The following is a 242094-nucleotide window of genomic DNA, read 5'->3' on the forward strand; positions in this document are numbered from 1 at the left end:
AGCTTCTTGGAGAACTAACCAAAGAAGGTTTGTTAGTTGGAGAGGTAAAATGTATCATAACCACTAAACTGATTATTGTAGACACCTTCTTTTTGAGGTATATGCAAAGGGTTTTTATGAAGTAGAATTTACGTCAAATGTGTCTTAGGTTTAAAAAAGGAGAAAGAAAATTTAAAAAATTAAAAAAAATTTTTAAAAAAGGAGAAAAAGAAAAATTTTAAGAATTAACACAAGGAACACATGATTGAACATCAAATTTTAATCTTGAACCTTTTCTCCAGTCTTCAAACTATTAACATGGAAAGGAATGATAAATTGCAATTTTATCATTGCCATATCACTGTGTAACAAGCCCTTGTTACAAAATCTCCATCTACTGTCTCCAAAAAACCAATAGAAAACCCATACATTATATTATCTAAGTGATCTATTAACAGATGAAATTTTAACCAACTTCATACCAGGAAACTATTAACAGAGGTACGTCAATCACATAGCTTAAAATATGGAGAAGACAGGTAAAAAATTATCTTAAGCTGTAGTAGTCTTTTTACTTTTTAAAATTTTTATAAAATACACTAATTTCCCAAAATAAAGAATATTATGACACATTGGTGTCAACTTACACAGATGAAAGCTGATGTCAGCTTTTTTCCTAACTAAAGTTCATTTCACCAAACCTTTATATATTACATGAATATCCAAGTAAAGTATTTTTTTAAAAAAATCAACACACAGGAACATAATGTACAGTGTTTTATATATATATATATATATAAAAAAAAAACTAAAAGGTTAATTTAGGAATGATTTCATTTCAACCATATAACATCTTTTTTAAGACCATGAAACCTCTTGCTATTGCAAGAAGACTTTTCAGTTCATGTTTCTATATCCCAGTTGTAATTCTTAAGAGTAAAAAATGAAAAAAAATTTTTTTCACAAGAAAACTGTAGCAACAATTTCATTCACTACCAGGCTGTCTTCCCTCCTTTTGTTTTTAGGACTACCCAGACCCACAACTGCAGTGGCCCTGGAATGTAATGGGGAGAAGAGGCCAATGACATCAAAGAATGGATATAAAAAGACAGGCTCAGCTGGATCCTGCTGCAATTGTAAGGTGTGGCCATTTTCCCTTGAGGAAGGCCTCCCAGAGCTGCAAGGGAGCATCAAGGGAACGGTAACAGCAACAGCCTCCTGGCTCATCCTTTACCTCAATTAGCTAGGAGGACAGAAAGGAACATTTTCATGAATGACTGTATAATGGCTGATGGATGCCTTAGCCAGGGAGGGAGGGCGTACACCCAGAGACCTTGGTCAGGAGCGAAAAGAATACTGTTTATTTTACACCTCCTGCATTGGTCACTTCTGAGCACAAACTAACCTCAACAGGACACTGCAGTGAAATATACACTCCATGCACAGTCGATATTACTGTGGGGATCCAGTAACACATGCAAGACGGTGGGAAAAGAACCACAATGGATGAATGTAAACTTTTCACAGTGTTTCTTATAGCCTTTAACTTCAGCACGAGGGCATCACCACCACGATCTCACAAACGTTTTATTGTGTCCTGGGCATGCAGATCACTTGGGGTAAAAATAGGAGATTATATCTCATAGCCACTCTCAGGAGCACAACTTCAATTTTCCCAATTTCCAACAATGAACTGAGCTTCTTCTGTTATAAAACTAAATATATTTCTGAATACATTTTTGTTCAAGGATTGTGCTTTATTTTTCCTTATCACTTCATTGACTTCATTCTAGGGAAATTTAAAACCCACTAAATTATACTGAGAACTAGGTCTTAAGGAGGATTCCTGACCAAACCAGAAAGACGGAACCACTAACTTCTTTCCTCTCAAGTTTCTGTCTCCCTACCCCAGGCCTTTACTGATACTTGATTCAGTTATATGTTTAGTTTCCAAAAAACGAAAACCAAATTAGAGAACTGGCATTTCTATCTTAAAGAAGCAAAGAGTAACACCGGTAGGGGGAGAGAAGGGGGGGTTCTTTCTAAGTCAAAAACAATCTCTTGCTCTCAACAGGAGATAATCCAGCTTCTCCTTAGCTATCATTTCATAAATTAATAATTCCTTAAAATCACAATCCAATGAATTTATCTATTACAAGAAAAATTCAAGTTTAAAAAAGCAAATAAATTAGTTAAGCCTTGTAAACAATTGTCCATTTTAGCTATATATCTTTTTAAAAAAGGTTTCTCTGTATAGTAAATCAGACAGTACAAGGCACACCTTATACATCCGAATCCAGAGTGACAAGACACACACACACACACACACACACACACACACACACACACACGCACGCACCCCTTCTTCATGCTCTTGGCTGGCCTAACCATGCTGGGTGCACTGGGGTCACGCACCAATCCTTTGCTCATCTCCTGACTATCTGGAAGTCCACAGATGTGCTCTTTCCATTAAAATGCTTTGTGCTACTTTGTTGTATGATGTGACTTTCACCCTTCTCAGTGTTAGTCTCCTTAGATGTTCTCCACAAAGCTTCCCGGGAAAAGGCCAGTTTTCCCATTACGCTGTAATGTGCCTTTGAACCAGCCGTCTTCTCGCTTTTTATGCACAAACACTATATCTCCTTCTTTAAGTTCAAGTTCTGCCTCACTCTGAGGAGGATAGGAAACTACCACCCTGTGCCTAGAAAAAAGAGATATATTTTAGTTAAAGCCACACAAAGTAGTGAAAAAAAAAAAAGGTGTACTACTAATACACATAGCTTTAACATGAACAGAATAGGAAATAACATAAGTTTGTTTATAACATTTGTAAAATAACTCAAAATACACTATTCTCTGTTTTGTAGAGATTGTTGGAATTTGGATGTGCTTCACAGTCCACTACTGATGACTCAGACTGGTTTATTTGAGTGACGTTTACAGGGAGAGCTATTCTTGTCCCCTCCCATATGGAAAATGTTATTCCATTTCCTAGGAGGAAATGCCCTGTCCTTCCCTCTCCTCCAAGAAGAAAGGAGTGAATTTATTGGATTAGTGAGACTAGGAGAAGCTGAGTAGGTGGTTTCAGTCCTTCCTGAGCTACCTTCCTCTGGGCTCTGCTCTGCCTCTGCTGCCACATTGGAAGCATGCAATGGTCAGGGGCCAGGGGGGCAGACCTGCCTTCTGGAAGTAGGTCTGAAGTCTGTCTCTCTGTGTCCTTTACATTGGGTCTTGACATGGATGAGACAGCGATTCTAAGGAAGTTCATTTCCCTTACATAACCAAATCCACCCCTGGGCAGGCTGTCCTAAGCTCTAGACAGGGAGGGGAGCACAATGGCTACAAATCCAATCCAGTACCACCAATAAGGAGGTTGACATTCTGCTCTACGTTAGTCTGATAACTGTGTCTCTTTCTCTATTGGTTCTCAACTCAGATATTAGTAGGGAAAGTATGATTATCACTTAAAAACCCCAGAAGCCTTATTGGTTTAATATTATGTCTCCCTTCTTCCTCTCTCTTGAGTCTCCTGGAAAATTATGATTAGCAGCCATGGAAGACAGATGTTCTGTGCCTCATATCCTTTTATCTTTCTCTATTTTTCCAGCATTATTGCCCTCCCTTATTCCTCTCTTGCTATTCCCAACAGGTGGTATATGCTAGCCAACCTCTAAGATGGCCCCAGTGACCCTCGTCTCCTGGTATTCATTCTCTTGTGTGATCTCTTCCCATAAATGCACAGGGATGACTAGTAAAATACTGTGGAAGTGTGTGATTTCTGAGGCTAGATCATAAAAGGTATTGTGGCTTCTATATCAGTATCTCTTAGATCACACAGTCTGCAGAAAATTAGCTGCCATGTTGTGAGAAAACTCTACATTCCTATGGAGAAGATCACATGGTAGGTACTGAGGTCTTCTTTTCTTTTTTTTTTTTTAAGATTTTATTTATTTATTCATGAAAGACAGAGAGTGAGAGAAGGCAGAGACACAGGCAGAGGGAGAAGGCTTCATGCAGGGAGCCTGATGTGGGACTTGATCCCAGGTCTCCAGGATCATGCCCTGGGCTGAGGCAGGTGCTAAACCGTTGAGCCACCCAGGCTGCCCTTTTCTTTTTTAAAAAGCATTTAATTAATTTATTTTGGAGAGAGAGCAAGCAGCAGTAGGAGGGGCAGAAGGAGAGGGAGAGAGAATCTGAAGCAGTCTCCCTGCTGAGCATGGAGCCTATGCAGGGCTCGATCCCATGACTGCGAGATTGTGACCTGAGCTGAGACCAAAATTGGATGCTCTGACAGACTGAGCCACCCAGCTGTCCCTAACTGAGGTGTCTTTCTAAAAGTCAACTAACTACCCAATAGTGATGTGAGAAAGCCATCTTGGAGGAGAATCCCCCAGCCCTGGTCAAGCCTTTAGATGACTACAGCTGAGGCCAATATCTGGACTGCAACCTCAGGAAATAATCCAGGTCAGAACCACGCTGATAAGGCACTTCCAAGTTCCCAACCCACAGAAACTGTGGGGTAACAAAATGTTTGTTATTTTACGCCACTCAATTTTGGGGGTAATTTGTCACATGGCAATAGATAACTAAAAAATGTGAACATACATCTTTCTCCACTGGCTTTATGCAATATTTGGTCATAAAGGTAATTCTGAGTTACTACTTTTGTTTGGTTCTTAAAGTCAGAAAAGAAGTCCAAAGCCTCATAGGGACTCACTCTTGACTGTAAGTAAAGACTGGTATGGCTTAAATATGGTAGTCATAACAAGTACTATAGAACTGCCTCTAAAGTATGAAACCGATTAGAGCCCAGTCCTTTAAGAAGTTTGCTAGCTTCACCAATCTCCATCTCATAAAAACTAGAATAGACTCTCATTAAGAAAGACCACAGCAAGAGCCCCAGACTATTACTCTATAAACAAAACAAAACAAAACAAAAAAAAGGGGCATCTCTGCAAAAGTTGCATGGCTTCCCAAACAATTCCTGAGCTACTTTGGGCACATGAACCAAATTATCCTCTAAGGGGATCCCTGGGTGGCGCAGCGGTTTGGCGCCTGCCTTTGGCCCAGGGCGCGATCCTGGAGACCTGGGATCAAATCCCACGTCGGGCTCCCGGTGCATGGAGCCTGCTTCTCCCTCTGCCTATGTCTCTGCCTCTCTCTCTGTGTGTGTGTGACTATCATAAATAAATAAAAATTAAAAAAAAATTATCCTCTAAGGTCTGAAGCAAAAGTACAGCACAGAGGCTGACTTATTATTTCTAAGAAAGATTCCGTTAATTCAAACACGAATTACAAGGCTCAGTGTTCAATCAAGCATGAACTGAGGGAGGAGGCCTGGCACTGTGTGCAAAAACACTGTATGTGAAGCTCTGGGCTGGGTTGATGTGGCCTTAAAAGTCATTTGGAGTAGTGTCACTTGGGCTAATTATCTCTGATCTCTTGGTCCCAGCTTCCTTATCTGTAGAAAAAGATTGCAGTAACTTAAACAGATATTGTCATGTAATGGAGTAATATTCTAAGTGTGATGCTCTTAGCATGGTGTCTCTTACAGAGTTTATATCCCAAAATACTAGCTCCTATTGGGATCACATGGCTTACACAAAAGCAGGAGGGGTCTGGTACTTCAAGGAGGTGAAGGATGGGCCAGGAAGTCACTGGCCACTTCTACTATAAAGAGACTCAGACCACAGCCTAAAGAACTGCCTTATAATGACACTTGACACTTTAGAATGATAAAGTTAGGTTTTGGAATTCCTTCTTTGATACCTTTAAAAGCAAGACAAATAATCTCATCAGACACTTATCTGAAGGAAGAAATCCAGGTGAAAAGATTTCTCAAGTCTGATGCCAACAAGCTAAAAACTCATGTAAAAAGCAATATAACAGGTTGCCATTTGGGGCAAGTTAAAATTTGAGCAAAGCGTTGTAAGTCTGGAAAGAAGCATACAAGTGATTCACATTATATTCAGAGTAGATCTCTCATGAAATGTATTCTCTGTCGGTTCTCTGTGAGCTGCCTTAAAGGTGAAATGGAACAAAAATAATTCTTGAAAAACTTGAAGTGAATTAGATTAATATTTGCATTTTATAAAATGCACTAAACCAATTTTGTCAAAAAATTTTTTGAACTAGAACTGCTGCTGGGCTAAGAACATAATCTTCCTGCCAAGTTCCCAGTGGGAGCAAATTTTCATTGCTCAGTTATAAACCTCAGCGGGGGGGGGGGGGGGGGGGGGGGGGGGGGGGGGTAGGGAGGGGAAGGTGGAATGAGAAACCATGTGCATAATGGAAACTGTGACACAGGCCTAATTGTATGAAGACTACCAGGTGCAGCGGTAACAGACTCTACTTAGAAATCTTCCAGCTCCGAAGCTGGCCTCGAGCCTTGTGAGGTAGTATGTACACAGATTTCTAACATAGACTCTTAAGGCCAAATTCTGGGCACAACTGGCCAACCATCTCAGGCATGGAAAGTAGAATGTTTACAGACCAACACACAGATGTAAGGCACAGCTGCAGAGGCCCCTCACATCTGTTCCTTCACCCTCTGCCTCACTTCGATTATGCTTGTCTTTGAGTAGGGCTTCTGGGAAACAGTGAACCTCAGAAGTCAAAGAGCCTTCTCCCATAACCTTCACGGACCTGCTAATCCCACTTTCAGAGCCGCGCCCTATCTATTCTTCATGGTCACTGCTACCATCCTGGTTGGCAAATTCATGACCTTCCACCTGGTCAAATAAACTACCTGTCCTCTCTGACCCCATTCCATTCTATACAGAACTGACAGACTCTTTCTTTCTTTAAAGATTTTATTTATTTATTCATAAGAGACAGAAAGAGAGAGAAACAGGCAGAGGGAGCAGCAGGCTCCATGTAGGGAGCCCCATGAAGACTTGATCCCAGGACCCGGGACTCACGCCCCGGGTCAAAGGCAGATGCTCAACCTCTGAGCTACCCAGGCGTCCTGACAAGCTCTTTCTTAACTGGCAACTCTACCTATAGTTGCCTATAGCTCAAAAATCATTACTGGCTTCCAACGCCTGTGAATAAGCCTAATCCTCAGCTGGTGAATAAGGCTAATCCTTAGCCTGGTATGTAAAGCTCTCAATGATCTGACCTTCCCCTCTATCTGTACCTATGATTATCTCCATAAATGAACGAAACAGGTCTCTAAACCTGAATGTGCCCACCATACATAGCTTTTATCTCTCCACTCCTTGGCTCATGCGGTTCCTTCTATTGGGAACTCCCTGTGAGGATCTCTGCTCATCCACACCTGATCAGCCCCCCACAGCCTGGCTCCAATTTGCCCTGCAAAATACACTTAGTGTTCACTGTATTGGTATCATCTCCATCCCTGTCTCATTTATTATCCCAGACCATAAGCTGCTTGAGGGCTGAGATGACGGTAAATTCACTTTATATGCCTCATACCACTTAGTATAGTTCATGATAATTCTTTTTTTTTTTAGGGAATCTTTTTTTTTTAAAAGATTTTATTTATTTATTCATGAGAGACACACACAGAGAGAGAGAGAGAGAGAGAGACAGAGACAGAGACAGAGACACAGGCAGAAGGAGAAGCAGGCTCCATGCAGGGAGCCTGATGTGGGACTATCCCAGGTCTCCAGGATCACGCCCCAGGCTGAAGGCGGCACTAAACTGCTGAGCCACCCGGGCTGCCCTTTTTTAGAGAATCTTAACCAGGCTCCACACACAGCATGGAGCCCACCAATGCAGGGCTCAATCTCACAACCCTGACTGAGATCATGACCTGAGCTGAAATCAAGAGTGAGATCTTAACTGACTGAGCCACTCAGGTGCCTCTTGTGATAATTCTTAATAAGCATGTTGAATGACAAAAGAAAAAGCACAATGTATAGTAAAACTATTTCCAAAAAGTGCAAAGCTCCCTAAAGAGGAATGTAATTTGACAAATGCTAAAACATAGAAGGACCTTGAGGACATTATGCTAAGTGAAATAAGCCATGAACAATAGGCCAAATATCATATAATTCCACCTATAAAGTTCCCACAACAGTCAAATTCATAGAAAAGTAGAATGGTGGTTGTCAAGAGGTGCCAGAAAAAGGAATGGGGACTTACTGTTTAGTGAGTGCAGAGTTTCAGTTTGGAATAACAAAGAAGTTTTACAAATGGATAGTGGTGATGGTTATTCAACAATAGGGACTTACTTAATGTCACTGACTTTTACCTTAAAAAAATGGTAAACTTTATGTATATTTTAACACAATTTAAAAATAAGATAAATGAATAAGTGAGTGAATAAAAAAACAATGGAAAGATTAGGGGGAAGAAAAGAAAGAAAAATGAAAAAAAAAAAAAAAAGGAAAGCTGAGTGGTAAGATGAATGCTTGTTAAGTATGCATTTGAACAGAGCACCTGAGAGGCAGTGTGAGGCATACAGCATGGCTCACAGACTTGGCCCTGAATGGGCCTCTGCATTTTGGTGGCTTTCTGACCTTCAGTTTTTGTGACAGTTACCAGGATGGAATTCAAGACACAGAGGCTTGCTACACAAAGAAGCTTCACTAATACAAGAAATAGTGAAAGGGATTATAAGGGAGAGGAGGGAAACTGAGTGGGGAAAAACAACCTGAGAGAGGAAGACAAACCATGAGAGACCTCTAACTCTAGGAAACAAAGGTTGCAGAAGGGGAGGTGGGTGGGGGCATGGGGTAACTGGGTGACAGGCTGAGGAAGGCACTTGATGGGATGAGCACTGGGTGTTATACAGGATATGTTCGCAAATTGAATTTAAATAAAAAAATTTGAAAAACAACAACAAAGAAGCTCCACTGACATCCCACTGCCAATCTTCCAGGCTTGGGCTATGGTGTTGAGGCTTCTACGTAATAAGCACTTGCAATCTTTTATTTGTATAAATTTTCTATTTCCTTTATTTTTCTGGTCTCTTGCATTCTCTGCAATTCAAACATTTTTGTTGTTGTTGTTTCTAATCTCTCCTGGTACAGTCCAAATTGGACCCCCTGGGGTTCTGGGAGGCACTCTGCCCATCACCCTGGGTAAGTAACCTGCACTGCTTTCTGCCAGTTGCTACAGCAATCTAATATCCAATTAAGTATTTCACTGGCAAAACCATACTAGCTTACTTTGTAGCTTTGCTTGAAGTCCAAGTAAATTATATCCATTGCTTCACTCAGTGGGTTCATTGTCACTAACTCAAATTAATCATGCTGGTTAAACCTGACTGACTCTCTGTAAATCTATCTCTATCCAATTTGTGTATTTCCAAGTGTTCTAGCTTAATCCCTGATCAAAGATCATAGGTTCTTTTCCAATTTAGGAGATGGGTTTATAGGTATGTGGTTATCAGTTTAATTCCTAAGCTTCAAAATACACAAAGAGATAGTGAGCTGTGTTTCCTTAAGCCCTTATCTATTCATTTTCAGTAGAGAGAGAGAAAAAAAAAAAAAAAAAGCCTGTCACATATACTTTCTTTTATTGTCATCCCTTCCGAAGTATTATTTTATTTCTATTTTCTCTTCACAATTTTCGAATTATTTTTTCCTCCATTACCTAAAATAGAACCTAAAATATTTGTTCTATTATTTCTGCTGTCATCAATTATACATCTCCTGCCTCCAGGATATAGCATCGCTTGCTTGTTTTCCTCAGCCTCTCTAACAAACACAAAAGGATTCTTTTGTTCCTCAGAGAATTGTCTCAGCTGACACCAAGACCTGTCAACACACCTCAAGGTTCATCCTTTCTTACTGTGAGATTGCTTAAGTCTTTATGTCACGAGAATGCTTCTTTCCTTTGAAGGCACCAGCTGCCCTACTTGCATTCTTTTACCTTAGATTTATGGGACAGAGCCATGGTTTGAGGAGAAATTTTATGCTCGTTCTCATTATAACCTGTAGGGGAATTCTATCTCACCCTGTACCAATACTACAGTGACAACCACTTCTACGAAATTCTATCAGTAAAAATTCTACCAGAAGAACCAGGCAGGCTTCTGCACTTTGCCAGAGCAGGAGCTGTTGATGTTTACATGGTGAATCAAGGAATCTAAGATCCTGAGATACTTTCAGAATCATACTGATGTGAAAGTTAATCTTCCCTTCTTTTTTAGCAATAAGCACTTTTTATTGTGTTAAAAAATTTGAAATGTCAAAACAGATAATCCCTAAATGATATACTTGGTAGCTAACTAACCAAAAAATTTAATTCCCAGTGGATAAGATGTTTTCCCATATTACTTGTTTCCGCACATTTTCCCTATTGTTTTTATAGTCAGGCAGACCTAAGAATACAAGTTAAATAAATACTATCATCATCATTGTATGAAGGCAAAGGGGCTGTGAAAAGTTGATCAGTCTGGCTATTATTTTTAATATGCTACTGAACATATGGATTATAAATATATAAAATCCAGCAGAAATCTTCTCCAAAGACCCCTTTTCCACTTGTAAAAATTGAAATGGTTATATAAAAAACCTGCCAGAGAATTCCAGAGTGCCTGTGCCCATCTGTTCCATCATTAAATTCTCCCTGTACCCTAGGTGATGTGAATCCCCTGCTCCCTGAACCACCATCACCTGTCTGCATTAGCGATTTCTCCTTTTCAGACACACTGAACAGCAGGGCCTGCTGTTAGAAATGAGGGCCGGAATGCAGAAGCCACAGAGATCCAGGACATCTGGCAACTGAAAAGGAATGCATAATGGGGGAGGCAGGCAGCAGTGCCAGAGCCAGTGCCCAGGGAGGGGCTGGGCAAAATGAACTAACACTCAGAACAGTCACACAAACACCACAAATGACAGGGAAAAGAGGAGACAGATACAGGGCACAAAGGAAAAACTGCAGATCAATGCCTGGGGATGGGAAGGAAAGAAGGAGCCTGTCTCGAGTGGTGTAATACTGCAGGAGCATAGTGGAAGAGGGGAAAGAGAATGATTTTATTTGTGGGAGAGGAACACTTTTTAGGGTAATTTCTCATTTCAAAACTGGTTCTATAAGGATGAGAACTAGGGAAAATTATCTCACTTAACCATGAAAATATATAATAAACCATGTACTTTGTACTTAATGTGCATAGGTTGTTCAAAGTTTATTCTTTTCTGGTTTATTTTTTGGTAAGTAGGTATGTCCCCCAGATTTTATGAATGAAGGCCTCAAGTTTTGGTGGGCACAAATGTTCATCTGAAATACAGACCTGAGGGAATTTAAGTCATTTTGAAGTGTAACATTTTATAGTCAGACTTCAAATCAGTAACCTAAAATGCTACCTAAGATGCAACACTGCCACAAATTAGACAATTGGTTCATTTATAAAGTGCAGGTACACAAGGAATAAAGCTTACAGACACAATAAAACAGATGGCACTTTTAAAAATAAATGTTTGTATTATTTATGCATGATGTGAAAATTGTCCACTATTTTTAGTGTACTTCATGATGCTTTCCTGGCCAACCAACAGTGTTTAAAAAAAAATTTTTTTTAAAGATTCTATTTATTTATTCATGAGACACAGAGAGAGAGAGAAAGAGGCAGAGACATAGGCAGAAGGAGAAGCAGCGTCCCTGCATGGAGCCTTATGTGGGACTTGATCCCAGAACCTCAGGCTCCTGCCCTGTGCCGAAGGCAGATGTTCAACCACTGAGTCACCCTGGTGCCCACAACAGTGCTTTTTATTTTTTATTTTTTTAAAAGATTTTATTTGTTTATTCATGAGAGAGAGAGGCAGAGACACAGGCAGAGGGAGAAGCAGGCTCCATGCAGGGAGCCCAATGTGGGACTCGATTCCGGGACTCCAGGGTCACGCCATGGGCTGAAGGCAGGTGCTAAACTGCTGAGCCACCCAGGGATCCCCCAACAATGCTTTTTAAATTCATGTAGTCCTAGCAGATATTAGTCTTACTCCCCATATAGTTTTTCCCAGCGTACTCCTGGAACCCCACTGGTTGTATAAAACAGATTTGTAATCATTATTCAAAGCCAGAATCACTACAACAGGACTCCTAGTTCCAGGTATAACCAAACCGAGTGCCTCTGTCAGCAGAGGAGTCAAGTCTCTGAGAACTGGGTCACACTGTCCTCGCTCAAGAAGAATACAAAGAGCCTTCTCAGTTGTCAGAATCTCCAGCTGCTGTGCAACTAGCAGGTACTGATGTAAACGTTTAATGAAAAAGGCAAAGGACAAAACAAGGGAGCAATTGCTGGCAGTGGAAGAGCAGCAAGAAGGAAAGAGATGTGAACCAAGTTCCAGGGATTCACAAATTTCATCTGGATGCAATTCTGGAGTGGTTGTCTGGAGAAAATACACAGAGAGAGCGCTGGCGGCCTAACCCATGGAAGAAACACAGCAAGTGGGAAAAGAAAGCCAGTGGTTGGTTGTTACTATAAACTCAGTTAAAAAAAAAACAGGAGGGTGTGGAAATGTATCCTAATGTCAGGATAAATAGTTCGGCATGAAGGTCACTAGGAACAACAGTGGACTCACCTCTCACAAACCACCGGCCTGGACTCATTCATGACAGGGCCCAGGGATGAGCATGGCTGGCGAGGTGGTGGGGCAATGGGAATAGCCGAATCCAGAGAGCTGGTCTTGCGATGCAGAGCAAGAGCATCCTGGACCACAGCAGCAGCTGGACCATCCCCATCCGTGGGGCAGGAGCCAACCCTGCCATGGGCACCCCCGAGCGGCAGCTCAGGACCCACTGCTCCCTGCAGAGGCAACTCGCTGCCCCCAAGCTCCACTTCCAGGGTAGGTGAGGCTGGAGGAGATGTTCGGGGCTTGCGTTTAGTGGAGGCGCCAGAAAGCAACTTCAATAAACCCTTTTTTTCTTTCTAGAAAAAAAAAAAAAGTACATTAATTGGAGACCAGAGGTATTGCTGTTATTGTAATCAGTAGGGTGTCACAGTTTCAATTTTGGGTTTAACCTTTTTTTTTTTAATTTTGAAGTATCTCTATAACCCAACATGGGGCTCTCACAACTCTGAGTCAACAATCGCATGTGCTACCCATTGAACCTGTCACGTGCCCCTGGTTTGGTATTTTAAAATTTATTTCTGTGGATATTTGGTTATTTGTGATCTAGCTCCCAATTCCTGTATGCTGTTAATCCAACGTTTTGTCTCTCCTTCTTTTCCCTTTCTGCCTGCATGTTGTTGCTTGTTTTGGACACTCCAATGTTCATCACTATCTTCTATTAAACTAGAATAAGCAGATAAAAAAGAAGTGAAACAAAAAAACTCACCAAGTCATATCTCAGGCTTGGTGAAGGCAAAAACAGACATTTTAGGACAAAATGGAAATTTCTGATTATGGACTTACTGATTTAAACATCACAGCATTTTACTCTCTATCCACAGACTTGATTCTTATCATATATAGGTAGTGATGTCTTGATCAGGGTTAAGGACTAAAACACTTCTCAGTAAGCCAATAATGACAGAAGTCAAACCATTTCTATTGTGCAAGAATATCTTGGATTAGACAGCCAAGACTCCACAAGATTTTAAATAAAGCTTCAGTATAATCGAAAACATTTTTATGTTTCTTTGCTAGCAAATGTAGAAAAACATTTTCTTTCCAGCAATCTTACTCCATAAAAAACCATCTCTTGAATCTTTGTCTCTTTTGACACTTTTGTTCTCTGCTCTGCTAGGAAAACCAGATTAGAGCTAACTTTTCTTCATTTCCAAAACCCATGTCAACGGTCTTTCTGATGACCAAGCATAGTCAACAATAATAATTTTACATCATTTTACTAAGATGTCAACATCATCATAAAGTCCTCTGAGTGGAAGCATTGCTTGAAAATAAAACATTTCATAGAGAAATAATTCTTTAGAAAACTCTATAGGCAAACTGGAATCATTATGGTCTACTAAAAAAGGGAATTAGATTATGAGGGGCCCATACAAAGACAGAACACTGAGGAATTTTTCTTAGAATATGAGTTAGTTTATGCTCAGTAAAAATCCCTTGGGGAAAGGGGTCTGAATCCATAATAACACAGTTCCATTAGAGACAGAATGGCAGAAAAAAGACAAGACAAAAGCAATGTTTAACTAGATGATGAAAAAGCATTCCGGGGAAAAAGCATCCTAGGAAACTGCAGGCTCCATTTACCAAATACTGTTCACAGTTCAAACTAAGCCACAGGTTAGAAACAGAAGACAGGGAAGGATGGTAGGGAGTGCTGAATTCATTTCTGGACCGGTCGACTCAGGCTGCAGATGAGCAGAATCAGTCAATTGATCCCCACCCCTTTTCTCCCCATCCCAGCCTGAGGAAGATTCTTTTGCATTTTTCATCAAGGCCTGGCCGTAACTCCCCTTTTTGGCTTTTGCTTCATTTTCCAAAGGGCTATTAATACATCCCACTGAATGACCCTATACACTTGGGCTACCTGCTTGAATGCTTGTACCTTATCCACCTGGTGCCTCGTGCAGAGTTGCACCTACTGAGCTAAGTGTGGCCAAGACAGAAAGAGGATGAGACAGGTGGGAGGAAGGGGAAAGATTTGGCTAGTCCCAGGGTAAGGGCCTAAGAGAAGGCATTTGCAGTTCCCAAATCCTGTGGAGATGAAGATTTCCCTTTATACAGTAGCCAATGAAGTAGGCTGACCAAACGTTTGCCAAAGCTACTACCATACTTCTTTAGGAGAGCTTGAGGTCTGGAGGGCCGACAAACAAGCTGAGAAAGAATAATGTCTACACTTCGAATGGCCTATCAGCCACAATTTCCAGCTATTCCTTCCATGATGTAAGAAAGCACACGCTAATCCCTGGATCCCGACAGATTCACTGAGATCAAGTGAATTACAATCTCAGCAAGCCACGGCTACAGATGTTTCTTAAAAGCTCAGTTCTGGGCACTCAGAAAAATTCAGTTAACTGAATGGTGCTCAGGAAAGAGCCTCTAAAGTGATTAGGAAGAAAGATGACTTGGTTCATCTAAAATGATTAAGCACATTAAATACAGCTTGCTTTAATGACTTCTAAGGGATTTGTTATCATCATTAGCTGATGCCGACTACCATGGAGCAGAAGGCAGAAGATGAGGTGGTGTGGCAGGGTGTGGGGGTACGAAGTGGGAGTGCTAACACGGAAAACATGCTGCCCTAGCTTCACCAAACTGTGCTTTTAATATCATATTCTGATGTTTTCTACATTAGCAGAACAGTTGCCACTGGAGAGAGATAATTTTGCAAACACAGACACTTAGCATCTAAGGGTACCTTTGTTTTTTTCAAAATCAAAACAGCAGAAATGAGAACTATAGATGAATAAAAACTACACTTCAGCAAAGCAATTTTTAAAATGTAGTGTTAGCATGCATGCAAAACGGACATATCTTTTAACATAAACCTTAACAATTCTCCTCCTATGGGTTTTCTAGGAAATTATTCCTAGATGGAATAATATTTTTATACTCATAATTTTTTCTTTAGAAGGCCTGATGATTTAAAATCACAACTCATATATAAAAAGAACTATTTGGGTCAGAAAATTACTAGATGATGAGAAAGAGTAACTTTTACATACAAAAATCATTTCTGAACATCACCTAAATAACTTTCTATTAGTCATATCATGGAGGATGAGTACAATATAGGAAATCTCAAGTTCTCCTGACCAAACAAAAATAAATTCATTTGAGCAACTTATATAGTGAACTACATTCTACCTCAAGTCTTCTTTATTCCTCTCTTTGTCTTCATATGTACAAAGAAAGTAGCAAGAGATAAACAGTCTTCTGGGCCATTGCCATCAAAAATCTACACATATTCCCAACAATCAGTCACTCTTCCTAGATAAGGGATCTCAAAAGCTTAACTGATGTCTAATAATAATCACTCCTTCAGCAAATATTTACTAAGTGTTGAATATGAACCAACAATGTGCTAGGCTCTGGGAATATAGTAGGTGAACAAGACAAGAAGGAGTTCATATTCTCTAGCAGAGACTAGAGACAGTAAATCAGGCACTCTCTAGAAAAATAAAGCAGGGGAAGGGGAAAATGAATGACCACGCCGTGCTGTCTGAGATGGGGGGGCTCAGGAAAGGCTTTTTTAAAGAAGTGCAGGGAGAGAGAAAGGCCATGTGAAACTCTAGAGATTATTATTCTCATTGCCTACACCTCTCTAAGCTTGCCTAAATCACACTGCTAGTAAGGGGTGGGAGTGGGACTTGAACCTAGCCTTTGCTCTTCTCTTCTGAGAGTTCAGCACAGGGAACATTTCTAGAAGCACATCTACTCGATGGAGTGAAAAGAGCAGGTATGTTTGCCTAAGGACTGTGCATCATAAGGGTCACTGTGTGCACATCCATACCATCCAGACCTGGATCCTAGTTATTGACAGGGGCAGGTATGTGACTCTGATCACTTAATATGGACAACAGTGGCTTCTCCTTGAGAAAATGAAATGGTGAAGCTCACAGATCAACTTATTTTTGACAGTGAACTAAGAACTGGGAGGAAGGAAAATCATGTGGGCAAAGAAAGTGATCAGTAGGGACTCTAGGACAAGTGTTCAAGAATAGAAGAAAATGGGTATTGGGGCACCTGAATGGCTCAGTGGTTGAGCATCTGCCTTTGGCTCATGGCATAATCCCGGGGTCCTGGGATCAAGTCCTACATGGGGCTCCCTGTGGGGTGTCTGCTTCTTCCTCTGCCTATGTCTCTGCCTCTCTCTGTGTCTCTCATGAATAAATAATACAATTTTAAAAAATGGGTATTTATTTTTTAAAGATTTTATTTTGAAGTAATCTCTACACCAACTTACAACCTTGAGATCAAGAGTTGTATGCTCTACTGACTGAACCAACCGGGGACCCCAAAAATGGATATTTAAAAACTAGATGGACCCTTGGCTTAAGAAAACCAAGAATAAGAGCATAGGTCCACAACAAAGGTTGGCTCCTTAAGGGTGAGGGTCACAAGGACTTTGGCGGTGGAACATCTGAGGCACTAAATGTTGACCTTTTGTGGCCTACTTGTAGAAATGTTATCGTTTAGGAACAAATCTAGGATGTGGTAGAGGGCATGAGAACCCACACCTACTTCTGCTGATTGGTATGGGAAATAAATGACAATGTCAGAGAAGACTAACACTGTGAAGGGAGGGGAAGGAAATGGAAGCATGTGAGGGAAAGTGGGGCCTCAGAGATGGTTTCTTCTCTTTTCCTATGTGAGGGTAAATTCTGTTAAATTGACTAAATCATTAGAGATTTGATTAGAGGCCATTAGGACTGAGGGGATTCTAATATCCTACCAGCCACCACTGGCAAATCCAAACCTAGGCCTAAACACCTCAAGGTTAAGAAATCAAACCTAAGGACAACCAATCATAAATAGCCAATGGGGCTTTCCCAAATAAGGCAACTGTGTGCAGACAGCCAATCAAATAACTTCCCTGTTCTGCTCTGAGGTGTCCTTTATGTAATCCTTGCCTCCAGCGCAACTGTTGGTAGAGTGCTCCTAAGCACTTCAGTTTGGTGCTGACTGATTTGTATACATTTTTTACTCAAATGAAGTCTTAGAATTTTTAATATATATCAGCTCACCTTCAAATAAAACTTAGGAAATATAAGAACAGCCAATTATGTAATTGGTGTTGGAAAAAAAGATTTTATTTTCTGGATAAAAGCTTAGCATACCAAAACAACATTTACTGTATTTTTGTATGTGAGGGGGGTAAAAAGTATATACACACCATAGTATTAATGGCTGTCTTTGAAATCTTGGATCATACTTCGGTTTTCTATCTGGATACTTAGATTTTCTTTCACATCTAAATAAATATGTAGATTTTAAATTTTTTATAATAAGAAAACAATAAAATATACACACATATGCACATGGGCCCAAGTATCTCATAAGGACTGGGAAACACATTTGCCTGGAGATTAGCTGGTCAAATAATGAAACCTTTATTATTTTTTTAATAACGAAGCCTTTAAACTGAACATGCAGTTAGAAAAATGTCCAGACAAAGCTGTTAAACTGATAACTGTAGAAGACATGAAGAATAACAATGGCAGAAAGGCTCAGGATTTCAAAGAAGAAATAACTGAGATAATGTTTGGAAACATATTACACAGTTTCAGATGCTTATTTATCAAATCACAGAAGCAGTTACCAGACAAAATTAGCTACAGGGACAAAAACACTTTTTCTTAAAGTCAAGGACAAACACATTTGAGATAAGACTTCCAAATAAAATATTGTTCAAAAGGAATAGCTTAGTTAGGCAAGGAGCTGCAACAGTCCTGTGTGCACATCAAAAAGTTATAGGTCTCTATGGAACACCAGTGGTAGCTCACTGCAGACGATTTATGTATAGAGAAAAGGACAGGGCACTCGACAAGCTATCATTTGGGGGAAACAGTACACACTATCTAAGGAGTTTCAGTAAATGGATGATGCTAATCACAAAATGATGAAAGCAGATAGAGATAACAAGGGGATTGTCAAATCCCTAGCTATCTGCTGGAAGTCTCAACTAAGACTAGGGTCTCTATACACTTAGAATCTCTGATATACTTTTCCCTTGAATTGTTGATAATTTAATCTCAATTTGGATCTAATTTTGATCAACTGGGGAATGGTAGAGACCAGTAGGAGTTGCAAAGTTCATTAGGTGAAGCAGAAATGTTGAAAACTTCGAAAGTAAGCACCCAAAGAGAAGTTGGCTATAGTGAGATTTAAACTCTGAAGTTTAAAAGAACTGATTTTAAAAGTTCAAAGAAAATATATGAATGACCTGGAACTCAAAAGGAAAGATACTTCAAGAAGAATGGGAGGGATCTCCAGAATGAAATTCCAACATTACTACTGCAAATTATCTGAATAGATAAAAATGTAGAGGCATCTAACGGCGCTAATGTGATCCCCCAGAGAGCGGCCTAATGGGCTCAAATTTTTAAAGGACTCAATACAAAAAGATCAAGAGAAGGGACCATAAGAAAGAATGTATTATGGCCCATAATAGCTTAAATTGGAAAAAAAAAGGGGGGGTAGCCTTAAAGTTATGTTTGAAATGAGAAGAACAGGAAAGATACAGACCTGCTGCTTGAGATGGATGGTGGTTCTCAGAAGATAAGAAGAAAGAGAAGGATAATCTTCAGACTAGAAAGACCAAACCCTGATAAGAGGGAAATGGGTGAAGAGATTGGGATTTAGAGATCCAATAATTACTTGCCAGGATGAATTCACCCCAGCATACAGAGAAAATTAACAGCTGAAATGCAACCAAATAATCTTTGATAGATGTGGGTGAACCTGAGATCAGGTCAACTCAACAGGGCAATAAGGGATGTATAATCCTAATTTTCAAAAAGAAGACAACAATGTACTTTGCAGACTGTCTGGAAAATTCTAGAACAATATATTAAATGAAAGGAAATGAGACTCTGAGGAGGAGACTTCTTCAGGAGACACTTGCTAACATGAGTAGCAGCTAAAATGATGGAGGACTGGGGAATAGTTTGGATGGGAGAATATAAAAGACATCTGGATTTTGACAGGCATCTGATAAGTTCTCCCATGATATCCTTATAGACCTGATGGAGGAATGTGAACTAAATGACACTCCAGTCATGTTAGTCATGGAATTATGGATTTTATATTAACCAAGAGAAGTCTCCCTGTGGATCTGGAACATTAAATGAGGTAGGAGATTTAGGAAGGAAAATTTATAATCTGTGACATAAGTACTAGTGACAAAAACTTCAAGAGTATAGCCTTAAAAAAGAAGATAACTTGCAAGTAAGTCAAGGCATCATATAGAAAGGAGAGCAACATTTTCTATGCAGCCCCTCAACATAAGGAAAATGGCATGGGACACTCCGGACCTAAGGCATTAATGGTTGGTTAGGGTGTCCAAACAGAGGCCATTTGTCAAGGACAGGGACTCAACAGGTAACTTGTTAGGCTCTATATTGTTGCTGTAACAAATTACCACAAACTTTGTGGTAAAAATCAGGCTTTAAAACTAAGGTCTCAGCAAGGGCTACATCCCTTACAGAAGCCCTAGGTAAGAATCTGTTTCCTTGCCTTTTCCAGATTCTAGAAGCTGCTTGCATTTCTTGGTTTGTGGCTCCCTCCTTGAATCACTCTGATCTCTGCTTCGGATGTCACATCTCCTCTGGACCCAATCCTCCTGCCTCCCTTTCAGGAAGATCCATGTGATTATATGGGCCCACTCAGATTTATCCCCTCATCTCAAGAGATTGATAAAATCCGTTTTGCCACATAAGGAAACATATTCTCAACTTTCAGGAATTAGGATGTGGACATCTTTGGGGAGCCATTATTCTCTCTGGCACAGCTCCCTTTCAAGTCTGTGATTCAATTAATTCTTTCCTGGGAGGACAGGAGTTTAAGAGCCCCCGTTCTCAATGATGAGGGTCCTGAAATCTTAAATTCTAAACTACAAAACAATTCTTTAAAGATATTGACAAAGTTGAACATGTCAGCTTGAGTACAAGTTTAATGTAGTTAATTATAAACATTGAACAGATACCAATCTTTTTCAAAAACACTAAGGTTAACTGAACAATTAAATATTAACTTTTTAGTAGGCTGTAAAGTTTATTTCCTTATAAACTCCTATTTACAGGCTTACCTAACCACTTAAAATAAGCGACGTACATTACCACCGAACCAAATGGTTAAGAGTTTATGATTACCCTAGAACTTCCCAGAATCGGGCTAGAGTTGTGGAGAAAATACACAAAATACTGAGGAAAACAGGATTTTCCTCAGGTTGCTACTTCCTTTGATTGTAATACAATTATCCAGACTTTGTTATCACTTCGATTTCTGTTCACGATTACTCACCATCAATTTCCCTTGTCTCAAACCACCTGTCTCCAAACCCAAAAACACGTTAGTCTTTCAAACCCACAGCTTTTTATTTATATTTTCTTTGAAATTCAGCCCCAAATGAGAGATTTTTTAAAGATCTATAGATTTAGGGCAGCCCAGGTGGCTCAGCGGTTTAGCGCCGCCTTTAGCCCAGGGTATGATCCTGGAGACCTGGGATCGAGTCCCACATCAGGCTTCCTGCATGGAGCCTGTTTCTCCCTCTACCTGTGTCTCTACCTCTCTCTCTCTCTCTCTCTCTCTGTCTCTCATGAATAAATTAAGAAAATCTTTTAAAAAAAAGATCTACAGATTTAGGAAATCATTTTTCACCCATACTTCAAATCAAGAGGAACACTATCCATGCTGATTATAATTAAATACACTGCAGAAAAAATAAATCCACAAATAACACTTCTGATCAACAATTCCAACCCTTTCATATATTACCTTTTTTTTTTTTTTTTCAGAACTGACTGAATAGGAAGAATTAAGGATGGCACAATGATGAAAAAATGAGTTAACTAAAGAAGTAAGGAAATTCCTTCATGAGACATAAGCTGCAGAAGAAATGGCTAAATCTTATTCACTGTGGTTTCCCTAAACACCCAGTACAAGGCCTGGCAACTAGTGGGTGTTTCAACGCACAAAAATCATGAATCTAGCACCTGGCATGGTGACTCACACATGGTAAGCACTTGAAGGATTGTTGGACAACGAGTCCTTTCATTAGTTAGAAAGGATGGAACACAACATAAGCAGAGGAGAGGGATGTTGGTCTTACTTTATTATCCTTGTCTGGCTTGGTTGCTGAACTGTTCCCACAAGCCAGTGAAGCACTGTCAGGAGAGGTGGGAAGTCCAGGAAGAATAGTCACTGCCCGGCCACTGGGCTCAGTCTCCAGACAGGCAGTGGTGATGCTCGGAGAGGTCAATAAGGCAGCTGAACCACAAGCTAGGGGAGCACTGACTCGACCCATATTGACGGCAGCCACATGGGTGGTAGGGCCTGCCACTGGAACTGGAAGTTGTGGGGAAGCCAAGGGATGATGAGGCAGGCTCACGGACGCAGGGCTCAGGCAGGCAGTGTTCTGTACCTGGATGGGTGTCACTGCTGCCGTAGGGCGTTCTTGGTTATGTGCCGCCACTAGTAGATGACAGGAGAGAAAACAGCAAAGTTCGACTTTCTAATAATAAATGCTACTCACCAAAACATGACTCATTTCACTATATCAGACCATAATGAAAGGTTGCTATTGCATTTTTACAATAAATAATGGATGTTTGGTGGCTTAAAAGCACTTAATCTTAGCTGGGTCCCTAGACATTATTTTCCTTGCAGATCAGCTCTTAGTCTGTTGAGAGCTTAGAAGCTTAGCTATAACTCCATGCTGTTCAGTTAGAGAGAAGGTCTTTCCACATATTTATAGACATAGCCTGTCTTTGATGGTACTCTACAGTGTCAGATTAGTTTGGCCTCCAGGCCTTTTCAAAATGATTCTCTCTTTTCTTAAAAATAAATAAATACATACATAATTTAATTAATTAAAATAAAATAAAATAATACATACATACATTCTTCTCCCTTTTCTTAGTAACCATTTTCCTTCTTTTGGTTTTTCTGATAGAATTTACAAGTTTACCCCACCATTGTTACCCAAGAATCTTGGGTAGGTTTTCAAAACCACTACGGAAAATAGAAAGTTATTTAAGATCCTATTGGGTCTAAAACAGATTTGGGATTAAGCTCATCAGAAATCAGCACCCCAGTTAGTAGAGTACAATGTCGTGGTCACACAGCTGACAGCGGTGAGGTTTGAGCTCCTCCGGTGTTAACTGCAGAAGTCATATTTTCAAGTCTATTGCTATTCTTAGGATTGGCTTAATTCTTTCAGACTTTCAATCTGGAGATCAGGCTTGAATTAATGTGTTGGGCAGGCTTAGCCAAAATAAGCAGATGTGGAGCGCTGCTAACTAGACTGTGCCTACTTCATTTCCTAATGTTCTTCATTACCGTAACATAACATCTGCTTTTCTCAACACCTGTTGGAGAAGAGCTGGTTTAGGCTAGCAGCAGCCCCTTTCCTGGTACTTTCCATTCCAGTCTCCCCCTTACCTGTCCTCACAGCATTGCGGGCCTGGTTGACTGTCATCTGCCCAGTCATGTGCAACAAGACCTTAGCCTGAGGACTTGTCTGGATGTGAGCTGCTGACACCACGGCTGTGGGGACAACACTGGGGCTCCCAGCCATACCATTTCCCTGGAGCTTCTGAGCAGGCCCCCCTGCAGTGGAAGGACTGACCACAGTCACTCCTTTACTTGTCTGACCAGCAGTAGACATAGGGACCTTAGCTTGGGAAGCATTTGTCACGGCCCTGCCAAGACAGAGACAGAGACAGAGAGCCCAATCAAACAGCAAAATGGGGCAGAAAACATTAAATGCAAGAAAAATGACTCGGGGTTTTAAAACAGAACATTTTAAAAGAATTAATGGATTTTTATATGTTGTAAAAAATGTAAAAATCACAAATTCAAAGTAAAGATGGCCCTGAGGGAGAGAAAGGTCTGGAAATATATTGTGAGTCACAGAACATTACACGTCATAATCTGCTCAAGAATAAGTGATTACTGGGTTCAGCTTTCCATATCAAGGCTCAGCACCCGCCACTGCCTTCCAGGTCCTGGATTCTTCTGCTTCAGCTATCAAAGAAGTTGATTTGTTTGCTATTGCTGCTAATAACATTAGCAGTTTTGCTACTTTTTCATAGCTTTGCTCATGTTTTTGGCCCTTTTCTCTGCCTGCTCCCAGCTCAGATCACATGAGTGCCTGTGAACATGTATGTGTGTGCATATACACATATGCACACACTCTTGGAATAGTCTCTTTAGCTTCTCTTTACCTGTCTTAATCTCATGTATGTTTCAAGGCCCAGCAGAAATCTCTTCTTTTAGAGAAGACATTCCTAAGGCTTAGGCTGAAGACCTTTTGTTTCTATTGTTTCACATGAATTTCTTCCTTCTATGGCCCTTGATCACCAAATGTGTTATTTTTAGCATGTAAATTCTTTATTAAATACTCCTGATTCAGTATAAGTTTCTTGAAACAGCTCTAAAGAAGCATTCATAGGTTAAATTAAATTAAAATAGGTTCAATGTAGTTTTGTGTCATGTATTTTTTTTATATCCTAAATTCATTTAAACAACTCTACATAGTAGAGTTGTATAGTATAGCTGTATAGTTACTATATTCTATATAGTATAGTACTGTAACTTTCTACAAAGTAGAATACTTCATTAACTCAAACATCCATATTATTTATTATGATAAATAACAGAAAATTTATTCTAAGTAAGCATATCCCCAGAGACTTTTAATAATTTGTTTTTGAAAGTTATGAAAATGCTTTCCTTCATTAACTTAGTCTTTTGTTGTGGTTTGGTTTGTTTTATTTCCCTCAGTTGTGATGGTGGTTTTTTGTTTGTTTTTTTTCTCACCAGGGAAGGTCTATCTGCCATCTTCTGGATCCTGAATGTAGATTTTAACATACACAGAAAAGAAGGTTTATATTGATTAAAAATCTGCAAGTCAAATTAAAGCTAACATTCTGTCACCATCTGCAACAATAGTGATCTTCATTTGATTAGGCAGCTGGCCAACCTATAAATCAAGGCCAACAGCTGACAAACATGTCAGTTCATTAAGCCATTTATTTAAAATCAGGGTGTTTGAGGAATGATTTAACACAGCTAAACCTGGACCATTTATTAAAAGCACAGTGGTTAAAATCTGAGGCTCCCTCAATGCCATTATAGGTCTTTTCATTCAGTTTCCAAGGCTACTTTCTTCAGTGACTAGAAGGTGAGCTATCTTTAAATAAATTTTGAGAAAAAAAAATTAAAAAAAGGAATGAAAATTTTGTATAATTAAAGCTCTTACTTCCTATTATCCTATAACGGAGTTTTTTTTTTTTTTTTTTTTTTAACCTCAGGGATGTTTTGGGTGAGACAATTCCTTTTGGTAGGAGGCTATTATGTGTACTATAGGACATTTAGCAGCATCCTTGGCTTCTATGCAACACATGCCAATAGCAACATCCTCCCACATCCTCCATAGTAACAATCAAAACTGTGTTCAGACACTGCCAAATTCCCTTGAGGAGCAAAATCACCCTTAACTGAGAAGGATAAAGGATCGATGTCATATTTAAGGAATTTTATTTCTGACTTTATTAGAGAAATTAATTGGGAGACAAATCATAAGAGACTCTTAATCATAGGAAACAAACTGAGGGTTGCTGGAGGGGAGGTGGAGGAGGAGATGGGGGTAACTGGGTGATGGGCATTAAGGAGGGCATGTGATATAATGAGCACTGAGTGTTATATAAGAAGACTTATAAATCACTGAACTGTACCTGGGACTCCAGGATCACATCCTGAGCCAAAGGCAGACACTCAACCGTGAAGCCACTCAGGCGTCCTGACTGAATTTAAATTTTAAACAATTAATTAAATTTTAAAAAAGAAACTCAGAATTTTGAGGTCATCAACAAGCTATTGTAATGAATATAGAACTAGACACCTAGGTTAATCACTTCTTCACTGTACCATCTCAGATGAGTTATTTAATATCTCTGTGCCTTAATTTTCTCATCTATTAAGTGGGAATAGTAACAGCAACTACATCAACAAGTTGCTTAAGGACTCCGAGTTAATATGTGTAACATGCATTTCAAAATCTGCCTGCCTGGCATATAGGAAGTGTTACACAAACATGTAATAATATAGCTTTTGTTGATGCTAAACATGTTATTTTTTATTTTTGAGCAGAAAAATATTGAAAGTGGTATAGTTGGATCTTCTCACATATAACTTGAAGCAAATAATTTAAAACCTAGTACATTTATTGGTTGAAACCTATAATTTCACATATACTCATGTGAAAAGTAAGCTAAGAATTTGAGAATTAGAAGGGATTTCAGCAAGTAGAGATATGAATTTTTTAAATGTTAGCTATGTAACAGACAATTATAGTGTGAGAAGGAATCTTGGATAGGCTGAAAACCATGGGAAAGAACAAAGCTTCTCTGTTTAGAACTTAGTAAACCATTTATTCAAGACCATACCTTGTGACTGGTGCCACATAATTGCCAGGGAAAACCCCTATCTTGCTGGTATGCATCGATGTCCCTTTGAACCAGCCGTCCTGGCAACGCTCAAACACTAAAAACATCTCCCCTTTCCTCAGCTCCAGCTCATCCTCTTTCCGGGGAGTGTATGGATATATAGCAACATACCTAAAATAAAAAAGAATATTTGATTTCAGGCTGAGTAGCAGACAAGCCCCTGAATGCTCAAAAACTCTTCCTTGGTACAAAGTCTTGAATATTCCATACAAGTGTAAAGAGAAAATGTAATGGTTTAACCCGTGAGTAGCATTGGTGATTTGCCATTGAGAGAGTTTTTGCAGCCTACAATTGACAGAGGCCTTCCTGATTAAGAAGTGCCAACCTGGTCCCCCTCAGTGTGAAGGTGACTATCCGACCAAATGGTATTCGTGGGGTGTGAAAGAATTACCCAGCTTCCCAAAGTGTCTAGCTTGCTGCTGGGGATTAGGGACCTACTGGGAAACCTGAGCTCTTCAAATGGCACTTGTTAGACGTGGGAAGTAGCCCCAAATGAGGACATATGGCATGAAATCCCACTGGGAGGCACAACATGCTGCCTTCCACACACAAGCTGAACCTAGAGGTCTGGGGTGCACCTGCTTTCATATGCTCAGCCAGGAAAATAGTGAATTTGAAAAAGTCAAAAGGAAAAAAAAGTCCAGATCATAGACAGTGCAAAACCACCCCATAGTGCAAGGTGACTGTGCCACCAACAATGGAAACTAAGTAGGCAACACCAACCAATGAATAGTTTTTTTCTTTCTTTCTTTTTTTTTTTTTTTTTTTAACCAGGGCTCTAAACTGTTCCGCGTATAAAATCACACATGATGGGGCCATAAAAATGTAGCTCTTTTCTGCCATCAGTAAACTTTGAACGAGACAATGAGGCTCTTCTGCATACTTATTGCTGGGGATTTCCAGCTTTCCACATGCACGCTCCCTCTAAGTCTGATTTGTGTGGGAATACCTTCCTGTTCCTTAGCATCCTCATGCAAGAAACGAAAATGAAGACAAAAGGCGGTATGAAGAAGCAAACACGATGTTTCCCTAAACTGTAAAAGGGATGGCTGCACGATGGCTGCCTAGCGAGCTCATGTGTTGGACCCATTTTGTTTCAGCAGTTTCCTCATTATATGCATGACTGGGTGTAAGTTTGCAGAACACAAACCACTTTGGTGAGCCATAAGCCTGTCACCAGCTCCTATCAGAAAGGTGTTTCTCTACCTCTGCTGTTTGGGCCTAGCTTGAAGTGGACTTTAAAGCAGTAATAAATGACATCTTCACTTACACACTGGGGCGAGCCTGAGGCCGTAAATGTGCAATCTGGTCAGCGGGTCCCGCTGTGGGCCTCGGTCCCACTCCAGCAGCAGCAACAGCAGCAACAGCAGCAGCAGCGCCTGGAGGTGTAGAGGCCAGTAAAGGGGGCGGCGGAAGAGGAGGATTCATCGTCTGGTATGAGAGTGGAGGGGGGAGAAAGGCAGAAAAGAAAGAAAATAATAATGAATAGTTTATTTACATCTTTCGTGGGAAGTGGGAGGGAAGAGGAATCAGGAATCCATTGGAAAAGACTTTAATGGAATCCACAGGGAGCAGAACCAGCAGGCTACCTTGTATGAAAGCCTCTTTAAAAAAAAAAAAAAAACAACAACAACAAAAAAACCTCGTCTCTTGTTCTCCTTTAAGATCTTAGAGCCACAGCAACTTTTTCAGCAACCAGGTAAGTAAGGACGCTCGGGAAGGGGGAAAGAAAAAAATGGAACAACAGCATGTAATTTTATGATTAATAGCATTTTTCAGTATTGACTTGGGTAAGAACTCCAACGCTTTTCAAGGGGGCAGCTATAACATCACACTGCTTGCTAGGAATTAATTTGTGATTGTTTCTGTAACTGGAAACTTAAAACACAACACAAAACAATTTAGCTGCACTATATCTCAAACGACTCTTTCAGAAGAAAATTTCCTTTGATGCCTGGTTTCCAAAAAAGCCCAAACAATAGCAAGCCACAATCAGTAGGCTATTGTTGCCACTTTTGCTTATTCTTTTCTTAACTTTGCCAGCTTTTGAAATTTAGTACTATCAAGGCTGGTAATCTTTAACAAGTACACCAATGAAAAGCTGCTGGTTCCTTTATGGGCACAGCCTAATGGGGTTCTGCCTACAGGATTCCATGCCTTTTGAAAATCAATGGAGCAATTGTTACTTTCTGATCTATAAACCCCAGATGATTCTTTAGGGTCTGTATACTGAAACTCCTGGGAAAACAGGCACACAAAGACTTGCCTGAACCCCCACCTCCCCAAATCTTTGAACCACTAAATGTAAAAACTGAATCAAAAGAGAAATAAGGAGACTAGAGAATGCACCTAAGAAAGCATAAATGGCTCTAAAATCGAATGGTCTCTAAAATAGTTCATAACAGTCACCTTGCTTCTATTTTTTGAAATAATAATTCACATCTAATCAACATTTGCTTCATCTGTTAATATACATAGTTCCAGAAACACAATACACTGAGTAGAAAAAAATTTCAGAATTCTAGACATATGTTACAACTGTTTCACACATTATATTTAATTTTTTGCTGAAATGACTTTCAAGAAGGATTTTTTCCCATACCGAAGCTGGAGGTGCTGTGGAATACTTAGTGCAGAAATAAATGAGGTGCAGAGCTGCTTACAGAGTACTAACTTGGACAAGGCAGAGGGCAGCTCAAAAAGTTAGAACCGCATGAACATCACTCACGCTCTCCATACAAAACATGGCAGCCATAAGATTTGCTACAATTCTGGAATTGCAGATACAGGGGCTTAGAGTCTTCAAAACCTTTAATCAGGAGAAGGTCAAGCATTCATTCCAATCGGGCTCCTCCCAGTGACAGAATAGAGAGAAACAAAGATAATCCTGGTAAAAACACTTAGGACATGTGACCTGGGCAGTTCACTGGTAATAACAACACATCGGTGACTTGTCAGGCAAGATAACAAGTCTAGACTCTACATGGGATAATATATGGAGATTGTAAAATTACCACTCAATTGATTTCCACTTAAATCTTCCAAAGCCCAATCTCCAAACAGTTGGCTGTGGGAAGGAGGAAGACAAGAAGACCAGTATATGAGCACACAAGGAGTCCAACAAGAACTGCTCCTAGAAATTACTTAAAATAGTACCCAAGGCAGAGAACTAAAAAGATCCACTTCACACTCTGAGTAGAATTCTATTCTCAAGAGGAAAGGAAATTAAAATAGTCTGTTATATCTTAACTTTATTAAAACAGAGGCTGCACTAAATTAGCCCTAAGTAGAAAACGGCAAAAACAAAAACAAAAACTACAGAGCTGATAAAAACATGTCATATTCTGTTACCAAAGTGTAAAAAAGAGAGACAGTTAAAAAATACAGTAAACAAATGCTTCATGTACATTCCTTTCACAAAGAGTACTTTTAGAAGTCATTTGAGATACAGCTTAGAAGAGGATATTCTGAAAGATCCCAAAGGTTGTGCTTGAGAGAAAATGCAGTTATCTCTTTTTTTGTGGTTGAAATAGTTTTAATAAAATTGGGCAGATTTTTTTTTCCCACTCTTGGGTTACATATCTTTGGGGAAATGTGCACATGTGTGTGCATGTGTACTTGGAACATAAGCACACAAAGACCTAGAGAGAAAGTCTGATTAAAATCAGATTCCTAGATGTTGTTCAGCCCTGTGGGGTTGGTAAAATGATAGGGCTCTGGTGAGTCCAGGGCTGGGACAGACTAGGAAATTCTGTGGGTTGCTTTATAAACAACTTAAACTGAAATAATCTGGTGATGTGGAAGTTCAAAAGGTAATTCACTATGTGTTGTGCTTCAGGCAGTTTGCTATCCTGCAAGACCTGAAATTTCTACAGAGCAAACCACAGCCTTTCATTCACCCGGAGATGACCTAGAGACCTGCTTATTATTTCATAGTCCAGCCCAGACCAGGCCTCAGAGGCCAAGATGCAATCTCCATCAGCAGCAAAAAACATCTATGGACCTGCAAGAAGTACAGATCATATTTTGCTAATAATATTTTGTTAATATCGTTGAGAACCAAATGTCGCACTTAAATGCCATTTTCACTAGACATTGCATACTAATACTAACTTAATAGGGGTTTAAAAAGCAGCTCACTTATAATTTTATTTTATGTAATGTAGCAGGTTTATATTATCAAAGCACAGGTGTCTACAAACTATGTGCCACATCACAGAAATACTAATGTAGAAAATTGGAAGTTATTCCAATATATATTAAAAATGAGCTTCCTGGGGATCCCTGGGTGGCTCAACGGTTTGGCGCCTGCCTTTGGCCCAGGGCGTGATCCTGGAGCCCCAGGATCGAGTCCCACGTCAGGCTCCTGGCATGGAGCCTGCTTCTCCCTCCCTCTGCCTCTCTCTCTCTATGTCTATCATAAATAAATAAATCTTTAAAAAAATATTTTAAAAAAAATGAGCTTCCTCCTTACATTTTTATAGATTCAGATCTTCTGTTTATAGTCTGTGCTAATGGTCTGAGGCAAGAATTACTATTTCTGAATAACATTTAGCTTAAAAACAGGACTGTAGTCTGCTAATGTGTAGTAATCATCCTTTGCCATTGCCAGGTTCTGTTGCCCTGACCTACTGATCTTGAGAGCAGCATCGGCTTTACACAGTAGGAGTATGGGCTTTGGGGCTCAAAAAACACAGATTCCAATCTTGGCTCAGCCTCTTAGGGCAGCCCTTGATAGAATGAACACCAGAAAAGAACTGTCCTCTCTGAAAGGGCTGGATTCTAAGCCAGACAAGCAACAACTGCTAGTGGACATTGTGAGTGAAAAGCTTAAGTACATGGAGATGATACCACTCCTTTCTGGTGCTTTCTCCTTTTTTTTGCTCTTTCATGTGACCAAAGAGTGGTTAGGTCTGAATGTGGCTAAAGAAAGGTGACAAGATCCAGCAGGTTTTAAGCCTGGGCCATGGGCTGTAGGCCACCTCACCAGAAAAGTAGTTTGGGGCACAAGTTCAACTGACAATAAAAGATTCATTTTCTTTCCAATTGCCCTTTAGGTGTGCATTTCCCTCACACCCATTTCATTTCCCAGGTAAGAGTGACTGGCAGGAGAGACTTTGGGCATTTCTGGGTTCCTGGGCAAATAGCATGTGATATCTCCCAATACCAGCATCCTTTTTTTCCTAAACATCTGATTTCCAATCAACCCACCTTCACCCTACACATCAACATCTCTGAACAGCTTCCCTGTGTACTGAACTCAGACGCATGTATATAGGCTGAGGGGAGAAACAGTTGAAGCTGCTGCATGGTCATGCTCCCTCAAGTCAGGAGTGTTGGCAATTTCGGCAGCATCGCTGTGTAAAGCAGTGTTTGTGCAATTATATAAATGGTCTGCTTTAGTTTATGACAATGAGTAGGAAGAAGAAAAGTGAGAATACTGACACTAGTGATTAAAAAAAAAAAAACTTAGGTGTCAGAATTCAATAAAATTAAGATAAAGATGGAAGGTCCTAAGTCTTAAGTTTCAACTGGATGCTCACCGAATTAAGCCCATCAGTTGTGGGTACAGCTATGAAGAAAAAGAAATAAAATTAAAGAATGTATAAAAAAATAGAAATAGGTGCTTAGATGATTATGTCTCAAAGGGAAGATGTAGTGAAGAATTTGGCAATTTTTAAAAATCTCTCAAGAATGGAATTTCTCTCACAAATGATGGATTTATTGTTCTAGATTTGATTTGTAAGAAGAGATACCTAATGCTAGTTAACTGACTTTGTATCTGTTACATAAGGTCTCTATGCCTTAATATACCAATCTGTGAGATGGAGTTATAACTATAATAGCTTAGGTAAAGTTGCCTTTCCCGGTGCCCTCAAGCACTGCACAAACCCAATCAATAGAAGCTGTTATTATGATTCATGAGACTCTGAAGTGAGAAAACTGTCTTACTCATCCTTATATTGCTGTCACCCAGCTCCCACAGACAGACGTTAACAGATCCTCAATGAGCTTTTTGCAAATGAGAAAACATTCTGTGCTTCTACCTCCCTTAGGACAATATGATACGGACTGAGAGGCCTCGGTTCCTGAGATGCCAGAGTCCTTTTCCGCTGCTGCTGTGAACATTCTGGCCACATCCTACCCCTAGTCCTGATTTTTAGAATTCCCATCAATTCCAAAGGCTCAACTTGTACCTCTCAAACTACAGAGGTTGGCAGTTCATTACCCTTCTTCCAGAGCCCTTCTCTGATGCTGACAATAGCAGTTAAGTCCTACTGAGCCTTCCACCATGGGCTCCAATGGGCTAAGTACATATTGGCTATTCTGAGAACCTGACCTCATTTAATTTACTTCTTTAAATACACACACTATGTGTGTACGTGTTAAATTCTTTTAGTTAGGGTTACGCATTTTTGGAATGCAATCTATCTATAAGTTGGCCATGGGCCGTATTTGGCCTTTAACTGACCTGCCTAACTTGTGACATCTTGCAGCTAAAACACCTCCCAGCTGGTACAGGGAATCAGGGATTATTAATCACTTATTTAAGAGCTCTTCTGCCCTTGTGCAGAAATACAAGACTAACATAGATCCTCACCCTCTTCCCTTCATAAAATTAATTGGAAAAAAATCCCTCGTTACTATTAATAGCCAGATGTCTACATTAGATAGAAATAATGCCAGTTTTGCTCTTAATATTAGATATCTAACATTTTAACTGTTATATGTGAAATGTATAGGACAATATGCTCCTAACTTCATTCTGCATAAAAGATTCCAAAGTCTCAATTCATGACAAAAATACTAGAAATAATTTTCATTTCCTATTCTAATAAATCCACACCACAAAAAACATGGTTTCCTTTCTACCAAGCTGCATACTATTGCTGTGACAGTGTTCAAATTCTTAGAAAATATTTCAGATTTTATTTTGAAGATTTTATTTATTTATTCATGAGAAACAGAGAGACAGAGAGAGAGGCAGAGACATAGGCAGAGGGAGAAGCAGGCTCCATGCAGGGAGCCTGATGTGGGACTCATGACCTGGGCCAAAAGCAGGTGCTAAACCGCTGAGCCACCCAGGTGTCCCAATATTTCAGATTTTAAATAGGATACTTGCCATGATTAATGTAAGATATAGAGGGTACATGCTACTGAGATTTTTTTTCCACTTAAACCTAACATATTAAATCCAAAACATTTCTGCCAACCTACCAGGGACTTTGAGATCTAGACATCTCCTGGGATGACAGACAGGTCTGTTTATAATTAGTTTTTCATTAAATGGAATTGGCACAGTAGACATACTGTTTAATAAACCTTCCTCTTGTTTAACATGCAGGCTTTCTTATATAATCCGAGGATGAAATGGTTGAATGTAAATTAATTTTTGTATATTCATACTCTCTTGTGACCTGTCCCATTGACTTGCCCTACAGTGTGCCTCTAGCGAAGAGCAACTGGCCTTTTACTACACTGTAAAATTTTCAGCCCACAAGGGCTGAAATTCAGCCAGCTCTGTCTTTTCCACTAATTAATTTTTCTAAGATCAGAAAAAGCAGCCTTTTTCACTCAAGAAATTATGCTAGAATTTTTCCATGTGAAGCAGTCATCTGGAAATGGAAATACCAACTGGTTGTGTATGTACTGGGGTAGAAGAGCAGGAAGGAAAGGAGAGTCTTTTCTGGAGAAAGGAGGGCAGGGTGATTATGGAACTTGGCTCTGGTCAAAACACCCGAGGCTAACAGAATCTCATGGAAACCACATTTTAATAAAAGTTAACTGAATTTTTTCTACCCAGAAGAATCAACACAACTTTTCTTACACCAAACAGTGGTACTATCAAGGCAGCTGTAATTGTTTTGGGAACATTAAAAAAAAAAAAAACAAAAAAAAAACAACTTTAACTCCTAACCAGAACATTATTAACTTCCATTTAAATACAAGAACATGCTTAACTCTATAAAAAGTTTTCTAAAGTCTAAGTCAGGCTCAGTAATAACTCCACATTTATTTATATCCCACCTTGTTTCAAAGTAAAGTGAGACAAAAGGAACATGAGGACAATAAAACTAGATGGAGCCAACATCTTGACTAATGTGCTAATATGTTGTGAGGTCTTAGTTGGAGGGGGGTACAGATTTGGCTCTAAGCATTCTAGCAGAAGGAAACATAATCTTTACAACATATATAAAATCTACAACCTAAAAACAAACCAGCTGCTTAGAAGCCTCCCTATTCCTGGTACAGAGAGCAGAGAAACCATAACACAATGGACCAGGCAGGCCCTCCAAGGCATTCGCACAATCACAGGCCCACCTCGCAACAGTCCTCAATAGAGAGATCAGTAATAGTCATCCCCTACTACATTCTAGGCATGGTACTAACTCTTCAAAGTAGATAGTATTGGTTTCATTTTATAGGTAGAGGAACTGAAGCTTAAAGAGGTTGAGTAACTTTTCATGGTCATGTAAACAAGTAAGCGGCTGAGCTGGGCTTCCAATCCAAGTCTGTGTCCACATCATTGGGCCATGCTGTTTCTCTGAGAGCATCATAGCCAGGTGAGACTCTATAAATCAACTTATAGGGGCAGGGCCCACTGGGGAGATCTGATTTGGTCATCTTTTCTATTCTCATTTGATTTAGCACTGAAAGAAACAGTCTGAGAACATAAGCCAAAGCAATGGCCTGGATGAGAGATGTCTCACAATTGCTGGTTCCTTGTAGTTCAACTGCCTGTAACTTCAGGAAACAGGGATTTATTTATTTTTATTTTTTAAAGATTTTTATTTATTTATTCATGAGAGACACAGAGAGAGGCAGAGACATAGGCAGAGGGAGAAGCAGGCTCCCTGTGGGGAGCCTGATGTGGGACTCCATCCCAGGACCCCAGGATCACGCCCTGAACCAAAGGCAGACAGATGCTCAACCACTGAGCCACCCAGGTGCCCCAGGAAACTGGGATGTAAACAATTGTGTTTCTGCTATGTAAGGTTGAGTTTAGAATCTGCTTGTTTCTTCTCTTTTAATTTTCTCTCCATAGTGTTCTTCTATGTATCTATCTCCCTTGGCTGCCCTCATTTCTCCTATTAATTCCTCCTATGAGGGTGTTGTAAAGCAATTAGTGTTTAGACTCTGTACGATGCTATGTCTTCACAAGGAAAATCAAGACAATCTGAGAGAGGCTTCCAAGGCAGCAAAGCTGCAGCTATCGTAGAGGAAGACAAGAAACCAAAAGCTGAATCATAAATGGAGAGATTTGGAATCGACTCATCATGTGACTGAAAGCAAACAGCTTAGCTTTTGGGATTCCTGTTTCCTCAGTATTTCTATAAATGTGTCTTTGAAAGAAATAATTAAAGTCTAGAAACTCAAAAGAAATGAAAAAGAAATTTTAGGTTAAGCCTTTGGGAAATCAGGCTGAACGTTAATGAAAATTAAAAGTATTCTATAGAACTCTTCTAATGGCTTCAGGCCACTGATCCTTACTGTTAAAAATTATGCAGGCTGTAGGCAAGAAACCTTCTCATTTTTCCTGTAAGATTAATAGAGATAACAGATGAAAGAGATCCACCCCCACCTAGCAAGTGTCAATATAAACTGCAGGTGTTAGGAGGTGGGTGTGCCAGATTAATGGGACTAAATACCTAAGAGAGAAACAGAGACCAGAGAGGCTGTACTCACTCCAAGGGCAGCTGGGTAGGGAACATCCGATGGGAAAGTGAATGAGGGGCCAGTTGTCACTGGGCTGCTGGGGGGTGGGGTCACAATTAACCCGGTGGTACTTATATGAACCTGTCAAAAAAAAAAAAAGTTAATTGAAAGACAACTACATTTAATACAATAGACTGTACAGACTAAACCTTGGGGAGATGAGTTATAATTTTAAAAAATAATACCTGTAAGTTTTTATGATTTGGGGAAGGCAGAAACTCTTTCAGTTTATTCAATCAACATTTACTGATGACCTAATTGGTACTCAACACTGGGTGGTCACATGATAAGTACTGGCCACTGTGATGTTTTACATACAGAATTCAACTGCTGTTGGCGTTTGCAATGACATGCTGCCTCACTTGGGATGCCACTGTGAACCAAACTGACCTTTCAGATGGTTAGTCTGATGCTTGACGAGCCCACTAGCAATTCTCCTGAAGATTCTGGGAAGGTACATCGTGGCTGAATACTCACCTGTCTATCAATATGCAAATCTTTGTGAAATGCTTAAGGTATTTTGTTATTCTCAGGATCATTTTTCATGACTTCTACTCTTCAGTGGGGATGCATAATTAAAATGCAGCTGCCTAGACATGCCTAGAGCAGGTAATTATTTATAAAACCTTTAAAGGAACAATGTCAAGCAAAATTAGCTGTTTTCAAAGGTGTCTTATCCCTGATACTATCCAAGATTAATTTACTAGAAAGAAATTGAGTTATTCAGGCCATTTCATTGCCTGTGTTCAGTTACTCAATCAATTTCACTCAGGTTGCAGATCAGGTCCAACTGCAGAATGCTGTCATCACTTGATGCTGCAGATGGAGGCACGTGGGTTCCTGTACAAATGGGACAATTTTCCTCCACTATTAAAGGAATGTGGTTGGCTGGTGCCTTGTTTCCCCAAGGAAACAATGATACTCCAACAATGCAGGGCCTTTTGTAATAAAACTTAATCCCAAACGTAGTTCCCTCAATTCCTATAAATTAAGAAAAAGATTATCAGGACAAAGAAAAGCTCAGAGATTAGTTCTCAGAGGCCCGAAGGAAACTTGAGTTTCCCCGCTGAGTTAGGCCTCACCAAGGCCAGGGAAAACCAGCATCACAGCATACAATTTATTTTCACAAATAAATCTGTGTTATACATGGAATCCACATCCTTTTAAAATCACATCTGCGCCTGTTTGCTCAGATACTAATTCAACCAAAGGCTTAAACTAAGCAGATCCAAGTGATGCCCTAACAAGAATTTCTCCCCAAACCCTCCTTTTTTGTCTCTCCTGTGAACCAAAGCCTATTTCCAATCAATTTTTAATGGGAAGTACAGTGAGTTTTCATTCTAGGATAAAATCCAATGGCCTTTAGCTGTTTTAACCAATAAATCTGTTTATATACATACACACCACAAGAACATTTGTAAGTTGGCACCACATAAAAGATGGATGGAGTCTTTCTCAGAAGATACAATGAAGCTCACTTCAAAGTGCATGTCATTGTTATGGAATCTTCGGGGTAGAAAAAAAAACCCCACCAAAATACAGCTTCCTGGGCCTGACCCTATAGATATCTAAGAATGATCTCCTGATTGATCGATGTTTCTCTAAAAGCCACAAACTGGGAGTCAAGATAGTTAATTGCTAACGAGCTCATGGTCTTGAACAAAACACCTCACAGCCTGTGAGAAGCTGGACCAGATGCCCTCTAAGGTGTCCGCTATCATGGACACGGGAGGGAAACCGTGAATACTGAGACTTCTGCAAACCCCAGCCAACACAGGGCCACTCCTAACACTGAGTAAAATAAGAGATAAAAGTCACCAGAGAATGACTAAAGCACAAGTAAACTGGCTGAGTGGTGAGTATGCCCAGAATAAATGCCGGAGTTGGGAACAACTTTCTCCTGTTTTCTCTCTTCCTCATGGAACTGCAAATTAGTTTTGGCTCCTCCACAAGGACTCTGTGGAGAGGGAAAGAGGTAAGGAAAGCAAATGGAAATGAGTGGGTGCACCTCTGGCTCCCTTGGAGCCATTGTTAATTCAAAAAAATGCCACAAAAACACTTAATATTATGAAGCATTCCTGCAGCTGGCAGAGACCAAAAAATATGCGTGGAGACAGAGAAGGAGACAAAAAGGCTTATTTATTTAGAGCATCATCTGCTTTCACAGATGTCACAGACATCTGTGCGTATTTGTTTTGGTGACCCACCTGGACAGCACAGTCTATAAATAATTTCCCAATTTAGGTATTTGAAAATTCTGCCTTCACTCAATAGTCACCAAATGTAATAGCAAGCAAGCCCTCTGCTCCTTTCTTCTGTCCATTTCCCCATCCTGCTGACTAGAATTTGGATGTCATTGAGAGATCTCTAAATTCCATATAGACACACGAGGATAAGGTTCTACCCCCATGCTGGAAAGGTGAGCTGAAAAGCACCATCACATCATCACTGACTACCTACATGTGGATTCCATTCAGGTGATAGAAAAATTAACACTCACTTCTTTGGGCTCCTTACTTCAGATTTTCTAAGTGCAACCAAACCTAATTAAGGAAAAGCAAGAGAGAAAATGGGGCAAGTCAGGATAATAAAACATCCTTCTTCTCAGCATTGTCAAAATAAAAAATAAAAAGAAAGAAAAGGAAAAAGGGTCAGAGCAGGAGAAGTCAAATCTCTTGACTGGTCCTTTGCAGGGCAGAGAAAAAGGACAGTCCTATTTTCAACAGTATTAACATGAGTCATCTTTCCATGTACACTGATCTCCACAGGTAGGAGAGTGTTTGCCCATCACCTATGCTACACACACGTATTGCTTGATCATGGACTGTGGTTCCCTCCAATGTACACAGTGAGCTAGACAGGGAATTGTTTTCTGTAAACCTGGGCTGGAGAAGCTAGGCAGCACTTGAAACATCTCCCATCGGAGATGTTCAAATAACTTATCCCTGAGGCAACACATTACCACCTAAAACAGAATGAATTAGAATACAAGAGGAGGGGTGGAACAGTTGAAGGGGAAGCTGTTTTAATGGAACACAGAGAGAGCCTTGTTTCCTAAGCTACTCCAACCAAAACAAAAATAGCTCTACTTTTATGGTCTTCATTCCCAGCTCTGGTGTGGCAGCGTCAGACATGCTCACACCTGACTGCTGAATTCTCTACAAAAGATATAAATGGTAGGTTTATCCTCCTTTCTCTTTTAATTTTCTCTAATGCCAAAAGATTACTGTCTATTTTTTAAAGCTACTCGTATTCTGAGTTGCCACTGTCTTACCAGAAATATACCTTTTATTTTAACAAAACATCATTGTGCAAACGTTGCTAGGTCACAAATAAAAAACACAAATGATTCAATTTTCTTATACTGAATGGCCATCTTTACTAGCCACCTCCATCAGAACCTTATTCAAAAATCTTTTGAACCTTTCCAGAGCGACCTCAATTGGTATTCCTTACTCCAATCTATAACCCATGCTTATTTTTCACATAGGTGCAATTAGTTACATATAAAGTTACATATAAAGTAACATAGCTCTCCTTTCTACCTATTTTTCAAGTATCTCATTTATTCAATACATATTTACTGAGTGTTTATTGTATGTCTGACACTTGGGATATATTGGTGAACAAAAAACAAAGACCTCTCCCTTCATCACACTTATGTTCTAGTGAGGTATGTCTGTATATCCTCGTTCCCTCATAAGATCAAAAGCTTCATTTCCCCACCACCTAAAAAACACCAATAAATCAGAATCTTATTCAGAAAATGAATGCATTTAACTCACAACATGCAGGATGAATCTAAAGGAGCAAGGTCAAAGAAATGAGGCTGAGAAAAAAAATTTTTTTTGAGAAAAAAATTTTTAATAAAATTGGCAAGGAATACCGAAAACTATGTTGTACATATTTATTCTGTGGCCCAAAACAGCCATTTTAATTAAACTGAAAACTTTCTGAGGACCAAGACTATGTATTTGTTTCTTTTTCTTTAAAGGAAATAATCCTTGTGTTTAAAAAAAAAAAAACTACAGCTATATTACAAAGTAGAATGTAAAATCTGCATGAATTTTAAAAATTAAATATGAGACTTGAAAGAAATTTCTTCCTTTATGACAGACTGCTTTGGATTGGGCTCTCTGACCTTTGGGTTGAGGAAAAATATAGCTGTCATCTAACTGGATAATTATAGTAGCCCTGTGACTTAGGTGGGCTCATTTTACAGTCCAGAATGAAGGCCTAATATAGGGAAGTCCTATAGCTCCTTATTGCAGTGTACATGGTGCCTAGGAGGGTCTAACCAATGAGGCACTCAATAAATGCCTGCTGACTGCATGCGTGTTTCCAATCACCTTGTGTATTCTTACTAACACAAGAATAATGTGCAGCTACTTCTGAAGATAGTCCAAAGCCTTGATGAACTTATGAGGTTTTTTAAAAAAATATGGTTAATTCCTAAATTAAATTAAATGTTTCTTCATGTCCTTTCTTTTTTTTTTTCTCTGTAACTCCTACTGGGAAGCCTAAGTATCAGGGTAAGGTACACAGATGAAAGCAACTGTCAACTATCAGTTTCAACCACAGCATCTTCAGTTTGGATGAAGATAAGATTTTAGTTGGCAAGATCTTCCAAAGTAGTCCCATGACAAACAAGGTTCTATAAAACTGAGCAGTTGCTTGAAACTTATTACTTAAATCATTTTGTAATTTCTGATCCTTCCTTTGAAAATGACTGAGTAGTTTCAGGTTAGTTTTCTCTTCTCCATTTTTCTATCTACAGAATGAAGAAAGAAAAAGGCTTCCCAGGAGAGCTATTATTTTCTCTCTCTCTCTCTTTTTTTTTTTTTTAAAGGAAAGTTACTATCTTTTGAAGGCAAAAATAAATAGCATTTTCCAGCTAGTGAACAAACATGTTTGTGGGTAGGTTATTTTGTTTCCAACCTCTTTTCATACCTTTATATGATTTACCTGAGAAGGGGCACTGCAGGAAAGCCCGGACAGCTCACTGATCCGCGCAGCCGCTGTGGGGTTACTGGAGCTGATGAGGACAGGAGGGCTGATCTCCATGGAGTGGCGGTTCTGGGATGCTTGGGAGGATTTGCTGGCCATGGTGAGGGAAGTAAAGGAGTGCCGCTTTTTGGTGTTCTTCTTGGTATCAGAGTGCTTTGGGGCATTGCTGCTCTGGGCTGCTGCTGAGGTACATTCTCCAGCATCAACTCCTGGCACAGGAGGCTTATCCCATTCTATCAGCTGCTTAGCAGCTGAGTTAAACTGCAAAGCAAGAAATCGACATAAGACCGTTACACAATTCTCAGGGACTCACTGAGATTTATTTTCAACCAGATTTTTTTTTTCATTTACATATTTGAGAGAGAGAGCAAGAGAGCAAGAGCACAAGCTGGGGAGAGGGGTATAGGGGAGGGAGAAGCAGACTCCCCACTGAGCAGAGAGCCCAATGCAGGATTGATACCACAACGCTAGAATCATGATCTGAGCTGAAGGCAGATGCTTAACCAAATGAGTCATCCAGGTGCCCTTTCAACCAGCTTTTATCTACAACTTAACATTATCACTTTAGAGTTTGCATTTGTGAGTATATCTTTTCTTTTTTTCCATGTGAGATGTCTTTTCTCTCAATACCAGGATTTCATTATATCTGTCAGCAATAGATTTTTTTTAAAGATTTTATTTATTTATTCATAGAGACACAGCTAGAGAGAGAGAGAAGCAGAGACACAGGCAGAGGGAGAAGCAGGCACCATGTAGGGAGCCTGACGTGGGACTCGATCCCAGGTCTCCAGGATCACGCCGTGGGCTGCAGGCGGCGCCAAACCACTGCACCACCGGGGCTGCCCAATAGATTTTTTTTTTTTTTAAGCAATAGATGTTAAATCAAGAACAAACCATTTTAATTTGAGACCAATAAGGTAAAAAAATTTTCCCCAAGAATTTTCAGAATATCTAAATTTAAAATTTACCAGTAACAAATGAAGATTCATTTCAGTTCAGTGATGAAATTTAAAGAACAATTGAAAATTTAGGGGCACTTGGGTGGCTCAGTGGTTGAGAATCTGCCTTTGGCTCAGGTCATGATGCCTGGGTCCTGGGATTGAGTCTTGCATTGGCCCACCTGCAGGTAGCCTGCTTCTCCCTCTGAGTCTCTCATGAAAAAATAAGAAGAAAGATAGGAAAGAAAGGAAGAAAGAAAGAGAAAGAATGAAAGAATGAGAAAGAAAGAAAAGGAAAAGGAAAAGGAAAAGGAAAAGGAAAAGGAAAGGAAAGGAAAGGAAAGGAAAGGAAAGGAAAGGAAAGAAAAGAAAAGAAAAGAAAAGAAAAGAAAAGAAAAGAAAAGAAAAGAAAAGAAAAGAAAAGAAAAGAAAAGAAAAGAAAGAGAAAGAAAGTCTGACCAAATCTTCTGTTGCCTGATAATGGCCGGGTATTTGCTCAGAGCACAAGTGAACACTAAGGGGCAACTCTTGGGTTTGGTAAAAATGGGCAAGACGACAAAGAATGAAAGCATTATATGTGAACTTACCCATTTCCACATGAATTAACCTCCTGCCTCTGTGAATTTTGGGAGAAGTTCACAAAAAGGTTGGTAGACATTCTTGATATCTGTTTGTAATGTCATTGAATCAATTCTTTTCATACATGCTTACATTTTAAAATCACAAGGGGGTAAAACATGAAATCTAAGTGCTACTGGCAAGCTAACTTGTCTATTCGAAAAGTTTTCTGATTACAAAGAGTCCAAGGGGTCCAAAGTTGTGCTCTGGGCAGGTAACACCAGCAAGAAAGGAAAGAACAAAAAATTTGTTTTCCCTGAGCTATAATACAATGTTTCCAGAAAGCTGCAATAATAACAAGCTGTACAGAACTTACCTAGATATTACAGTAATAGGAAATCATTGAGCACTTAATTTAACCTCTCATAAAAAAAAAAAAAAGTGTTAAAGTGAAAAAGAATAGACTTCTTAAAAAGGTAATGTAGGTAAAGATTAAGGACAATAGGATCTTCTCATCTCAGCTTTGCATGTTCAGCACTTCACAAATGCCCTTAGAAAAAAATATCACCATCAGATCTTATTTTCCACCCACCTAAATGGTTAGGATCATGTCTCTTTACCCGTTGATGAAAATTTCCTACTGGAAGAATGGAAATCCCATCAGTCAATATTTACAAAGTGAACTTGCTCTGGTACAACTAGCTGCTCACAACACTGCATTAATCGCAGCTCAGTAGCCACTGCTTCTATAGATGATTGCAAATTGATTATTTCTTCCTGTGGCTTCCCCAGGACTTGAATTCATCTGGCCTGTGTAATCTACAATTAGTAGGGTACATCTTTTTCAAACAGGAGCGTGCCTCTCCTTCAGACTTCAGGGTTTTTTCCACATAATAAACTTTCAAGAGTAAAAGGCTGTAATGCCACCATTAACACAATCAATGCCTCAGGTACAAATGGCAGGCAAAAGAGGATCATAAGGACTCTGTGTTATGTGTTTAGGAAAGAAGAAATGAAGTACTATTAAAGGCTGGCCTTATTATAACATTATAGTGGCATCTCCCAAGAGATCCATAATTCACACTTCCTTGACCTGCTATTCTACCCTGAAATTTTACCATTTGCATAAGATCACTGGACCCTCCAAAACCTGAATTTACCATTTGGAGGACACTAGGGATAACCAATACTACCAATCTGACTGACTGTTGTCATTACCTATAATACTGGGATTTTATATTTTGAAAAAAAAAATTAGGTAGTATTTATAAATCCTACTTTGGTCTATCCTCTTACCTCCTGGTGGTCCCCAAGAAAAACACATGCCCAAAGGAAGAAATGTAATGTTTTATTATTATGGTGAGAGTGGCCCAAACCTCAGCAATGCCAGAAGAAAAGGAGTCAGAAAATGCCTTCTAATAGAAGTTCATTTAGATCTCAAGGCACAAAGCCTCAAAAGCATGATGTATCCATATGCTGGAATCTGGCCAATTAACTTAGCATTCATGTTGCACTGAGTAAGAAATAAGAAAAGGAGCTGAGAAGACTTCCTCCCCATTAAGGCCAAAAATAGGAATTTTAAAAACTATGACATGTACTTGATATTACAGTTAAATGAATCCTGGGATCAAATCATAGGTTCCATTGGCACTGTCTGCTTTGAAACAGTTTGAAATATTACCATAGTCTAGTTCTGTTCACATCCAGCCAAGTGTCAGTTATAGTTAATATTGTATTAAAATTTCAGGTTTCTGTATGCTGTGTCCTGGAATAAACACAGGAAATAAAGAATTGTTCCCTATATTTCCTATTGTTTTTCTCATTATAAAAATACTAGGTGCTTCCCTGTATCTTCTTCTCTATCATATATTTGCCATCAAAATAAATACATATTGATCACACGTTCCATTGCTGGATAATACACTAGATGCTAGAGATCTACACATGCAGACTAACGGTCCCTGCCCTCAAGAAGCTTACAAACAGACTTATAAAGAAACACATGCACTCTATATTTTTCTGCGTCTTGCTTCCTTCATTCAACAATATACTTCTTGAGATTCATCCATATGGCCCTATGAATCAGTCTTTTAATTTAAAAGAGCTATGGAATATTCCATTGTACAAATACATTACAATTTATTTAGGAATTCTATTATTGATTTATATTTGGGTTCCTGTTCCCTCTTCTTTTTTCCCCTCTCCTTCCCTTTCTTCTTCTTTCCTTCCTATAGATTTTGGCTATCAAGAACAATGCTGCCATAAATAATCTCATGCATATTTTTTGGTGGACATAAGCACTCATCCAGATATTGGCTATATGTCTAGGAAATGGAACTGCTGGGCCATAGTAGGCATGTTTAGAAACATAAAGTGCACATGCAGAAGTATGTGCATATAGGTAGACACATCGTGGTACAGTGGGAACCAGTGAATTGCAGACTGAAGACCACAGTTCTGATCCTCATCCATAAAATGAGACAGTTGGAGCCAATGACCGTTTTTGTTTTTTTAGCTGTCCATATGTGTAATGCATTATCTCACTTTAAGCAAATATAATTCATTTTTCTATTTCACATCATTCATTTCTCTTCCTCTAAATCACCTATTATATTTTTCCCTCATTTCATTTTTACACATGGGCAGTTATATTTGTTAACAGAATGTTGCTATAATTTAAAATTAAACTTTTTCTGAAGCAGCAGAGGTTAGTACTAAAAAATGCTATCTGCTGCCTTTATAAGTCCCAGAGAATATCACAAAGTCAAGACTATTTGGGAAAGGCATTAAGTAAATCAGGCAGAAACTTAAAGACACTTTTATTCTCAGTGTAACTTAACCTTCAGCAACAACAGGAAAGCAAGGATCTGGCAGCTTATAATTGAATTTTGTTAACATTCATTTATGAATGTTTATTTGAGCTCACTCATGTAGGCTTTCTGTGACATTTATTTAACCATGACCTTTAGGTTTAGGAGTGTATTGTCACCTGCAAAATAAATTTGTGCCCTAATAATATACCTTCTCCAAACACTTGGTAAGGAATATCTGATGAGACCTAGGTTGCCCACAAGGTAAAATTCAGTACAGTGGAGCTAATGCAGGGACAAATGGGATTTGGTAATCTCTTTAAACTGTAATGTCTGTTTTTGGGAAACTTTAAAATTCAGATGGAGGATTATTATAAGTATAATTAAATATGAGAAAGGAAATACTGACAAAATATTATAATAAAAATAACAAAGCAGCTGAAGAAATGTCTAAATAATCTGTGTGTGCATGTAGCTATCTTCTTTGCTAAAGACAATATGACCTTTTTAAAAGATGAAACTTATATGTCTTAAAAAGAGAAAAAAAATGTTTAATAAAAACTATGTTGAATAGTCACTATTTGATATGAAGCTTTATAGATGAATCAGTCTAGTTTTTGAGCACCAGAGAATATAAACAGTAGGTCTGAGGAAGGAGCCTATTCTAATTCACAACCCATTAGAGTGTCCCTTAAACATAAAAGGTTTTTTTAAGAGAGGCAAATAGACTTTAAAAAACATATTATAAAAGAAATGTATGTCTGTTATTTTTATAAGAAAGAGTATAGAATAATATGAAGTAAAAATGAAAAGCCTCAGTTTCCCACGTCTCCCCTCAACTCATTTCCCAGATGTATCAAAGCTTAATAGTTTAGAACATATCCTTCCATATATTTTCTATGTAGACATTGTTAATTATGCATCTATTTTATTAATTTTTACTACAAGTGAAACCAAGGAGTATATACTACTCTCTTCTATTACAATATCACATGAACATCTTTCTGTATCAATAGAGAGAGGTTGATAGCATGGTATTTCATTATGTAGAGCTGTCTTCATTTAATATATCTTGGCATGTTTGTGCAGGTATATATGCAGGGTGAACTCCTAAAAGTGAACTTGTTAGATCAAAGAATAGGCTTAAAACCCTTTTGAAGGAAGGGTTAATGCCTTATTGTGCTCCAAAAGGTGTCAAATTTTGATCATCTCCAATGGTCTGGTTCTTTTTTTTTTTTTTTAAGATTTTATTTATTTATTCATGATAGACACACACACACAGAGAGGCAGAGAACAGGCAGAGGGAGAAGCAAGCTCCATGCAAGGAGTCTGATGTAGGACTTGATCCTGGGACTCTAGGATCATGCCTTAGGCCGAAGGCAGGCGCTAAACCGCTGAGCCACCCAGGGAACCGCAAAACAGCCAGGGTCTGTTTTTTATTGCAATATATTTGACATAAAACATTGTGTAAATTGAAGATATACCTCCAATAGTCAATTAAAAAGTCTCTTTCTCCACATTGTTAACAGTATTGGGTATTATCAATCATTTTCTTATAGATCTATAACTGGTCTTCACATATAAACCATTCTTTAATATAATACGTATGTGTATATATGTATATATATCCATCAAATTAAAAATATTGTTCCAATTTGTTACCTTGGTATGTTTGTTATACATACCTTTTTATTTTATGTGCCAAATTTATCAATCTTTTCCATTATGCCATCTCAATTTACCAGATTTTATTTATTTATTTAATTTAAAAAAGATTTTATTTTTTAAAATATTTTATCCTTTTTTTTTTTTTTTTTTTTTTTTTTTGAGAGAGAGAGAGAGCAGGTGCATGCGTGAGCGCAGGGTGGGAGGCAGAGGGAGAGGGAGGGAGAGAATCCAAGCAGGTTCCATGACTAGCATGAAGCCAACCATGGAGCCAGATCTCATGACCCTGAAATCATGACCTGAGCCAAAATCAAGAGTCACATATTTAACCAACTGAACCACCCAAGTGCCCCTAAAGATTTTTTAAAGTAATCTCTGCACCCAACTTGGTGCTCAAACTCACAACCCTGAGATCAAGAGTTGGATGTTCCATCAACTGAGCCAGCCAGGTACCCCTCAATTTACCATGCTTTAAAAATCTTATTCTATAATTATTTTTAAAAATAAAATTACTTTTTTCCTAATATTTTAATGGCTCCTTCTTACATCTCAATCTTCGAACCATGTGCCCATCTACGTAAAGAATCAGGTGAGGATAGCATGCTGTTTTTTTCACACAGCTCAGGAGATGGCCCATCACTGTTTATTTAAGTCTCCCTTTCCTCACTGGTTTGAATTGCACTTTCATAAAGCCATGTTTTAAAAAGATACTTTAGTGTTCTGCTGCACTGTTAGGTCCAACTGTTCTTTCTCCAGACAGTTAGACACTTTGAATAACAGCCGTCAACAAATGCTATAGGATATATATTCATGCTATTTACCTCCTATTAGCAAAAATATTTTGCCTCAGGTTACAGTCCTTTCCAAAATGTTTTTACATAATGGCAATGAAGAATTTCTATTTCCATTAGTCCTCCATTCTTCCCTGCAATTTAGGTAACAAGATTTTTGTTTTTGGATAATCCAAATATAAAAGCAAGCTCAGTCTTCATTTATAATACAAGACTCCCTCACAAAAAAGGAATAATTAGAAAGACTGAAGGGATTACTCAGGAGTCTTTTAAATTGATCTGAAAGCCTCCCTCAGCCAACAGCTCCATTTAGGGCTCTGTAAATATTTGTTGAAAGAATAAAAATGTCAGTCTCTTAGAACTATCAAGGGAAGAAGGGGCTCTCTCAGTTGGATAGCACTGTCCAACTGAAGTATAATATGAGCCACACGTGTAATAAAAAAATTTAATAGCCACATTTAAAAAGAAACAGCTAAAATTAATTTTAATAATGTATCTTATTTAATCCAAATTATCCAAGATAAATACATAATCAACATTAAAAAGTTATTGAAATAGGGGTGCCTGGGTAGCTCAGTTAAGCGTCTGACTCTTGATTTTGGCTCAGGTCATGATCCCAGGGTTGGGGGACTCAACCCCATGCCAGGCTCTGTGCTTAGCAGAGTCTGCTTGTCCTTTCCCTCTGCTTCTCCTTATTCTCCCTCTCGCTTGCGTGTGCTCTTTTTCGCTCTCAAATAAGTAAAATATTTAGAAAAGAAATAGAATATTAAAAACTAAAAATGTTATTAAAATAGTTACATTTTTTTCTTTTGAAATCCAGTGTATATTGTATACTTATAGGACATCCCAATCTGGATGGGGACATTTCAAGTGCTCAGTATCTACACGTACATAATAGCACAGCTCTAGACTCTCAGAGGTTTCTGAGGAGAGAGGAGCTGCACCCAAGGTAGCTGTGTCCTGAGGCTCACTAAGCACAACAAATTTGCTGAACAGAAAAAGGAAAACTGAAACTTCTCCCCTTGTCTCCCCTAGCCCACATTCCTGAAGCCTCTGGAGCCCTGAGGCAGTTCTCTGGTAATACGGGTTACTCCTTTATGCAGCAGGGTGGTGAGGAAAACAAACTCAATACAACCTTCATGATGTCCTAGCAAGGGAAAAGGATTTTCTACGTAACTGTCCCACTGCACTAGGTTAGGAGGTGAGACATCAGTTACTTAGTTCCTTTGCTTATTTTCATTATCTTCACCTCTGCTGGACCCAACCATTACAAAAAAAATAAACTAGAATTTTCTTTTTCAGGTTTCTAATTCTGAAATGTAAAGGACGAGGGGGTGTTTATTCATTGAAAGCCTAAAAAGAATTTTATCTTAGTGAGCTGAATAAAGGATTGTTGGAGAAAGAAAACCATAGGAAAAGCTGGGCTCGTAAAGTTGCAAGGTCTGGGTTGGAGTCAGGTCTCTTCTCACTGGCTAAGTGATCTTGGATAGACCATTTAAATTCCATGGCTTCAGTTTCCTTAGCTGTATAAAATGGGAAAGGTAACATCAGTTCTGTATACCCGAGGTAAAAATGAATACAGGTTAAAGTGCTCTGTAACCTATAAAGCTCTATATAAATGTGAGTTATTCTCACTATTCAGAGGGATCCCAACTGGTCCTTCACTTGCTCTGCTGCCCTGGGCAAGTCACTTTATCTTGGGTGTGTCTCCTATGTGCTGTGTGTAATATGAAGTGGGACTTAATATCTATAAAGTTTTATCCTATGTAAAGTACTGATACTTTTCCTCAACCCAAAACAAAAGCACCCCATTCAAAATACTCAGAGGCAAAGACCTCTTTGTCAAGTATAGAGCCCTCAGATCCACGGTGACCACAATCAAACCTAATGGAGTCGTTCACTCATTCAAATGTGTGGTTCTGTTTTGTTTTGTTTTGTTTCTGAGTGACTATTATAAGCCAGGCATAGTACTATGCACAGTACATAGGAGAAAAGGGATACACAGACACACGCCCTCTGACTTGTGAGAAAAAGAGACCTCAGAAATAGCACAATGGATTTCTAACATTAAAGGTAAAAGGTGCAAAAATGATGGGTCAGCAGAGCTAGGGCAGGTGAGGTCAACGAGTGAAGGCCAGACAGAAACCAACAGGGAACAGTGGCCTCTCTGGTGCACAGGGGAGTGCCGGTCCTCTCTCCAGAGGCAGCTCTTGCTGGTGTCAGCTGATTTTTCTTTTTTCTTTTTTTTTTATAAGGAAAGCTAGCAATTTAGGCCTATGTGAAATCTCCTGAGTTTTCCATCTTAACAATGAATTAAAACAAACCCACTCCGCAAGCTAAGCAGAAAGTCTTGTGGGGTCACATTAATTGGCATTCTCTGGTCTAGGGAAGAAAAAGTAGAGAAGATAACAAGTAGTAGGGAAAGCAAAAGGCACTCAGCATTTCAGGCTACAGAAGGGCCCTGCATAGTTTCCCAGACCAACCCACCAACCAATACCCCAGAAGTGAAAACAGCAAGTGGTTTCAGGAAGATTAAGAATGGTGGTTGGGATGATTAATCCCATGAGGGGAAAAAGAAAGGAAAAATAGTGGTAGATGTCACTGGGAGAATAGAACAACAAAATAAGTGCTAAGAAAAGGCAGTTCATGGAGGGTATTATACTGAGTGAAATGAGTCAATCGGAGAAGGACAAACATTATATGTTCTCATTCATTCGGGGAATATAAATAATAGTGAAAGGGAATAGAAGGGAAGGGAGAGGAAATGGGTGGGAAATGTCAGAAAGGGAGACAGAACATAAAGGCTCCTAACTCTGGGAAATGAACTAGGGGTGGTGGAAGGGGAGGAGGAAAGGGGCTGGGGGTGAGTGGGTGACGGGCACTGAGGGGGGCACTTGACGGGATGAGCACTGGGTGTTGTTCTGTATGTTGGCAAATTGAACACCAATAAAAAATAAATTTATTATTAAAAAAAAAAAAAAGAAAAGGCAGTTCACTGGCAGCCAGGAGGGCAGTTGCAGGGGCTGAAGTAGCCCAGGGCTAATTGCAGGTAATCACAAAGAGGCACCGAGCAAGTGTTGTGATTCTTCTGAGAATCGACAGAAATTCCAGTGATATATAATCAGTTAATAAGCCAGTAAACGAATATTTCTCCTGCCCTGGTACCTAAAGTGTGTGAGAGTGTGTGTGTGTGTGTGTGTGTGTGTGTGAGAGAGAGAGAGAGAGAGAGAGAGAGAGTGTGTGTGTGTGTGTGTGTGTGTGTGTGTGTGAATGCATGAAGCAGTGGGAAGTTATAAGGAGTAGGGAGAAAGGCTAATGTGAGAATAACTCACGTTCTTATAGAGCTTTATAGGTTACAGAGCTCTACCCTAAAGGTTAATTCTAAAGAGGCAGTCATACCTGTTAATTTCTGAAGCAACAGATCTACAATCTTATGATCATGCCAAGGAGAGAGACAGACCAATGAATAATTTAAAAGTTGAGCTCATTTCAGCTCTCCGTGTCTATAATTCTAACAATATATTAGATTTGTGTGTGTCTCATTCTGTTTGATATTTGTTCACCAAATGCACACCACAAATAAGAAATGTCTACAAACCAAAAGGATACATTCCAATGACACATTTTATTTTCAAGTACCTCATTACCAGAGGTAGTTAGTAATGCCACATCTGGAATATGTATCAGGAGGTTAAGAATATGTAGTTGTCACTAAATTCTAAGTAAAAATTTGTCAGTGTGAAATGACACACTGACAGAAATTCCAAAATGATACGTAATCAGTTAATAAACCAGTGAATCGGGATCCCTGGGTGGCGCAGCGGTTTGGCGCCTGCCTTTGGCCCAGGGCGCGATCCTGGGGACCTGGGATCGAATCCCACGTCGGGCTCCTGGTGCATGGGGCCTGCTTCTCCCTCTGCCTGTGTCTCTGCCTCTCTCTCTTTCTCTGTGACTATCATAAATAAATAAATAAATAGATAGATAGACAGATAGATAGAGAGAGAGAGAGAGAGAGAGAGAGAATCAAGATTTCTCCAGCCCTGGTACCTCAAGTGTAAGTGTGTGAAGCAGTGATAGGTTATAAGGAATAAGGTGGAAAGCTAATCAACAAGAAGTAATCTTATACATAAAAATACTGAGAATATTGATCACTATGACTTTGTACTTTTGTTTAAGATCTCCCTTCTTCTCAGCATAGAGAAATTTTTACTCTACACACATGTGAAGCCTAATAGGCACATTGCCACTAAACACTATTTTAAAAGGAATACTGTTTTACAACACTTAAGAAAAATTTTCCAGAAATACATTTGATTTCATTTTAGAGAAGCTTGTTCCCTAGTGGTTTAATAATCAAGATGCTTCTTTTCATGCTGCTTATATGCTACATACGCACACAAATGTGCAGAATAATACAGAATATTTATCCAATCTTCTTCAAGATACAAGAAAGGACTTAACCCTTGGCTAATTAAAATTAATCTATTTTGCTTCTTAAAGCCTTAGTTACTACCAAATTTAAGATGTATACAGTAATAGAATAAAACTTTAAAATAATAAATAATAAAATTTAAAAGGCCTTAAGATACTATGGTTTTAATTAACTTGTGGCTTTTCTCTTAAAAAAGAAAAAGGCAACCTCAGATATTTGAAATTGTTGAATAATGAGTCATTTCTGAAAATTAACCTTTTAGGTGTTAGAAATTTGAAAAGCTATCATGATTCTTGATGAAAAATGAAAATGTCCTAAATACTTTTTAAGCAAAGCATAACAGTGATTCTGTACCAGTATTAGGAACACTAGTATTACATATGCTATAAGGCTACTGTGGGGCAGAAGTATGGGGTAGCAATGGACAGCAGAATAGATACCACTATTCACTTCTCAGTTACTGGCTGGGTGTCTCTAAACAAGACACTTAACTTGTTTGAAAGAGGGGGAAAAATTAACTAAATTATGATTTTAGCTACCAAAATGTTTATTATGTAGTCTAAAAACCTGATGATTAGTAGTACTCTAATAATGTAGAGAATGGAAAAATCATGTATGTAGTATCATTAAAGCATAAGGGGAAAGAATGGGAAGATATTTACCAAAATTATATGTGATGATACTAAGGGCTGTTTCTTTTCCAACTTTTCCACAATGTGATTGTATTACTGAAATAAAATCATTAAAAATATTCTTTATGTAAGATGTGGCTCCCAAGGAACACAGGAAAACATTAAATCATCTACACACATAATTATACTCTTAGCATGTGCCAGATCTATAATGGTACAAACTGAGTATCACAGAACTCCAAAGCAAGGAGGAGGCTGGGTGTTTTTCTGTTTTATTTCTGTATAGGAGAATTAGAAAAGAAAGACTTTAGGAGAAATGGCAGTATTAATCTGGACCTTGAAGAAAGAGTGAGCTTCCCACAGATAGTTGGACAAAAAAATATACCAGATGAGCCATAAAGGCAGCACTTCTAAGGTATGTTTTTCAGGAACAATCAGTAGATTAACTTAGCTAGGGCTCTGGGTATGTCTAGGGGATATGGCCAGGCTTAGTAATTTGAGGGTTCCATGGGGAATCATTGTGTATGTTAGACTCTGGTTAGTCATTATCCTCATCCTCTGATGAAGGCACTACAGGAGACCTGTATTTTTACGTTCTTTAAAACTACTCAGAGTACTGGAAACTGTCCATCTATGCAGTGAGAATTCAATAAACATTAGCTGATCTTAAGAATCTCAGCTCCTTGAGATAGAAAACAAAAAGGAAACTTAAATTAGAAAGAGGCTACTGAATAATAGATTGTCAACTGCCTTAAATAAAGTTCATTACCTAATTTAAAGGCCTTCTTGTCAGATTGAGTCTAGTCAAGTTGCTTCTAGCTATATGCATTAAGCAGCTGTTCCTGGAGTCCAGAGGAGACCCTCCTTTGCCCTTAGAAATTCAGAAACCAGTGCTCATTTTTCTTTCTAATCATTATGGCAGAACAAAAGGCAACAATTACTTATATCAAGTAATCTCCTGAAAGAAGACAAAAAAACATGCACTAGTAGATAAAGCCCACAATGCTTAAAAAAGAAAAAAAAATCCACTCCTATGTGTTCAGTTATCAGAATTTAAAATTGGAAATGTGAAAGAAACATCAAAATGAAACAAGTATTGCTATTTAAAATGGAGCCGGGAGGCCATTAAGGGAACCAAGGCTTACTGCATGTCCCCACCTGAAAGAAAAGATCACTGCCAAACCATAAGCATCCTGGAGCACTAGCTGCAACTGTACTGCTTTAAGACAAATGAATTTTTTGCTTAGTGATAGCCTTTAGCAATTAATCACGTACAGATAGGAATAGCTTCAGCTTTCCAGTATCAATCATAATTCTTGACAATTTTTGTAGCTCTATTGGAAATCTCCTTTGCCTTTAAAAGTCCTCTTTTCTCCCCACTTCAAAATACATTTTCAATTCCTGCTCATATCTGTGTCTCTTAAATTGCAATTCTCAAACATCAAATAAAAGCCTTTGGTTTGCCCTTCAGTCTTGCTGCATTTCTCATTTGACATTCCATGCTATCAGAAGTGGGATTCAAAGTGACTGGCCTTCCTCTCCCCACCTCTGCTGCCATTGTGGATTCAAGTAAGGTGCCTACAAGAGTCCATTATGCTCGGTCATCTCCTCAAGGTTTTTGGGTTGCATTAGTAGTCTGCTTGGTCGGGGAACTCCCATCTCAATTAAGGTTCAGGCTCTATTTGGGTCTACTGTGTTGCCAGCCTTTGTAAGATTTCCTGTTTTGTCTCCGGAGAGTACACACTCTTTGTTAAAACGGGTAGTTCATTCTCTAAAAAGAAGGCTACTAATCAGTCTCCTTCTGGAACTCTTAAAAAACTATGGACCTTTGTCCTACAAATGTTTGTCATGCTGACCGATGATTACTCAGGATAACTTACAATTGAACTGGCCTAAAAAATTGGTTTATCTGTGCAGCCAATTGAAAGATGTTGTAAGACAAAACAGCCTGAGTGGGAAGCTTATTTTCATTGACATTTCAAGGCCTCTAAATGCATAAGTACTTGCAAAATTGCTTTCCTGCAGAATGCTAACTTGAAATTAACCAAGGCTAATTCTGAGCTGTCTCAGAGACTCACTAAACTTGAGGAGTCTTCTGAAGGCTCATCTGTGGTCTGTTTGTATTCCCTCTGCTCCTTCTGCTTGCCCACCAGATCTCTGTATTTCACTAGCTAAACTTTCTTTCCATAATGATTCAGATCCTGAGCTACTAGACTTTGCCACTGCCTTTAAGGTTAAACCTAATGAAGGTGGTTTACGACCCCCTCCACCCCACCGATGACCTCCACTCCTTGGACAAAAACAGAACTCTGAACTATTACTACAGAGTTCTCAGATCCTAAATATAATCCTGTAAGCTTTGCAAAGGAATTTAACCTAGTGATCCAAACTAATCAACTAGGTTACTCCAATCTTTACCAACTGATTTCGATGCTCAATGGTGAAGGTAGAGCTAAAGAATGGATATAGTAAATTAGAAAAGTCTTTTTGAGAATTTCAATAAGTGGAGAGCAACTGACTGATTAAATGTTCTCAAACTAGCAAAAGAAATTTAAAATGAGATTCCTAAACTTTTTCCTAAAATTACTGACTAGAAAAAGATCCAACAATGTACTCAAAGCCTGATAAAGATGTTTATGCTTAATCTCCCTGAAAGAATCTAAAGACAATATTCTTGTCTAGATTCAATTAATTATGAAATGTCCACCCTTTTTAACTCAACCTTCCCGAACTGGTTCAATGAAGAACTAAGCACACTTGTCTAACCTAAGTAGCTTAACTGAGGCACTGTGGATCCTCACAACCTAGTCAACCTGCCTGAACACTTAACCAAATAATCCAAAGAAAAAATAAGAAAAAAGCCACTCAAGTTTTAAGTACCCAGATTTAAGCCACTCAAATAATGAGCTTATAAATGTAACACTTAACGAAACTTGCCTTCAAAATCTACCAGGCAAGCCATCCCTTAAAGGGATTTTCCACTACTGTAAAAAATCCCAAACACTGGGAAAAGTTTTGTTTACAACATAAGAGGCTCCTATAAGACCAATAGACTCTGAAACCGTAATTCCTTCCAGGGATTCCAACCTAAACACTCTCAACAGTAGGGATGCTCCAAGGATCAAATGAGGATTTTCCTCATGCTTTTGACTAACTCCCTGGGGAAAATAGACTTACTCATTGGAAATGAGGTAACTAAGGCTCTAACAGACACTGGGGCTATACTCAGTCCTCAACCCCACCAGCTTCATCTTTCCTTTCTCAGAATACCAAAACTATACAAATGGTGGGTATTTCTAGTCAATCCAATTCAAACAATCCACTGTTTCTAAATTCCTTCCTATTCCTTTTCATCATGGACTCATTCAAGGAACTCATCAATTCCTTTTAGTTCCTTTTGCCCCTATTCACCTCCTACGACAAGACTTCTTTGAGGCATACAAAGCTCACATTTCTTTTTTTCAAAAGAGACAACTGACAATCCTCAAGAAGACTTGTCCATGGCTATCCCAGTCTTTTCAGGCACCGTAACTGAACCAAATCCCTTCTTAGATTCCATTCTACCTGAAGTATGGTCTACAATGCAATTGATATTGGCTATATTCATTGTATATTACCATTAAAAATATGAATTGATGAAAATAAGCCCTGCTTAATACTCATCAATAAAATGCAGAGGTTACTCAAGGAATTAAGCTCATTATTGAGGAATATATTAGGCAAGGTCTCACTGTTCTCATAAGTCCTTAAAACATTCCAATCCTGTTCAAAAACCTCATGGAAAGGGATGGAGTTTTTTGTCCAAGATCTGAGACCAGTAAGCAATACAGTTATACCTCAGAGTTCCATTGTGCCTAATCTTCACACCTTGCTCTAAGCCATATCACCAGAAAGCAAATTCTTTACAATTATATATTTCTGAAGTGCCTTTTTCAGCATTCCTATCAACTCTAGAAGTCAGTTTCTATTCATTTTCACTTGGGAGGACAACAGTACACATGGACAGTAATGTCTCAGGGTCACACTAAGAGTCCAACCTACTTTTCTCAAATCTTGAAGGCAGATATCGCCAATAAATGAGTTTCCACACCAGTTCTCCTTTCTATAATATGTACATAACTCCTCCCATGTTCAACTTCTGGAGAGGCATCTCTCAAAACCAGTCTCTACCTTCTTCAAGAACTAGCAAAAAAGGGAGCCTCCACAACCTTCTTGCCCCAGGGCACCCTAACTATTGATTAGGCGTCTTCTTAATGTTTCTATTGATTGCTACAATACACTAAACCCTGCTACTCTTCTCCCTTTGCCTCCAAATAAACTTCCTCATGATTAACATTGACAGCCCAACTGCTGACTCCTTGAATTGATTTACAGGAAATCCCTCTTAAAAACACTGAATTAATTTGGTTTGCTGATGGACCTTACCTAAAAGATGAAACAAGACAGTATCAGGCCAGTTACATAATTGTTTCCTTAAATGAACAAATGAGGCTGACACAATGTTCTAAGCAACTTTCACCCAACAAACAGAACCCCATGCATTAACTTGACCTTGTGTCTTAGCCAAAAATTGCCAATATTTATACTGACAGTCAATATGCTTTAGTGTTACCCATGACTTTGTAATGCTTTGGAAACAAAGAAGTTTTCTGATCTCCTCTGGACAAAAGATAAAAAAAAAAAAAAAAAAAAAAAATAGCACTTGTGTTTTAAGCCTTTTAGAATCCATTCAATTATCTAAAACTCTAGTCTATGAAAACTCCTATACACTCTATGGCAAATACAGAAGAAAGTAAGAGAAAGCATTTGGTTGATGGAGCTGTCAAGAGAGAAGCCCTCAATTTACCCCTTAAGACAATCAGGACATCCTTAACCTTGCCTGAGTCCTTTATCAATATCATGGGCCACATTTGGCTGCCCAACAAAATAAGAAAAAAATATGTTGAAGAAGGATGCAAATTTAAAATAAAAAGGAATTTATGGGTGGGACCAAATGGATGGCCAGTCCTCCCTGTATTAACAATTAATATACCCATGACTTAACTGATTGGAACACTGACAAAATGATCTTAAGGGGAAAACAGTACTATTGGAAGCTTTCCCAAGTGTACCAGAAATGTCAAATCTGTCCAAAACATAACCCTAGAAAATCCACTGATACCTTTATGGGACATTTTCCCTTAGCCTCAAGTCCCTTTGGTTTATGGCAAATAGACTTCATATCCAGTTGCTGTTTTCTTAGGGATACAAAATTATACTGGTAATGTTTACTGGTATACTGGTATACTGGTAATTATTGGTATGTTTTATCATTGGGTAGATGCATTTCCATGCCACAGAGCCATAGACTCATCAGTAAGCAAAATACTATTAGAAAAAAAGTATTTTTGCTTGGGATATTCCCTTAGAGCTCCATAGTGACAGAGGTTTCCATTTCATTGGTCAGGTTATTCAATTTGTAAAATCTGGCACGTCCAACATTTTCATGGTGCTTACCATCTCCAGTCCTCAGGACTGGTGGGATGTACTAGTAGGATTATAAAAAATCAATTGGCAAAAACCACAGAATACTTTAAAGTGCCTAGGCCCAGAGTTCCACCTTTAGTATCACTCAGCTTTAGGTCCACATCTACAGGAAAAAGCAAATTGTCACTCTTTGAAATGATCATTGGCAGACCTATGAGGCTACATGATGGAATGTACGAAGCACTTTTGTTAAAAGAATTTTTTAACCTACTGCAAAGAATTCATAAAAGCCCTCAAAATTGACCTACAGCTCACAGAGCAATCTTTTCACAGCATGCTGCAGGGAGACAAAGATATATGTTACCATGACCTCCAACTTGGTGACTCTGTTTATTGGAAACATCATCCTTATGGCATCTTATAGCTCCAATAGAAAAGACCATACCAAATTATTAACCAATCTTTGTGCTACTAAACTCAGGGGTATTGACTCATGGATTCATTTTTAAAGGGCATCAAGTCCTGAGTGGTCATCTTGAGCCTTGGGGGATCTCAAATTAAAAGTCTCCAGAGCCCAAGACTACCTTGAAGACTACCACCTAACCAGGCAAATGACACCTGATGTAGACTGTTTTCCAATAATCTAGACTAGGTCCATATATTAAACTCTTTAGCCAATGGACATTCATGAATTATTGGGTATCCTACTCCTTTTTAAAGCAGTAATTGCACTCTGCTTGATTTCTTCTTATTCCTCCTGGTTGCAATTGTTTCTCTGTTTAAAGAGTTCTGATTTTACTATACCCAAAGATGATTCCCATAATCCTACTTATTCTGTCCTTAGCCCATATGGAAACATAAAAGTACCCTTATTTGGTTATTCTAGACTATCGCCAAAGCAGGAAACTTATCTGATTGCTAGATACGTCGTCATCAGCCCCTTACCAACTATGGTAAAACAGCTGATCCCTTTTTATACCTGTTGATAATTTTTCATCCCTTCTGAATTGCACCAAAAAGCAAATAACCCTTTCAAGCTCCACTTATTGTGTCAAATAGTTTTGCTGCCAGGTAAAGCAAACCCCCAATGCTTTAGGGTTTAGACTAGGAGTCTAAACTGCAGGAGTACCTACAATATCCATTAGCTCTCCTTTATCAATGGTTTCACTCAAAAATAAATATTTTCCTACTATATCTTCCCCTGGCCTTCTATATAACACCTTCTCCCAACTAGAATGAGATCTATAGGCTGGGCAAACAAGCCAATCAATGCCTGAAAAAACAGTTACACCAACCTACATACAGATTCCTGGTTTGATCATATACCCTCTTCCATACTGGTAAATGAATCTCTAAGTAAGCAGACACTGGCAAGTGTAGTTTATGTACCCTCAGGACACATATCTGTGCATATAAAAATAAACCATAGACATTTGACTATTTACATAGCTGGAGACTCCCTGGACAATGTCTCCTGGGTTATTTAACAACTCCACTAACCATTCTTAAACTAGTAACTCAAGGTTCCCAGAAATCTGGAAGACAATAGAGAGTCCTTAATATAAATGAGGATTACTCTGATGAAGATCCCTCCATATATGATGACAACACCTTCTTGATACACCTATAAATTTGAAAAACTACTCAAGTGAGTATAAATTTGAAAAACTACTCAAGCCTTGTCTCCTAAAAACCTCCCTGTTGTGTGAATACGATCACAAGCTCTCCTCAAATATACCAGTAATCCTACCTCTACTTTCCCTCCTCTGTGGGATGTGACTTTATAAGAATGAGCCTTCCTAGAGCTGAGGATACCTATGCTAATGTTGGATGACCTACTAGTCGATCCTCAAATCTTTCCAAGGAAAGATCTCAATCAAAGGGAGAAATGTGAAAGAAGCATCAAAATGAAGTCAGTCTTGCTAGGAGAGGTATTTAAAATGGAGCCAGGAGGCCATTAAGAAAGTAAGGCTTGTTTCATATCCCCACCTGAAAGAAAAGGTAAACTTTACAGTATAGGTCACTGCCAAACCACAAGCATCCCAGAGCACCAGCTGCAACTCTGCCATTTCAAGAGAAATGAATTTTTTCTTTGACTTACAAATGGACTTTTTACTTAGTGATAGCCCTTAGCAACCAATCATGTACAGAATAGCTTCAGCCTGTCAGCACCAATCATAATTCTTGACAATTTATGTGGCTTTACTGGAAATCCCCTCTTATGTTTAAAAGCCCTCCTCTTTTCTCCACACTTTGGAACACATTTTCAATTCCTGCTCGAATCTGCGTCTCTTAAAAAAAAAAAAAAAAAAAAAAAAAAAAAGAATCTGCGTCTCTTGAATTGCAGTTCTCACACCTCAAATAAAAACCTTTGGTTTGCCCTTCAGTCTTGCTGACAAAAGTATGATGCTAAACAACAGAGTAATTCTCCCTTACTGATTTCTCAACAATATCTCTAAATTTCATTTGTAAAAATTAATTTACCTCAGAACTGAAGGAATAAGTGTGGTAAGCAACATAGTAATTATGCCTTTCTGAATTTCCAACAATTTCTCTAAGTTTCTTTTATAAAAATTAATTTACTTCAGAATAAAGGGGAAATTTGGATGCTAAGCAATATAATTATTCTCTCCAACTTCCTCCAAATTTTCCTACATTTCTTTTATTAAAAATGATTTCAATTAATTGAACATTTTACTTTGTAATTTTATTTTATTTTAAAGATTTTATTTATTTATTCAGGAGAGACACAGAGAGAGGCAGGGACACAGGCAGAGAAAGAAGCAAGCACCCTGCGGGAAGCCCAATGTGGGACTCAATCCTGGGATTCCAGGATCATGCCCTGGGCCGAAGGCAGACACTTAACTGCTAAGCCACCCAGGTGTCCCTACTTTGTAATTTTAAAAGAAAAGAATACACTGAAAAATACAGATAGAATACCTTTTTATAATGCTCAATCAACTCTGATTATTAAATCACGATTAATAAACAAGAACCATTATTTTGGGGGCACCTGGGTAACTTAGTTAAGCATCTGACTCTTGATTTTGGTTCAGGTCAAGATTTTAGGATTGTGAGACTGAGCCCAGATTGGGCTCATGCACTGGGCATGGAGACTACTTAAGATTCTCTTTCCTTCTTTCTCTGCTCCACCCCCTCTCCTTTCTCTCACTCTCCCTCTCTAAAAACAAAACAAAACAAAAAAACTCACACAAACTATTATTTTGGTCTTCTGCTCTCATTATTCTCTAGAGCAAAGGCTTTAGGTTAAGATAGAAAGTTACTGCTATTTTGAGCTTCTCCAAGGATCAGTCACCTTGGCAACTTCGACTATGTACCTCAACCTCTACTTCTTCTTTTCTGGAGCACAGATGATTATCTCCCGATTCCATGACCATAGAGGAGAAGGCTAGCACTCCTATCCTTAAGGCCACTTATGATCTCTGAGACCTGCACATATGACTTTTCCCTGTTAAGGCTGATAGTACTAATTCTCTTTCCTAGCCACAGAAATATCTCCCAAGATTTGCCTATGAGTTGCTTCTAAAAGTTGAAAACAACAAATAGCACCTGATCAAACTGTATACTTTAAATATGTATAGTTATTGTAATGACACTTATAACTCAAAAATGTTATTTTAAAAATTGAGGATCCTTGACAATAAGGCCACTGCAGCTCTGCTCAAAGTAGTCAAAGGAATAATCCTAAGCAGGTGAAAATTCATCTCAGAAAGTATTAGGGAGTCATCTGTGTATTCGAGATAAATAATCAGTAGAGGATTCAAGATCTAACCCACAAAATATGGTTATCATTATTTGGTCTGGAAAAATTCTAAAGTAGGCACAACCAAATACTCACCCAACCTCATTCAAAAAGAAAAGAAAGATCTTATTAAGGTCATAGAACAGATCTTCTAGGCTTTGAGAAACAGAGATTCCTGAAATAACACTAAGATAAATCAGTGAGGAACTAGATGCCTAGGTAGTGAATGATGGGAGTATTAGCTGAAAAATGTAAAAGCTGGCAACATCTGAAAATCAATATGGTTTTGGTTTAGAACCTTTCACTCTAAAGGTTGTTAGGTTGCTCATTCATTCATACAACCAATATTTATTGAGAGCCAATGGGCAGATGCTGTACAAGGACTTCAGGGGACCAAGGTAAACCAGAAATAAGACAAGGTGCTACCCTTAGGAGCTCACTTCCTAATGGGGCAGGGAAATAGTAACCATATCAAGTAGTTACAGAGAATATAAAATGCTATAAAGGAACAACAATGCAGCTATCACATAACAGCTCTAACTAGGTGCTACAGTACTGCTTTTAAGCATCATTAGAATTAACTCACCCTATCAAGTAGTTCTATTGTACAAAAGAAGAGACAAGGACCAAAGTCACTTAGACACTTAGTGGTAGAGCAAAGACTTGAATCCCAGCCATCTGGGATTAGAGTCCAAGTTTCTCCCTACAACCACCATGTCAAGCAAGTGGAAGAGGAGGAACTACTTTAGATAAAGTGGTGAGGAAAAGTCTGTCAGAAGAAGTGACATTTGATCAGAGATCTGAAAAATGAGAAATATAGCCCTTCTTATTGGCAGGAACTAAAGAGTAAACATAGTTGTCTGTCTACTGGGCCATATCGACTTCATGCCATTTGCACATAAAAAATGCTTATCTTTATATTATAGCTATAGCAGAGTAGCAGGTTGCCAAATAATTTTTTTGTAGCTGTTAAAAAAATGAGCGATATTTCAAATGAATGACTAAGAATCAAAATAAAATGATAAACTTAATAGGGATCCCTGGGTGGCGCAGCGGTTTAGCGCCTGTCTTTGGCCCAGGGTGCGATCCTGGAGACCCGGGATCGAATCCCACATCGGGCTCCCGGTGCATGGAGCCTGCTTCTCCCTCTGCCTGTGTCTCTGCCTCTCTCTCTCTCTGTGTGTGTGACTATCATAAATAAATTAATTAATTAAAAAAAAGAAAAAAATAAACTTAATAGAAATTTATAGTTCACCAGAACCTACAATGCACAATGGTTGAAAACATTCCAAGTCCCATATTTAGCATTTACTTCATTCAAACTTTTTTGCTTGCTAAGAATCATGTCATACTTGCTCAAATGAGTGCTAAACTTGAATGAGTCAGCTCTGAATTAATGACATTGTTAAAGTCTTCCATCCTATTTTGCAGAAGACTGGTATTTTTTTAACAAATAAAGAAGAAAGCTACTGATTTCTTTTTTAAGCTGCATTCAGTCCTTGACAAATATACCCTTTTATACATATCCTGGCATGGTGTCTTCAAGAATTCCTCAGATTTCCCTAAGAGACCCCTACCTCTTCCGACTTTCCAGCTTGCTCAAATCTAGGCAGATCTTGTCTAAGCAGAATAGAATCCACAACCTCTATGGCTCAACCCCAATCTTAGGAGCTTAAACAAAGGCTCCAAGAGAAGAATTCATGGCCATTTATATAGCCATTCTTTGTCCTACTCGCTTTCCTCAATCAGAAGCTCCCACTCTGCTCAAATCTTGAAGAATTTTGTACTTTCATAAGGGTAATTTGTGGCTATACCACACAACCATTTTATTACTTTATTCTAACACAGGTGCAGATTGTAGTACACAGATATGGGATGCTAAGGGAGAGAGAAAGAAGACAAGAAGGGAGGGCAAACTATTTCAGTAGCATTTCTAGTTCTTCAGTATCTCAATCCTCCCACTCAATTCTCTTTACCCACCTCTAATGTTCAGCTCCTTTCAATTTATCCCCACCCTCTAATTCCACAGCTGAACCTCTGACCCCATGATTCTACTCTAGGTCCATGATCCTATCCCTAGGCCCATTCTAGCATGTCTGCCATAACCAAGTCCCTTGAGCATTTCCATTAGCAAAGCCAACCAGCAGGAGTTGAGGGGGGAGTTCCAGTTTCTGCTGACAGGCCTGTGGAGATCAGAGATGTCACTGTGAGACGCAGAATTCAATTCTGAACTCATTTCTTTCATTATATGTAGTGGTGAGATTCTCTTATTTGATCATTACTATACTCTGCCATATTCTGGATTACAGTTTAATCTGAGCTCCAAACACTACGCATAAAACACAGCAGTGCCAGACCCCTCAAAATATCTTATACTTTTGATCCTCTCAGAGCATCTGGGAGGAAGGTAACAGTTTTTGAAGCACTGTGAAAAAAACAAAAGCACCTAACAATCATAGAGACCTAAAAGTATATTTATAAGAGTCAAGAAAATGTTTTGTAAATGGATTTTTATAACACAGACTGTTTTTATACTGGGGATAGTCTGGGTCCTGAAGAGGTTTACAGAGCAAGAGAAAGACCATTTCAGGAAAAAGGCTCAGTTTTTGACTCCTTATAGTTGGCTTTAACCCATCTAAGACTGCCTTGTGTAAGACAGTCTATACTTTAAACAGTTCAATTTTGGTAGGTTGCTATTGAAATCCACCTTCCCTCAATTCCCCTGCAGGCTAAACCAGGTGTTACTAATCCCCAGATGCTCTGCTCCTACCAGAAACTTCAATCTGATGGCCTGACATCAAAGAAATGTTCACAGTTTCTTAGAGATAGCCAATTTGTTTATCTCATCTCAACTAGCAAAATTCTGGTTCAAATGAGAAAAATATTCATTTGAAAGAAAGGAGGCAGGAGAATGAAAATACCTTCCACTTGGACAGACTTTTATCTTTCCAACTTAAGTTAGAATAAATAATCCTAAGTGACTCAAAATGACTCTGGATTTGCCAGGGGTGGATCTTTTACGCCTCTCTGCACAATTTTACACCTGCTCAATAACAAAAGTATAGCAATCCTTTTTCATGCATCACAAACCAAGTATTGGCATGTAATATTGATAATACCTAACAAGTAAAGACAGGTTTTCATTACTAATTTTGTGCTTACCCATGCTTTTCAGTGTAACTATTCAGATACTTGGAAATGCTTGTAATTTTCCATGACCCACAGCTAGAATATATAAATAATATATAGTAAGGATTGCCGGAGAGTTAAGAATTTTTTTTCTGTTGTTTACTTTCAAAGGAGAAAAAAATGTTTCAATAAATGAGAACATATGAAGGGTATGGATAAAATTCAAGACTCATACATGGTTTCAATTATTTTTCCATGGGTATACAGTAGTCAAACAGATTTTTAATGGAAATTTTGGCAATCTTACTGTCTATGGGAGAAGCTGAGTGCTAACTTCAATGACACAATTTGTCATTTTAGTTTTAAAAATCGTGCCAAAACAAATGCCTCAGACAAAAAGATGGAAAAATAAGTAATGGTGGATTTTCTTTTTTATGTGCTTAAAACACATGCTTTGATATCTTAAATGACAGAACTACTTTCAATTACCCTAAACAACCTGTGTTCTTACTTTTTGGCTCTTGCACATGCCAGTCTTCCTGCGTGGATGTTCTTTTTGCCATAAAAATGCATTTCTTCCATTTATTTTGGTTAACCTTTATTTATCCATCACACAGATATGTACTAAGAACTCACTTCTTGGGACACCAGGATCAGGCGCAGTGCGTGATCCTGGAAACCTGGGATTGAGTCCTACATCGGGCTCCCCGTATGGAGCCTGCTTCTCCCTCTGCCTGTCTCTCTCATGAATAAATAAATAAATTATTTAAAAAAAAAAAAAAAGAACTCACTTCTTCTATAATCCTTCTGTGATCCCAGCTAACTTTGTATGGTTGTTTGCACTGTTTCATTCTTTAAAAATGCCTTTAATTTGTCTTCAGCAAGAAACTCATGACTAGAGGACATGAATGTTTATGATGTATGATGTAATGCAGCCTATTATAAATTGTAACATCCTATTTCATTTTTAATTTGTGTTATTCTTTAAAATAATACAATCATGTTATACATACTCTCTATAAAGACTTCAGTGAGTCAGGTTGGCCATAACCTTTCCGAGTAAAGCTGATTAAAAGGGGGAAAGAGGTGTGAGGTGTTGCAGAGAATGACATGGGGGAATATTTATTCATTTACTTTATGTCTGTTAGAGGCCTACTCTGCAAATCAGTTATAGTTCTGATCACCTGGCAGATAATGAAAAAAAAAATAAGTAAACAAATACACACTCACCTCCCACCTTATTCAGAACTTCATCAACCTTCTGATGCCAAAGCTGGCAAAGGAAATAGAACACCTGGAAACAGTATAGGTACTGATAGGAAGCATTAAGTACCATTTAACAAGACACAGGAATGCTTTAGCAGAGGGACAAAGTGGAGCTTCAAACATCTCAGAGTCTTCAGTAATTGTAGGCACGATAGAAGAACTCTTCCTAATCCACCCAGTGATCTGGGACAAGGCATTCCTGGTTCTTTGTGTTATGTGTTCTTCTCTTGCTTCTCCTCCTTCTCCTCCTCCTGTCTTCTGCAGGCTAGAATTTTGTCTTTCTTCTTCTTTTTTTTAACCCCGGATTTATTGTGATATAATTGACATAAAACATTGTATTCATTTAAGGCGTACAACCTAATGATTTGCTGTGTGTATATACTGCAAAATGATCGTGAGGACTTCTTTTTTCTTAATTTTTTTTAATTAAAAAAATTTTTTTTAAGTAGGCTTATGCCCAACAACTCTGAGATTAAGAGTTGTGTGCTCTACTGACTGAGCCAGCCAGGCACTCCTGGGAGAACTTCTGTATGCCCAAAATGCATAAATAAGATTTGTCTACTAAGCTGAGTACTAACATGATTGGATTTTCTACAGATTAACTTACCTCAACATATGAAATCGGAAATATTCCTATTTTGTCTGCCAGCATTCCTTCAGCCCAGTTTTCATCCACTCTACGGATCACAGTCAGAACATCATCCTGAAGAAACAGCAAACATTAGTCTACTTAATCCCATTTAGCTCATCATTTAATTTTTCTTTTCAATGAAGGGGCTCAAGTTTTAAAAGTACGTGAATTAAAATGCTATGACATATCTTTAGTACGTGAATCCAATGTTATCACGAACTAAATGGCCACTATCACAATCAAACTGTTGGTCCTCTCAGACAGTTATAAAACTATGAACTCCTTCTATACAAGGGTTGGCTGCGTATTTGGTTTAGATCCACAAATTATAACTTCAAATACTACCCATCTTAGGCTCTTAAACTTCTGTTTTAGATTGATTCTCAGGCTCTTTTCACGTTCTCTCTCATAACATACCAAATTCCCATTTAAAAATGCATATCCTACTGCTTTTCTTTATTAAAAACACTATTGTGTTAATCTACTTAAAATTCTAAAGCATTTTATCAATTCAGTGGATATACTCCTGTGTGCTGTCAGCAAAGAAATTTATGTTTAAAATAAGAAAATAATGATGTTTCATTTTGTTATTCATAATTCAGTAAATTAAAACCCCTCAGTGGCACACACATCCTATAAAGTGGCTTAGAATTAAATTTAGGCTCTAAATATGAAAATGATACCACAAAGAATATCAACCAAAATTATCTTTCATTTAAGAACAGCCTATGCACAAAATATTTTTTTGTGACTTTAAGAAAACTGCTTCTGGGTATTTTTAAAAGCACAGTGAAATACTAAAACTATTTCTATCTTTTTACAAAAAGAAATACTGGCCATACTGCTGTGTATCCGGGTCCAGAGGAAGAGGCAGCAAACAGAAAATCTCATTCTAAATTTACCTTGGCAAATGGAAGGCAATCTTTGTCTGCTTCCTTGTCTTTCACTTCGAAGTCATAAAGTGCTTTGCACTGAGGTGGGGGCTGAGGTAATGGTTTGATAATCTGCACAAAATTGGTGGGGAAAAAGCCATGGATCCCGTTGACTTCCCCATGGTACCAATTTTCATCCACTTGTCGCCGCAAAATGATGATGTCACCTTTGCTGAATTTAAGGTCTCCGGGTTCTTTCCCTTCGTAGTTGTATAACGCTTTGGCACAAGGTAACTGAGGTATACCCTTAAGGAAAGAGATGAGTTTTAATTAAAGAATGATCCAAAAATGTCTGAAATTTTAACTGTGTTATCATCTTTAGTCAAGACTAACTCAACATAGAGCGCAGGTCTCTAGCGTTTAGTGGGTGGGAAAATGAAACATTTCCTGGAGAAAGTAACACATGAGCCAAGTCTTCAAGGACACATAGGAGTTAGCCACAAAGCTGGAGTGGAAGAATAAAAGAGAAAAGTGAGGCATTCAAAGCTGATAGGACAGCACCCATCAAGACAGGGAGCATGCTGTGCAGAGGGACTGGAGTTTTCTAAAGAATGCAGTGTTCCCAGACAGGAATTACAGAACATAAAGTGTAGGAGAAGTAGGCAGAAGCTAACTCATGGAGGGTCTTGAAAAACATGGTAAAGAGGTTCAAATGCTGTGTCCTTCAGGCAATGACAAGCCCTCACAGGTGTGAAATACAGATGGCCATGGCAAGAAGCATGTGTCAGGAGATGAATCTGGCATTAGAGTGGGAAACGGACAGAAGGGGACAGGCAGGCAGACAGCTTATGAGCAAAGCACAGGCCTAAATTACTTGAAAAAAAAATTTTTTTACAGCCTAATCTTTCTAATGAAGTAGAGGAATATGAAACATTACTCATAGTACTGCCCTCTCCCTGGGCTCCTCTATCTCCCCACTCCCCCAAAAAAGTGGATCTAAGTTTTATACCCTTGAGGCAACAGAACTTCATAATACAGTTTTTAAAATTTACTTTGGTTTCTAGTCAGAGATTTAGAGTCTGGCCTACTCCCTAAGCCAAACTTTTTTTTTTTTTTGGTTAAATATTTTTGTTTGGCCTAAGAGGAATAGCCAATTCTTGGCTCTCGAAATGCTATTGGCAGTCATCTTGTGTTGGCTTGATCCATGTGATGTTGCATTTGGTTAATGAGAGCTGCTCTCAAGGCCAATATCCCAAGGAGGTGGGAGCTGAGCCTTCCAGAAGTTCTGAGACCGTCACATGCCCTCTGACTTTTGGACCCTGCCTTAAGATCTTGCCTATGAAAGCATGACTCCTATTATCTGGCCATGAATCTTATAAACAATTCTGCTGTGCCCTTTGGTTTCTGCAGAAGGAAAATGCCCATCAGGAAATCTGGTGCCTCACAATCCTGTGAACTTTAGTTGTATCTCTTCAGTGTCCAACTTTGTGGGATGATTCTAATTTTCGTCTCTCACAGAGATGCCTCACTACATTCTCTATTTTATTACATATTTCTTGAAGTCAGGTTATCATAATAACTAATTTTCCCAAGATAGATTTGAGAAAGTAACAATAAATAAACAGAGAAATAAGTATCACTGTGAAAGAGGGCAAGAGTGATCAAACCAGAGACAGAGCACTGGCAAGTACTGTAATAAACCAACTTCTGGAACAAGTTGATAGCACCATGATCAGGCATTTTCAAGGAGGTTGGAAACACAGACGCTGGAAGCCAGAAAACCTGGGTTTGAATCCCAGCTCAGCCACTCACAAGCTATGTGATCTTGAGAAGGTTAACCTCTCCGTGCCTCAATTTCTTTATCTGGGTTGTTCTGGGGATTTAGTAAACCACTACAAAAGGCCCAGCAGTTAGTAAGTGCTACATGCATGAACTATCATCATCATTGTCCAGTATGAAATGCCTTGTTCACCAGTGAAACACAGCACCTGGAAATGTATTTGTGTCTATGCAGCTGGATGCTTCTCCTTTTGGATGAATTCACATAGCAATTATATTTTTAATACATATTCACTATATAGCAATGTAAAGAATGTTCCTCCTAGGAAGTGCTGGGATTTCGAACTGTGAATTTCTGAAGCACACATTTGTTTTCTAAGTGAAATCCATTCATCTTCTGGTTGAACAGAAGAAATTACAAATTCACTGACATGCACAGTTTAATAGGGGATGGCATTTTAGATGTGGCTGTAGTTCATCTTGACAGGGCTAATGTAAGGCATTGGAAGCCTGCATGAATTAATTGAAAATCCTATTACAAACTCGGTGACAAATAACTCTATTCACCATAATGGCCTATTCTCTTGATCTTTTCCCCACCTCAATTAGCTCTGTTTGGCCCACTCTGTCCAAATCCATGCCAGCCAAATCCATGCACCAAGACTTAGCACTCTTAGAAACTACTCTGAACTGCCCCTTGAAGAGATCTGTAAAATTCTCAAAAAACCACAGTATGGTTCTTTTGTGACATGCTCATGTGGGAACTAAAGGAATTTATTTCTTCACAGATCACTTCCACACACCAGTAGCCCAATGGGCTTATTAACTTTTCTACTAAAGCAAATCTATTAAGTATTCCTAAAATCACACATTCTTAATATAATGAATGGCAAGGATAAAATTTATGATAACAGTGATATACATTATGATTAGCCTAGTTACATCTTTGAGACTGCAACCTAAAATTCATTAATTCACACTGATTTGCCAAATCTGGACTGCTAAGGTTATTTCAATGATCAATAACCACAGAGAAAGAATCATAAAGCTTATGGCAATCTAATCCTTGAGCAGACATTTGTGCATCTGGCTGTGTTTTTCCATGGTGTTCTTTTTCAAATAATTCTAAGAGGCTAAAAAGCCAGTTTGTGTTAAGTTTCTCAAAAGAAGGTTTCCCACATTAAATAAAATGAATTCGACTCTGATTTCAAATCAAGCAAAGTTCAGTGATCTTTAAAAGACTTATTCCCACACAGACTACAGATGATTAAGGATAAATGGTCAAACGACTTGGAAAAGCAATAAAAGAACGCATTTTCCTTTTGCAACATCTGAAAGATAAAGCCAAAACAATTGGTTTGATAGCCTCGGACTACTCTTGTGGATAAAATACGTCCCAGGCCCAAGGAGGCAATGCCTTCTCATTCATCTCCTTGGAAAGGTCTGGGAGTCATGTCATCGCCCAGGCCCTTTGCCCTCTATGCCTTCAGCAGGCTTTCCAAACGGCTGCCTTTCTTCTGTATCCTCTCATCAGGCCAAGGCCCCCGAGGATCTGCAGAGCTTACATTTCACTTGGCTACACATGAAAGGGAGGCTTAAAAGGAGAGAAAGCCAGAGAGAAACTGACTCTGCAGTCTAACCTTGGGTTTGCAGCTGTCATTCATGCTGCCAGCTTTATCAAAAACCTTGGCAATTTAGATAGGTGAGCTATTATAATAATTCTTAATCAGAAATAATTTTCAATAAATAGTGACTATTTTACTTATTTAAAATAATAAATATGACAATGGGCCAGTTTTACTCTTCAACTAATTCTCCTTCTACATTATATATACAGATTTTTTTTTAATGTATACAGATATTTTATATAACATTAAAATCCTATGGTGGGGATCCCTGGATGGCTTAGTGGTTTAGCGTCTGCCTTTGGCCTGGGCGTGATCCTGGAGTCCAGGGATCAAGTCCCGCATCTGGCTCCCTGTATGGAGCCTGCTTCTCCCTCTGCCTGTGTCTCTGCCTCTCTCTCTCTCTCTTTCTCTCTCTCTGTGTCTCTCATGAATAAATAAATAAAATCTTTAAAAAATAAAATCCTTATGAGACCTGCACACAAATATTTTTGATTAAACACTCTACACTCCATTTTTGTACCATCAAGTGTATTCCAATATATCTGGCAAAGTGCTACTTGATGATGTGGCTGAGATTCTGATGGGTAAATAAAACATTCACTGCCAATTTATTTTATAGACTCTAAATGCCAATGCCCAGATATACATGCAAGACAGCGTCTTTAAATTCAAATCCCTTCATGCATTTCTTACTGCTCCATAAAGTAAAAGAGATTCAATGACCTACTAAAAAGAGTATCTGGAAGATACTCTTGCTGTAGGAGCAGTACCACAGGGTGTATAATTTAATAATTTAGTTATAACTAAATGGGCACAAACTATGGCTGATTTCTACTTGACTTTCAGAAATTTCCCAGAAAGAACTGAAGCACAAAAAAATTACAAGAATATAAAGTATTACACACAGAGTAACAGTTAGCAAAATGGGTTCAAAAAAGGATTTTTAAAATGTGGCTCAGTCAGTTAAGCATCTGCCTTTGGCTCAGGTCATGATCCCAGAGTCCTGGGATCAAGCCCTGTACCAAGCTTCCTGCTCAGCAGGGAGTCCACTTGTCCCTCTCCACCCCTGCTTGTGCACTCTCACTCTCTCTCTGTCTCAAATGAATAAATAAAATCTTTTATAAATATATAAATTAATTGTCCTTTGTACAACAAAATACATGTTGGCTTTTCCCCACAATGTGAAAATCTATCAGAATATACCAATAGTATATCACAAAAATACTGATTCTTTAATAGTTAATAAGTATTAAGTATTGATTGCAAGATGCCTACGTTGGATTATTACTCAACTATTACTCAACTATTATTCCATCACTTGGAATGTTTCAACTTCAATATAACCAACATCCAAGATGAATACTACAAGTTATTTTTCCAAAGCAGTATCAGAAGGGACTGAGAATCCCATAATCCCATGATAGCCCATCTTTTTATCTGTACTTTCCTTTAAACTTTATTTATGGAGAGTACTGTGCTAGGACATTTTATCTGATGATCACTTTCTTAAGCTACCATCTGCCATCCACCCCAAGACAGTCACATAAAATCTTCTCATCAGACTCACTTCAATCATTATCTGCCAGCACTTTGAGGATGGTAGTTGTGAATAAACAAAAATGAAGAAATACATGTTTTCTTCATTCACATTTATTCCCTGTCTGCTCCTTCTCCTCACCGTCAGCAACTGCAGCTCAACCCACAAGCCCTCATGGAGTTTCTGTCCCAACTCATGACTAAACAGCACTCAGCCAGTTACAGCTTTCAGCCTTGTTGTTTTAGTGATATCAATCAGTGTTTTAGGGAAAGGGTGGAGGGAGAAAAAAACAAACCCAAGGTTTAAAAGAGAGGAGACAAAGTAGCCTCTTTCTCACCCATTTCCCTGGGCAGTATTCTCACTGCTTCTTACTCAAATGATAATACATAATCATTTATTTAATCAATACTCAATCAAATGTAAATACAGAATGAAATACATTGAGGTCAAAAGATTATGTTCAAACATCCAGAGAGAGAATGAAGACAGTTTTCCAAACTTAAGAAAAAAATTATATGAGATTCTAAATTTTTTTCTAGGACTGCAGTATAGGGAATAGATAAATCCACCTATGTGGGGTAGATTCAGGCCTCAATGGGGCTCCCCTCTCCTACTTGTCCAGGAAGGCCTGAGGGGGCACTCAAGCACAGTATGAAAAGCTGTGTTATGGGGGGGGAGAAGTGATCTAAGTGGACTGAGTACACTGTTTAGGAAATACCTAGATTTAAGAGATTAAAAAAAAAACCTAAGGATTTGAGAGGTAGGAAGAGAACAAGCAGAATCTTTCTATCACGATAACCTATCTCAATGTCTGTGAATAAATTCTTGCTGAATAAATAAATTAATGAATTTATCTCTAGGTGGCTGGGGTCTATGACGTGAAAGGCGAAATGTAAAAATAGCATACCTAAAGGAAAAGCAACTTAAAAGACAATTCTGTGGATAGTCAGGCTCACCAGCTGAAATGTATTGTACAATATATGCACCTATGTATTTCTGTGCCTCTCGTACTCCTCATGAATAGCAGATCGTGAGCCCATCCTTTGGAAACTGTCTTCAGTGCCTCCTATGGAACACAGTATACGGTGGCTGCTTGACACTGAGACGTAGGAGGAGCAGAAACACTGTGGAAAGAATTTCATTCCTCATTCCCAAAGGCTGCTGGGAAGCATGAAGCACATGAAGGTGCCACAGAAAACCCTAAGGAAATGTGAGCAAGTCTGCTCACCTGGTGTCCACTTCAATGTGCTCTAGAAACATGACTAAAAACATGATCTGTTCTGGAAATGGCCAATTGAATTTGTACTAAACAAAATGCTGGCATTTAAAAAATGTGAAACAAATTATATAGCAAACCATAGCAAACAAATATTTTCCTTTCAAATTCATCTGGCGGTTATGAGGAAATAGTCACGTAGTTGATATATAGCTTTTTTTCTTAGCTGGCCTTAAGAAGGGGGTATCCAACTGACAGGCAAATCATTACAGAAAAAAACTTACTGTATTTCTCTAAGGGAAGACAGCTATTGAGAATGCAGTCACGGAAATAAAATACAGGAAATTTATGTCACTCATTGCCCTGAATATTAGTTTTCTGTTTCATCACATGTTTAATAATTACAATAGTGTTTTGCAAAGAGGAAGAAAAGTTATTGGGAAAATTCTCTGCAGTAACATGAGCTATCATCTTGGGGATTCATGGCAGGATGAGGGATGTTTCCTGGTAAAAGGTCAAGTTTCTGTCTATTTGAAAAAGTTTGATTCCTGGCAAGGAATCTGCCCCTGCCCTTTCCTAAACCTCCCACCTGCCCGTGGGGGCGTGGGACTAGATGAAGAAGAATGACTGTGTATCAGAATGCTATGTGGCCCTTGCCTAATCCTTACAGAAACCCAGAAATTTAGGGGAGTCAAAAATACAGAGGCAGAGGGGTCTGTGGGAGTAGGTTTTTAATTTAAATAGAAAGATCAGGTAAGGTCCCAATCTCATTCAATGGCCTGGTTTTAGACTTTTTTGGGGGGTGGGGGGAATCCAATGTTTCCATTAATATCCCAAAGAGAGACACTCATAATTTAGACATGATATTATTTATGAAAGACAGTTCATAGTTTCAGAGTAAAATAACATTGTAATAAACCCACATGTATATGGGCAATTAGACAAAAGTGCCAAAGCACTTCAATTTAAGATAAGAAAGTATTTTCAACAGATGGTTCTGGGATAATTGGAAGCCCATATGGGGAAAAAATGAGTCTTGACTCCTACCTCACATCATATACAAAAATAATTTGAGATGAACCCCAAAAACCAAACGTAGAAGTTAAAACTAAGTTTTCCAGAAGAAAGCACAAATTAGTGATTAGATAGATCAACAAATAAATCAATCATAAAAATTTATAAATTAGACTTCATAAAATTGGAAAATTCTGTCCATCAAAAGACAATTGAGAAAATAATTTTAATCTGGAAATACAAAGAACTTCTACAAATCAACAACAAACAATGAATTTAATAACAGACATGATATGAAGATAATAATTCAAGAAGGAAATGATTGATTATACAGCCATGTAAAGGTATTCAGCACCATTAGTGAAATGCAAAATAAAACCATAATGAGATATTCTTTCACAGTCATTAAAATGAAATTTAAAAGACTGACAACAGGGACTGACCAAGAGGTGACTCAGTTGGTTGAGCATCTATCTGACTCTTGGTTTTGGCTCAGGTCATCATCTCATGGGCTGTGGGTTTGAGCTCTGTGTCAGGCTCTGAGCTCAGCACAGAGTCTGGCTGAGATTCTCTTTCTTCTTCCTTTGCCCCTCTTCCTCCTACCTCCTTCCCTCCATCTCTCTCTCTCTCTCTCTAGTAAGTAAATCTTTAAAAAAAAATAAATAAATAAATAACAGAAAATGCTGTCGAAGATACAGACCAAACAGAACTCAGATACATTGCTAGTGGGAGTCTAAAATGGTACAACCACTTTGGAAAGCTGTTTGACAATTTCTTATCAAGCTATTCATATACCTGCTCTATGACCTAACAATTCTAATTCTAGGTAATAACCAGGAAATGAAGACATATGTCCACACAAAGACCAGTAACAGAAATGTCATTGCAGCACTATTTATAACACCAAAAACTGAAAAACAAATGTCCATCAACCAGAGAAAAGATAATGAAATCCTTAAGTTATAAAAAAAAAAAAAAAGTGATACACGAGTGAAAAAAATAAAATTAATACTACACATTTATATGACCTCAAGAATAGGTAAAATCATTCTATTGTAATATAAATCAGAACAGTAGTTGTCTATAGGGATTGGGGAATAGAAATGGAAGGGTGAATGATGGAAATTTCTGAGATTAGAGATAGATTCTACATTTTGAAGGGATGTTGATTACCCAGCTATACAAATGTGTGAAAACATATTAAATTGTACACTTAAGAACTACAATTCATATAGGCCAATTTTATCTCAATATTAAAATATATGGGGCACCTGGGTGGCTCAGTGGTTGAGCATCTGCCTTTGGGTCAGGTCATGATCCTGGAATCCTGGGATCAAGTCCTACATCAGGCTCCCTGTTAGGAGCCTGCTTCTCCCTCTGCCTGCGTCTCTGCTTCTCTCTGTATCGCTCATAAATAAATGAGTAAATAAATAAATAAATAAATAAATTCTTTTACGTGTGTGTGTGTGTATATATATAAACAGTAGCAGCACTTAGAAATAAAAATTGAAATAACCACATATACCGAATATGTGACCATGTATGCACATGGAGGAAAAGATACAAAAGTATCACAGTGAATAACTTATGGCAATCAGGAGAACAGCAAAACTGGCAATATAAGAAATCTGAAGCCCAGATGTATGGAGATTAGTGCCTAGAAAGATGGCTCCTTTTTGAAAAGGAAACCCATCACTGACATACAGAGTATGTGTACATAATATAGGGTCTCTGCTATAATCTGACCTGACACTTAGCACCAGTCAGGTGTTCAGTAGATGTCCATGCTACATTCTGAATCCCATAAACAGAATGAACAGAGAGCTGTAGCAGGTTCCATGGGGAGTGGTATAGATGATAGAAGTGTTGGAAAATACGATGGAAAAGCTGCAGAAGGTGAAATATATCAATGGGGCAGTATGAAAGTAAGTATTCAAATACAATGAAAAGGCGTTACACAAGGAAAGTAAATTGGCTTCATATTCACTGAAGAAAAAATAAAGGCTTAAACTGATGTATGTATTATTTAAGTTGGAGAAAAGAATTTTTTGCCAGTGAGGGTTGTTAAATACTGCAATGGATTATTCTATCTCTTTCACTGGAGACTTTTAAAAATAGGACAATCTCACAAGTTTGGTTCTGTCCAAAGGCAAAGGAACAAAGATTATGATGCGTGATCTCTGGTAAGACTATGATTTCTTTGGCAATAAGACCATTTGAAAGAGCAATTGTATTCTTGATGATTTTGTAATTTGTTTCTTTTTTTTAGGAGTGGAATCTCAAGAATAAAGAAAGTACTAAGGTATGGGAGAGTGAGCTAGGAGAGGGCATTTAGAAAGAAAACAAAAGGAGAATATGAATTAGTTTGCAGAAATCAAATCAAATCAAGTCAGCCTCAATACTCCAAAATCTATCACAACCTGTTGCAATGTTACTTGCAAAAGTAGAGGCAAGCTCAGCTATGGTCAGTTACACCAGGTCCTCTTTTATCTCATTATTTTTGTTTATGTCAAAAAGTAATACATAATATGTGTGTTATTGTTACTACTCTCCATAAGAGTGCTCTGCCAGTTAATTAATATGAAGTTTACACAGTGAAGACTAAGTAATTACTGCAGGATAATATCCTCTTACTTTGAAATAAATCTATTACAAGGACATAAAACCAATCCTGTGAAACCCATTGGGTAGAATCAGATCTTTAAAAGATAATTAAGTCTTCATTAAAAGAAAAAAACCCAATCTACATGCATATGCTTTGGAGTTTTGGCTTTCAAAAATTTTTTAAGTATTAACTGAATGTAGAGACAATCTTATAGTTATTTCAACAAATCTCTTTTACCTTTAAGTCTGTTGTAAAATGATACTTTAAAAATATCTGTAAATATTCTGCAATACTTAAATAAGTGTTACTAGAAAATGCAAATTGCTTTTAATCTAATTTTTCTATTACATGACTACACAAGAAATGCTATGAAGAAAAAAATATTTGCAATGGATAATTTTACCAATAGATAATTATTTTAAAATGAGTAGTTTATTGAAACTTTTCTCAAAAAAAAAAGTATTCCAATTTAAGTATATTGATCATTAAAAATATGAAATAAGAAGTGTAAGGGGGAGAAGATTTACTAACTAATCCAACACTGAGAAGCCCAAATCCAGCTCTTCTATTTTCCCCTATATTTATTATTTATATATTATATATATTGTTTATTAACAATAGGATATGAATTATAGGTATTTTCAACCAAAATGAACCATTATATGAAAATGATATATTGTTTTTTACATTTCTAGGTGATTAAATATAGAGCAAAGAATATAAAAATTATGCGGAGTCCATATGTGTGGATCCAAGACTTTCATTAAGCATTTAATACATACTGCACAAAGAAGATAAGACATCATTCTAGCTCTATTTGTAATAGAAAATTTGAGACAATGAGAAATTGATCATCTGAGATAGCCATTGACAACCAATTAAATTACGGTTTTAAAATACCTACTAATATAAAATACCACATCTGTATGTTTTTTAAAATGATTTAACTAAATGTTTCTTTGAATAAGGCAACTAGTTCTTCATGTGCACCAGGCTGTGAGCGACCTGAGGGCAGGGTCTGTATATCATTCATCTTTGTATCCAGACAGCCCAGAACATGGCACAGAACCAACTTGTTGGATGACTGATTTCTGCCTGCCTCTTACTTCATTCCATCCTACAGAAATTTGCCAGATTCATCTTCTTAAAATACAGCTTTTACAAAATCATCTGTCTCATCAACCTTTTTTAAATTCCATTCCTAACAAATTTAGTTCAAACCCTTCTCTCTGGCACTTAAGATGCCCATAGTCTGACTCCAAACTGTTTTCTCAAATACTTGTTGGAGTATCTCCCAACATTCTAACCAAACAGATTCCCTCTAGTTCCCCTAATATGATCCTTCTTCCCTAACCTCTGGGACTTTTCTCTGCTATTCCTTCCACCCAAAGAGCCCTTGTCAGAAGTCCATCCAGGCTTCAAGACACAATTCAAACATCATATTTCCCAAATCCTTTCTCTATCGTCCAATATAGATGTATATTCTCCTTATGAACCTCAGAAGGTTTTATTTACAGTTCTCTCTTGGCTTTATTATACCTTTTATTATATATATTTGAGTATTTTACTAATATGCTACCAGACTCAAAACACTTTGAGGGCAGGGATGGTCTCTCACACCTTCTTGAATCACCTGTAGAGCCTAATAATGTATCTTATATACAGAAAACATATTTACTGAAATAAATTAGGTCAGTCTCTCCCTCTAGGCAATTCTCATCAACTACATAATTCTAAAAAAGAGGAGGAAGCTTCTCCCCTCCTATCTTGCACTCTCCATTCAAGCTGGCAGTCTATGTCTGGTGTTCTACTCAAAGGAATTCCACTTAAAAAATTAGTAGAGTGGCCCACATGGTAACTGCCTGTATGTACTAATCAAGCAGAAGGTCAGGGCACTGACTGACATGGGTGTCTATTTGTATTTTTGTTATTTTACCTGACCTAAGCAAAGAAATCAAAGAAAGAGACTTATATCAAGGCAGTACTTTGCAATGATGAGCTAAACAAATGCATTTAATTGCTTGAGTGACCTTTTTTCCTAAGGTCATATTGAAATAACAAATAATATTTTTTAAAAAATAAAACCACAGGAGCTCTAGAGAACAGGGAAAACATACCAGAAAACTTTAGGAATTTCTACAAAAACGAAAACAAATGGAATCAGAAAAATTTTCAGTAGCTGGATTGAAAAATATATGGGGCAGGACTAAATACCAGGATGGTAACCATCGTCATGAAGTCAACTATGTATCACAAAACATACAGAAAAAAGACAGATGTGAAAAATAACCAAAAATTTAAGAGATATGAAAGATACCTCTAAAAAAGCCTAATACCAATCTAAAGTAAGAATCATAAAGAAAAAAAAATAAGGGGGAAGAGAATAATGAAAGAAATAAGAGGATTAGAAGAAAAGTTTCATAAGCTAAAGACACTCAAGATCTGAATTACAATAATGTCATTAAGTACTAAGGTTAATAAGGAAAGAAATATTCATATTTGGAGACATCACTTTATATTGCAGAATTCCAAAGATAAGGAAAAAATTCTCAAAAATTTAGGGCAAAGTTTACCATTATGGAACCAGAATCTGATTTTTTGGCAGCAATACTGGATAAAAGAAAACGACAGAGCAATGCCTTTGAATTTCTAAGGGAACGTGATTTAGAAAAACTCAGCCAGCTAAGTTGTTAAATATTTATGTGGAAAAAAGAAAGATATTCTTGAATAAACAAAATCTCAGGAAGTTCATCCCCTGTGCATTTCAAATTAAAAAAAAAAAAAAAGTTCAGGGATCCCTGGGTGGCGCAGGGGTTTGGCGCCTGCCTTTGTCCCAGGGCGTGATCCTGGAGACCCGGGATCGAATCCCTCGGGCTTCCGGTGCATGGAGCCTGCTTCTCCCTCTGCCTGTGTGTGTCTCTGCCTCTCTCTCTCTCTCTCTCTCTCTGTGTGTGTGACTATTGTAGATTAAAAAAAAAAAAAAAAAAAGTTCAGGGGCGCCTGGATGGCAGTAATTTAGGTATTTGACTCGGTTCAGCTCAGGTCATGATCTTAGGATCATGACATCTAGTCCCCCATCAGGCTCTGCGCTCAGTGTGGAGTCCTGCTTGGGACTCTCTTTCCCACTCCATCTGCCCCTCCACACCTATCCCTTGCTCTCTAAATAAATAAATAAATAAATAAATAAATAAATAAATAAATAAATAAATAAGTAAAGCTTAAAAAAAAAGTTCAAGGAGGTATCTCCCATCCTACCCCCAACAAAACGACAGAAGACTCCTAGAGAGAGGATATGTGATACAAAAAACATGGATGGCTAAAAAATGATCTAGAAGACATAAAGAAAATGGAAAAGAAATTTAAGGAGAATTCATAGAACTTCGAAGCTACATTCATCCTACTTATATTGAAGCAGGATCTGGTGACACAGGTTGTGTTTCCCTTTTTAATGGACCCAACCACACTGCAGTGAATAATGCTTATATAATCAGAATACCACAAAATGTTTTTATGGAGTTTCAACCTATAGAATCATTCTCCAAACATAGAAAAGAAGAATTAATTACAGCTACATAACAGAACTCTATAAACTCTGATAATATAACAAACAAAAATCAGGAGTTAGGGAAGGGGAGATGGGAAGTAGAAGGAATCTCAATTTTATCCCTTAGTATCCGAAATTGATATTGTCCAAGGCTAAGGAATCAAGAAAAAGAAACACATTTTTTGAGGTTGTGCATGAAACCAGTAGAAGAACCAAATATCAGAACACAGTATAAGCCCTTAGCTCTGGAAAGTAAGATTAGGGTATGAGAGAAGAGACACTTTAATTTTCTATTTTAGACTCTTCTGTGTGGTTACATATTTTATATCATGAACAGGTATAGCTTTAAAAATAAAGTGCATAAGAAAAAGGAATGCAGTGTGTAAAATTCTAATATAGTCAACTATAAATTTTAATTATCTTGTTTATTAAATAATTCAGATATGCAAAGAAGATGGATACTATAAAAGAGAGCTCTGTACCTACAACGTAATTTGAGAAACAGCATTTTAAATGCAGTCAAGGCCGCTTATATATTCTTAAGCAACCACATAATCACCTTTAAATGAAAATGAAAAGAAGAAAAGTTAGGTAGACCCTAAATACACACCCCCTGTTCACACTTCCAGTTAATACTATTACTGATTAGGATATTTGGTTGCACTAAATAATTGACTCTGGCACTTTAATGCAATATCAACAGAACATCAGTAAAACCCCTACTATCTCATTTATTATTTCAAAATCTCTTATAAAAATACAGACTTTTTAGCTTGCTATGCTAATTATCTTTATGACTATTAAAAATAGAACAATTGTATAAAATAAGACAAATTGTTTTTTTAAAAAAAGACATAAATTGGTTCCACAATCATACCTTCCACTTCTGTAAGACCTGGCCACACTAATCAATGTGATTTCATCTTAAGACTTTATGTCTGGGAGCTGGTGATCCTGACATGCTGTAGATCATGGGGCCTGGAGAGTGAAGCATGTTAGCTTTGGAGGAAATAAAACCATAATGCCTTTCCTCAGATCAAAAGAGGTTAGTTTACTAAACTTATGAAATACATGTCACTTTCAAAAATATCTATTTCTCATGCAAACTTAAGAAGTCAACATATGATCCTAACTATCAGTTACCTCATCATTTACTTTTAAGCAGGGAGTAGGGTGGGGGTAGGAGGTAAGTTGATAGTATATGAATTCTTAGAGCCACAGTCAAAAAAAACTTCATTAATCTGAGATAGCTTTTAAAATGTTGAAAATAAAGCCATTTCTCTCTTTCTCACAAAGTGTTTTAGAAATATAAGGGCAGCTCCCAATACTACCAATCTGATTTAAGGATATAGCATGATACTTCCATTTTAATTTTCCCTGAGTGTGAGAGAGAAATGGAGAACCAATGAATGAATTCATATTTGGTGGAAGCCCTAACATGATTACAAAATCAAAACAGGTGCTTTTCAAACTTTATTTTTCAGGCCTATGAGTCATTTGGTGTTCCTATTACATGCAACTCTGATTCAGTAGGTCTGGGTAGGGCTGGAGAGGCTGCATTTCTAACAGCTCCCAGGAGATAGCAGTGGTGATGCTGCTGGGTCCAGGAACCATACTTCGAGCAGCATGGGAATCAGGGAACAGTCACCTTCCTCATGTCCTTTCTGATTCTTCTTCCTCAGTTGCTCCAGGATTCAAGCTTTTAACAGTTTCTCTTTTCTAAGTTTACTCCCAAGCCAATCTCATCTATTCCCTTCTTTTAACACCATTTATGCCAGCTATTACCAACTCTGGCTGCATATTAGGATCAACTAGGGAGTTCTTTTAAAGTCATATAAAAACCCCACCCCAAACCAATGAAGCAAAAATTTCAGGGTTGGGTCAGAAATATAGGCTTTTTAAAAAGCTCCTTCATGGTTCCCATATAAAAGGCCAAGACCGGGCAGCCCTGGTAGCTCAGGGGTTTGGCGCCGCCTTCAGCCCGGGGCCTGATCCTGGAGACCTGGAATCGAGTCCTGCGTCAGGCTCCCTGCATGGAGCCTGCTTCTCTCTCTTGCCTGTGACTCTGCCTCTCTCTCTCTCTCTCATGAGTGAATAGATAAAATCTTTAAAAAATAAATAAATAAATAAAATAAAGGGCCAAGATCTGTTATCTACATGCTAATATCTCCCAAGCCTGAACTTCTCCCCTGAGCTGCAAGTGCTTCTATTTCTCCTATCGAACGTCTAATAGATGTCTCCAAGTTGACCTGTCTAAAATAGATCTCTTGATTTCCACCTGACTCCACCAAAACCTGATCCTCTACCACTTCTTCCCATCTTGGTAAATGGCCCCACCATTCCTGTAGCTGCCCTGGCCCAAAAACTGAGCCTCATCATGATGCCTCTTTCATATTCTATATCTGATTCACCACCAATCCTGCTGGCTCTACCTTCAAAATATATCCTAAACTGGTGCATTTCTTACAACTTCGATTGCTACTAACCTAAGCCAAAATAACACTACCTCCATATTGCCACTCTTGAACCCCTAGAGTCTGATATCTACACTCTCTTGCCTGTTAACTTCCTGATGGCTTTCTTATCCACTTATATTAAAATACAAACTCCTTCCCATGGCCTCCAAGGCTTTGCATTATCTTTAACCAACTTCCTTCACTCTAACCTCTAACTCCTAACCCTACTGCTGCTTAAAACCACTACAGGCTCTTTTCTGCCTCAGGATCTTTCTCTTGTTTTTCCTTATGCCTACAATATTCTTTATAGGTTTATTTCTGCACATTGCTCAAGTGTCTACTCCAACATCACTTCAGAAAAGCCTTCCCTAACTATCCCCAAATAGCCTCACACAACCAACATCTATCATAATGTCCTCACCTTACTCTTTCTACCATGCTCATTTTCTTCGGCATTTCTCACCACCTGAAGTTATACTAGTCATTCCTTTGTTGGCTTGTTTATTGTCTACCCTCACCCACTCCAAAATACTAGAACATAAGCTCTAAAACCCAGCTTACCTTATTCAAGTAAGGATCATAAGCCTATGTCCATCCCTAACAAGTTGTAGAGACTCTAATGCATGTTGGTTGTTATGGGCAGAAAGTTTATGGCCTCTCCAAAATTCATATATGGAAGCTATAAGCTCCAATGTGATGGCATTTGGAGGAGGAGCCCTTGGGAGGTAATTAGGTTTAGATGAGGTCATGAGGATAGAGCTCTCCTGGTAGGATTAGTGCTCTTAAGAGGAGACACCAGAGTTTCCTTTCTCTTTCTCCACAAAAGTACACCAAGGAAAAGCCATGTGAGCACACAGTAAGAAGGTGGCCATTTACAAGCCAGGAAGCAGGCCCTTAACAAGAAACAAATGTGTCAGTACCTTGACTTTGGACTTCCCAGCCTCCAAAATTATGAGAAATATATGTCTGTTGCTTAAGCCCCACAGTCTGTAGTGTTTTATTAAAGAAACCTGACACTGGTAAAATGGATAAATGAATCAATAGAAAGTAACCTGGGTAGAGAGCTCTGTGGTGTACCCCAAAGCTTTGTAACTGTCCATCCTTTGGGATGTCCAGCATTTTTAGTAATGATTTCAAAGAAAGTATTTAGAACACAATTAAATTGCCAGTGACACATAACTAGAAGGAAGTGCTAGCCAACTAAAATGATGGATGACAGAAATAGGATTTTGAAAGATTTTCATCAATGAGAAATACGGACCAAACAAAGCAAGTATTTCCTGGGATGAACATTTACTAGTGTATTTTATTGTTTAAAACCACTAGCACAGGGATGCCAGGGTGGCTCAGTGGTTGAGCGACCACCTTTAGCTCAGGATGTGATCGCAGGGTCCTGGGATCAAGTCCCACATCGGGCTCCCTGCAGGGAGCCTGCTTCTCTCTCTGCCTCTCTCTGTATGTCTCTCATGGATAAATTAAAAAAAAAAAAAAAAAACCTTTAAAAAAATAAAAATAAAACCACTAGCATAGGTATAGGAAACTACAAAAGACCTGCCCTAAAAGCAGATTAAATGAAAAAGACTCAAGGACTTTTGCTAGCCACAAGTTCAATATAAGCCACAAGAAACAAGGATGCTGTCAGATTCACTGGAACATTAGCCTGCATAAATGAGATGCTGGTGGCAATTAGAGAAAGGAACAGACCTTTCATGTTCCGACTGATCAGCCACATCTACAGAATCTTGTTCAGTTCTGCGTATCCCAACTTATAAGAGGAATATTAATAAACTGATCTTTAGAAAGGTGAATGGTCTAGAAATCATAGTAAAGAACATTTGCCTAAATGACTTAGAAGACTTGAGAAAAAACCTAGAAGGTGAAGACAGTAATAGTTGGTAGTTGCTGAGCATTCTCAATGTGCCATCATACATTCACACACACAATACACTGTGGGGTAGGCTATTATTATTATTCCCATTTAACAGATGCAGAAACTGAGGCTCAGGGAGGTTGTGTAACCTACTCAATGTTACACATTCAGTAAGTGGTGGGGTTTTATTCCAGAGTGTAATCTTTAAACACTCAAAGGGTTGACATATGGAGCAGTATTACAATTCTAGGGCCTAAAACTACAACAACAGAGGGAAGTTACAACGGGCCATGCTCATTTTCAATGCAAAGAAACATTTTTTCTAATAATGAGTTCCTTCTTAGTCAATAACAAGTATTCATATGAAGGCTGGCTAACCTGCTGTCCCTTTGCTGCCCAGAGAATAGTCAATTTGGGTGGGGGTTCAGAGACCCCTTTTTCCTCTCAGCACTAATTTTCAACGTGTTTCCTTTTTGAAGGAAAAGGAAACATTTAGATATTTTGTATCTAAATACAGCACAGAACACTGAATGGTAATGTCTACAACTCCTCAAAGCAGTGTTAGCTAGTTATATTTGAAAGAATGATAAGCCATCTCAAAGTCCAGCACTCAATTATTATAAAACAAGTAAGGGATGTTATGCCATCCTTTGTTAACTCCAAACACTAGGTAGATGCAAGTGTACTCACAAATAGGGTCTTGCTTATCTCTTTGTCTTCCAATTTTAAATACGTTCAGAAAAGATAGATCTTTTCCTAAAGACTTCCTCAGCTTGTACTCTAGAGATCTTTACTTTATAAATACCCACTTGTATCAAAGGAGGCATTCTTCATCCTTTAATTAATAAGACATCAACTAAATAAAGACAACACTTGCAAGAACAGAAACAGAGAAGTTACAAAATTAAGCATCAAAAGATCCCCACACTGATTCGAATGAACACACAATCTGTATAAGCAATGAAAGTTTATTAAATAAACAAGAAAGAATATATTTTTTAAAGATTTTATTTATTTATTCATGAGATACACACACAAAGAGAGGCAGAGACACAGGCAGAGGGAGAAGCAGGCTCCCTGTGGGGAGCCCGACGTGGGACTTGATCCTGGGTCTCCAGGATTACACCCTGGGCTGAAGGCGGCACTAAACTGCTGAGCCACTCAGGCTGCCCCATGAAAGAATATTCATAATCCATTGATAATCCATTGTATATGTCTATATCACTAAAAAGATTAGTCTAGTAAAAGCTATCTTTCATGTTAATATTTTTTTTAAAGATTTTATTTATTTATTCATGAGAGACATGGGGGGGGGGCGGCAGAGATACAGGCAGAGAGAGAGAAGCAGGCTCCATGCAGGGAGCCCGATGTGGGACTTGATCCGGGGATTCTGGGATCATGCCCTGGGCTGAAGGCAGACACTCAACCGCTGAGCCACCCAGGTGTCCCTCATGTTATTAATTTTACAATGAGATACATCTTAACCACGTGTAAATGGTATTATCTACCATTTAAAAAATACTCAAATGTTTTAAAATCAATCTCTCTCTCTTTTTTAAAGTAGGCTCCATGTCTAACATGGAACCCAAAGCGGGACTTGAACAATTCTGAGATCAAGAGTCGGATGCTTAACCAACTGAGCCACACAGGTGCCCCTAAAATAAATCTATACCTTAAAGTTGCTTACATATATGTAAACAAGTTTAATGGAGTTAAGAGGTTAAAAGAGAAAAGATCCTATATATAGTTCATATATACAGTTCCCTGTATATATGGAATGGAAAACATCACATATATGCATGTATAATGTGAACACACATACAAATATTCACTTACAAGGCTGATAAAGAGGTGCTAAGGCCTTGATTCCCACAGATGACATCTTTGAGAGTTTAAAAGAAAAATCGCAATTAGAAATTATGAACCTAACCTTATTCTGAGGCATCAACTCAAAGGATGTTGGGGCTAAAAGGGATCTTAAAAATTATTTAGCCCAACTCCCACACATCAGGACAGAAAGGTGAGCTGAATGCCCAAAGCCACACAGCTAGAAACTTTGCAAATGTGATGAAGTTAAGAACCTTGAGATGGGCAAGTTATCCCCGGTTATCTAGCTGGGCTAAACATAGTCATAAAGTATTCAAAATCAGAAAACATTTCCAGCTGAGTTCAGAGGCAGAGGCAGAGGCAGAGGCGGATGTGACTATGGAAGAACACTGCTGGCTATGAATATTGATGCAGAGATGAGTCACTGCTGGCTATGAAGATGGAGGAAGCCCACAAGCCAAGGAACGTTGTGTAGCCTCTAGACAGTGGAAAAGGCAAGGAAACAGATTCTCCCCCTAGAGCATCCAAAAAACAAAACAACCTTGCCTGTGCCCTGATTTCAGCCCAGTGAGACCTTTGTTAGACTTCTGACCTATAAAACTATAAGATAATAAGGTTGTGTTGCTTTAGGTCACTAAATTTATGTTAATTTGTTACAGCCAAGATAAACTAATTCACTATGTGACTCCATATTCAACATTCTCATCCCTTGGCCAGTCCAACATCTGAGGCCACCTGGGACAGACCTCACGTCTGCTTTGAGGAACTCCCCACACTCCGCAGGTTAGACAAGGATAAGTTGAGTAAAATGGTACACAGCTTGACAATGGAAAAGAAAGCTGCTGAAAGCCCTATACAAAGACAACACTGCTCGAACTTTGGATAAGTTAAATTTCACTGTTTACTTTAGCTCATTCTTTGAACTACATTTGCTTCCAAGTGAAATAAAATTGACTTTGAATAAATTTTACAGTGTTCTACTTGAAACAGCTGGTTGGGATTTTTCAAAAAGCATCTTGTCAGAATTATGTATTTTTTTCCTAAGACATATTCCACCCACTAAGTCATACCAGCAGCCTTGGTAATCATGGTAGATTATAGAGTGAATGCAAATCCCTTAGATTTCCATTCCTCAATAAGCTTCTTACAGGAAGGTGTGAATATATAAAATACCTTAAATTTAATGCAAAGGAAAGCTACAAAAATCTTTGCCACATCCAATACATGGAGGGGCAAGCAGAATTAAAAAGAAAACTTGTAGTTCTAGTGCTGAACAACCAACACCAGACCATCTGCATAACACCAAAGGCAAAAGAAGCAAATGCAGCAAAATGAGACCTAAGCCTTAACTGATTATTTCCTTTCCAATTTCCAACTTAATGTGTCTTGATTTGGGAAGGGATTATCCATGAAGAATAAAGTAGTGTGGGAAAGGAAAAAAAAAAAAAAGGAGTTAAACTGAAAACCTGTAGATGAGAAAAATGTGCCAAAACCAGAGAGGCTAAAGGCTCGTGTTCCAAGTCCTGCTTGTATAAATACTGATCCTCCACCTCATTGAATTGTTGACATTACATAATTAGCCAGTTACAATAATAACACTACAGCTTAACAAACTGCCACAACCAGAGGAATTTTAACTAGTCTGGTGAATTGCCCGTCACCAGCTACATTTGTGCTGAGCTTCAAAGCAAAAATGGAAAAAGAAGAGATGAACGTTTAGTATGCAGACTAACACAGAGTAAACAAGAGGAGTCTAGTCCATCCAGGATTTGGCTTCCTAGTCCCCCCACCCACCCCATTTGTTTTTGTGTTTATTTAATTGGTTCAGCCTTTAGCTATTGCCTACTTAAGTAAAATTCAGTAAAAGCACCACATACACACTGTGATATAGGAAATAAATACTAATTTACCTCATGTTAGTGTATACATGAAACAAATTCAAGACACTTTTACTCTTCAACTTTGTAAACTTTAACATAACTCCCCCAACAAAACCCACAATTTAAACCCAATACTTTCAGTTTTATTCTTCAACTTTTTAAACTCTAACCTAAACAAACAATACTTAAAAAAAAAATCTCAGATGTCTCAGGCACCTATTAGCATTCCCCTCACTAACCAGAGGAAGAGTTTCACCTGCCAGTGACCCTTTCTTTTCTCTTTAATCATGCGTTCACTCTAGGAAATGAAGGGCGCTGTATTCTTTCTTAGTAAAGTAAATTAAATTTGAAATGTAGCCTAACCCAGATACTTAGGAAAATCCTATACAGTATCCTGAGCGTTCTTACACATACTGTAGAGAAATGCTCAATCCTTCCATTGAAACGCAAAGTATTTTCTTACAATTATTTAAGATCACAGTCCTAGGAACTATTAAATCTGGAAGGAAGTTTAGAAATCATCTGTTCTACTCCTTTTGTTTTATAGAAAAACAGAATCACAGTATCTTTTCTCCGCTGTTGCAATGAAATCATAAAACCTTGCTGACTGAGCATTCCACAGTGGGTCAGTTCCTCCTGCCACTATTCCAGGGAAAGCGCAGAAAGAGGAACTGGGGCTCATATTTCATCCAGGGAACCATATTGAAAATAATGACCTTTCCATGTAATTTATCATGTTCTTTTTCCTCCCTTATTTGGTTGGTACCTAATCTTCATGTCATCCCTCCCTCCCTATGTCCCATATCCAAAATACTTTTTAGCAAACACTCACTTTGGAAAACCCCTTTAAGAAAGTCTCCTGAAGATTAATAAAATGATTTAAGTATCAAAGAAATGAAAATAATGGTGAAATCTGAGGCATTCTGATGATATTTGAGTGTGTAAAAGTCTTCCCAACACTCTTTTATCTATATCATGTTGGTAACTATCCACTACATTCGAATTTAAATCCTTATCTTGTCTAATTTTTATTTTACTTTATTTTGTATTTTATTGTGGTAAAAGAACTCTTAATATGCACTCTATCCTCCTAACAATTTTAAAGGGTATACTCCAGTATTGCTAACCTGTAAGCACAATCTTATGCAGATTTCTTATTCATCTTGCATAACTGAAACGTTCTACCCTCAAAATGTAGTATCTTGCCCACCCTGCCCTTTGAAGCTGCTACTCTTATCCTTTTATTCTCATTTTTCTAAGATTGTGGTACCAAAAAAGAACGGGATGGAAATCTGCACGAGGCCACACAACACTTGAGACTTCCAACTTCTTCAGCTCTTGGAACTAAAAATGAGGTTGTCACCCAAATGGCCATTCTTCCAAGTGGTCTCCAGAGCCTGAACTCCCCTCTCCCTTCGGGTTTCACCAGCCCTACTGCAAAAAGGCGCTGCTGACAAAATTTTCTAAAGTAAAAATTAAAGATGCATGGTCTGACAAAAAAATGATCTGACATTTCTGTTCCTAACACTTTAAATCCTCTTACTCTGCTACATTTTTCTTTATGGTGTTTACAGTTCAATTCATATCTATCCATGCATATATACATGATGTTCTATTAGGTACCTATTTTTGTGCTGTATAGAGACAGTTGCCTCTTCTATTAAAGTGAGGAATGGGATCATATTCATTTTACTCGCTGCTGTATCCTCAGTGCCTGAAAATGTACCTGGCATGAGGTAAGTACTTACCTAATTTTTGTTTAATGAATAAACGAAATTTTTGTTGCTTATGTGGAGAATGGAATGGACTATCTGAAATAGAGATTAATTCAGGAAAAGTCAAATACGTGATAACTTTCAAGTTAGTTATATCTTACTCTATAAATGAAAAAAAAATTACAACTGATTTGTTAGGAATAGCTCATTTTTATAACCAAATTACCAATGATTGTATAAAACACCACCATTTCCAAAAGAATATAACCAAAAAGATCATTTACTAAGCAATGGCTTGTACACAAAGACATAGCATAGAATGTATACATGTTTCAACACACATATAATTAAGAATGCCAAAATATTTTCTATCTTCAAAGTATTCTTAATATCCTAACATTACCTGGAAAATTCAAAACTCCTCAAAAATATTATTACGGGGACTTTTAGAGTATGGAAACTAACATAAAAACTAACCTGTACAGTTTAAAATAAAAGAGACCCGTTTATTAGTCTCTATCATAGAGTAATTTTAGGTTTTTTAAAACCAATTCTGCTCTAATGTGACTTACAAAGGGCTTATGGAAAATGTTTCTTCTGAACATGAACGATTAGCTCAGCACCCTGTTAATTACCATCATCCCCTTCTTGCCTCTCTTCATAGCTGGTTCTGTTGCAAAAAGGTCTATTAAAAAACCAAAATGGAGTCATTTGTGTTAAGCCTCATGTAAGCAAACCAAGACTTAATACCTAACCTAACTGAAACTTCAACTTCTTCCAGGAATGTAGGTTTTAACCAGACAATCTGGAATTAACCTGAATTGCACCATAAAATAATCTGTCCAATAGACCCCTCCTGTACCTCACATTAGGAGGGTGACCTTGCCTGAAACAATGCATATTCTTTGCTAATAATTTCCTTTTCTGTCCCTTTACACTCTTAAAATTCTTTCCTTTTCTGTAGCTCAGAAGAATTCTTTTCTATTTGCTGGTGGGATGCTGCTTAATTCATGAATCACTGATAAAGCCAATTTGATCTTTAAATTTACTCAGCGGAATTTTTGGTTTTTATCAGATTTGGTGGCAGTGGTGGGATCTGAAGTGAACTTCTGACAGCATTCAGGGACAAAGAGAAACAGGCATGATACCCCACAAACCCTTTTGAATTCACTGTTTTTTCTCAACTTCTTCTGAGGGCCATGGGTGAGTTCTCCTATGTTCAGAGTTCTGCTCTCTTTGCTTTGAGCTCCCAATCTAATTAGCTTTCCAATCCAGGGCTTATTAGGTCAGTCTGAGCTGGCAGACAGTTCCATCCAGAATCCAACTCCTTGCCCTTGATTCTGTTAGGCAGAAGCTAGACCTGAACAGTGGAAGGAATACCCTGAGGTATAGTTCCAAGTCCATAAAGGGAATGACAGAGACATGTGCTGGAGGCAAGAATGGTGATAAATAAGCTATATATTAAAAGCCTGGGAACACAACATCCTGACCTTGTGGCTTCTAAGGCCTTGGGGCTGACAGATCAAGAGCCACAGGTGCAAAGCATGCACTATTCTCTTCTACTTCTGCCCTAGAATAACCCGTAGGCTCATTGTAATGCATTTGCACTGTGGGTACAGCCCCTTCAATGGAGAGAGGCTGCCATACCTTGTACAGTCAAAAATTCCCCCTCCCAACCTGTGGGAGGGGTCCCTCAAATGACCAGAAACAACCTCCATCAGAGACCAGCAAGACTGAATGGCACAGCTCCTCCCAGCCCAGAGAGGCACAACAAATATCCAATCCTCAAATAACCTTAGGGCTGGTTCCACCTCAAGGCATCTGCCCACTCTCCCACCTAGAGAGTGTACTTTTGCTTTATAAACTGTTTTGTGCTTGCTACTTTCCTTCTGGCTGTCTTTATTAGAGTGGATCCCCCATGGAAATCTTCTCATGCAAAATCCAAGGACCAAGACCCCCATTCACACAATGCAGACTTTCCACCTCTAACAGTTCAGTTGGCAATTTACCAGTCATTTGTAATCACTTCCCCCAGTTCCAGTCCAGAGTCCCCACTTACTGGAGTTGCTGATTTAATCCATAGTGCGAACTGCTGGTGGTGTGCACTAAAATCCCTTGGTTACTGCTGGTGTGTTAAGATGCACATGTTAATGTTTGTCTTGTTTTGTGTAGACAAAGGCTAATTGCTAATAAGAATCTTGAAGTCAAAAAGCCACAAAATTGGTGAGCATAGGTCAAGCACTTAAAAGATGATAAAGCCCTCACCACCTAATTAAAAAATTCCCACGTTAGGATAAGTTGGTCATGGAACAAGTTAGATGGACACTACGTTACCCATTAGGTTCAAGAAAAGTTCCATGCAATAAGGTATACTGTAAAACAGCACACCATTCCAAACCCCATGACATACATCTTTTAGGTATTAATTTGGGTCAGACCCAAAGGCCCAGCTAAAATAATAATAGTAGTAATAGTAGTAGTAGTAATAATAAAAATGATATCTTCAAACACCAGTTAAGCGTGCCATCTTCTGGCACACTTCCTTATTTTATGTCTAAGAACTGCAGTCCTAAAGGCTGTAAATATCTACAAAAATAACAAAATCTTACAAAAGCCAACTTAGAATTACAATGGCCATTATGGGAAGCATTCCAATTAGACACAATTGATTTCAGAAGGGTATTTGAAATTAAGGGTTCCCATATCAAATAAACAGAACGGGATACCTATTTTCATTGGTGTGTAGACGGTTCCAAAAGTGTCTTTAAGATTCCATAACAGCAAAAAAAAAAAAAAAAAAAAAAGATTCCGTAACAGCTTCATTAAAAAAGTTCACTGCAAAAAGCTAATGAAAATCTAAAGACACAGGACCGTAAACAAAATCTTGCCAAACCATTAGCTTTATAGTTACAAAAGTTCCAAGGCCAGCCACATAAAATACCTGCAATGCATTCTCCTAGCAGTCCGTCATGAAAACAATGGTGAGGGATTGATGTTTCAGTTGTAATCAGCTAGGACACTGGGAAAGAGATTGTTCTCAAAGGGCCTGTGCAAATTTTTCAACATCAACTCAAATGAACTCATATCTGCCCTCAAAGGAGTCCATATGGGCCTCTCCCAGAGTTGATGAGACTCTGAGGAATTTTCTGGGAAACTATGTTATTCTCTTAAACAGCCAAGGGAAACTAAAAATTAATGAAAAACTTTGCCAAATTCTGGATACTGGAGCTATACCTCCTTTAAACATTGCTCAAGAGCCTGTAGATGGAATCCTGGGAAAACTGGCAGAAGCTGGTTAAAGGTGACAATTCTTACCAGCCTCAGCTTTCCTGGATCTCTGCTATAGTGCCCCATAAGAAAGAGGGAAGTAAAATCTCTCTTGTATCCTTCTTTGGGGGTGTGTCTTGAGTCCAAGGGGTTATCCAATACTGCCAAAAATATTTACTGTTTGTCTCAACTAAAAACTAAAGTAGTTCTGTTGTGAAAAACTAGCCAAGAACCTGATAGAAAAAAAAAAAAAACGTTTAAGCCTTCTCCTCTAAGTTTTATTTTTACAAAATAAAACTATGTATCCAGGATAGAAGAAAAACCTCCCAAAGCCCTTGTAAAATGATTTATGAGTGGATCAACCTATCAGGTCATTGAAGGTGCAACCCCATCCCTTGAGGAATTGAGAGCAACTATCTTTATCTTAAAAATCTCTGCAAAACTACAAATGCAACTCTAGGGGCAACTTAAATTCCACATATTCCTCTTTACCAATCCCCAAACTTTCCCCATTTATCTTAAAATTCTTATAACCTGCATTCTTTCCGGTGCTTTGGGATGTAAATGTTAAAGTACACACTTCAGAGAAGTAGTTCTTATCAAAAGAGAAACAAAAGGGGGAAGTCACTGGAGCTTGGGCTAATGGGAAATCTTGTGTTGTGAAACTATAAAGTCTCTGTTTGCATCTGTCTGTTTATGTGTGTTTATATATGTGTGTGTTATAGATGAGTGTGATATTTTCTACCTCTAGATGGCAATGCCAAAATTAATTTGTGAAAGACCTCTATTTAAGTGTCTTAAAGAAAATCAAGTGCTTATATAAATTAGTATTCATAAACATTCTCAAAAATACAACAGAAACAAACCCAACTACTTTCAGTTTCACTGATCCAGGTTAACCTTTGACAAATAAAAACTAGCTTGAGTTTGGTTTCATTAAAATAGGCATGTCTTCTGAGTTACCAGCATAAAACACAATACAGACACACAACTTATACTCTACCTGGGTTTACTAATCAAGTAAGTTCATTTTATCTCTTACGGAATTTGTCAGCAAGAACAATAGCTAGGCATGTGGCTGATTTTGTCTAACGTCTCATTAAGTTTTTGTGGGTAGTCTAAATATAATTGTTAAGAAAAAGATGTTAAGTGAAATAGAAGTCATTTTTAGCAAACTTTCAAATACTTTCCCCTAGTTTTTTTTGTAATCTAAAACCTTAAAGTTTTGCTAAATTAAGTTAAATGGTGAGTTAAGTTAAATTCATTATGTAGCCAGATCACTTCCAAATAAGATAAAATGCTGAAACATCAATTATTGAACACAGGCTTATCTACTTTTTGTTTCCTTTTACAGAGGAACTAAAGATATTTGGGTCTATAAGTAAACATGTTTTTTTTTTTGCTATGCTGAAAAATTATTATTGAAAAACATATATTTATAGAAATTATAAAAAGTAGTTTTAGATTTGCCAAGCCACAGAAAGCTATTATAAAAGACAGTTCATAATATTTCTTTATTTTCACTAACAATTAAGGTTCTTGAGGGTTAAAATTCTAATAGATTCAATTAAAGCCACTAGAAAGAAGGAAAATATCTCCAAATGAAACAGAAGTAGAATGTGTGTTTTCAGTAAAAGAAGGTATGAGGGGGCAGTCTGGGTGGCTCAGCGGTTTAGTGCCACCTTAGGCCCAGGGCATAATCCTGGAAACCCAGGATCAAGTCCCACATTGGGCTCCCCACAGGAGCCTGCTTCTCCCTCTGCCTGTGTCTCTGCCTCTCTCCCTCTCTCTCTCTCTCTCTCTCTTTCTCTCTCTCTCTCCCTCCCTCTCCCTCTCTCTCTGTTTCTCATGAATAAATAAATAAAATCTTAAAAGAAAAAAGAAGGTATGAGGAATGAAAATACATTTTTGTTAGAGGGAAATGAAAGTTTGTTCTAAAGAGAGGTTAATTATTTAAAAATGGTAAGGAGGAAAACATAGGACAAAATATAAATGTAAGAAAGTTGTAAGTCTATGGAAAAGAAAACAATTTAATGTGTGGTCAAGCTGGCTAAGATTAAAAAATAAAATTAATTAGGTTAAATGAATTTTAATAACAAAAGTAAGTCACTACAAAATAGAATTTGGTTTTTTTTACTCCTGATAAGACACTATAAAAGGTTTTCTTAACCTTTTAAATCATCTGCCTCGAAAACAAGGATTTTGTGTCTTGTCAAAAATTTGTCAAAATTCTGCGTCTTTATCAGGTTTCTGATTACTTAAGAAGACTGAGTCTTCTTTATTAAAAGAGCTAAGGTTTTTAAAAACTAACTTTCTATATTTGCCTTCAAAGTCTTTAACTGTACTATGGTTAAATAGATAACTAAGTATTGTTTCACAGTGACCTATAATCACTCGTCTATTTAATCAAGTTTTTAAAACCTTTTGATATTCTTGACAAACTTCCCAAAAATCACACTCATCTTCTTGATATGAAATTAACTTCAGGACTCTCTAGTGGGGTCCCTATAACATCTCAAAAGATTTTTTTCCCTCTTTTTATAAAAAGAGAGATGTTACACAAATTAGGTTTATTTGGTTTGTTAAATTACATGGGAAGTATTATCAAATACATGATACTAAACCTTCTTAGATTATATTTGTATAGATATGTTATTAATATGTGTTTCAGAAATCATATGAAACTGTGTCCTGGTATGTTATTACTTGTAATTCTAGTTCTTATCCTGAAATGTTATCATTCAGTGTTATCAATGAAATAACCAAATTGCTCTGACAGCTGCATTGTAATGAACTTTCCACCAGATCTTTAATCATACCGATTTTTAAGTCTTTTGTCATTTACTGACATCACTGTAATGCTTTTGCAAAAGTGTTTCATCTTCAAGGACACTCATGGAAAGCCTAGAACATGGTTTCTGATAACTTTAAGATCATAAAACTGAACTGGATAGCAATTTCCAGAACTAATGAAAAAACTGAACTCAAGTCAAACAAGTATTAATTCAATGGTACTAAATAAATTGAAGAGAAGGATAATCATTTTCCAGACTTACTGTTTGAAACATCTCTGATTCTTTAATACTTTGTTTTTCCAAAAATAGGAAGCCTTTTTCTCTTTTTCCTTACACTATCGACAATGTGGTAAAGATGCCTTTGTGAACAAAGATGAAACATTTACCTTTCTTCCTACCTGATCCCTCCAGAATTCAGAAACTCTTGAGTATTCTTTCTAGAACAATATAGTTATTTGCATAAGTCCAATAAAAATCTATTCTCCTTGTAACAAGACCCAATTGGGAACATTGCTCATATCATCAAGGCTTTGACTAGAATATTGTATTTGAGAGAGCTATGTGTAGACTCAGATTTGACCACACAGTTTTGAGGATCTAAGATTGACTTTATAGAACTAATAAAGCCCCTTGAAAAATTCAGCCTGCCATCTTGTTTACAAGGTTCTTGCTTACAAAGCAATCATAAAAGAAGCTTATATGGTCAATTACTACTCTTGTTGTACTTGTGTAAATAACCAGGCCAAGTCTAATGCAAACAAATTAGTTTTACTGTTATTATCCTTGGGAGAAAAAAATAGGAAATACTATAAAAAAAATTATGTTTGTATCCTTGTCTACAGTAGATTTTAATCCTGTTGTCTTTGAGGCTGAACTGATTCCTAAATTCTTCAAGTTTCCTCAAATATCTGGCTACAACTCACCAAACTAATATTTCCAATTCTCAGCCTTCTGATTTGGAATCACTAAGACTGCCCTTCAATCTCCTTGGAACTATACAGATGAAAAGGCTCCGTTTATCATCTGGTCGTGTCCAAGTCAAATTAATCAGGAAGAGAAGTAACTGATAGTGAGGTAGACTGCTTTCTCCCAAGACATCGAATCAAAATTTCATACTTTAAACATAAAACATCTTCTTCTGGGATCCCTGGGTGACGCAGCGGTTTGGCGTCTGCCTTTGGCCCAGGGCGCGATCCTGGAGACACGGGATCGAGTCCCACGTCGGGCTCCCGGTGCATGGAGCCTGCTTCTCCCTCTGCCTGTGTCTCTGCCTCTCTCTCTCTCTCTGTGACTATCATAAATAAATAAAAAATTAAAAAAAAAAAAACATCTTCTTCTTCTTTCTTTCCTTTACTCTGGCATTGGCCAGGAAAGATAAAACATCATACATATTTCTTAAGCCATTGCTAAGACAGGGAAACCTTGCCTTTCAGACTGCCGGATTTGTTATCAAAACTCCAATATGACCATTAAAAGTATCACCCCAATGGGAGTGGTTTGTGCCCTGACAGGATTTGTCTGTGGTGGTTGTCATTCTCCTTGGGCCTATGAATGCCTAGAGAGCTGGCATATAACTTGGAAGTGCCTCTTACGCTATCTAACTGCCCCTAATTATTAACAAATCATTTGGTCAACTCTGCTGAATTTACGCTATCAAGATAGAAAGAATCTACTATAAGTCTTTTATGATTCAGGATTCACATCCTTTGGTAAAGACCTATATCCCTAGTTAGGGATATAGGTCTTCATTCATGTAAATGAATCTATAATGAAAAACCTCCCCTTCACATTTAAAAATAATGCAAATCCACTGCTAAGACAATAGATGCCTGACCAAAAGCATTAGACTCTCTGGCCAGTTGTTCTTGATAATAGAATAGCTCTTAACTATCCTTTAACTGAGCAAAGAGGTGTCTGTGTTGCCAACACCACCCACTGCACCTGGCTTAACACTCTTGGAGAAACTGAAACTCACCCACATAAAATCACTGAGTAAGCCACTTGGCTTAAAAGGGGACTCCTTCAATACAGTCTTTCCATGACTTACTTGATTTTGATTGGTTTGGGTCTTGTGGACCATAGATCCAAAGTACATTCCAAACACTAGGAATTACCCTGCTTATAAAAATCATAGTAATCTCCCCAGTTTATTGTGTTCTTTCAAATCTTTTCAATGCACATTCACAGCTGCTAACCGTCAAGCAAATGATTTCCCCAAGACTGGAATGTCAGAAAACAAATGAAGACAATGACCAACCTAAAAACTGTGAACCTAAAATCATGGCCTATACAGAGATTAAGCAAAAAATGTCATGGCCTGTGAATACCACACAAAGGATCAACAAAAGTTACAAGAACTATACAGCAGTAGCTAAGAGTGGTGTTAATATCTTAAATTTTTATCACATCTCTCAATTAAGTGGAGTCTGAAAAAAAGGGGGCAATTTTTTTAAGAGACAACAGACCCAAAATGGAGTCATCTGTGCTAAGCCCCACATCAGCAAACCAAGATTTAATACTTAACCTAACTGCAGCTTCAACCTCTCCCAGGAATGTAACCTTTAACCACCCAAATTGGGATTACCTGGTCAAGCATCAGTGAGATCATCTGCCCAAAAGATCTTTTCAATTCCCCTTATGATGAGGGTGGGTGACTCTGCCTGAAGCAATCCATTTTTTGCTAATAATTTCTTTTTTCCACCCTCTTTCTGCCTTTACTAACTTTTCCTCTTCTGTGGCTCAATGGTGCTTCTATTTACTAGATAGGATGCTGCCTGATCTATGAATCATTAAATAAAGCCAATTTGATCTTGATATTTACTCAGCTGAATATTTGTTTTTTAATAGGACTTCAAGGAGGCAAAGTGGCCAAGTGTAAAGACTAACAGTACACTGTCCAGGTATTAGGATGCTTACTCTGTTTTCTTAAAGAGAATATATTATGAAATAGTATGTAAATAATTGCCTTTTTCTTTCTTTCTTTTTTTATTTATGATAGTCACAGAGAGAGAGAGAGGCAGAGACATAGGCAGAGGGAGAAGCAGGCTCCATGCACCGGGAGCCCGACGTGGGATTCGATCCTGGGTCTCCAGGATCGCGCCCTGGGCCAAAGGCAGGCGCCAAACCGCTGCACCACCCAGGGATCCCTAATTGCCTTTTTCTATCATCAAAGAAGAAAGGTGGCTGTTAGTGGTTTTTTCCAAGACTTTTTAATAACTGCTGACTTTTTTTTTTAATGTCACCAAAAAAATGAGTCAGGACATGAGTTAGGACTTGTTGGAAGCCTTTGCTGAGATAATAGGAATGTAGGAAAGAGATATGTTATTTCCATAAAATCATGAAGTTTATGAGACTACAAAGAAAAGGCTGACAAACTGTCTCCTTTAGCAAGGCCAACAGGAAGGCTTGTTTGTTTTTAAAAACAATAATAGGGTATGTCACTCTTTTTGCCTCAATCTGTTACCTGGGATGTAGTAGTAAGGAAGCTGGAAAGCATTAACAATCCTTGGTGACTAACAGAAATTCACTCACAGAAGGTACCAGACCTCAAGAGCACCCCATCAGTGGACTGTGAACCTACATCCCCTACCTCTGAAATCCATTCGCTATAGTACGAGGATCTCCCACAGATGTCTATTTTCTCAAGGCAAATTATCTACTGAATGCTTTACGGCAACACATTCTGTTCAACTCTAAATTTTAAGGTGTTTCTAACTCCATCAGCAATACCAGGGCACATCACACAGGCACGTATCAAAAAATAGATCTGACCTTCCATGCTGGAAGATTCTAGAAAACCAGATGGTGAGGCCACAAAGCAGTGTGTAACCAACATGGACTGTGAAGTCAGTTAGACCTGGGCTTGAATCCAAACTGCTTCACTTCATCACAACTTACTTCACTTTTCTGAGCCTCCCATGAGGAGAGCTAGCTATTCTTTCCCTTTTGAGCCATTCAAAACTAACCATGTAATAATACTCTGAAGACAGCTAAGGCTCATGACCTTTAAATGCAATCCACAGCAACCACTAATTAACTATGAGCCACCAAAAAGAAGATATCTATCTCTGTATGAAGAAGGCTGGTGAAGAAAAGATTCCTAACTTCCCAATCATCTGAGGTAAGACAGTTTGTTGTTTTTTGCACACTGGCAATGTGTGGAAATATTTCAGACAACGTCTGTGCCCTAGGGTGTACAACAAACTAAGTTATATTTGAATAGCATTACCTAAAACTAAAGTGGACTTAACAGTAGCAAATGGACAGCAGTGGACAAGATTATACATGTGAAAGATTAATTTGCATGATAGTTTACTTTCCTGACTCAAATTCTTTGTGTCTCACCTTAGGTTTCAAATAGTGATGCCACAAGACCACCAGGGAAAAAGTCTCCTTATTCCAAATGTCTTACAAGTATGTTATTTGCATCATCTGCTTCCTAGGATGAAGTTTTAATCAAAAGGGACAAGTCTTAATGGGAATTTCAAGATTTCCTTCTCTGTGTAGACAGAGGTTGTTCTTTCATCCCACAAATATTTACTAGGTACCTACCACATACCAAGCACTGGACTAGGCACTGAGAATAAAATGATGAAAGAGAAGGATAGTCTCTGCAGTTTGGGGGGCCCACACCTGAATTCAGGGACAACTGCCAGGAGAGAAACAGTGGCAGGATGAAATGGTAACTTTTAACTCCTTCTCAAACTGTTGAAATATTCTAAATATAGCAAAGAGAAAGAAAAGAATTCTCAAATTTTCAGGAGTGAATTGCAGTCTCAGCTGATCTCTTAAGCTGCACAGAAAAAAAGTACTATTAAGGAATATTGTTCTTTTATTTTAAGCAAATATGTTAGTTAGAAAGTGGTTACCGGGACACCTGGGTAGCTCAGCAGTTGAGCATCTGCCTTCAGCTCAGGGCATGATCCTAGAGTCCTCGTATCAAGGCCCACATCAGGCTCCCCGTGGGGAACCTGCTTCTCCCTTTGCCTATGTCTCTGCCCCTCTCTCTCTCATGAATAAATAAATAAAATCTTTAAAAAAAAAAAAAGTGATTATCAACTGCTAACAGCCTCAAAGCTGGTGTGGACAGGAAAGAAGAAAAGTAAAGAAGAGTTGACTTATTCTACATAATTAGGTAAGAAGAATTGGACAGCTGTCCAGGCTCTGCTCACCCAGGAGGAAACTGGGGCAGGACTGGGGGAAGAAGGACAGGATAAAGCCCCAGAGGAGGGGAAAATGGGTCTGGGGGTGAGAGGTAGGGTGGGAGGGTAGGGATGAGTCCAATGTCACAGCCACAGCCTCAAGCCAGAGGTTTTAGGAGTGATAGGAATTTGAAGGTGTTAAACTGTCCATTTTAAACTATGTCCTAATTCAGCCTCCTCTATCCATCCAAGCCTTCAGTAGAGGGAGGCTGCTATACACAACAGGTTTAGATAAACTGTGCTTTGAGGATGAAGGAGGGGGATTTTTCCCCCAGCTTAAGGCAACATCTGAAAGATGGCAGCAAATCACAGCTGAGAAGTATGTATACGGAGTAATCAGAGCCCAATGGGAACAGGATTTCAAAGCTACAGGGACCAGAATAATGCACATCATGAGCTTCCTGCACACATACTTCCACCAAAGTTACTCTTCACTGCCCACCTCCCCAAGATCCACAGAAACACTAGGACAGACACTGGACTTACCAAAATGTGTGAGATGGGGGCTCAGGTCATTTTTTTTTTTTTAACTATTAGGATAAGAGTAACGATATAGAACTAAAAGATTTAGAGAACTGCAGGTTATATAGAAAATTTTACTGCAAGTAAAGAAAGGATTTCCTCTTTCAACATGAGGAATGACTGTCCTATTTTCTGAGTATTTAACTTTCGAGTGACTGAAAGGTGCCCAAACTTACTGTTAGTAATTTGTTTAGGCAGCTTAGGTATCTCATTTTATAAAACTGAAGTTATTTCTTCTCAAAGATCGACTATAAAATGATTGTTTATATCAATCTTTTTTTCTGATTATATTATAAACTATTCTTTTCCTTTAGGTACACGAAATAATGAAAATTACACTTACTGTTTTAAAAGGATCTCTTTAACTTCACATATTCCAAAATATTCTCTAGAAAATGCCAATATTGTGCTCGCTTCAGCAGCACATATACTAGAAAATGCCAATGTTAATAATAAAAATATGTCCACAGATAAACATTTTCTTGACTATTAAAATATCCTATCAGTAAGAATCTATTCTTTGAAGAAAAACAGTCTCTTCAACAAATGGTGTTGAGATAACATGCAAAAGAATGAAACTGGGGGGCACCTGAGTGGCTTTGGCAGTTAAGCAACTGGCTCTTGATTTTAGCTCAGGTCATGGTCTCAGGATGTACGGAGTCTGCTTGAGGATTCTCTCTCTGCCGCACCCCTCCCCCCATGTGTGCATGTGCTCTCTCTCTCTCTCATATATATATATATATATATATATATATATATATGTTTAATATATATATATTAAACAAAGAAGAAGAATGAAACTGGACCACTTTCTTACACCATATACGAAAATAAACTCAAAATGGATTAAGGACCTAAATCTGAGGCTTCAAACCATAAAAATCCTAGAAGAGAGCACAGGCAGTAATTGCTTTGACGGCTGTAAAAATATTTTTCTAAAAAATATATATATATATATATTTTTCTAGGTATGTCTCCACAGGCAGCAGAAACAAAAGCAAAAACAAACTATTGAGACTACATCAAAATAAAAAACTTCTGTACAGGAAAGGAAACAACCGACAAAACTAAAGACAACCTACTGAATGGAAGAAGGTATTAGCAAATGACATAGCCAATAAAGAATTATTACCCAAAATATATAAAAAACTTATACAACTCAACACCCCAAAAAATAAAGGAAAAAATGAGCAGAAGACATGAAAAGACATTTCTCCAAAGGCAACCAGATGGCCAACAGATACATGAAAAAAACGTTACATATCACCCAATATCAAGGAAATACAAATCAAAAACCGCAATGAATTATCACCTCACACCTGTCACAATGACTAAAACACACACACACACACGCACACACACACACAAGAAAACAACAAATGTTATGAGGATGTGGAGAAAAGGAAACTCTCGTGCACTGTTGGTGTGGATGCAAACTGGTACAGCCATTGTTAAAGACAGTATGGAGGTTCCTTAAAATTTAAAAGTAGAACTACCTTATGACCCAGTAATTCCACTACTGGGTATTGCCCAAAGAATACAAAAACACTAATTCAAAAAAATATATGCATCTCTAAGTTTATTGCAGCATTATTTACAATAGCAAATTATAGAGACTGCCCAAATGTCCACTGATACATGAATGGATAAAGAAGATGTGGTAAACACACATATACAATATTACTCAGCCATAAAAAAGAACCCAGCTAGCCATTTGTAACAACATGAGTAGGTCTAGAGGGTATACTACTAATGAAATCAGTCAGAGAAAGACAAATACCACGTGATTTCACTCATATGTTAAGAAAAAGACAAAAAAAAAAAACACACAAAGCAAAAACCAGACTCTTATCTATAGAGATCAAACTGGTGGCTACTAGAGGGGAGATCAGTGGGGTGATGGGTGAAATAGGGAATTAAGAGCATATTTGTCCTGATGAGCATTGAGTAATGTACAGAATTGGTGAATCACTATATTGTACACCAGAAACTAATATATCACTGTATATTAACTATACCAGAATCTTTTTTAATTTTTTAAAGAAAAAAAAAAAAGAATCTGTTGTTTAAATTCAATTTCTAGTACAATCTCCACTCCAAGGTAAATTAAGATTTTCTATAAAATCTCAAGATCTCTGTTTTATATAAAAGGATTCTTTTTGATATTTCTTAAACTATTAGGGCTACTAGCAACTATCTCTCTAGTTTATGGTTAAAAGCTTTAAATGAGCTTGTTTCAGGGGCTCAGTTGGTTAAACGTCTGCCTTCATCTTACATCATAATCCTGGGGTTCTGGGATCAAATCTTGCATCAGACTCCCTATAGGGAGCCTGCTTTTCCCTCTGCCTATGTCTCTGCCTCTCTCTCTCTCATGAATGAATAAAAAAAAAAAAATCTTTAAAAAAAAAAAAAGAGGTACGCTTGTATTAGGTTAAACAGTCCAAGATTTTATGTCCACCTGGAGCCTCAGAAATGACCTTATTTGCAAACGTAATTTGCAGACGTAATTTGTTAAAATGAGGTCATCCTGGATTCTTCTGGGCTCTAAGTTCAAGGGCTGCTTCTTTGAAGGCTGTGTGAAGACAAAGTAAGACATACACAGAAGGAAGGAGGCTACGTGATATCAGAGGCCAACTTGGGAATGATGAAGGTGCAGACTAAAGAATACCAAAGATTGCCAGCAATCATCAGAAGCTAGGAAGACAGAAGAGAAGATTCTTCCCAAGAGCCTTCTGAGGGAATATGGCCCTTCTAACACCTTGATTTCAGACTCCTTACCTACAGAACCATGAGAAAATAAATTTCTATTGTTTTAAGCTACCCAGTTTGTGGTAACTTGTTGCAGTAGCCCTAGGAAACTAATATAATATCTTTGGCTGAAAGGCATGCTTAGATAGAGAAAAGCAGCTTTCCCACAACCATTCATTCTTCAAGTAAAATATTAATGCAGCAAAGATACATAACACTGGGGCAAATTCCTACTCAGTTTAACAACACAATCTTTATACTTTCTTCATCACTCTCATTGTAACCACCAGTGTTCATACCTTCAGGCAGCTCTTTGCTCTTAGACTATTGCAAGGTAAGAGCAAAATCTAACTACAAAAAAAAAGGCAGTGTACATGCTTATTATCCTAACAGTATGACCACTGAGGAATGATACACTGTTTTTCTCTAATCATTTCTGAAAACGCTTCCCTTCTTTACAGTACAAAAAAATAATGAAAATGTAGTTATAATCAAAATTCACTGAAAATCTGACAAAAAAAAGCCCACATCTCAAAATCGACATACTCAAAATCTTTACAGCTTTTCTGGCTTATTTAATAATTTCAACCTGCCTGCCACAGTTCAATAAATTTTAAGTGAAAAACTCTGTGCAGAAGTGGACAAAACTGGCAAAATAATTTCTTCCATACTCCCTATCTCAATTTTTTGTATGTGCTTCAAGCTTTCAGCAGGGAATGTTACACACATGCTCTTTTCTTCTCCAATATTTTGGTGGCTGCATTGCTAAGGAAATAGTTTATCAATGTACCAGTTGTAACTGACTTTTTCAATGAAATTATATAATCACCTTGACATTTTCAAGAAGTTAGCTACCTTGAAAAAAGAAAAAATACACACACACAGAGGCACAACGCATATATACACACTGAAAATGAAAATTTCTGGGGAAACAAATAACAGTATCATTCTAGTAAATATAGCTTTGGCTTACAATTACTGTAAAGACATTCTGACCACTTCAATAGAAGCTTTTCTAAATGTCTAAGATGAACACACTGTGGTTTTTACCATTCTGCTTTCATTGATGCTGCATTCAAGAGCCACCAGAACAAAGCAAACTGTATCGCAACAGTGAACGCAGTCCCCTTCCCAAGCCATTTCTATCAATTCAGAAAGGATTCTCTGAAATTAGTCAAATAAGTCATAAAGCAGGAAAGTCATCAGCTCCTAGTGCTGATATTTTGCTGCAATTTTAGTCCCATTAAAACACTCCCTTTTATGGGGTGCCTGGGTGGCTCAGTGGTTGAGCATCTGCCTTTGGCTCAGGTGGTGATCCCAGGGTCCTTGGGATCGAGTCCCACATCAGGTTCCCATGATGAGCCTGCTTCTTCCTCTACCTATGTATGTTTCTGCCTCTCTCTCTCTCTGTGTCTCTCAGGAATAAATACATAAAATATTAACTAACAAACAAACAAAAACCACTCTCTTTTAAAGATCTGGTCATGCATTTCGATGAGTTCCATGTGGGGCCACAGAGAGCTGAAGTCATGGTGAGTTAGTATGAATTTTTTCTTACTCCTCATCACAGCTCTGGACATGAAAATCTAAACGTTGGCATTAGGACAGGGAAAGAACTGGGTGGGAAGGCAAATACATTATTGCTGTCTTGTTCTGGAGATTCTTTTACAGATTTTCACAAATTTTCTGCTTCAGGGGCCATTAGTGCAATACCCTAGGTTAAAAATAAAATTCTTATTTCCCTACATTATTAAAGAAAGTAGAGTGCACAGGAAAAGAACAAGCTTTGGGACCTGCTCCACCATGCTTAGTAGCTGTTTGCTCTGAGGCAAGCTGCCTGACTTCCTTAACATTCGCTTTCTTCATCTGAGTGCTCCGTGGGGCTGAAAGGGGTGGTGAGAGCATGCAAAGCACCAAGGATACAGAAAGTAGGCTATGCTCGGTGCAGGTCAGCCTCTTTTCCCCTTCTCCCCTTCCCCCAGTTAAGTTTAGGTTTATGTTTTAAGTTTCGGCAGAATGCTGCAGATGTGTCAGCCTCCAACAGACAAAGCACAAGGACTCCACCCCCAGAGAGTTATTTGGGGCGTATTTTTTCTTTTAAACATAAATAAATGCCTGTAGCTATTCCAGGGCTGTTATGTTCTACTTCGATATATACAGATATTAAGTCTGCAAATTAGAACTGTCATTCCAAAATTGTTCCCTCTGGGACAAATAAGGAGACTTAGCCCTATTACCAAGACTGCTTAGCTCACTGCATGGCCGAGTAATTATTACAGTGTAAAACCTGTCAGGGAATGCATCACTCCATCGATACAATAAGGAAGGAGGGTCTCATCACACAGTCCTGCCAGTCACCTGAAGAATAGGTCCCTTGGCCTACAAACTGGAACGGAGTATGAGGTCTCTCCTAGCAGTTAATAGACACTCTCTCAGGGATGGAAAAGGACAGAGTCTATGAGCTTTGGGAATAAATTAGCTCTTGTTAGATTCAATATCTGAACAAAAGAGACTGTTTTTCAGGTTTATGATCCTTTGTTGTTGCTCATATTTTTTCTGCTTTTCTTCCATGGATATTTGATGAAAATCTTTTTTTTTTTCAGCTGGGCTAACACTGTGAGGGATTTTGTTCATATTTGGGCCAGAGTTGTAAAACGGGACTAGCATGCTCCTGATGGCTAGCATGAGAGCTGCTAAAAAAAAAAAAAAAAAAAACTAGACCAAAAGGACCTCCCAAACAGACACACATCTAGATCATAGGAAGTTAAAATAGTTCTCCATTTAAAATTTCTTCTGTATGGTTTGAAAATTGTATGAGTGTGCATTTTAACATTTTTTGTTGTGAAATACAGAAACATGCACAAAACAAAATAGGCAGTTCAAAGATTTATCACAGGAAAAACACTCATGTAACCATTACCAAGGTCAAGAAATAGAACTTGCCAGAACCTATAAGCCTCCCTCATGATCATAATAACTAGCTCTTCCCTTTCCCAAAAGGCAACCAACCAAACTTTTGCCTAAGTATGCATTGTTTGACACTATGGTTCCATTTTTGTCTTTAAAGATGATATTTAAGCAAATCGTGCAGTCTTATATTCTTTTATGCCCAGCTTCTTTTGCTCCATTTTGTGTCTGTGAAATCTATCCAGGTGGTTATATGTAGTTGTTAGTTCATTCCTTTTCACTGATGTATATATAATTCCACTGTATGAATATACAATTTGTCCATCTAATCTTGGTGAACACTGGAGATCTTTCCAAGTTTTAGTTATCATGAATGGCTCTGTTATGATTATTTAATGTGTCTTTTATATGCATTTATATTAAGCTGGATCATAGGGCATGTATATCATAATGTCTGCACATTATCCTACTTTCCGAAAGTGGATGAATAATTCACGTTCTCCACCAGTAGTTTCTGAAATCTCCAGGTAGCCCATATCCTTGCCATACTTGCCGAGTATAGTGGTATTTCAATGTAGTTGTATCTCTCATTTTCCTGTAACACATTTTGTTAGGTTAGTTTGTTTGTAGGTTTCAAAACCTACTTGTCGTATATATTTTAAATCCAAAAAGGCATTATTACTATTTTATACAAGATAAGGTATTAGATTTCTCTAATTATAATCTAATCATATTCATTTAAAGTTGCATTTCTGACCACCTGGGATAATTTTTCTCCTTCCAAATAAAACCCTTTATTATTCTCTTTGGTTAAAATCTGTTGGGATAAAGTCTTTCAAGTTTTGTTTGTCTGAAAATGTCTTTATTTCACCCTCATGCTTGAAGAATATTTTTGTTGTGCCGAAAACTCTAAGTTGACAGTTATTTCTTTCCACAGTTTAAAGGTATCATCTCAATGCAAACCAATGCAGCCACTCTGGAAAATCATATGGAGGTTCCTCAAAAACTTAAAAATAGAATTACCCTATGACCCAGCAATTGTACTACTAAGTATTTACTCAAAGGATACAAAAATACTGATTCAGAAGGACACACAGCAGCATTATCAACAATAGCCAAACTATCAAAAGAGCCCAAATGTCCATCGACTGATGAATGGATAAAGAAGATATGTAAATATATATACAATGGAAAAATACTCACCCATGAAAAAGAATGAAACCTTGCAATTTGCAAAAACATGGTTGGAGCAAGAATATACTGTGAGAGGTGAGATCAGTCAGAGGAAGACAAACCATATGATTTCACTCATATATAGAATTTAAGAAACAAAACAGATGAACATTAGGGAAGGGAAAGAAAAAGAGAGAAGGAAACAGACCATAAGAGACTCTTAATGATAGAGAATAATAAGCTGAGGGTTGATGGAAGGAGATAGGTGGAGAATGGGCTAGATGATGGGGTACTGAGGAAAGCACTTGTTATGATAAGCACTGGGCATTGTACGTAAGTGATGAGCCACTGAATTCTACTCCTGAAACCAATATTGCACTGATGCTAACTAAAATTTAAATAAAAATTTGAAAAAAAATACAAATACCATCCCATTGCCTTCTGACTCCCACTATCGCTGCTAAGAAATCAGCTGTTAGTATAAGTATAGCCCCTTGGAAAGTAATTTTTTTTTCTCTCATTGCTTTTAAAATCTTCTTTGTTTCTGTTCTCATCAGTTTTACAACCATATGTCTAGATATGAGTTTCTTTTCATTTATCCTTGGAGTTCATAGGACTTATTAAATTTGTAGATGGAGGCTATTTAACAGTTCTAAACCATTTTCTATTCAAATATTGCTATTTTAGCTCTCATCTACCCTCCAAGATTCCAATTACAAGAGTGGCAAAGCTTCTTACCACATCCTTTATGTCTCTTATCCTCTCTTCTCTTTTTCTTATTCTTTTGCTCCGTTTTATTTTGTATATTTTCTTTATTTTTTTTTTGTATATTTTCTTTAACCTAGAAAGTTCTCCTGAATTCTTATCTTTTCTTGAAAATAGTAAACATAATATTTTAAAGTCTGATTCTTGTTACACCAATATATAAAGCTTCTGTGCATTTTTCTCTTTTTTTAATTTTTATTTATTTATGATAGTCACACAGAGAGAGAGGGAGAGAGGCAGAGACATAGGCAGAGGGAGAAGCAGGCTCCATGCACCGGGAGCCCGACGTGGGATTCAATCCCGGGTCTCCAGGATCACGCCCTGGGCCAAAGGCAGGCGCCAAACCGCTGCACCACCCAGGGATCCCTCTATGCATTTTTCTATTGCTCTTGTTTTTCTAGGTTTTGCTAATATTTGTCTTTCTTCCACAAGCGTTTATTTTTGACTGTCCGACACTGTTTTCGCAAAATTGTTAGTAAAAATAATTTGAGGATTAGGATGTTATACTCTTACAGAAAAAATTTAGGCTTGTTTCTGCCAGATACTTGTGGGACTACTACTCTAGAATCACCTTAATCTAATTTCAGGAAATGATGATTTCTTAGAAGCTGGGCCTCCAATCTCCCTGATCTGGCCTCACAACTCTTCACTATCTTATAACCTCCCCAATGCCTCCAAGCAGATTTTTAAAAAATTTTATTTATTTATTCATGAAAGAGACGGGGGGGCGGGGGAATACAGGCAGAGGGAGAAGCAGGCTCCATGCAGGGAGCCCAACATGGGACTCAATACTGGGTCTCCAGGATCACACCCTGGGCCAGGGGCAGGCACTAAACCGCTGAGCCACCCAGGGATCCCCCATTTTTTTTTTAATTTAAAGACTTAATGTTTTAAAGCAGTTTTAAGTTCACAACATAACTGAGAGGAAAGTACAGGTTTCCCATAAATCCTTCTACCCCCACATATGCATAGCTTCCTCCATTACAAACATCCCCCATCAGGGTGATACATTCATTACAACTGAAAACCTGCATTTACTTATCATAATCACCCAGAGTCCATAGTTTACATTGACAGTTCACTCTTGGCATTGTACATTCCACACATTTGGACAAATATACAAGGACATGTATAATCAGAGTATTTTCATGACCTTAAATATCCTCAGTGCTCTGCCCATTCATCCTCCCCCACTCTTTACTCTCTGACAGTCAATCATCATTTTACTGTCTCTATAGTTTTGCCTTTTCTAGAATGTCAGAGTTGTAATCATGCAGGAAGTAGCCTTGTAGGACTGGAGTCTTTCACTTAGCAATAGACACGATTCTACCAAGTCTTTGCATGGTTTGAGAGCCTGTTTCTTTTTAGCCCTGAATAATATTCTAACACTTGGATGTACCAGAGTCTGTTTTTATCCATTTACCTACTGAAAGACATTTTGGTTGTTCCAAGAAGACGTTTTTAATATTTTAACTTGCTTTTCCAGTCTTCCTCAGCAAGAGGGTTAACCTAAATTACCTAGTCCACTACCCTGGCCCTGTGTTTTATTTTAACAAGCTGTTCCTTTACTGTATCTCCTCAAAGTCTAACCATATTAACCCATGAATTTGTCTATTATTGCTTTAGTTTTATCCAACAAAATAGTTGTTCTCTACTTTTGAAGTCCTTTAAATAGGTAATAGTCTTAAAACATTAAGTCTAAAAATACTGAGAAAGAAACACTCAAAGTAAAACAAAACAGTCAAGTAAAAGATGACACAGAGGGAAGACCAAGTGAAGATGCCATAGTCAAACAACTGTAAGCCAAAGAGAGAGGCCCTCAGAAGAAGCCAACCCTACTAACACCTTGGTCTTGCAAGTTCTAGCTGTTAGGACTGTGTAAACCAGATTTACATTGTTAAGGGGGAAAAAAGGTAAAAGAAAAAAGATCTATATTTCTATCACTTCTATTTTTAACTGTACTACTCTAGAATAACTATGTTTGTGGTATTATGTTTTATAAAGCAAACTGTATCTGGAATGATAAGAATGGGAATAAACTTTTCAATATAAAATTGACATTCTGTATTAAAATCAGAAGTTAAACAGACCTAGTACTTTCATAACTGATAAATGATAAAATTTCTCCTGCAAGTTTTGGTTAAAACAATATTACAGGGATCCCTGGGTGGCGCAGCGGTTTAGCGCCTGCCTTTGGCCCAGGGCGCGATCCTGGAGACCCGGGATCGAATCCCATGTCGGGCTCCTGGTGCATGGAGCCTGCTTCTCCCTCTGCCTGTGTCTCTGCCTCTCTCTCTCTCTCTCTCTCTCTCTCTGTGACTATCATAAATAAATTTTAAAAAATTAAAAAAAAACACAATATTACAGCCTTTTAAAATATGACTAAAAGTTGGCACTTAGCTACAGATCAAGTGGAAATATTAAAAGTTTCAACTGTTTGAACTGTTTTCTTTGCTGTATAAGAAAAAAACAATTGATACACATGAGCGGACTGCTAAATACAAAGTGACCCCCAAAATCCAAATGTTCTCCTTTGACGGGAGAAATGAAAAAGTTTCATAATAGTGCTTTAGAAAAATCAATTGGTCCAAAATTATTGCATCTAATAAGATTTTCCGCCCTTTCTAGCAATGTTTTTAGGCTGAAACAAAAGGTAAATTATATTATTAAAAGATCCACAACAAGGTTCTCTTGTCTCCACCTTTCTTTTGCTTTCTATAATCAGAAATTGTTAGGTTATTGTAGCTTTCAATACTTTAAAATGCAAATAAAGGCCTAATTCTTAAAATAGGGGCAAATGAATATTTTTAACATTCCTGGTTATATTCATAATAGCGTTCTCCTTCTGCATTGTATATATAGTCTACATAGAGAAGAATGTTGCCACCAGGTTCTTAACTTTTTATGTTCCATAACTTTCCATAGGACTGGTCAATATAAATGTGTATTTGATTTTTTTTAAAGATTTCATTTATTTATTCATGAGAGAGAGAGAGAAGCAGAGACACAGGCAGAGGGAGAAGCAGGTTCCATGCAGGGAGCCGACGTGGGACTCGATCCCAGGTCTCCAGGATCAGGCCCTGGGCCAAAGGCAGCACTAAACTGCTGAGCCACCCAGGCTGCCCTGTATTTGATATTAATACACCTTTGTAAATGTCCAAAAGTAAATAAATAAAATATATTTTTATACATTTTTATATCATGTTCAATATAATATACACATACCAACACATGTATTTAGATTTGTATATTTGCAAATCAATTTATTAAAAATAATGTACTTTCTATGGAAATAAATCAAATGATTGACTTTTTTAGATATTCAATTTGCCCAAATCTTTAAAATGTATAAATAAATATATTAAACAAAATGAATACTCAAGAGGATAAATTTAAAAACCACACCTAGATACATTATAATCAAATTACAGAACATCAAACACAAAGATTAAATTTTTAAAATTTTATTTAAATTCAATTAACATAGTTTATCATTAGTTTGCAAGGCAGAGTTCAATAATTAAGATAAAACTTTAAAAGAGAAAAAGGTAGACTAACAAAGGATGACAATTAGGCTGAAAACAGATTCAAAAGAAATAAAAGCCAAAGTTTGTGAAAGTATCTTTAAAGAACAAGAGAAAATTAAAGACATATTCATACAGGTGAAAACTAAGAGGATTTAATAACCAGTAGAGTTTTACCCACTGGAACTCCTAAAGAACATATACTTCAAGAAGGTAAATGACTAGAAAGCAAGTCTGAGTGACGAGAAAAGGTAGCAAGGAAATAAAATGGTAAAATGAAGGCAAAGCAAAACAATAACAATGTCTAGGATTTACAAAAAAAAAAAAAAAGCATGAAAGATAAGAGGGAAGCAACTGGAGTTGTGTTCTCAGATCCCTGCATTGTGGGGGAGGGTTTTAAAGTCAGGTTTAACTTCAGACTCAGCTAGCAATACGTGGGCAAGGGGGCCACTAAAAGAACAAAAAGAGTGTACAACTTCTACATTATTCAAGAACACACCAGCTACCATAACAAACCACGCAGATTTCACTGGCTTAATACAGTATTTCTCAAAACAGTCTAAGGTTCAGTTAGCAAGTGATCTTCCTCTACACACAAAGTCTCAGGTTCTTTCCATCTTGTGGCTCCATCAATCCTTAGAGTATCATCACCTTCTACATCCAGAAACCAGAGGTAGAAAAGCATATAGATGAGGTTCAGGCACTCCTAAAAGCCTCTGTCCCAAAATGGCACACATCACTTCTGTTCAGATTCTATTCTCTAGACCTCAACCACATGGTAATATTTAATAGCAAGTGAAGATGGGAAATGTAGTTGAGTTGTACACTCAAGAATAAGAAGAGGATATACATTCAAGAGTTCACCTGGGAGTCTCGTTATAGCTTCCAAACCAGAAGTATAGTGTAGTGTAATAAGAACACAAAATTCAACCAATTAAAAAAGGACAAAAAATGGAGAAGAGAAAGACTAAAAAGTGAGACACACAGAAAGTATAAGATAAGATAAGATGGTGGTAATACCAAATATATCAGCAATCATAATAAACATAAATTAATCTGCCAGTTAAGCATTAGATTGTTATAATGAATTTTTTTTTAAGATTTATTTATTTGAGCAGGGGCTGCAGGGCAGAGGGAGATAGAGAATCCCAAGCAGACTCCCTGTTAAGTGCAGACCACCACAGAGAGCTCAATCCCATGTCCCTGAGATCAGGACTGGAGAGGAAATCAAGAGTCAGACAACCAACTGACTGAGCCACCCAGGTGCCCCGATGTAATGCATTTTAAAAGGGTATTAAAATCCAGCAATACTAAAGAGATCCTAAAACATAAAGACATAAAAAGACTGAAAACATGGAAAAAAATACCAGGCAAATATTAACCTAAATAAATGATGTTAAAATATATTAATATTATATTTAAATGAGCTTCAAAACAATATAAAATAAAGAGAGCATCCACATAATGATAAAAATTTAACTTAACAGAAGGTATAACAATTCTATCCATATACCCTTAAAATAGCCTCAAATGTGAATAAAGGAAATTTAATAAACACAGGTGAAATTAGTAAACTTATCATGTAGTAGGAGATTCCAAAAGATGTTCAAGGTAGTGAACACATGCAGTGCACCAAATAATCAGAGTATGCACTATTTTCATACACCCATTGTCAAAGATTTTGTATTTGCTAAGCCACAATAGAAGTGTCAATGGATTTCCAATAGGTGTTATATAGACCATGTTCCCAAATCACAAAGCAATTAAGTTAGAAATCAATAATATAAAAATAAATTTAAAATCTTCATATGCTGAGAAAATTTTTAAACATTTCTAAATAAGTCATAAAGTCAAAGTAAAGACTGGAAAAGAAATGTGTCTGTGTAAGAATGAACCACAGCTCAAAACAACATGGATGAATAAGAAGCACAATATTGAATGAGAAAAACAAATTGCTACAGTTTGTATGTTACTACTACTTCAAAACTACTTGTACTTATGTGGTGAACTACACAACTCTTTTTACAAGTAAATGTTAAACACAAAAATTGGAAGACAAATGGGACAGTGAATGAACATACAAATAACCTCGCTAGTAATGGTAATGTTCTGACTCTTAACCTGGGTAACAGGTTCACCAATCTACATATAAGTCTTATAACACACATACCTTACATAGTCTTTCTTTTGTTTCAGGCTTGACTGTCAACTGACACACTGTCACATAACCTATGACCAATTCAACTCTCTCTCTGTTCCTTTTACCATTTTTAAATTCCCTCTAATTGAAAAGAAAGTTCCAGTTACTCACTACTCTCTTTCTAATCACAGATTAGTAAAATACTTCAGATCCCAGAAGAGACTGGAAAGAGATTTTGGATCCCAGAGTAATCTATGGTACTAAGTGAAATAAGTAAATTGGCAAGTTTCTAAAGTTTAAGTGCCAGACAATTATGAAGTTCCTGTATAAAATCGTTAGCCCTTTCAAAGCAAAATGACAGCCATAAGAGAACAGAAGTCTTCGGTGCACCCTGCAGCAAGTCAGAGTAAAGTCAGACAAAATGTTAGTTAAATAAATAAAAACACAAGAGGATTACAAACATAAAGAAATTAAGAGCAATACCACTTCCAGTTTTCTTTGACAAAGTTTAAAGTACATGACCAATGTTTTTTAAACAAGCATTTTTTTGGAAAGGACTGTTTTGTTTTTTTTTTTTTTTTTAAGGACTGCATTTCTTAAACAGATACAGAAATGATGAATTTGAAATTAAATTTGCTATTGGAAAAATAGCACTTTAAAAAAAAAGATTTTTATTTATTTATTCATGAGAGACACAGAGAGAGCGGCAGAGACACAGGCAGAGGGAGAAGCAGGCTCCATGCAGGGAGCCTGACATGGGACTCAATCCTGGGACTCCAGGATCACACCCTAGGCTGAAGGCAGACACTAAACCTCTGAGCCATTCAGGGATCCCCCAAAATAACACTTTTTTACTACACCCCCTCCACGCAACTGCCAGAGTTGGCTTTAACAATTAATAAATACCAGTGCTAACATACTCTACAGGGAATGTGTTGATGCAAAAACCAGGAAACAGTTTATCTCCACTGGGGATATTGTGAAGAAGGAATTAGAGGAAGCTAGGCAGGGAAGATTCAGGAAAAAAAAGCCCAACAATATTTGCTAAACTAAAAGCACATATGCACACATGGGAATTACTTAAATTTCAACAAGTTTCAAAAATAGTAACAAAACCAGGGAGAGTTAAAATAATTTAACACTGATGTTTCAGGCATGCTTAGAGAGACTGGGCATTTAGACCTCACGTTGCTAAATTTGTTCATCTAAAACCTGAAAGGCACTGTCATGACAACAACTTTGCTATTTCTCAGCCTTGTCTCCTTAGGCAGCTTATTTCCCACTCGAGGTTATAATTCTGTATTCATAATACCATAATCATTTCCATGGTAACTTCTGTGATGTCACAGAGAAAACATTACTGGCTTCCCCTGCAGCTCTTCTTTCCCAGTCAGAATCATACATTGATTTTCTTCTTTCTAATGTAAATAAAAGACTTAACTATTAAAAGTTCTAGGAATAAGAACCAATATCCCATCTATCATCATTACAAAGGCAAGTAGAGAAACCTAGTAGCACAGGATACTCATTAAAACTGCAAGTACCAGCAGCTGCCTACTTGGATTCATTCTAGGCTCCACTGGTTATGAAATAAGGCTCCTCAGGCACAGTATCTAATATTCTCAAACTTTAGTTTACACATCTGTCAAATGGAAAAGCACTTCATTCAGTTGTAAGAATTAAATGAGACAATGTACACAAAACACTTAAGCATAAAACCTAGCAAATGTCATCCTAAAAAAAGAAAAAAATCTTGAGTTCCCCAGAACTATAAACTCAGGATATAGAATTAAAGAGGAAGTTATGATTTTAGTCACTGGGCAAATATTTACTGAGTGCCTACTTTGTGCCACACAGTGCTTGAATGCTGGGACCATAAAGAACCATGTTTGGACTATAGCCCTAACAAAAACTGTTCCTTTACCCTGCTTCTTCAATTTAATGCTTACCTCCTTCTACAGGAGGCTGGTTCCTGATATGAGATCAACCTCGAGCTCAGCCCTCTATTTTCTCTCCTGCCCACACATCTAGGCAAAAAGAGTACACATTTAATAACTTCAAACAGTGAGTCTCTGTGTAGATGAAAAATGGAGTCCAAATACTATTTCAATTTACCAACTCATCTGAAGGAGGGATGTGGTTCTTTTTAAAGGGTAATTTAAAAATGAATAAAAGTCTTCATCTCGCAGCCAGCTTATAATTATTATTTGGGTTTAAAGTATACTGACAATTGTCTGAACCTCTGAAAACACAATGGTAGTAAATATCTACCTTCAAAAACCAAAGTATCAATTAATTTCAGGCCTGTGTAAGTGCCTATTTCTAAAGAAATAACATAATAATTTTACCTAGCAACTTCATGACAAGCAGAGAAGAGTTTATGACAAATGAGTTCCTTGGAGTTCCTTACACACGTTGTTGTCATCAGATATTTCATTTTTGCACCTAGAGATTAATATATTTACCATTAGAAATGCTGAGATGGTCTTCAATAAAAGGAACCCTAAAGGACACAATTATGTGCTTTCTGAGTAGGAAAGAAAAACAAGTAAAGAAGGAAGATACAGCATTCTATAGCTAGACAGTACTAGAAGCTCTCCTGCACACTAGTTGGGCTAGACATCTCTTAGAAAAACAAGGTTCATAAGTTTGGGAAATACTGCACAAGATTGACAACGCACATTAGCATATTAAGGGCTCTAAGATGTTCTGCAGTAACGAAATCTCTTTAACCAAACATTTTCCAAAATGATTCAACCAAATACTCCACAGAACACACCTAAAGAGGGGATCCCTGGGTGGCGCAGTGGTTTGGTGCCTGCCTTTGGCCCAGGGCACGGTCCTGGGGACCCGGGATCGAGTCCCATGTCAGGCTCCTGGTGCATGGAGTCTGCTTCTCCCTCTGCCTATGTCTCTGCTTCTCTCTCTCTGTGACTATCATAAATAAAATAAAATAAAATAAAATAAAATAAAATAAAATAAAATAAAATAAAATAAAATGAACACACCTAAAGAAATGTTATGTAGTACTTTCCAATTATGCCACATATTAACATAGCTGCTAGATATATTATTGCATCAAAGAGTATTAACTCATTACTCAAAATATTTTTTATAGTTCCTTCAAAATAAAGATACCCTGGAGTTGTTCTAAATGCTCAACAATTCCTACCATATGGTGGAAGGGGAGGGGGGGTGGGGGTGAATGGGTGATGGGCACTGAGGGGGGCACTTGATGGGATGAGCACTGGGTGTTATTCTGTATGTTGGCAAATTGAACATCAATAAAAAATAAATTTATCATTAAAAAAAAACAATTCCTACCATAAATAAGAGGTCTCTTCTATAAATGTATACTATAGGTAAATGATGAAGAAAAAAAAAGTAAGCTGTTTTTGCCTGTTTGGTTAAGGATACACATAGAGGGATCCCTGGGTGGCGCAGCGGTTTGGCGCCTACCTTTGGCCCAGGGCGCGATCCTGGAGACCCGGGGTCGAATCCCACATCGGGCTCCTGGTGCGTGGAGCCTGCTTCTCCCTCTGCCTGTGTCTCTGCCTCTCTCTCTTTCTCTCTGTGTGACTATCATAAATAAATAAAAATTAAAAAAAAAAAAAAGGATACACATAGAACAGTATCTGGCATATAAAAATATTTGTTGAATGAATGATTGAATAATTTGCATCCCCCACCCCCCCCACCCCCCCGAACTCTAGTCAAGAGATAACTCTTCTGTTCTTCAGACTCCCTGAGAGGTAGCAGCAATCTGTGATTCTATGAAATCATTGATTTTGAAGCACATTTACAGAAGAAAGAATACAGAGCTTGGTGCTAAACTTAACAAGGTTTAAAGTCTAGTTGCACTACTAACTAGCTGTGTGATCTTGAACAGTTACTTTTTGCAAAACAGGAATTAAAACTGTTTTTATCCCAAAAGACTACTGTGAAGAAAGTGCCTGGTATAATTTTGGCACTCAGAGGGATTCAAAAGTTACTAGTAATCTCTCTCTCTCTCTCTCTCTCCATCATTCTAACTTCTTTAACCCTGAGGAAAAAAGAAACTCAAAGGATAAGTAAACTTCATGGTAGGCTATTAAATAAGATGAAGTAAGGCAAAACAAATCCCACAATGAATATGATAAAATAGAGAATTAGTTTCTAACAACTGTAATACTATTTGGTCTATTTACCTAAAGGTCCTGAATACTGTAGTTCCTTTTAATTTTGAAGTGTACATCTTCTTTCAATTAAACTAATTCAACAAAACTTCCAGCACATAATTTCATTAAATTACCTTATTCGCTGTCAAAGGCTTTATCATCCTCAAAATCAGAACAGCATATTTTTATGTTAATATATTGTCTCTATCCTCCAAAAACCCTCAAACATAAAAATTTCCCAAAGCATACTTAAAACTCTACAATGCTAAAAACAACGAGAGTATGATGTTGGGTATTTAATATATAACTAAATGACACAGATAAGACTGAATCTTGCCTAGTTATCACAGATAGCAACTTCTCCCCTTTGAAGCATCCAGGCTCATATCTATCTTGTTTCTGGAATTTGAAGCAATTTATAATATTAAGAAGTTGATTTGCTAATTAAAAGATTTTATAAAAAGGTTAAATTTCCTTTCTCAGTCTCAATCAGTCATTAGTGAATGAAGGGAAGATAGGAATCATATATTAAAATGTAAATTTACTAGCTACATGACGTTGCCGTATGCTGACAGAGTAACAAGGGAGTCAAGAGAAATAGCTTCATTAAATACGCTATTTATGTTACAGTAAATCCAGTGTTTTAAAATTTTGACATTTGTTTTGAAACCAGATTCAAATTTAGTACATAGTATTTCTTTGTTGGCAAGAGCTGCAAGAAAGTTAATGCCAATAAGTCTAGCTATTTTACACACAACTCTTTGTATGTTAGGGTATCAGAGGACCTATGAATCAGGTCAAAATTAACACCACATGTAGAGCTTTGGAGAAACAGAAATGACTTCTCAGATTTCTTGATGAAAAGTATATTTTTGTAAATACCATTGATAAGGCAATAATAAGCATGGCAAAGTCTCTCATGCATTATCTTCTTTATATTAATAATTATGATTTTGTAAAAATAAGATCAAATCACCTAAAAATGCAGGCCAACTTCCAGGTGTGTCAAATATATGGCCCTACACTAAGGGGCATACTGCAGCACTGAGCATATCCTTCTTGGGTTATTTTTAAGCCATTTCATCTCATTAAAGTGTTAACAAATATTCACCTGTCAGAAAAATCTTCCAGCATATTTTTTCACTTATTAATATTAGACAGTAATTCTGAGAGGAGCCCTTAAACAGACATAATGATATCTTTAACTGGACTAATAAATTTCTATCTTCCCCTTTCTTGAAATTTGCCAACATACCATACTGATACTGAGTGGAATTCTTCTGACTCAAGGAAAGAGAGGATCAAGAATATTTAAAATATTTTTTAACGAGAGAGAGAGAGAGAGAGAGAGAGAGAGAGAGAATCCATATCCTGACTTAAGAAAACAAGCAAACCTTGTCCAAAGATATTCTCAGATCCCCTTTGGCAAAACCGCCTCATTCCAGCTCATTAGAGATATTTACATTTGAACTAAGCTTAAAATCTGGGGCCTTTTATAATTGGTTCTTCCTCTCTCCACCAAGTACAATAAATACATTTTTTAATTAATGTCTTTATTTTTTAAGGTTTATTTATTTAAGTAATCTCTCTCTCTACACCCAACGTAGGGCTGGAACTCATGACCCCAAGATCAAGAGTCTCATGCTTCTACAACTGAGCCAGCCAGGTGCATCTTAATTAATTTCTTTAAATGGAATAAACAGTAATGGAATTCTGGAATGCAGCAAACACAGAAACCTGAGAAGCATACACAGCACTTACAGTCAATCAGATGAGTAATTTCAAGGAACTTAACATTAGTTCTAAAGAGCACTCTTGAATATATCAGAACATTTCAAGAGAACATTAAGAAAATATGACAAAATGTATGAAATGTCATTTACTACTATAAATGACACAGTACTTCCAAATATTTGAAAATGATACACCTCTGTGTGCCATACATATGACTCTGGTTACAGGGAATGCTTGAGGTTCCACTGGATTCATGACCTCTTGCAAACAGGGGTGTGCCAATTCTGCCCTTAAGTCTAATGTACAACAAAGACTGCTCATAAGATTCAAATTAAATAAATGAAGTCTAGAAATATTTGGGTCAAGTGTTTGCCATAGGGATGCCTGGGTGGCTCAGTGGTTGGGTGTCTGCCGTTGGCTCAGAGCATGATCCTGGGGTCCTGGGATTGAGTCCCAACATCAGGCTCCCTGCATGAAGCCTGCTTCTCCCTCTGCCTGTGTCTCTGCCTCTCTCTCTCTCTCCCAACATCAGGCTCCCTGCATGAAGCCTGCTTCTCCCTCTGCCTGTGTCTCTGCCTCTCTCTCTCTCTCTCTCTGTCTCTCTCATGAATAAATAAAATCTTAAAAAAAAAAAAAGTGTTTGCCATATATAAAGCTCCACAAAGTTACTATAAATCTAAGTTATGCAGGTATCCCCTACATTCTGAAAGTTCACCTTACACCACTTCACTTATATAAAGGACCCTACATTACCACCTATTTTTGCTAACCAGAAGAAATCTGAGGATTCACTTTTACAAAATGGTAATTGCTTCCTCACTATAAGACATTTTGACTTATGAAAGGTTTCACAGGATATCAGGGGAAACCTGTACCTGTTCCAGGTAACCTAAAAGAAATCCCAAAAGGACTTCTGCATTTATCAAGAAAGGCAAAAGTGAAAACAGCATTCATCATTTGTTTTGCAGTAGTTATAAAGGCAGCTTCAGCCTGGTGCAGCCAGAAGGGCATCCTCAAGCTCCTTCTCCTCGAACTATACACTCAGCATCTCAACACCAAGCTCCATAGCTTTGAACGTGTCTGTGAGTATCTCTCCTTTATCTTGACTTATTCTGTGCATCCGTTAGCAAGATGTGTCTTAAGGTATCAAAAAAGCCTGAAAGAGGTTATTTCTGGGCCTGGGAACACTCAAGAACTTTCCCACATAAATTAATAGTATTTGCTTCTTCACTTTGCACCATTTTGGCCTACAAAAGGTTTCACAGGAACTCTCTACTTTCAGATAGTAAGGGAAAACTGTACTGAGAATCTCAGGCTCAAGCTCTTAGGATACCCTAGGAATATCAAAAGTCCAATCTGTAGGGCACACAGCAGAAGATACACCAAGCCACATGAGATATAAGAAAATTTATAGTTTAGTACTATTGTCATTTTACCAATAGAAATGAACAAACAAGTTAAGGACAAAGTAAATGGGGCAGTAATCTAAAAAGAAATGAGATATGCTAACTTCTGGATATTATTCCATCTACTAAACCAAAATTCTTACATTTTAAAATAACTCACCACAATATACTAAAATCATTTAGAATTAGATTCTGGCCTCTGAATCAACACTACACCAGAAAGAACTTTAAAAAAAAAAAACCCAGAGCTCTGTCCAGAACTGTGGTCAGCTCAAGTGGTCTTCTGCACTCTTGAAGTTCAGCCCTCCAGCTTCTGGCTGCTGTGAGCTCTGCTGAGAGATAAACCCAACAGCGGACTGTGATGCCTAGGCCAGTTCCAGCAGATCTACCTCTGTGGAGGACCCTTGTTTAGAAAGCTCCTTTATCCTTAACTGCTTATCCCGTGTCAAAAACCATCAAGATGCAACAGAGGACAACAGGAGATGGGGTTGTTTATACAGGTGCCACTGTCCAAAGGGCACTCACAGGAACAACCCTCTCTACAGGGCCGGACTCACATCACAGGCCTAATGACAACACCATGGTGGGGGGCGGTGGGCAGTGAGGGTGAACAGATTCTCCACAGAGAGAGGAGCAGGGTCTAGGCAAAAACCCAAACAAAACCCGGTAAGTACAGCTTCTAGTCTGCTTTACCAGGTTTTCCTGTCTGCGAGTATGGAACAGATACAATTAAACATACTAAAATAAAAGAACTTTATTTTAAAAATGTAAAGATTTAGTTCAGACTTTAAGGCTTCCAGTTTTGTTTTGTTTTTTTCCTAAAAGGAAACTACATTCCTTCACTAACTCTCCATCCACATCCCTGCCGTCTGACCCCAAGTATTAGTAGTTTCTGCCCAGAGTTTAAATGACCTTTGCCCTTCCACCCACTTTATCTTCTGGAGGAATTCCATTCATCCTTTTGTTACCCACTGAAACCCACTGTGCTCTCATTTTCCCTCTCACTTTTATTTACATTCCTACAGAAACTCTTTATAGAGAAAGGAAATAGTTATCACTGGGTAGGTTAGAGAAAAAGATGAAAAATAAATTTGAATACCATAAAGCTATACTTTTTAGCAAGACAGACACAAGAATTTCAAAAAAAATACATGTGTATACACACACATCTATTTTATGTTCATTTTTTTTTTAAACTTAACAATTGCTATGAAGTCAAATGTTTCTTTCCTAATAATTCAGTAAATAACTATTTTCATTCCTATTAAATCAAATACACATAACCTAGAAGACCAGTAAATGACTACTAGCCATCTTAGTTATACCAATTTCACCCTGTCCTAGCATCCCAAGGACAAAATAAGATCACAGAGTTTTGAATTAAGCATCATACATCTACCCTGAAGCTGTATCAGGCTTATCTACCTCCTTCATTCAGGTCCTGCTCCTAGAAAGTTACCAAACATTCATTCCAAGTCATTTGTAACTCAAGGGACAAAGCCAAGTAGGCTGGGAGCCTCAACCATGCATAAATCTCCAGGCATGAATACAGATATGAATATTTTTCTCAAAACTTGAGTTTCTATGGCTGAAAAATAAGGGATTAAAAGAACAGAAATGAGGAAAGAGATGAAAAACACCAAACAAAAGGGGAAAAGGCAGTTTGTTATAGGAGAGAAGAGTGGTCATTGTCAATTCATTTTTCAGTTCTCAGACAAGAATCCACCTCACCTCATCCAGGAAGCTTTCTCTGATGCCAAATCAGTGTCAGGTGTTTTCACCCTGAATTCTCCTACTGCATTCATTCTCCTATCTACAGCATTTATCACTTGCACCGAACCTGGATAGTTACTTGTCTTGCCTGTCCCACTGGAATTTAAGCTGTATGAGGACAAGAATCCTAACTACCTTGTAACTGTAGTATTTTTTATGTCAAGCTTGGTCTATAAAGAAGGTCAGTAAATATTACTAGAAAAATTAAATAAGGAGTTCAAATCCTGGTTCTACCATTAACTCACACTATAACATAAGATACTCAAGTTTTCTTATCTGCAAAATGGACATAATAGACAAATAATACTGTACTGTACCAGTAAATGCTAGCACAATTCAGGGACTCAACAGATGTTAAATGTTTACCTTTTTTTCATGCCTTTCATTAGTCCTCAGATCTCTGCATTCTGATGGGTCCCTTCCTACCTTCTTCCCTCACTAATACCTTTCCCTCATGTCATCTTGTAGGAGTCTTTCTGCCACTGTATCCTTCAGCTCCCTCTAACTTTCCCTCCCACTCTTCTTTCCATATTTGCCTCGCCATTTATTTCTATCTCCAAATCACAAAGGATCATTTGAATTTGAAAACTGTAAACTTTACCTTTTAATTTACACCAAGACAAAACATTTTATGTGACTACGTAACTTATACTCTAGATATGTTTTAACCAATGATTATTTATAGCATGATACAAAAATTGAACAAATGTTAATTTCACAAATTATAATGAAACAATATGCTTTAGTTTATTATTTTCAAAAGAGGTCTAAGCCTAATGAGGTGTTTAAAATAATAATTTAAAAACCCCCACTGAAATAAAATTGCATTTACCTAGTTTATAAAAACTATTTCTTTTCATAATAGCATGCACAACTTTGCATAATTATTTTTTTGGTGATGCTATTTCAATGTTATGTGCTCCAAAAACCCCACTTTCATCAAAAGAGAATTATTTATTTTCACAGGAATGTAAATAAGAACAAAAGACAAAACACTTATACCCTTAAATAGAAAGTTCCATTAAAAGTCTCTTAATCTACTGTCCATTAGTGAACAGGTTTTGTATTTTGACCCCTTCTCTGAAGAAGTACATCCAAGATTACCATGCTGCAACCATTCACTGGAGAGCTCAGAATAAGCAGGTTATCTCATCAGCACCATCTACCGTAAATGAGGAATGAGGTCAAACTGTTCTTAGTGAGTTCCTTCAATATGAATGAAGACCTTGTGCACTTGTACAATATTTTTCATCATTAAAGGGGAAAAGTTTCATAAACAAAGCCTAGATAACAAATGTATGTGTGTTGGTGGATTAAAGTATTCATAAGTTTTATGACCACATATATCAGGGAATCATTAGATGATAATGAAACTGGCACGAAATTGTGCTGCTGTCATCCCAAGTCTCCATCTAGATGGCCACCACTTCTAAGTCAACTCTCATATAGACAGGGCTTCTCAAAGTGATATCAATTTATCTGTTTTATACCCTAAAACCAAAAATATAAGAAAAATTGGGAGTGCTTGGCTGGCTCAGTTGGTAGAGCATGCAACTCCTGATCTTGGGGTTGTGAGTTTGAACCCTATGTTGGGTAGAGAGGTTAATTAAAAATAAAATTTTTTTGAAATTCAAAAATATAAGAAAAACTGCAGGACCCAGTTTTAGATACTTCTTTCCAAATGTAGCTAATTAATCTTCTACTTTTCATATCACTTAGACTTTCATGAATAGTGCTAAAGAGAAATAAATGTTTCTATGTAACATCTTAGTCGTTAGTTTCTAAAATATTCTCTGAAATACTTAATCAATAGCAAAGACAAAGTAAACATTTCTAGTTTGAAGCAATATATTGACACAATAACCTCAGGACTCTTTTTAAAATCTAAGCAAAATATGTATTTTTTCTTTTTCATCATTTCCTCCCATTTTTTCCTTTTAAATAGAATGTATAGCACTTTTAGATGTACCAAAAAAATTGAACAGGAAGTTTAAGGAAATTCCCATAAACCCACTGCAGCTCCACACATTCACAACTCCTTCCACTATCAGCATCCCCCACTAGAATGGTACATTTGGTACAATTGATAAACCTATCCTTAGGAAAGTCCAAAGTTTACAATAGGGTTCACTCTTGATGTTGTACATCCTACGGGTTCTGACAAATGTATAACATTCTACCATCATAGCATCATATAGAATATAGTTTCACTGCTCCAAAATTCCTCCATCCCGGCCCAAGACTCCTGACAACCACTGACCTTTTTACTGTCTCCAGTTTTGCCCTTCCACAATGTCATACAGTTGGAATCATACAATATGTAGCCTTTTTACACTGGGTTCTTTCACTTAGAAATATGCATTAAAGATTCCTCTGTGTCTTTTCACGGCTTGATAGTTCATTCATTTTTATTTTTATTATTTTTTTGAGAGAGAAAGAGCTAGCACACAAGAGCCAATGAGGGGTGGCAACAGAGCGAGAAGGGGAGAATCTTAAGCAGGCTGTGTGCCCAGCGCAAAGACTGACATGGGGCTTCATCTCACGACCCTGAGATCATGGTCTGAGCCAAAATCAAGACTCAGATGCTTAACCAACTGAGCTACTCAGGCACCCCAAAGTTCACTTATTTTTGGTACTGAAGAATATATATCATCAATGGGGCGCCTGGGTGACTCAGCAGTTAAGCATCTGCCTTTGGCTCAGAGCATGATCCTGGAGTCCTCGGATTGAGTCCCACATCCGGCTCCCTGCATGCAGCCTGTTCTCCCTCTGCCTGTGTCTCTGCCTCTCTGTGTGTGTGTGTCTCTCATGAATAACGAAATAAAATCTTCAGAAAAAAAAAAAGAATATATCATTGTCCCAATATACCAGTTTCTTTATCCATTCATCTACTGAAAGACATCTTGGTTGCTTCCAAGTTCTAGCAATTATGAATAAACATCTGTGTGAACATAAGTAAATACCAAGGAGCATAACTGCTGTATTATATGCTAAGAGTATGTTTTATTTTGTAAGCAACTGCCAAACTATCTTCCAAAGTAGCTATAACATTTTGCATTCCACCAGCAATGAATGAGAGTTTCTGTTGCTCCACATCCTCAACAGCATTTGGTGTTGTCAGTATTCCGTATTTTGGCCATTCCAATAGGTATGCAGTGTCTATTATCTTAATTTTCATTTCCCAGATAATATATGATGTGGAACATTTTTCCATATGTTTATTTGTCATCTGTGTATATTCTTGGGTGAGGTACCAGCCCAGGTCTTTTGCCCAGTTTTAATAGGGTTGTTTGCTTTCTTATTGTTGAATATGAAGAGTTCTTGTAGATATTAGGTTAACAGTCCCTTATCTTATGTGTCTTTGCAAATAGTTTCTCCCAGTCTGTGGCTTGCCATATTTTCTTGACTATCTTTTGTAGAGCAAATTTTTAATTTTAATGAAGTCTAGCTTATCAGTTTTTCCTTCATGGATCATGCCTTTGGTGTTGTACCTAAAAAGTTATTATCATAGCCAAAGTCACCTAGATTTTCTCCTACGTTATCTTCTAGGAATTTGATATTTTTGCATTTTTGTATTTAGGTCTATGATTCATTTTGAGTTAATTATTTTGGTAGGTATAAAGTCTCTGTCTTGGTTCATTTTACTGCATGTTGATGTCCAGAAGATAAAACTATCTCTTCTCCATTGTGTTGTCTTTGCTCCCGTGTCAAAGATCAGTTGATTATTTATGGGGATCTATTTCTTGGCCTTCTGTTCTGTTCATATATCTATATTTGTCTATTCTTTTGCCAGTACCACCCTGTCTTGACTACTCTAGCTTTACATCAAGACTTAAAATTAGGCAGCACCATTCCTCCAACTTTATTAGTCTCCTACTATATTGTGCTGATTATTCTGGGTCTTTTACCTCTTATATAAACTTTGGAATCAGTTTGTTGATATGCACAAAATAACTTGCTAGGATTTGCGTGGGTCTGCACTGAATTTAGAGATCAAGTTGGGAAGAACTGGTATTCTGACAGTACTGAAAGATCAACAGTACCCACTTACATGGAATATCTATTAAGTTCTTCCCTGATTTCTTTCATTTTTCATTTTCTTTCATTTTCTACCCACTTACATGGAATATCTATTAAGTTCTTCTCTGATTTCTTTCATCACAGTTTCGTAGTTTTCTTCATACAGATCTTATACAAATTTCGTTAGCTTTATATATAAGCATTTAATTTTGGAGGTCCTAATGTAAATAGTACTGTTTTTAATTTTGAATTCCACTTGTACATTGCTGGTATATATGAAAGCAATTGATTTTTGTATATTAAGCTCCCTGCAACCTTGCTATAATTACTTATTAGCACTAGGAGTTTTTGGTTAATTCTTTAGAATTTTCTAAATAGACAATCATGTCATGTGAGAACAAAGACACTTTCATTACTTCCTTCCCAATCTGGATACATTCTACTTCCTTTTCTTATCTTATTGCATTAGCCAGTATGATGTTGGAAAGGAGTGGGAAGAGGCAATATCCTTGTCTTGTACCTGATCTTACTGAGAAAGTTTCCAGTTTCTCACCATTAAGAATAATGGTAGCCATAGTGTTTTTGTAAATGTTATTTAACAAGTTGAGGAAGTCCCCTCTATTCCTAGTTTATTTATTTTTAAGATCTTATTTATTTATTCATGAGAGACACAGAGAGACAGAGGCAGAGACATAAGAAAGAAGCAGGCTCCATGGAGGGAGCCCAATGCAGGACTTGATCCCGGAATTCTAGGATAACGCCCTGCACCAAAGGCAGGCACTCAACCACTGAGCCACCCAGGCATCCCTCAATTCCTAGTTTAATAAGAGTTTTATAACTAATGGGCATTAGATTTTATCAAATGTTTTTCCTGAATATATTGATAATCATGTTCCTTTTTTTCTTAAGCTTGTTGATGTGATAGATTACATTAATTCATTTTTAAATGATGAACTTGACAGACTTACACGCCTAGGATAAATCCCACTTGATCATGGTGTATAATTCCTTTTACATTGTTGGATTCAATTTGCTAATATTTTCTTGAGGATTTTTGCATCTACATTCATGAGATATTAGTCCATGGTTTTCTTTTCTTATAATGTTTTTATCTAATTTTGGTATTAGAGTAATCTGGCCTCCTAGATGAGTTAGAAAGGAACTCCTCTATTTCTATCTTCTTAAAGAAAATGCAGAGAATTGATAGAATTTTTCCTAAACATTTGGTAGAATTTATCAGTGAATCTGGACCTGGTGTTTTCTGTTTTGGAAGATTATTAATTATTGATTCAATTTCTTTAATAGATTTAGCCTTATTTAGATTTCCTATTTAATTACATCATTTGTTTATTATGAAAGTTCCATTTTATTTCTCTCAGAAATATGAAATTCACAGATTTATTATCTGTGAATATGTGGCATACTCACTTGTATTCTAATAGTCAGGTAATGTAGTATATGTATATATTAGCTATATGTCTAACTCATTATTTCTAATGCAGACAAATAATAAAGAATCTTTTAAAGCCCATATTCTATAAGAATAAAGAGTTTAAAGTAATTTGAAATTATAATGCTTAAAAATAAGACATTTAACCATTAAAATATTAATTTAGCATTTATCTTTATGATTCCTGAATTTAAAATAGCCAGGCATTTTTCATTGTTTCCTCCTAGTATTTGAAATATCTTATTTTTTAGGCAAAATTTCCTGTAACTGCACTTACATAGTCTGCTATTAGCGTGAGTGTAAATAAGATTTATGCAACGACTACTATGAAGTATAAAAAATGTCCAGAAACAAGAAATGCTTTCTCCTCATGTTTTTACATCAAAAACTCATGTTAGGGGCACCTGGGTGGCTCAGCCAGTTAGGTATTCAACTCTTGGTTTAGGCTTGGGTCATGGTCTTGGGGTCGTGGGATCTAGCCCCAGATAGGGCTCTGTGCTCAGTGGGGAATCTGCTTTTCTCCTTCTCCCTCTGCTCCTTCCCCAGCTCACATATTCTCTCTCTCTCTACAATAAATGGACAAATCTTAAAAAAAAAATTAAGTTGCACTCTAATATTTAGGAATAGCTCGAGGGCAATTCATTTGAAAATTTTATCTACATATGCAAAACAGCGTAACTGCCTACTTACTCCAAGCAAAAATTCTACTCTAATTTTCTAGATATACACACACACATAAACTATATATAATAATTAAACAACTATTTTGGTGTATTTAACTATTTAAAGTAGTTAACAGTAAACAAACTAAATACATTAGGAATAAAGTTTAAAAAATATTAGAATAGGAGTGCCTGGGTGGCTCAGTTGGTTAAGTAAGCATTTGCCTTTGGCTCAAGTCATGGTCTCAGGGTCCTGGTCCCACATCGGGCTCCCTGCTCAGCAGGGAGTAACTTCTCCCTCTGCAACTCCTCCAACTCGTGTTCTTTTTCCTCTCTCTAATAAATTAAATCTTTAAAAATATAAAGAATTTTTTTTAATTAAAAAAATTTTAATTAAAATAAAAAATAAATTAAAAACCATCCTGGCATATTGGCAACATGTGAAGAAGCTAGACTAGACTGAGACTACATGGAGAGAGAAAGGCCAAAGCAGCATCTGCTGAGGGTGAAGTCATCCTGGACGTTCAAGCCCCAGTCAGATCACCCCAGCAGATAGCACAAGAACAGAACAACTGCACAGTTAAGCCTAGCCAATCTAAGAATTATAAGAAATAATAAATTGTTGTTTTAAGACATCAGATTCAATGATGGTCTGTTACACAACTAAAAAATAGCAACACAAAAACATAGGAAAATATCTTCATAACTTGATTTAATACAGCTTTCTTAAACATGCAGTCAAATTTATTAATGGGAATTGTCTCATCTCTTTTATATTATCTATTAATTGCTAACTCATGAATTATTTCTAGAAAGCTAGCTAACAGTCTTCAGTATTTTCCTATTTTTGGTAAATGAAATTCAGTTACAGTGCCATATTGCATTTATTGAAAAAAAAATTCGCATAAGTGGACCTGCACAGTTCAAACCCACATTTAAGGGTCAAGTGTAATTCAAATGTGAATGCATTCATATATAGGAAGAATAAGCAGTAGCCAGAGTTTGCATCAGAATCAAGGTTGACACAGCCATGTTTAACTATAAATCATAAACATACATATATACATACAACACACATTTAGATTGGCAAATATTTTATTACTTAAAATATTTAAGTAAAATATTTGACTCTCCTCCCATCAAAGCCTCTGGCCTGTACTAAAACTTCTTTTATCCATGTCCTTGGACTGGGACCAGGAGCCTGGGTATGGAGGATTAGCCACCCTCAATACAGGGAGGAAAGGCTGCAGAGCAGAGACCAAAAGAGAATACTACCATCCTGACACTAAATACAGAGAAATCAGTCATTTACTGTTAAGAACCAGAGCCCCATGGGGATCCCTGGGTGGCTCAGCAGTTTAGCGCCTGCCTTCGACCCAGGGCGTGATCCTGGAGTCCTGGGATCGAGTCCCACATTGGGCTTCCTGCGTGGAGCCTGCTTCTGTCTCTGCCTCTCTCTCCCTTTCTCTCTGTGTGTCTTTCATGAATAAATAAAGTTAAAAAAAAAAAATCAGAGCCACATTCACTGCCTAGTCATAGCTGCCTGAAGCTAATATTGAAATGCCTTTGTAAGTCTGCAAAGTAGGTAGTGGTGTGCCTAACAACTATATAAATTAATTAATTTATGGAAGGAAGCATCTAAGAATAAAAAATGCTAAGTAAAGGGCATCTAGAAGTAAAATTTTGCCTCAGGTATCTGGGAATTCTTTCAAGGTACTTTAAAAACATTGTAATTTATACTATTTGGAAGTCAGACTTTTGCAGATCTACCCTCTAAAATATAGCCACTGAACACAGAAGCATGATTACCCCACCAAAATACAGCTTATCACAAAACCTCCATACTCAAACTCCTTAATAACCCTTCCTTATATAACAGAGACTTCACAATAAACCTAGTTATCTGATTTCTTAACTCAGAAAAAATTAGAAGGAGTAGCTGACAGATGCAAGCATAACAACATGGAAGAGGTGATAACTGACACATTGACCTCTACAAAAGACAAAGAAACAGACTGCACTATGTTGAGACTGCTCAACAATAAGTGGAAGGGTAATCCTAAACCACCAGAAAAAAGTTAATCTATGCTGTGTAGTCTTTGTTCGGTGGACGTAGGGAGCCCTTCATGTGTGGAAGGAAAGATTTAATAAAAATTACAAGAAAAGAAAAAGGGTTCTGGACTCTCACAGAATAAACTCCAGTTAGATTAAATATTCATCCTTGAGAATACCTTATTTCCTAGCCAGTGCCAAATAAAGTAGCCACTGCTTTATTTTCAAGTTTTTCTTCCTAAAAGAAACTACTTCAACGCCACCAGAGATTGCCTGCTAAAAAACTAATGTACTTTCCTCTGAAATCCCTTACCAAATATTTGAAGGATAAGGGGCAGCTTGTGTTTGTTCTTTGTCTACTGTTTTCTGTTTCCTTTAGGCCTATTTGCAGGCAAAAGGCCAATAGTAGATAGCTGCTCTGATTACTCTAAAGAACCCAAACTCAAGAACACTGTTCATGCATTCCTGCTGGTGAAGCCAGGGGTCTACACACTTTAAAGGTGAAATTATTTCTTCCTTTGTGCCCCTCTACTATCAGTCCTTATCAAACAATCATCAGAATAATTTATTTACTTGTCATCTTGTGTAAAATCATTTTATTCACATATAGGTTATGCTGCTTATTCCCAGATTTGTATTTTGTTTCAGCTGACTGAAATGATATTTTTGTTTTTTTTTTAAAAAAAGATTTATTTATTTATTTATTTATTCATTCATTCATTCAGAGAGAGTGAGAGAGAGGCAGAGACACAGTCAGAGGGAGAAGCAGGCTCCATGCAGGAAGCCCGACGTGGGACTTGATCCCGGGTCTCCTGGATCACACCCCGGGCTGCAGGTGGTGCTAAACCACTGCGCCACTGGGGCTGTCCTGAAATGATATTTGAATAGACAGTTTGTTATTAACAATCAACATTAATGCAATCAATTCAAGTTAGCCTGTGTAATCTAAATTAAGAGAAAGACAGAAGGGAGGAAAGAAGAAAAGAGAAAGGAGAAACTTTTGGTTTATGCTTTAAAGAAATACTAAAATTACTTCAAATCAGCCAAAGTGAATCATCTGTCTACCAGCATGCCTCACATTACATGGCCTATTTATAACTAAGAGAAAAGCAACTAATGTAAGAAATAGTTTTGTGTTATAAACTGCATAATTTTACTGTTTTAATAATGAAATTAAAACTAACATAATTTTCTTTCTTTCCTTCCTATGAACTTCCTATAATTATAACTCAAAGTGGCAAGTGGTGTCTACAGCTAGCTGACTCTTCACATGAAGACTGATGAAAACTAGGTTTCATTTTAAATACATGTCATTTCACAAGTTCTATGATTAAATATTTACACTAGTTTTCCTCAGTCAAAAATGAATGAACCGAATGAACTTCTGTTGATCCTCTCTTCCACAGGATAAACTTCTCTTTTTCTGGTACTTTTAGAGTGCATATTCTCACAAGGGTGGGTTGAGGAGTGGGACAGGTGTTGGGGATGAGGAACACTTGCTTTGTTCCAAGAGCAGCCGTCTTCTGGTCTTTGGCAATTTTAGCAATGTGCAGTTCTGCCCACTTTCCAGAAGTCTGGGCACCTGAGTACCCAGCTCCAGAGGGATCACTCCTCAAACAACTGACCCACAAAGCCCTAGATCTAACCATCATGCAAGACAAAGCTTGAATATACTAACCTCCTATTATTTATTGGTAAGTAATGCACAGAGGAACTTGAAATTACCTGAAAATATAATCTACAGTAAGAATCTACAAATCTTATGAGGTTAGTATTTATAATTTTCAAGAACAAAGTCATTGCAGAGGTTCTGATTACTGTTAAAAGTAATGAGACTAAAGATCAGTCAACAGGTAAAATTTGCCTTAAAATTAGAAGTTTGGCAAATAATTCTGGTTCGGTCAAAAGTACTTTGAACATCATGTATCAAAATAGTTTGAACACAACTTAACTTTAATACCAAAAGGTCTCAAGTGGTTAATCAGAAATGAGAGGCACACACACTGCATTTTATACTGTTTTCAATTTGCTGACACAACATCATTCTGTGCTCTCTAGTGAGCAAGAGTAATCCTCAATGGCATTAAGATGAGAGGCTGAGCATGAAACCACAGGCAAGTCAAGTAATGACTTTATTCTTTTTGTCATTTTCCTTTCAAGTGGAAGATTCCTAACACTCTTTGCTTCTGACAATGTTTATAAACAGAACTCTCAGAAGCATCTGAATGCAAAAAAAAAAAAAAAAAACCAGATCTTTCCTACAAAGTGTGATAGACCGTCAACCAGCTGAGTCTTTATCCTGCAGACACAGATTTGGAAGCACTTTTAAGAACTAGTTTCCACAAAAATAAAACTCAAAAATTGTCCAAATTACTACTTTGATCTCCATCAAAGAAAAATAATGTATAACTTAAGATTTACCATAATCAGCTATACTAACAACAACTCTGTTCTGGGAAAATTTTAAAAACATTAACACTAGGAAAACAGGTTTCAACCAGATATATGGATTAGGCTAAAACTTTTGATATGTAGCATTTCATTCTAACATATAAACACTCTATTTGTAACATACCTATGTACAATTAAAGGCAGTATCTTTTATGCCTTATAATAAAAGAATGTAGCTGTTATGTTCAAGATGACACAACACTTCATCTGTTACTCCCTAAAATTTGCCTTAATCTTAAAATTCTTCTTTTACATAATATCTGCATTCTACAATTCTGATAGCCTTTTTGAGAGGGATCCTAAGTGAATTGCTAAGCTAAAGCATAACTCTAGTGCTTAGTGGGTGAATGGATTTCAGTAATAAGAGCTACATAAATTCATCCTTCTAAAACTAAGCCTTCTAGGGCATGTGGGTGCTTCCATGGGTTTAGCATCTGACTCTTTATTTTGGCTCAGGTCATGATCTCAGGGTGAGATCAAGCCTCTTGTGGGGCTCCAACCTCAGTGGAGAGTCTGCCTCTCCCCTTCTCCCAAGTTCTCTGCCCCCCTCTTCAAATAAATCTTTAAAAAAATAAATAAAGCCTTCCTCCCCTCATCCACTGAGAAAATACTAATTTTTCCTTGTAATATTATCAAGTGTAGATGTCTACTATCTGATAATAATGATATATATATTCAATCCATTTGCTTTTTCTTTTAAGGTCAACTTCTTTTCTTCCAAAGGCAAAACATACTACACTATAAAATCAGCAATGTTGTAATTAATAAATTATAAATCATTGGCTTTTCTGTACATTTTGAGACCTTACCAACAGGGATTTAAGATAACAGACTTTAACTCCATTTTAACCACATTGCTAGATAAATGCCATAACAAAATAATAACAAACTCTGCCTCAATAAAAATGGAATCGTAATCTGAGGACACATTTCAGTTTATTGCTTCCCTTGTTAATCTTTCACTTTCTTAAATGCATTTATAACTAAAAGTGAGAAAGAATGTACATTAACAACTCTCTATTTTGTGACATAACTTTTATAGAACATGTTTATTCCCCATTTCTGTCCTGCTCCCTGCCACATCTCTAATACAGAAGTTCAGCTGAGAAAATTTTGTCTCAAATGGAAAGATCTAAGCAGACTATGAAGCCTGTGTGGACAGCATCCCTGTACCGCTGTGAGTTTTGTTTTTTGTTTTTTTTTTAAGATTTTATTTATTTATTCATGAGAGACAGAGAGAGAGAGGAAGAGACACAGGCAGAGGGAGAAGCAGGCTCCATGCAGGGAACCTGACCTGGGACCCGATCCCCAGTCTCCAGGATCAGGCCCTGGGCTGAAGGCGGCACTAAACCGCTGAGCCACCTGGGCTGCCCTCCTGTGAGCTTTTAGGAGGTGTAGTATCATGCCTCATGTGGCTTGCTCAGCTGCAGCCCTTTACAAAGATGAAGCACACACAATATTGCTTCTACTTTTCTTCCCAAGTGGTATCAGTACTCCAACATGCTGACTCCCTGATGGCAGTGCTCCAGGGCTGTCCAGGCATAAAATGTCAAGAGGGGGGCCCTTTCTCCCAGGCAGACACAAAAGGATACCTATTCAACTGACATATAACAGACACCCACTGCAAAGTGCTGTGCTCAGCACACAGGGATAGTAGGTTGAAATGGACACAGAGCATGGACAAGCAAGGAACACTGAAACATAAATAACAGAAGTCAGCACACATAATAAGAGCTACAAAGTCCTCTGAGAGTTCTGAGGAGCTAGAAAGATCACAGAAGGGACTATGAAAGAGGGGACAGCTGAAAAAAACCCTCAAAGGATGGGTGGGAATTGGAGATACGAATAAAATACACTCTATAGGTAAACAAAGAGGAGACACCACAGCATGAGGCTCGCAAGTGTATAACATCTGCTCATTCTGTCAATATTTATCTCAAATTATTCTACTCCATATTCAAAAGTGATTCATATCTAAAAATCACTGTCAATAAATGTTTACTGAACACCACACAGTCACAGGCACTGTTCTGGGTGCTGAGGATGCACTGTAAAAGGCAAAATCACTGCTCTTATCAACCTTATTTTCAACTGGAGATGAACAAAGAGATCCACAAATAATATAAAAGTTCATGTCAGATAGTGATAAGTACAAAGAAGAAAAATAAAGCAGAGCAAGGGAACGGTGGCTTAGTTAGGGGGATTTCTATTAAGGGTGATCAGTGAGGTGGTATGTGAGCAGAGACCTGAATCAAGTGAGAAAATAAATGATTCCAACAGAGGAAAGATTGGGGGGGGGGGGGTATGTACAAAGGCCCTGCGGCAGAACAGTCTGGCATTATCTAAGACTAGCAGGAAAACCCATGTGTCAAGAGTAGAATAAGTGAAGGAGAAAAAAGGCAGGAAATGCTTCTGGAAAGGTAAGTGAAGTAAGAATGAGCATTTCTCAGTAAGAGCACTGTTGTCATTTGGGACAGGATAATGTTGGCTTCTTTCTGTTCAGTATCATGGTCCTTGAAGCACTGAATACCAATAGCACCATCCTTGTAATGACAGAAGAAACCATGACTTATTTCTAAACACTCCTATAGGTGACAAAAAGGGAGTAGTATCTCCCACTGAGAACCACTGAGGTAAATCCTGTTTGGCTTTATTGTCATAAATACTTGATATGATTTTGTTGAGCATAAATGAGAAGCCACTAGAGAGTTGGAACATAGGAAATAGTCTCTTTCATGGAACTATGATCTGAATTCGATCTTTAATAGACGTCTTTGTCTACTGTATAAAAAAGTGAGTCTAGATCAAAGTAGCCCCACAGTAACCAGGTACAAGGCTACCATAATCAGCTAATTGTGACAGCTTGAACTGGGGTCATTATAGTGGAGATGCTGAAAAGCAGCAAGACTAGGGGCATTTTGTTGACAGAGCCATCAGAATCTGCATGATGTAGCTTCATCCAGTTGAAGCAAAATACTTCAAAAGGGAAAGTCAAAGTTGAGGTTAGAGTGGGAAAATGAGAAGAGATCGCTGAGGACCTAGAGAGCCAGCTCAAAATCTGTAGTCTCATCCTGTAGGCAACAGGGTGCCAAAGCAGCACTCCATGCATTCAGCAGAGTATTCCAATAGCAGTGTACAGACTAAATGGGAAAAGGAGAAACTGAAAAGGAGGAGACCAGAGGAGTGAGGCCAATTACATAGGGGTAAAGGAAGCAGGCTCTGCATAGGTGAATCCAAAAGACATCACAGAGACAAAGGCAGTGCCAGTTAATGACTGGCTGACACTGAGATTCTACTCTGGCTGACAGAGGGATGACAGGACCATGAACAAAGCTGGGCATTATGGAGAGAGAGGAGAGGGTTTCAGAAGAAAAGGAGTATGTCCAGCATCAGCTTCAGATAATATCCTGGGTTTGAGTGCTGGCCAATCTCACAAGTAGGAAAGTCAACTGAATACGTGGGGCCAGAGCTCAAACATCAGGGCTGGAGATCACTTTTTGGGAGTCATTAGCAAGATGATGACCAATCAAGTCACAAGTTTGAAATAGCGCCACCACCAGACAGAAGGTCGGCAGAGAAAACCGTGGATACAGAATGTGGTGATGGGAGAAAAGGAAGAGGCAGTTTCAAGAACACAGCTGTGTGCAATGAGGTCAAATGCACAGATGTAAAGGGTGAGAAAGCCTGAAAAAGGCCAAAGGACATTGCGACTAAGAGTCAGGAACTGCCAACAGTGCAGTTTCATCAAGAGAGAGAAAGTGACTGCAAAGTGCTAACGGAAGTGAGTCAGTCTAGGAAACCAACACGAGAGTACACTATTTGTCAAGGTGTGGTGATAAAAGGAAGTACATAAGAGGGGGGTAGCTTGGGCAGAGCTGAGAGGAGATTGTGTGAGTGCATGTGCGCGTAAATGTCTTAACACTGGGAGTTAACTTAAGGGGCTTAAAGAGAAGAACTCCAGTGCAAACAGAGAGAATAAAACTGCAAGATGACACCTTCTGCTGAGGAAGAGGATAACAGAAGAGATGGGCAGAAAGACATCCTTGGAGAGGAGAAGGCATCCTTGTTTCTTTCTCGACAAAGAAGGGAACACCATCAGGCCTTGTGACCCATGGTGGCCGCCATGTTGCTGACAGCGTAACAGACTGGTGTCAACAGTATGTGAAACTCTGAAGTGAATGATGAGATAAGGAATAACGCTATAGATGGCAACACAACTAATAATCATTCTAGAAGAATCAATATTCTGACTAATGCCATTATTCTAGTTAATGTCATGACATCGGAACAACTGAATGTTATGATTCACAGTTTGTCTCTTTTGTTTAATGCACTTGATGTGAATGAAAGAGGTGGGTGGTTAAGTATCTTTGGTAAATGAATGAAGAACAATCTTCTAGACACCGTTTAGCATGCTATATATAAAACAGTATGTTTTGTTTCTGAAATTCATTTAGACTCCTACTTAGTTTGTCTTTCTCAATCACTTGACATTTACAATTCAGTTTCAAATTCATAAATCAAAAAAATTCTGCTTTTTACTGTAGTTGTGTATATCCGTCAAGTTTTTTCCTAGCCACCATGACACTACCATTCCATAGCATTGAAAAGCAAAATATACAGAGTGCTATAATGAGAAAAAATCTGATGGGGCTTGATTTTTTAAAAAGGAGCAGGAAAGAACAGAATACAAAGATAAGCTAAGTAATTAACAAGATAATCAATCATAGCTCATACTAACCACATTTAACTAGCCCTCCCCCAAAAAAGTAAACTACAGAAAAAGTACAAGGCATCAGCAATTGTCTTTAGATCAGGAGCTTTTAAAGTAATTGGTCATGATGTATCACCAGGAAACATTTAGAGATAATGAAAATGCATCTTTGCAAATATATTTTATATAGTTTGCCAAAATTATCAATGAAGCTAAAGTCTTATAAGAACTATAATTGGTGACATCCTAAATAAATTAAAACAGCATTACTCACCCCAATTCTAAACCTAAGTTGTACTATATCTCAATTACCAAACTAGTTTTAAAAATACACAAAAAAGAATCGAGAGTTCAGTTAATTCCAATTACAAAATAACAATAGGAAAAAAATTAAAAATTCACTAGACTATCAACAATCAATAACCTATTTTCAAAGAACTCTTAATTTATTAGACACTAAAAAGTTCTGAATGGCAGATGATAAAGAACTACTCCTTATTTCACATATTTTTAAAATATTCCTGTTGAAAAAGCTGTAATTATCACCAAATATTTCATCTTTCACTGATAGGTAAATGGCAAAATGATTAATGGAGACCATCTATGGCTACAAAAGTATGTGGTTTTCTTAACAGGTGTCAGGTGTCAAGTTGGAATTTAGGCTTTACAACTTGTGATGAGCCCACAGCAGCATAATGTTTCTTTCTAAATCTGAATTAGCATTTTATATTCTGAAACAACATTTGGCAGGGATAGTTGGGATCCCTGGGTGTTGTACAGCATCCATGCATTATTTATTTTTCTATACTACCATATTAATCTATAATTACTCTCTTTTTGTGCCTTTTTCCACCAGTAGACTGGAAACAACTTGAGAGTAGAGAGACAACATCCCCAGGAAGCAGAACAGTGCCATTGAGATAAACCCAGCCACTTTTAAGAGGTGTATCAAAGGGCAATAGGATAGCTACAATACAGTTTCCCAATGGAAACATACCATCTCTGGATACTTGAGCAGAATCTAATTGCATCCCCAAATACCTCACCTTAGAAAATTCTTAAGGAAAACCTTGAAAAAATAATGCCACAAGAGTGAATGAAGGGAACCCCATAAATTCTGGAGTCATAAAATGATTCTAAATCCCAAATGCCTGATGTGAACTTTATTAAGGATTTTATTTCCTATAAAAGTAACATAATGCATTTCAATTTTAATCTTCAAAGTTGTTTCACTATTCTACTTTTCAAGCTGTTTCCATGAATAGTAAGTACATCATCATTAAATACATAGATACTCTAAATGTGTATCTTCTAAAAATCTGCATTAGAAAATTACAGGCTATAAAATCAAGTAGTCTTCAAACACAGGGAGCCACCAAACATATTACAGTATACATGTGCATTAGTTTCCTATGGTTGCTGTAACAAATTACTGCAAACTTCACAGATTAAAGTAACACAAAGTTATTATAGTTCTGGATGTCTGAAGTCTAAAATGGGTCTCACTGAGCTAAAATCAAGGTGTCAGCAGGGGTGCATTCTTTTCTGGAGGCTCTAGGAAAGAATCCATTTTCTTGCCTTTCCCACCAGACGCATTCTTTGGTTCATAGGTCCTTCTTCCATCTTCAAAGCCAGTAGCAGAGCTTTAAGTCTTTCTCAACCTAGCATTAACTCTGCTTCCCTCTCCCGCTTCTAAAGGCCCTTGTGATAACATCAGACCCATCTGGATAATCTAGGATCTTCTCTTCATCACAAAGTCAGCTGATTAACAATCTTAATTCCCCTTTGTCAGGTAACAACATATTCACAGGTCCCAAGGATTAGGATGTGGACATCTTGTGGGGAGAGGGGCATTATCCCGCCTGGCACAATTTGTAATCATCCATTAGTACACATACCATTTTATCTTTTCACATAGATACAAAGACATATACCATATCCACACACACAAAATTCTTTAGATTTTTCTGTTCTACTTTATGAATTCTAGACTATGCTGAATAATTCCACAAATATCTCCTATAACTTTGTAGTGTTAAAATTTTATTTTAAAAATCTGTTCTTAAAAGAAATAACAGATGGTTCAAAGAGTGCAAACCAGAAAATAGCTTACTTTGATCAAAAAGTAGGATAACAAAAGCACAATAACCTCAATGAATAACTCTTTTAGGTTCACAAAGTTTAATATCTACTATGATCTCATTTTAGGCTTATTCTAGAAAAGGTCCTAAGGCTCCTGTCCATAGTCTTAATTCATACTGCTATAGGCAGGCTGACCTATGGCTACACTTTTGTTAAGTTAATTTTACTTTATCTCAAAAGAGTGAGTCTTTCCAGAAATTCTCAAGGTCTCCATTCAGTTAACCAAAGATATTTGAACTCCGTCTCAAGTGTCAGTGCTTTCCAATAAAAATAAATCATGACATTTTAATTTCAACTTTAGTTATGGGAAAATGGATTCATCTTTACAATTCTTTTTTTTATTAAGTGAAGAGACTTACATAAAATGATTAAAGTATTTGAATTTAATTAAGAATGATTCTTTTGTCAAATTCAAATAAATTACCTAATACTTCTGTTGGCCACTTTCTTTTCTTTTTTCTTTTCTTTTCTTTTCTTTTCTTTTTTTGAGCACCCAGAGCATTCACAAGACAACTGGGAACAAAAGCAACCCCAGTTTAGCTCATGAGAGCTTATGAAATATAGGTACAAATGTCAAATGTAGAATCAATGCCGAATTGCAACTATGATTAAGATTTACTTGAAACAACACAAATAAAAAAATGCATTGCAGCCTCTAATTGTATTTATATGGATGGGTCATTTAAAAGAAATACTGTTTAACTCAACATAACGTTAAATGATCCAAGTATAAACAGACCATGCCATGTTTATAAATAGTCAAAATGTCTCTCATTCAAAATGCTGGCCCTCAAATAGAGCCATGGATGTTCCATCCACTACATATACACAGCAGATTCATAAAAGGCATGTCAAAAGTTTTTTTCCTTCATTCACTGAGTTAATAAAAACTAACATTTAATTAAAATACATTGAGGTTAATTCTAAAATGATAGGAAATTTCTTTCAAATGGTTTTCACCTTGTTTTTCAATAAATTCTAGAATTATTTACATCTAAGATAAAATTTCAACTTTAATCCTACAATGTTAACTATTCAAATATTATTGACTCCCCTTTTTTAAAACTTCTATACAAATGGCATCTACAATACGTGAGGCTCAACAAGTTGAAAAACAACGTCTTGATCATTGTCCTGCTCCTGTGAGATGTTAAGTAACAACAGAAAGACCACACATTCTGGGGCCTGGAGTGGGATCCGGCTCTGCCTCCCAGCAGCTGTGTGTCGTAGGCATGCTCACTTTCTCAGAGCCCACCCTGCTTCATTTATATAAGGGAGAGGGTAATAACACCTACCTCGTGGGGCTGCTGTGAGAATTAACTGAGTTAAAATATGCCAAGCAGTTAGAATAGTACTGGCACACGGCACTCAACTAATGTGTCATTACTATATTACAGTTATTATATTAACGTTTTTACTACACTGTCTCTGACCATGTTTGTTGCCCTAAATTTGTCATTAATAAAAAGAAAAATACATTTCTGAAGAGTCTATCTAAATTGCCAACATTCATTTTGGCCCAAAGCTATGACAGGATACCTACACCTCTGCCAACTCTCTGTAACCATTAACCTACTACCCATTACTGTTTCCATCACAGTCCTGAACCAATGCCTTTTTCTTTTTTCTTTTTTTCCAATGCCTTTTCTACTTCTACCTGAACCATCTCTCTTCAATTATCAATTCATTCAAGCATATTCAAATATCTACTAATGTCAAGCACTGTCCAGACATTGGAAATAGAAAGATATAGTAGTATCAGATCCTGTCTTTCAAAATCTATTAGCCTAGAGGGATCCCTGGGTGGCGCAGCGGTTTGGCGCCTGCCTTTGGCCCAGGGCGTGATCCTGGAGACCCAGGATCGAATCCCACATCGGGCTCCCGGTGCATGGAGCCTGCTTCTCCCTCTGCCTGTGTCTCTGCCTCTCTCTCTCTCTCTCTGTAACTATCATAAAAAAAAAAAAAAAAAAAAAAAATCTATTAGCCTAGAAAAAGAACAAATGAAAAGATGTTAACAGTTTAAAAAATTCCAGAATGAAGGACGTCTGGGTGGCTCAGCCTTTGACCCAGAGCGTAATCCTGGGGTCTGGGTTAGAGTCCCACATGGGGCTCCTGCAGAGAACCTGCTTCTCCCTCTGCCTGTGTCTCTGCCTCTTTCTCTCTCTGTTTCTCATAAATAAATAAAATCTTTAAAAGAAAACTAAAATTAAATAAATAAATAATTCCAGAATGAAAATATATCTAAGACAGAATATTGGCAAAAAGAAAGGCCTGACATCCTTGCTGAGGAGCGAGTGCGCCAGGCCAGGGAGCTGGTCAGAGGAAGAAAGGGAGGAAAGGCATTGTAGGTAAAGGGGGTGGCTTGCACAAAGGCAGACATGCAGGAATTGCTGAGTGGTCTATATACTAGATAGCCAGTGAGGGCACTGGTATAGCCCTGTGCAGTGAGAGTCAGAGGAGGTGAAATCCTACAGGCTCTTTAGACTGTGCTACACTGTGCTAAGAGTTTTGGACTTCATTCTGTGTTCATAGAGGGCTCTGAAGAGATTTAAACAGGTAAACAGGGGAGTTGGTGGTTCAGATCCATACTTGGGAAAAATCACTAGAGCAATGTGGAGAATAAAAATAATAGAGAAGTAGAAATTAGAAAAAACAGGTATGCCAAGTCCACAGGCTTCATGATTTTTCCCAGTGTCTTCAAAATTAGAACACTCTTACAAAAACTTTGTGTGGAGTGGCCTCTGTTACTCCCATATTTAATGTTGGAAACTGAGCTTCACGAAGATCAAAAGCCTTGCCCAAGGTCACATAATGGTGACAAAATAATAGCTAAGAGGCCCCTTGAATCCAGGTCTTCTTCATCCCACTGAACTTCTCCCAACCCATGAAATTAAAATAAAAGGCAAACTTTGGTCATATCACAGAACTGTAGCCAACCTAGTTTAGCTGGGGCAATGAACTGGACTTGACTAATCAGATACTTTCTGATCGAAACGGCCTAGTACATACACCATAGCTGTACAAAATGAAGTTGATTCAGTACATTTTTATAAACCGCACTTCAGTCCTGAAAGTTGGCTACTATTAAATATTTTTTACCCTTCTCAGTGATGTGCACAAATACCCAAATAATGTTCACGTCCATAAAACAATAAGGCAGGATTTTAGTTTTAATCCATAAACTCTGAACATCATGTAATCTACAACTCTAATCAAAGGTGGAAACTGCCTGGTTGGAAATATTAAGTCTTTAAAGGTAGCAGATTATAATATCAAAACTCTGATTTCCTCAGAATAGTTGGTAAATGGGATGTTCTGGTTAATTTACTATTCTGATTATCTGGAAGGCAACATATAAGCTATATATCACAGAAGAATTACCAATTTTCAAAGCATTATTATAATAAAATAATTTAAAATTAAAACCATATTGAATATGATGATTCATGGTCTTCATTTGAACAGCTGATGGCATTATGGAAAGGTTACCATGGGACAGGTACTCTTCTAAGCTCTTTAAATCTATTAACTCATTGCATTATATTTTACCTCACCAACTCGTTGATAAACAAGAACTGCCACTGTTAAGTCATGAAAAACAAACCCAGTTACTTTAGGTTCTTTTGTGAGGATGAGTGGTTTGGCTTCTGGAAAAATAAAAGTTAGATTTCACCACCATAATTCACTGACTGATTTTCTTTACAGCCTCCAGATAATGAGCAACTTAATCAGCAAACCGCCTCTCTCTACACCATTATTTCACAGAACCATTACTCCTTCATACTTGTCAGCTCTGCCCTTACAAGCTGACATTTCATTATGGCACATAATTGAAAACCTCGCTTTCAGGTAAGTCTTAGGGTCTTTCTTCCCCTTCGATTTCTCTATTTTGACCCTTGCTCCAGAGCCACTATAAAACATCTTCTGTCCCTGCTAGTTACCATCTGCTTCCTCATCCTGTACTCTTAAATTTTCTCCAACTATCATTCTGATTTTCTATATATTCCTTTTTTTAAAAAAAATTTATTTATTTATGATAGTCACACAGAGAGAGAGAGAGAGAGGCAGAGACACAGGCAGAGGGAAAAGCAGGCTCCACGCACCTGGAGCCCAATGTGGGATTCAATCCTGGGTCTCCAGGATCGCGCCCTGGGCCAAAGGCAGGCGCTAAACCGCTGCGCCACCCAGGTATCTCTGATTTTCTATATATTCCTAAAGCTGAAAAGTACTCCTGGTTTGCTGAGGTTTTTTTCCCCATTCCTACCTCACTCTACTAAACCTATCCATTTAGTCAACCTGAACACCCCAGAGAAAGCAGTGTCCTCATCCCAATTACTCTAGAACAGAAGTTCTTCGTTAGGTGCATCCCACAAAGGAATGTTTGGCAATGCCAAATTTTTTTATTGTCCACAATGGTCAGATGGAGGGGATAGGGAGGATTTTGCTACTGGCATCTATTAATGGGTAGATTTCAGAAATGCTGCCAAACATCCTACAAACAAACCCTCACCAAAAAAAAAGGATTATCTAGCCCAAAAGGTCCATGGTTCAAAGCTAAGACACCCTCATCTAGAACATTATCTAAAATCAAGTACCACAATCTTCCACTTCACCCAGGAAGCAAATTAACACAAGACTCTTCAAATATACTGCCATGGTGGTTAAAGAATATCAGATTTGGTGAAGAACACTTTTTACATCTATATAGAGATATCCTAATAGCTCCTTTCATGAGGATTAATTAACACATTTCTAAGACCAGACTTATCATTTAATAGACATTGCTATACCTCACAGTACACCTATGCTAGAATGAGCTGCTTGGCAGTATTTAGAAATAGCCTCATACTATTTCCAATAAGTCATTATAATGGTATTTACAACAGGAATCTACCTGCACTCTAAGGATTCTTTCTACTTAAAGCAATCTATGGCAAATTGATTTCTGTTTCCAGGACAGGGTTTTTCAACCTTGCCACTATTGACATTTGGACTTAATAATTCTTGGTTGGAGAGGGTAGCTATCCTGTGTATTGGAAGATGTTTATCAGGATCTTTGGCCTTGAGACACTAGATGCCAGTAGTACCACTTCCCCCAGTCCAATATGACAAATGTCTCCAGATATTGCCAAATGTCACCTGGGCAGGGATAGAGAAAATCACTCCCTTACCCCCACTGACAACCACTATTCTAGAACTTTAAGAAACAAAAGCCAGCTTTCCAACCTGGGCCCGAAGGAATGGCTCTCACGTAGAAGGGTGGTGAAAAGATAGGCCATCCTGCCAACAAGGAGGTAGTGACCAGAAAATATACCATCAGCATTCATAAGCTCATCCAAGGAATAGGTTTCAAGAAGCATGCCACTTGGGCACTCGATTCTGAAATCTGCCTGAAGGAGATGGAAAGTCCAGATGTACATTTCAACACCAAGTTGAACAAAGGTGTCTGGGCCAAAGGAGTAAGTAATGTCTAATGCCATATCCATGTGCTGTTGTCCAGGAAATACAATGAAGAGGAAGAGTCACCAAAGAAACTCTAAGCTCTATACTCGGGATCCCTGGGTGGCGCAGTGGTTTGGCGCCTGCCTTTGGCCCAGGGCGCGATCCTGGAGACCCGGGATCGAATCCCACGTCAGGCTCCCGGTGCATGGAGCCTGCTTCTCCCTCTGCCTGTGTCTCTGCCTCATTCTCTCTCTCTCTCTGTGACTATCACAAATAAATAAAAATTAAAAAAAAAAAATAAGCCCTATACTCTGGTTATCTAGGTTCCTGTCATTACTGTCAAAAATCTACAGACCATTCATGTGGATGAGAACTAACCACGGATTGTCAAATAAACGTATAAAATTGCCACACACACACACACACACACACAAACACACAAAACAACCTTAATTTAAGCTTTCTACATCTACATTTTCATGTTTTAGGTTTGCTGGGCACAGATATCTTTAATAATTAAATTAACAAGTTCTTTTATGTTGATATTCTTAAAACAGAATTCTACCTATTATCCTACTGTGGAAATCAGACTCAGTATAACACTGCTCTAATTCTTAACGAATACAAATGAAAACATGTAAACGTTAAACAGTACCCAAGCACTACAATAATCTGGCTTATGTAACACAGTGATATCCTTACAGACAAACCTAGTCATTAAACTATTTTGTCTATAGTTAAGTTTTTAAAGATGCCATTTATTCTGTAGCAGGATAAAATTCATAGTAAAAAACTGTAGGTAGCATCTATTCAAAATTATTATGTATTTCATACTTCTTATTCTAATAGCACCAAACATACACAATTTTAAAAATCCCTTTCAATGATACAATAACTCTGTAGGATAGTTGCTACTACTTTTCCCATTTAAATATGAAGCAATTAAACAGAAACGTTAAGTAATGTGCCCAAAGTAACAGAGGTAATCTGTGACAGAGCTGGCACTGTAATCCAAGCAGCATAACTTAGAATCTATGTTCTCACTTAATATGCTATACTGTCTCTCATATACTAGCATGTCATATTAATAATTATAAATGATAATAATGAGCATATTACAGAGAACTGTTAATGTCTTTCAATGACAGTTCCTCTGCATCCTAAGTGACAAAACTGTTGTAGACAGTATATGCCTCAAGAAGCTGTTGTGTATTTTCTTACAGTTATAGTCACTGTGCTATAACAATGTCACAGCCTCTGTAACCTGACTGCCTGCTTTCCAGTCCAGGTCCACCACTGTAGTAATTGTTACAGCTTTTCACAAACACTCCAATTCTTTTCTCCCTCTGGGCATATGGCAGGACTGCACTTCCCTACCTCCTTTAAATGGAGTCATGGCTGAGTGACTTGGTTTGGACAATGAAATGTGAGCAGAAGTAAATGTGTCACTGCAGGTAACTTTAAGAGCCAGAGCTTGACTCCCCGTTCCTCCTAAAAGTATAAGTTTAGACAGAGCCTATGTCAGCTGGGGTCTCTTAGTAATTACGATGAGGAGAGCCCCCTGGGACCTCACATTGGCCATGCATCGTGAGAAATAAGTCTTTGCTGTGTTGAGCCTCTCATATTTAAGGTACTACACATATTGTCCATTACTGTACCAAAGCTTAACCTATTATTTCTTCTTTCTTTAAAGATTATTTTTTTGAGAGAGAGAGAGCGATCAAGTGTGGGGGTGAGGGGAGGAGGGGCAGAGAGAGACTCTCAAGCAGACTCCCCTGCTGAGTACAGAGCCCAGTGCGTGGGCTTGATCCCAGAACCATGAGATCATGACCTGAGCGAAACCAAGAGTCAGATACTTAACCAACTGAGCTACCTGGGTGTCCCAAAGCTTAACTTATTCTTTTTTTTTTTTTTTAACTTATTCTAAATAATACAATTACTTCCAGATGTGTAACCTTAAACAAGTTACTTAACCTCTCTGTGTCTATTACCTCATCTGTAAGATGGAGATAATAATAACAACTACCATAGGGGCACCTGGGTGGCTCAGCAGTTGAGTGTCTGCCTTTAGCTCAAGTCGTGATCCCGGGATCCTGGGATGAGTCCCCCATCAGGCTCCCCGCAGGAAGCCTGCTTCTCCCTGTGCCTGTGTCTCTGCCTCTCTGTGTCTCTCATGAATAAATGAAATCTTCAATAATCATAATAGCAACTACCTTATAGTGTTGTTCTAAGAATAAAAAAGGGACCCAGGGATCCCTGGGTGGCGCAGCGGTTTGGCGCCTGCCTTTGGCCCAGGGCGCGATCCTGGAGACCCGGGATCGAGTCCCACATCGGGCTCCCGGTGCATGGAGCCTGCTTCTCCCTCTGCCTGTGTCTCTGCCTCTCTCTCTCTCTCTCTGTGACTATCATAAATAAATAAAAATTAAAAAAAAAAAAAAAAAGGGACCCAGAACATTGTCTGGAAAACAGTTAAGTATCTACTATTTATCCTACATACTTTTTTTATTTTTTAAGATTTTATTTATTTATTCATGAGAGACACAGAGAGAGGCAGAGACACAGGCACAGGGAGAAGCAGGCTCCCTGCGGGAAGCTTGATGTGGGACTCAGTCCCGGGTCCTGGGATCACGCCCTGAGCCAAAAGCAGATGCTCAACCTCTGAACCACCCAGGGGCCCTGATCCTAGATACTTTCATGCAAGCTAACTTACATTGTCACTATGGTCACAGGTCTTTACAATATGAGGAACGGATATGTAAATATATACACTGTTTCTCATTATTCTAATAATAAAATGCTAAATACAGATCCAAAAGCTAACAAATAATTGACTGACAGGCATAAAAACTGAATAATAAAATGCATGATCCACTTGCTATAAAATGATGAAAAAGGAAAAATAAGGAAGATAGAGAAGAGACAACTATATTTAACCAAACCAACTTTTGCTTATGCCCCATCCTCTGCCAGTACTACACATATAAATATAAACACACACACACACACACACACACACACACACACCCATCTCAATGAACGGATTTAATTTGCCAGCCAACTAGAAAGAGATTCATCAGAAGGAGCCAAAAATGTGGTGCCAATTGGCTGTGTGACATGCACAGTAATGTCTACTAATGAACCAGCACCCAAATCAAGTAGCTAGGGATAGAATAAGCAGATAGAAAAGAAGTGATGTGATTCCAAAAACCAACTTGGAATGTTCTAGACACACAGTAAAGGTGATTTGATTAGGAATAGGGTCATGCTTAGAATCATAAAACATTTTAAAAAGCATAATCATTCAAAGACCATTTTCACCAGGTGCTTTATTTACTCAGGAGATCATTACAACTGATTTCAAGAGGAGAAATGGCTGTACCTGCCCATAAGATGGTTCCCCATATCAAAAACTAGCATGCTACAATGATAAAATTCTGAAGTCTTTATTAGACAGTTTTGGGGAAAGAAATAGAGGAAGGCTTTCTTAAAGGTAGAGAAGAACCACATTGACATACTGAAAAAATATCCTACTCTACTAAAAATTAACCTACTCAGGGGGCTGCTATAATAAAATGTATTTGTGGAGTTTTACATATTTTTTAATGCAAATATGAATTAGAAAGCCCTGAATGTGGCTAATGGAAGGGAATGATATATCCAGCTAAATCACAGGTAAAGTGATGAAATCTAGGAAGCTTGGCTGTGGCAAGTTACAGAGCTTTTAAAAAATTAAGAAGAGTAGGGCACCTGGGTGGCTCAGTGGGTTAAGTGTCTCGATTTTTTTTTTTAAAGGTTTTATTTATTTATTCATGAGAGACACACAGAGAGGCAGAGACATAGGCAGAGGGAGAAGCAGGTTCCCCATGGGGAGCCTGATGTAGCACTGGATCCCAGGACCCCAGGATCATGACCTGATCATGACCTCAACCGCTGAGCCACCCAAGCATCACCTGACTCTTGATTTTGACTCTGGTCATGATCTCAGGTGGTGAGATCGAGCCTCACATGGAGCCTGCTTAAGATTCTCTCTCCGTCTCCTTTTCCCTTTGTCCTACCCCTTTCGCTCCCTCTCTAAAAAATAATAACAGTAATAATTTTAAAAAATAATAATAATTAAGGAAGAGTGCCCTGAGACCAGAAAGGCCAGCAAAAGAATAAAAATAGTGAAAGTCAGATGGACATATATTACTAATAAGCAATTAATAATAAGACTGCAGAGAGAGAATACCCTACAGCACTAATTAGAATATAAGAAACAGGCTTATTTGAAATCTGTGGTTCTTAACAATTTGGGGTAATGGAACCCTAGGAAAGTCTGAGGAAAGTGTGTGGACCTTCTTTCCAAAAAAGAAAAAAAAATGCACGTACACACAATTCTCTCAAAAACTCAGAAGAGGGACGCCTGGGTGGCTCGGTGGTTGAGCATCTGCCTTTGGCTCAGAGAGTGATCCTGGCGTTCCAGGATCAAGTCCCACATTGGGCTCCCTGCGGGGAGCCTGCTTCCCCCTCTGCCTGTATCTCTGCCTTCTCTCTGTGTCTCTCATGAATAAATAAATAAAATCTTAAAAAAAAAAAAAGCTCCTAAGAAAGAAAAGAGAAAAATGCCAGAGGTTTCTGGATACTCTAGACTTATGTCAAAGGTCAAGGAGAAGAAATGAGAAAGTAGTAGAAACTTCCTTTTCTGGAACTGGAAGATGCTAAGTTAAACTGTCTGACAAGAGACTGAAAGACAAGAAGATAAGCCAACAGGTCGGCACAGCCTCTATAAGCACTTGGCCACCATTCCAGGGTGCCTCTAGAAAAATGCTCAAATGCTGCCATTTTTTTCTATAATGTTAATGGTGAGAAATGACAATACTAAGACTAGAAGTCCCCCTCCCTCCCCAAAAAAGTTGAGACTGGAATGTTATCTCCAAGATTGTCCAGGGTTGAGACAGCAGCCCAAATCCAGCCTATACAGGTAAAATTCATCACAGCAGGAAGAAGGGAGCCCAGCCAGCCATCCTAGTGTGAAAGGTTGTAGGGAACTCTGGCCCTAGCCATCTTCACCACTGAGAAAAAGACAGAATATTAAGCTGCCATAGATTCTCTGCTGCATTCCCATTTTACCAATACCATGAAACTATAGGACACTTCAGTTTCAAACACAGTACCTTCTTACAGCTCTGTCCTACTAGATGCCTATAAGGTAGACGAGGCTGAGAATTATGGGCCGTTGTCTACCAGGGTAAAATGACTTTCGCAAGATCAGATCTGACAGCACAGAGGTCAAGCATCAGCTCTGTGCTCTCTTCACAAGAAACGAGTCATTGCCTCCTTTATTCTGGCACAACTCAGCCAACTATGCTGCCAGGGTTTATTCTTCCCATCATCTGACTGCTGAATACAAATTCTTATAGGCTCATTAGTTTAGGGAATAGTCACTTCCATTCTGAAAACATGTTGGCTGTGGTAATAGATAGAATGCTGTAAAGAACTCTTTTATGATACCATCTTCCTCCTATTCCCTACTGCCTCACATTTAGTTCTGTCTCCCATTTGTCAGAAGCAGCATTTACAGCTGCCCATTCCTTTCTTCCTATTAGATTTTTAGGCTATTTAACTATTTCAGGAATAAAAACTGACAGGTAAATAATCTCCCAGCTTAGCCTTTCTTTCTTCTTCCTTCCTTGCCCAATTCCAGTCTCAAGATATCATACGGGTCCTGCAAGCATTTTCACAAAAGATAGCTTAACTGCTCGGCACTGGCCTTGGTTAATTCTTATACTAGACTATACTATACACAGACCATACTAGATACATTTGCTCACTTAAGTAATACTTCACTGATCTTTCTTCTTATTCCTCCTCCATGTGGGATTTTGACCTTTTCACAACCATCTGTGGGTCACTATTTCAGCCAAGACTGCACCAGTAAGAAAGCTTTTAAATCTACCCACTTTGTATAAAGGGAGTATTTTTGTTACCATCACTTATCTCTGTTAAACCATGAAGGATATAATGCAGGCCAAGCGCACAAGCAGCAAGCAGAAAAAAAGCTGAAGTTCAAGAAGTCAAGCATAGACAGATAGAACGAGAGGTTAATGAAGTGATTTCTGGGTTACAAGTGTTGTTCAGAAAACAAAACAGAGGACATCTGTAAGGATCAACCCTGAAACTAGTCACTGCTCCACAATCAGTGTGTAAATATGTGTTTTTACCAAATAACTGTTCAGAGACTTCCAAATAAATTAAAAGGCAGTCTAAGTTTTAAAACTTTAAAAAAAAAAAAAACTTTTAACCATTCAAGCTTTAGCAACGTACACCTCATGATCAAACATTCCTATATGAATGAAATGAGTACCTTATTTGAGAAGTACTCAGAATAACTGCCATTAATTAATTGCAAATTATAACATGAAACTACCAATGAAAAACTTTTCTTTAAAAATCATTAAGATCTACAGTAAGATTTACAAAGCATAAACCCAAAATAGACATTGGGATATCCAAAAGTGGAATCCTAAGACAAGCAACTTTTTCAAAGTCAATAAAAACTTCCCAAGGTGTTTTACAATAAACCACTTAAGAAAGCAATTTAAGAAACCATGTTCAACTTGGAATACTAACCTGCTTTATACACTACTCAACTCACTTGCACACCAGCCCCTCATTCAGTACAACGATCCATGTGCTTACAAGACCTAACTGAACTTCACCTAAGCATCATCCTCTCATCAGGAAGGCCCTCCTGAAGTGAAGCCTTCTGTTTAAAGGTTTACTAGGGTCTAAAAAATTCAAATCAGTGCCACTGCTCAAGTCTGTGAAATGGACCAAGTTTAAACATTCAAATTAACAGGAAATACATGCTAAATACTACTGAGAAGGCACTTGAATAGATTCAATAGATTCAAATTCATCCTTCAGCAAATAGGCAGTGAACTTCACCTCCAATTCCATATAGAATTGTTGACATGATTTTGGGGGGTTCTGTTTGTGTCTTAAATTATCCACTAAAGTAAAGGCCTTAGGGATAGAAAAGTGTTGGAATGTATCTGAGCAAATGAAATGTGCTTTGGCATAGGCTTACTGTCAACAGGGGCACACCTGAGCTCTACCTGGGCTGACTCTGAGAAAACCAGCACGTCCTGGAATAGGGCTCCAGAAATGTATCAGGAAAGGGAAGGAGGGAAGGAGGGAAGAAAGGAAGAAAGGAAGGAAGGAAGGAAGGCAGGAAGGCAGGAAGGCAGGCAGGCATCGGAACAACCAAAAGGAGAAGGTGGTTATCTTTCTAAAATGAAAAATTAAAGGCACAGGCTGAGATCCTGCTGAAATGTCATTCGTAGTGTAGTCACTGAATACATTCTGCACTTCCAGGGACACAGGAGCTAGTTCCTTCCTACAAGGCCCTCTGACCCTTGGCAAAGTCAGTGTGGGCTTCTCTGTCCTTATGGCTGAAGTCCCTAAGTCTGTTAAGCAGACAGTAAAACAGTAGAAAGCACAGCATCAAAAACTGTTTTCAAAAAATAGGAGATAAAGTTTCAGGTCATTTGAGTTTCTGGTCATTCATATTTTGAATAAAATCTGAAGATGATATATATACACAATAATCCTTAAATGCCAAAAAAGCTATAAAGAGGATCCTTTGGTAGGAAAGAAGGGATTTGATTCTTAATCAAATATTTTTCTATTTCAATTAGAATATTTTTTTTAACAGAGGAGTAAAAAAATATAGTGCTAAATGATTCTGTCACTCTCCCCAAAGGGAAAATATTCTGCCTAAAACCATTTCAATCATTAAGCTGATGTGTGATTTAATCACAAACATAAAACTGCTTCCCATGAAAACTCTTCTCCCCCCACAGGCACCTCACTTGTTCAGTGGCCCAAATTCTAGCATTTATGTAATCTTTTTCTATTAGGCAATATTTTTAGGATGAAATATCACTTCTAAAATCATACTCAGAGGAAAGAGAGATTTGAAACATTCAATCTGTGCAGCTTAATAGGTAAGATTTGCATTTACATTTTGGAATTGGTTTCCCTCAAACATTAAGTGTGCACCAGACCTTGTTCAAAATACAAATTCCTGTGTCCCAGTCCCCGGAAATCAAAATCTCTGGTTCTGGGCTGGGACTAGGAACCTGCACTTTAAATAAGCACCCTGGCGTTTTTCATGCAGGTGGTCTTGGAAAATACCACTGCAGGGAAAAGAATTCATTTCCATTACAGCTGTCCAGTCCTCAAGCCCCTTATCCCAACTCCATGATTTTTTTTTTCATTTGACACTTTTTAAACAATCCCTAGTTGGATTAGTGTTTCTCAAGGAAAATCTTTGAAATGTCATTTTCACTGCAACTACAGAATAATAATAATGCCAGAAGGCAAGACACAGCAGAGATGGTGTAAGAGAAAGCTGAAAAGCTCACTTGCTCTAAGGAATCATTTAAAATTAGGACTAGATGGGATCTTGACCATTCTAGACCAACTCATTTCAATCTTTAAACAATATTTTAAGCACTCCTCTGACTATTAATTTTGTTATCTATGTTCTCCACTTACCTCACTCATGCTATAAAGCGAGACGGTGCCTGAAATTTAAATCAGTCTCAACAGATCTTGCACTGGGTTTTCATTAAGTCTTGCTTTCATTTACTGTGTTTTCTTATTTGAACTTTTTAGAAACAGAATTGTTTATCCATTTATTTCATTATTTTCCATAAGATGACTTAAAATCTCCTGGAAATTCCCACCCACCCAAATGTAATTGACTGTATTGACTACATACAGTAAACTTATATTTTTAAGTCACAAATTCAGATTTTCACTTAAATAACTGCAGACATGGCAGGCTACCCTGGAGTTGCCAAAGTCAATATGTTAAGTCTGTCTCTAGGGCAACAGACTAAAGAGTAGTAAATGAGGTTTTGAACTGCATTCCTGTTCATTTCTGATTTAGCAACAGGCTTCTACATGCTCCTATTATGCTCTGGCCATCCCTTTGTCTGGTCTCAAAATTACACGGAGTAACTTTTTGGTGGTTCTACTTTTTTTTTTAAAGACGCTCTATTTCAATTTTTCTTGCTGTTTCCACATACATTATTTTTTTCTAATTTTCACTCTCAATCATTACAAGCAGCTGCCCTATACAAACACACATACGTACACGCGCCTCGCCACCATTTTAAAATTTTTCCATGTGAATTGAGGACTGTAAGTATTCAGTGGCTTAATTAGAAATCTGCAAACCCCTTCACACAATGGACGAGTGCTGATTCAGTAAGTACTTCCTGCTGCTTTTGTAAAAGCTCTTCCCAGTTTTTTTGAAGCCACTACACAGATGATCTCTTTCTACCCAATTCTAGAGTTTCACAATACATCTTTTTTGTGGACTCAAGAATACATTATACTGCTAATGCCAGACTGTCAATCAATCTAAACTTTGCTAGTCCATAAGTTAATAAATTTAAATTCATCGAACTATAACCAGCATTACTTGAAGGAGAAAGACATGTAAAATCCAGTGTCCTAACTACCCAAAATGCACATGGAAATACTTATGATAAACTGATATGTATGTGAAGGATATCTAATGAAATAATATATAGAAGAGAATAATGATTTTTTGAGTTGCACAAATTTAACCAAGACACAATGACAACCCTGCAGCACCAAGCTTTTCTAAACCTAGTCAATGGTTTTCAGTTCTGTTGTTCTAACCTAATTCCTTTAATATCCTTAAATTGTACTATCATTTAACATCCTATTAATAAGAAACAAAGAGGGTGGTACATAAGACTCATCATGAAAAGAAACACTGAAACTCATCCAGTTTTTAGTAAAGGTTATGCAAAAACACAGGTTACATACTTATATAAATCACTTAACACACAGAGGTTATACACTACAGTAAACATACCTCTATTCTATAAGCAGCTATTCCATCATAATGATAGCACAATTGGCACCAAAAACCTGCTAAAATAATACATTTATCTTTTGTATTACAAACCAAATTCCTAAATTGGTCTAAATTTGAAAACAACTTGTGTTTACCATAATAAGAGTAGTTTGTTTCAAAGATTAAAGGAAGAATAAACGTCTCAAACACAACCTTAACTACCAACTCTAACAAGGTAATCTCAAGGGAAGAAGTAAAATGGTACTGTCAACAAAAATCTAACAAATCTACTTGGGTTTAAGCCTATGTCCATGCATGAAATGTGAACAAAATGCCCTAATGATGGCGCATACTGGAGTCAGAGCACAAGCCATATTAACCAATCTTAATTGCATACTCAAACGTCCATGTTTCAAGTCTCTATCTATCATTCACCTAAATCCACTATATTTTGATAGCCACAGATGAAGTAAACCATGTTCTCATACCAAGATTAGCAAAAACAGTCCAGAAAGCAAAGCTCCAACTGTCCTAAAATCACTAGCTATCTATCCTCAAGATCCTGTTTTTGCCTACGTGGAGAAAAACACACAATCCAGTTATAAATAGAGCAATGATAATAAACCTCAGTTTCTGCTACAAATAATATGGTCAGAAATACAGCAAATGCAGCTGAAAGAAAAAGCAAAATCGCTGTGGTAGGTTGGTAATAAAGACTATAGTCTTGTAACTGTGGAATAGCCTATAAAATGAAAATGTAATTTATAAATCATTTTTAATGCTACCAGAAACCAAAGGAAGGGCAATAGGGGAATATTTACACAAGACCACCTTCAAAAGATTCCAATAAAGCTGAATCTACTGAAGAGAAAAATGGTCACATTAGTTTTTAATGAAAGACAGGTGAAACATCTCTGTTCATTCACCTGTCCAGATAGCAATTGCTGAAGCTGAAAAGAAAAACAGTTTTGTCAGGTGTGTCACATCCATTGTAAGCTGCAGCAACTGAAGACCTGAGAGGTAAAAAAGTACTTCAGAAGCCCAGATGGCACTTCTACCTGGCCCCTCTACCTCGCCTGTAACTGAGTCATGCAAATGGTATGCTGTTAGGCGAGGTGTTGCTTATTCAAGGTTTACTCTGAAACTCAAATTATTTCATAACACTCAGGATAGGACTCAGCCATAGTTTACTCCAAATTGGAGTACGAAAGAAAGAGTTCATAAAGAGAGCTCAGCTTTCCAAAAGTTAGATTTGGCAGTGGTGGAGGGGAGCGGTGAGCTAGAGAACATAAATTTTCTGTAGTATGTTTTAATCTTTGTATGTACGTGTGTTGTGCAGGTATTATCACTGAAGTATCGAACTCTGAGCTGGGAGATCGTGCAATCGTGCTCATCTGCATTCTGTCACTCTGTTCTGCTCCATAGACACTGATGAGGTCATGCTTAATGGCCAAAAAATTCACTACGTGCCTAAAGGATAAAGTATAAAAAGATAGGCAAGCCTGAGGGTGTGATTATCTATTTAAGCATGCAACTGTATTTTAAACATAATTAGACTAATTGCCTCCCAATCTTTGCTGATGCATCTGCACACGCGATTAATTAGAACTGATTTTAAAAGCCCTGTTTGGAATCCTTTGTTCCCCACTTCCTACAAATCAAATTACCAAGAAACAAATTTAATTCTTCAACTTTTATTTTAAGAGAGCCACAAACTTATATTAACTAAGTCTGATCGACTAACATTAGTCATTTAACTAGCAATTATTTTATTCTGAAACTAAAAGCCAATCCAAATTTTTTCATCTATAAAATAATCCCAGGTAATATGACAATCCTGTAAAACTGCTATAGAAAAACTTGAATAATTTCATAGCTCTTCATCTAAAAAGGGAAAGTAAAAGGAGATAAAGTTCCATTTTGCAGAAAAATTGCAAAGTATACTTATTAATGCCTCTTTTTACTATGTGCTTTATTCACCATTGGTTTTTCTACCATAATTCTTTAACCATGTGGTTAAAGAATTTTAAAAAGGACATTAAGACATGATGTGCTTACTGGGAAAAGAGGGATGACTATAAAACAAAGACTGAGATACTCAAATTGGAGATTTGGGAGTGGGTAATAAATAGGGATAAAAAAGAGGCAAACAAAAAAAATGAAAAAAGAAAAAACAAGCTTGATATAGTTTAGACAGAGACCATAGTGGGTGAAAAGAAGACATGGTCAAAGTAGCTCAAGGATCTTCTCCCATGTAAATATTTACTGAGCGAATGAATGGTGGATAACCCACAGCAACATCAGGGGTATGTACTTGATTCGGGGACACTGATTAACACAGGACACAGCCTGGTCATGTGAGGCAACACTAAAGGTGCAAGCTAGAGCCTGGCTTTAATAATGGGCCTATGTACAGTGACCTTATAGAACTGCCCCAGAATCATTAGTGGGTAGGGGGGACAACCTCTATTTTTTTAAAGATTTTATTTATTTAACACGGAGAGAGCACATAAGCAGGGGGAGCAGCAGGCTGAGGGAGAAGCAGACTCCCCACTAAGCAGGGAGCTGGACCTGAGACTCCATCCCAGGACCCTAGGATCGTGACCTGAGCCAAAGGCAGCCACTTAACTGAGTGAGCCACCTAGGTGCCAGACAACCTCTAATTCTAAGTGGAAAGCAGACCAGTACCAATATATGATAAAACACAGAATTATCTGTTAGTGAAAAAAAAATACAAAGATCCATCCCTCTCATAGAAGCACACAGGGCAACAATGGGAAAAATAAATTTTTAGCAAGCTCTGACTCCATGTCAATAAGCTAGAAAAAACACATACAGATTTAAGGATGGTAAATGATGGAACGTGATGGTGATCATGTTTATAAGTGTCTACACAGAGACACTTAAGTGAATTTTACATATAATGCACATAGATTAGATTAGAAAAAGAACTTCATTTCTAATATTAATCAACAGGCTCAGGACACTCAACAGTATCAACCCACAATTTAGTAGTATTATTTTGCAAAGGAAAAAAATGGATACTTGTAGGCTAATTTGAATCTACACAACATCCCATGAGCAAATATTCTCAAATCACGACACAGCCAAGATTAATAGGTGTTTCCACCCACTCCTTAAACAGTTTTAGGTACAGAAAACAATGTCACTTCTCTTCTAAAGAATATGTTAAGCATAGGAGTTTGCAGAAATATATGAAAAAGACAGTGCTCCTTTCCATGCTCTCATTATCTTGGGTGTTCTGGGTAGCTTTAAATGTATGAGTACTGAAGTATGCTGACAGTATCAGTTATAAAGGGTGTGTATTCATTTCCAAAAGCTAAAAACAGAGATAGTGCTATAGTTTGAAATCATGCTGTTCATCTCTTGTACTGGAAAAAAAGGCTCATGGCAAAATTATTTTTTAAATCATTCCATTTTTACATTCATAAGCCAAACAATACAAAATGAATTCCTAAGGAAGCAAATATGACACTTTAATTCACTTATCTATAAAACTTTTCAGTTCTAACTTAAACATCTGAATGATCAACAATCATATTCCTATTTGCATTATTTTTTCTTTTTTTTAAGATTTTATTTATTTATTCGTGAGAGACACAGAGAGAGGGAGGCAGACACATAGGCAGAGGGAGAAGCAGGCTTCATGGAAGAAGCCCAATGTAGGATTCGATCCCAGCACTCCAGGATCACACCCTGAGCCAAAGGCAAGTGCTCAACCGCTTAGCCACCCAGGCATCCCTGAATTATTTTTTCAACATGAGGTTTGCAGAGTTATTAGGGCCAACATACATCAAGTAAAACTCATTCACTGATTTGTTAATTAAACAAATTCTTACCGAGGGCGTACTGTGTACCAGGCAGTGTTCTAGCTGCTGGGTATACTGACAGCAATAAATTTAATCAGTCCTGACCCTCATAGAGCTACCGTCTATGGGGGTGGGGGTGGTGACAAAGTAAACAAGTAAATATATAATTTTAAGTGGACATAAGTGCTATAAAGAAAATATCAGGGCACCCCCGGTGGCACAGCGGTTTAGCGCCGCCTGCAGCCCGGGGACTGATCCTGAAGACCCAGGATCGAGTCCCGTGTCAGGCTCCCTGCATGGAGCCCACTTCTCCCGCTGCCTGTGTCTCTGCCTCTCAGTCTCTCTCTCTCTCTGAATAAATAAATTTAAAAAAAATACTTATAAAAAAAAAAAAAGAAAATATCAGACTAGAAGATTGAATATGGTGGCCAGAGAAGACCCTTCCAAGGAAGTGACATCTGAGAAGAAATCAAATTGAAGAAGCAAACCATCCTGGGGCACCTAGGTGTCTCACTCGGGTAAGTGGTTAAGTGTCTGCCTTCAGCTCAGGTCCTGGGATGGAGCCCCACCTCAGGCTCCCTGCTCCTTTGCCTGCCACGCTCCCTGCTCGTGCTCTCTCTGTATCAAATAAACAAATAAAATCTTAAAAAAAAAAAAAAAAAAAAAAAAAAAAAGCAGCCATCTTGAAATCTGGGTAAAAGCAGACCTTCCTTCCTGGTTCCATGGAGAGTGAGTACAAATGGCCCCAGGTGGTTTGATGAAGAGCAAGAAAATTTGTATGGCTGAAGCAAAATATATAAGCTTAAACGATAAGGTAGAGGAAAAGATATGGCTCAATCATACTGTTTCAGTCTAATGGGCCATTACATAGTTTTAAGCAATAGAGTGTCCCTTCACATTGAGATGTAAGGGAACGCCAGGAGATGCAAGTAGAAGAGGAAGATTAGTTAGGAGACTATTTCAATAGTTAAAGCTCAATCTGATACTCTATAAATACTTTAAGCCCTTTAGATTTTGTGGGGGTTGAGGAGCTAACTTCTTAAATTTAATTCTATTTAAAGAAACAGACATAAAGGTGTGTTTATAGACTTTATACCACACATCCCTCTCAGTGACTTTGTTAAATAACTCAAAACTATTGTTTCAAATAATCTGTCAAGCTGCCTTAAAATCATGCACAAAACAAGATGACCATCCTCCTAGCTTTTATTTTAACTACATGAAAGTCATGTAGGAGTGAATAGTTCTTTTGTCCTTAAACAGGCTATTTGAAAAACAGAAGCATACTGTCTTTTATTGTCAATTCATGGTTCACAAAGCCTCTGAGGTTGGCTTTCGTCCTTCAAAAGCTTTTAATGGACAGGTACATTTAAGCCTTATTTTATGGGCTGTGAGAAATGGAATGCACTGGGAGCGGTCCACATCTCCCTTTTATGAAAGGAAAAAGATATCAGCAATGCAGAGTGACCTCACCTATAAAGAATGCATCAGTGACATGGAACAAAGGTGGCTTCCTTCGTAAGGAAACACAATCTGTTTCAAAAAACTGCTTCATTTCTTTTGAATGATTTAGGGCTGCACAGTCTACCAGAAAGAGTTCTAATCTTTAACCTCTATTTATTTTATTAACAAAACCGATTGTGATACCATTCTTTGTTCAAACCTAAAGAAAGCCTAGTATATTCATTAATCAAACCGGTATACTGTTCAGATCACCTTTGATCATATGTGTTTGTGCCAAATAAGGGTATTTATCAGTTGTAGACTATAAACAATAGAATGCATATCTACAGAAATAAGAACTTTGGTATGCTGTCCAGAGACTCAAGAACTTTGTAAGATGTGGAAAATAAAGGCAATTAACCCGATGTTTCAGTATATAAAAGGAAGCCCAGCATTTTCACATTCTAAGGCATCCTGAGTTTTCCAGCTTATGAAATTTACTATAGCTTGCTCTTTTCAGTGGTATCAATGCAAAATAAGTTATTCAAGAAAAGAATGAATTCAATCATTGCTAACCTAGATGCAACAAACAGAGCAGAGTTACAAAATATCAGTTTACTCAAATTCATTAGCTCACTCAACTCATTAGCTCACTCAAGATCACAAAACATCATTACATATTTTCCCTTAAGGGCAAGTAATAAAGAACTTATTTTCTTGAATCAGATATACATTTTTCCATGTGATCAGCTCATAAATGATTTCATGATCATGTAAGTGTGATTTTGGAGTCAAACTAAAATTACTACTATTTTCATCCTAAAGCTACAGATATATCATTGTGATCTAATTACTCCCCACCTGTGCAGAGAATATTATCCAGTACATGGCTGCCGATAATTAGCAACTCTGCATGCTTCTCAGATGACACTTGACTAGGAAAATTGATATTAAGTATTAAACTATAAATCGGGGATCCCTGGGTGGCTCAGCGGTTTAGCGCCTGCCTTTGGCCCAGGGCGCGATCCTGGAGTCCCGGGATCGAGTCCCACGTCAGGCTCCTGGCATGGAGCCTGCTTCTCCCTCCTCCTGTGTTTCTTTCTCTCTCTTTCTCTCTCTCTCTATCATAAATAAATAAATAAATCTTAAAAAAAATAAAATAAAATAAACTATAAATCAACTTTAGTCTCAATCTATCTTTAACCCACCTATTCAATTCTTTGGCTTAATATCCCAGTCTGTCCGGTAAGAGTACCAAGAAATGGCGACCTTTCACTCCAGACACAAAGAAATGTGTACCAATGACTGATAACATGCCTGCACTAAACACAATCTCTGTTTTCATACATTCTCAATTTTAACATATATCACTAAACATAAACCACGTTAAATAAATCCCAAGCTGGTCAAAAGCCTCCATTTACAGAAGGGCTGGGTGGCTCATAGCATGGCTGCATTTACACAGACAAGACGCTAACTAATTGCTAATGATGGGTACCCTCTGCCCAGATACTAACCTGACACCACTAAATTGGAAGGAGAAAGCCACCAGCAAGGACTGACCAATTTACATATTGGGTTGATGTGAAAAATAAACTTGCTTCTCAGTCCAGGAAATAAAGAAAGCTGGGATCACAAAAGAAAAACGTACATAAACCTAGCAACATATGCAAATTTACATAATAAGTATTCATAGAGTATTCTTACCCCTTCCACACCAAGCTCTTCATTCACTGCATACCTAAAAACCACAGCATGACACATTTCTAAAGTTACCAAGCCTTCCTAACATGCTGCTCCTGGAGATATGCCATTCTCTTTCATCTATAATAAAATGTTCGGTGGATCTAGTGTTACTTATTTGTAGGTATCACATAGCTTAGTCTCCTGAGGGGTAATAATAACTCGAGGTATTTCCACACATTATAGTTAAATATTTGATATACTAACAATCACAGAATATCAGCCTTGCCGCTACCTGACCTAGAGAGCCTGGGGTCCTTGTCATGTTTCATATCATAGCTGACTGGCTTATAATTTGAGAATTGGAAAGAGTCACTTGGGGCTAATTTATTCTTCTAACTGCCTTTTTCCCCCCTTTCCACTTCATTCTCGAGAATTTTAATTTTATTTTGAATGAGCATGTTGCCTCTTATGGGAATTAGAATGTGGAGGTGCTATTACAAACCACATCATTACCTGTGCTTCCTACCATCCACAGGATTACCTACCATAGGAATTACTTAGTATATAGAAAATCTACATCAAAACAGAGGCCTTTATTACATGTAATGTTTGCATTCCAAAAGTAGATATGCAAGCAAAGAAATCACAAGGTGTTTGGTAAAGATCAGCTTGACTGTTGGATAGCTAATTCCTATTAGATCCATTTCATTTTCCTCTATGTCAGAGCGATGGGGTGCCTGGGGGATAGGAGATAACAGATCACATATTTTAACTTTTGTGAAGGCTTCCGATTCAATTCAGCAGAACATTCTTTCTAATAAACTAGGAAAACATGATTTCCAGACCACCATGGTGGGTGTAACACAAATGTTTTGAGGGCCACCCTCAAGTGAACTATTACTCAAGATCCAGTTACAGTCAAGTTTCATGAGGGTTTACCCAGCCTTTGGGTAATACTTTCATTGCTGACTTAAATAATGGAGAACTGAATATGATTAAATGCACCAAAAATATACATGTGGTTAGGCACTCTCTCCGATGAAGATGTAATTGTGTTCAAACGGACTTCGGGATTCTGGAATGCAAAGAATCTATCAATCCCATCAAGATGTACACTGAGTTTTCAACAGTGAAGAACAGAAAAGAGATATAAAACACAAGAGTTCCTGCTTTCAGGTTATTTACAACTTGGTTCAGAGACAAAACTAAAACATAATTAACTAAAGAACGACCAAAAACCTAATGGGGGCAGAGGATACTCAAAACATATATGATAAACAGGTTATATATGTGTTTAAGATCAAGCATCCATATAATTACAAATACCTATTAAAGAGATAGCATTTTGGATTGACATTTTTCTGTTCCCATCGATAGCTGCAAATTGCTGATGCTGCCATAAGGATTACAGAAACAACAGGAGGCAATTTAATTAGAAAGGTAGTAAAAACTAACCACTCAAGTAAGAGGTAGGGGGAAAACAAATTTTATATAAAAGAAACTCTGAGGGTCTAGGCAAAGTATGAATCAGCAACAGTGAGTTATTTTTAAAGATACATAAGCATCAGGAAGTACAAACAAACGAGCAGCCAGCTCAGGAGGATCATGTGCTAGCAGCCTTCCACAGCACGATGGTCTAGTTGGGACTTTAGTACCATGCTAAGAGCTATTCTGGACCTGAACCCAACCAAGATGAGGAGAAGTTGGCCAGCATCCAAAGGAAAACGACGAAAATGATTAAAATGTCAGGAAATGAGTCCTAAGAGGACCTGTAAAGGAAATGCAGTTATTTAGGCCAGATAAAAGATGGCTGAGTGAGGAGGTCAGCCGCACAACCGCCTGCAAGGTTACAAGGAGAACGTACAAGGGAGCACTTCTTTTCCATTAAGGATGAGACTAGAGGAATGTGATTAAATTGCAAGGACAGGGATTTGTATTTGATACAAAAGAAGGAACTTCCTGGCGATGAAGCTTGCAAGTCACAGGAATAAGTTACCAACCAGTTTTTGAAATGCCCCTTTCAAGAGGCTTTTTAAAATACAGTAGATGACCATATTCATAAAATATTCACTCAGTGTCCTTTTTTACCCTTCAAACTCAGGAAGTGAATATTTTAACTATAAATAGAAGCTCCATTTAACAAAAAAAAAAAAAAAAAAAACAACTTGCTTCAAGTTGAAGCACAGCAAGGCTCTTGACTATTGCAGCATTTTAAAAATTCACCAGAAAGTTATCAGTTATGTAAATGCATTTATTTAGCCAAAGATAGCTCTAATCACATAAAAATAGCAATCAGTTGCTCTAGACAGGAGATATAAAACTAATGAAAACATGGAACATAATCTTGATGCTCTATGGACGCGAGGGGTAGGAAAGGGTAGGAATGGTAAACAAAAATCAGCCACAAAGGAATAAAACACACATGCATTCTATATCCAACAGTAGTAGCATTTAAGAACCTGTGTGAAGGCATAAAAATCCTTCCTGACACTAACGTTTAAAACTTAGTGCACTGAACAAAAATTGCACTACAAAAGCATATCTACTTTCCTTTACAGAAGTTTTAGAGATCTAAGTCTTTTTAGTACTAAGTCTTTAAATACAAAGATCAGTATTTAAATTATTTGAACTATTATCTTCCCCACAGCAAGAATGAAGGCAGGAAGGAAAGCAGGCAGGCAATGAAAACAGTCACAGATGGTCTAATACAATGAATTCTGCTGGCTGAGTGTCTTATAGGATGAGAGAACAGGAAGAGGTATGAGAGATAATGTTGCTCACCATCTCCTTTCACAGATGAGGCCCGAAGAACCAGTGTCACACCAGAGTTAGTGGTAGAAGCAGGACTTAAACCAGATATTTAGCATCATGTGCAGGCACTAATTGATGGACAGCTTGTGCACCTAAAGTCTGTCTGTTGAAGAGAACAAAATCTCCTGTGGCATTAACATTGGAAATGTGGATTAATTAAATAACCAGACTACACACACCCACATGCACGTGCACACACATGCATACACACACAGATAATTTTACAATGTAACTGATATAAGGTGCTAAAAGTTCTAATTTCTGGAAAGAGAAAAGATAGAAGGTACTAACATTTACTGAACGTCTAACTAGGTCCTAGGCACTTAACATTCTTTATCTCATAAAATCCTCACAACCCTGGAAAGTAGATCTTCATCATTTTACAAATAAATAAATTAGGCTAATGAAGTAACATGCCCAAGAGCCACATGGATAACAAAGAATAGAGGAAGGTCTGCCTAAAGCTAAATCCCCTGCCTGTCCTACACTATGTAACATTTTTTCTCCAGCAAGAACCACAGAGCCCACAGAAAGAAGCATTCACAGGAAAAAATCAATTCTCTTGCATTTAGCCTGAAAATGTTTGAAAGAGCTTCTGTATTCTTTGGCATCTTCCCCATACTTGATGAAACTTTCTTCTATTTCCTGGGCTCACTCACACTGCTCTCAGCTAGGATGACCATATGGCCTTGTTTGTCCCAGACAGACCCAGCTTACCCCGTTGACTCTGCAAAATTATCAAAAGCATCCCTTTACACTCAAAAGTGCAGAGAATAAATTACATGGTCACTCCACTAACGACCCTCTGCACTCCCTTCATCCAGGCTTCTCTGACCCCAAAAGAAACTCAGTTACTTCCATCTCTCCCTTTCAGCATAAAGAATTCTGTCCATCGGAGCAAGTATTCTCAAGTCAGTAAGAATGGGAAAAGCAACATATTTCAATGATTTCATACCCCTTCTAAAGAGCAGAACATTTTAATATATGGACAATCTCTAATTGTCAGATTTTCCAGCAGTGTGACTACTACACGAAGGTAATATTCAGGCATGATCGAGGTAGACCATTCCACAGAAAAATGGCCCATCAAGCAAACCAGCCCTCCTTGGAGCCTGATCCCAAGTCAGGCTCCCTACACTGTCCTTGCTTCTCTATTCTACCTCACATAACCAAATTATCCAACAGTTCCTCTGAAGGTTCCTGTGGCAGACAGAAGTGTGGGCTTCTCGGGGGATATTAGAGTCTGGTGTCCATGGGTGACTCTGAGAGCCACCTTTCACCTCATCGCACCAAGATGATATGCAGACACCAAATCAGTTTGTTCATCATGTTCAATGTCAAAGCTTAATTATTTCAAAAAAATCAGGAAAGCAGAGGAACTTGGGATATCAAATAGGCCCTCATTTTACAAAAGGAAACCATGGCCTATAAAAGAGAAATCACCAGCATAGTCAGCCACACAGCCAGTAGTAAAAACCATCATTCTTATCACCATGTAGGTGATTGCCAACTTCTGCACAGCATACATTTTCATATTCCTATACTGACACTCAATACTTTTTTGATATAGGAGTGGAACTTTCTTGAAATATATAAACATTTTTAGCTGTCACATGATGGTGCCTTTCAATGAACACTCTAGACAGCTGCATCACTGTCTTTGTACAGCAAAAAGATCAGGTTTTTAATATCATCTAATGTTCTGGACTTGTTTTATAAAAATGAACAGAAGAGAGGAAAATGAAAGTGTTAATTCCAGCACATAGTATCATGTACTATGAAATAAATACTGAATGAAAATAATTAGGCCCACCAAAAATGCCAAAAATATTTAGCCTACAGACTTAAGCTCTTCAGCTGTGTTCAACTGTGGAGGAAAAAAGTAAAAACATGAAATACCAGAAATAATTCATCGAAAGTGTGCTTAAAACACAAGCTTAACAGGGGAAAAACTGAGATTTGCTAACTACATGTCACTTTGAACAGGCTGAACAAATAAAAATTTGTTTGAAATTTAATTTTTTATATATAATATTTAATCTGTGTTAAAGAACTTTTAAAATTATTTAAAAACTGAATAGTTATGTAATTAGGAGTATACACATGTTTTTAGCTCTATAGAAACTGTATCTCCTTAAAACAAATCAATGTTCAACTTTTAAACATTAGTGCTCAACCATACTTCCAAGGATATTATACAGATGCCAGAGCTGTCAGTATCCCACACTGATATTTTTACTCTACTGCTATTGTTTTACTGGGGGGAGGGGTGGCATCCCTTACACATAAATTAAAACTAGATATGGGGCACCTTGTAATAAACTTCAATTTTACTTCTGTATAATTCTTCATTGCTTAGGACTACTCACTATATCTTAAAATAATGAAAATCCACTCTTGTTTAGTCATTGCAATGTTAGAAACAATAAACATACACTGTTTCAAAAGGATTTTTTTCAAAAAAAAAACGGATTTTTTTCTTGCAAAAATAAGGAATTTTTTATTTTCTTGGGCTAACAGAAAAATGTTCAAACTTGCCAGTCCTTGCCTTTCTGTACTATAATTAATATAATTTAAAAATTCATTTGCACATCTTCCTACTGCTCCCTTTTATCCATGCTTCACAACTCAAATAGTCTACTTAACTGCTACTGTCAACCATTTGAAGTGGCACCTCCATTCCTTTCCCTGCTACCCCGGAAGAGCCCATTCACACATTTATCTTTAACATGGCTGTGTTTACAGTTACCCATATGTCACTATTCATGAAACAACTGCTACCACCATCCTCTTGACTAAGCACTGGCAGGCATATACACTGCAAAGGATTGCAGGAACAGAAGAAGGGGGATTGGGGCTCAGAATTTTTCTTTTTAAGGTTACTACTTTCAAGGTCTCGGAAATTTAAAAAAAATTTTTTTTAAATAAAGAGTTAGAGGGATAGACCCATTCTTTCTGATAAAAGCTTTGTGCGGGTGAGAGGTCTAAATTCCACAATGAGGGAGCCTTACTAGCAAAACTGTTTCCAAGTGTAGTATTTCTATCACAAGTTCACCTCACTATTCTATGTTACTATGTAAAAGAGGCTTGCCTGACTTGACATCTGATTTGATATCCAAGTTCCTCACTACACTATGTTGCTATACATAATATTTCTATCTCAAGTATTGTCACTATACTGTACTACGTATACTATGTTGCTCTACTATTGTGAATCCTCATAAAGAATCCTGCTAGAAAGCAAATTACAAAGTCATCTGTCTTGAGCTTAAAATAAAAAAGGCTTTTCAAGTACTGTCTCAGGTTTGCTTAAACCATATCAATGCAATGGACTGGAGAGGTATGGATTCATAAACAGAGTGAGCACCTGATGGTGGTGGGGAAAAGCAAGCATTCTTCCCAGTAGAGGAGGTGAGTTAAGGAATGGAGGTGTGCAAAGAAGAGCCAGGGACTCTTGGAATGGTGAAGTGGAGGTAGGACTACCCCTACCTTTTTGTATCTATTTTTAATCTTTTAAATCTTTTTAATCTTTCTTTTCCCAGCCCAGAGACTAATCATGACGGAAAAAGGAGCAATTTGTGAATGCAACCTGGAAAAACAATTCAAGGAAGGAAATGGAACGACACAGGAATCCTGCTCTCCTTTTTGTTCCACCATTTCTTTCATATCCCTCATCTCAGTTACTTGGAAAACACAGACCATGGTTGCATGACAGGACAATGCAAGGTGGCTAGAAGACAGAAAAGTGAACAAACTACAGAAGTTCCACACCAGCAGAGGCTGGAGCTAGGAGCCGGAGGCTGAAGCCAGAGAACTCACAGCAGAGATAGGACTTTTCAGAGAACAGGAAGAAGGGCAAGGGCTTGTGACTAAACCAAAACTAGACTATCTCATTATCCTCCTTTTCTCTGTCCAGCTAGCAACAATAGAATAATCTCCCCTTCCCTTCCTCTCTTTCAGTCATGTCCAGGAGAATTAAGGGTCGAGGGAATAGTAATCAAGTGGGGGAAATCGGGGGAGAACCTCCAGGGGTAGCCAAAGAGAATGAACATGCATCAGGTTGTTTCTCGCAGTAAGGGACCAAAATAACTGAGCTAATGTCCTCATTTTGTGTAGTTCTACATTCATTTTGTGAAATTTTATACTTCTTCTCAATTATTTGTTTCTTGTCACCCAAGTAGAAGTGATATTATATTCCCTATGAGGACTGATAATTTGTATAGTAATGATACTAACAATAATACATCCATTTATGTTGACTTTATAATTTTCTAAATGTTTGCACATCAATTCTTGCATTTATCCACTAGGCAACCTATTAAAAGGAAGAAAGGGGGTATGTACAAATAAATTGTTGAGGGAACGCACAGCTAAGGATCCTTACAAGGTGATTAGAATTCACATCACGGGGGATCCCTTGGTGGCTCAGGGGTTTAGCGCTGCCTTCGGCCCAGGGCATAATCCTGGAGGCCAGGGATGGAGTCCCACATCGGGCTCCCTGCATGGAGCCTGGTTCTCCCTCTGCCTGTGTCTCTGCCTCTCTCTCTCTCTCTGTCTCTCTCATGAATGAATAAATAATATCTTTAAAAAAAAAATAGAATTCACGTCACTCAATCATTCATCCCTGCATTCATTCAATCTGTTATGGGTTGAACTGTGTCCCCTAAAATAACATATTCAAATTCTAACCCCCAATACCTTACTTAGAAATAGTCTAGCTGATGTAATCAAGTTAAGATGAGGTTATATTAGTGTAGGGGAAGTCCTAATCCAACGACTGGTGTCCTCATAAGAAGGAAATTTCGACACAGACACACAGGAAAGGAATGTGAAGACAGAGGCAGAGGTTGGAGTGATGCATCTACAAGCCAAGGACTGCCAGAACCACCAGAAGCTACGATGAGGGGAGGAAGGATTCTCCCCTGAAAGTTTGAGAAAGAGCATGGCTCTACCAATACCTTGATTTCAGACTCTGGCCTCCAGAACTGTGAAAAAATAAACTTCTGTTGTTCTAAGTCACCCTGTTCACAGTTCTCTGCTATAGCCGCCCCAGAAAACTAACAAACATTCATTCAACAAACCTCTTTTTGAACGCATACTATGTGCCAGATACCACAAAGGGTTCTGAAAAGTGCAAGATGAACCAAACTCAGCAATTCTTGTCCTCCCATCCCCTGCATGGAGCTTAGGGACCTAAGGTTCTGCACTTCTGTGCTGAGGATACAAAACCCAGAAAAGCCAAACAGCTGGTTGATGGCAGCATTAGAAACTGAGGCCACAACCTCTTCTTCGAAACCACACTCCTCCCGTGTGCCAAGCTAAACAAGATCTGGTCTCTTGGTCTACTGTCACTGTAAAGGAGCTTCAATGTCCCTTTAAAACAACAATGCATACACCAACAGTAATGACACAAGTACCTCCACTTAAAAGCTGTCCCTGTTACAAGCAGCATGAGGACCCTGGAAGAATGTCTGTCACTTAAGTAGAGTGTGGGAAAGGAGGGAAAGAAGCTCTTGGGACCAGACGCGCTGGGGTGAAAGCCCATCTCCACCACGTTCTAGCTAGGAGACCCAGAACAAGTTATTCAGCCTCTTTCTGCCATCCTCTCCACATTCATAAAATGAGAATGATAGTACAGAACATCCTCTTAGACATCAGTGAGAGCAGATATGGAAAGCTAGGAAAGCCTTTTTTCTAAAAAGAAAAAAGAAAAAAACCTCAAATTGCAGAAGAACATATATAATGTGATCTTATTTCTATAAATGGGGGGGGGGACACCTCTTCACGTAGTCACTCCTAGAGGTTAAGAATGGAGAGATTAGAAGCCTTGATTTTTCTCCATTACATCTTTTTCTACCATTAAGTTTCTTACTATGAGTGTGTATTCCTTAATTTTTTAAATAGGGAGAAAATTCCAAGTCATTTAAAAAGAACGAAGCATGATAACTCAATGAGTTGTTCATTTAAAATAGGTGCACTTCTCTGTGTATGATACCTCAGTAAAGAGGTGTGTTTTTAATGAGACAGATATATGTGCTCAAACATGAAAAGGTTTCCCAGATATATTAAATGAACTATCAAATCATCAGATACAGAGTGTGAAATTCCATTTATGTAAATATATATATATATATATATATATACACATACAAACATATATGAAGATATGTGGAATGCTATGCACACTTCATAATATTATACATCTATATTGTTGAATTCTTTTACCACCAGAATATTTTTAGGAACTCATTTTGAAATTCACATTCTTTTTAACTTTTTAAATAATAATAGTACTTAACCCCAGAGGGTTGTTGCAAGATTTACATGATAATGGTCACATGATACTTTGTGTAATAAAGAAAAGAGTCCTTAGGCATTTCTTTTTTTAATTATTCATCAGTATGCAGCCAGACTCCTCTCCATCCCTGCCTTCTGTCCCATTCCCAAATCTGAGCCTTGAGCCCTAGCCATTGAGGATGACTCGGGAATAGAAGTCAAGTCAAGGACAAGATGAACATAAGGACTAAAGCAGGGGTCAGGAATGAAATGATCAATAAAAGAAGTCAATAATTTCTCCAACAAACATTGTTTGGCAAAAACAAACACAATTTTCTATTTTAACTCAGCCATTCAGAAATAGCCAAACGTCTCCATCATCCAAACCACCAAAGACATCTATTCCTGCATCAGTGTTGGACTGAGTCTTCCACTGAAGGGTAGCACACCCTGCCCTGTCCAGTCCACCCTAATCCACACTACTCCATTCTTGGACCACACACTTAATCCAGGGGCCACAATACACGAACCTCACCACAGAGACTTTTTCCATTTCTTATCCCATAGCTTGATGCTTCACTATACACTGCCTTATTTGTTGCTTCTTGTGTTTACTTCCCCATAATGTACACTCTCTTTCAACAAAAACCTGCATGAATGCCACCTCTGTTCTACAACATATCATAGCATAGAAGTGAGCCAGAAAAAAATTCTCCGCAGATACCTGTTCACTGAATGGAGGTTATAGATGGCCAATGGGGCAATTCATAGCACTAGTTTCCCACATCCTACCTGGAGCCACATTGTAGACTCAACTTTCCCCCTATCTTCCCTCTGCCCCTCTCACTTCTCTCTCTCACTAAAAAAAAAAAAAAAAAAATATATATATATATATATATACACACACACACACACACACACACACACACATATATATGTCATATTGTGGATTAGGGCCCACTCACATGACCTCATTTGACCTTAATCACCTCTTTAAAGTTGCTATTCCCCAAACACAGTCACATTCTGAGGTACTAGGGGATACAACTTCATCTTATGAATCTGGGGAATAAGGTAGAGGAGGACACAATTCAGCCTCTAATAGTCAGCAATAGGGAAAGGGAGAGAAAGCTGTGAGTGTAGCTATGGAGAAATGAATGCATACTCTACATTTGCAGAAGGAAATTTCACCCAAATCTAGAATTCCCTACCTTCCTTCTCTCTCAGTCCTCTGACACGAAATTGCCATTTCCATTCGGAGCCCTGATGATCTCAGTCCTAATGACTCATAACTGTAAGCCCAAATGCAGAGCACTTACTAGCTATATTGCTCATCTGGCCCTTAACCTCCTGTGGCCTGTGGTGGCTCTGGATGCCTTGTGCATTACTGCACTTGAGGCCTCATCTCAGGTCACTATCCCAGTCCCTTGCTTAGTCCACATTCCCCTTACATTGGTTCTTCCCAGAATCCATACCCTGTCCTACAACAGATCAAAGCCACTGGAATACTCTTCCCCCTGCTCCTTCGCCTGCCAAGTCTTCTCTCAACTAATAAAAATCATTTTATCCTTAAGATCTCAGCTCAAATGCCTCTTCATCAAGGAAGCTTCGGAAGCTTCCTCTGACCACCTCCCACACACACACTTACCTTCACACTAAACACAGGTCTTTCTCCTATCCTCTCCCCTAGCTTTCTGTCATAACACTTACCAAGTTTAATTATGTACTTGCATTGTTGTGTTATTAATGTGTGTCTCTCCCCCAAGGTTGATACATACTCCTAAGTTCATAAGTGGAATCTGTATCTCATTTATTCATCATTATCTACTGAGCAGCTACAGCAGTGCCTGGCACCCAGTACGTGCTCAATACATATTTGTTAGATAAATGAAAGAATAAACGAAGTGTGAATTAGCATAAATCAGTGGTTATGTGGATCTATTTTTGCTGAATAAACTCACTTTGAGATAGAGGCAGTGTGAAACCATTAATAATTCCTAGACAGACAGATAGGTGCAAAGGTATGAATAGATCTTGAACGAATGGAACCCCTCATAGAAAACAGAAATTTAACCATTCTACTATGTCATAATTCTGTAGAAATTACTTAAACATGTCTCCCATATGGAATTTTGCATATATTTTTTTTTAATTTTATTTATTCATGAGAGACACAGACAGAGAGAGGCAAAGACACAGGCAGAGGGAAAAGCGAGCTCCCCATGGGGAACCCGATGTGGGACTTGATCCCAGGACCCCGGGGATCACTCCCTGAGCCAAAGGCAGACTCTAAATCACTGAGCCACTCAGGTGCCCTTATATATATTTTTATATATTATCTATCTTCTGTGGGCATTTTTAATCCATTTAAGCAAATATCTGCAATCCCCCTCACCCTGTGGCTCATTCCACTGCTCAACTTTGGCCTAAAACCAACAGGAATTCTTTACATGAGGTAGAGACCTGACGGATTCCCACAGGGACTCCAATCCAACACTTTTTCATTTTCTCCTTCATATTAGGCAGGAAACACTAAAATTCTGGGAACAAGATCTGTGTCACACATTGGAAATGTTTGTGTCTGCTGATAACACTCAATCTACCTCGGCTAAATGCATGAGGAAGCCACATGGTCACAATCTAATAGAACATAGAACATAACTAATACACTGAAGCAACATTCCACATGTTATCACTTTCAGCTTTGCGCAACATGTGGAAACAGGCTCATGTACCACTTAGTTGTGTCAGAAAATCTAAGAGAGAAGAATGCATGTTTGGGATTTATTATGGTCACTCACCTCAGGAAAGTGTCCAAAGGAGTGCATTACAACCTCCACATGCCTGAATGTTACAGATTTCTTTTTTAAAAGGAGGATTGTCTGAGATGTATTTATCTTTCAGGTACTTGGACTATTTGTACAGCTCTGGTTGTTTTGTTTTTGTTTTTATTTGTTTGTTTTTTGTTTTTTTAAAGATTTATTTATTCATGAGAGACACACAAAGAGAGAGAGGCAGAGACATAGGCAGAGAGAGAAGCAGGTTCCATGTAGGGAGCACAATGTGGGACTCGATTCTGGGGCTCTAGGATCATGCCCTGAGCCAAAGGCAGATGCTCAACCACTGAGCCACCCAGGCATCCCACTCTGGTTGTTTTGAATACTTGAAAGCAAAAGGTACCAGTAACTATCAATGAGAAATTATTTTAGAATAGAAAAAATAAAACTGCTCTTTTTATAAGTATTGCAGCATTTGTATGAACTCAAATTACTGTGTAATTTTGTTTTGTCCTCTACCATCTGTGCCTCCCCATCCCCTAAAGTAACAGACATCATCTTCTGTTTTATTTACCTCAACTATTTTATCCAAGTTATAAGGCTCAAGTTCATCAGCCTCTTGGTCAATAATTTTTCTCTTGCTAAAGAAAAAACATGATGCAAATTAGGAATTCATATAAAACAGAAAAATAACAGTAACATCATCAAAATCCCAAAATAATTTACCCAAGATAAATGGAGCTCAACTTTGAGAGTTTAGCAGTTGAGATAAATGAACATTACAGCATTACATAGTCAATTTCTATGTAAGAAAGAAAACAAATTCAAAGGACATTAAGTTGAATGCTTAATTAAAAGCCATTTTCTTAAATTCCTTTTTATTTTACTTTTTTTTTTTTAAGATTTTATTTATTCATGAGAGACACAGAGAGAGAGGCAAGAGACATAGGCAGAGGGGAGAAGCAGACTCCCTGCAGGAAGCCTATGCAGAACTCAATCCCAGGACCCCGGGATCACGACCTGAGCCAAAGCAGACACTCAACCACTGAGCCACCCAGGCGCCCCCCTTTAAATTCCTTTTTATCAGTAATCAAACATTCAATGCATTCCTCACAACAAGGAAGGCAATGTGTCAACAACTAAGATACTTCATTCATAGCCAGAAGCTACACCATCTCTAATTAACAAGGAAACAAAATCTCTCCAGAGAAGCAAATCTACTGTCTCACTAAGCTAAGCAGACCTGGGTCAGGTGTCTCAGAAATGACCAACTTGATCACTGGTTGTGAGGTTAAAATAATAATGACCATATACACTAATCAATGCACCAGTAAACTCCATAAAATAAAGGAAATCCAGGAAAAGTGCTATAAGACCAACTTCACAACACATGGGCTTCAAATATGCAAAGAATATCTCCCTATCCCAAAGTTTTCATTGTCTTTAAAAAAAAAAAAATTAAATACAAATCACAAGAAGCCTGATAGCCTAATAAATTGTTCCCTATCAATTAAAATGCTTTCCTACTTTACATCTAGTGATATAAATATTTTGTATTATTTTAAAAGATGAGCTCGAGGGATCCCTGGGTGGCGCAGCGGTTTGGCGCCTGCCTTTGGCTCAGGGCGTGATCCTGGAGACCCGGGATCGAATCCCACATCGGGCTCCTGGTGCATGGAGCCTGCTTCTCCCTCTGCCTGTGTCTCTGCCTCTCTTTCTCTCTCTGTGACTATCATAAATAAATAAAAATTTAAAAAAAAAAAAAGGGTAAAAGATGAGCTCGAGAAGGAAGGGAATTGGTATACCCTTTAATAGTCACATCTGTAAATTTATACTATCTAATGCCATCCCAATGGCTGTTCTCACACTAAATGAAAGAAGTCAGCTTTAGATGTTAACCATGAATATTTGAAAAAAAAAATTCTTATCCAAATTAACTGTTCTTTTAAAACCTATTTTATCAGTCAGGCCAACTATCAAAATCATTTCTTCCAACAAAATGAAATTGTTTTAATTATCTGATGCCCATAACTACTTTTTATTTTTATAAAAATGAGAAAAAATGTGTCTTACTGGGATGCCATCACCCACAACATAATATAGACTTATTCAGAATACCTTACCTTCTAGGAAATTTAAAATGTGGTAACTATCCAAATAGCTTCATTTAAAATCATTTCAGCCCAAACCCCAAACCCAAGAAAAATCATTTTGATGCAAACATTTCATTTCACTCCCTGTAAAACCCAACATAAAGCTAGATTCTCCTCCGTTACACATAGTCCTAAATGACATTTCGTTGCTACAGCAACGAAACTCTGCTACCTGTGGCCATGATTTGTTAAGAATTCCTCCAACCAGTAAATTCTGTGCTGTGCATTCATAAAACCAAAAGAATGACTAGAATGGCTCAATGCAACATAAAAATTAAGGTCTAATTTCCTACTTGTGATTCACCCACACACATATTTATAACATATATTACGCATATACACATATATATGTAATTATGGTTCTCCCAACTCCATGAAAAAGGGGAAAAAAATCACACCAAATTTCCATTTTAAAATGAGCATCAAAAAACTGCTTTGTTTTAGATTTCAGTGAATAACGCCTACCTGTTTCTCAAAATTTATCTTAAAAGGTACTAGGAACTATCTGGAGAGAATTTTTATTTTTAATTTTTTTTCAAGATTATTTATCTATTCATGAAAGACACACAGAGGCAGAGACACAGGCAGAGGGAGAAGCAGACTCCCTGAGGGGAACCCTATGCAAAACTCAATCCCAGGACCCTGGGATCATGAACTGAGCCAAAGGCAGACACCCAACCATGAAGCCATGAAGGTGTCCTGGAAAGAATTTTTAAAAATGAAAATTTTGTTATTTATATCCATTCTCATTCCAAAAGGGGGAAAAAAATAAACGTGAGGTATAATTTCCTATCTGCTCCATTAAGTGTGGCTTCTTTGGCAATGAACTGATTTAGAAAATATAAAGCTGGAGCATAAAAAAAAAAAAAATGTAGTTGTCACCACCTTTATTCACCAAACTGCTTCTGCAGGCTACTCACCCTCACCGGGGGACTCCAGGCTTGCACCCGTGGCTGCTGTCCTCCCTGGGAGCTCTGCAAATCTTTTGAGCTACAATTAGCCACAGTGCTGCTCTGAGCCCTTAATGCATTTGTGCAGTTCATCCCACTGCCCCCACCAGGGCCAGGTTTCCAAGGCCTCTGCTTGATGCCATCCAGAAGTCTGACCAGCAGGATGTTACTTGGAAGCTCCTCAACACCCGAGCCAACAAGAGTCCTACACTCAGGACATCTGAGTTCATTTCGGGAACCTACAATCCCCAGCAAACATCGTTTGCAAAAGGTATGCTGGCATGGCAAGACCTTTGCAGAAGCATCAAGCCGCTCTAGACAAACAGGACACTCCAGAAGATCCAACAAGGCAGATTCATCCATCTTTATCTAGTTTACTGAGAAAAAAGCTTCAGAAATGTTCATAGTTCCGTGCATCCCTTAAAGTGACTCATGTAACATCCATTTCAGACTTTGCTCTGGAGTGATGGGGGAGGAGGGGAGAGAGAAGACAAAAAAAAAAAAAAAAAATTAGTACTGTTATTTGGGGAGAAGGTTCACAGAGGAGCCAAGAACCAAAGAGTACACAAAAGTGCTTCCTCTGAATAGTGCAGCTTTGCTTTGGAATGTGGTTCCTGAACTCCAAAGTCAACAATTAAAAACAAAATGTGCTTTTTAAACAATTCAAAATTAATCCCTAAAGGTATCTAGGAGTTCACTGTGCAGAAACAGCTAATAGGTACTATATAGAATTCCTGCAGTAAAATGGGATTTACGAAATGCAATAAAGAACATAATTTCTTCAGCTCTCAAAGCGATACTGGCTGCCTTAATAAAGTCTCCAATACGTATGAGAAGCTGAACAGAAGCAACGGAAAGTTTCCTCTACCTGAAATTACTTTTAAACCCAACAAACCTCCCAATCTTTAAGTCACTTTAGTGTTTAAGAAACCATGCCTCGCGTGATCACTTGTGGTAAATGATCCCAATATTAAATACATATGTTTCTTCGCTGGTCTTAAAAATAGAACTGTTTCATCTTGCCCCAGCAAAACGAGCCGAAGGTTGACAATTGGAGAGGACACCACTAAAGGTCTGTCTGAGAGCAGCTGAAATATAAAAGCACCCTTCAGAGCAGTGGTTGACAAACTCTGAAACATATTTCTGAACAGCTTGTCCTAATCCCATTCAGAAAATCTGGCAAAATCATCGCCCAAAGAATTCGACAATGGAATGCTGGGCTGAAAAATGGGAGCATCCTATGAAAATGGGGCCATTCAGGAAAAAGCTCTGAAGCCAGTGCCCGCGCCGCTCGCCCCTGCCGCCAAAGCAAGTGTCAGCGGGAACGGAGGGGAGGGGAGGGGAGGGGAGGGGAGGGGAGGGGAGGGGAGGGGGTTCTGGTGGAGGCATCCACAGCTGCCCGCCGCCGGGTCGGGGAGCCCCGGGCGCGCCGCCTGCGCGCCGCCCGCAGGTACAGGTGCCCCAGGCCCGCGGACACACCCCAGGGCCAGGTGCCGGCGACGAGCACGGGGCCCCAGGCCGAGCGGGAGCCGGGATCTCGCTCCGCCAACAGCCCGCTCCCACCGCGCTCCGGGCCAGGCCGGGCACGAAAAGGCCCCCGAACGCCTGCTGAAGTTTTCAAGGACTCCAGCACAAATCCGCAGCCTCGAGTGGCGGAGGACGGCCGCCCAAAGTGCCGCGGGGACCTCCGTGCCGCCGCGGAGAGGACGCGGGAGTCCCCGGAGAGTCCGGGCCGGCGGGCAGCGGGAGACCGCGGGCCCGGGGCGCTTCCTGCCGGGCTCAGAGGCGGCGAGGAGCGAGGCCGCGGCCACGGGGCCGGGCGGGGGGCGGGGGCGGGGGCGGGGGCCGGGGGGAGGGGGGAGGGGAGAGGGGCGCCCCCACCACCCCCCCGCGGCCGCCGGCGTCTGCCCGCCCCGCGCCCCGCGCCCCGCGCCCTACCTCGCGCCGCGGCTCCTCCTCTTTGTTCGCGGCCCCGCAGCGGCGGCGGAGACCGAGGCACCGGCGGCCCCGCCGCGCCCGCCGCTCGCAGGGTCTCTGACGCGGCGGCGGAGACGGAGACTCCTCTCCGCCGCCCCCCTCACGCGCGCACGCCGCCGCCACCTCCCACTTTCCCAGCCGGGAGGGCGGGGGGGCGGGGGAGGAGGAGGAGGAGGAAGAGGCCGAGCCGCGGCGGGCGCCCGGGGCGGGAGGGGGCGGCCCCGCACCACAGCGCCTCCCCTCGGGGCGGGCGGGGCACCTCCGGGAACTGCGGGGCGGGCGCGCCCTCCTCCCCGCCCCGGGCCCGAGGGGGCGACCCCGCACCACTGCGCCCGCCCCGGGCAGGAGGCGCGACCCCAAACCACCGCGCCTCCCCCCGCACCCCCCCGCCGCGGGCGCGCCCTCCTCCCCGCCCGACGTCCCTGCCCCGCCCGCCCCCCCCAGGCACGGGGGGGCGACCCCGCAGCACCGCGCCCCGCCCCCTCCCCCCCCCGGCACGACGGGGGCGACCCCGCACCACCGCGCCTCCCCCGCACGACGGGGCGACCCCGCAGCACCGCGCCTCCCCCGCACGACGGGGCGACCCCGCAGCACCGCGCCTCCCCACCCCGTACCCCCGCCGCAGGCGCGCCTTCCTCCCCGCCCAGGTCCCGGCCCCGCCCGCCCCGGGCACTAGGGGTGGCGGCCGGAGGGGGCGCCGCGGAAGCCGCGAGCCCGGGAAGCGGGGTCCCCGGGAGCGAGGGAGGTGGACGTTCCTGAGGGCAGCTGGCCTGGACAATGAAGCCGCGGGGAGGCGGGGCGGGGGTGGAGGGGGAGTGAAGAGGGAGACGCCACCGGGCGGGGCCCACGTCCTCCTCCTGCCCGGGGTGCCCGGGGGTGCCCGGGGGTGCTCGGGGCGGGAGGGGCGCGAGGGGAGAGGGCCGGGCCGGAAGGGACCTCACCTCCAGGCGGCTGCCCGCCCGGCCCTGTGGAGACGCTTGGTGGAGCGAGCGCGGAGCGCGGTGAGCCCGAGGCCCGAGGGAGGCTCCCCTGTGTGGGAGTCACAGGGGGACAGCCCCGGGGCAGCTGTCCGTCCCGGCATCCCGCGGCCTCCCGCGGCCTCCCCGGGGCACAGACCTCGGCGGACCCAGAGACAGACCCGGAGGGCAGAGGCGAGGACAGCAGGTGTGCGGGGCTGCTGATACACCTGCCCTCCTGGGCACGGCTCAGGGTGACCCCGGGGCGGCCGCCCGTCCGGCCGCTCACAGGCGCCTCTGGTCTCCGAGCCTGGGAGCAGCCCCAACCATCGCTGTGATCTTTGCTTCGGTTGCCCCAGGCGCACACCTGTAAACTCTGAAATGTAGTTTGGAAAAACACGTCCACAGGTTTTGAGATGTGTTTTTCAGACTCGATTCAGAGGGGAACACAAATTAAAATGTTGTCATTATCTCAACGTTGTCATAATGTGACTTGCACGTCACATTTCAACTTAGAAAAAGTTATCCCAAATATCCTTCCTCCAAGGGGGGCAGAAACTAGAAGAAAATAAGGGTTCTAGAGATATCTTGTGAGAAATCCCTGCTTGGCCAGCAAACAGGGTGACGTTCCGAAGGGGAGCCGGATTATTCTCGTCTCCACCCAGGCCACGGCTAAACTATTCAAGACCAATGAGATCACTTACCTAAGAAAAACATGATAGCAGTTCATGATTATGTAGCATTCGCTGTATGATCTAAACATTCATTAATTCGATCCTTACGCAGTCTCAGACCTCATCATGCCTTAGCTTTGTTTTAAATAGATTAATATGCTGAGAGTCCTATCGTGTGAATACCAGAAATAACAGCCCACTTCCCCTTCCATTAGAAGTGAGCAAATACACATGCATTTGAACTGAGAACGCAAGGAAAAGAATGAACATGGTGGAGAATTTTTAACAATAATCGACAAATTCTTCTGTATCTGGACTATACTGATGATAGTGGGGCTGGCTAGATACCATCACAGTCAACAAACAGGCAAATATGAGTACATGCAGTGTACAGTCTTTAAAACCGAAGTCCAGATAGGTTCATTTCACCCCCAGGTCACACAATCAGTAATGCTGAACCAAGATTCAACCTCGGGCCTATGGATTCCAAGTACCCTTTCTCACAGACCGCCTCAGGCAAAACCAAGTGTACTGTATCTGCTCCCAGGGGAAAGACGACACTGTTCATCATGTATTTACTCTGAAGAGCAAGGACAATTTTGTTTTATTTTGTTCTTATTTTGGGGTTTTTTTGTTTGTTTTTAGAGAGAACAGTATAGAAGGTCATGTGTGGAATGGTGCAGCTTGTGAAACTAGGCAAGAAAATCAATCATCACACCCATTATCAAAGAACTGAAGACAGCATACCCAAGACTACAGTGATCAACACAAGCACCCCCGCCCCAGTCCCACAAAGATTATCTGGCTCATGGCTGCAGTTGCATGTCCCTGGTGCTAGTTCGCTATATTTTATAGAACACAAATATTAGCCTTCATTACTCTAGCTAAAAAAACTCTTGAGCCATCTCTCTTCTGTTAAATGGTGAAAAAATAATACCTTTCTTAGTGTCCTTGGAAGAGTCAATGAAATAATGTGTTCATTCTTTGTAATCTGTACATCTCTATTAAAGAAAGATCTCATTATCATTACCTGCCAGAAATTACCCAGGCAGAGTTAGACTGGGCAAAATCCTTCCTTCCCATGGTCTTTGAAAAGTTTGAGAAACTCAGAATTGCAAAACCCTGTCAAGAGAATACTACAGGGGAAGGAACAGTTGGGGAAAGAGAAGCATGTTCATCTTATCATTTCTGGGAACTGAACATGAACATGTAAACATATTATACTTAGGGCCCCTGTGACTTTGAGGAGATACAAGAAAAATATAAACACACCCTGTACACAGTAATGATAGCTTCACTTAATATAGTTCTCATCCTCCCAAGACTTCAAAGTTACTTTCACTTACGTTATCTCATGTATCTTCTAAGCATCCCTCTGAAGTAGTAAAGATAGATATAATCATTCCCATTTTCAGATGGGAAAAAAATGAGGTGTAAGGCAGCTATTGCTTCTAGTGATAAATTTATGACACAAATCAGGCTTTTGAATTCCCGGACCAGAGCACTCTTTTGTAAGCTTTGGTATCATGCTTAGACATGCATGTTCATACGTGTGTCTGATCATCATTTTCCCTCAAAACTTTTTTTTAAGGGGATCCCTGGGTGGCGCAGCGGTTTGGCGCCTGCCTTTGGCCCAGGGCGCGATCCTGGAGACCCAGGATCGAATCCCACATCGGGCTCCCGGTGCATGGAGCCTGCTTCTCCCTCTGCCTGTGTCTCTGCGTCTCTCTCTCTCTCTGTGACTATCATAAATAAATAAAAATTAAAAAAAAAAAAACTTTTTTTTTAAGTATAGTGACATTTTAAAAAATATTTTATTTATTTATTCATGGGAGACAGAGAGAGAGAGGCAGAGAAATAGGCGGAGGGAGAAGCAGGCTCCACGCAGGGAGCCCAACATGGGACTTGATCCTGGAACTCCAGGATCACACCCTGAGCCGAAGGCAGACGTTTAACCGATGAGCCACCCAGGCATCCCATCCCTCAAAACTTATCTAGCCCCCAGCTGCAGTGACACTGGAAATGCAAGCATCGTTTACCCAGTTGTTTAAACTAGAAACCTAGGGGTTGTCTTCGATTTCTCTCCATCCCTCCATCAACAAGTCTGCCAGCTATCCCCAAAATATCTCCATTACACCTGTATTCAAGCCAGTGTGGCTCTTTGTTTCCGGCCCTCCTAACCAGCTTCTCTGCTCCTTTCCGTTCCTGTCCCCACAGTCTTGCCCTGAATGTAGGGACACCCAGAGCAAAATACAAAAAAATGCATGATAGATCATGTTACACCTCTTTTCAAAACATCAATTTCTTTCTATCATACTTGGAATAAAAATCATGTATCTTTCCCGTTTTATGAACCCGTGTCACTTGGACTTTACACCATCATGCTCTACCACAGCACGTTATTTATCACCTTCACAGTACTGTTCAGAATCTCATTCTTTGATTCCTTATTTATTGCCTATCTCCCTTACCTGAATATAAGCAACCTGAAGACATGGAATGGGTCTGTCTTCTTCACCTTGGTAGCCTAGACAGCCAACCATGGTGGGTACCAGTGAATGGTTCTCAAACAAAGAATTAATCAAGTATAGAATCATACATCTTCCCATCCTAAAGCTACAAATATATTAGTGCCTCACTGCCCCAAAGATAGGAAATTGGGCAATGTTCCAAATTCCATTGAGAGTCTTTCTTAAAATAAATAAATAAATAAATAAATAAATAAATAAATAAATAAATAAATAAATAAAGAGTCTTTCTTATAATCTATTGGTCAATAAGTTTTTATGTAGAAGATGAAAAGGACACATGATTCTCTTCTCAGTTAAGCTGCAGAAAAAGCTAAATGCCAGCTATGTAACACAGAACATAAATGCAATGCCAGTTTGTCTTCATTCTAAATCTTGGTCACCATCTACTTTGTTTTCCAACCAAGCAGGAAAATTCAGAGTTCTCTCCAGCCCCTCATTTTCCCTCTGCTCCCCCTCCCACCGATAAATGATCCAAAGATCATCGGAAGTGCTTTTTAAATCTGCCCCTTCTCCCAAACCTTATTTTCAGGACTGTTTATCTTCTACCTGAATAGTAAATCCCTCTCCTAGCTTTCAGTCTCTCAAGAGTACTGAATTCTGGAGAGAGCTCTGGAATCAAAAGCTTCTCCATCTATTAACCAGGTGACCTTCAGGCCAGTTTCTAGTCTTCTGTGCCTGACTTTCCTGGTAAAATGGACCTAAAATGACTACCCGCCTCAGGGATTTGTGGAGATTTTACATAAGTTAGAAAAATAGAATGCTTGGAACTATGCTCAACACATGGTAAGTGCTTAATAAATGATGGTTAATATTATTTTTATTAGAGGGGTGCCTGGGTAGCTCAATCAATTAAGTGTCCTTGATTTCAGCTCAGATCATGATCTCAGAGTCGTGAGATCGAGCCCCAAGTAGGGCTCTGCGCTGGGCATGGAGCCTGTGTAATATCTCCTCTCTTCTGCTCCTTCTCCCTTGCACCTTGCCCCCGTGCCCCCCCCATGCAGCGCGTGCCCGTGCTCTCTCTCTCTATATATATATATATATGTACATATTTTTAATCAGAATCTAGATTCAATTCAGAATCCACTACCTGTTAGCGAAATGACTGCAAATTTCCTTAATTTTCTGAGTTTCTAACTTCCTTATCTATACAAATGAATACACTGTTACCTACTTTGAAAGCTTACTGTAAAAAAATTAATGACAAAACTCATTGAAAAAATGTATGGCACATAGTGGGGACTCAATATAATATTTGTTTCCAGTCTCCGATTCTATGTACATCTGCACCTTTTCTCACATAATTGGATTGATTATCTCTAAGGTTCTTTCCAGCATAAAAAGTGTATCTCCATCCTAACTGCATAAAGGACATCTAAGGGCAATGGATTCCTCTTGTGAAGAGCCAAGTGGTCTTGAAGCACCCTCATTTATCAGTTAGAGTCAGGCAAAGCCCAAAGAAGTTATTTTGGTCTACGGTAGTGGGAAGGTGGTGCAAACGCCACTGTCTGGCAGAAAATCTGAGCAGATGGAGTATTTATAGGCACTCCCCGAAGATTTCAGTTCAATCAGGATGATGTTAGGGAGAAAGACTGATGAGTGGGAGGTAACTGAACTGAATCTTCCTCCAGCCTTTTTGAAACAGGTCTGAATATTTGAGGAGCTGTTTGACAGCAGAGTACCTGGAGAAGGCTGGAGTGCTCTAAGCTGACTCTAATTCTAACCTGGCCTTCAGGGAGTGGCTCTTGAGGTATAGCACAGTCAGAATCACTTACAAAGCTAGTCAGAAATGCAGACAACTTAGCCTCGTTCCTAAAGTTTCTCACTTAGTAGGTGTAGCAGGGGTTAAAGAATCAGGTGATCCTAATGCATGGGATGCTGGGACAACAATTTGAGAAACACTAGCCAACTGTCACCCAGAAGCACATGAAAAGGAGATACCCTGGGCATTGACCAAGGAAATTCATCTCCAAAAGGCCCTCTAGAGCTTTGGTGTTGTTGAGAAGGATATGGGAGACTGGAGCCATTGCTGGTTTTCTGAGGACAACAGAAGAGCCGTTGAGTATTTCCACCTCCATTCGTTCTAGTCTGTATGCCTCTTCACCTCCCACTTCACCATATAGTGCTGTCTCTCCTCTTAGTAAATACTAGACAGATTTTTATTTTTATTTTTTTATTTTTCAAAGATCTAATTTATTTATTAATTTGAGAGAGAGAAGGAGAGCATGAGTGTTGGGGGGGGGGGGCAGAGGTAGAGGGAGTTGAGCAGGGAGCCTGACTTGGAGCCTATCCCAGGACCCTGAGATCACCACCTGAGCCAACGGCAAGACGCTTAACTGACTGAGCTACCCAGGCACCCCATACTGGATAGATTTTTAAAGAACATAAGTTTGAAGGGAGCTAAAATATTAGTCTGCCCAGAGCAACACACGTGGCTGGCCCCAAGTTGCCCTAGGACCCTCAAATGTGATGAAGGTCACCCATATCAAGCCTCAGAAGGTCCTGTTGCTCAATACTGTTAAGCTTCAGTGAAAACATGACTGAAAACTAGATGCCTCTAATATTTTTTGACTCAAGTACAAAGAAAAATTTAACCTACATGAGGAAAATATAATAGGATTTCTTCCTATTAAAAAATACTTTCTCTTGTCAAATTTCATTATCATTCTAAAAGTTTAAGCTTTCAAGTGGTCTTTTTGCTTCTAAGCAAACTTTACCTGACCCAACTATTAAAGAGAGTAGATAAATATCCATCACTCTATCTAACCATCTTCAGGAAATGAAATTCCATCATCTTTCTTGGTAACCTGTCTTTATATATCAAAGATTATTTATCAATTTTGAGACTTTCTGATCAAATCTAAAGTCTGACTTTTCTAATGCATTTAAATAGATCAGCTTAGACACACACACACATGGACATGTGCTTGAATTCACTAGGGACTCATGACCCAGGTTCAATTTTTCATTATAATACTGAGCAGAAGTGGGTCCTTCTCAATTTATTCACCCTAATTCACATGTATACTCGAATAGAAGCCTATATTCTATGATTTCATAATGAGTAGAAATGATCCCATCATAACATTTTCTTTTTTCTATAGCTAGTACCTCACCTTCTCTCTTTCTTGCTCCCAAATAAAATGTGTTTATTTATGTTTTTAAAAGCATAATTATCATCACGTGTACTGATCATGCTATACTTCAACTCATTTTTCTGAAAATTGGCTTGAATTCAGGAAGTGGTTTACTTCCTTTTGTCAACAATTTCCTTACTATTTTCTGTCCCTCATTCCCCTAAACCTGTACCACAAAAATGTTCATGCCAATCTTCACATTGTTCCTTAGAATTTCTATTCTTATAGCTTCTTGTACATGTTTTCTTCCTTTAAAATTTTGTGAAGCAGGCAAACAAAGTTTAAAGGAGCAACTTGGAAAATTTGTTAAAGTGAGGTGTCCAGGGGGCACAGTCAGTTAGCATCTGACTCAGGTAGTGAGTTCCGGCTCAGGTGATGATCTCAGGATCTTGATCTCAGGGTAGTGAGATCCAGCCCAGCACTGAGCCCAGTGTCAGGCTCTGTGCTCAGTGCAGAGTTTGCTGGACCTCTCCCTCTGCCCGTCGCCCATTCTGTAAAATAAGTAAGTAAATCTTTAAAGAAAAGAATAAAAAAAAAATAAAAAATAAAAAAATATTAAAAAAAATAAAGAAAAGAATAACTCCTTCAAGTAATAAACATAATTTTTAAAAGTAAATTCCCATCATCAGTTTATGCCACTGAACTTCATGTGATGAAATACCTAATAAATTTATTATAAAGCATTCCCCATGTAAATTACACATGCTACAATACAAGTATTGAATAACTCATCAAAAAAATGTATTAGTGGTTGGTGTTAATGAATTAGACCTAAGCATAGCAATATAGAAGATAATGTCTTTAATCATCTCACTCAAAACAATCTCTTTTTTCTGTAATTCAAAATGAGCTGCTCTAGAGTTTTTTACAAATAGGAAACCAAGATAGTATCAATCCAGTTGACATTTTTCTCTTCTACAAGATTGTGGAAGACTAAAGATGAAGATAATTTCCTTGTTTTCCATGATGCTTTTATGCAAAAATGATAATTTGCATAATTTCTTCTCTGTCTCAATTGAATTCCTGAAGCTATTTTCAAGCAAACTTCCACATGTCTCCAGTGTACACCATCTGTCTCATCTCTCTCTCTCTCTCTCTCTCTATTTCTCTCTCTCTTTTTTAAGTATTACAATTATCTTGTAACAGGAGCTGTCAAATCCTTATTCCCCAAGGATTCTTTCTTTTGATAAATGGAAAGGAACTGTATATATTGTTATGTGTAGTTGTATGAATGGGATGGGGGTTAAGGAAAGGTTAGATGTTCAAAGCAGTTATGGCTAAGTTGACATATTGGAGGAAATGTGATCAGGTAAGTTAGCTAGAGTTTTTAAATCAGATTCTTTACCCCAGGAAAATAAAGGAATGTTTAGTCAAAAGATCAGGAGGCCTTGAAGCAAAGAAGAATTCATAAATAGCTTTACTAAGGATTCTGTGGCCCATACTACAAGCATTAGAGAAAATATGGAAAAAGAAGATGAACTTACTCACAAGCTGCAAATTGCTTATAAAGCCTATTGGCATTTGCAAATGGTTGATGCTTTTACTGGGGGAATCAAGTTTTATGTTTACGTAGTAAGTTTATACTCAGCAGGAACTTCAGGAAATCATATGGATTGCCAAGAAAAAGTCCATATTGAAGTATTTTTTAGAAAAAAAAAAATCCTGCCAAAAACATTTAGAAGGCTTTTTTTAAAAAAGGAAGTTTGCAAGGAAATGCAATAGATAAAATTTATGTACTACTCAAAATTTACAACCAATATATTTTATGGCATTTCATAAAAATTTTATTTGCAACTCAATTTTAATCAATTTGTAGAGCTATAATTACTGAAGTCTAGTAACAAGCTACAGAGTACAGTTAAAGCTTCAGCTACCCAGAATCCTTGAAGAATGGACCATTCTGAAAAAAAAAAAAAACAAAAAAGGAATGGGCCATTCTGGAAAACCCAGTTTTATTTGGCTGAAAATATTTGAAATATAGTTTAAGTTTCCCTGAGTTTTGAAATAAAGGGCACTGGAAATTAACATTTCAGGATGACTCCAGACCATCATTATAAATATCAGGGTTTGTACAAACAGAATAATTAACTGTGGAGTCAGATAGGCTTGGGTTTGAGTCCTGGCTCTGGGAATTTTTACTTATGTGACTTTAAGAAAGTTATTCAATTTCTGTCAGCCTTAGTTTCATCATCTCTAGAAGGGAGATAATGGTACCTCCCTCATTGGTTGTTGTGAAACTTAAAAGTGAGGATACATTTGAAAAACTAATTTACTGGCCCTTAGTGAGAGCCCTTAACTAGTCTTAGTATTAATATTAATGTTAGTATTGACAGGTTTATTTTCATTGAGGTATTTAGGAGCATTTTTCTAACAACAGAATTATATTCTTAAGTCTTGTGTTTATAATTTTTTTTTTGTTTTCATCCTTCTTCCCTTTCTATTGGAACCAGGAGCTGCCCAAATCTTTTATTTTTTTAAAAAAATTTATTTATTTATTTGAGAGAGAGAGCAGGGGGAGGGAGAGGGAGGGAGAGAAGGAAAGAGAGAGAGGTTGCGCCTGACCAGGAAGAGGGACAGAAGGACAAGTACCCACCTCTAAAACCCACCTCTAAAACCGCTCCCCCACCCCCACACAGAATGGGGAGCCCGGCAGTGGCTTGATCCCAGGACTGCGAGATTATGACCTGAGCCTAAATCAGACGCTTAACCCACTGAGCCACCCAGGTGCTGCAAGGAGCTGCCCAAATCTTTTAATGGTGAGGGTTTGGAAGTGCCAACAGGCAGACCCAACCACACCGCTCTGTCACCAAGTTCACTCCTCTGAGCTATCACTAAGCTCCATACCCATCTTCATCTTCCACTTGGATGATTCTAACCATTAGGAGTAGTCGGAGTTTTTACACATTCTTGGCCTGCAATATGCTCTGGTGCTTGACTGTCACATTGGGAATCTTCCTCTCCTCCTCCCGAACCTCCCCACGCTTTTGGTAAATGATCATCACCTGTGGATTTTAGTTTAACTTTCTCTTGGGCCTCCGTTCTCACAAATTTTCTTCTGAGTATGTTAGTCACTTGTCCTGCTTCCAACTGCTGATTTTTTTCAGATCCCAGCCTTCTCCGTTGGGGCCTAGCAATAGATCTACAGACTATTACTTCTTACTATTTTCAAAGTAACAGTCTTTCTCAATTAATTAACCAAACTGCTAGCATTTCAGTAATCAATTAACCCAAATGTTAAGACTTGATTGTAGAGCAATAGAAATTGCTCAAAACGGAGCAGTACTGCCAAAGTTCATCTTTTCCTTCTTATCTATATCCACCCCTTCTCCCAAACATATATATATATTTCCATGTATCTTTCTACAAGCTCAAGTAACCAAATATAAAATATATGTACATATATTGGGAAGTTAACTTTGCTGAAAGAATAGGATTGTATCTTATATATTTCTCTGCATCTTGCTTTTTGTCTCCAAAAACTGTAATGTAGGAACATTTTATGCCTCTTTAGTCAACAGGCATAGAGCTAACATTCTTTATATTGCATAGTTTTCTTTGGAATGGTTGTATCCCGATCATTTTTCTATTAATATTTCACTATTAATTCACTATTTTGTCTTTTGTAACTAGAAACAAAGCTGTAATAAACATTCTTGTTTCTGTGTCCTTATGTAGCAAATGAATTCCATAGAATGGGATTTCTGGGTCAAGGGGAAAGTACTTTTAAAAATGTTTTTATTGAGATATAATCACCATATGACATTGTGTAAGTTGTTGGTTTGACACATTTATCTATTGCAATATGATTACTACAATAGCATTACCTAACACCTTTATCATGTCACATAATTATTTCTTTTGTGTAAAGAACAGTTAAGATCTAGTCTCTTATAACTTTGAAGTTTATAATACAGTATTGTTGTCTATAATCACTATGTTGTGCGTTATATCTGCAGAACTTATTTATCTACTAGTTGTAATGGAATGCCTATTTTTAACAGGTATTGCCGGATTCATTCCACAAACAATTAACAATTTAGATGTCTACCATCAACGTATGAAAAAACTCATCCCACATCCTCAAATCAACTTTTCTGACCACCACTTTTTAATATTGTTATAATTTTGATATGTGCCTTATGATATTTGATTAATATTTTAAATTGCATGTCCCTGACACCTACTGAGGTAACCTTTTATTTATCATTCACATTTTGATTTTCTCCTGAGTTTGTTAGTCCTTATCAGTTTAACATGTTTAACTTTATATGTTAAATATATTAGCTACTTCTCTGACATTGGCATTGCTAATATTTTTCCCAATTGGTAGTCTTTTCACTTTCTCCATAACTTTAAATTAAAAAAAAATTTTTTTTGAAACCATTTTAGGGACCTAGATGACTTGGTTGAGCGTCAACTCTTGGTTTTGGCTCAGGTCATGATCTCATGGGTATTTTAGTTGGGCTCCATGCTCAGCAGGGAGTCTGCTTGAAAATTTTCTCTCCCTCTCTCTCTGCCTCTCCCCACCATTCCCTCTCTCCCTTTTTCTCCCTCACTCAAATAAGTAAATCTTTAAAAAAATTTTGAAACAATCTCAAATGTATAGAAAAGTTGCAAGTAAACATATCAAGAACTTTCATTTTCCTGAATCATCTGAGAGGAGTTGCCAGTGTGACGCCCATCACCTCACAGACATTTTCCTGCATAACCACAACACAACCATCAAAACTGGGACATTGACAATCATACAATATTACCAGTGAGTTTTGTCAAAAACAATAACAATAATAATAATCCCCAATAATTTCCTTTGTTTTTTTTTAAAGGTTGTATTTATTTATTCATGAGAGACACAGAGAGAGAGAGGCAGAGACATAGGTAGAGGGAGAAGCAGGCTCCCCATGGGGAGCCCAATGTGGTACTCAATCGCAGAACTCTGGGATCACTCCCTGAGATGAAGGCAGATGCTCAGCCACTGAGCCACCCAGGCGTCCCTATAGGCTAGATATTTCATATAACTTGAGTTTAAAACTATTCCCTATTATTAGATTCAGGTTATGCACCTCTGGAGAAAAATCCACAGAAGTGATGCTGTGTTCTCCTCACGACACCCTATCATGTGGCACATGATTTGTTTTTAGTGTTGTCCAGTTTGATAACTTATTTAACATTAATGTCTTCCAGTCTTCTGCACTGCAAAGTTACATTTTCTCTCTGTGGTATTTTCTTAGGGAGTGTTTTGAGATTAAGTAAATATTCTCTTATTAAACTTTCACTTTCAATATATGTGTGTGTGTGTGTGTGTGTGTGTGTGTGTGCGTGCGTATGTATTCTCATGGTTTGCAGTTTCATTCAAAGGATATTTGCATTTCCATCATTAGTTGTTTGGGTGCTTAATTTGCCCCAGATTTGTAGGCATCTCTTCAAACTGGCTTCTGTATGTTTTTGCTATATCCCAAATTCTTTGAGCAACTCCTTGCTTTTTGCCACTATAAGATGTTCCAGGTTCCTTTTGAACTTACTCTGCCCCAGTCCTAGAATCTCATTTCTCCAAGGGGCTCTGGCTCCTTTCAGTGGAGAATGGTTTTCAGAAATCAAGATCCTAGTACTACTGTGCTCATTGCTTTTGGAATATCTCTGCCCTTAGAACCTTCTCAGTGGACCGATAAGGAATGTACACACACCTTTGCACCCATATTTATTTCTATAGCTCTATATATTGAAATCTGTGATCTCAAGATACTTCCAATTTCAATCAGTACTGCAGGGCTGATTCCTTTTTCTCCCTTTCTTTATTCATAACTCCTTCCACCTGATTCCCATTTTCCTTAGTATAGTTACTTCTTTGATCAATCCTCCGGCCTATAACCAATCTCCCATAACCCTACGCTGGCACTTCAGCCATCCTGCTCCCCACACAGGATACCCTCCCTCCCTAGCCTAGTTCGGTAGGGCCAGGCCAATCCCCTGGGAGAGCCACTTCCTCACCCCAAATGTCCTGATCCCTGCAACATGATGTCCTTCTATGCAGAGGGCCTCCATGCCTTGCTTGCCCCCTGACATCTTACACTGGGATGTCTCCTCCGAGTCCTTCCATTCAGACACACTCCTTACCCTGGTTGGTCTCTGACAATCACACCTGGCCACGCCTCCTACAGCAGCCCTCCTTAAGCCATTAGATCTTTTCTGGTATGGCATGAGATACGCCATTTTATTCCATTCGGCCAGGTGTGCAACATCACTTCAACATACTCCTCCAGCTAATAAGAAAGAAAACTAGAAGAAATTCAAAAGTGGGATTGCAGGGAATCCACTGGGCAGAAGCTGCTAGTCTAGATGGGAGTGCTGAGGAAGGCTCTTGTTTCCTTCACTTCCTGTCACAAACCAACTGCAGCAAGCTTTAAGAAATATATTTGTAGGAATGCATATTTGATAGAAAGGAGGCTGGCTGGGGCCAGGGCTGAGCACAGGAGGAGTGCCAAGACAGCTTGACTTGTGTCTCCTGAAGCGTGAGGCACATTTGTGAATAGAATGCTATGGCTTTTTCCTTGAAGAGTCTCAAGGGGGCAGGTGGCCTTGAGCAGACTGCACAACCAGGGCAGGGAGACAGGCTTGTGTTGGAATAGGTGTATTTCCACCATCTGACAGCAAAAGCATGTTTGTGTTTTTTCCATAGTATCAATAAATAGGTAGCAGGGCCTGGGTCATCTTGAACTGAATCCAAGAAAGAGGGTTGCTTGCCAGGGGGAATTGAATTCCAAAAGAAACAAACAAAAAAACCCCACAGAAGCAAAAGGCAGAAGGCAGGGACTAGGGATACCTGGAGTCTTGCAGAGGTTAGCTAGCATGTGCCTCAGGTGCTACAGGGAAAACCAGTGCAGGTGCAGAGGTCTCCAAGGGAAATCTCCCAAGGTTGCTGCACACCAGGGAAGAACCAGAATTTGAAAATGAGTCAAGAAGGAGGGCTAATGACCAACAAAAGAAATGGTATAAATGTTGTGGGCTCATCCTTCCCTCTGCACACTCTCGGTCCCAACAGTGGAGGAGGCTTGGGGGAGCCAATGGAGATAAAATGGGCCCCCACACCCCTATCTCACCATGGTCTACAAAGCAGTGGATCAGATCTGAGTGGGAAAGACTGGAAAATCACTGAATGGGAAGAGATACTCATGTTTTCATTTAGGCTGCATCAAACTACAAAATATCTAAGTATGGGACTGATTTTAGACTCCAAAGTGGGTAAAAAGTCATAGGGTCTACCAGAAATGTCACCAAGAACAAAGAAATATTTCTGAGAAAAAAATGTGTGAGGCAGTGGTGGGAGAGAACAAAGCTGTTTGCTGACTGCACGCTGATCAGTCCAGTCAATTGAATAAGCCTGTTGTTGCACCATGTTCCTTTGCTCCCTGCGTTTTCCTCCTGTAGGCTGGGGCTTCAACTCTTTAGGGGAGTCTGCCATAAGAATCGGCTTTGAGATGGACTTCTCTTTTCTACTTTATTTGCTTTTGGTTTTTTGGATAGATTTATTTATTTATAACTAAAGAGAGAGAGTGTGTTCATGCACATGAGCAGGGGCAAGGGCAGAAGGAGAAGGAGCACATCCTCAAGCAGGCTGGACTCAGGCTCATCTCAGGAAACTGAGATCACATCTTAGCTGAAATCAAGAGTCCCACACTTAGCTGACTGAGCCACCCAGGCACCCCCTACTTCGTCTGTTTTCTATTCATTATTTTCTATCTTCATTCACTCTTCCAAGTTTTTCTTTGGTTTATTTTGCTGTTGTTGTTCTAACTTCTTAGACTGAGTTCTAAATTTATTTTTCTATTTTTTCTTTAATAATAAAGCATTTAAGGCTATAAATTCCCAGTAGGAATGTTTGAGCTGTGTCATATACGTTTTGGTATAAAGTTTTCTCCATTACTGCCTGGTAAGTAGTTTGGGTAATTTTGGCTTTATTTACATTTTATTTATATAAAACTATGTATTTATATATTTATTATAGTTTTATTATATTTCTTTTATATTTAGTTGCATTTTAGATAGTATTTATATTTTGAAGTGCTATTTGGGACATTGGTTCTCAATTTCCAAGTCATAACAGGGGTTTTATTAGGGGGCATCCCCTTTCATTACTTATTCTCTCCCCATTTTGGGATTACAGTCAAGAAATGTGGCCTATAAAATCTCTACTTTTGTGAATTAGATATTAGATATCCTAGATGTTATTCTGAACCAAATACAAGACTAACTTTTGTAAATGTTCCGTTAAAATACAAAAGAAACAAAGTTATGAGATACAATGTTCATACATCTTTTAGGTCAGATTTGCTGGTTATTTTATTCTATTTCCTCTTATTTTATTTTATTTTTTTGTCTGCTAGATATGTCTGAAAAAAGTATCTTAAAATCCCTATTATAAATGTATTCTTACTAGATTCTCTTAATAGTTTTTGCTTTATATATTTAGCTTCTGTATTGATTGGTTAACATGGTTAATGGTTGTTATACCTACCTATAAATTTGCCTTTTATCATTACATAATAATAATATTCTCCCCGCTTCTTCCAACGTTGGTATTGCCAGACTTGGCTTCTTTTGATTTATATTTATCTGATGATATCTCTTTACATCCTTTGAATTTCAACTTCTATCACTTTGTTTAAAGTGAGTTTCTTTAGGAACGTGTGGTTGGGTTTTGCTTTTTTAATCCACACTAACAGTTGTCGGTAGATATTAACCTACTGTCTTCTGATTGCAGAGTTGTGGTCCAGTTCTTTTTTGGTGTCAATGACTTGTCCTTCCCATCTGGAGGACGTAGAACTTTGTCATTATCCTTGGAATTAGCACATTTTACTGGAATTTGTCTTGTTTGTTCCCTTTTGTGTAGCTCCGTCCCTTGGATCTTAAAGATCCCTTTATATCTGAATGGTTTCTTTAGCTCTGCAAGATTTTCTTCATCTATTTGTTTTAATAGCGCCTCTCCTCTCTCTATTGCTATTTCTCCTTCTGCAATTCCTATTTATTTAGACATTACAACTTCTGGGTCTGTCTTCTGGCTCTCAGATTTGCTCTGATGGTTTCTGTCTTTAAATTTTTGCTATTTGAAAAAAAATAAAATAAAATAAATTTTTGCTATTTGGAGAGATCTTTCCACTTGCTCTTCTAGCCCTGTGTTCACGTCTCAGCAGTTGCCATACTCTTTTTCAATATATCTGCTGTATTTTTAAACTCAAAATCATGTTCTTGAGTTCCAGTTATAGCAGTTTAATGCTGTAACTGGAGCCCCTTGATTGCACTAATTGGTTTTTTTGGTTCAAGTTGCCCTGTACAAGCCATGGGATTTTGCTGGCAGCTGCCCATCCAGGGTGCTATGAGTATTCTTTCCCTCTCTGGCTTGGTTGTTGCTTTGTCTACCTGCAGTATCATTCACCCTGGGCCAAGTCTTAAGTGATCCCATGGGTTATTGAAGGTCAGTGCTCTGCCCCTATAGACAGACAAGGTATCAGCTGGAAAATCCTGTTTCTCATCCAAGCTTTCCTGCATCCTGGTTTCCTCAGCTATAAAGGTTAGTGCTCTTCCAGCCTCAAAAATACAGAGGCTTTAGCTCACCCATTAAATCACCAGGCACTCTTGAGGGCCAGAAAGACCAGCAAATCCTTCCAAGGACAGCTGTGTCAGCTGTAGGGTTGCCAGATAAAATATATTTCATGGGACATACTTGCACTAAAAGAGCTATTTATTGTTCATATCAAATTCAAATTTAACTAGATGTCCCATATCTCCCTCTCTCCTTCAGTCTCTCTCTGTCTCTGTCTCTCTTTTTGGCTCAACCTGGTGACCCTAGTCAGCTGAGTTGTTCTCCCTCTCATCTTTCCTCTTATCTATGGATCTCATAGACCAAGCTCTCTCCAATAACTTTGGAGCTCTGACTCTTGCCTTCAGGCAACGTTTCTGAGGCCCCAAACTCTCTCTGGCCTGGAGGATGTCAAGGTCCACGTCCCATACAGGCTCTCTCTACATCGGATCCCCATAACCCTGAATATCCCTTCCCACTTCCAGGCTCTACTCAAGAAGCTGTTCACAGTTAAACTTAGTTGCAAGAGCAGAGAATACTGCTGAGACACACATATATGCAACTCTCATAGAATATATGAGGAAAATAATTCTTATCCTAGAGCTCTGTAGCCAAACAATCTACCAATTACATAGAATACAAGCAAAAATATTTTCAGAACTGCAAGCACTCAGAAAGCCTATCTCTCAAGTATTTTTCTAAAGAAGTAATGGGAAGATATGCTCAAGTAAACAAAGGAGTAAAACAAGAAATAAGAAGATATGGGTTCTGAAAAGGGGTGGGTCCAACCAAGGAGTGCCAGGATGGGAAGTTCCAGAACACCAGCTGGCAGCTGGCCTGAAGAGGAATCAGGCAAAATTGGAGTAGAAGGACAGAACTGCAGAAGAGATATTTTCATACATTAAATACTATGTGGAAAATAATGGAAGAATGTAGTGACTTGATAAAGGGCAGACAATCTAGGTCTTTCCAGGCAATTTTTTTTTCTTCCAGCCAATTTTTATTTGAGATGGGATCAGACCACTCAGAGCTGCTCCCATCAGATCTTACTGGGAGTTGGTCTTATTCAGATTCATGTCCCCATATCCTCAGAGACAGATTAAAATCACACCAACCCCTGGAGACAGAATAGAATATATGTTAAAGGCTAATAAATGCAATAACTTCTGGTCAAATTCAGACCTCTGAGGTCAAAAGAACTCAAAACTTGAGTTCCTACTTTTTTTCTGTCACCACTCATTCCAGCTGACAAAAACCAAACTAAGAAATCTACTTTGGGTTCTGGTCTGGCATGGAAGGAGCCTAGAAGTTGCTGCTCCATTTTAACAACAAGTAAAAAATTGAACAAACTGAAAAATTGACAACTCTCCTTAGATCTGTAAGAGAAGTAAGGGAACAGGTCACATTGCTGCCTCCAAATTTGGAGAAACTGACAGAAGGCTACAGAGAATCACAACTTACTGGAGCAGCAATCCACAGTTAAAGCTTCCACAAAAACCAGTACCAAAATAGGAAAACCTGACCTCCACAGGCAGACTTCATTTTATCACACCTCACTTTACTGTGCTTCACAGATACTGTATTTTTACAAATGGAAGGTTTGTAGCAACCCTGTGTTGAGCAAGTCTACCAGCACCATTTTTTCCAGCAGCATTTGTTCACTTTCTGTCTCTGTTGTCACATTTTGGTATTTCGCACAATATTTCAAACCTTTTCTTTTTTATTATATTTGTTATTGTTATCTGTGATCAGGGATCTCTAATGTTACTATCATAATTATTTTGGGGCTCCACAAAGCACACCTATATGAGATGGTGTACTTAATCAATAAACGTGTGTGGCTCAGTGGTTGAGTGTCTGCCTTTGGCTCAGGGTGTGATCTCAGAGTCCTGGGATGAGTCCAAGGGGCCCCCTGCATGGAACCTGCTTCTCCATCTGCTTATGTCTCTGCCTCTCTCTCTCTCTCTCTCTCATGAATAAAATAAAATCTAAAAACAAAAAAAAACAAAAAATGTGTGTGCTCTGATTGCCCCACTGACCAGCCTTTCTCCCACTGTTCTCCCACTCCTTGGGCTTCCTATTCTCTGAGACACAACAATATTGAAACTAGGCCAGTTGGGATCCCTGGGTGGCGCAGCGGTTTAGCGCCTGCCTCTGGCCCAGGGCGTGATCCTGGAGACCCGGGATCAAATCCCATGTCAGGCTCCCGGTGCATGGAGCCTGCTTCTCCCTCTGCCTATGTCTCTGTCTCTGTCTCTGTCTCTGTCTCTCTCTCTCTCTCTGTGTGACTATCATAAATAAAAAAATTAAATTAAATTAAATTAAAAAAAAAAAAAAAGAAACTAGGCCAGTTAATAACCGTACAATGACCTCCAAGTGTTCAAGTGAAAGGAAGAGTCATGGGTCTTTTACTTTAGATCAAAAGCTAGAAATGATTAAGCTTAGTGAGGAAGATGTGTAGAAAGTTGAAATAGGCTAAAATCTAGGCCTTTTGCACCAAATAGCCAATTTTGAATGCAAAGGAAAAGTTCTTGAAGGAAATTAAATGTGCTACTCTAGTGAACACATTCTTATTGCTGTCATGGAGAAAGTTTGAGTGGTCTGGCTAGAAGATCAAACCAGCCACAACGTTCCCTTAAGCCAAAGCCTGATCCAGAGGAAGGCCCCAACTCTTTTCAATTCTAGGAAGGCTGAGAGGTGAGGAAGCTGCAGAAGAAAAGTTGGAAGCCTGCAGATGTTGGTTCGTGAGGTTTAAGGAAAGAGGCCAGCTCTATAACATAAAAGTGCAAGGTAAAGCAGTAAGTGCTGATGTAGAAGTAAGTTTTCCAGAAGATCTCGCTCAGATAATTCATGAAGGTAGCTACACTAAACAGCAGATTTTTTTTATAAATTTATTTTTTATTGGTGTTCAATTTGCCAACATATAGAATAACACCCAGTGCTCATCCCATCAAGTGCCCCCCTCAGTGCCCATCACCCAGTCACCCCCACCCCCCGCCCACCTCCCTTTCTACCACCCCTAGTTCGTTTCCCAGAGTTAGGAGTCTCTCATGTTCTAAACAGCAGATTTTTAATGTAGATGAAATTGTCTTCAATTGGAAGAGGATACCATCTAGAACTTTCATAGATAGAGACAACTCAATGCCTGCTTTCAAAGGTTTAAAACACAGGCTGACTCTCTTTTTAGCACTAATGCAGATTATGACTTTAAATTAAAGCCAATGTTCATTTACCATTCTGAAAATCCTAGGGCCCTTAAGAATTATGGGAAATCTATTCTGTCTGTGCCCTATAAATTCACCAACGAAGCCTGGATGGCAGCACAATGGCAATGTACCTGGTCACCCAAGAGCTCTGATGGAGATGTACAACAAGATTAATGTTGTTTTCATACCAACTAACACAACATCTATTTGCAGATCAAGGAGTTATTTTGACTCTTAAGTCTTATTGTTTAAGAAATACTTTTTGTAAGCCTACAGCTGCCATGGATAGTGATTCCTCTGATGGATCTGGGCAGTCAGTTGAAAGCCTTCTGGAAAAATTCACCATTTTAGATGTCATTAAGAATATTCATGACTCATGGGGAAAAGTCAATATATCAACATTCACAGGAATTTGGAAGAAGTTGATTCCAACTCTCATGAATAACTTTCAGGGGTTCAAAACTTCAGTGGAGGAAGTAACTGCAGATGGGGTAGAAATAGCAAAAAAAGAAAATGAAAAAAAAACCCCACCAGAATTAGAAGTAGAGCCTAAAAATGTAATTGAATTGCTGCAATCCCATGATAAAACTTGAACAGATGACGAGTTGCCTCTTATGGATAAGCAAAGAAAGTGTTTCCTTGAGATGTAATCTACTTCTGGTAAAGATGCTGTGAAGATTGTTGAAGTGACAACAAAGAATTTAGATATTACATAAACTTAGTTGATAAAGCAGCAGCAAGATTCAAGAGGATTGACTCCACCTTTGAAAGTATTTCTATGGGTAAAATGTTGTCAAACAGCATCACACATTACAGCAAGATCATGAAAGAAAGAGTCAATCAATGCAGCAAACTTTATTATTGTCCTTTATTTTAAGAAATTGCCACAGACATCCTAACCTTCAACAATCACCACCTTGATCAGCAGCAGCCATCAACATGAGGCAAGACCTTCCACCAGCAAAGAGATTATGATTCACTTAAAGCTCAGATGATGATTAGCATTCTTTAGCAATAAAGTACTTTTAAATTTAGATATGTATATTGTTTTTTAGACATAATCCTATTGCACACTTAGTAGACTATGGTAGGTGAGCATAACTTTTATGTGTGCTGGGAAACCAAAAAATTCATTTGGCTTGCTTTATTACGATATTTGCTTTATTGTAGTATCTGGAACCAAACCTACAATATCACCAAGGTATGCCTGTAATTGATTGACACTGCTGAAGGGTCAGTGTGGACAAGGTAGGAAGAGGTGTCACAATTTTGGGATCCTTACCCCTTAGAGCTCTATTAGGTTCTTGTGAAATACAGAAAATCCCCTCTGCTTCTGGTGAAAAAGGGGGAAAGGAAGCATTTAAAAATATGCCGGAGCCTTCTGCTCTTCTTAAAAAAAAGTCTGCCCTCAGGAAAAACTATTTAAACGCCTCCTAGTCTGCTGAGCTTTATCAGAGGCTAAGTGACCTGCAGAAAGGGAAATACTCAATTCCAGCCCATTCTAGCCATCCTGTACCACCTAAGGGGTGGGAAGGGGGCAACCAAGAAGCACAGGTGAAGCTCACAGCTTGAAGTACAAGCTCAGGAAAGACTGAGACCTAGTACTAGTACTATGGAATGCTTCCTCTTCTCTCACACCTCACCACCACATTACCAAAAGCCTATTTACAGCAGTTTATATATATATCAAAAAATTAAAAGACATACAAGAGGTAACCATTTAAGGAAGAAATATCAATTCACTACAATCTCCTTCTACACACAGAAGGAGAGGGAATATTTTCTAACTCATTCTATGAGGTCAGCATTATCCTAGTACCAAAACATGTCCAGGTCTATATGAGGAAAATTTCAAATAAATCAAAGAAGATGAAAGAAATTAAAGAAGAACTAAACAAATAAAGAGATATTCCATGTTCATGGATAGGAAGACTCAATATTGTCAAGGTGTCATTCTTCCCAACTTGATCTATTGATTCAACACCATGCCAATCAAAATCTCAGCAAGCTATTTTGTGGGTATTGAAAAACTGATTCTGAAGTTTGTATGGAGAAGCAAAAGACCCAAAACAGTCAATACAATGGAAGGAAAATAACAATGTCAGAGGACTGACACCATCCAAACTCAAGACTTACTGTAAGGCTATAGTAATTAAGACAGTGAGGTATTGGTAGAAGAATAGGTTACAATAGATCAATGGAAGAATAAATAGCCCAGAAATTGACCTCTCTAATTATAGTTAATTGATCTTTGACAAGGAAGCAAGAGCATTACAGTGGAGCAAAGGTAGTCTTTCCAACAAATGATGCTGAACAAAATTTTTTTTTACCTAGATATAGACTTTACATTCTTCACAAAAATTAACTGAAAATGGATCACAGACCTAAATGTACAATGCAAAACTACAAAAGTCCTAGAAGATAACATAGGAGAATATTCACATGACCTTCGGTTTGGTGACAATTTTTAGCTACAACACCACCAAGTATGAGAGAAAGACTTGATAAGATGGACTTCATTAAGATAAACAGTTCTTTTCTGTGAAAGATGTTGTTAAGAGAATGACAGACAAGCTACAGACTGAGAGAAAATATTTGCAAAAGACATATCTGATAAGGGACTGTTATGAAAACTACACAAGGAACTCTTAAAGCTCAACAATAAGAAAACAAACAACTCAATTAAAAAATGAGCCAAACACTTTAGCACACACTTCACCAAAGAAGATATACAGATGGCAAATAAGCATATGAAAAGATGCTTCACATCATGTGTCATCAGGGAAATGCAAATTAAAACAATGAAATACCACTACACACCTATTAGAATGGCCAAAAAACCAGAACACTGAAAACACCAAATGCTGTGAAGGATATGGAACAACAGGGACTGCCAATCACTGCCAGTGAAGAAACCAGCTTGGTGGTTTCTTACAACACTAAACCTGCTCTTTCCACATGATCTAGCAATTGCACTCCTTGGTATTTACCCAAAGGTGTTGAAAAATGCATGTCCACACAAAAACCTGCACGTGTTATTTATAGCAGCTTTGTTCATAATTGCCAAAGCTTGTAAGCAACAAAGATGTCTTTCAATAGATAAGTAAATGTATAAACTGTAGTATATCCAGATAACAAAATATTTTTTCAGCACTAAAAAAGAAACCAGTTATCAAGTCATAAGAAGGCATGAAGAAACTTAAATAAATATTACCAGGTGAAAGCAGCTCATCCAAAAAGGCTACATACTGTATGATTCTAACTACATGATATTCTAGAAAAAGCAAAACTATGGAGACAATAAAAAGATCAGTGGTTGTTAGGGGTTTGGGGAAGGGAACAATGAATAAGCAAAGCGTAGAAGGGTTTTAGGCCAGTGAAACTACTCTGTATGATACTATAATGGTGGATACATGGTGTTATACATTTGTCCAGACTCACAGAAATTACACCACCAAGATGAACCCTAATGTAAACATTGACCTCAGGGTTACAATGTGTTAAAGTAGGTTCCTCAATTATAGCAAATGTACTGCTCTGGTGGGGAATGTTGGTAATGAAGAGGAAGTCTATGCATGCATGGGGTAGGAGGTACATGGGATATAAAATCTAATATGTACACACATGCACACTTTTGGCTAGTGAGGAAAAATAGACCATGAATGTGTGGGTATGTGGGTGTGTATGGGTGTGTGGGTGTAATATAGACTATATCCCCATCTTCTGATAAAAAAACATAATAGCTTTCAAAAATTTACTTGCCTTGGTTTCCTCATCTGTAAAGTGAAGCTAATAATGGCAAAGGATTATGGGAGGATGGAATGAATTAAGTATTTTCAACAGTGCCTGGCACATGATGAGTGCCCTGTACATGGTAGTTAACACAATTAATGAATGACAATAGTTCTTTGTATTATTGGAAAAGTGAGCTCAAGAGTCAAATTGGCAAGAAGAATGATGTAAATTTGAAATTATTATAGAAAATTATATCACTACACAATGGGGCGCCTCTGTGGCTCAGGTGATTAAGTGACTAACTCTTGATTTTGGCTCAGGTCATGATCTTAGGGTCCTGGGATCAAGCCCTGCAATGGGCTCTATGTTCAGTGCAGTCTACTTGAGGATCCTTTCTCTCCCTCTGTGCGCACTCACACTCTCTCTCTCTGTCTCTCCCTAAAAATAAATACATCGTTGTTGATTTTTTTAAAGAAAATTATATCACCACATGAATAAAATGCAAAAACTAAAATTCCTTTGACTACTGTGACTAAGTAGTAGCTGTAATGTGTTTGCTGTGTTGACACACCTAGCTGATGATTGGGCAAGTTGATGGAAACTTAGCAGTAAAATAATGGATTTGGAGTCATTTTATACAAAATTGGACACTACTTTCCAATAGAGCACAGTATCTTACTGCAAAAATTAAGGAAATTTAAGAGCAAGTTGAATATAAATTTATAGCAAACAAATACTAAGGAAAACTTGATGCTGAGAATGTGATATGCCCTGCTTCTGGCTAGACACTCGCAAGACTCTCAAACCCTTCGAGCACGAGACGTTTGCTGGGTAACAAGATTGTCACTGTGACTTCATCTTGGCTCGAAGCTGCTTGTTTATTTCTGGTTTTCAGTTATGCTCTGGACATAGTTCAAATGCTCAAGAACATTTATCATCCTTGTTCATGTTTCCAAAGAGGACAGGATTTGTTGTTCCCTGCCTGAGAGGGGAGCATGGAGCGAGGACACCTGCTGTCCTTCCCACTCTGGTGAGGGGACAGCTCATCTGGTGAATGAGTGCCTGCATTCCTGGGGCTTACATTACTAGAACACAGGATTATGTGCCCCAGGTCCCAGGTGCCTGGCCTGTGGCCCTATTGGGACCACTGGCCATCAGGCGGCCTATGACCTGCCTCTTGCTTCCTGTTCCCAGCGTGTAAAATGCTTCTCTTCCACTCCTTCTCTCCTTTCTGCCCATGGGGAAGATGAGGCCAGCTTGAGGTTCTTGGCAGCTGCTCTGTATGTGGACTGAGTGGGCCCCAGAAGTCTAGATTTAGGGAGGAAGCAGAACACCCCAGGTTTAAGTGCTAAGCCTCATTCTTCAGCATGGTTTCCTGGAAACCCTACTCAGTCACTTATTCATATAAAACCATTCATTATATTAAAACCATCAGTTAATATAAATGTTATGCTCTGATCTACGTTCAACTGCTGATTCTTACATCCACTCTTTCTGATTATGCAGCCCTAGACAGAGAGGGAGACAAAGGATAGAACCCAGGGCCTGAACTCTTTCACAAGCCTAACACCTCATTTGAGTGAAACCTTCCAGAAAACATTTGTAGAGCAAACACTAAGCATCTGTGTATCTACACACATAAAACCATGGTTTTTTTAAATCTGTAAGTTTCTTATAGGAATTATGAAGGTGATGATAATTTTTGCATAATATTCCCAGCATGGCAGGCCAATGCAGTCATGTGGAGACAGTCTCAGATCTGAATCCTGTGTGTGCCATCTCCTGGGTATATGGCCTCAGGCAACTTGCTAAACTTCTTGAGCTTTGGTTTCCTGTAGGTTCTATCATCTGATCTGACCTATGATCTGATTTATCATCAAGTTCAGTGCACTAACATGTAAAGGACCTAGTGGCAAATATGGGTGAAAAAAAGGAGGGGGGCATGCCTAATTGTCTAATTCACATCAACATTTCCCCTTTGAGGTTGCAAAGCAGATAGGTCTACAGGCAACCCCTACCTCTGAGGATCCTGTGCCACCTCCTAACAGCTTTCAGGAACTTTGTCTGCTCTATAATGAGCCCAGTACAATCTGATATTTCCAAGCTTATCAAAGATCAATCCATAGACATTGTGGGCTCAGTATTTTGTGGGAAGATGGGAGCCGTGCTCTATTTGCAAAGTGTTTGAGATAGTGAAGGCAACCCAGAAACATGCTCATAGCTTTAGAACCACTCTGTATTACTTCTGACAAGACCTACCCCAGTTGGGATGCACTGATCTCAGGTATGTATTAGATTGTACACCAAGAAAGACTCTGCCTTAAGACTACCTCAGTAGCCTTGGGAGGCCTGGGTGGCTCAGTCAGTTGGGTGTCTGACTCTTAGTCTTGGCTCAGGTATTTATCTCAGGGTTGTGAGTTCAAGCCCTGCATTAGGCCCAGCATAGAGCCTACTTAAACAAAGAGACTGTCCAAGTACCATTGGCTTGGCTCAGCAGGTTGACTTCAAAAGCAGCTAACCTGAATGTACATTCTAAATTTTGTAAAAACATGCAAGCACGAAAGCAAATTGAGACCATAATTTCCTCAAATAAATAACAAAGTCAACCTCTTATATAAACCAAATCATAATTAAAAGCTACTTTTTGTCAGGATAAGATAATGTTGCACATGGAAAATTTGTATTAAGAATTATGAAGTAACAGGATTGTTCTATGATGGCCTAAAGTCTCTTTGAGACTTACATTCTGTCATTCAAGCTCTCTGGGGCAATGCTACCTTGGAATCCCATTCATGGTGGATCTCCTTTCAAGGAGTAGCCTGTATCTACTGTTGAGCAAAGTGAGGTCACTATGAGCTGTTGGTATTCATGTGTTAGGAACGATCCAAACACAAGAACTGCTGAGGTTCAGGTGGCAGGGAGGGTGTGCAGATGAGGCCAGAGCCTAGCCAGGGAATGAAAGCAAGCAGGAGACACATAGTCAGAAACCTAATACATTTTATGACTAACTTATTCTTACGGTTCTATGAGATGTGACACGCTGCTCACCATCAGAAAAAACCCTCTTGAACCTCTTCTACATCTATAGTGGGCAACCTGTAGCATCTTTTTTGAATTTTTTTTCTAGACCAAAACTATTTCTGCCTTGTTTTAGGGATAAGAACTCAAAATTTCAGGGTAAAATGTATTTAAGTACTAAAGTCGACCCAGAGCTATTGAGAAAAATCTTTATTTGTGTGGCCACCTTCTTTGTGAATGTGGGATAGCTTTCTATTCTGGCAAAAACATAGGCTACACTTCATGATATTCACATCTGGGCGTCATCTCTACAGTCCCCTCCTTTGTTTTCCTAAAGGAACTAGCTTGAATCAGAAATGGGGAAGACCAGCACAGCAGCCCTTGTAGACAGCAAATGCTTAAACAGTTTACCGCCAACTCTTACAAAGAGCTGTGCAGAGGGACAGGATTTAGAGAATGTCATAGGGATGAAGCATCTAGAATTCAGCACTTCTGGGCTGTTTAAATTCCACCTTAAGTCAAGTTAGCCCACGGAATACTATATCCTATGAACTCAATGCTAGAATCATTTTTAAGTTTCAGCATTCAGATTTTACTGAAGATGGCTGCAAGTATCACTCATGTGGAATCTGTTTTTTGTATTTGTTGCAAAAACTAGAAAAATCCTACTGAAGATATCATCCATTTCACAGCATACATGATTTTAACTATGTGAACCATCTATGCTTCAACAGTGAGTAGGAAAAAGGAAATTATTTAAATGGTATAACTTAAAATAAGTAAAAATTGCATTTTGTGCATGGTGTATTTACCATACTGCATACTTCTACATATGTTGTGTATATGCATGTTTTATTTTATGAACAATATAAGGAATTTTGTAAGAGAAAATTTTTGATTAAATGTCATTTTTTTCCTATACCCTATCTGGAACCTAACTCATGTGGAGGACCCGTCACACAACACATCATCACTTCAAGTGGCCTCTCTGACCTGGTGGGGCTCCTATCAGGCCTGGATTCTGTGAGCTGATCTAGGACCCACGTTAAAAGCTCACCCTACTGAAAGCACAGTTTCCTGCTTCCATCCAACCCCTGGGCACTTCCTGCTCATGTGTCAGGCAACTCTCCCATACAATCTGTTGCTTACTTCCTAGACTTGAACTCTGCATGCTTGTCGGTGAGCTGCTTGCTCAGCTTATAACCTTTGGCGTCACTTGCCATCAGCCTCTCAGGAGCAGGGCTATTTTACTGTGTTTCACCAGCATTTTGTACAGTATCTGGCACATGGTAAATGGCAAATAAATATTTGTTGAACAGAACTTATCTGTATTTGGCTTTATCACTGCTTTTGCGGCAGGCGCATTCCTGAGAGCAGAGCCACTGGTAACAACCTCCCACTCAGCAAACACCCCTTTCTGCGCCCAGCCTTGAGTAAGCCTCGGCATCTCTTCTGTAAAGACCTCATATAAAAAATATTTTTCGGTATCTAGTGTTAGGAAAACACTTGTCTCCTAAGGAATAGTACACTTTTGCCTTCCTAGTCATGAGAACGGTGTAAATTATCATCTTTCTCTTTTTCTGCAGTTGCCAAAGACCTCAAAATAAATTTAAGCTGCATCTGAGACACTGCATTGGCCTTTTCAGCTACCATTTTCATATGCTTCCTTCTCTTTGATCCTGATTTTTAGTTTGGGGATACTATTGCAATGTTTCTCAAAATCAGCCCTAAGGGAGAATCACTGTCGCTGTTTGTTAAAAATGCTCTTTCCTGCCCCCTCGACAGACATGTTAATCAGACTCTATAGAAGTGGGACTCAGGAGTTTGCATTTTACACAAACATCCTAGGGATTCTAATGCTCAGTGAAGTTTGAGAATTACTGGCCATTTTCATATGCTTTTTGTTATAAAATGCCCCATCTATTTCTTGGGAATTTAGACACATAATATAATATGATAAAAGAAAAATATCCTACATATTATGATGCAGAAAGCATTCAGGTAATGTTAACAGCATTACTTAAAATAATTAAATCAGTAACAGAATTATTAATGTATTACTTTTTTACTTGACTTTTGCACAATATAGGAAAATCACTCTCTATCAAAATTGATGTTCACAATATTCTAAGCACTTATTACTTTTTTGGTTGAGAAATTAAGACAGCATTCAGTGAGTGTATTAAATAAAACAAAGTATCAGTGCCTAAGAGCTATCTGTAAACTAACGGATTTACTAAGCAAACAATTTATCAACCGCCCCAATTTTTTCACTTAAGGAAAAAGACTCAGTTCCTGCGCTCAGGCTGCTTATGATCTAGTGGGAAACGTGGACAGATGAGCAGGTGAGACGTCCCAGTTGCCTAGGACATCTGGCAGGTGTGCAGGCACAGGCCGTTGCCAGAAAAAAAATCACCTACTAGCCATATAGAGTTCAGAAAATGATGCAAAAACACTTTCCCCAGGGAAATGAATCCCTTTCAGTCCACACTGGTGGAACCAGAGCAAGTCCTCCAAAAGTCGCTTAGGGCTCTGGGCTTCCTCCTCTCTCCTCACCGAGCGTTTCCCTCCCTCCCCAGCACAGCTCCTGGGCTCCTGGCCTGGGCTGCTGCTTCCTGGGGTTACACAGGAAGAATTTCCATCTCTTTGATTCTTCCCAGGAGAGCATCTACAGTGACCAGCAAGCTGCCCTCCAGGCTCAACAGATGCACACCAAGTGGGCTTCCATAAAGTCCCCAGCACTGGGAGAGGTGGGGAAAGGGGGGACCAACCGGGAAAGCCCATCCCGTGGGGGTCTGGTCTGCTAGGGCGTGGGAAGGGGGGCTTACCCGGAGAGGGGCCTGGGGCTGGGGCTGGGTGCTGAAGCTGGAGGCAGCCCCTGGAAGCCAGGGCCGGAGGAGACCCAAGAGCACGGAGCAGTGGGGGGGAATTTAAGGCCATTTTAAATCCTCAAGACGTAATTTTATGTATGTATGTATGTATGTATGTATGTATGTATGTATTTGTGTATTTATTTATTTAATTTAAATTCAATTTGCCAACATATAGTATAACACCCACTGCTCATCTCATGTGCCCTCCTTACTGCCCCTCACCCAGTTACCTTATCCCCCCACCTCCCCTTCTGCAACCCTTTGTTTGCCCAAGAAGTAATTTTAAATCCTACTCATATAAAAAAAAAAAAATCCTACTCATATTTCAAAATTCCATATGAATCACACCTCACCTATGAAGCTTTCTGGGATTATGCTGCTCTCTTCATCGTCTTTTATAGGTGTCTACAATATTGATCATCACACAGAATGACCTGACATTTCATTGTATAGTGACTTCTGTTGTTCATTTGCTTCACGTGAACAAACTGATTTGCTTAATTAGACTGTAGCCAGAAAAGGACAGGGACCATGTTTTAGAGTTTATTTTTTAAATAATTGCTTTATGGAAATATAATTCTCATACCATAAAATTCACCTACTTAAAGTGTACAATCCAACACCTTTTAGTATTTTCATACAGTTGGACAACCATTATTATCACAATCAAGTTTCAAACATTTTCATTATCCCCAAAAGAAACACTGCCCATCAGCAGTCACTCCCCATTTCTCCAGGTTGTGAGTTGAATTGTGTCCCCTGAGAGACATGTTCAAGTCCTAACCCCCAGATCCTATTAATGTGACCTAATCAGAAGCAGGGTCTTTGTAGATGTACTCAAGTTAAGATGAGGTCATACTGGATTGGAGTGGTCCCTAAATCCAACATGATTTGATGTCCTTATAAGGAGAGGGAAATGTGGATGAAGAGATATAGGCATATAGGAAGAATTCCTTGTAAAGACAGAGTCAGAGATTGAAAGGATGCTTCTACAAACCAAGGAAAGCCAAGGATTTCAGGTAACCAGAAGCTAGATTAAGTAAGGAGGGATTCTTCTGTAGATGCCTCGGACCTTTATCCCAATGTCCTTCAGAAGGAGTATGGTCCCACCAACACTGATCATGGAATTCTAGCCTCCAAAACTATCAGAGAATAAATTTCTGTTTTTCTAAGCCACTCAATTTTTAACTCTTTGTTATGGCAAGTCTAGGAAACTAATATACTCTTCCAAACCTCCCTCAACCCACCCTAGGCAACAACTAATCTACTTTCTATTTCTATAGATTCATCTACTCCAGACAATTTATATAAATACAGTTATACCATATGTAATCTTTTGCTATGAATATTTTGCGTTTTAATGTCTTCAAGGGTTGTCCATGTTATAACAAGCATTGATACTTCATTTTTATTGGTAAATAATATTCCACTATATGGGTACAGCACATTAGGTTTCTCCATTCATCAGTTGATGGACATTTGGGTTGTTTTCACTTTGGGTCTTTTGAATAACGCTGCTATGAAAATTCATGTACAAGTTTTTCTGTGGACATGTTTTCATTTTTCTTGGGTATATACCTAGGAGTGGGATTGCTGAGTCATTTGGTAGCTCTATATTTAAAGTTTTGAGGAAATGCCACACTGTTTTCCAAAGTAGCTGTACCATTTTACATTCCTAACAACAGTGTATGAGCATACCAATTGATCTACATCCTTTCTTACACTTGTCATTATCTGTTTTCTTAATGATAATCATCCTAGATGATCATGATTTGCATTTCCCCATGGCCAGTGTAGTTCAGCGTCTTTTCTTCTGCTTATTAGTTGCCTTCTTTGGAGAAATAATCAGATTTCTTATCCCTTTTTAAAAACATATTTTAGTTATTTATGAGAGAGAGAAAATGGGGGGGAGGAGCAGAGGGAGGGGGGACAAGCAGATCACACTGAGCATGGAGCCCAATACAGGGCTCGATCCCAGGACCCTGAGATCATGACCAACCACCCAACCAACTGAAACACCCAGGTACCCCTCTTGCCCATTTTTTAATTGGATTGATTGTCTTTTTGTTGTTGAGTTGTAGGTGTTCTTCATATATTATGGATGATTGGGTCATCCTTTGATTCTTGGGTTTTAAGTATTATTTATTTTATAGTTTTTAAATATTCTTCACTGTACCTAACAATACTGAGCATATGATGGAAATTGTGCTTATACTCTTGTACATTTCTGGTGTTCAAAAAGGATCATTTGTTTTTTGTTTAATGAGTGAGCTGTTGATAAAAATTTAGAGTAAGGAAAAGAACCTAAGATTTATCGACTGCCTATCATAGGCCAAGCATTGTTACTGGGAGAATCTCATAGTAACCTAAGGAAACTCTGTGTCATTTTCCCTGGTAAACTGGTTAGCACAATGGAACTGCTTACCAGACATCTCATAGTTGATAAAAGGTGCTTTTGTCACCAAAACCTGTGTTTTTTCAATCCTGCTCCCTTTTTCCTTCATAATGTGGTAAAAAAAAAAAAAAGATATCAAAACTGGAGGACCTACTCCTCTGGCCTCTAATGCATATAAATTGTCACCTCTCAACTGCATGTCTCACCCAAGGAGCCATAAACAGTTTATATGTTTTTTCAGCTCATAAATTAATGAAATCTATGCAAATACTCCTCTTGCAGGGAAGGATCAGAATATAGGAATTGTGCCAATTCTTCTGTTAAAAACTAAATCACAGAAATGGGAATATGCCTAAGTTCCCTGAATAGGAAAAAAAAGAACATGTGACTCTGGACTCCCAGTAGAACGTATGTGAGTCCTGCAGGGGTTACCTGTATGTGTATGCTTCAAAAACCACCAGCATTTTCCAGGCAGTCCAAAGTGCAAATGGTTTCTGCAGCTCATGATTCTGGCTCCAGGCCAGGGACATGCTCACTTGAATTGTAGCCAAACGCCTTCAGACTCACTGCCTAAACATGTGATTGGCCTTCTCATGTTCTACAGAGTGTACTCTCCTGGAGACCCACTGACATCTAATTCTCTTGGATCCCATTTCATTTTTTATAGACAAGTGTCTTCACCCTTCGAAACCTAAAAATAGAGGTGAGATGAAGACATAGTCTTAAAAGCTCTAAGTAAAGTCCCTAAAACATTTAAAACTCATTAAAACTGAGATTCATCTCTGGGAAATAGTGCATCTGATTATCTTTTTTTTTTTAAAAAACGTCACAGCAAATTGTAATTTAATCTTTTTTTTTTTTAATTTTTATTTTATTTATGATAGCCACACAGAGAGAGAGAGAGAGAGAGGCAGAGACACAGGCAGAGGGAGAAGCAGGCTCCATGCACCGGGAGCCCGATGTGGGATTCGATCCCGGGTCTCCAGGATCGCGCCCTGGGCTAAAGGCAGGCGCCAAACCACTGCGCCACCCAGGGATCCCCGCATCTGATTATCTTAATCTACAACCTGTCCTGGACATTTCTCTCCTGGGAAAAAGGCCATTTGCAAATGATTCCTGTTTGTAAATAATTTTTTTTTTTAATATCCGAGGAAGACATCAGAAAGTAGAAAAAAAATTAAAAGTGAAATAATTCTTTGAAATTATGTAGATTATGGGAAGTAGATTATGGGAAAGAAGGACATCTATGGGGATACAATTAAAATGGCCACATTAATAGTGTAATTTGACTTATTTTCACAGAGCTGCCCAAGTAGAGATAGAAAAAAGAATTATAGATGAAGTTAAATCATCCCTGTGAAAGGAAATCCAAAGGAACATTTCTGCTTATGAAAGAAAATCATGTCTGTGCTGACCAATTCCTTGGGGATTTCCTCACATGGCTTGTGTCTGTGTGGTTCTGTCCTGTTTATGGACCCACTTCCTGGTTGAACATCCCCACAAGGCAGGCTGCGAGAACACCTGTAGGATACCATTGCTTGCCAAAATTCTAGGAACAATGGTCAATGGAATTTTGCTTCCCTGGTCTTAGAAAAGGGGGAAAAAATGTTTCCCACAAAGGCCAATTGAAAGATGTCACATTATCCCTGGGCCTTCCCCATTGCTCAGAGTCAATTGGCACCTCCAGGTCCTTGGTTTCCCTTGGTGACTGACTGGTGCAAGGTGATGCATCCCTGGGCTTGTCCTTTGAAGCCTTCAACAGCTGTGACTATTGACACTTGTTTATCCAAAGGAGGAAGTAGCTTTGGAAGATTTTGAGATCCAGCTCACAGTCTGGATGTTTGAAAGGGTGAAACCAAACTTTAATATAATTTTAAAAGACGAAGGTTACATTTATTTATACAGTACCTGCTTCTTTTTTTATTCTATGCTTTCCTAGGGTACATGTTAATTGAGAGTGTATGTCATCCTACATCAGGAAGTGATGAAGTTTGATGGTTAAGTTTTCCTCTGGTTCCTTGCCCTAGTACACTGAGTTTTATCCATCACATCTGAAAAGCTAGTATGAACCACAAAATAGGTAAGAGGAGTAGAGGGTAAAAGGATGGGGTTTTCCATTGGATAACTTTTTCCAGGGGTGCTGAAGATTTGGGGGACTTATTGTCTTGATTGAATAGTTGGTCTTTACTTGGGTTAATTCAGGGGGTTATGAAAGAATTATGTAGACTGGGCACAGAAAATTGTACATGTAAAAATATGTAAAATATTATTTTGAACATACACTCATATCCCGGAACACCTGGTTGTTGCGGTTGGTTGAGCCATTGACTCTTGGTTTCAGCTCAGGTCGTGATCTGAGGGTTACGAGATCAAGCCCTGCATCAGGCTCAGTGCTCAGTGCAGAGTCTGCTTGAGATTCTCTCTCTCCCTCTGCCCCTCCTGCTTGTGTTGTCTCTCTCTCACTCTCTAAAATAAATAAATATCTTTTTAAAGATATTTTTTAAAAATCCATATCTCTCCTTCACCAAAAAGCTGGTCATGTTGATGACAATAACATATTTTTGCTTGTTTTCCAAAAATAAAAAATTATCAGAATAATTACTACAGCACCTCTGGAATAACAATATGGGTTTACTGAGCACCTACCATGTGCCAGTCACTTTATGAATATGATTCCTAATCTCTATAAGGTGGATATTCTTACCTCCAACTTATAGAGGAGTAAACTGAAATTCAGAGAGAGATCATTTGCTCAAGATCTGAGCCCTGTGGGATCAAATCCAAAGTCTACCAGGATTTAGCAGGCCAAGGAGGTCTCAGATTTCTAAAGCTATGCACAGTAAAGGACACAGTTATTCAATATAAATGTAAAAAGAAAAGATAAATGTAAAATGTGTGAGATGCCAGGACAACAGGCAAATCAGGACATATGAACACTTAAACTATTAGGCATCATCTTGAAAATATGTGTACCACCACTTCATACTTTGCAAATGCTTAAATGTACAGGGAGCTGAGAAAGTGAGCATAGAGTGAGTATAACAGAGTTATGGGGAGTGCTTAACAGAAGAGTGAAGTGTGAGAAGGCAGAAATGGAGGGTTAACTTCAGGAAAGTTTTTCAAGGATCAAAGTGCCAGGCAAGGTGTTTGAACTTGACCTGTAGACGGTGCCACATAACTACTAACATCTGTATAAGTGTTTTCACACACATTATTACACTTCACACTGAAAGTGTGAGAGAGTATTTCCAGAGACTTTAGGTGACTTTCCCAAGACTACTAAGCTGATAAACAATACTAAGCTGTATTCACAAAACTTGGGCTATTCCCACTTTTTCATATTAATTGCCAGCTTCCACACCAGGCAGTCTTTCAGAATTACAAATTGGCATTAGAAACCACCAATAAAAAGCAAAATACATCATATGGGAGAACAGCACATGGACAACCCATCGTTCTGTTAGTATGCGTTATAATAGTTTTCCTAGAAAAGTCCTTAGGATTAGATGTTAGGAACAAGAAAAGAGTTATTCATAATTTTCTCTTGATTATGAAAGGAATAAATACTTCATAGACAACTGGGATGAGGCACCTGGGTGGCTCACTCAATTAAGAGTTTGGCTCTCGGTTTAGGTCTTTTTTTTTTTTTTTTTTTTTTGGTAAGGATTTTATTTATTTATTTGAGAGAGAATAAGCATGAGCAGGGAGAGGGGCAGAGGGAGAAGCAGATTCCTCACTGAGCAGGGAGCCTGACTGCCGGATCCAATCCCAGGACCGTGGGATCATGACCTGAGCCAAAGGCAGGCAGGCACTTAACCGACTGAGCCACCCAGGCACCCCTCAGCTCAGGTCTATGATCTCAGGAATATAAGAAGAACACAAAAATTATCCATAAATTTATGACTTATAGATAATTTGAACATTTGAGTGCATTTGTTTCCAGTCTTTGGTACACCCTAGCAATATACTCGAATGTCATTCCTCCCTCATATGTTGTATCCAACCAGTCTCCTGGTCCAACCCCGTCTTCTGAATACATCCCAAACCTGTCCAGTTCCTCTCAGCTTCTACCTTGGCATAGGCTACCATTGTCTCTTGGGATTATTGCAGTTTCCACCAACCATTTTCCTTAGCTCAGTCTGGTACATCCTCTCCCTGTTTATTCACCACACTGCAGCCAGGGTTGTTTTTCTAAAATGCAAACTTCTCAAAAGTTCTGGATGGCATCTACCACCCTTAGGATAATGCTCACTCTACTCACCATGGTTTCCAAGGCCCTGTGCTGACTGCTCCCACTTCCCCTCTGATTCTGCATATCCAGTTGTGCAGAACTTTTCTACCATCCTCTGCTAGTCACACTCTGAACAACACCTTGCTAGAATACTCTTCCCAGGCTCTTTGCCTAACTGCTTTACAGCTTTCATATCAATTCCAGTTCATATATCAATTCTTTGGGGAAGATTTGTTTAACCCATTTGCCCTCTTTGCACAGAGTCTCTCACTACAAATTCTCGCCCTACAATAACACTTATTTCACTTTATTATTATCCTTTTGTTTAACTGCCTGTCTCCTTCACTAGTTGTAAACTATGAAGGCAGGGTCCCTATCTCTTTTATTCACCATTCAACATGCCACATGTAGCACCATACCTGGCAGAGGGTGAGCATTTGATATCCACTGGACATGCCTAAGCATACGGATATATAACATAAAATGTGTTTAATAAATTTGAATAATCTTTCTATAGATTCTCTTGGATTTTTGATGTAGAAACTAATGTTATTTGTGAACAATGATGGTTTAGCTTCTTCCTTTCTAGGTCTTTCTATTGTTTTCCTTGTTTTGCTGTGCAGCTAAGATCTCCAAGAATAGATGTTGATACTTGGTATTTTTGTGACTTAGTTTTAAAAGGGAAGATTTATCATTTCAACAGTAAGTATTATGTGTGATGTAGAATTTTGATTGATGTCTTCATTATTTTAAGGAAATTCCTTCTAGTCTCAGTTGACTAAATTTCTTTTTTTTTTAATAAATTATAAATGAATGCTGAATTTCATCTAATGCATTTTCTGCTTTACTGAGATGGTTTATCTTCTTTATTTTTTTAAAGATTTTATTTATTCATTCATGAGAGACACAGAGAGAGAGGGAGAGAGGGAGAGAGAGAGAGAGGCAGAGACACAGGCAGAGGGAGAAGCAGGTTCCACGCAGGGAGCCCGACGTGGGACCTGATCCCAGGACCCCAGGACTATGCCCTGGGCTGAAGGCAGGCACCAAACCACTGAGCCACCCAGGGATCCCTGGTTTATCTTCTTTAATCTGATAATAGGTTGAATTATATTTTCTAATTTTCTAATGTTAAAACATCCTATATCCTTGTATTGTCCATGATGTCTTATTGTATTATGTGTTGCTGGAGTTGATTTATTAACATTTTATTGAGAATTTTTAAAATCTATGTTTATTAGAATTGACCTATAATTCTGTTTTCTCTTCCTCTGATGGTGTCTAGTTTTGATATGAAGAAACTTTGTAGTCTCATAAGATAAGATGGAGAAACTTTCTTTTTTTTTCTATTCTCCATGACAACATAGACATAATAAAGAGTCCTTAAAAGTTTATTTTTTTCCTTAAAAATTTAGTACTCATTTATAAAACTACCTTGACCAAGTGCAGGTATATATATATATATATATATATATATATATATATATATTAATGAAGTTTAATTGAAGTTTGTTCATTGTTTTGTTCAAATCACCACCGTGTCCTTTGTCGTTATGCCTTCATGTTTTCGGAAACTTAAACTTGTATTTTACATTTTAAATTCAGTTTTCTACACTGGCTGTGCTGCTGTCTCTTGCCCTCATCTGTTTTACTTTTGGTTTGTTCTTTTAATCCAGCTCTATTTTGTCTCAACTTGCATCCTTATCAGTTGTTCTTTGTATTTCCTATATCATTTTTTAAAGTTAGTATTTTCTGGTAACTGTTTGAGATCACAGAGAAGCTGCTTTCCAAAGTTGGCTTCCATTTTTCCAGTAGTAAATCTCCTTTAAAGCATGAATTTGCTCTGTGTCTTCAGGGCCATGCCCTTCTTACTTGTATGTTGTTGTTTCAGTTTGTTCATCCTTAAATAAGGAAATCTGGAAAGATCATATGTGTATGGAGACATCTACTGGATATCTATTAGTTTGGATAATACTGCTGTGCCTGAAAAGTTATATATCATTCCAGTATACATTTTTGCCGAAGCCTTATTGAGATAGGCTTTTTCACAATACTCAGCACTTACTGGTAATGTCTGATTTTTAAAAAATATTTATTTACTTATTTGAGAGAGTGAGAGAGTGTGCACATGCCCACAAGTAAGGGGAGGGGCAGAGGAAGAGAATTTCAAGCAGACTCCTCGTTGAGTGCAGAGTTGGATGTGGGGCTCAATCCCACAACCCTGAGATTATGGCCTGAGTTGATACCAAGAGTCTGACACAGCCAACTGAGCCACCCAGGCACCCTAAACTGGTGTAGTCTCTATGCAATTTTAGTACTGGAAATTTCACATATGGCCAAGACATGGCAAAACAAGTCATCAATTAATTGGTTTGTGACAGCATGGTGCAGGGATAACAAATAGGTGTTATCTCAATACCAGTTCACCTACCAGGAATGATTGCCTGGACAACTTTGTTGAAAACAATTCTGAGGTGCTTTCTGGCTCAGTTATACCTGCTAGAGGCATGAGTGAGGAGTAGCAGAATGAATGCCACTATCTGCTGTGCCATCCTAATAACTGTCAACAGGTGCAGCATAAGATACAGAGAACAATAGTCCACGATGTTTAAAGGACCTTGGCCTCCTTGATGCTGAGGAACACAGTTCCATGTGACCTGGCATTATCTGACATTGGGTCTTCTTAGGAAGTACTTTCCCTAGATGCTAGTGATCAAAATTTGGCCAATACTTCAGAGATCAGCAGACTAAACCCTGGCCAGCTGTGTGACTGAGTGCTGAACTCCCCAAGCCCTCACACGTCTAGATGTGGAAGCACCCAGCCTCCTCATAGCCGTATCAGAGCTGGGTCTACATAAGCCTTTGGAAGTGGGCCTCCATCTTGGATCTGGCTAGAATCTCCACCCTACCCCTTCACCCACCCCCTACCCAAAAGAACTGGCCATCCCAGGCAGAGCATTAGGCCTGTGACCCAGGCCTGCCCAGTTCAGCAAGTGTCCCCAAAAGGGTATGTGACCTGGGCTGGAACCAGAGTCTTTATCTTGCAGATTATATAGGAAACAACTCTTTTCTCCTCTGGAATTGCTGAGCAGGGATGATCCTTTCTTTGAAGTAAAAGGTAGAGTGTACACAACATAGAGATTTATTTCTCCACTCAGCTCATCAGATACAGTCTCTCAGGTTTGGGGAAAACAGCTTTCAGGCTATAATGTTGCCACCTGCATCTTCCAGGGCCCTCCATGAGTGACCCAATTGGAAAGCAAGGTAGGATGAATGGGGTGCCTTTCACTTGCAATGGGGATGATGTGGAAACTCCTGGACAGGTATGTTTGGCAGTACGTTAAGGCCTGGGGGGAGCACCCAGAGCTTTGGCATCAAGGGCGCTGGCCAGAGGCAGCTGGAGGCAGCAGAAGGTCCTAGAGAAAGGTGCCACGCTTAGCAAAGGAGTGGGTGGCAGTCAGGATGAGCTTTGACAGCTCAGGACTTTGTCTCTAGCCTGCCCTGACCAGCGTAGGCTTGTTAACTAAAACATTCTTCCTATTCCTTTCTCTGCCTGGTTTTGAATGATGACAGGATTGTTGATACGATGCATTGACGACATTTAACCACAAATGGCACAAATTAGTCATAATTTGTCAAGACTAGTCATTAGTCTTTTCATAAAGTTCAACATGCACCGATACAGTTGCTTATCTCAGCTCTCAGGGGCTGCCCGGGAGTGGAATCACATCTCCTGCCTGTAGAGAAGTTGTCAATGGAGAAGTTCTTCATCTAATTTGAGGTGACAAGTACGGATGACAGATTCTAACAGAAGCATTCTTGACTCCATATGACTTTGTAAAGATGCAAAAATTTGCTCCTGCTCATGTGTGCATCAATCTCTCCATTCCTTGACTCAGCAGATTTTCAAAAGCAAGAATTTCCCTCTCCTTTACCCCCCTTTACTAACTGATGAAAATATAAAATGTTATAATAAGTCAGTCTCTTTACAGATGATGTACTTCTTTGACAAATAATGTTCACATAGTTTTAGAGAATTGTAAGAGAGGGGACAGGATTGAACTAGGCATTTAGACAAGGTGGGGACGGAGGTAAAGAGGTACTGATGGCCTAATTACACAACATCTAAGAATAGTATCTGTCAAGAACTGTGAAGATGCTGAGAATTCACCTACATTCAAATTAATAAATTAATCTACCAGTTTCCTGGATGCTGACAGAAGACATGAATCCCCTGGGATTGGGGATGGCAGACAATGTATTCCCCACAGTAATGGCAGTAGCCAAAGTATCAGCATCACCAGCCACCCCTTGAGCCCCAGGTCCCACAGTTGATGCAGAGCAGCCAGGTGACACCTGAACACACAGCGGATCTCATCACAGGGGGAAAAGCCTGAGCCTAGAAGCTCACATTTTCTAAAAGGGCCAGTATTCAGACCTGCCCACTGCTCTGAAGGGGAACACTAGCTCTACCAAATCTATTCCTTCAAAAGATAATCCAGGACTGTCAGTGCCTTGCTTGCAAGAGAAACAGAAAAATATACTTGTGGGAAAATGTTTCCCAGTAATTTCCAACCCTCTTTTCAACACAGTAGTATTAGTGTTCTGAGAGTACCCTAACAAATTACAACAAATTGGCGGACTTAAAACAACATAAATGTATTCTTGTGCAGAGGCCAGGAGTCTGAAATCCAGCTGTTAGCACAGCCATATTTCCTCCAAAGGTTCAAATGCTTCCCAGTCTCTTCTAGCTTCTGATGGCCCCAGGTGTGCCTTCGCTGTGGCCACGTCTTCCTACCAGTGGCCTCCATCTTCACACAGCCTCCTCCTTTTTTTCTGTGGCTCTCTTCCGTGGGTCTCTTATAAGGACACTTGGCATTGAATTTAGAGGCTATCTGGATAATCCAGGATAATTTCATCTCAAGATTCTTAACCTAGTTAATCTACAGAGACCCTTTTTCTTAATAAAGGTCACATTTACAGGTTCTAGGGGCTAAGACAAACATATCTTTGGGAAGGCTGCCATTCAACCCAATTATCTTGGATTCTGGTAAATGTTCCCATGAGTAGGCCTCTCTGTCAGCCATGCTCATTAATCTGACTGACACAGAATAAAACCAAATCCATTCAAATCCTCTTGTACAGCATTTAATTAAGGTTACTATTAACAGGACTCCAAGCATCAGGATGAGGCCAACTTACAGTGTCAACCTCACCCCCTTAAATCCCAGGCCCAAGCTGAACAAATCCTATAAGCCATCAGAGTCTACTTTGGAAATGCAGGTGGTTCACTCTGTTTTGAACTTTCCAGTTGGCTGAAGGCAGTACTCAAGTACACCAGTATGTATTACCAAAGGCAACAGAGGAAGTCTTGGGCAATTCTATGATTCTTAAGAGTCCTGGCCAGTGAGTTAAAGTGAACTGATATCTTCGGGGCTTTTGTTATCTGTAAACACTTGAAGACCTTTTATAACCGCTACTAATGTGCATGTCACTATAGTTCCAGGAGGGAAGCAAGTTAATGCCTGGGTTCTACATAAGAATTACCATCCTTGGAATGCAAATGGTGGTCTACAAAGAATTTATAATTGTTGGTGTCACTTAAATGGAATCTGTCAGTCGGGGACCCTGGTTGACAGTGTCTCAGACATCATCTCCTGGCTGGAGAGGTTTTTCTTGGCAGTAGAATAATTGATTCTTTTTTTTTTTTTTATAGATTTATTTTTTATTGGTGTTCAATTTTCCAACATACAGAATAACACCCAGTTCTCATCCCGTCAAGTGCCCCCCTCAGTGCCTGTCACCCATTCACCCCCACCCCCCGCCCTCCTCCCCTTCCACCACCCCTAGTTCATTTCCCAGAGTTAGGAGTCTTTATGCTCTGTCTCCCTTTCTGATATTTCCTACCCATTTTTTCTTCCTTCCCCTCTATTCCCTTTCACTATTATTTATATTCCCCAAATGAATGAGAACATATAATGTTTGTCCTTCTCCGATTGACTTATTTCACTCAGCATAATACCCTCCAGTTCCATCCATGTTGAAGCAAATGGTGGGTATTTGTCATTTCTAATGGCTGAGTAATATTCCATTGTATACATAAACCAGAAGATGTGGTTTATGTATAGAAAAATTGATTCTAATCCTTGTTTTTGGAGGGACTGCCTCATAGCAGTCAGTTCAACTTGTCCTTTTGTCCATGTCCCCAGTTGGGTGGCAAATGTTCACTCCATGGAATAACTGAGTAATGCCTATCAGTGTATGAAGATATCCAGAAGCATTGACCAGTATGTTGCTACCCAATCCTGACCTTTTTTCTTCTTTTAAGAAAGTTATTTAAATTCAATTAATTAACAATGTATTATTAGTTTCAGAAGTAGAGTTCACCAGTCTTATATAAAACCCATGGCTCATTAAATCATGTACCTTCCTTAATGCCCATCACCCAGTTACCCCATCTCCCCAACTCCTTCCCCTCTAGCGACCCTCGTTTGTTTCCTGTGATTAAGAGTGTCTTCTGGTTTGTCTCCCTCTCTGATTTCATCTTGTTTTATTTTTCCCTCTCTTCCCCTTTGTTCCTCTGTTTTGTTTCTTAAATTCCACTTATGAGTGAAATCATATGACAATTGTTTTTCTCTGATTGACTTATTTTGCTTAGCATAATCCCCTCTAGTTCCATTCATGTCATTGAAAAGGGCAAGATTTCATTGGTTTTGATGGCTAAGGAGTAGTCCAAAGTGTATATATATATATAGATAGATAGGTAGATATAGATATAGATATATATAGATATTATATCCCACATTGGGATCCAGTGTCTTTAATATCCCTTGAACTTAAGGAGAAGTTTGCTTTCCAAGAAAAGTATATATATATATGTGTGTGTATATATATATATATATATATATATATATACTGCATCTTCTTTTTAAAAATATTTTATTTATTTATTCATGAGAGACAGAGAGAGGCAGAGGGAGAAGCAGGCTCCATGCACGGAGCCCGACATGGGACTCGATCCTGCATCTCCAGGATCACGCCCTGGGCTGAAATCAGCGCTAAACAACTGAGCCACCCGGGCTGCCCCACACTGTATCTTCTTTATCCATTCATCTGTCAAAGGACATTGTGGCTCCTTCCACAGTTTGGCTATTGTGGACATTGGTGCTATGAACATTGGGGTGCAGGTGTCCTGTCATTTCACAACATCTATACCTTTGGGGTAAATACTCAGTAGTGTAATTGTTGGGTTATAGCGTAACTCTATTTTCAACTTCTTGAGGAACCTCCACACTGTTTTCCAGAGTGGCTGCACCAGCTTGCATTCTCACCAACAGTGTAAGAGGGTTCTCCTATCTCCACATCCTCACCAGTATCTGTTGTTTCCTGACCTGTCAATTTTAGCCATTCTCACCAGTGTAAAGTGGTATCTTATTGTGGTTTTGATTTGTATTCCCCAGTGCACACTGATGTGGAACATTTTTTCTTCTTTCTTTCTTTCTTTCTTTCTTTCTTTCTTTCTTTCTTTCTTTCTTTCTTTCTTTCTTTCTTTCTTTCTCTTTCTTCTTTTCTTTCTCTTTCTTTCTTTCTTTCTTTCTTTCTTTCTTTCTTTCTTTCTTTCTTTCTTTCTTCTTTCTTTCTTCTTTCAAGATTTTATCTATTTATTCATGAGAGACAGAGGGAGAGAGAGAGAGAGGCAGAGACATAGGCAGAGGGAGAAGCAGACTCCATGCAGGGAGCCCGATGTGGTACTCGATCCCAGATCTCCAGGATCACAACCTGAGCTGAAGGCAGATGCTTAACTGCTGAGCCACCCAGCGTCCCTGGAGCATTTTTTCATGTGCCTGTCAGCCATGCATAGATCTTCTTTGGAGAAATGTCTGTCCATGTCTTCTGACCATTTCTTGACTGGATTACTTACTGTTTGAGTATTGAGTTTGATAAGTTCTTTATAGATCTTGGATACTAGCCCTTTAGCAATATGTCATTTGCAAATATCTTCTGCCATCCTGTAGGTTGTCTTTTAGTCTTGTTGACTGTTTTTTCTGCTGTGCAAAAGCTTTTTATCTTGATAAAGTCCCAATAGTTCATTATCACTTTGGTTTCCCTAGCCTTTATAGATGTGTCTGCAAGAAGTTGCTGTGGCTATGGTCAACAGGTTGTTGCCTGTGTGCTCCTCCAGGATTTTGATGGATTCCTGTCTCACATTTAGGTCTTTCATCATTTTTTTTTTAATTTTTATTTATTTATGATAGTCACAGAGAGAGAGAGAGGCAGAGACACAGGCAGAGGGAGAAGCAGGCTCCATGCACCGGGAGCCTGATGTGGGATTCGATCCCGGGTCTCCAGGATCGCGCCCTGGGCCAAAGGCAGGCGCCAAACCGCTGCGCCACCCAGGGATCCCGTCTTTCATCATTTTGAGTCTATTTTTGTGTCTGGTGTAAGAGAATGGTCCAGTTTCATTTTTCTACATGTGGCTGTCCAATTTTCCCAATACCATTTATTAAAGAGACTCTCCTTTTTCCATTGGATATTCTTTTCTGCTTTGTTGAAGATGAGTTGAGGGTCCATTTCTGGGTTCTCTATTCTGTTCCATTAATTTATGTGTGCTTTTGTGCACTCTCTTGATGACCACAGCTTTGTAACACAGCTTGAGGTCAGGCATTGTAATGCCCCTAGTCACATTCTATCCTTTCATTATACTTAATTTTATATAAATATATATATTTACATATATATTTTTCTTTCTTTCTTTATAATTTTGAGATCTAGTTTTCTAACAAACAGAACAAAATACATGCAGGATTTAGTGTATTGCTCTGTTTTGTTCACCTGTCTGTATTCTCTCCTTTATTATTATTATTTTTTCTTATCAGTTCCTAGTCTCTTGTGATTTGTTCAGTATATAATGCTCTGGGGTCATTGTTGCTGTTTTAGTATTTGGTTCTCTCGTGTATCAATTATTCTCTGGATAAAATGACAAGATGGAAAAACTCACCTCAAAAAAGAGAACAAGAGGCAATACTGACTGCCAGGGATTTAATCAGTATGGATATAAGTAAGATGTCAGGACTTGAGTTCAGAATAACTATTATAAAGATATTAGCTGGGCTTTAAAAAAGAATGGGAGACTCTAGAGAATCTCTTTCAGGAGAAATAAAAGAACTAAAATCTAATCAGATTGAAATTAAAAAGGCTATTAATAAGAAGCAATCAAAAATGATTCTAACTGCTAGGATAAATGAGGCAGAAGAGAATTAGTGATAGAGAAGACAAAATGATGGAGGATAAAGAAGCTAAGAAAAACAGAGATAAACCACTACTGGATCATGAGGGGAGAATTAAAGAGATACGTGATACCATAAAACAAAGTGAATTGTGTTAGAATAATTAGGAACCCAGAAGAAGAGGAAAAAGAGAGAGGGCAAGAAGGTATATTGGAGCAAATTATAGTACAGAATTTACCTAATCTGGGAAAGGAGACAGGCATTCAAGTCCAGGAGGCACAGAGAACCCACCTCCAAAATCAAAATAGGCCAACATCTCAACATATAATAATGAAATCTGCAAATCTCAGAAACAAAATATTGAAAGCATCTGAGGACATGAGGTCTATAACTTACAAAGATAGAAACCTTAGGCTGGCACCAGACCTCTCCACAGAGATGTGGGAGGCCAGAAAGGCCTAGCATGATATATATAGGGTGCTAAATGAGAAAAATATTCAGCTAAGAATACTTCATCAGGCAAGGCTGTCATTCAAAATAGAAGGAGGGCAGCCCGGGTGGCTCAGTGGTTTAGCGCCGCCTTCAGCCCAGGGTGTGATCCTGGAGACCCGGGATCGAGTCCAATGTCAGGCTCACTACATGGTGCCTGCTTCTCCCTCTGCCTGTGTCTCCTCCTCTCTCTCTGACTCTGTGTCTCTCATGAATAAATAAATAAAATCTTTTTAAAAAATGGAAGGAGAGATAAAAAGCTTCCAGGACAAACAGAACCTAAAAGATTTTGAGATCACTAAACTGACCCTGCAAGATATATTGAAAGGTATCCTTTAAGCTAAGGGAGAGCCCAAAAGTAACATAGACCAGAAAAGAACATAGACAATATACAGACTGTACAGGTACAGGTAAGTAATAGACTGTACAGGTAATATACAGAGACTATATTCTTTCAGTAGTTACTCTGAACATAAATAGTCTAAATGCCCCATTAAAAGACACAGGGTATCAGATTGGATAAAAAGGTAAGATCCATTTATATGCTATCTACAAAAGACTCATTTTAGACCCAAACACCTCCAGATACTGAGAGGGTAGAAAGCCATTTGTTATGCTAATGGACCTCAAAAAAAAAATCTAGGATAGCAATCCTCATATCAGACAAATTAGATTTTAAACCAAAGACTGTAATAAGAGATGAAGAAGGACACTATATCATAATCAAAGACTCTATCCAACAAGACAACCTAACAATAGTAAATATTTATGCCCCTTACATTGGAGCAGTCAATTATATAACTAATTAATAACAAAATTAAATAAACACATTGATAACACAATAATAGTAGGGGACTTTAACACCCTACTCACTGCAATGGACAGATCATCTAAGCAGAAGATCAACAAGGAAACAAGGGCTTTCAATGACACACTGGACCAGATGGATTTCACAGATATATACAATGCATTCCATCCTAAAACAACAGAACATACATTCTTCTCCAGTGCACATGGAGCACTCTCAAGAAGAGATCACATTCTGGGTAACAAGTCAGGTCTTAATCAGTACCAGAAGACTGGGATTATTTCATGCATATTTTCAGACTACAGTGCTTTGAAACTTGTACTCAATCGCAGGAGGAAATTTGGAAAGAACTAAAATACATGGAGGTTAAAGAGCATCCTACTAAAGAATGAATGGGTCAACCAGGAAATTAAAGAAAAATTTAAAAGATTCATGGAAATAACTTGAAAATGAAAACACAACTGTTCAAAACCTTTGGGATGCAGCAAAGGTGGTCCTTAGAGGGAATCATATAGCAATTATATAGACTTGACCCCAAAATTGCTAGAACCCGTACAGGAATTCTGCAAAGTGGCAGGATATAAAATCAATGCATAGAAATCATTTGCATTTCTACACTCTAACAATGAGACAGAAGAAAGAGAAATTAAGGAGTCAATCCCATTTATAATTACACCCTGAACCACGATTCCTAGAAATAAACCTAGCCAAAGAGGTAAAGGAGCTATAATCTGAAAAGTATAGAACGCTAATGAAAGAAACTGAGGAAGACATAAAGAAATGGAAAAACGTTCCATGCTCACAGATTGGAAGAACAAAAATTGTTAACATGTCTATGGTACCTAGAGCAATCTATATATTCAATGTGATCCCTATCAAAATACCATCAACATTTTTCACAGAGGAGGAACCAACAATCCTAAAGTTTGTATGAAACCAGAAAAGACCTCAAATAGCCAGAAGAATATTGAAAAAGAAAAGCAAAGCTGGTGGCATCCTAATTCCAGACTTCAAGCTACCTTATAAAGCTGTGGTCATCAAGAGAGTATGGTACTGGCACAAAAGCAGACACATAGATCAATGAAACAGAATAGAGAACCCAGAAATGGACCCTCAACTCATCTTCTACAAAGCAGAAAAGAATATCCAATGGAAAAAGGAGAGTCTCTTTAATAAATGGTATTGGGAAAATTGGACAGCCACATGTAGAAAAATGAAACTGGACCATTCTCTTACACCAGACACAAAAATAGACTCAAAATGATGAAAGACCTAAATGTGAGACAGGAATCCATCAAAATCCTGGAGGAGCACACAGGCAACAACCTGTTGACCATAGCCACAGCAACTTCTTGCAGACACATCTATAAAGGCTAGGGAAACCAAAGTGATAATGAACTATTGGGACTTTATCAAGATAAAAGCTTTTGGGGATCCCTGGGTGGCGCAGCGGTTTGGCCTCTGCCTTTGGCCCAGGGCACGATCCTGGAGACCTGGGATCAAATCCCACGTCAGGCTCCCGGTGCATGGAGCCTGCTTTTCCCTCTGCCTGTGTCTCTGCCTCTCTCTCTCTCTCTGTGTGACTATCATAAATAAATAAAAATTTAAAAAAAAAAAAAAAAAAAAAGCTTTGCACAGCAGAAAAAACAGTCAACAAGACTAAAAGACAACCTACAGGATGGCAGAAGATATTTGCAAATGACATATTGCTAAAGGGCTAGTATCCAAGATCTATAAAGAACTTATCAAACTCAATACTCAAACAGTAAGTAATCCAGTCAAGAAATGGTCAGAAGACATGGACAGACATTTCTCCAAAGAAGATCCATGCATGGCTGACAGGCACATGAAAAAATGCTCCAGGGACGCTGGGTGGCTCAGCAGTTAAGCATCTGCCTTCAGCTCAGGTTGTGATCCTGGAGATCTGGGATCGAGTACCACATCGGGCTCCCTGCATGGAGTCTGCTTCTCCCTCTGCCTATGTCTCTGCCTCTCTCTCTCTCTCCCTCTGTCTCTCATGAATAAATAGATAAAATCTTGAAAGAAGAAAGAAAGAAGAAGAAGAAGAAAGAAAGAAAGAAAGAAAGAAAGAAAGAAAGAAAGAAAGAAAGAAAGAAGAAAAGAAGAAAAGAAGAAAGAAAGAAAGAAAGAAAGAAAGAAAGAAAGAAAGAAAGAAAGAAAGAAAGAAAGAAAGAAGAAAAAATGTTCCACATCAGTGTGCACTGGGGAATACAAATCAAAACCACAATAAGATACCACTTTACACTGGTGAGAATGGCTAAAATTGACAGGTCAGGAAACAACAGATACTGGTGAGGATGTGGAGATAGGAGAACCCTCTTACACTGTTGGTGAGAATGCAAGCTGGTGCAGCCACTCTGGAAAACAGTGTGGAGGTTCCTCAAGAAGTTGAAAATAGAGTTACGCTATAACCCAACAATTACACTACTGAGTATTTACCCCAAAGGTATAGATGTTGTGAAATGACAGGACACCTGCACCCCAATGTTCATAGCACCAATGTCCACAATAGCCAAACTGTGGAAGGAGCCACAATGTCCTTTGACAGATGAATGGATAAAGAAGATGTGACATACACCATGGAATATTACTCATCCATCAGAAAGGATCCACCATTTACATTGACATGGATGGAATTGGAGGGTATTATGCTAAGTGAAATAAGTCAGTCAGGGAAAGATAATTATATGGTCTCACTCATACAGGGAATATAAGAAATAGTGAAAAGGACCATAAGGGAAGTGGGGGAACTGAGTAGGGAAAAATCAGAGAGGAAGACAAACCATGAGAGACTCCTAACTCTGGGGAATAAACAAAAGGTTGCAGAAGGGGATGGGGTAACTGGCTGACAGATTAAAGGGGGGCACATGATGAGATGAGCACTGAGTGTTATAGTATATGTTGGCAAATTGAATTTAAATAAAAAAAAAGAGTTGGTAAAACAAGAAATTAGTTGAAAAGGAAAATAAAGAAATTAAAATCGAAAGACTAAAGAATGCTGAGAAAAAAAACCCATGAATTCTATATGCCATATTCCCCTAGCACTGGAGATTAGTGGTTCTTAAGCATCGGTAAAGTTGGTCTTGACTGAACATTCTTGCTGATATTCTGGGGCTGTGGCCCATTGCAGTGATCCTCAGGTGTCTTTGCCTGGGGCTGAATTGCACTGCCCTGGCCAGGGGGTCAGCTAAGTAATCTGTCCTGGATTGCTCCATGTGGCTTTTGTTCCTGAAGGCTTTCTATGCAGCCTTAGAGGATGGGAATAAAAATGGCAGCATAGGGCAGCCCCGGTGGCGCAGCGGTTTGGCGCTGCCTGCAGCCCAGGGTGTGATCCTGGAGACCCAGGATCGAGTCCCATATCAGGCTCCCTACATGGAGCCTGCTTCTCCCTCTGCCTGTGTCTCTGCACCGCCCCCTCCCCCCCACAGCCTCTCTCTCTATCGCTCATAAATAAATAAAATCTTAAAAAAAAAAAAATGGCAGCATGTCGATTTCTAGCCCCAGAGAGATCCAAAAGCTCAGGCCCCACAGTGCACTCTCAGGAAAAATCAATCCCTCATTCTATCTCTGGTCTCCATCTGCACTCTGGGCTCACCCAGCCTGTGACTGAGCATTTCTATCTCAGGCATGAGACCCCAATTCTAATCTCCAAACCCTGCAGACTCCCGCAGTGTGCTCCTAAATTGTTCTCCCAGGGCGGGTGGGGCGGGTGGGGCGGTGAGGGAGGGGAATGGGAGGTCTCAGGGGTTCTGCCATTTGTTGGGCTCCTGCTTAGACTGGTCACCCAGCTGTGTCGCGGTTCAAGGTTTATGGCAATCCCGAGCTGAGAGTCCACTCCTCACCTTGCTGATTGCAGCTGGTTTCCCTCTCTGATGCCTGGGAACTCTGCACACTCAGGTACCCCCACTTCCTGTGCCCCCAGGATCCTGAGACCACACTGTCCCACCTAGGATCCCACCCCCACTTTGCCACTTGAGTGAGCACTTTCAGGCATGGATGTCCCTCACAGGAGGAGACTTCTACAAGTTCTGATTTTGTGCTCTGCTGCTATATCACTTTCCGGTAGGTAGCTGATGGACTGCCTCGCCTGAGGTTCATCTTCCCATATATTGCCTTGGATTCACTTCTCCATACCAACTACCTTGCAGAAAGTGGAAGCTTTTCTATTTGTTGAGGTGCAACAATTCTTTTCATAGATCTCTGGTTGAGTTTGCAGGTGTTCAGAATGATTTAATAGCTATCTAGCTGAATTTTGAGACCAGAGGAAACTCTTGTCCCTTACTCCTCCACCATCTTCCCTCTCTTCTATTTCAATACATTTCTGCAAACATTTTTCTAATGCCTGATCCATGTTAGGCTCTGTTGAACGAACTAAAAATTACCCCTTCCCCCACTATTTCTGTTGGACTTTATGGTAGAGTTAAAGGGAATAGAGTTCAAATGCTGGTCAGAGTTGTCTGGCATGGGATAGACCCAGCAGCCAGTTAAAAGGCAGGCACTTGGTGTGTTAGCACAGTTTCTTTTGTGGGGAAGCTTCTGGGTTATTTTGAAAGATAAAGATAATTATTGTCCTTCCTTCTGTCATATTTTTACTTGCCAAGGTCTGGAGTATTTCCTTTCCAGACTCTACCACCACAAAAAAATAAGTGTGTCCATTCCAGTAGTTATACCTTTTTTCCTAATCCTCTCCTACATGCACCCAGACCTTTTGCCTAGAAAGACTAGATACAAGTGCATTTGTATAAAACATACAGAGACCCACTATATCCTCCACTAACCCATGTGAGCTGCTATAGGGAGATTCAGTGAGTAGTGTACTCAGTCAACTGGTCATTATCCTAATGTACTAGGACATGCTCATCCAAAAAGAGAATGCAGGTACCTGAACAAGAATTGGGTTTGAATTCCTGAGGCCCCATATTGGACAGGGTGTCACCCAGTAGCATACAGGCCATGCCAACATAGGGTTTCTCTTAGGGCAAAGAAAGATGTGGCATTTCCAAGAATTGTCAGGGTAGAATCCTAAATTTCCAAAAAAGATCTCCCTGCCACTTTTAGCGTGATATTACCTACCAAGCAACCAATGGGAGAGGATCACTTTCTGAGGACAGCTGATTCAGTTAGCAAACTGCCTTAGACAAGTTTAGGAACCTGGATGATGTGAGATAAGTTGAGGCAGAAATCTTTTTTTGAGTTGAGTGTTGAAGAAGCCATTCCACTGGTTAACAACATCAGATGCCTGTAGGTTGTAGGGAGCATGGAAGGTCCACTGAATATCTTAACTACCGGCACTCTGTTGAACAGTTTTTATGATAGGAGATGCACTGTCATCAAGACTTTAAACATCCAGAAATCCAAAAAGTTGCCACAGATAAATTCCAAGAGCCACAGTAGTGTGGGCAGACTCAACTATTCAGACTACAAGAGCAATACTATTACCTGAACAAGTGTCAATAATGCTGAGGCATCACCAATTGCCCTTAGATCAAAGTTTCAGCTTATTCAATCTGCCAGGAGTTTACAGAAGTAATGTAATGTGACCTTCCTCCCGACAAGGTAAATGGATCAACTTATGCCAGAAATCCCAGGCCTAGCATGTATTAGATTCTGTATTAGAAACAGAATCCTCTGCTTTGTACCACATGGTGGATGTGCTGCCATGTCTAATATGACGATAGATCCAGACAGCAATGGTGGTGATCTGAGAGCTGCAGTGTCAACTAGCAGCTTGACCTCAGCTAATTTCTTCAGAGAATGGCCCTTAGTGTTGACATCTGTATGAATCACCCAGACGGTTCAATCAATAGCTATAATTTGTTTCCACAGGTCACAGCCCCAAAGACAGGTGTCTTTAATCCAACACTCTGTAGTATTTAAAGTGGCATCTAGTTATTGACAACAGAGTCAGTAAAAATATAACTAGTTTCCTTAAGAAGCTTACCAGCCCAAGTTATGAAAATGCCCTTGATTTCTGCCCACAGAGTAGAAAAACCACATCTGCTTCTGTTCCTGTATAGCTGGTGTTAAAGTCGAACAAACACAGCAACCCAGTGGACACCATCAGATATTGGCTCAGCTAAACCATCAGTGAGCCAAGCCTAGGCACCTAAGGGAAGCACTGTGAGTTGAGGACCTCACTGAGCCAGTAACTTGCTTCAGGTGGTAGCATTAGGATGAAGTTGCCCCCAAAGAAATAGCTGCCACTTTTTCATGTAAAGCCAACATGCCATGTGAGCTAAGCCAACTGTGTCCTTGTATGTATCATTTCCACGTGACAAGTGAGGCTCATTGGGCCCTTCCCAGCTTGTTAGACATTGAGTCAAAGTTGATCCAACCTGAAATAGGAACATAGGATGGACAGTCACGAGGCCTCCATGGGCTACTCATTCAGTTTCGTCAAGAGCCCAGTAGCAAGCTAAGAGCTATTTTTCAAAATGGGTATACATGGTCGCCAAGTCATGCAGATGACAAGTCCAAAAGCCTAACAACTGACTGGATAGAGGCTGCCTCCTATTGCTAGAGGCTGTGACCAGCAAAATAACCAGTCATAGGGATATAAAACTCAAAAGATTTATACCCCCAAAGGTGGAGAGTGTGTCACAGCTTGCTGGACAGCTTTTTTGTTTGTTTGTTTGTTTGTTTGTTTTTTAGATTTTATTTATTTATTCATGAGAGTCAGAGAGAGAGAGGCAGAGACATAGGCAGAGGGAGAAGCAGGCTCCCCAGGGGAGTCTGATGCGGGCCTTGGTCCCAGGACCCGGGGATAACGACCTGATCTAAAGGCACACACTCAACCACTGAGCCACCAGGTGGCCCATTGGACACTTCTAATGCAGTCTGTTTGTTGGAGCCTCAAAATATCCTGATATAAAGGAAAAGTTGAATACCCAGTGAGGCACACACTTTCTTCAATACTCACAGAGTCCATGAAGGATCTGGGCATCTTTTGATGGTAGTTGTGGTAGGGCTGTAGACACAGCAGTTTTTCCCTAACTATTGCGGTGGCTGAGCATTGTAAATCTGCCCACATAGTCTTAAGACACTTTACCTGGTGAGCTAGTTCCTGAATTTTTTCAGGGTTTATCAGCTTCATCTGTTGCCAGAAATATAATAATATCATAGTCAAAGCCATTGAGGCTGATGCTTCTTACTTGCCAACCAAAAAGACATCATCCCTGTAATGAAAGCTTTGGACACACAGGTGGAGCCATTTGCACTAAATTCTGAAACACCCATTATTGGCAAGTGGCAGAAATTTAGGTACTCCTGCAGGAATACTGCAAATGCATATTGGAAGCCTTGCAATATGAATGGGAACTATTCTTGATTCTTAGGTACCAGTGGAATGGCAATGAGGGCATTAGCATGCCAAGTGCCACTGGTCTGTGCCATGGATCCAGTTACAGTCACAATGTCTGGAACAGCTGGGGCTATGGGATCAACAACTGAATTCAGTTGGCAATAATCTACTATAGGTCTCCAGCTCCTGTTAGCTTTTTTTACTGGCAGGACTATTATATTGAGATATTGCATCTCTTATAATCACTGCTGCCTTTAAATTCTTTAATCAAGACTGTTCTCTCCTAGAGTTTTATACTGTTTCTGTCAGACCACCCAGGTGGGTCAGAGAGGTGGATTAAGAAGCAATGTAGATGTTCCACTATCACTTCTCTAAATGTGACTCTTTTCTATTAGGAGAATCCCCTCTGGACTTTATGGACATTTAAAATACAAGTATGTTAATAACAGTGATACATTGGTCAGTGCATCCACAATAACAGTACACCGAATTGGCCTAAAGGACCCTGGCTCAAGGTCCTATAGTTTCTCTTCCCCACTGCCCAAATTCCATAAGTTGACTTGTGAGGTTCCTCCTTCCTCAGGACCAGATAGAAGATTAACTTAGACACTTATATCTAACAAAGCCATAGCATTTCAAGTTATTCTGTTTCCCTAAATCCCTAGTATACTTGGGCTGGAGTGTATGGCCTCTTCTCTTTATTCTATTAAAATATAGTTGACACATATGTTACATTAGTTTCAGGTAAAAGTCATAGTGATTCCACAATTCTATACATTACTCAACGCTCATCGCTATAAGTGTAACTACCATCTGTCACCATACAATGGTATTATAATACTATTGACTATATTCTCTATGCTGTACTTATCATGTCTGTGACTTTTTTCTTTTACAACTGGAAGTTTGTACCTCTTAATCCCCTTCCTCTATTTTCCCTATCTCCCATAAGCCCTTCTGACAACCACAAGTTTGTTCTCTGTATTTATGAATTTGTTTCTGTATTTTTGTTTGCTCATTTGTTTTGTTTTTCAGATTCCACATATAAGTACAGTCATATGGTATCTGTCTTTCTCTGTCTGACTTATTTTAACCTAATACCTTGTAGGTCCATCCATGTTATTGTGAATGGCAAGATCTCATTCTTTTTTTGTGGCTAATATTCCATTATATGTATGTAGAGGCACCACCTCTAGTTGTTTCTCTTCTTAAAGTGATTGAAGAGGAGGTAGAGGAAGAGGAAGAGATCAGGGGACATGAAGGTAGAGCGTGGCCAGTATAAACTTAATGTTTGTGTCTCCCCCAAATTCACATGTTAAAGCCCTAATTCCCAGTGTGAAGATATTTGGAGATGGGGCCTTTGGGAAGTATTTAGATTTAGATAAGATCATGAGGGAGGAGACCCCATGATGGGATTAGTGTCCTGATAAAATGAAGAAGAGAGACTTAGAGCTGTCTTTCTTTCTCAGCCAGCCATGTAAAGACAATGAAAAAGTAGTCATCTGCAAGCAAAGAAAAAAGTTTTTAATCAGTCTTCACCTTGATCTTGGACTTCCCAGCCTCCAGGATTGTGAGAAATAAACTGCTGTTGTTGAATCTACCCAGCCTATGGCATTTTGTTATGCCAGCTTGAACAGACTAATACAGTGGCTCTGTCCACTAAACAAGGCTTTTCCTTTCCTTGCAGTTTCAAACAATGCAGCAGTGTTTCATTGCTCAACCCAATGAACTTCATTGCTTTTGGCCCTCACAGTGCTCTATATCAGGTAGTGATACCTTTGTGGCTAGTACCATGTGTCACAGCCTTGGGAACCCTTGACTTTGCAGCCACAACCGCAGCCACATTGTTTTCTGGGATCATGGGGTTTGTATCCTCTTTTGACTTAAGCATGGCTCACATAGTTATGACCTTCTTTGAAGCTATCAATTTAATATGAGACAACCATTGCCCCATTACTAAGACCACATCTCACATTCTCCTCTTGTACAATGAGGTAGACTTGAGGCTCACTGCCAGATGGGCAAGGAAATCTTACATTGGGAGGATGGTTAGCAATAAACAGGCAGCTATCTCTTGTCTGTACCCCCTCCCAATTTTCCCTCATTATCAGGAAATAAAACAGAAGACCATTTATTACCTTGTTGCTTAAAATTGCATCAGCATGCTTCCTGCCAATTCCCATAGGTTTTCTTCAGATCTCATTAACTAGCTTTCAAGGCCTGCATCCAGAAAGCTACTCCTCTCAGTATCCCATCCTCATCACCAAAACTGTTAAGAACTCTTAAGGGTCTGAGATTTTACCCTACTTGCAATCTAACAAGTTAAACTGGTACAATTTCATGGATTCTGGATGAAGACACAAAACTCTTGAGTCAGAGGCAAAGGACAACTTATAACTCAGAACAACGGAAGCAGCCGGAGTTATCAGCATTTTTTGCAGTAGTTCCCTGAGCCCCAAGTCCAACAGAGTGACACCAAGGGGTCCAGATGACACCTGCTCACACAGTGGGTTGTATACTGGAAGGAACTCTGAGCTTAAGGAACCTACATATTTTTAAACAGGCAATAAATAGTCTTGTCCTTTGCTCTGAAAGGAGACACTCTATCTTCCAAGGTTATTTACTAAACAAACTTCCTTGAAGAGATCCTCCAGAACAAGAGCAGTCAGTGTCTTGTTAACAAGACATGCAGAAATGCAAAACACCCATGGAGAACTAGCTCTCAACAACACATTTTCTCATTTGACAGAATACTTTTCTAGTCATTCACTGGAAATTATTTTGAAAATGTATTTCTGTGTCCTAAAGTATTAAAAGACAAACAAAAAATTTTATCATGAAAATCATGAGGAGAGAATATTAAATATTTACTCCAGAATGACTCTGAGATGGGTAAAATGATGAAGGCCTCTCTGCTTTTAATGCATCTAAGAAATAGCAGAGCAATGCCTTTCAGTGACTTTTAAAAATTAAACTTTTTGTTTTGAGATAACTGTAGATTCACATGCAGTTGTAGAATGTTAATATGTATAGATGCTATATATCCTTTACTCAATTTTTCCCAATGATACAATCTAGCAAAACTATAGTTCAATATCTCAACTGGGAAATTGACATTGATACAGTCAAGACAGAACATTTCCATCATCACCAGGATCCCTGTCTGGTTGTTGTCTCTTTATAACCAGAAATATTTTACTACCCTTTTCAGTTTTCTCAAAATATGCTTTCTTTGCTAACTCATTTCTTCATTTTATCTGTAAAGAAATAGGGTTTTAAGTAACCCATTTTCTTGGTTTTAAGGTAAATTAGTGCTTGAGCTAACTAGATTTTTTGCCACAGACCAAAGGGAGAAGATGGTTTATACATAACAGGAAAATATTTTATATTTTATTTTTGTAAATATAAATAAAATGGCTTGTCACAGGACATTTAGAAAGCAGAGTAACAAAGAAGTGGGAAAAAATCATTTGCCGCCCAAAGACAAAAAAGTGCTTACCAATTTAGCATATTTACTTTCAATCTTTTTTCTTTGCTGAGAGAGAGAGGGATATACACACAGATTGAGAGAGAGAGAATTTACTATTGTATAGCTATCTACAGATCTATATATCTACGTATAAATACATTTTGTTATATTCTGGAAGCCAATCATATCAGTGAAAGAGACAATTCTTATGCTCCTTTACTCTCACCTTTATTATAGAAGGACAATGGATGAGGGTAGCAGGTTTTATGGATAGTTTGCCAAATCTCCAAGACTGTGACCCACTGCACTCACCCAACACAGTGGGCACAAGGACTGTCCACCAGCCAGGGGCTTCTGAAGAGGCTAAAAGAGGAACAAGCCTACTAGCTTTGGGATTTGACCAGCAGTTGGAAGGAGATTGGAAAGCTGAGAAAGTGGTTGCCTGCCCCAAGTGGCACATTTTCAATAATCATTAGGCTTATGATTTTAAAAGATGTTCAAAGCAACAGTGTGAAATATGTGACTGTCCTCCAAGGTCAGAATGTGAGTCACTATGAGTTACACAGTCAAGGGTGGTGCTTTTTTATGTACTCACTGCCTCCAATCAACCAAAGGCATTGTTCCTTTCTACCCTTCCCTGCTTCAGTGAGGGGCCCTGGCCACAGATCTAGTGGTGAGAGAGGCATTCTGCCAACAGGATTCCAAATGCCAATGGGCTGATAGGTCAATGCTGACTCAGACAAGCCTTCTCAGTGAAACCATAATTACCTCCCACTCTCAAAACAGGATTTACAAATGCAGTTATTTGGGTATGATCCTTTTACACATGATCTTGTGCATTTTACTCATGCTAATCCAATATTTCCCACTAGATTTTATATTTCCTATAAGATTTTACTTTAAGAAAAATTCTCTTATATGGATGTCATACAAATAAACTATTGACTTTAAAAAAACACAACCTTGTTAACCATCCACGATCATGAGGGTAAAAAGTGTTTATCCCTTCATATGATAGTACATTTATCTTTTTATTTTAAGAATCTTTTTCATTTAATTCATGAGTGAGGCTGGGAATCAATAAATTTTAAGTACTGAGACAAGGATATGATATCCAATAATAAAACAAAATAATATGAATGTACTTTAGAGGTAATTATAATATAATTTTATTCAAAAGCTCTCACAGAACCTAATATAACTATGTGAGTTTATGAACATTTATCTGAGCACCAATCGCATCTTCTATAAAATGAAGGTAATTCATGCCAAACTCATAGAGATGTTTTGATCCAATAATGGAGGCTTGTCTTGTGTGTCATTTCAGGAGCCCCAAAGACAAGTTGTTTCCCAGTGTCCTGGCAGCCTTGAGAAGTGCTGTTGGTGGAAATCTCACCTTCTCTCATGTATGTGCTTCTTAGTCAGGAACACACGGCTAAACTGAAGCTGTAAACTAACCATCATAACCAGCTGGTGATGAGCAAGTCTCCGACTCTTTGTACAAAATGAGCTCGGAGGAGAACTGGAGAGTAGTCAGACTACATCAGAAGTTTTTGCCCTCCTGGTACATTGGGATCCTCTGGGATATTTTTTAAAATCCTAATGCTCAGACCACACATGGGACCTATCAGACCAGAATCTATAAGGACAGAGGCAGCATCAGTGATTTCTAGGTTCCTCAGGTGATTCCACTATGTAGCCAAGATTGAGAACCAGTAGACTAGCTGTCTAAGTCACCATTCAACTCAAAAACTTCAGTGATTCGGGCAGCCCCGGTGGCTCAGCGGTTTAGCGCCACCTTCAGCCCGGGGTGGGATCTTGGAGACCCGGGATCGAGTCCCATGTCGGGCATCCTGTGTGGAGCCTGCTTCTCTCTCTGCTTGTGTCTCTTCCTCCCTCTCTCTAGTCTCTCATGCATGAATAAATAAAATTTCTTAAAAAAAAAAAACTTCAGTGATTCTAAATGAAATATTTGATAGCATTCTGAAAGATAAGATACTATTGTTATTCTTGTTGTAGGTCCATAACATTTCAATCCGAGGTCCACCGTATTCTCCATGGAGTGAAGATGTCAGAAACGGGGGCTAGAGGGCCTATAATAGGATAACATTTTTCATAGAGATTATGCCTCACACAGTCCTCAAACCATTATCATCTCTGACCAAGATTTCAACAGGAATCTCTCTCATAAAATCTGTGAGTAATGATACTGATGCTACAGTGTGGCCTTGGGAAATTAATCTCATCTTATTGGCCCTCATTCTCCTCTGTTTTAGGAGGGTGTTCAGATTGTGTATCTCATGGTTCACTCCACATTTCCTCTTTAAGGGTTCCAGTGCACTGTTTTATTCACAGAAGTGAATTTAATGTGTGATAATACTTCTCTAGAAGAAGACATAGAAATGTGTCTGGCAATCCAGTATTTTAAAACAAAGGCAGAACCCTGTGCTATTCAATTCTGGAGAAAATTTTTAAGAAGAAATTTTACTTTGCACATTTAGAAAGGAATGTTGACTATTTTATTCCAAGTAGGCAGACACTCTGGAGATAGGTATCATATATGTGGCTTTTGTACTTCAAGAAGTTATTATTTATGTAATTTAACCACAGCTTTTATGTTTCACTTTGAACCCATGTGATGCTGGAAGTCTTGCTTATTGAAATCTTGTATGTGAAACAGGCAATACTATATAATTAAATCATCTGCAAGAATAATGAATTCATAAATCTTAATAAAACATAACATTCTATCAAGAGCAAACTGCAGCTCAGAATTCTGTTTCTGTTGATAAGTTATAACCATGTTTGAGTTATTACTCAAATATTAATCAGGAAATGAACACTTTTT

At 38.7% G+C, this 242094-nt stretch overlaps 1 protein-coding gene and 2 long non-coding RNA genes across 8 annotated transcripts; 2 read left to right on the forward strand and 1 right to left on the reverse strand.

Moving 5' to 3' along the window:
* Positions 1 to 244: 244 nt before the first annotated feature.
* Positions 245 to 182619, reverse strand: SH3RF1 (SH3 domain containing ring finger 1). 4 transcript variants are annotated; one of them, XM_025462834.3, is made up of 12 exons: positions 182550 to 182619; positions 179602 to 180089; positions 67740 to 68015; positions 66814 to 66909; positions 40715 to 41017; positions 35720 to 35830; positions 27303 to 27463; positions 25973 to 26143; positions 22965 to 23224; positions 21634 to 21995; positions 12474 to 12820; positions 245 to 2680 (listed from the first exon to the last, which is right to left on the reverse strand). In XM_025462834.3, exons 2-12 carry the CDS (start codon positions 179992 to 179994, stop codon positions 2512 to 2514), a joined length of 2649 nt encoding a protein of 882 aa, XP_025318619.1. In that variant the 5' UTR covers positions 179995 to 180089; positions 182550 to 182619; the 3' UTR covers positions 245 to 2511. The 4 variants fall into 4 exon arrangements, with proteins under 4 accessions (XP_025318619.1, XP_025318618.1, XP_035572117.1 ...); XM_025462833.3 differs by lacking the exon at positions 182550 to 182619 and adding an exon at positions 181570 to 181815; XM_035716224.2 differs by lacking the exon at positions 182550 to 182619 and adding an exon at positions 167446 to 167578 and having other exon boundaries at positions 179602 to 179739.
* On the forward strand, positions 27328 to 36344 carry LOC112669595 (uncharacterized). 3 transcript variants are annotated; one of them, XR_003142373.3, is made up of 4 exons: positions 27328 to 27466; positions 27698 to 27731; positions 34459 to 34596; positions 36070 to 36344. It is a non-coding gene; the product is annotated as an uncharacterized LOC112669595 (long non-coding RNA). The 3 variants fall into 3 exon arrangements; XR_003142372.3 differs by lacking the exons at positions 34459 to 34596; positions 36070 to 36344 and adding an exon at positions 29871 to 34424; XR_004815770.2 differs by lacking the exon at positions 27698 to 27731 and having other exon boundaries at positions 27332 to 27466.
* A 32656-nt stretch (positions 182620 to 215275) lies between the features above and the next one.
* LOC118354745 (uncharacterized) lies at positions 215276 to 221908 on the forward strand. Its single transcript, XR_004815773.2, has 3 exons — positions 215276 to 215426; positions 215644 to 215784; positions 221631 to 221908. It is a non-coding gene; the product is annotated as an uncharacterized LOC118354745 (long non-coding RNA).
* The last annotated feature ends 20186 nt before the right edge of the window (positions 221909 to 242094 follow it).

The sequence above is a fragment of the Canis lupus genome, chromosome 25 (genome assembly GCF_003254725.2).
Source record: "Canis lupus dingo isolate Sandy chromosome 25, ASM325472v2, whole genome shotgun sequence".
NCBI classification, from domain to species: Eukaryota; Metazoa; Chordata; class Mammalia; order Carnivora; family Canidae; genus Canis; species Canis lupus.

Excerpts from the sequence above, each read along its gene's own strand:
- SH3RF1 (XM_025462834.3), bottom strand. The coding sequence starts at position 179,994 with ATGGATGAATCTGCCTTGTTGGATCTTCTGGAGTGTCCTGTTTGTCTA. Across the intron at positions 41,018-66,813 it reads TTCCGATTTCATATGTTGAG|TTTAACTCAGCTGCTAAGCA; the intron begins GTAAGTTAATCT and ends CTTGCTTTGCAG. Across the intron at positions 23,225-25,972 it reads TATGTGGCACCAGTCACAAG|GGCCGTGACAAATGCTTCCC; the intron begins GTATGGTCTTGA and ends CTGTCTTGGCAG.